Source organism: Engystomops pustulosus, chromosome 4 (assembly GCF_040894005.1).
Source record: "Engystomops pustulosus chromosome 4, aEngPut4.maternal, whole genome shotgun sequence".
Classification (NCBI taxonomy): domain Eukaryota; kingdom Metazoa; phylum Chordata; class Amphibia; order Anura; family Leptodactylidae; genus Engystomops; species Engystomops pustulosus.
Window position 1 is genome coordinate 47,353,409 of NC_092414.1, and position 288,358 is coordinate 47,641,766.

The window sequence follows — 288,358 nt, forward strand, 5'->3', positions numbered from 1 at the left end:
ATACTTTGTATGCACCCCGACAGACGATCCTCCATACCTACTCCCACGAGTCCCACTGTGTCCTGGATGGATCCCCGTTTTTCGGTTTTGCAGAGGGTGGTGTTGGCGTTTTTTTTCCTTGCTTCTGGGACTGTGAAAGGTTAAAGTTTGGCCCGAAGTCCAGTTCCCTATGAAAAGTATGTTGGATAATACCTAATGTGGACTAGATACCAGTCCATTAAGGAGAAATAAAGAGACTCTGTTGGTGAAAGTAGTGTATGTGGTAAGGTGACCATAAGGGATATAGCCATGGTAATAAGTGAAGTACAAGGAACACTGTGCATGAGTAGAGGAAGTAAGAAAGGGAAAGTCATAAGAAAAGAAATGAAAATGTGCAAGATTAAATTCAAGTTATGGAAATTTACCAGAAATCCAGACCCAGAACGGCAATATTGTGTGTCCACTACAAAGACGTTTTTTACCGTGTTAGGACCCTCCATTGTAGGTCCACTGGTCGTCACACATTAGTAGTTTAGGTATGACATTGCAGATCCTGATATAAGAGTCGAGAATGTCGAAACCCACTAGATGTTCCAGTTTTTGAACAAAAAATTTCAATATCAGCCCAGGGATCATTCCAAAAATCAGATGCTTGTTTCTTTGCTGACCAGAGATGAGCATAGTATGGAAAATCTATACTATCTTGTAGACCAGCTTCATCCTCTTCTGGTTGCCTGTGCAGCAATAAAACCCATATGCTTTACTAAAATATTGGGGCACATTTACTTACCCAGTCCTGTTGCAATCCCCGAGGTGCGATGTCCGACGAGGATGAAGTCCGGTGCGATTCACTAAGATCATGCGCTTGATATCCTGCATGTGTCGCTTCCCCACTGAGGTCACCTTGTTTTTCCAGGTGTATGTGAGTGCATGTCTTGCGACACAACTTGAATTTTAAATCCCGCGCTCAGTCCGAATCAGACAGGTTGTCCGATGGCCACTCCCCCCCTAATTTGTGTCACATGAAAGTTGCACCAAAATCCAATAGCATGCGCCAAAAAACCCTGTTAAATGCAGCACAACTCGGAAATAGTCGGGAAACCCGACGGAAATGCGGTGTGCGGACCCTTAGTAAATGTACCCCATTGTTTCAAGCACCAGTGTTTTAATAGAGGAGTGCACACTTCTGTTTTACACTCTTTCACTAGTATTGGGGTATCCTTGGAACTCATGTTTATTACACTACCCGGTCACCAGAACAATGCATTTGGTGCCGGTTGTTTAGTCTAGCAACTAACAAAATTCTTGATCTTATGTGCGCTGGCACCACAACATGCTCTGTGATAAACACTTTTTGGCGCTCAGGATGTTAACTTCTGTAAAGTCCCGCTGTGACTTTTATCACAAGTGTCTTAGAGCAAAACTGCTCTAGTTGCTTATGGCAAACAATAAGAGTTCTGCTTTCATTTTAGAAACAGCTGTAGAAATATCAAAAACGATCTCTGATTGGTTGCCATGAGCAACTACAAGTGTCTTTGCTCATGGCAGGTTTCTGCCTGCTTACATTTTTAACAAAGTCACTACTACTAAGCTCAGCTCAGCACAGAAAGATTCCAAGACTGGGTTTATATGTAGAGTAGAGATGAGCGAGCACTAAAATGCTCGGGTACTCGTTATTCGAGACAAACTTTTCCCGATGCTCGAGTGCTCGTCTCGAATAACGAGCCCCATTGAAGTCAATGGGAGACTCGAGCATTTTTCAAGGGGACCAAGGCTCTGCACAGGGAAGCTTGGCCAAACACCTGGGAACCTCAGAAAAGGATGGAAACACCACGGAAATGGACAGGAAACAGCAGGGGCAGCATGCATGGATGCCTCTGAGGCTGCTTAATCGCACCATTATGCCAAAACTATGGGCAACAGCATGGCCATGACAGAGTGACAGAATGAAGCTAGATAGCATCTAAAACATCCAATAATTGACCCTGACACTGTAGGGGACGGCATGCAGAGGCAGCGGCAGGCTAGAGAGTGGCATGGCGACATACCCTAAATGGACTCAGGCTTCAAACCAATGGGTGGCAGAGAGGAACCAAAGGAGGTGAGCAAGAAGCGCTCAAATAATATCGGTACATGATAAAAGTTTGCCAGTATATTTTGTGGATTACACAGCAGGGTGGCGACAAAGTTAACATGGAAGCCATGAAAACAACCCAAAATTCTGCCTGACACAGCTCGTGTGATAAGGGGACCATGTATGGAGGCAGTGAACTAGTAGTAGATTAAAGGTGCTGCAGTTAAAACTATGTTAGTTGGATCTTGGCATGGAGCTGGCGCTCCGCTGCCAGGCGAGCTTTCGCCAATCCAAGCCCGTGTCTCTAGGCTACTCCCCAAACAGCACTTCTAAGAACCTTTTGTATAAGATCAAGTGTAGTAGCGTTCTTATAAGTTTAGGATATGGCGGGTGAGGGGAATGTAAACAGAAGCGCAAGAAGCGCTGAAATAATATTGGTAAATGATAAAAGTTTGCCAGTATATTTTGTGGATAACACAGCTGGGTGGCGACAAAGTTAACAACTTTGATGTGGAAACCATGAAAACAACCCAAATTTCTGCCTGACACACCTCGTTTGATAAAGGGACGATGTATGGAGGCAGCTATATGGACGACTTTTTGGAGGTAGCAATGGAGACAACGTGTGGAGGCTGCTATGGAGACAATTTAATTTGGATAGTGCCTGTATGTGGCAGTCCAAAAAAGTTTTCAAACCAGAGGAGCAGGTAGGTGGCCCTCCAGAAAAGTGAAATAGATTGAGTGCCTGTATGTGGCAGTCCCAAAAAGTTTTCAAACCAGAGGAGCAGGTAGGTGGCCCTCCAGAAAAATGAAATAGATTGAGTGCCTGTATGTGGCAGTCCAAAAAAGTTTTCAAACCAGAGGAGCAGGTAGGTGGCCCTCCAGAAAAATGGAATAGATTGAGTGCCTGTATGTGGCAGTCCAAAAAAGTTTTCAAACCAGAGGAGCAGGTAGGTGGCCCTCCAGAAAAATGGAATAGATTGAGTGCCTGTATGTGGCAGTCCAAAAAAGTTTTCAAACCAGAGGAGCAGGTAGGTGGCCCTCCAGAAAAATGGAATAGATTGAGTGCCTGTATGTGGCAGTCCAAAAGAGTTTTCAAACCAGAGGAGCAGGTAGGTGGCCCTCCAGAAAAATTGAATAGATTGAGTGCCTGTATGTGGCAGTCCAAAAAATTGTTTAAAACAGAGGACCGGGTCGGTGGCCCTCCAGAAAAATTAAATGCATAAAGTACTATAGCTAGAGCCAGTGGGCCCTGTCAAAAAATAGCCAGTTTCCTCTGCTTTACTGTACAAAGAGGAGGAGAAGGAGGAAAATGAGGAGGAGGAGGAGTGGATAAATTATTCAGGTTGAGCTTCCTTCACCTGGTGGAGATTGGAAATTATGAGAAATCCAGGCTTTATTCATCTTAATAAGCGTCAGCCTGTCAGCGCTGTCAGTCGACAGGCGTGTACGCTTATCGGTGATGATGCCACCAGCTGCACTGAAAACCCGCTCGGACAAGACGCTAGCGGCAGGGCAGGCAAGAACCTCCAAGGCGTACAGCGCCAGTTCGTGCCACATGTCCAGCTTTGAAACCCAGTAGTTGTAGGGAGCTGTGTGATCATTTAGGACGATGGTATGGTCAGCTACGTACTCCCTCACCATCTTTCTGTAAAGATCAGCCCTACTCTGCCGAGACTGGGGTCACCTGTCTTGCTGGGGTGACATAAAGCTGGCAAAAGCCTTGTAAAGCGTACCCTTGCCAGTGCTGGACAAGCTGCCTGCTCGCCTACTCTCCCTCGCTACTTGTCCCGCAGAACTACGCACTCTGCCGCTAGCGCTGTCAGAAGGAAAATACTGTTTCAGCTTGTGCACCAGGGCCTGCTGGTATTCATGCATTCTCACACTCCTTTCCTCTCCAGGGATGAGAGTGGAAAGATTTTGCTTGTACCGTGGGTCCAGGAGAGTGAACACCCAGTAATCGGTGCTGGAATAAATTCTTTGAACGCGAGGGTCACGGGATAGGCAGCCTAGCATGAAATCTGCCATATGCGCCAGAGTACCAACGCGTAAGAATTCACTCCCCTCACTGGCCTGACTGTCCATTTCCTCCTCCTCCAACTCCTCCAACTCCTCTTCTTCTGCCCATACACGCTGAACAGTGAAGGACTCAACAATGGTCCCCTCTTGTGTCTCGCCAACATTCTCCTCCTCTTCCTCCTCATCCTCCTCCACCTCCACCTCCTCCGATATGCGCTGAGAAACAGACCTAAGGGTGCTTTGGCTATCAACAAGGGAATCTTCTTCCCCCGTCTCTTGTGACGAGCGCAAAGCTTCCGACTTCATGCTGATCAGAGAGTTTTTCAACAGGCCAAGCAGCGGGATGGTGAGGCTGATGATGGCGGCATCGCCACTGACCATCTGTGTTGACTCCTCAAAGTTACTCAGCACCTGACAGATATCAGACATCCACGTCCACTCCTCATTGTAGACTTGAGGAAGCTGACTGACCTGACTAGCAGTTCTGGTGGAAGTTGACATCTGGCAGTCTACAATCGCTCGGCGCTGCTGGTAAACTCTGGATAACATGGTCAGTGTTGAATTCCACCTCGTGGGCACATCGCACAACAGTCGGTGAGCGGGCAGTTGGAGGCGGCTCTGCGCTGCCCTGAGAGTGGCAGCATCTGTGCTGGACTTCCTGAAATGCGCACAGATGCGGCGCACCTTCGTGAGCAAATCAGACAGATTGGGGTATGTCTTGAGGAAACGCTGAACTATCAGATTTAACACATGGGCCAGGCATGGCACATGTGTCAGTCTGCCGAGTTGCAGAGCCGCCACCAGGTTACGGCCGTTGTCACACACAACCATGCCTGGCTTCAGGTTCAGCGGTGCCAGCCACAGATCAGTCTGCGCCGTGATGCCCTGTAATAGCTCTTGGGCGGTGTGCCTTTTATCGCCTAGGCTCAGCAGTTTGAGCACCGCCTGCTGTCGCTTAGCGACGGCACTGCTGCTGTGCCTAGAGCTACCGACTGATGGCGCCATGCCCACGGATGGTAGTTCGGAGGAGGAGGTGGAGGAGGGGTGGGAGGAGGAGGAGGCATAGTAGGCCTGAAACACCTGGACCGAGGTAAGCCCCGCAATCCTCGGCGTCGGCAGTATATGACCAGCCGCAGGGTCAGACTCGGTCCCAGTCTCCACCAAGTTAACCCAATGTGCCGTCAGCGATATATAGTGGCCCTGCCCGGCAGCACTCGTCCACGTGTCCGTGGTCAGGTGGACCTTGTCAGAAATGGCGTTGGTCAGGGCACGGATGATGTTGTCTGACACGTGCTGGTGCAGGGCTGGGACGGCACATCGGGAAAAGTAGTGGCGGCTGGGGACCGAATACCGAGGGGCGGCCGCCGCCATGAGGTTGCGAAAGGCCTCGGTCTCTACTAGCCTATAGGGCAGCATCTCCAGGCTAAGCAATCTGGAGATGTGGACATTAAGGGCTTGGGCGTGCGGGTGGGTTGCACTATATTTGCGTTTCTGCTCCAGCGTCTGGGGTATGGAGAGCTGAACGCTGGTGGATGCTGTGGAGCAGGGCCGATTCTAGCATATTTGCTGCCTGAGGCGAATATTAAAATGCTGCCCCCCCCCCACTCCCTGTTAAGTAAATCCTTAAACTTTACTAACAATTAACAACCCTACAGACAGCTCCCTGACACTGTGTGACTGACTACAGGATCTGGGAGGCATTAGTGGCATCTAGTACCTTATAGATGACAATCTCTTCCATCAGGAGGACTTTATTCCGGGTTCTCCAATCCATGACGTATCGCGGCTGAGTTCACGGCCAGATATCTTCAGCTCCGTGCAGCATCTCCACCCGGCGTCCCTAAAAATACCACAGTCACTTACAGTATAAAGTCTCCTGGAAAACAACACTGCGCTCCTAAATAATATATACCCCTCACAACACAAATGACCGCACGCTACCCCACATATAACACATCCCTTCATTATATAGGGATAAAATCTATATACATATAATATACTGTATCCCATATACAGCCCCTGCAGCTAAGTAATATACTGTACCCGATATACAGCCCCCCCCCAGCATAGTAATATACTGTATCCCATATACAACCCCCCAGCTTAGTGATATAGTGATATATAATATATACAGCACCCCCCAGTATAAAATGATTCTGGCCCCATATAATATATACTGAATCCCCCCCAGTATAAAATAATTATAGCCCCAAATAATATATATAGCATCCCCCCCCCCAGTATAAAATAATTATAGCCCCAAATAATATGTATAGCATCCCCCCCCCAGTATAAAATAATTATAGCCCCAAATAATATCTATAGCATCACCCCCCCAGTATAAAATAATTATAGCCCCAAATAATATCTATAGCATCACCCCCCCAGTATAAAATAATTATAGCCCCAAATAATATCTATAGCATCACCCCCAGTATAAAATAATTATAGACCCAAATAATATCTATAGCATCCCCCCAGTATAAAATAATTATAGCCCCAAATAATATATATAGCACCCCCCCCCCCAGTATAAAATAATTATAGCCCCAAATAATATATATAGCATCCCCCCCCAGTATAAAATAATTATAGCCCCAAATAATATCTATAGCATCACCCCCAGTATAAAATAATTATAGCCCCAAATAATATATATAGCATCCCCCCCCCAGTATAAAATAATTATAGCCCCAAATAATATCTATAGCACCCCCCCAGTATAAAATAATTATAGCCCCAAATAATATATATAGCATCCCCCCCCCAGTATAAAATAATTATAGCCCCAAATAATATCTATAGCATCACCCCCCCAGTATAAAATAATTATAGCCCCAAATAATATCTATAGCATCCCCCCCAGTATAAAATAATTATAGCCCCAAATAATATCTATAGCATCACCCCCAGTATAAAATAATTATAGCCCCAAATAATATCTATAGCATCACCCCCAGTATAAAATAATTATAGCTCCAAATCCCCAAATAAAATATACAGAACCCCCCCCCCGCCCCTAGTATAAAATAATTCTGGCCCCATATAATATATACAGCACCCCCCCCCCCTAGTATAAAATAATTCTGGCCCCATATAATATCTATAGCATCCCCCTAGTATTAAACAATCATAGCCCCAAATAATATATATATATATAGCATTCCCCCCAGTATAAAATAATTATGGTATAGCCCCAAATAATATAAATATATATTGCATCCCCCCCAGTAATAAAGAAATAATTATAGCCCCAAATAAAATAGCATTCCATGATACCTCCCCCCCCCAGTTTAAAATAATTCTGGCCCCATATGATATATATAGCCCCCCCCCCCCCGCAGTATTAATTATTAGCCACAATTAATTAAATACATGAAAAATAATAAAATCCTACTCACCTGCAGGCAGCTGCTCCCTCGCCGCGGCTCCGGTGTTCACGCGGCTCTCCTGTGAGACGCGGCTCCGCACAGTGACACAGGCGCCGCGCCATGACGTCATGGCGCCTGTGTCACTGCTTAGAACGGAGCGACGCAGCTGCCGGAAAGGCGCTGCGTCGCTCCGCATATAAATCGCGCCTGTGTCTTAAAGAGACAGGCGCGATTTATTTAGCTGGTGGGCGATTCGGGCGTTAATGGACGCCCGAATTGCCCACTTTAGAGCGGCGAATTTCGCCGCCCTTTACAGGGACCCGCATTCTGCCGCCTGAAGCGAGATTTTCATCTCGCCTCATGGCAGATGCGGCCCTGCTGTGGAGGATCGTGGAGGCGACGATGGGGTTTTTGTGCCAGGGTCCTGGGCAGGGGGCTGACTATCAGCTGACACAGGGGAAGGAGCAGTGGTGTGCACGGCCGGAGGTGAACGGGCTTGTTGCCACTGAGTGGGGTGTTTAGCATTCATATGCCTGCGCATACTGGTGGTAGTTAAGCTATTAGTGGTGGAACCCCTGCTGATCCTGGTTTGGCAAATGTTGCACACCACAGTCCGTCGGTCATCCGGTGTTTCCTTAAAGAACCTCCAGACTTCTGAAAATCTAGCCCTCGCCGCAGGAGCCCTCGCCACGGGAGCTTCACTAGTTGACACATTTGGCGCTGATGCACCAGCTCTGGCCCTGCCTCTCCGTCTGGCCCCACCACTGCCTCTTCCAACCTGTTCTGGTCGAGGACTCTCCTCCGTCTCAGAAGCACTGTGTTCACCCGGCCTATCAACCCAGCTTGGGTCTGTCACCTCATCATCCTCCGATCCCTCAGTCTGCTCCCCCCTCGGACTTCCTGCCCTGACAACAACTTCCCCACTGTCTGACAACCGTGTCTCCTCATCGTCGGACACCTCTTTACACACTTCTTCCACTACGTCAAGAAGGTCATCATCACCCACAGACTGTGACTGGTGGAAAACCTGGGCATCGGAAAATTGCTCAGCAGCAACCGGACAAGTGGTTTGTGAGTGTGGGAAGGGTCCAGAAAACAGTTCCTCAGAGTATGCCGGTTCAAATGCCAAATTTTCCTGGGAGAGGGCAGACTGGGGGGAGGAGGCTGAGGTGCAGGAGCTGGAGGAGTGGCGATTTCGGTGACATGGGTGGACTGCGTGGAAGACTGACTGGTGGACAAATTGCTCGAAGCATTGTCGGCAATCCACGACATCACCTGTTCGCACTGTTCTGGCCTCAACAGTGCTCTACCACGAGTCCCAGTAACTTCAGACATGAACCTAGGGAGTGTAGCTCTGCGGCGTTCCCCTGCTCCCTCATAAGCAGGTGGTGTCTCACCCCGCCCAGGACCACGGCCTCTGACCCCTGCAGTAGTTGGACGCCCACGTCCCCGCCCTCGTCCTCTACCCCTAGCCCTCGGGTTAAACATTTTGAAAATGAGAGTTATAGCTTTAATTTTTTTTAAACTTTTTTTTGTGTTTTTTGTTTTTTTTTGTGTTTTTTAGTTTTTAAAACCAAACGATGCTATCCTACTGCTATGGCTATTTTCTAGCCAAGTATGAAAGCACACTGCTATGCCAGATGAGATGACGCTGAGTTATTAAAAAAATAAACGTAAAATAAAAAAGGAAATGGCAGACTGTGCCTAATTGAAATCCAACCCCTAATAAATTTTCCCACTTCGGTCTTTGCGATGGATATGTGCGTCACTAAGAGCTAAACACAACGGTAGCAAGTCCCCCTGCAAATTCCTCACAATATGGTACTAGCTGCAAATAAAAAAAAAAAAGTATAACGTTATTGTAGCCCTAAGAAGGGCTGTTGGGTTCTTGGAGAATCACTCCTGCCTAACAGTAAGCTAATAGAACACCCTAACGCTTTCCCTGACCAGCAGCAGCTCTCTCCCTAGCGGCATCCAGACACAGAATGATCCGAGCAGCGCGGGCAGCGGCTAGTCTATCCCAGGGTCACCTGATCTGGCCAGCCAAACACTGCTATCATTTTCTCGAGCGGGCGAAGTATTCGTCCGAGCAACGAGCAGTTTCGAGTACGCTAATGCTCGACCGAGCATCAAGCTCGGACGAGTATGTTCGCTCATCTCTAATGTAGAGATTTGTAGAGAGAAAGGGAGGACTGTGAAAAAACTAACATAATGCCAAATATGTCTGTCATAGAGATAAGTCAAATCAAAAATCAGGGGAGTCAGAAAATTTGAATGTAGCCTCTTTATACCATTTATTGTTATCTACCACCGTACGTTTGTAATTATTTGTCTATTGTCTATATATAAAGTGCTTTTCTATACAGGCAGTCCCCGGGTTACATACAAGATAAGGTCTTTAGGTTTGTTCTTAAGTTGAATTTGTATGTAAGTCGGAACTGTATATTTTATCATTGTAGCCCCAGCCAGAACTTTTTTGGTCTCTGTGACAATTGGATTTAAAAAAATGTTGGGTTGTCATAAGAATCAGGATTAACAATGAATCTTCATTGCAGACACCTGTGATAACTGTTACAGCTGATCATTGTAGCCTAGGACTAAAGTACAATAAATTACCAATATCCAGAGGTCCGTTTGTAACTAGGGGTCGTATGTAAGTCGAGTGTTCTTAAGTAGGGGACCGCCTGTATAGGCATACAAAAAATAGACTAGATATACAAGCACAAGATCCGGGGCCCAGAGCATAAGATTGTACATAAGGAATGACCTGAGAGGGGTCCAATGAATCATTATCATATTCAGCTGTCCAGCTTATTCGCGAGTGAGAGGCACAGCCACACACCCCAGTGCTTGACTGACATGTATAATGATGTGAGGTTTAGTCAGGGCCGGATTATAGGCGGGGCTCCCGGGGCTCGAGCCCCGGGGCCCCCACCATGTTGCCCCCCCTTGGGGCCCCCACCAGATCGCACCCCCTGCGCGCCCGCGTCCCCCCCCTCCTGAGATGACCGCTGCATTGCGCTGCATGGAGGAGCTGCCCGCCCCCATTGGCACGAGTGACAGTAACTCCGCCTCAACGCCCGCCATCCCCCCTCACAGTTGACACCGCCTCCCTGCCCGCCCCGGCACAGGTGACACCGCCTCCCTGCCCGCCCCGGCACAGGTGACACCGCCTCCCTGCCCGCCCCGGCACAGGTGACACTGCGCTCGCCTCTCCGCCCGCCCTCCCAGCACAGGTGACCGCCTCCCGGCCCGCCCATCCCCCCGCATGCAGCATGGCCGAGCTACCAACCCCCGCCCAAACAAGCAACCCCGCTCAACACCCACCTCCCCCCCACCCCTTGCTAGAACAAGCACCCGCCGCTCCCGGCTTGAAAAAGCACCTGCCGCCCCCCTTCCCCTCCCCCTCCCCGGCCGGACAAGCACCCCCCCTCCGCCCCGCGCTCGAACAAGCACCCCCCCCTCCCGACCCCCTCCCCGGCCGAACAAGCAACCGAAAGACCCACCCCCCGCACGAACAAGCACCCGTCTGAAGCCACGGCCGGTCACCCTAAAAGGTAAGTATATACATATCAATTTATCTGTGTGTATATATGGATATACAGTGTATATGTGTATATACAGTGTATATGTGTATATACTGGGTATATGTGCATATGTTTATATACTGGGTATATGTGTATATACTGTGTATATATGCATCTACTGTGTATATATGCATCTACTGTGTATATATGCATCTACTGTGTATATATGTTTATACTGTGTATATATGTATCTATTGTGTATATATGCATCTACTGTGTATATGTGTATATACTGTTTATTTATGTGTATATATTGTGTACATGGGTATATATGCATTTACTGTGTATAGATGTATATACTGTGTAAATGGGTATATATGCATCTACCGTGTATAGATGTATATACTGTGTATATATATGCATCTACTGTGTAAATGTGTATATACTGTTTATTTATGTGTATATACTGTGTATATGTGTATATACAGTGTATATGTGTATATACTGGGTATATGTGTATATACTGTGTATATACTGGGTATATATGTTTATACTGTGTATATATGCATCTACTGTGTATATATGTATATACTGTGTATATATGCATCTACTGTGTATATATGTTTATACTGTTTATTTATGTGTATATACTGTGTACATGGGTATATATGCATTTACTGTGTATAGATGTATATACTGTGTAAATGGGTATATATGCATCTACCGTGTATAGATGTATATACTGTGTATATATATGCATCTACTATGTAAATGTGTATATACTGTTTATTTATGTGTATATACTGTGTACATGGGTATATATGCATTTACTGTGTATATATGTATATACTGTGTATATATGTATGTACAGCGTATATATGCATCTACTGTGTATAGGCGTATATACTGTATTTATACACGCATATATTTATATAAGCATATATGTGTGTACATTTAAATATATATATATATATTGGGTATATGGTATGTATGTATATGCTGTATATACTGAATGTGTGTGTATTTGCTGTATATACTGAATGTGTGTGTATTTGCTGTTTGTGTGTATATACTTTATGAGTTTATATATACTCTGTGTATTAGTGTATAAATGTATATGAGTGTATAAATGTGTGTGTATAAATGTATACTTGTGTGTATATATGGGTGCAAGTATACGAGTGTAGAACTTTATTTGTGTGTATATAAGTATGTAAAGGTGTGTATATATCAGTGTGTAATTGTATAAACATGTCAGTATAAGAACATGTATGGGGGGCGTATATCTGGCCGCAAATTTGCTACCGGATATACTTCCCTCATAGGCGTCTTTAGTGCTTCGGTACGGTGAGCACAACGAGTACTCACTGTTTCGTGCTGTGGCCGCAAAAGAATTAGAGCGTGCTCTATGTATGGCCGTAAGAACGACCATGCAGCTCTATTCTCTATGGAGAGGGGAGGGGTGAGCCGCGATCACCTCTCCTCCTCTCCAGCGCGCCAGATGTGTGTATGTAGCTGTGTTACTAGGGATGAGGCGGCTGTATGTAGTTGTGTTACTGGGGGGAAGCAAGGCTGTATGTAGCTGTGTTACTAGGGATCAAGCGGCTGTATGTAGCAGTGTTACTGGGGGGAAGCGAGGCTGTATGTAGCTGTGTTACTGGGGGCAAGGCGGCTGTATGTTGATGTGTTACTGGGGATGAGGCGGCTGTATGTAGCTGTGTTACTGAGGGAGAGGCGGCTGTATGTAGCTGTGTTACTAGGAATGAGGCGGCTGTATGTAGCTGTGTTACTAGGAATGAGGCGGCTGTATGTAGCTGTGTTACTGGGGGCGAGGCGGCTGTATGTAACTGTGTTACTAGGGATGAGGCGGCTGTATGTAGTTGCGTTACTGGGGGGAAGCGAGGCTGTATGTAGCTGTGTTACTGGGGGCGAGGCGGCTGTATGTAGCTGTGTTACTGGGGGCGAGGCGGCTGTATGTAACTGTGTTACTAGGGATGAGGCGGCTGTATGTAGTTGCGTTACTGGGGGGAAGCGAGGCTGTATGTAGCTGTGTTACTGGGGGCGAGGCGGCTGTATGTAGCTGTGTTACTAGGGATGAGGCGGCTGTATGTAGTTGTGTTACTGGGGGGAAGCGAGGCTGTATGTAGCTGTGTTACTGGGGGCCAGGCGGCTGTATGTAGCTGTGTTACTAGGGATGAGGCGGCTGTATGTTGATGTGTTACTGGGGGGAAACGAGGCTGTATGTAGCTGTGTTACTGGGGATGAGGCGGCTGTATGTAGCTGTGTTACTGGGGGCGAGGTAGCTGTATGTAGTGGTGTTACTGGGGATGAGGCGGCTGTATGTAGCGGTGTTACTGGGGGCGAGGTAGCTGTATGTAGCTGTGTTACTGGGGGTGAGGCGGCTGTATGTAGCTGTGTTACGGGGGATGAGGCAGCTGTATGTAGCTGTGTTACGGGGGATGAGGCGGCTGTGTGTAGCTGTGTTACTGCGGATGAGGCAGCTGTATGTAGCTTTGTTACTGGGGATGAGGCGGCTGTATGTAGCTGTGTGTAGCTGTGTTACTGCGGATGAGGCAGCTGTATGTAGCTGTGTTACTGGGGGCGAGGCGGCTGTATGTAGCTGTGTTACTGGGGGTGAGGCGGCTGTATGTAGCTGTGTTACTAGGGATGAGGCAGCTGTATGTAGCTGTGTTACTGGGGGCAAGGCGGCTGTATGTAGCTGTGTTACTGGGGGCGAGGCGGCTGTATGTAGCTGTGTTACTGGGGATGAGGCGGCTGTATGTAGCTGTGTTACTGGGGACGAGGCGGCTGTACGTAGCTGTGTTACTGGGGGTGAGGCGGCTGTATGTAGCTGTGTTACTGGGGGCAAGACGGCTGTATGTAGCTGTGTTACTGGGGGCGAGACGGCTGTATGTAGCTGTGTTACTGCTAGCATATTGGAAAGGAAGCAGGAAGACGTTTGTACGCTACACTCAGTGGGGGCCTCCACCAGATTTTGCGCCCAGGGGCCCCCACCAACCTTAATCCGGCCCTGGGTATAGTGGTGTAATGATTCCTCTATCTGCTTCCTGTTGTTGACTGTCCCTCCAGCCTGTGTGTATGAGTTACTCCTATACACATGACTGACAACCTGTATAATGATGTGAGGATGTGATGGCGTAATGTCTCCTATATGTGCTTCCTGGTGCTGGCGGCCCCTGCATCCTGTCTGTGTATGAGATACTCCTATATACATGACTGACAGAATGTATAATGGTGTGAGGTATAATGGTATAATGGCTCCTCCATGTGCTTCCTGGTGCTGGCGGCCCCTGCAGCCTCTGTTTGTATATTAGAGATACAAAAGCTCCAGACAGCCATTTTACAGCAGAACATGTCATATTCACCTTTTTCAATTTATGTGACAGAAGCAACTGATCAGCGGGTGTCCAGATGTCAGACCCCCACCAGTGGAAGAAACATTAATATCTTAAAGATTGAAACACAAATTCAAATATCCAGAGAAGAATATGGTTTACTGATTGAGGTAAAAAAAATTTCAGCAGAAAGAATGATAGATTACCACTTTTACCTTTTCCTTTCTCTTTCAGTTGATATTGGAATTTAAAATTCTCATATTATGACGAGTAGAATACTAGAAATCATTACTGAAAAGAGAAGTATATTAGCTATTAATAATACTTGATTAGACACAAAGTACATCTAAGGGGCCACAAAACCTCTGCTAAGCTTATATTCTTTGATCAGGGCATGTCTGAAAGTCTCAGATCCTTCTTTAATTATTATCACATCAGTAGACAAAAAGTGAATGTGGTGTTTTTTTTCTCACTGGAAAATATTAACAATAGATTGTATTTTAATTGTTTTTAAACAGTCAATTATTTCTGAAACATTTCTGACTTACATTTCATTTAGACATAAAAGAGAAATTATATTTTGAATAAATTGGCTTTCACCACCTTAGTATAATTTGCACTTTCACATCTAAGCAGTTTATTTGATGTGTAAATTTGTTGTAATAGAATAAAAGAATAATAATTGAACTGGCATTTTGGAAAGTTTATGAAAATCTGAAGCAGCAAGACAAAAATGCAAAATCTTATCACGAGTCCTTAGGATCGGGTACTGCTTGTAGCTTTGAGGTCTTTTGCTACTCCTAAAGAAACACTAAACATAGAAGGATTGTCAAATTTGGTTGTCTAGAGTTCACCAATAAATATATAGCTTGGGGATGCATAATTATGTTATCTGCACTATTTTACAAATTCCTGAAAGAATACACAAGCACATTTTTTGTTGTAGATGTTAAAAGATGTTCTATTTCTATATGGCCAAATCAGGAACAGAGCAACTTTGGCTTTTCTAATATTACAGTTCTTCTGCACTGACTGTTGCAATGATCAGCTAGCTTACTACTGACCATTCTGAGTAGGGATTATAATGTTAAGACAGCCCCTAAACCAATTACTACTTACTACTAGACAGAAAGAAAACAAAGCACAGGGAATCTCTGTGTATAAGATGTTCTGATGTCATGTTAATAGTGATGATTCTTAACCCCTTACTTAGATGGCACGTCCCTTTTTTAACCCCTTAACGCTGAAGCCACTTTTCACCTTCCTGACACGGCCCATTTTTTCAAATCTGCCCTGTGTCACTATAAATGGTTATAACTTTGGAACACTTTAACATATCCAGTTGATTTTGAAATTGTTTTTTTGTGACACATTGTACTTCATGTTGGTTGAGAAATTTAATCAATATGTTTAGTATTTATTTATGAAATAAATGGAAATTTGGCAAAAATTTTGAAAAAAACTATGTTTTCCAAATTCAAAATTTTCTACTTTTTGGAAAGTTGGTCATATCACTAAAATAACTTGATAACTAACATTTTCCATATGTCTGCTTTAACTTGGCATCATTTTTCAAACATCTTTTCCTTTTTTTAGGATGTTAGGAGGCTTATAACTTTAGGTGCAATTTTTCAGATTTTCACGAAAATCATCAAAACCTACTTTTGGAGGGTCAATTTAGTTAGAAGTGACTTTATAAGGCCCACATGACAGGAAACCCCCACAAATGACACCATTTTAGAAACTACACCCCTCAAAACATTCAAAACAACCATTGGGAATTTTGTTAACCCTATGAACGTTTCATGAGGGTGAAAGATAAATGAAAGTGAAATTAAAGAAATGTAATTTTATCTTACTATAGATTCATTGAACACTAGAATTTGCACCTTCACAATGGGTTAAAAAGGAAAATGCATTTTACAATGTTGAGGGCAATTCCTCCTGAGTATGCCAATACCCATTTTGTCACTGTACCCTGCCTGCTATAGGGGCACAGGGGGGCACTTGGAATGGAAGGAGTGTTGTTTCGTTTTTGGAGGGCAAATATGGCTGAAAAAGGTTTCATGTGACAGGATGCATTTGGAGAGCCATAATGGTACCAAAACAGAGGAAAGCCCCAACAAGAGACACCGTTTTGGAAAGTACACCCCTTGGAGAGTTTAGCAAGGTGTAATTTGTGTATTTGCCCCAAAAGGTGTTTGATTCAATTAGGCCCCAAAAAGGAAAAAGGTGAAAATTTTCTCAAAAAAGTCACTTTTACCCCAAATTTTTGTAAGCCACAAGGGATAAAAGATGAAACAACCCCCATAAATGTGTAAAACTATTTCTCCTAAGCATAGAACTGCACCACTTTTGCATATAAAGTGTTGTATGGGTACGCAGTGAAGCTCAGAAGGGAAAGAGGGGCTTTGGCCTTTTAGAAGCCAGATTTGACAATCATCCTTTACATGTGTCAGGATGCATTTGGAGAGCCCTAGTGGTACCAAAACAGAGGGGAACCCCAACAAGTGTCACCATTTTGGAAAGTGCACCCTTTGGAGAATTTAACAAGGTGTAATATGTGTATTTTCCCCTACAGGTGTTTGCTTGAAATAGGTCCCTAAAAGGAAAAAGATGAACATTTTCCCAAAAAAAGTCACTTTTACGGCTAATTTTTGTATCCCATAAGGCATTAAAGATGAAACAACCCCAAAAAAATGTGTACTAGCATTTCTCCCAAGTATAAAATTGCCCCACACATGCAAATAAAATGTTGTATGGGTACGCAGTGAAGCTCAGAAGGGAAAGAGGGGCGTTGGCCTTTTAGAAGCCAAATTTGACAGACATCCTTTACATATGTCAGGATGCATTTAGAGAGCCGTAGTGGTACCAAAACAGAGGGGAACCCCAACAAGTTTCACCATTTTGGAAAGCACACCCCTTAGAGAATTTAGCAAGGTGTAATATGTGTATTTGTCCATAAAGGTGTTTGATTTAATTAGGACTTAAATAGGAAAAAGTTAAACATTTTCCTATAAAGGTCATTTTACCCCTAATTTTTTATAGCCACAAGGGATAAAAAAAATGTAATAACCCCCCCAAAATGTGTAAACCTATTTCTCTCGAGTGTAGAAGTACCCCACATGTGTATATAAAATGTTGTATGGGCACACAGTAAAAGGAAAGGGGGATGTTTGCCTTTTAGAAGCCAAATTTGACAGAAATGTTTGACATGCATTTGGAGAACCCTAGTGGTATAAAACAGATAAGAATCCGAAAAGTATCCCTAATTTTTGAATGCACACCCCTTAGAGAATTGCAATGTGTTATATATGTATTTGCCCCTACAGGTGAATGATCCAATTAGGCCCTAAACATTAAAAAGGTGAAAATTTTCCTATAAATGTCACTTTGCCCCTAGGGATAAGCCACAAGGGATAATATATTAAATAACCCCCAAAAAGGTGTAAAACTATTTCTCCCGAGTGTAGAAGTACCCCACATGTGCATATAAAATGCTTTATGGGCGCACAGTAGAGGAAAAGAGGGATGTTTGTCTTTTAGAGGCTAAAATTTTACAGAAATCCTTCACATGTGTCAGGATACATTTGGAGAGCCGTAGTGGTACCAAAGCAGAGGAAAACCTGAAAAGTGACCCTAATTGTTGAATGTACACCCCTTGGGGAATATAGCAAGGTGTAATATGTGGTATAGTGTAATACATGTGGTGAAATGAGCATTTTGAACATATAGGTGGTTTCCAAATATCATGTGCAATGGAGTCCGAGATGGAAATTGCAATTATTTCTGGAAAGTTCAGTGCCCGTTATGTGGCGCCCCTTATGAAATAATGGAGGGGTATAGGGAGCAATGGGACATAACAGTTGTTACAATTATTCATTTTACCTAAATTAATTCACAACAGGTTGGGAGTGAATTGTGAATGTGTTGCGTATAAGGAGGTGGAATATACCAAGGGACCAACTAAACTTTTGTCACTCTGGAGTTGTCGCAGGTCTCTTAGTAGTATGTAGTGTCCATCCTAACTTCTCTTTTGGAACAGACTCTTTATTGAGTCCTACCATTAGAAGCAGCAGAATTCACTGGGAAAATGCTGTCCTGGCAAAACACAGGAACGTTTAGGAGCCGGGGCCAGAAGCTTGACGTAATAATACTGCATTTTGCGGGAACGCACCTCCCGCCATGCAGTACTATTACGTCAAATGTCGGGAAGGGGTTAATATATGACATGTGTCACTCACTATAAGTGATCATGACTTTGGAATACTTTCACATATCCAGGTGATTTTGAGACTGTTTTTTCAAGACAGGTTGAAAAATGTTGGTTGAGAAATGTAAGCAATATGTTTAGTATTTAGCTATGAAAAAAAGAAAATGTGTCAAAAATTCCAAATTCTAAATTTTCCACTTTTTGGAAAGTTAGTCATATCACCAAATTAACTTGATAACTAACATTTTCCATATGTCTGTTTTAACTTGCCATCATTTTTCAAACATCCTTTCCTTTTTTAGGATGTTAGGAGGCTTGTATTTTTCGGTGCAATTTTTCAGAAGAAATTTTTACCTGAAAATCATCAAAACCTATTTTTTAAGGGACCAGTTTAGTTAGAAGTGACTTTATAAGGCTTATAGAGTAGGTATACCCAACATATGATAGAGAAACCTCAGGCGCTCGGTGACGTACAACAGTATATGTAGATTTATTTGTATAAAAGTAATAAAAGTAATAAAATTAATAAAATCGCGACGCGTTTCAGCTCAGTACATGAGCCTTCTTCAGGCATAAAATAACATACACATTAACTTTGTTATATACAAACATATTGACATGAAAACCGGAACCACTACCGGAACGGGTTACGTCATCCCTTAATCGCGGTGGCAACGGGGTTACTGATAAAATCTAATTAACAGAGGTTCCTATTCAGCAAATCAATTGGTGCATTAAGAAGAAACCATACATGTACATTACACATTGAAATAAAGTACAGGAGACCATACATGGGATAGCTGATCGTTCGATCGTAAGGGGAACGGGACAGGAGTACTGGATGTGAAGTATTGCCTAGCGTTCCCTTGCTAGGCAACAGTCGGTGGTGGGTGTCCTAAGGCCATCCTAAGGTACAGAAGCTGACTGTGCTCTTGTCCAAGTTGTTGGTACTGCAGTCCCTCCCTTTCCAAGTCGTGGACTCTGCACCCTTCAGAGAACTAATGGCTTGTGCCAAACCGAAAGTTCCAAGCTGCAATTTTTTTTCCAAAAAGGCACTGCCAGCCCTTCAACATTATGTACAACAGAATGTGGGCCAGTCCTTGAGCTTATCAGTTTCTTCCAAGGTGCAGTGTGGACCTGTAGAGTTGTAACTACAGTCGGGGCCAGTACATGTCCTTTACAGCCAAATGGGTGAATGTGCTTCCCACCCAGCCACACCAACAACTTCCATGCCACTTTTTCCTCCACTGCACCAGTGTCCGCCTCCTCCTTCTCCACCACCACCTCAGCCTCCACAAGTGCTGCTCCATCATACCACATTTGCAGGGCACAGCGGTGTCCCGCAGTTCTACACCGGGTTTGCCTGGGTGAACGAAGTCACACAGGGTAGGAACTTCTCCGCGTCATGCAACAAGAAATCAATGTGTGGCTTTCTCGGTGACAACTAAAGATTGGAACCATGGTGACAGACAATGGGAGGAACATGGTGTCTGCGCTGCACCAAGGAGGGTGGAGGGTCTAACAAGAAAAAATGTTGTAAAAGGATCTTCAAAATTCTATAAATTCAAATCAACCCCCTTTCCTAAAGACATACATTTATAAAGAATATTAAAAAAAAGGCATTCTGGTATTTCTATGTTGGAAAACAGATGATAGTGCAGATAGTGTTGTAATATTCTTTATTGAAGAAATATGTTCATTTGTCTTGCCTTTCTCTCTAATTTTTGTAGTTTCTGTTAATTAGCTTTCTGTCCAGTACTCCAGTGACAAAAGAACCTAAACTAACTGGAGAGTGTGGGCCGTCTGAGGAATACCCTGCTGCCACGGTATATAGAGGTTTCAAAAGGGCAAATCTATTGAATATTGCTTTCTTAACTTTCTTTACCCAGGAAAAGCCCCTGGCTGATCACATGATCTGGTATATTGGAAATTATTTTTGGATGTCAGTAGGTTAATCCAGGAACAAGTTAAGCACCATCTCTAAACCACTATATAGGCAAATTACTGATTCCAGATGGTATACAACCCAGGGTGCTGCGTGAACTATGTACTGTAATAGATACTGTTATTTTTAATATTTAAAGATTCCTATGGACAGGTTTGGTTCCACAGGACTGGTGCATAGCAATTTGGTGCCAATATATAAAACGGGATCAAAGAGTGATCCTGGAAACTACAGACCTTTGAGTTTAACTTAGGTTGTGGAAAAATATTTGAGGCGTTTGTTAGAGATGTTATAATACAGCATCAGCATGGGTTTATAAGGGATTGGTCCTTTCAGACTAATTTGTTCAGCTTCTAGGAGGAGGGAAGTTCTAGTCTGGACAAGGGGGAAGCTGTGGATTTGTGTAGTTAGACTTTTCCCAGGCTTAAAAGGTTGCATAAATGGTGCGTAAAAGGTTGGTACATGAATTAAAATAGCTGGAACTGGGGGAACATCTGTGTATTTGGGTTAGAAATTGGCCTAATGATAGGAAACAGAGGGTGGTCATTAATGATATTTTCTCAGATTGGGTTGAGGTTACTAGTGGAGTGCCACAGGATTCAGTGTTGGTCCCACTTCTTTTTAATATTTTTATTAATGATGTAGTTGAGGGTTTACACAGTAGAGTTTCAAATTTTGCAGATGATACTAAGCTCTGCAAAGTAAGTAATACAGAATGCACTTGGGCCATTGAAACAAAAAGTATAATTATGTTCTAAACTCTCAATTACTTCATTAAACTTAATTTTAGAGAACAGTGTAAGACAGCTGCTCATAAAGCAAATAAAATTCTGGGATGTATCAATAGAGGCATATATTCTCATGATAAAGACATAGATTTGCCCTTATACAAATCAGTGTTCAGAATACACATGGAATATTGGGGCACATTTACTTACCCCTTCTGATGCGTTGCTCGAATTGCATTGTCCAACCAGAATGCATTCTGCCATGATTCACTGCGATCGTGTGCCCGATATCCTGCATGTGTCGCTAAATTTTAGCATTTTTTTTTTAATTGGTTACTTCTAAGGGTGAGGTCACATGTAGCAGTTTAATTGCGTTTATAATGCATTTTGAAACTAATTACAACAGCTGAGAGGAGGTGATTTGTCTTGTTTTATTACTGTTAACATTTGCATTTACAAAACATTGTTAACATTGTGTTTACTATGCATTTTGTAAATTCAAATGTTAACAGTAATGTAATTAGGATAATCCACTCTCCTCAGCTGTTGTAATAGGTTTCAAAATGCATAAAAAATGCAACATGTTAAATCCCAAATTAACAGTAGTGTCCACTCCTGTATATAACCCTCTCACGTGGTTTGTATCCATGTGGATTTGATACATTTGCAACAAAAAGTCTCAAAAAGAAGCCAAAATTTGCGCCTGCCAGGAAAGGAAAAACTGAACATGTATCACAAGTAAAAAGACAGGATCATACATAAGGTGCAAAAACTAGCCTCCTAAAGTCTCTAAAATGCACCTCAGAGAGACCAAACTATAATACATGTGCCCCATTGAGTACAGAATGTTTGCAGACTTTTACTGAAAACTGTCCCAGGTCAAACCTGGCATAGTTTGTCCACCAACCAGAATGGGCAGCGAACAGATCATGTTGTATCCCCTGTGACTATTCTTGGAGGAATACAGCCTTCTCTCTGGGTGGAAAGTAAATGCTACTACTAAAGCTACAAAAAGTTCTATCCCTCCGCAGTTATCACTCAATTTTAGGCTTGCCTACAATTTTGGATCTCACAGCTTTTCTAATGTATTGCCCTTCGTTGCTGTAAATCGAAAGGGCTTGTTTTCAACGTATATATTCTGATTTAACATATTGTTCGATGGCCAAATTGACTGGGTAGGGAAATTCTGCTCTCTTCATGAAAAAAACATATGGAAAAAGACCCCTAAGGGTTTTCTCTGTACGATATACAAGGTGAATCGGTATAAGGTCCCTTTCACATGAATATATGATTTCTCTAGTATGTGACATTTTTCAGCCGTATGTGCACGTATGTCACTGTATCTGTTCTGTATAAATAAATAATACAGTGGGTTGGCTGATGAACTGATGACTGACAGAATGCACTTCTCACTGGTTCTGGTTACTGCATATATATACTGCAGAAAACATTGCACAACCGTATGCAGCACATATGCAACACATATTTTAAACATTCCCACAGATTTCTATGGGGCGTACAGAAGAAAAATACTGGAGAAAATAGGAAATGCTCTATATTTTTTTATGACTCGCTCACGGTATGGTACAGTATGGGGGACAATACAGCCTTTTAAATGGATTGCTGTATTACCTATTGAAATTAATGTGGCTAAATTCTGCCTGTTGAAAACGGTACAGGTAGAATACAGCCGTTTTCATACTTTTGTGTGAAAGTGGACTAAGGTTATGATTAAAATGGTACCACACCCCAGCAGTGTTCTACTGCCTTAATTCCTCCAATGCTCACCTTTGCTGGCAGTGTCATCAACCTGGAGCCACATTGCTTCCGATATCCTGGGAATTCCCTAATATTATTACCTTCCTGTTCACTGTGAAATTACTCCTTGAGACAATCCTCAAGGTTTCTGCAACTTCCCCCACCAGGGCCTAGCGGCAGCCTGGGCCCTTGTTACCGGAGTGGATGGCGGTTTCGGCCTAGGGCACATTGATATCACGGTGCTTGGTATGGGGACTGGAGGGCAGGTCTCCAGCAGGTGTTGTGTGCAAGAAATATGGAGGGAGAGGCTGATGTAATGGTTTCTCCCCGGGGCAACCCCTGAGTGTCTGTAAGATAGGTGTCATGGATGCCCCCCCCCCCCACATGCCCATCTTCGCGTCGCTGTACCCCCGGCCTGAACTCACCTCTAGACGCTCCTGATCCTGTTCTGGCTAGACGTGCGTGCGTTCCCGCTCCCTAGGGCGCGCACGCGCAGGCACTTGAAGATTTAAAGGGCCAGCGCACCGTTGAGAATTTCCCCTTATTCATTGTCATTCCTTTATTGTCCCTGTCTCTATTTGCCCTCCCAGGCATACTGCTCACCTATGTTGACTATATGCTTAAGACATTGCATATTTTATATGTACAATACTCCTTTTTATTTTACTGTATTCCTGAACTATGATGATCCCTTAAAGGGGTTATCCGACAGTTAGATAAAATAGCAAAGTGACCGGAAGGAGCTGCATAAATAAATGAACATGTACTTACCTCCTGCTTCCTTCCCGATGTCCTGCACCACTGCACAGAAGCTCCACTCTAACAGCTTCTGGGCACACCCATCCAACTGCTGTCATATAGTGACGGGTGGGCGGGGCAGGAGTGGGGCGTGGGTATGGCTGACAGAGCTGAGCTTTTGTCCCCCTGTAAACAAACAGGCGCAAGGCACAAATGGATTGCGGAGCGGGACACTGGAAGGGAAGGAGGAGGTAAGTACATGTTTATTTATGCAATTCCCCCCCTTTTGCGAGTTATGCACGTGAAATATGCACCATACAAGTTTATGTAGACACCATACAAAAGGTAAACCACAGTCATGAGTCTTTTTCATGCGCAATGTCTGCGTGTGGAGAATTCATTGAAAATACCAAAATAAACACGCATGAAAAACTGAGACACTGAACAAATTATGACTGAAAACTGATTGAACTCTGATGATAAATGTCAGTTTTTCACTGACCAAGCCCTGATCGCACCCTGATCAGACTCTGGTGTGTTCAGTAACGCAAGTTTGGAAGTGGCCTTACTTTCTTAACCTACTATTTCCCCACACTATTACATTTGGCCAGTAGAGGGAGAGCATGATATACACTGTAGATCAGCGATGGCAAACCTTTTAGACGCAGAGTGCCCAAACTACATCCAAAACCCACATATTTTTCGCAAAGTGCCTATGCGACAATTTAAGCAGTAACTTATTACTTTCACAGGACACTAATACAGTAGAAAGATGGAGAAAAAGCTTTGGTTATCATTGTAGCTTCCTTCTGGCGTCCTGGGCTGCCTGGGACTGCCAGAGGCCTTGAGTCCTGCCTGGCGAACTCTGCTTTAGGGTGATGGTGGGTGATGGTGCTTGTGCCCATAGAGAGGGCTCTGAGTGCCACCTCTGGCACCCGTGCCATAGTTTCGCCACCACTGCTGTAGATGAATGCAGAAGGACCAGTTAATTGAACCAATATAAGATTGAAGCTAATTATTATACCTTATCTTACGTGTGTAGTGGTAGAAAGCAGATTAATGCCTATCTACATAAATTCTGTTCTAGTTCACTATTCTCCATAAACTGCACTGGACAAATCAGAGGCAAAATTCACATCGGTGAGTAATGCTGTGATGTTTAGTATATAAACTACGATGTTATACATTAGTTATATTTTTATATTGCTTCTGTTTTTCATAATTTTTTTAGATCATTATTTTAGCAATAATAATACAAAAAATTATGAATAATTTGAATGAGTAAACTATCCCAGTACTATATAGTATCATATTATACAACCAAATGAGAACATGCAGTATACTTTATGTGTGTCCATATGACATAACTGAACCAGAAAAGTTTTGGTACCTGGCTGATAATGAGTTGACTAGAGCCTTGGGCCATGGTTCTTTTCTGTTTTAGAGGCACTCCTAGTGGTAGCTTAAAAAACTGCATTCAAAGGATTTGGACTGCTGTGTCAGGTCTAGAGCTGAGAGACATGATAACTTTTACATAAAGGGTTATTTCCACAAAGAAAAGATTCTTAAATATACTCAGGATAACAAAATAATGCATTCTCTAATTTCTTTGTTAACAAAAATGCAGCATTTCACAGATATAATTTCAACCTGTCTCACTCAGTCCTGGTGTTTACAATTTCATTGTCCCTGGATCTGACTGTAAATCTTTTGACTATGCCCCCCCTGCCCCTCCCCCCTGCATTATAAGACCAGATCAAACACACTACAGACACAGGCACTTCCTGCCGACAAGCAACATGCAGAGTTTACTCTACAAACTACAGGCAAAATAAGGTCTTTATCCTTATAGGTGGGGATGCATAGCAGGGTTGACTTTTTTTATAGGTGAGATAGCAGAGCTAGTGTGTGTCATTGGGGATCATTTACTAAGGGTCGCACATGCACTTTTGTCAGACTGTGCACCCTTTTTGGGGCTAAAGCGGCTTGCGCATTTAGTTAAGAAGTGTGTGCGCTGGGATTGTGGCGCAGCTGCGCTGACTTCCATACGACACAAATTATGGGATGTGCCATCGGACAGTCCGACTGATTCAGACTGAATGCGAGATTAAACTTTCAAATTGTATCGCAAGCCCTAGCACCACTAAAAAGAACTCTGTCGGACTCGAGCGGGGAAGCGACACATGCATGATTTCGGGCACGCACACAATCTTAGTGAATCATCGCACAGTGAATTATAGTCATACAATGCACATTTCTGTGAACTCTAGTGACCCTGTAAGTAAATGTGCCCCATTGTGTTTTATATCCATGTCATGACACTGATCCCCTTTTGCACCATGAAGTAATAGTACATTTTATTGACTAGATTGTTATATAACTGGCCTTGTATTATAATATTTGATCTATTATAATTATAGATACTTTATTCTATAGCTGAATAAAATAACACAACTTTTTATACCCCAATATAATACTTTTTTTTAAAAGTCTACAAAAAAAATATCTAACTTAAAAAGTGATATCTATTGGAATGCACATGTCAAACAAAATCTATATCTAAATGGCCAAAATGGTTAGTGCTAATAGGTTTTCTTATAGCTTTATTGATTAAGTACAGAGAAAGTTTTCTATACCAAGGAGTAAAGAATATTCTACATATAAGCTACATTGGTCACCTCTGGGTTTACATAGTTCTTTGTGATGTGCTTTCTGCAACAGTGAACAAAAGCGGAAGAAAAAAAACATATCAAAAGCCATTTTTTCCAAGTTAAAGTAGACTTTTAAAGTACAACTAAACTTTTAACAAAATTTTACAAAATAGTGCCGATGATAATAGTAACCTTTGTAATAAACTTTACTAAACTTTACTTGCCGACATTTACCACCCCTTACCCTTACCAATACATCACATGTGTCACATACGTCACTTATGTAAAAAAAAGAAAAAATTCAAATCACATCCCTTTACCCCAAACTGATATAAATGTAAATAAATAGTAAAAATCATAAACATGTAAGGTATCACCGCGTCCCAAAATGTCTGATCTATTAAAATACAATAACGGTTATTCCCAAGGTTTAACTGTGATCAATAAAAAGTGATCAAAAGGCTGTACAGTGCTACAAATGATAGCATTGAAATCGTATTATCAAAAGTCGCAAAAAAACAACCTCCCCGTCCCCCGATCACACAAACACAGCTCCGAACAACAAAGTATGAAAAAGTTATTTGCACCAGAAGAAATGTATGCAAAATGAAGTAATTGTATGAAAACATTATAAAACCTATACAAATGTGCTGATCGCACCAACCCCAAAAATGAAGTCGACATGTGATTTGGGGCGCACAGTGAAAGCTGTAAAATCCAAGCTCACAAAAATCGTCGCAAATGCATTATTTCACCATTTTCACTGCATTTGGAATTTTTTTTCCACTTCCCAGTACATGGCATGGAATATTAAACACTGTCACTATGAAGTGCAATTTGTTACGCAGAAAACAAGCCCTCATACAGCTCTTTATATGGAAAAATAAAAAGTTTTAGAACTTTGAAGGTGGGGAGTAAACTTGGAAATGCAAAAACTAAAAAGGGCCTTGTCGGAAGGGGTTAAAGAAATATGTTCCTGTGTACTTCTTCTTTCCCTGCCTTTCTTCCTTATTTAAGCTGTTTTTGTAAATCAGCTTACTGACTCTGCTTGATAATGTTCCAAATGGCAAAACTCTTTACAGACAGTCTCTAGATAGCTTAATATCCTCAGAAATCACTAACCCTTTCCTGATAGGCCAACATAAATATATGCCCGCTGGTTGTGAAGGGGTGCATAGAGAGGGCTCACGGACCAAGCCCTCTCCATACATGGCGGGTGTCAGCTGACCTCCTCAATTTCTTGAGGGCAGCCCTTCAGTCTCCAGGCTGACTTCCTCTTCCTTGATCCTCTCTGGCAAAACATTAAGTGAGGGGTTTACCCCTGGCTCACGGACAGTTTCAGCCAGGAAAGCCAACATCACATCCTGATCTAGATCCTTCCTGCCCCAGAGGTGTGAGTAGAAGGATCTAAAGACCTCCAGAATCCCTAATCTGGACCTTGTCAGGGATCCTGTACTGTCAACCAGTCCCATGACAACTTTAACACTCACTGGGGCACATCTCCATACCCGTCCGGAGGAGTTCACAGAAAGTGCATTGTCCGACGATCATGCACTCATGTCGCTTCCCAGCTCAGGTTCTAATGTTCCTGATACAGGAATTTGGGTGGTATTTAGGATTCCGCATGAACTGGAGTAAATCCAGTGTTGGCCCTTGCGAACATGTTTCCAGCAACCGGAACCAGCTTTCAAAAACTATTTAGCCTTCTGGGATAGTTGGGATAATATTATACATAATAGTTCACTTCTCAATTGTTTAAGTGAAAAGAGGTCTACTATCCCTTTACTCAAATTCATCACTGTATGCTAGACTTAATAAAGAAAAATCCAAACACAAGAAGAAGAATGTATCCAAAAAGGCTCATTGGGTGATGCAAAAATCAAGAACAAATTTTATTGATACAAGACAGATAATACACAACATGTTAAAAACATTTAAAATACACAAAGTGTATACCAAAACAACGTACGGTGACCGGGTATGGGTACACCGTAACTGCCCGCTGTCAATCACTGAGTAGTGATATATTACCTCCCAAGGATTCTCAGCCTGATAATGAATAAAGTGCCACAAGTGCCAAAAGGTGCAATATCCAAAAAACAAACAATCAACAGTACTCAGTATATCCAGGCCTGAGGAAAACCCACTAGCATAACAAGGTACATCTAAAGGTGCTAGTTGTAATGGTAAACGTGACAATAATTAAGGGGAAAAAAAATGAAAGGAACACGAGTTACCACAGTGGAAGGAGGTAAGTGGAGACAGAGGCAAAGGGCTCCCCACACGTTTCGTCGCCACAAAGGGCAACTTCCTCAGGGGTGTACAGCCCTAGACTAGCGTGTCTCACCTTTTATGCAGTCCGCGTGTGAATTGTAAAGCAACTGGCGTGTTGCCCGGTCCACGGCGCATGACCGGAAGTTAATCGGCGTAAACCGGAAGTAGTTAGAAAGTCTGGCGCATGCGCATCCCCGGCCGGGGTGTAAGTGTTTGGATGTTGCCTAGGCAACAAACAGGTAAGTAAGACGTTGAAAAATGTCAAGCGGTGCATGCCACCCGGCGTAAAAATAATGACATGATGGCGCACAGTAAGTGTAACTTAAATTACGAACATGCAAGACTGCAAAGACGAAGGTTTTGACACTCATGGTCTTGGATTGTGTCGTACATTATAGCCGGTATTTACATCGAAGTAATTATCTGTCCTAGAGCACTTATCCTAGGGAGATATAGATTATAGCAAATGCCAAGTAAATCAAGGGTAGTGCTTAGTATACTCAAAAATAAATAATATCGATCACATATAATAGGGCAGATTTACCCGGAACTGAGAATCTCAATATATATGGTACAGTGAAAAGTAGGCTATGACATGGGCACAGGCTTAAAAAGTCGAGAGTCAATTTTACTAGGGCCATAACAGTTACGATCCCGGGGCACTGATAACATACATGGATGTAAAACAGGTAAGTTGAAGAAACAAGACACAGAGAAAACTTAATTGTATCATTGATGATCCTTAATATACGTCTGTTAGCCGTTTGTTCCACTTGATGGTTATATTCAAGGATTCCAAAGTTGCTGGATATAGTAGTTGCATAGTAATATCCTTGTAAAGTTTTTTAGAGTCCTAACTGTGGTACACGGCATCTAGAAAGAATGCATATATATACATATGGAGTTAGTCAAAGTGAATAGGGACAACCAATTTGCAGGTGCCGGTTCTCACGGTACTTGAGAAAACCGCAGATAAAAATTAAAAAGTGCAGTGTGATAAATAATAAAAAATAAATAAATAAATAATTTAGATAATACAAAAAGTATATAAATAAATCGTGCTAGGATTACTATACAGTAAATAACATGCTTTAGCGTGGATAAAATGGCAACTGGATGTGTACTAATATGTGAGTAAATATAATTTAGGAGTGGAGTTAGTGATAGTGTAGACCTAATAATGGATGCTGGAAAAAATGTGAATGAAAAGGTGAGAGTGGATACTGGAAAGTGTGTGTGAGTGAAGAGGTGAAAGTGGAAAGAGATAGGTAGAAGTAGGTGAGAATATGAAAGGAAAAGGTGAAAGGGGACTGTGATGTGATGTGTGATAAGGGGGCCATAGGGGTCCAAGACTAAATAATTTGACTTTATTAAGTCTTTATTAGACTTAATAAAGAACTCACAAACACCAAAAGATTTGAGAAGGAGATCCTCTCAATAAAATCCAGTAAACTTGAAAGAGACAGCAAAGATTACAGGTTACAGGTAACATCAAATACTGGCAAAAAAAGCATTCGAATAACAACAATAAATCATTAAAACCAAATGAGTTTTTGCTCTACAAGAAAACCTCTCCTCCAAATCCTTTAGAAAAGGTGGTCCTAACTACTATAAAAAACACACACAGACAAAACCCTGGCCAACAAACCACTAATATTTTTTCTAGCCGGACTTATCGACAAACCAAAATCAACCTCCCGACCAACCCCGACAACACTATCCCCACCCACGTTAATAGAACTAGTAATAGTAATAAGGAACCATTTTCCTCTACACAGAAACATAATACAGAATTTCCTGTTGATCACGATTTTGACAATCAACCCAAACCCATTCTGCACTCAGGAAGATTCAATACCAACTGTACGGTAGCTCCCACCATGCCCAATCACTCAGTTTTTACGGTACACGACATAATTGACACACAATTAGTCCAGAGGAAGCAACCAACACGCTTAATTTTTTTACCCCACTAGCCAAGCTCCAAGCTAATCCAGTACCTAATAACTACGTTCCAATTAATGAAACGCCATCTCCAAATGACTCTATGGGGCACATTTACTTACCCGTCCATGGCACGTTCCCCAATGTGCATTGTCCGACGAGAATGAACTCTTCCGCGATTCACTAAGATCGAGCACCCCATTTCCTGCATCTGTTGCTTCCCGCTCAGGTCCGCCGGGGTTCACCTTCTTCCGGGTGTATGTAAGTGCATTGTATGCAACACAATTTGAATGTTAAATCCCGCATTGAGTCCGAATCAGTCGGATCGTCCAAGGCCTGCCCTCCGATTTCTGTTGCATGAAAGTCAGTGCAGCTGCACCACAATTCGATCATGTGTGACAAAATTCCCAAATACCTGTCACACTGGCACAAATTCCCCCAATTTTTTTTTTGGCCTTCCCAAAGAAGTAAAGATCACTCCCTAATACTATCTCACAACAAGCATAAAAGAAACAATACATCTAGCCCCCCCCCTGGATTAAAAAGAAATAACCTCAAAAGGTTCTACACTGAAGAACAGAAAAACACACCTGACACATATAACGATACCACTGACCACCTGTCAGAACCAGGTACGTTGAGGATTCATACTGATTTGAAACCACGATCTGTGTTCTACTCATCCCACCATAAAGGTAGTTACATTGACACTTTCTACACAATGGTGTCCACAGACCTAGAAAACCTTCATAAGAACACCATAGTTCAATCTAACAATTCTAAACAGCTTAGTGACACCAAAAAGAACTTTTCCACCTAGAGTAAGAACAACCTGTCCTTCAAAGAAAGAATAGCGTTCAAAAACCTAGCCTCAATGGAAGATTTGGTCATCAAACCAGCAGATAAGGGGGGGTGGGATAGTAATCCTCAACAGGTTAGATTATATATCAGAATCTCTTAGACTTCTTTGTGACACCAACTTTTACTCCCAACTCAAGTTTAGCCCTGCCACTAATTTCAAAGATGATCTCTACTCCATTTTAGATGATGGCCTCAAACAAAGCATCCTAAAACAAGAAAGAGTACACATCTCAAAATTGAAGAACCAGCAATGGCCTTTTTCTACCACCTACCAAAGATACATAAAAACATTGACAAGCCTCCTGGAAGGCCAATAATATCTGGCATAAATTCCATCACAGCGAATCTCTCGCACTATGTTGAAGTGTTCCTCCAACCATATGTCAGGAATCTGAAATACTTTATCCTAGATACCACAGATCTAATCAAGAAAGTTAGGTACAGTTGTTATTAGCCCAACCACATGAGAGAGGGTTATGTTAAAGTGTGGACACTACTGAAAATTCTGTACATATGCATTAGGACCTGTGCCCCAGATCTTTTACGACCAAAGCAATGTCCCTAGTTTAGTGATTAGTGTTTAACGCTTGAAATACACACTGGGAACCATTTTGAATCAGTGGTTTTATATTCAGTGTGGCCAGTGAATTATTTAATACACAGTGCCCCAGAAAAAATATGTATTCAGTAATTGCCACTTTATTTAATTAACCCCTTCACGCCCCCGAGCTATGAAGGGTGTATGCCTGTGAACCCTCTTCTTACACAGATGGGCATTGCTGCATATTGCAGCAAAGACCCATCGCTAACACCTGCGGTTGATGCTTGCACCGATCTTTATCAAGCCCGTTGCTCCCCCGAACGTTATCGGGGGGCAGCGATCGGTTGCCATGACAGCCTTGGATCTTCGTCAGAGCTGAGGCTGCATGGTTTCTGAAGATTCGTTACAATGAGCCAGTAGCTCATTGTAATGAATCCTATGCAAAAACGCCATATACTGCAATACAGTAGTATTGCAGTATATGGTAGGAACGATCAGGCCATCTAGGGTTAAAGTACCCTAGATGGTCTAAGGAATAGTGAAAAAAATTATTTTAAATGTAAAAAATTTATAAAATATTAAAAATTCAAATCACCCCCCTTTCCCTAGAACTGACATAAAACGTAATAAACAGTAAAAATGACAAACACATTAGGTATCCCCAAGTGCCAAAATGCCTGATCTATCAAAATGTAAAAATGGTTATTGCCACCGGTGACCTCCATAATGGAAAATGGCGCCCAAATGTCAGAAACACAACTTTTAAACCATTTTACATGATATAAAAAAATGTAATAATTAGTGATCAAAATGTTGCACAGCCCTCAAAATGCTAGCAATGAAAACATTGGCTCATTTCACCAAAAAATGACACCACCCAAAGCTCCGTACACCAAAGTATGAAAAAGTTATTAGTGTCAGAAGTTGGAAAAAATATTTTTTTCCTTTTTCATACTCATTCCATTAATTTTTGAAAATGTATCAAGTAAATGCTCTAAATGCTGCGGCCTCACTGCCCTTTGCTGATGTCACAACCAGGAAGTGCTGCCCACTTCAGGAATAGCTGAATATGATTTTATAAGAAGGGATGATACATATACCAGGCTGTATATCAGGATAGAAAGAAGCCAGCCGCATGCTACAGGTATTAAAGTCATCTTTTTGTCAGTAACTTTACAGTTACTCTATAAAATATGAAGTTGTCTGGTCCTCCAATAACAAACTGTTATTGTGCAGAAGTTACTAATGATTTTGCAGCACTCTGTTTTTTTGTTTACTAGAGTGAGCCCATTGCATTATGTTGTCTTATTTAACCATTATAATTATAAGCCATGTGCTCTGTATGAAAATGATGTGATATTTGTAGTCTTAGCCTCACCACAGTGGGTTTCCTTAAATAGAAGCTATACTTTACTTCTAAATTGCTTAAGGCAAAGGAAGCAGAGATGATGTTTAAATGCAAATGGTACTAAGAGTGAATACTAGCTAGCTAACATCAAAGCACTCGCCAAAGTCTCTGCATTAATGAGGCTCTTTGTTTTGTGGAACAGAGCTTACAACAGGTCTCAAGCTCATTGCCAAGGTTTTATATCTATTTGGGAGGGCTGTAATTTGAAGACCATTTTTTAACATGCAAAACAAATGTATCATCATTAGAAGGTCAGATAACGAAATATAGTGTTTTGAATACATTTATCATGCAGATACTTGATCAAGTAAAAGATAAGATAATCCTTTATTAGTCCCACAGTGGGGAAATTCACAGATTTAAATGTGTCAGTATATAAAGAAAAAATAGATTTAAGGAAATCTAGCATCAGATTAGTACATTATAAACCAGCATCATTTACATCAATCTGGGCACCCTGATTCTGAGAAATGTCTTTATTGCACAGCGCAATAAAGATACACATGTGTGTGATTTCCATACAAGCGAACATCACTGGCTGGGGTAAGCTGATGAAAAAGGAGGAGTGAAATAATTGTATTTGCATGTGAAGCCAGCACACAGAGGAGCTCTAGTAAAGCGGCTTACATATATTTAAAACTTAGTTTTTACAGATCAGTAAGTGATGCAGTACTGTGTATACTGTATGTACATATAGTGAAGGAAAACATTATTTGATATGATTTTGTGAGTTGGACCCACTGTCAAAGACATGAACAGTCTATAATTTTAAGAGTACATTAATTTTAACATTGAGATAAAATATCAAAAATAAAATCCCAAAAATCACATTGTATGTTCATTGCTGTCATTGCTCTCATTTGCTGCGAGAAATATGTATTTGATTCCCTACCTTCAATTACGAGTTCTGGCCACCACAGATAAGTTAGGCGCTCCTAATCAACTAATCAACTCATTAGCTGCATTAAAGACAGCTGTCTTGTATAATCACCTGTATAAGATTCCTGTCCACAGAGTCCAAAGAGTCTGCAGACTCTAACCTCCACAACATGGGCAAGACCAAAGAGCTTTCTAAGAATGTCAGGGACAAGATCAAAGAACTGTACTGGAGTGGGCTACAAAACCATAAGTATGACTCTGAGTGAGAAGGAGACAATGCAATAGTGGAATAGTAAGAAAATGGAAGAAATACAATACAAAATGCCTTAAACTACATGAGTGGGGGGGACTTGTTAATGATCTCAAGGCAGCTGGAACCAAAGTCACAAAGAAAATAATGGTTTAAAATCCTGAAGTGCCTGTAAGGTCCCCAAGCTCAAGAAGGCACATGTGCAGGCCCGTCTGAAGTTTAACAATGAACACCTGTATGATTCCATGATTGATTGGGAGAAGGTGCTGTGGTCAGTAAAAAAAGAAAAAAAACGAGCTCTTTGGCATTAACCCAATTCTCTGTGTTTGTAGGATGAGAAACGCTACCTGTGACCTAATGAATAACATCACCATTGTCAAGTATAGAGGTGGAAACATTAAGTTTTGGGGGTGGTTCTTTGCTAAGGGCACAGGACTACTTCACCACATCAATGGGAGAATGGATGGAGCCATGTATCATAAAATCCTTTGTGACAACCTCCTTCCCTCTACCAATACATTAAAAATGAGTAGCGCCAGGGTCTTTAAGCAAAACAATGATGCAAAACATACAGCCAAGGCAACAAAGGAGTGGTTCAAAAAGAAGCATAAGGTCATGGAGTGGCCTAGCCAGTCTCTAGACCTTAATTCCATTAAAAACTTACAGAGAGAGCTGAACCTCCAAGTTGCCAAGAGACAGCTTCAAAATCTTAATGATTTAGAGATGACCTGCAAGTAGGAGTGGACCAAAATTTCTCTCTTTATTTTTGCCACCATGTATTAAGTCTTGTTTGCCAGAGGGATCTTATACATATTTCTCACTGCAAAATGCAAATAAATTGTCTCTGTCAGTGGGCAAACTTAGAAAAACAGCAAGGTATCAAATAATTATTTCCTTCCCGGTATAAAGAAAACATACTAATGTGCATGTTTGCAATAATGAACATGGTTCCCTACTAAGTATTTTTTTGGTCTATGTGAGTATATGTCACGAAGGTCAAAGGTGCTCCCGCCACCCATATCCCAGCCGCAGGCGCACCCGTGCCCCTTCGTGCTCGCTGACACGCCGCCCAAGCTGCTCACCTCTCCCCGTTCCTGATTCCGTCTGTGGCCCGTGTGTGCGTCCCCATTTCTTAGGGGGCATCAGGAGATTTAAAGGGCCATTAATTGGTGCTGGCCATTTCCCAGGAATCTGCTTAAACCTTCCTCTCCCTGCACGCACTGTCGGATCTTCATGCTATTGCCGATGAGAAAGCTGTTCCCTGCACCTCGCGCTAGTGATTGCATTTTCTGTTGTGACCCCAGACCTGTTCTTGACTTTCCTCCTCTGCTGCCATCCATGACCTCTTGCTTTGTCTCCTACCTTGAGCCACTGCCACCAGCATTGGCCTACTGCCTGTCCCGGACCACGAGATTGCCTGCCAATTGTGTACCTCGACCATGGCTGCCACCGCGGACAGGTTGCGCCTGTGGAACGACCTAGTGGTCACTTAGATTTCGGTCCCAGGTGTCGGCTTGTGTCATCGTCCACAGTGGTCCTGGGGGTTCACTGATCCCTAGCCTCGACATTATACATTGGATTAGATTTATTTATCTGTTACCTGTGCAATTTGTGTGATAAAAGCAGTGTGTCCTTGGCTAAAAGCGGTGCTGCCTAATAAATTATTAATCCCTTGTGCAAAATTCTAAAATCACCGTCTAACTTACTGCACAATTGTTGCACCAAAAACGCACCCACCAACACTATTAATATATACCCAAAATTAAGGACTTAATTTCTTCAACTGGCTAGGAGCATAGCGCATATTTGTATTGTCATATGTTACATTGTACAGTCTATAAAATGTTTACTTTTTTGTGGTAATGCAAACATTATTTATTACTTATTTTTTGAGGGATGCCACACACTGTTCAGATACTATTTCAAGATTCGGCACTTTTTTTTTCCTGTCGCTCGCCATAACATAAAAATAATATTTTATTCTTACTTTATTATACTTTATTCTCTGGATTCACCACAATTATGGTGATGCCTCATTTCTATAGTTTTTCTTATCTTTGACCTTTTTACTGATTTAAAACAATATTGGATAAAACTTCAGTGGCACATTGTAAGAAATGATCAGTAAAATCCACATTTACTTCCATACTGTATGGCAGCATATGGTAGGATCAAAGAGACAACCTAGGGTCAAAAAAATAGTAAATATATAAATCATAAAAATTCTAATCACCCCCTTTACCTTGATATAAAAATAAATAGTAAACAGTAAAAATCAAAAACATGTTGGATATTGCCTAATCAAAATCTAATAACGTTTATTCACAACGTTTAAACCTGTCATGGAAAATAGCGCCCAAAGTCGAAAATGCCCTTTTTCGCCATTTTGCAACGTATAAAAATGTTATAAAAAGTGATCTAAAGGCTGTACACTTCTCAAAATGGTATCATTCTTCTCAAAATGGTAGCATTGAAAATTTCATCTTATCTCGCAAAAAAGGCACCACACACAGTTCCGTATGAAAAAGTTATTGACGCCAGAAAATGGCAAAATGAAGAATTATTTTTTGTACAAGAGGTTTTCATATTTTTAAATGTATGAAAACATTATAGAGCCTATATAAATGTAGTATCCCCGTGATTATACCGACCCAAAGAATATAGCACAGTGAAAGATGTTGAAAATGTTTTACTGCATTTCTAATTTTTTTGCCGCTTCCCAGGACAGGGCATAAAATATTAAATACTATCACTATGAAGGGCAATTTGTTACACAAAAACAAGCCCTCGCATAGCTCTTTACTTCGAAAAATAGAAAAGTTACAGATTTTTGAAGGTGGGGAGTGAAAAATGGAAATGCAAAAACAAAAAGGGGTCTGGTTGTAAGGGGTTAAATGGAAACTGTCATCAGTTTTGTCCATGTAAAACTTCAGACAATGGCCCACATTTATAAAGTAATCTGTGCCAGTATTCGGCACTGTGTCCGCTGCAACACAATACTGTGCACCTAAAGGGGCATTCTGGTGCACATTACACCTTGCACCACATTTATGTTGGCAAGTCAGATAAAATTGTGGCACACGCCTGTTAAACAGATTGCTCCAGAAAAAGCTGTTGCACTCAGATTAAGAATTTTGGGGGGGCCCCAGATTGGTGAATAATGCATGTCATTCTTCATTAATCTTTTGCACTCTGCACGCTGCAGTTTGCCTCACTATTAATAAATGTGGGCCAATGCTAGGTAGCAACCCTGGAGAGCTCTGTCACCATTCCTTTATGTTTGTTAGTAGCAGCAGGACAATGAAAAACGCATTTACATTTCAGTTAAACTTGGCACGCTCTGGTGCATCGGTGTGTAAGATCTCTTCACTGAACACAGCATTTTGGGAAACAGAGGTACCATCAACTCTTTAGTCTTACAATCTGTACCAGCAGCACAGCTGTCACCCACCATTGCCATATATGGAGAGAGCTCAACCTGCGAGCCCTCTCTTCAAAGGCCGCTACAACAGTGACTCAGAGCAGAGGGGAGGGACTTTTCTGTGCTCACTCCACCTTCTAAAAACTGTACAGATAAACCTAGAGCACATGCATTATAAAGTGAAGAGTACATTCCCCGGATTCACCTTTGCACTGCTCGTGCGCCATGGTTGTTATTGTTTGATGTTTTTAGTTTTTACACATACTAGAAGTTTAACTGCATAGATTTCAATGGGTGGAGTAGCAAATATCAGGGGGTAGGACCGACTAATATGTACACAGTCAGTCGATACAGGCAGTCCCCGGGTTACGTACAAGATAGGTTCCATAGGTATGTTCTTAAGTTGAATCTGTATGTAAGTCTAAACTGTTTATTTTATAGTTGTAAACTCAGACAAAAAAATTTTTTGCCCCATTGACAAGTGGAGTTTCAAAATTCTTTGCTGTGATGGGACCAAGGGTTATCAATAAAACTTCATTACAGACACCTTAGCTGATGATGTAAACACAGATGTGAACTGAGCCTTAACCCCTAGGCGCACCAGGACGTTATAGTACGTCCCCGGGGCTAGATGCTTAGCGCACGGGGACGTTCTATAACGTCCTGCTTCTGGCACCGGCTCACGAACGGAGCCGGTACCAGAAGCCGCGGCTGTCAGCTGTCTAGTACAGCTGACAGCCTGCGCTAACACCCGCGATCGGAGCTGGCTCCGATCGCGGGTGTTAACCCCTTACACGCCGCGGTCAAACATGACCGCGGCGTGTAAGGGTGTTTGCGCTGTGGATCGGATCCCCCGTGCCGCTTACCGGGGGATCCGATCCACTTCTGGGCAGCTCCGAGGACTGGCATGTGCCCCGGAGCTGCCCGGTCTCCATGGCAATCAGACCCCTTCCGGGTCTGACTGCAAACTGTCTGAGCATGCGCAAGCTTGCTCAGACAGTTTACACTGCTCTACAATAAAATAGTATTGTAGAGCAGTGTATTGAACTTAAACCAGTGATCAGAGCATCACTGGTTCAAGTTCAAGTATGTATAAGTAAAAATATGCAAAAACACTTAACACTACACATTATAATAAATAAAAAATAAATACATAAAAATATAAGCCCCTAAAATGTCACTTTCCCATAAAAACACTTAATAAAGTATAAAAAACACAAAAAACCCCGCATATTTGGTATTGCCGCGTCCGTAACAATCTGTATAATAAAACAGAATCGTTACTGGACCCGCACGGTACACGCCGTAGAAAAAAAAACGCAAAAACGTTCCGAAAAAAGATAATTTTTAATTAATACCCTATAAAAAAATGCTCTAAAAAGTAATTTAAAAAATGTTATGCACTCCAAAATAAGCCCACTAAAAAGAACAACTCTTCTCGCAAAAAATAAGCCCCTAACTAGATTTGTCAGCCGAAAAATAAAAAAGTTATGCATATGAAAAGATGATGATGCTAAAATGAACAAGATTTTCTCCAAATTGGTTTTTATTCAGTACAATTGAATAAAATACACAAAACCCCCACATATTTGGTATCCCTGCGTCCGTAACAATCTGCATAATAAAACAGAATCGTTATTAGATCCGCAAAGTTAACCCCGTAAAAAACAAAACAAAAAAAAGCTCCAGAAAAAAGATCATTTTCAATTAATACCCTATAAAAATGCTCTAAAAAGGGATTTAAAAAATGTTATGCACTCTAAAATAAGACCACTAAAAAGAACAATCCTTCTCGAAAAAATAAGCCCTTAAACAGATTTGTGAGGCGAAAAATAAAAAAGTTATGCATATGAAAGACGGTGATGCTAAAAGTAACAACATTTTTGCCAAATTACTTTTTATGCACTAAAAATGGGAAAAAAAATAAAAAATCTATATAAATGAGGTCTTTTTGTAATCGTGGCGACCCATAGAATAAAAATAATATACTATTTTTATGGTATGGTAAACAGCCAAAAAAAACCCCCATAAAAATCTCCCTGAAAAGTGATGATTTTCATTTCCTCCACCAACAAAGAGTTAATAAAATTTCACCAATTAGCCTATAGATTCCCCCAAATTACGTACCAGAAAAGTGCATCTCATGTGGCAAAAGAAATAAGCCCCTATAGGTCCACATTAAAAAAAGAAAAAAATTATAGCCTGTACAATGTGACATAGCAAATCTGATCTGGATGGCGCCTCCTTCCCTTCTATGCCCGGCCGTGCGCCCATACAGCAGGTTACCACCACATGTAGAGTATCCGTGTACTCGGGAGAAATTGGGTAACAAACTTTGTGGAGCCTTTATTCATTTAATCCATTGTAAATGTTTAATTTTCCACCCAAAATGAGTGTATTGTGAAAAAATATTACAATTTGCAGACTGCACCTCCATTTTGTTTTAACCCCTATAAAACACGTAAAGCGTTAACAAACTTCTTAAAAGTGGTTTTTCATACGTTGAGGTGTGTAGTTTCCACAATGGGGTATTTTACGAGTCCCACTATTATTTAGGCCTCTCAGTGTCAATTAGAAGTTGAGCAGGTCCATCTAAATACAGGTTTTGGTGATTTTACAAAAAATTTGAAAAATTATACCTAAATTCTGAGCCTCATAACATTCTAGAAAATTTGTGGAATCTTAAAAAACCATGCCAACATAAAGCAGACATTTGGGAAATGTAAGTTATGAATTTATTTGGGAGCTATGACTATCTGCATCAAAAGTAGAGAATTTAGAACGTTGAAAATAAAGAATTTTTCCAAATTTTTGCCAAATTTAGTTTTTTTCATAACTAAACACAAAAGATATCATCCAAATTTTTAAACTAATTTGAAGTACAATGTGTCACGAGAAAACAATCTCAAAATCCCCTGGATATCTCATAGCGTTCCAAAACTATAACCACTTATAGTGACACAGGTCAGATTTGAAGAATGGGGCCGCGTCCTTAAGGCCAAAATAGGCTGTGTCCCCTAGGGGTTAATTCTTATCTTTGGAATATATGCATTTTAATGGGGTTTCTACTTTTTTGCGTGCGATATTTCTGCCTTTCTTTTAAGATTTCTTAACTCTTTTCCTAAAGAAAATCTATAATCAGGTTGGAGATTGGAATGCTAAATGCATTCACTTTAAGAATGAACTGCATAGGGGCTATGTATTTAACAATACAGGCGGTCCCCTACTTAAGGACACCCGACTTACAGACAACCCATAGTTACAGACAGACCCCTCTGCCCACTGTGACCTCTGGTGAAGCTCTCTGGATGCTTTAAAATAGTCCCAGACTGCAATAATCAGCTTAAAATTGTCTGCAATGAAGCTTTATTGATAATTCTTGGTCCTATTACAGCAAAAAAATTTGAAACTCCAATTGTCACTGGGGCAAAAAAAAAAATTGTCGGGAACTACAATGATAAAATATACAGTTTCGACTTACATACAAATTCAACTTAAGAACAAACCTACAGTCCCTATCTTGTATGTAACCCGGGGACTGCCTGTAATAATAATTCCTTTATTTAAATAGATCACACAGATTACGCATCGCAGCACAGAGTTTGCCAAATTGGTCCCTGTACCCAATGACAAGCATGGAACCTCTTTCAGAACAAAATAAAAAACTTCAGTGTATGAGTGACAGATGTTATAAGACTCTCAACATTTCATTAGTATAACTCCTTAGGAAAGTTAATACCAAAGGCAGTCTGTAATGGGATGTGCAGTGTTATCCCAGGCTACACACATGGAGGGCATATCACTGTAATTATTTGCAAACCAGTCATGGGAAATTATATCCCAACACAAAGCAGATGTTATTATGGAGATAAGTGGTTTTAATTATTTGAGAATCTTTGTTTCCATCCTCAGTTAATGTTTTTAGTGGTGTATTTAGAAATATGTGTTAAAATGAAAAAACTGTGTTATGGCGTATTCACATTGGTGGTTTTTTTCATGTCCATGATTTTTCATGTGCGTGTTGGTTTTCTCTTCCTGGCTTTAGTGATTTTTCACTGATTCCTTACTGAACCATTCTCTTGAATTGCCTTTTTAGCACTTTAGTTTTTCTCCACTGATCAGTGGTCAGTGGAAAAAAATTTAGAACCCTGTCCTTTTTGTGTTCACTGACAATATAAACAATGTTTTAGTAAGGCATCAGTGAAAAATCACTGAAGCCAGGAAGAGAAAACCATTCTGTCAGGATCAGATTCAGAAAGGGAGACTATCGAGTCACCCCCTGACACCTCTCCACCCTTCAGAACCTAAGCGATTTTAGCTGCCTCTACTCGTCATATATCAGGCTGCATAGATTATGCCCAAATACTATATTGGCATTCATTAATAAATCAGTAAAATGGGTTGTCCCATTTCAGCAAATTAATGTTATTGTTTGTATTATAAAAAGTTATACAACTTTCCAAAATACTTTCTGTATCCATTCCTCACGATTTTCTAGAGCTGTCAATCTATTCTGTCAATCTATTGAAAGCTTTTTTATTTACTTAAAGTGGACAGAAATCTGACCACGGTCACACAGGTGCACAGTTCGTTATAACACACGGCTCTGATTACTCCCTATGATACTAACAAGCCGCACACCTGTGTGACCGCGGTCAAATTTCTGTCCACTGGCAGTACACATAGAAGCTTGCTATAGAATGACAGCAAGCAGAGATCTAGAAAACCACAAGGAATTGATACAGAAAGTAGATTGGAAAATTGTATCACTTTTTATTATTAAAAAAATTAACATTAATTTACTGAAATGGGAACACCCCTTTAATGTAGGTAACATCTCTTCTGAGTTATGGAATCATTAGAACACAAGAGGCTCTTATTAAATTGAAGTTTTAGTATCAAAAAGGACAGTGAAACAAAAAGGGGTTATTATAAAAAAAGGGTGACAAATCAAACAGACAAATACATACAATGCAAAAATAACAGTTTGATCAAATAAAGGGTTAAAAACAGAACTTAATAATTCTGGTTCCTGAGGAAGCAGAAGTGAGCGATCAATCTATCCGCTAGGGATCCCTAAAGAATGGCTGGAAACTTGCAGCTAAGTATCATTCCAACATTCCCCATAGCCTGTGGTGACATGATGAGGGCTAGGTGTATACTAATTACGGTTTATAACTCTAGATGTTTATGACCTCTGTATGCCTCACAAGTTTTATATGCTGATATCTTGCCGTGCGGGCATTCTACAAACTTGGTATTCCATCCAGGGATGTAACTACAGTGGTAGCAGCTTCTATGGGGCTCACAGTGTCAATGTCACAGGTGCTCCCGCAACCCATATCGCGGGTCACGGGCTTACCTGTGCCTCTCTCCTCCGGCTGGCGCAGCGTCCGCGATCCTCACCTGTCCCTTCTCCTATCCCTGCTCCCTCTATCATGCGTGTGCGTCCCCGACTCCTAGGGCACGAGCATTTCGGCTTCAGAAGAGCCAGCGAGCCGGTAATTGGTGCTGGCCATTTCCCAAAAGACCATTTAAGCCTGCCTCTCCCTGCACACCACTCTGATCCTGTTCTGCCTGCCCTGATCTCCTGCTTTGTTCCTGACGTTGATCCTGTGCTGTCTGCCTCGACCTCCTGCCTGTCCCCGACCACAAGTTTGTCTGACGATTCTGTACCTCATCGTGGCTGCCACCGGGACATTGTCGCACCTATGGAATGACCTGGTGGTACCAAACCGCAGCAAGTGCAACCCACTTTGCAGCGGGCTCTGGTGAAAACTCGGTACCACTTAGACTTCTGTCCGAGGTGTCGGCTTACATCGTCGTTCGTGGTGGTCCAGTGGGTCCACTACCCCTGGAGCCTGACCCGTAATCCAACCTAAGATGCTAAAGAATGGATGGTGTGCACCATTATATATATTATGCTTCACATTGTGCAACATAGTAAGTATATAACATATATCTGACGTATATATGCTGCATCTGTGATTTGTATATACTGTGTGTGTGTATACCTGCTTAACATTTGTATAGAGCATTGTATGTGTGTGTATAGACTCTATATTAGTGTACATGAGTGTACATGATTGTAACTTGTCTGTGTGAGTATACAAATATGTATATTTAAGTGGGAAGGGGGCCCTATTCAGAAGCCTTGTTACACCATACATACTAATAATGAGGATATTATCACTATTAATATATTTGGAGTTATTTAATTGCTCCTTGTTGCTGATGAGTCATTTGTTTGCCTTTGATAAAGTAACAACAGAGAGGTGGAAGGATTTATTAGGGAAAGTATGTGACCCAAATTAATTATTATTAACCCCTAGGGGACTCAGCATCTTTTGGCCTAAAGGACGCGGCCCCATTTTTCAAATCTGGCCTGTGTCACTATAAGTGGTTATAGCGTGGGAACGCTATGAGATATCCAGGGGATTTTGAGATTGTTTTCTCGTGACACATTGTACTTCAAATTAGTTTAAAAATTTGGATGAAATCTTTTGCGTTTAGTTATGAAAAAAAACAAAATTTGGCAAAAATTTTGAAAAATTCTTTATTTTCAACGTTCTAAATTCTCTACTTTTGATGCAGATAGTCAAAGCACCCAAATAAATTCATAACTTACATTTCCCAAATGTCTGCTTTATGTTGGCATGGTTTTTTAAGATTCTACATATTTTACTAGAATGTTATGAGGCTCAGAATTTGGGTGCCATTTTTCACATTTTTTGTAAAATCGCCAAAACCCGTACTTAGATGGACCTGCTCAACTTCTAATTGACACTGAGAGGCCTAAATAATAGCGAGACTCATAAATTACCCCATTGTGGAAACTACACCCCTCAACATATGAAAAACTACTTTTAAGAAGTTTGTTAACCCTTTACGTGTTTTATAAGGGTTAAAACAAAACGGAGGTGGAGTCTGCAAATTGTAATATTTTTTCACAATACACTCATTTTGGGTGGAAAATTAAACATTTAAAATGGATTAAATTAAAAAAGGCTCCACAAAGTTTGATACCCAATTTCTCCCGAGTACACGGATACCCCATATGTGCTGGTAACCTGCTGTATGAGCGCACGGCCGGGCATAGAAGGGAAGGAGGCGCCATCCAAATCAGATTTGCTATGTCACATTGTACAGGCTATAATTTTTTTCTTTTTTTTAATGAGGACCTATAGGGGCTTATTTCTTTTGCCACATGAGATGCACTTTTCTGGTACATAATTTTGGGGCATCTACAGCTAATTGGTGAGATTTAATTAACTCTTTGTTGGTGGAGGAAATGAAAATCATCAATTTTTAGGAAAATTTTTATGTGTTTTTTTTTTTGGCCGTTAACCATACCATAAAAATAGTATATTATTTTTATTCTATGGGTCGCCACGATTATGAAAATACTTCATTTATATATATTTTTTATTTTTTACCATTTTTACTAAATAAAAAGTAATTTGGCAAAATTGTTGTTAATTTTAGCATCACCGTCTTTCATATGTATAACTTTTTTATTTTTCACCTCACAAATCTGTTTAAGGGCTTATTTTTTGCAAGAATGATAGCTCTTTTTAGTGGTCTTATTTTAGATTGCATAACTTTTTTAAATCACTTTTTTTAGAGCATTTTTAAAGGGCATTAATAAAAAATCATCTTTTTCAGAGAGAGTTTTTTTAGGTTGTTTTTTACGGGGTTCACTTTGCGGATCTAATAACAATTCTGTTTTATTATACAGATTGTTACGGACGCAGGGATACCAAATATGTGGGGGTTTTGTGTATTTTATTCTGGGGGTTTTGTGTATTTTATTTATACTGAATAAAAACTAATTTGGAGAAAATCTTATTCATTTTAGCATCACCATCTTTTTATATGCATAACTTTTTTATTTTTTGGCTGACAAATCTTGTTAGGGGCTTATTTTTTGCGAGAACAGTTGTTCTTTTTAGGGGGCTTATTTTAGAGTGCATAAAATTTTTTAAATCACTTTTTAGAGCATTTTTTATAGGGTATTAATTAAAAATTATCTTTTTTCGGAAAGTTTTTTGCGTTTTTTTCCTCCGGCGTTTACCGTGCTGGTCCAGTAACAATTCTGTTTTATTATGCAGATTGTTACGGACGTGGCAATACCAAATATGCAGGGTTTTTTTGTGTTTTTATGTTTTTTATACTTTTATACTAAGTTTTTTATGGGAAAGTGACATTTTAGGGGCTTATATTTTATGTATTTATTTTTTATTTATTATAATGTGTAGTGTTAACTGTTTTTGCATTTTTTTTACTTATACATACTTGAACTTAAACCAGTGATGCTCTGATCACTGGTTTAAGTCCAATACACTGCTCTACAATACTATTTTATTGTAGAGCAGTGTAAACTGTCTGAGCAAGCTTGCGCATGCTCAGACAGTTTGCAGTCAGACCCGGAAGGGGTCTGGCTGCCATGGAGACCGGGCAGCTCCGAGGAGTGGCATGTGCATGTGAAGTGGCATGTGAAGGCGCGGGCCTGCTGTTCTGCGCATGCGCAGACGTCAGGATTGGCGGACGAGGGCGCGCAGTTCCGAGCAGCTGCGCGCCGAACATGGTGAGTAGGAGGGGTAATGTGGCTACCGGGGCGTGGAGTAGCCGCCTCGTGTAACCTCAGATGCGGCTACTCCACGCCCCAGTAGCCGCATAAGTAAATTAACATATTAAGGTAATAAAAGTTAGATTTGTGGTGGTAGGTTTCCTTTAATGGATGAAGGGCGGATCTCATCCACACGCCATCAATTTTAGAATAGGATCTAGGACTTGGAAATGCAGGCATTATTGCCCCAGAAGCCTTGTCTGGGTTAGAGGAATTCCAGAGGAATTTCAAAGGGGAAGGGTGCCTTACAGTCGTAATTTTGAGATATTCCTATTTTTACACTACCATAAGCCAAAATGGCTTCAGTAAAAAATCACTGATGTGAAAAAAGACCAATGTGAATCCGCCTCTTAAATGGGGTGCTCCGATTCACATTTCATATACATACATTTCTCCAATTGCATGTTACAGGAATGAAAATTATTTTCAATAAATGTACCCACGTTGTCCCTTAGAAATAAGTTTTCCCAATACAACAATCTTTTTTCTAAGGGGGAGCATTGGCTACACATCCAATTGAATATTCAGTAGGTATGTATAGAAGAAGAATTAAAATAAATGCCCATTTACCCCTTTAAGTGTTAAGATGTGGAGTGTGCAATATATTGGTGTTAGGAGGATTCCTTCTTATATTGTCTTCATGTACAGTTTAGCCATTTCAGATTTCAGTTTGGTGTCTATAAGCAAAAGATCCCAGTATGTTTTGACTACTAAGATCGTCATGTTTCCTGCCCCTGAAGCAGTTTGAAGTTTGTAATTTACTGGAGACCCTGAGTCTTGTCAGGTGTTTGTAGAGGCTACTTTGTCTACCCTTAAGTATACATCAAGCCAATAAATCCAATAAATGACATGTAGTACAAGAGAAGTGTTGATCTTTATGGATGTGCTAGTGTTGTTGACAATGATGTAATGATGTATCGTTCACAAATAAATCAACTCTATGAGCTCTGTACTGTATGAGAGCCAATAGCTTGGTAATTCTATTCCGGCACTTCCCTTCTAACCATAGCCATTAAGCTAAAAGGGAGAAGGGAGGTATGTGAGTATGTATAGTGAGGTAAAAAGTCAGCTCACCAGGTCCCAGCATGTAGGGTATGGTCCTTGCTATAGATCCCTCTTAGATTGTAGAAAGGCAACACAGAAACAAGCTTGATCCAGCAACAGGAGCAAATACCAATTCCTCAAAAGCTTCATGGTATTACAAAAACATAAACATTCTGCACAAGCTTGTGAACTCATGATTAAGGATGCATTGTGCATTTGAAACAGGCTGGCATTCGCAAGCTGATGCAGAATTTTTATGTTTTTGTTTTACCAAGAAGTTCAAATAAGGCATGAGGTATCGCTTTTAACCCCTTAATGACCGCCCTATCGGGAATCTACGTCGGTCATTAAGGGTACTTCTTCTGACGCCACGCCTTTCTACGGCGGCGCGCCAGAAGAAGATTTAGGGACATCGGGTCAGTATAGTGCCACTGTCGGGCTGTGATATCACAGCCCAGACCCGGCGCTAACACCCAGGATCGGAAAAACTCTGATCCCGGGTGTTAAACTCCTTACACGCCGTGGTGAAGCATGACCACAGCGTGTAGGTGTCCCTACCATGGATCGGACCCCCCGGTGTCCTTACCGGGGGATCCGATCCCTCCTGCAGCAGCCCTGGGTTCCGGCGAGTGACCAGAGGCTGCAGGCTTCTCTCCCCGCTGGGTTCCGCCTCCTAGCAGGACCCGGATATATGTAACTGAGCATGCTCACCTTGCTCAATTACTTACACGGTACACTGCAATACAAGTGTATTTCAGTGTAAAGGCTTGAACAAGCGATCGGATGTCCTACTCCCTCTGCTTCCCTGGCTGCCACCGCGGGCCTAGTCGTGCCTGTTGAACAACCTGCCGGCCCCCCCGCCGCAGCAAGACCATCCCGCTTTTTGGCGGCCTCTGGTGATGGCCAGGTGCTACTTAAACTCCGGTTCCTGGTGGTCCGCTGGTCCACATACTCCTCTTTCCGGACTTCTCCCAAAGAGACTTTAGTCCCATGTCTGTGTACCATTGCACCAATTAGGTATCGCAAAAAGTACAAAAAGGAGGGGAGGTTGGAGTAGACCCCCAGCCCCGTCAGCACCTACTAGATGCAAGAGCCAAAATCCAAATGGTGCTTAAAAATTCATAAAATACAACTTTTAATAATGAGTTCCTAAAATCAGTCAACAAACAAACAGCAAGAGAGAAATACTGTCTGACCAGTGGCACAATCAGCCAAATGCTGCATCAGTTAATCACCAGTAAGAACACATACCTGGTGGTATTTCCAACATTGCCCATGAAGGTTTAGGAGGCCAGGAGTGCAGGTGTATGACAATACTTTAGATTGAAGTGTGATGCAGACCGAGGTGTGGTTAAAAGAGGGTAGGAGGGACAGGATGGCGGGGTGCATAACATGTAAGCTCCGGGGTGCACAGGAACAGATAATGAACAGACCCTAAAGTAGTGGCCGGGGTTCAGGTTCGCCCTGATTAAAGGGCCAGCGCACAGGTGATTGGCACTGCCCACTTTCGGGTTTATATTTAATCCAGCAGCTCCCATCATTCCCTGTTGGATCTTCAAGCCATTTCCCTGAAGAGAAAGCCCTCCTGTGTATTCTGGGTTCCTGTGTATCCTGCTTTCCTGTCCTGTGTGCCAGTCCGTCCCTGTGTTCCTGATCCGTGTGCCAGCTCCAGTGTGTTTCCTGACGTGAGTCCTAGTGTGCCTTCCTGTGCTGTTCTCCCGCTGCCACCCCAGGTACAGACTGTCTCCTGCATCACTACCTTGGTTGCCACCGCGGGCTAGTCACACCTGTGGAACGACCTGGTGGTACCCCGCCACGGCAAGACCATCCCGCCTTGCAGCGGGCTCTGGTGAAGACCAGGTGCCACTTATACTCCGGTCCCAAGTGTCGGCTAGTACCATCTCCCGCGGTGGTCCAGAGGGTCCACAGAATCACAGCCCTGACACAAATTTTTATATCTTCACATTCTAGCAAGATTTTTAATATACAGACTTTCATCAACTGTCTAAATATATCGTTTGTATGGCTGAGTGTATTTCCTGCAGATATACGATATATTGGCAGTACTATACACCCTCATAAAATTAGAATCAGTGAGCACATCTCAGATGCTAAGGTAGATGATGAAAACAAATCCAAAAATGATTTAAATAAAATCTCCAGTTTGTCTAAACATCCAAAGGGTCCTAATGACAAGACTGATCTTATGTATTTGTATTAATTTAATTTCTTCCATCTTATTTGCATTTGTTGTACCCATGTCCTGTTTCTCTGTGTGTTTACCCACTACCCTACTTTTGTTGTACTTGTATAGCAGTACTTGTAGTACCGACATTTGCCTGCGGTTACACCATTAGTTCTATGTTAGCAAATACATTATGTGTATTTGAGAACTTATGCCACGCCTACCAGCTTTTTCTATTTAGTTCAGTATGTATTGTCACGGGTGCTCCGCAATCCATGTCGGGACACCTCTCCTGGCTCCTGATGCTGCCTAGGTCCCTTCCAGGCCACACGCTAGCTTCCTTCATTCCAGGCCGGGCTCTAGATGCTAGGGCGTGCTCTCGCCAGCTCTTTAAGACTTTAAGGACCAGCATCTTCCTGATTGTCACATTCCCACAACGGTTCCTGTTGAAGTGATTGCCCATCAGCGTTTCCAGACGCTCCTGTAATCCAGCATTTCCAGATGCCTCCATGTCTCTTGTCTCCAGCGTTCCCATACGCTCCTGCCGTGTTCCTGTCTTCAGCGCACCCAGATGCCTCCGTGTTCCTGTGTGTCTCCAGCGTTCCCAGACGCCTCCTGCCATCCTGTGTCAAGTCTTCAGTTTTCCTCCGTGCTTCCTGCTTTTCTTTCAGGGTTCCAGTCCAGCGGTGTCTCCAGTCCGTGCCAGCGTTACCAGTGTTCCTCTGTGTTCCTGCTGTCATCCCAGGCTCGGACTGTTTCCTGCATATCCTTAACCTTGGCCTCATACCATCTCCCGCTGCGGTTCAGAGGGTCCACTGGTCCACAGACTCCTCCCTTCAGGCCTTTCCGATAGAGACTTTTAGATCTGTTGTATGTGTGACCGTTACATGTATATAATGTATGCAAATTAGAAAATTTAGAAAATTATTTTCTACCTTTAACTCCCTCTTACATCTTCCAGAAATCAAACTGATCTCTCTTCATTTCAGCTGATGATTTTGCATCGTTGCAAACCACCACGGATATCCAGTGCCCTTTACATTTAACTAACTTCTTACTGTTGAGAAAGTTTCGTCCATGCTGTCCAGCTCCCTCCACACTACTTGTGCACTTGACCCAGTTCCATCAAGTCTTATCCTCAACCTCACCACTGTGCTTATTCCAATTCTTACTCAGCTCTCTAACCTTTTGCTATCCACTGTTTTTGTTCCATTCTCCTTTAAACATGCAACTGTCACACCCATCCTAAAGAAGCCATCTCTGAATCCATCTTCTCTGCTCGCCCTACCTCACTACTTCCATTTGCTTTGAAGCTTGTAGAACAACATGTCCATCTGGAACTAACTAGATATTTACCACTAGGATCAAGGATTTTAAACCAAGCTCACTGACATACTGGTTTGTGCCCTCTCTGGCAGGATCCACTCTTCTATAAGCTTCATATACCCTTGTTTTTTTAAGAAAATAGGCTTTAAAATTATGCAAATGACCTGAGGGGCTAATAGATGTTAATGCCTCTCAGGCTCCTTAGGTAATAAAAACCTTTTTTTTAGAAATAAAAACATGGCATAAAAGCTAAGAAGAACAGACCCTGCCAACTTTTAATACAACTCCTATGCTGATGTCACACAGATCTATATTTCTGGTCCAAACATCACCTCTCTTCTGGTCAAAATACCAGAGTGTCTATCAGTCATATCCTTCTTCTCTATTTGTTTTCTAAAACTTAACATTGACAAAACAGAACTTGTGATATTTTCTCCAACTAACTCATCCCTTCCACCAGACCTAACAGTTACAATTCATGGCTCCACAATCTTCCTGGTCTGTGAAGCCTTGGAGAAATTTTTGACTCTATCTTATGAGTATGGATATAATTTTTGTGTGAAAGATAGTGTATGTATACTGTGCATTTGTGGGAATGTATACTGTATGTCCATGAGTGTGTATACCGTATGTATATGAGTGTGTTCTGTATGTGCATGAGTACATTTATACTGTATGTGCTTGAGTTTATAAGTATACAGTATGTGCATGAGTGCTTCTGTATAATGTGCATGAGTGTATCTGTATACTGTATGTGAATGAGTGTATGCATACTGTATTTGAATGAGAGTATATGTGAATGGTGAAGGTGTATTTCATGCATATGAGGTATATGCATGATAAATATGTATATATGTATGATTTCTATTGCAATGCATTAGCTTGGGGGATATTCCAACAATATAGTCTGTGTTTTTACACATTGTAACGCCTAGGTACAGTTATACATCACATTATTTATAATTAAGGCTGCACTATACAATAGAGACCTTTTCAGAAAAAGTTATTATTACATTTTTATTTCTTAATTACACTAAAAACACAAAAAGGAGAAAAGTGTGATTCTGATCCGGACTGCATACAAACTGATGAAGAATCGGATTGGGAAGTATACACTCACCGGCCACTTTATTAGGTACACCATGCTAGTAACGGGTTGGACCCCCTTTTGCCTTCAGAACTGCCTCAATTCTTTGTGACATAGATTCAACAAGGTGCTGGAAGCATTCCTCAGAGATTTTGGTCCATATTGACATGATGGCATCACACAGTTGCCGCAGATTTGTCAGCTGCACATCCATGATGCGAATCTCCCGTTCCACCACATCCCAAAGATGCTCTATTGGATTGAGATCTGGTGACTGTGGAGGTCATTTGAGTACAGTGAACTCATTGTCATGTTCAAGAAACCAGTCTGAGATGATTCCAGTTTTATGACATGGTGCATTATCCCGCTGAAAGTAGCCATCAGATGTTGGGTACATTGTGGTCATAAAGGGATGGACATGGTCAGCAAAAATAGTAAGGAAGGCTGTGGCGTTGCAACGATGCTCAATTGGTACCAAGGGGCCCAAAGAGTGCCAAGAAAATATTCCCCACACCATGACACCACCACCAGCCTGAACCGTTGATACAAGGCAGGATGGATCCATGCTTTCATGTTGTTGACGCCAAATTCTGACCCTACCATCCGAATGTCACAGCAGAAATCGAGACTCATCAGACCAGGCAACGTTTTTCCAATCTTCTACTGTCCAATTTCGATGAGCTTGTGCAAATTGTAGCGTCAGTTTCCTGTTCTTAGCTGAAAGGAGTGGCACCCGGTGTGGTCTTCTGCTGCTGTAGCCCATCTGCCTCAAAGTTCGACGTACTGTGCGTTCAGAGATGCTCTTCTGCCTACCTTGGTTGTAACGGGTGGCGATTTGAGTCACTGTTGCCTTTCTATCAGCTCGAACCAGTATGCCCATTCTCCTCTGACCTCTGGCATCAACAAGGCATTTCCGCCCACAGAACTGCCGCTCACTGGATGTTTTTTCTTTTTCGGACCATTCTCTGTAAACCCTAGAGATGGTTGTGCGTGAAAATCCCAGTAGATCAGCAGTTTCTGAAATACTCAGACCAGCCCTTCTGGCACCAACAACCATGCCACGTTCAAAGGCACTCAAATCACCTTTCTTCCCCATACTGATGCTCGGTTTGAACTGCAGGAGACTGTCTTGACCATGTCTACATGCCTAAATGCATGATTGGCTGATTAGAAATTAAGTGTTAACGAGCAGTTGTACAGGTGTACCTAATAAAGTGGCTGGTGAGTGTATGTAAACAACAGCTATCACACATCCCCATTATATGTCATTGTGCATGAGGCCTGACTGTCTTCTATAATTCCTCAGTGGTACTTGTATGGACTGCCTGATTAACATTTTGTTACTGAATATACACTCACCGGCCACTTTATTAGGTACACCTGTCCAACTGCTCGTTAATACTTAATTTCTTATCAGCCAATCACATGGCGGCAACTCAGTGCATTTAGGCATGTAGACATGGTCAAGACAATCTCCTGCACTTCAAACCGAGCATCAGTATGGGGAAGAAAGGTGATTTGAGTGCCTTTGAACGTGGCATGGTTGTTGGTGCCAGAAGGGCTGGTCTGAGTATTTCAGAAACTGCTGATCTACTGGGATTTTCAAGCACAACCATCTCTAGGGTTTACAGAGAATGGTCCGAAAAAAAAAAAATCCAGTGAGCGGCAGTTCTGTGGGCGGAAATGCCTTGTTGATGCCAGAGGTCAGAGGAGAATGGGCAGACTGGTTCAAGCTGATAGAAAGGCAACAGTGACTCAAATCGCCACCCGTTACAACCAAGGTAGGCAGAAGAGCATCTCTGAACGCACAGTACGTCGAACTTTGAGGCAGATAGGCTACAGCAGCAGAAGACCACACCGGGTGCCACTCCTTTCAGCTAAGAACAGGAAACTGAGGCTACAATTTGCACAAGCTCATCGAAATTGGACAGTAGAAGATTGGAAAAACGTTGCCTGGTCTGATGAGTCTCGATTTCTGCTGTGACATTCGGATGGTAGGGTCAGAATTTGGCGTCAACAACATGAAAGCATGGATCCATCCTGCCTTGTATCAACGGTTCAGGCTGGTGGTGGTGGTGTCATGGTGTGGGGAATATTTTCTTGGCACTCTTTGGGCCCCTTGGTACCAATTGAGCATCGTTGCAACGCCACAGCCTACCTGAGTATTGTTGCTGACCATGTCCATCCCTTTATGACCACAATGTACCCAACATCTGATGGCTCCTTTCAGCAGGATAATGCGCCATGTCATAAAGCTGGAATAATCTCAGACTGGTTTCTTGAACATGACAATGAGTTCACTGTACTCAAATGGCCTCCACAGTCACCAGATCTCAATCCAATAGAGCATCTTTGGGATGTGGTGGAATGGGAAATTCGCATCATGGATGTGCAGCCGACAAATCTGCGGCAACTGTGTGATGCCATCATGTTAATATGGACCAAAATCTGTGAGGAATGCTTCCAGCACCTTGTTGAATCTATGCCACGAAGAATTGAGGCAGTTCTGAAGGCAAAAGGGGGTCCAACCCGTTACTAGAATGGTGTACCTAATAAAGTGGCCGGTGAGTGTATATATATATATTTTTTTTTTCAGTAAAAAATGTTAATCAGGAAGTCTCTACAAGTACCACTGACAAAGGCCTCATGCACAATGACATATAATGGGGATGTTGATACTAAATGGGTGGGGGAGGTGTGCAAGTATTCAAAAAAGTCACAAAGTTGCCCGCATACAGAGAGGCAATGTACAACAAGAGAAGAAAGCTAGTATGCATAGGCATAAAATGGTACAAATTTTATTGAGGTATCATTATTCACATAGCATGCAATAAGGTAAACCTTAAAAACAATTAAAAAGTGTAAGAATACACATACACAGACAACAAGTGGATCCAGACACAGTAGGTCAATCCACATACAGCCCAAAATGTCTTTGATCAATCCCCACAAACAAGTATGGATAACTAATGTCTAAATACCCTAGGGAGACAGGGACTTCTGCAGTAGTCCCTGTAAAAGTCACCAACCGTAACCCCAATATGAAATGCCACAACAACAGTAATGAGGTAAAAGTCGTGCAAAGAGGTAACAACTTAGGTGGGTACAGAGGCAGCAGAGGGGGAGGTGACAAAAGCCTAGGGAAAAGGGGAGAGTACGGTTACCGGTGGAAAAAGAGGCTGGAGGCACCCCACGCGTTCCGTCGCAGGAAGTCGCAGGAGTGCGATGGAACGCGTGGGGTGTCCTATAGACGTCCATACTTCTCCATGTTTCTCCAGGGGTTGGGGGCCCACCAGTAGATCCACCTGTCTACCGGTAGGCCAGTCTGATCCTGCATGTCTTCATTGCGCATGTGCTGTAGGTCTGGCACATGCTCAATAAAATGAATATGCGACCAAGCCGATCCCCTCCCTTTTGCATCTGAATTGATTTATAAAACATACTTCAAACACCATGAGTGAACACGGCCAAAGTGACCTGATTGCACTGGCTGCTTGACTACAGACAACTATGGTAACAAAGTAATTTCAGACTATGGAATTGGATCCCATGAATCCACTAATCTCAGCAGTCATTATTAGAAACAAAATATTGTTTAACCCCTTCCCGCCGCAGCCCTTTTTTGTTTTTGCATTTTCATTTTTCACTCCCCACCTTCAAAAATCTATAACTTTATTTTTTTTATTTTTCCATGTACAAGGCTGTGTTATGGCTTTCTGTTTTTTTGCGTAACAAATTACACTTCAAAATGCTGGTATTTAATATTCCATGCCGTGTACTGGGAAGCGGGAAAAAAATTCCAAATGCAGTGAAATTGGTAAAAAAACGCATTTGTGCTGTATTCTTGTGGGCTTGGATTTTACGAATTTCACTGTATGCCCCAAATGACATGTCTACTTTATTCTTTGGGTCGGTACGATTACAGGGATACCAAATTTGTATAGGTTTTATCATGTTTTCATACATTTACAAAAATGAAAACCTCCTGTACAAAAAAATGTTTTGGGATTTTGCAATCTTCTGGCGCTAATAACTTTTTCATACTTTGGTGTACAGAACTTTGGGAGGTGTCGTTTTTTGCAGCTTTTGATGATGTTTACAATGTTATCATTTTTAGGACTGTACGACCTTTTGATCACTTTTTAAAGAATTTTTTAATTTTTTTTAAATGGTAAAAAAGTGTCATTTTCGACGTTGGGCTCTATGTTCCGTTACGGGATTAAATGCAGTGAAAAACCGTTATTATATTTTGATAGATCTGGCATTTTTGGACGCATTGATACCTAATGTGTTTATGATTTTTACTGTTTATTTATATCAGTTCTAGGGAAAGGGGGAGTGATTGGAGTTTTTATTTTTACTATTTTTCAGACTCCCTAGGGTACTTTAACCCTAGGTTGTCTGTACGATCCTATCATATACTGCCATAATACAGTATGGCAGTATTTGGAGATTTTCCTCCTCATTCATTACAATGTGCTGATAGCACATTGTAATGAATAGATTAACATGGAGCAGCGACGATCCTTGGCAAGATGGCGACGCTCTTGCGCCACCATCTTTTTGACGCCAGCGGTGATCAGCGGGAAAACACCAGCGATCGGTGCTGCAATATGTAGCAAAGACTTTCTGGTTATGGAGAGGGCTCAGCCCGTGAGCCCTCTCCATGCACCTGGTATGTGACGTAGTATTACATGTCGGTAAGGGGTTAATAATGCTTATTAACTCCTTAATTACGGCTGAGCCCTCTTATAGCCAGTGAGCGTTTGTGGAATATTGCACCAGTTTCAATCACCGGTGGCCAGCACCGCCATGTTGCCTAATCGCGGAGGTCATAGGGAACAGCGATCATACCCGACACTGTTTTATAGACGATGTGAAAAATCCCCATTTACGGCCATACTATAGAATGGCAGCACATAGTAGGATCAATCAGACAACCTAGGGTTAAAGTACCCTAGGGCAGTGGTGGCGAACCTATGGCACTAGTGCCAGAGGTGGCACTCAGAGCCCTTTCTGTGGGCACCCAGGCCTTCACCCCAACACAGAGTTTGCCAGATAAGACTTTATCCTGTGATGCAATACAGCCCAGAAAGTGTGCTATTTTAAAGCGACACCCTTGGCTGCCAGGACTACTGGAGGAGTGAGAATTTGTGAATAGAGGTTGATTGTCATTGGAGCTCCTGCTCTGGGTCCCCTGTTTCTACCTCTTCAGGGGACCCCGGAGGGAAGCTACAATCCAAATTTCTCCATCATCTTTCTATTGTATTGGTGAATTCAGGAGGCCAATACAAAACCTGTGCTACAGCAAACAGCAATAAGTTACAGCTTAAATTGTCATGTTGGCACTTTGCGACATATAAATGGGTATTGCTTGTAGCTTGGGCACTCTGTCTCCAAAAGATTCCCCATCACTGCCCTAGGGGATCGAAAAATAGTAAAAAAAAAACCCTAAAAATTCAAATCATTATCAAAAGTTGCAAAAAATGACAAAACCCACAGCTCCTTCAATTAAGGTTTTTTTTTTGTTGTTGCAAAGGTGGTTTTAGTTTTTGTAAATGTGTGAAAAGTAGCTATAGAAGAGTGAAGAAATCAGGCGATACCTTTTTGAGGCTAACTGAGTATATTTGATGGTGAGCTTTCGAGAATACTAGTTCTCTTCTTCAGACATGATGTTATGCATGAAACAGAAAATTCACAGCATTTTATACACACTAAACAGTGATCATCAAAGGATATTAAAAAAACCTCTAAAACAACAGATTGATAAAAACAGGGACATCTTATTTACAACAGGATGGCAATAAAAACATTAAAAACCTATGAGGCGAGACACATGAGCCCTGGCTCTTATCTGCTTGTGGCCTCCAGGTCAGAGGTAGGATGAAAAGTAGCTATGTCATTTGGGGCGCACAGTGAAAGCCATAAACAAGCCCACAAGAAAATGGAAATGCATTTTTTCACCAATTTCACTGCATTTGGAATTTTTTTCTCGCTTCCACGTACATGGCATAAAATATTAAAAATCGTCACTAAGTGCAATTTTTTATGAAGAAGCCTTCACACAGCTCTTTATGTGGAAAAAGTTATAGATATTTGAAGGTGGGGAGTGAAAAATTGAAATGCAAAAATGGAAAAGGACCTGGTCGTTAAAGGGTAAAACATGAGAAATGCTGAAGATTCCGCAGATCCTTGAGTGAGTACATGACTTTTAGGAGGGAGCAGTGTGCCTGTCGCTTTAAGAGCCTTGCGCTGCAGCTGGTTCAGCCCCTCCGTGCAGCCATCAATCAGCAGGCGGTGTGCTTTGAAGTGATCTGCCTTCCCCTTGTCCTCACACGATCACAAGCTCCAGACTGCTCAGCTCCTGTCCCTGCCATCAGCTTCATCCAAACTTTCCGTGTCCCCTCCCCTCCCATGCCGGGCACCGATCGCCTGGCTTATACGTCTTGATTACTGTGCCCAAGCAGGGGGCTCCAGCATCCACCATGCCCCAGCTGAGTAGCGGCGGAGAGGAGGACTTGGGCGCCAGTGATGAGATGATCTCCTTCAAAGACGAGGGCGAGCAGGAGGAGAAGATCCAGGAGAATGCCTTTACTGAGCGGGATCTGGCTGATCTCAAGTCCTCGCTGGTCAATGAATCCGAGGCTCCCGCTCTCTCAGCTGGTCACCCGGAGGTAAGTGCCTAGCACCCTGCAGCTGCCCTATCCCTCACAGACAACTTCTGAGCCCTGCTCTTTCCACAGGCGATCAGGCGGGCACAGGATGCGCACAGAGTTTATCAGGAGAAGCTGGCAGATCACATGGAAGATGGTAAGCTCCTCTAACTCCCTCCTCCTCTTGTCCTATTCATGCCAGACCCAAACACAGACAAGGAAGAACAAGGGGCAATGACTGCCTGAGACCTGTACAACCTGCAGAAAACTTACCCATAGCTCCTGCAGTGTCTCTTCACTACCCCATCCACAAAGTACCAGGTGCTAATACTGCCCATAGAAGAATATGCCTGCCTGCCACTTCTGGCCAAATACTTGACATTTCCATGCCATAATAAATGTCTCCATTGTTTCTGATCACTTGGTTTTATCTGATGGATGCAGCGATTATATTGTCTCCGCTATCTGGGCTGATTCTTGGGCATGGAGTGCATGTGACTCCATGCCAGTGCCATTGGTTTGTGTTGGCACACAATTTGTAATAAATTAGGTAAAGCGAACACATGTGACATGTCATACAATTGAGCCACGTGGATGCTGGGGTGCATCTAGCTTGATAAATAAGATGCCACCCAGCTCATGTTACATGTCGATATACAGTTGCAGATAATAATGCATCAGAATAATTTGGAATTGATTATATATTTTTTAGGGACCAGTAACCTAGAAACACTAATAGATCACCTCTGTGACAAGTGCTCAATCGTAAGAGAATTCTTCTCAGTAATAACATTTATTCCCCATCCATAATAGATCGGACCGGTAGGACACCCAGAACTTTTGAGAACAAGTGCCCCCTTGTGACTTGTGTGAATGGAGCAGTAGTGCACATGTTCTATTTGCTTCTTTAGTATGTGACTGATGGAGGCAGTAATTCTCCATTCACACAAGTTATTTAGGATTACTTTCCTCGTGAGTAGAGATGAGCGGACCCATAGTTTCAGGTCGTGTTTGTGGCTAGTAGCAAGATGCGTCCATTCACCAGATTGGCTGTTCGGCGAGCAATATGTTTGGGTCATCTTGCCGAACCCAGACTGAAACTACAGATCCACTCATCTCTACTCATGAGCACAGTTTCGTTAGTAGGTGAAACTTTATAATGTATGTTTTTGTATATATCCAATTCTACTTGGTTGTTTCTGTAAGGTTTGTGTGATTCCCATGAGGTGGATCAGGGAGGATCTATTAATTCCACAACCAATGTCAAGTATAAACCATTTTGGCCGAGTGGAGATGGTAAGGATGAGCATCCCGTCTCCATAGGAAAGGAGCAGCTGTGATGCAAACTGGAGCGGGATTCAGACCTAATCTATAAAGTGTGGCGTGGCCACCCGGCTCTGTCATCGTGTGTTGAGTCACCATGCACATTAACAATATAGGTCTATGGGGGCCATGAACTGGCTACAGCTTGTGCTATCAGCTCGTGGTGCATGTAGCCTTAATGTTGGAACAAAAATGGACCAATAGTATATATCAATGCATAAATACTATTGAGTACAAATAATTGATGGTGAAAATTGCCCATATTGTTCACTAATTTATGCCCATTATGTGTGTTTTCCTCAGCAGCCAAACAAGTGCAAAAATAAGTGTAAAGTAAAATTTATGCACGGTAAAGTGGAGTAGTTTTCCCTTTAATTTTTTTGTTTTTAAGAAGTTCCCAGATAAATTGACTGTTGCAGCATGATTTTGTTATTATGAGTAAGGGGCTCATTCATATAGCCACACTTGTTTTGTAAAACATGGACAAATTGACATTTGTGTTTTCTTATAGTGAACACAGACTAGTTATGTTTTGTGTTGTAATTACTGTCATCCTGCAGGACTACTGTTCTGGGCTAAACACATCTACAGTAGTCTTGTAGGAAGGAAGGTTACAGATGGTTATGGACCTGTAAGTTCCACTGCCTGTACTTTGTTTGATTTGGGAACTACAGCAGGCACAGGGTCCATATTTCACAAATCATATCGATTTGTCTGGATAAGATCTTGCTCCTTAACTTTTTCCTAGTACTAGTTTGTTACAATCTCTCTTAGCCACCCTTAGCAAACTAAATGTTATTTTTTTCCCATTTGAAACTTGCAGATAAAGCTTTACTTATAGTTAAGCCTCCCATTATATTTTAATAATGGTATTTGTATTTTCTAAACCAAGCTGTGCACTGCCTGCAAGATTAAAAGAGATCAAGTGGAATAGGAGCTAATATAAGAAGTGATGTAAAGAGAACACTAGCATTTACATAATTGTGGATTTATAGGATTTACAGTGTACGGCAATGAAGGATTCCCTTTACAAATATTAAGCTGCATGTAGGCATCAGATATTTGCCTCAAGGTCTTGCAGAGTTATATGTGACCCTAATGTGTTATGTAAGGAGTTATATGGTATGAATATGAAAACTTAAATTGTATCTGAATGGATTATTAATACCCACAAATACTTTCTCTAAGAGTCAGTACTCTAAAACAGTACTAGTGCTAGATTTTTTGGGTTTCTTCTTTTGGAGCAATTTCTTTTACAAGCACATACTAGTTAAAAATGTGACAAATTGGCTAGTGTAGATTTGTACCCTGTTACATAGAGAGCACAAGTTGAATGAAGAAATCAGGCTATACTTTTTTGAGACTGAGTATATTTGATGGTGAGGTTTTGAGAATACTAGTCACATGATGTTATGGATCAAACATAACAATTCACAACATTTTATACACAGTAGGCCGTGATCATCAAAAGACGTTAAAAAAAAAACCAAAACCTTATAACAGCAGAATGACATGAAACTGGCATCAGTATTAAGACCACTTTGTAAGGTGTTGAATCTCTGCATTAATTTATATTCCCATTCTTTCCTTTCCCTCTTTGTTTTGAAATGTCACATTAAAACAGTAATCCGCAAATCTTCCATAGTGTGGTCCTCTCTGGAGAAACGTGTAGTCGCTGGGAGATCTTTCCCTTTTGTTTCCTTTGTCTATTTTTGGCAAATAAATTATATTGTTTGTGTAAGACAATATTCTATAATTTTACAGTATAAGTTTATTGTAGAACATTGTCTTTGATACATTGATGTCATAGATATAGATTTTTTTTTTTTGTATCAATTCCAGTTTTCTAGATCTCTGCTTGCTTTCTAACAATGTGCATGGACAGATTTCTATCCATTGGAAGTTTACATAGAAGCTTTCTATAGCAGCACAACAAGCTGTATCAATTTCTAGATATCTGAGTATATTGGAAAATTATATAACTTTATACAAACCGGATCAATTATTTGCTGCATGGACAACCCCTTTAATGCTCTAATGAAATCTCTGGTCTCTTTCCCCAACATATAGGGGGACACTGTTAAAACATAATCGAGTACACCACATTGGAAGAAGGAAAATGCCCCCTTGATCTTATGTACCTGATGTAATCGTGGTACAAGTACATGGTGTGAATGTGCCAACATGTTTTGCAGACAGGGTCACAAATTGGCTATGCAATTTGTTTTGATGGGATCGTTTCACTGTCTCATGACTGCCTATACTGATGGCAGATGATGGGGGTGGGAGGTGGAGAGAAGGATTGGGCATGTTGGATTTTAATTGATGGAGGTAGTTGGTTGAAAATGTCCAGTAGCTGCTTGTTCCCCGTTTTTAAAAAAAAGCATGTTCAATTGTCCAAGCATACAAACTTATGGTTGTGTCAGTAGTGCTATTGTTTGGTTTAGAGAAAGATAGTGGGGGGCTGTATCAATCTATCTATGTTACAAAGCTGGAGTGACAAACACTAGAAAGTGTGTTACATTCATTGAAGGTTTTAGCCAGATTTCTGATTCATCTGAAAAAGTGTGTCCTCTGTAAATATGGGGCATGGCCTGACACAAAATAGCTCATGCAACAGAAAATTTGGTCTGCACACCAGAAAATTCAACATCGTTGTCAGCAAACTGGCCTCGCTAATAGGAAGTGAAAAGTACGACTCGCCAGTCGTGTACATAACTGTATGGTCTTTTCCATTCTGTATATACAGCTGTATTTTGGCTGTAAATACAGGACGTATTGCAACAGTATGGCAACGTATTGCACCGTATCCGTATAAAATACAGTGGGCTGGAAGATGAAGGATGGCTGACTATTGGCTGTCTGACAGAATGGTTCTGGACAGAATGGTTCTGGATACTACACGTATATTCGGCAGCATACGGTGCACAGCCGTATGCAGCACATATTTTGCCTGTATTTTATATATTCCCATTGACTTCTACGGACCGTACAGAACGGAAATACTTTTGAAAAATAGGACATTCTCTATATTTTTATACAGCTCGCTTATGGTACGGTGGACAATACAGCCATGTACATGGATGGCCGCATTGCCCATTGGAATGCATGGGGCCGTATTCTGCACGTATTTATACGGTAGTGTGCATGGGGCCTTATACTGCACCAGATTGATCATCCAGCATCAGACAGTGATTAATCTGGCACAGCAAGACTGTCTAGTTCTGCTCACTGATCTAAAGACCCACACATTAAGACATTTCCCCTAATGTCTTTTTATTCATCTTAAAAATGTTTAGAAATTAAAAGACAATGTTTTGTAGTAGAATTTGAGAAAGCTTAAAAGAAATATTTATCTAGTGCTGTCATATTTAGGCGATTTACAGATTGTGTGCATGTACAGACAAAATAAGACATTACAAGATAATAACATGGTCAGATGAAACTGTAGCAATAAGGGCCCTGCTCACAAGACACTAGCAAAGTAATTTAGTTTTATTAAAGGAAACCTACCATGAGGAATCTACCATCAGAAGTAGATCGAATAGTAGATTCCTCCTACAAATGCCCTAATCTGTAATTTAACAAGTTAGGTTACAGGATTATTAAAAAAACCCTTTATTTTAGCAATATGTAAATTAACTGCAGAGGTTAATGGGGCATGGAGTAGCCTTAGCTCCCAGTGCCTGGCCAGGCTAGTACATGCCCCAGTAGCCTCTGCAGTTAATTTGCATATTACTAACATAAAGTTTTTAACAAATTGGATTAGTCTCCGGGATTATTAAATAACAGTTTAGGGCAGAGACAAGCTGGAGGAAACTATTATTCAATCTACTTCTGATGGTAGATTCCTCATGGTAGGTTTTCTTTTAAAAATTCTCTGATCCCAAGCCTTACTTTGCCTGAATGCTGCGCTTCACTTTAATCTTGGCAAGAAATAACCATAGACTTGGTTACAGAATAGGCTTATATAGAGAGTGTCACTTTTGTAACTGGAATAACCTGTATTAATGTTGTAGCTTTCTCACATAAAATGTTGTAGGTTGTCAGATGGCTCTTCCTGAAGGGGATCAAATCTTAAATAGAAATGCTAGCCACGGATGTTACCCAGAGTCAATTGTGATGTTGGCTACCAAATGAGATGGATATATTGTGTGTGTTCGTGCATGACCATTTCAGTAAGCCAATAATGCAGGCTACATGTATGACAGCGACAACGGTTTGGCCTCTCTTACATGGTGGTATGCTCCCCCAGGCGAGCATCCTGCCGGACGCTGGAGAGGCAGAGGCATAAGCGCTGCTCACCCCACAGTTGTCCAATCGTTGTGGTCATTTCATTATCCGGTGATGTTGCAAGAGCAATAGTTTATAAGGAAAAGTGAAGTTTAGTGTTGGTCAGGTTATCAGCTACAGATATCAAGATGGAACTTCAGTGAAGTCATAAAATCAGTAGAATCCATTAATTCAGCTCCCAAATTAAAAAGGTTGTCTAGTTTTAAAAGATAAATGTAATAATATGTGTAATGTAAAATGACACAATTTTGTAATATACTTTCTGTATCAATTCCTCCCTGTCCTTTATACCTGTGCTTGCTGTCAATAAAAAATATTGAATTGTATCAGGTGCACAGCTCTGATTATTGTGCTGTTAATCCTGTGTGATATCACATGACTATGAACAGATTTTTATCCAGCTAAAAGTAAATAATGGAGGTTTCTATTGACAAAACTGATTTAGAAGTGAGGAATTCCTACAAAAAGTACACTGAAAAAATGTAAAAACATTTCATTACATTAAACTAAATTTCTGTGCTATGACCTGTGCTTCTTAGTTGTTTTAGTGTAACTTTATCAGTAAATACAAATACACAATATGTAAATGCTATTTGTGACCTCTGTGATCCTGATAACAATGCAGTCCAGTTCCAACTTCCTTTGAGATAGGGGGGGCGTGTGGTTGGTCCCTCTTAATTATAGTTTATGGTTGATAAAGCCGCAGTCAGCAAGTTTTTCTGTTGCTTGTGTAGTACTAGCATATTTTGTGGTTCTGTAGATAAATTATGCCTCCTATACACAGATGAGTGCACATATATAAAATCAAAATTCCATTGGAATGCTATCTGGAGTTATGGGAATTGTGTTTAAAAAAAAAAAAAAAAAACAGAAGTCAATGGATACCAATGAATGTTAAGAGTTGTATGTAAATCCAGGACAAAAAGACAGCGATGCAGGAGCCTCTAATGTTTATGCAAATTTTTGTAGCAAATCTGTCCCCTAAATATGCAGATTTTTAACAGTACAGTATTAGAGGGACAGGTCAAATTTTCTATTAGTGCATGCAGAGCATCGGTAACTTTAAGCCCACACACACACAGAAAAAAAAAAAAACTTGCTTTATCAACAGTAAGAGCCCTCAATACATTTGAATGCTCATTTTTGCTGTCCATGCACATGTTTTGTTTTGGGTAATGTGGAGAAAGCTACTAAAAAATTGCTGTTTGTCATCTCTCCCCAAGAACAATGACTGGCACCTGTGCCACCGTCCTGTATTGTTGGAAGAGAGTCAGGACAGAACGTTTATGGTCAATATTGGGTGGGTTGTCCAGACATATCTAATGTGTTAATTCTGATTAAAAAGCAAATCAATTTAAGAAATTATTTTTATATTATATTTTAATTTAAGAAATTAAAAGGTAAAATTCTTTGGGTTACCAGTAATCTTGAAAGCTCCAGAGTTATAAAGGTAATTTAATCTAAGTTTTTTTGATTATGGTATCACTATGGTTCAGCATTTGTATTTAATGTTGAAATTATAAATTTGACTTTGCATAGTATTAAAAACACTGACTGCAGTTAACTCAATATTGCATTCATGTAACGTTCGCGTGAATTTATGAAGCTGAGGTATGAGTAGCTGTTTGAGTTGCCATCACTGTGACTACCTGTGAAAAAAAGTAGAAACATTGAAATAAAATAACAGCATTATAGGTGACTAGCATGTTCTCAAGATCCCTGCCAGGCAAACCACAAATCCTTATATCTCTTCTTTCTGAAGCCATGTCCAATGCAACAGAAGTGGATGAAAGTTGCAGTTACTCAGAATCTTTAGGCACTGTATAAAGTTTGTAAATAATAATAGTGAAGCAGTAATTGTGTGGGCTGACATGGAATATGCACTTACCGAGTACAGTTATGTGACATTTCCTCTGTTAGCGTGTACAATCTACTAGGGGAGTGGTACCATTAGACCACAGAGGAAAACGGCTTGTCGAAATACTTTCACCTCAAACGGTTGCACAAGTATCTAGCACCACTGTACCTATGTTTTGATTTGTGATGTGTGACCCCATTGTTTAGCTCTTGAAGTGAACCTTGAAGTGACATCTTGCATGATTAGTCATTGCTTCTCCTCTGATCAGAGTGTAAACAGCTCAAATAAATGATGTTTGAAGTACACAAGTCTAATTGATCAAGAACAAAGGCTGGTGTCTAGACAGCGGATGATAAGAAGTGACAAAATGAAACCATCACATCTTTTATAGAGGTATTTTAAGGAGGTGTTGCTCCTACCAAGAAAAAAAATATCATAAATGTATTACATAAATATAGTAAGCAGGTAAAAATGATCAGCATTTTTATGGAATTGACTTTGCGATATCCTTTAAACAGGGAAGTTAACTGGCAAGCCCGTTGATGACCAGAAGTGATGTGAAGGAGACATTCTGTATTTCGGAAAAGAGAAGAAATTCTAGAAAATACCTTGTTTTCAGGGATAATCATTATTTTACTAGTGTGTTTACCCCCTTTCTTACTGGGCCTTTTTTTTAGTTTATGCAATGGACCTATTTTAACTGCAAATAACTACCGTATAAACCAAGATACCTCATTTTAACACAGAAAACTGGGAAAACCTTTGACTCGAGTATAAGCCTATGGTGGGAAATACATTGTTTACAGCCTCAAGGCAGTATAAAGCTGACCAGCCCCCTCCCTGTCCAGGGGTTTTGTATCCTGGTATGGTGGTGGCTAACTCTACAATCACACTCCAGTGTATATGGTGGAATGCAATTGGATGATAACTTGCACCCTATTAACCGTTGGCTGTACAGGCAGGATCTACCACAGAAAATGACCTCTGAATTGCTGTTTTACCCTTAAGGCGAGTTGTGCAGGCTCACCTTCTGGGGAGAGACAGATAAAGGGCCTTATTCGCAAACACTCCTCTGCCCACACATCGGTAGGGGTGTTGCATATGTAATATGTGTATATGTTAGTTTGTGCTTAGTTTTACCAATGTATTGCAAGATGCACACATTCCCAATCAAATTTAGGGTGTTGCAAGACCCGATGACCTACTACTGAGACCAAGCTTTCTGACACTGGGCAGCAAATTTCTCTCTAGAATCTCTGGGTAGTTTTGAGATTTCATTGTACCCTGCAAAGATTGAAGACACCATGTGTAGTCACAGGAACATCAAGCTGCATGGAGAGTGTGGTACACTGACTGATTACAAGATTGTAGACGCCTATGATGCTAGTGGACATACCTGGATTTAAAGGGAATCTGTCACCTACATTTTCCTTGCATACCAGGTAAAATAATAAAATTCAGTCAGTTACTAGGGCTCTATGGGAACCTGCCACTAGCTGTATTTGTGAAAACAGGTTTGTGGTGATGGGTTCCCTTTTTAACACCTTAAGGGTGTAGCCAATTATAACCTAAGGCTCAGCCACATTTTTTTTTTTTTTGTATTTTGATTTGCATCACTTTATATGGTTTTAACTTTTGAACACTGTTCCTTATCTATGTGATTTTGAGATTGATTTTTCGTCACATGTTGTACTTCATTTTAGTGGTAAACTTTGGCTGATAAGTTTTGCGTTATTTATATAAAAAAATTAAAACTGATGAATTACATTTGATGATTTGGCTAAATAACACTTCCCATATGTCTGCTTTACATTTTCATAATTATTGAAATGGCTGGATAATTTATTTGGTCATGTGGCTTACAAATCGAACATCAGTTTTCCATTTTTTCAAGGCAATTGCAGAATTGACCTTTTTGGGAGATAATTGTCTTTTGTTAAAATTTTAAAAATCTAATATTAGAAACCCCTATATATCAACCCATTTTCAAATCTGCACCCCTAAAAACGATCAAAACCCGCTTTTATGAAGATTAACCCCAGCGATCAACACCCCGCGAAGACGGCGTGGGGTGGACAATCATGGAGGAGGAGCAGTCACGCTCACCGTGGCATTTAACGGGTTAAATACCTGTGATCGGAACTCTCTCTAACTGGGGTGTCACACGTTAATTACAGCTGACACCCCATGTATACCGAAGATCTCTGATCTTGAGCTGAGCCAGCATCAGCTCTGCGTTCTATATAGCGAACTCTGAGCGCTAAGTTACAGTGCTCGGCGTCTGATATATCAGACCAGAGCGTTAAGGAGTTGACACATGGTTTTCGGGGGTACCATCATTTCTCTCCAGGCCTGTTCCATGAGTTTTATTAAAAAAAAAAAATCTGTAGAATGGTTAAACAGCAATGTCTGCCTTTCATTTAAAATTCAGTGTACAATTCCATGGTGTGGGCGGGACTCTATGATTCCTGTAGTTCTGTGAGCTGACAATGTGGTTAGAGTATTAGTTTACAGGTTTATATACATTATTCATTTTAGCTTCTGAACATTGTGCTAGTAGATAGAAAGAGAGATGAGACAGATCAGAGATGAGATCCATGAGATGCCTATTGCACACAATGACACAGCTCTCCTATGTCTCTGCTATTCCACGACACCCTAGATCTGCTGTGGCATCCCAGATATAAAGAACTTATCTGTTTGTAGCTTGTAGTTCTCCTCATGCTTCTGCTTGCAGGAAGTCAGTGTGTGTGTGTGTGTCAGTGTGAGCTCCATCCTGGACTGCAGGGGGGAGGGGTAGAGTGCAGAGAGAGAGAAACTCTGCTCCACGGCCGTCACACAGAAATCCAAGATGGCTTCCCCGACCCCCAAGTCAGAAGTCACAAGGTCATGTCTAGGGGCAACTGAAATTGTGTACACCAGGACTGATAGAGACAGGTTCGACATATTGGTGAAATGCTGCATTTTTGTTAATCATGAATTAGAGAATATGTTATTTTGTTATCCTAAGTACATTTAAGAAACTTGTCTTCATGGGAATACCCCTTTAATGTCTGCATTGGATTTAACTTTTTGGTAAATTTCCCCCTATAATGGAAAAAAAGTTTAGAAGGAGCCAATCATATTGCAGCTTTCTCTCTTATCTGACATCTAATTCTGATTAGATTTTCTCTTTTAACTAGTTGTAATAAATCTATGTATCTACAATAATCACTAAAAGTCTTTAACAATTGAAATAAAAATGTCTAAAGTATTCTTATTTATTCATTTTTGTGTTCTATAGGGATTAAACATCACGAAGAGCCGATGTATAAAGGTTCTGGGTATACCAGCTATCCATTCCTTATGCTGTCTGATCCTTATCTTTCTAATGGATCTATGTCTACACTGGTGAGTCTGCCATTCTTACATCATGAAGCTGAATAAAATCAAAAATAGTTCAAGGAGAAGTGGAGGCTATGGGGTTTATTTATCATTGGGCAGACTCCCTGACTGTATTTGGCCCTTCAATACATTTGCCTGCAGTTTTTTTTTCCTCCACTACTATGTTTGCACCTTTCATTGTTAAAAAAAGAACAAAAAAAGTCTCATTCCAGGGGGACTAGAATGAGACTGCAATGTTTTATGTCTCAATTTGTAAATCTGACCTTACATGGTCAGAATGAATGATAAGTCACAAAAACTCCAAAGCAACATTTTACCACCAAAAATCTGCAGGAAATCTTATGATGGATGTTTCTGTATAACTTTGCCTAGATCCTGCGATTGAAATGGCCATAGTGCTATTTCTCATCCCTGTTTTTCCCTACACAATGGAGCTATTGACCAATTTAATCTGAGCTAGAGGGAAACCATTCCTAAGGGTACTTCTTCTAATGCAACGTCTTTCTATAATGCTGCATCGGAAGAAATTTGCTGGACATTGCATCCTGTTGTTGCTAGGGCTGGGTTGTGTTATCACAGCTTAACTCCGGCATATATACCTGTTATCGGAAAAGCTCCGGTCTCTACAGTTTAACCCCTTAGGCACTGCAGTCAAACATGGACCATGGTGTCTAAGCAGTAGCAGAGGTAGTGGCTCCATCAGCACCCCCTGCAACGATTACAGGGTGCCAATGGTGTTGCATGGTAGCCCGGAGTGCACTGAAGAACCCCAAGACTGGCCTGGCCTAATAGATAACCATCACAGGCGGAGGGAGTGCAGTGCATTATATAATAGATCAAATGTCAGTGCCCCCTGGTGGGACAAAGTAAAACAAACTGTAGACCGTTTACGATGGTCCAAGCCCCAAGCATACTCTTCTGGTTTAACCAGATTTAAATTACTATGTGGCGAAGATGAGCCCAGTTTTTAATATACCAGAATATAGCTCTTTTTAAACATTCTCTCAGCTAATAAATACATGTGTACTCTGAACAGACCCTTAGGATCCATTCACACATTCCGGTTGGATTGCGTTTACAAATGCAATTCATGCGGAATGGGGCTTGGCCTATCCCATATGCGTTTCAACTGAAAAGCATGTGGTCGGTAAAAGGACCACTTTTTTTTATTGTTGTTGTTTTTGAATACAAACAATGCAAAACATGTGGTAATACATGCCCATTGCATGCATTTCAGAGTAAAATGCAATTAAGCCAAGCTCCTCATGTATCACACTTTGGCTTGCCTTTTTCTTTAATTTTTGAGACACTTGTTCTTGTGCTCATTTGCGACTCTTTTTGCGCCTAAACTGTCTCCTTTCAAAGATCACCATTGTCTAGTTTCCTGCAATATTCCCTGAGTTATCACCTTAATACAGACGTGAAAGTTGCAACTTTTAGAAAAGTTTTTTCGCAAACCTACGGCTGCCCCTGATCAGGCATAGAATTTAACTGTGGACTGTTTGCGCCTTTTGGAGACTACAGACCAAACGCCACATGTATTAACAAGGCAAAACTGTTAAGATGCATCTGATCAGCAGGAAAGCCAGGAAAAGTCGTAAAAAACAGAAGAAGCAAGACGTGATACATGTGCCCTGTTGTCTTCCGTCGCTGACCTGATACCGGTTCAGCTATAGTCACCAGAGCTTAGCTGGTATCCTTAAGAATGGGGTGTCAGATGTAAGGCCTCATGCACATGACCATATGTTTTGTATGTTGTAATTACAATAGTATTTTTACCATAAATTCAGGATGTTTTTCACCCGTGTGAGCATGTATGGATGAATGACTATAGGCTGGCTACATAATGCACTTCCCGCTGACCTCCCTGGATACTGCACACATAATTACTGCAGCATAAAGAGCACAGCTGTATGTGCAGCATATATGCAACACTTTTTTTATACATTCCCATAGACTTCCATGGGACGAACGGAAATGCATAAGAAAATAGGAGATGCCCAAAAAATGGTACGGTGGACAATACATCCATGAATGGGCTGTATGCTGCACGTATATACGACCGTTTTCATAGGTTTGTGTGTATGAGGCCTAACATTTGACACTCAAGTGTATCACCTGCGGGAGCAAGCCCTACTCACGGGGTTTAACTTGTTGACAGTCAGGATCTTACAGGCACTGTGTAAGCCTGTCATTGAAGGGAATACTTTAAAAGGCCTTTTTAACTGGTTCTCGACCGCCCGCCGTGTATTCACGGCGCCTGTCAGGTCCCGCTGCATGGAGAGGGCTCACGGGCTGAGCCCTCTCCATAGCCGGTAAGTCTTTGCTGCATATTGTAGCAAAGACTTACCGGTAACACCCGCGATCGGTGCTAGCAGTCGCTGCTGGCAGCCTCATAAAGATGCCATCTTGCCTAGGATTGTCGCTCCCCGTGACGTAATCGGGGAGCGGCGATCCATCTCCATGGTAGTATGGCCGTATATACTGCCATACTGTAGTATGGCAGTATATGATAGGATCGATCAGACAACCTAGGGTTAAAGTACCCTAGGGAGTCTGAAAAATAGTAAAAATAAAAATAAAAAAAAAGTTAAAAAAATCACCCCCCTTTCCCTGGACCTGACATAAATATAAATAAACAGTAAAAATCATAAACACATTAGGTATCGACGCGTCTGAAAATGCCCGATCTATCAAAATATATTAACGGTTTTTCAATGCGTTTAAACCCGTAACAGAAAATGGCGCCCAAAGTAAAAAATGGCACTTTTCTGCCATTTTGAAAAATATAAAAAAAATCTATAAAAAGTGATCAAAAGGCTGTACAGTCCTAAAAATGATATCATTGAAAATATTATCAAATGTCGCAAAAAATGACACAACCAATAGCTCCCTACAACAAAGTATAAAAAAGTTATTAGCGCCAGAAGATGGCAAAATAATAAAAAACAATTTTGTACAGGAGGTTTTAATTTTTGTAAATGTATTAAAACATTATAAAACCTATACAAATTTGGTATCCCCGTAATCGTACCAACCAAAAGAATAAAGTAGACATGTCATTTGGGGCGCTCAGTGAAAGCCATAATATCCAAGCCCACAAGAAAATGGCGCAAATGCGTTTTTTCACCATTTTCGCGGCATTTGGAATTTTTTTTCCCGCTTCCCAGTACATGGTATGGAATATTACATACCATCACTATGAAGTACAATTTGTTATGCAGAAAACAAGCCATCACACAGCTTTTTAGGTGTAAAAATAAAAAAGTTATAGATTTTTGAATGTGGGGAGTATAAAATGGACATGAAAAAACAGGAAAGGGCCCGGTCCTTAACCGGTTAAGCTATCTGTCTGCAAAAGATGACCGTTCTAATACTTTGCAATATGTCCGTATTGTGGGGTTTTAAAGAATTTTTTTTTTTTTAAATCAATAAAAAATGATCCCAAAGCTCTTTACCATTATATAAAAGTTTTATATGTAAAAGTGAAAATCACCACACAAACATAATAAAAATTGGTATCACCGCACCTGTAAACTTGCCAAATGTAACTTTACCAAAAAAATGCAATAAAAGTTGATCACAAAAAACGTATGTACTGCAAAATGGTACTGGTCTATAGAACATGTCACGTAAAAAAAACCCCCTCAACTAGCTCTGTAAACAAAAAAATTTTTATGCCACTTGGAAGATATATCAATATAGTATCACCATAGTCATACTGATCCACAGGAAAGCTTATCATATTAAACTAGGCTATGCAGAGAACACCAAATAAATAAATCACAGTATTGATGTTTGTTCACACACCCCTTTCCCCACAAAAAGTTAACCCCCATAACGTAAAATGGCTCCCATAGTAAAAAATACCACTTTTTTTGCCATTTTGAAAAATATAAAAAATTCTATAAAAAGTGATCAAATAGTGCTAAAAATGGTAGCATTGAAAATTGTCATCAAGGCCCAAAAAATTACACCACCCACAGCTCTGTACACCGATGTATGAAAAAGTTATTAGTGCCAGAAGATGGAAAAATGAAGAATTGTTTTTTTTTTTTTTGTTTTTTTTTACAGGAGGTTTTAATTTTTGTAAATGTATGAAAACATTATAAAACCTATACAAATTTGGTATTCCTGTGCGCGCACCGAACCAAAGAATGAAGTAGACTTGTAATTTGGGGCAAACCGTTTTCACTGCATTTGGATTTTCTTTTTTTCCCAGTGCATGGCATGGAATATAACAGTCACTATGAATTGCAATTTGTTATGTAGAAAACAAGCCCTCATACAGCTAATTACATGAAAAGAATAAAAAAAGATTTTTGCAGGTGGAGAGTAAAAAATGGAAACTGAAAAATGAAAAAGGGCCTCGGCGGGAAGGGGTTAAAGGGGTTGCTCACTTTTTTTACATATGTTTCCTTTACTGCCTTAATCATAGTCCCTGAATGGTCATCAAGTGATTCTGGGAAATATGCAAATAAGTTTTCTGGGATGGGACTAGTGATTCAGCATTCCTGATACTAACTTTAGTGCTGTCTGCAAACTCTCAGTGGATCGTTTACATGTCTGAGCACTGATGAATAGGAGGGGCTGCAGCAACATGTGACGCATCCTGCTCTCCCTCCTCCCTTCTTCTTGTGTCCGTTAGTGTGCCAGACTTTTTAAGAGAAAGGGGTATAGTCATAGATTCCATTAGAATGGACAGAAGATGTGAGAGACGGGAAGTTCGGTATATATGCAGAGGGCAGTCAACAGGGAAAGGCTGTAGGTCTCAAAGGAGGCAAAGCTACAGGTACATATACACACAGAGTGTCTTTTTTTTTTGGCCAACCCCTTTAACTCAGCGTGTGATTATGTGTGGAGACTGTGAATTGCGTTTCAGAACACAATCAAAATGCGATCAAAATACAATGGAAACGTGGCCCAGGTTGCGCTCTCAATGTTGCAACTCAAGCTGTATCCTAATCAGTTTTAAATTGGAAAGACATTAACTGAACGACTGAATCTCATTTTTTAAACAGGTTTCCTTTTTCAAAATTAATTTCACATTTTCAGTTTTCTTTCACTTATTAAATTGCACCTAAAACCACATCAAAATTGATTAATTCAGTTAAGGTGCAGCTTTAACTGCAACATGTGAATTCCCATCTATCAAAATTTTTTTTTTAAACAAATATATATATAATATATATATGTACACTCACCAGCCATTTTATTAGGTACACCATGCTAGTAACAGGCTGGACCCCCTTTTGCCTTCAGAACTGCCTCAATTCTTTGTGGCATAGATTCAACAAGGTGCTGGAAGCATTCCTCAGAGATTTTGGTCCATATTGACATGATGGCATCACACAGTTGCCGCAGATTTGTCAGCTGCACATCCATGATGCGAATCTCCCGTTCCACCACATCCCAAAGATGCTCTATTGGATTGAGATCTGGTGACTGTGGAGGCCATTTGAGTACAGTGAACTCATTGTCATGTTCAAGAAACCAGTCTGAGATGATTCCAGCTTTATGACATGGCGCATTATCCTGCTGAAAGTAGCCATCAGATGTTGGGTACATTGTGGTCATAAAGGGATGGACATGGTCAGCAACAATACTCAGGTAGGCTGTGGCGTTGCAACAATGCTCAATTGGTACCAAGGGGCCCAAAGAGTGCCAAGAAAATATTCCCCACACCATGACACCACCACCACCAGCCTGAACCGTTGATACAAGGCAGGATGGATCCATGCTTTCATGTTGTTGACGCCAAATTCTGACCCTACCATCCGAATGTCGCAGCAGAAATCGAGACTCATCAGACCAGGCAACGTTTTTCCAATCTTCTACTGTCCAATTTCGATGAGCTTGTGCAAATTGTAGCCTCAGTTTCCTGTTCTTAGCTGAAAGGAGTGGCACCCGGTGTGGTCTTCTGCTGCTGTAGCCTATCTGCCTCAAAGTTCGACGTACTGTGCGTTCAGAGATGCTTTTCTGCCTACCTTGGTTGTAATGGGTGGCGATTTGAGTCACTGTTGCCTTTCTATCAGCTCGAACCAGTCTGCCCATTCTCCTCTGACTTCTGGCATCAACAAGGCATTTCCGCCCACAGAACTGCCGCTCACTGGATGTTTTTTTCTTTTTCGGACCATTCTCTGTAAACCCTAGAGATGGTTGTGCGTGAAAATCCCAGTAGATCAGCAGTTTCTGAAATACTCAGACCAGCCCTTCTGGTATCAACAACCATGCCACGTTCAAAGGCACTCAAATCACCTTTCTTCCCCATACTGATGCTCGGTTTGAACTTCAGGAGATTGTCTTGACCATGTCTACATACCTAAATGCACTGAGTTGCCGCCATGTGATTGGCTGATTAGAAATTAAGTGTTAACGAGCAGTTGGACAGGTGTACCTAATAAAGTGGCCGGTGAGTGTATGTATGTATATGTGTGTGTGTGTATCTATGAGAGGGGTTGGTGTGTTTTTTTTTTTTTTGTTTTTTTTTTTGTCGGGCATGATATTTGGCATACTTCTTAACTTTTGGAGAAGTAGAAGAACAAAACGGGGTCTTCTCTGCCACCCCCACACAGTATAATTTCCTTCTTGGTACCCCCCCTCACATTGTTCCACCAGAACTCGCCATCACATTGCCCCCCCCCCCCCAGCAGCTTCCCCTCTTGTTGTGAACCACTCCAATAGCTTCCACTGATTATATTGTTACCCCTCACCTCCTTCTTTCCTTGTTGCTGCTTAATAAAAAAAAAATTTAAATAACCCAAAATTCTGGGACTATCCCGCTGCATCCCAAACATTTGGGAGGTATACATTAGGTAACTTATCACTATATGTCTATTTAAAAGATCTACACCACTTTCTTAAAATACAAAGAAAAGCCCCCTGGCTCAGAAATTAATTTTCTTATTAAGCTATTCCTGTCCATCAAATGGCAGCAGATGAAAGGTCAGGTGATCCTAACCGTTCATGATCAATCTACCTTCCAGGACCTTAAGTTTGTGTTCATGAATATGCAATACCCCTGCCAGTACATGGGAAGACTGGTAGTTGCGAATAGCCCCTTCTCCAGGCCAGGAACTGTTAAGGAGACTGATGATATCTCTAGGATGTTTCCAGAACTTGGAATGTTGAGTAATTTCAGCTGTAGCTACTGCCTGGCAAGGCAGCAGTTAACATTGTTTTGTTGGAAGCTGATTGGAGGAGTGCTACCACTTGACCAGGGAGTATAAAAACCTCTGTTAGGTGAGAGCACAAGGTCTTGGATTCCAGTCAGTAGATAGAGGAGCAGGTCCACTGTGCAGCTCCTTGCAGAGCTGCTCTCCAGACCAATTAACAGGAAGAAGATGTATCTCGGGTCACTGCCTTATATCTGAGGGCAAGTCAGGAGACTTCAGCCCAGAGCGGGGGCCCCTATCTGGACCCGGCTTCATCTCTACCAGCCCAGCCTGCAGTTTCTACCAGGCTGAGAGTTACCTTCCTGCGGATAAGCTGTCTCCCACCAGCTTGCTGAAATTTGCTGTTCATTGTTTTTGTCCGTTGCCTGCTGTTGAATAAAGAACTGTAAGTTGATTTGCTAAATGTTGCCTCCATCTAGTCCCTGGATTCAGGCTTCTTTCCAACTTGGGCTTCCCTATCCATCACCCAGGGATTCATCATACAGACACCCTAAGAGTTGCCTCCGGGAGAAACCACTGCATCAGCCTCTCCCTCCATATTTTTTGCACACACCACCATCTGGAGACCTGCACCCCATACCAAGCACCATGACCACAGTGTGCCCATGGCTGCACTAGCCAGCCACTCTGGTATTCTGGGCCCCGGATGCCTCCGGGCCACAAGAAAAGGCTAGGCCCGGGGGGGGGGGGGGGATGTTGCAAATACTATCATAAGGTCCTGCATAATTAGAGATCAAGAGATCACATAAACAATGTATAAGTGTCTTAATAAAATTCTTGTTATGGGGGTTGGGAGTCTCTATTTTGGGCCCCATAATAAGTCCCCCCCCCCCCCCCTTTATTATGGACTTGATAAATTGCCTTTCTCGCTCCATAATCGCTAATAATTAATATTATCATAAATTGAGACCCACCTGTCAATATACTAAATCATTAATTGCTTAATAAATTAAGCTGCGGGATCTCTATTTAAAATAAGAACAATATATGTTGTCAATTCTGGGCTATATATAATTCTTTAAGGGGCACAAAATAGAATAAAATAGAGAAAGTAGTGATTTTATTTCCACCTAAGAAAATTATAATTCTAGTTCTAACATTTGGGAACACTTCTGCTATATATATAATTTCTTCAATTGAATGTTATTAAAAAAATGTATCTGTTTGAAGATAATTTCTATAAATGTAGACAAAAAGATGCTTATCTTTGGATATGACCACCCTACACTTTGACAGTTGTAACCACACATGCGCCGCTCCCGGAAATTTCTGTCAGCTCCATTCTTGGTTGGTTATTGTGTTTTAAAGGGACTCTACCAAATGTTGAAGCTGTTCCATATCCACAGGTTAGGGAATAACTATCTTGCTGGAAAGAAGCCGACTGTTGGGACTCCCAGAATCTTGAGAATGGAGGTCCCGTGCTTCCTTAAAGGTTTAGCTTCCTATCCCTCCTTTCAATAGTATGCAAGTGCCAGTTTGCTAAGATCAGTTGAATGGAATTGTAGGATACATGCTTGTTCTGGTGCTCCACCCATTATTGAGATCAGGACCTCCATCCTCTAAATTGTGAGGGACCCAACAGTCAAACTCTACCCAATCATATTGTTATCTCCTATCCTGTTTCTTAGAAGTAATGACTGGACCATTATATGTTAGAATTTAAATTTTTTAGCTTCCACCACCACCATCATGTTTTTTATTCTCTGAGAGATGAGTTGTTCTTTGACTGTGAACCTTATGAAACCCATTAAGCTTACTCTTGTAAAATCCACATCACTTTACCACATGAAAGGGGATCCTATAAATAGCAATGCGTAGAGGATGCTGGAGTAGTCACTGTTTCACTGATCAAGTTCCTTGTCTGTGGCTAGAACTAGCCTTTTTTGGAACATTATAAATGCTATTAGTTTTTCCTATAATCTCTCCCTTACGCTTCTTCAAATAACTTTGATAAAGATTGTAGATATTGCTGTAATAAAAAGAAATCCTACTTCTAAATTATTGCAACATCATTATAAGAAGTGCAGAAAGAAGGATTCTTTTCTCCATAGTAGTGACTTCTCTTAGCACAACCAAGAAGGAATGTTCTGTGGTAATTAATTTATTCCATATGTTGCCTTACTGTGCATTCTACAAGTGGGTGTTTAAAATACATTATAAAAGAAAAATAAAATTGAAAGTGGTACAACAAACATTGTCTATTGTAATGTTATCCATCTTGTTTGTGATTTAAATTATGAATCTGCTTCACAAACTCCCTCACAGAATTGCCAATTGTCGGTCTATTATTAAATTACTGTCTAGAGTGAAAAGATTAGGTTTTTTTTTTCTAATTAAATCTAAATTGTGTTTATGAAAATGTTTAAAAATGTATAATATGTTGAATGTAAAAACCTGGTTTAAAAAAGTAAATTTTCTGGTGACACTTTCCCTTTTAAAGGGAGGTTGTCTGAGTGTTATAAAAAATTTTTTACAGGTTGTCTGGGGGGGACTACAAAAATAAAATTTACCTTCTTGCCGTCCGTCCACCCGATGCCGTGCCCCTATATGTTTACATGGGCAGGCACACTCCTCTCCGAAACTTGCGCTCACCAATCCCCTGTACCTGCGCCATATACACTTTGAAACTAAAGCTGTATTAGGACAGGGAACGAGTGGACGCATTGTGCTTCACACTATAACTTGATATTTCTGTCCTTTTATTAAGTTTATTAGAAATTCTCATTTTAATCAGTTTGTTAATGAGGTAGTTGGTGCATTCAGGATATTTTTATTCTTGTCTGAACCACTTCCCTCTCCTTCCACTCCTTCCAATGCAGCTCCTTGCTACTTGTAAAATAAATTTGTGCTCAACAAATAGAGTTTGGGGGTATGAAGATTTGCCCTGGCTCATTAGAATACACATTCCCTCTCTCCCCTCCCTTATACTGTGGTGCCTCCGCTCTGCTTCTCTATTCTGTTTCGTTCTTTTTGATATATAATATGTATGGTCTCGGGCAAACGGGGCAACTTTGGCGATATTGTGTAGTGGGGGACTTTTTAAAATTATATTGGGAAATGTGAATGTATTTTTATGAAGCTGTAATTGGTCTGATCAGACTCAGCAACTCTGATTAACCCCTTTAAACCTTGCGGACACCTCTGCATTGCTCCTCTCACACTACTTAAGCACGATTCTGTGAGGAACAGAGAAAGCAGAGGCGGTTATAAAATGCTCCTGCCTTCTCCCTAGGGACATTTTCACTAGCACAAGAGCAGAAAAAAACTGCAGTGTCTAAAGAAGGACCTGACTTTAGCTGTCCGATACGCACTTGTCCCTGCTCCCCAGCAGCTTGCTGGCCTCTATACAGAGCTGAAGTAGAAGAACAGTGATGATGCGCAGAGCTGATAGATGATGATAGCACCATCATCTTATTCAACTCTATCTGTGTCCAGTCTGACCATGGGCATAAATAATAAAGGTATGTATTGAATTCTCCTTTTACAACTTGCTGCCAGCAAATTAAAACACTGTTTTTACAATAGTTACGTTTTTGGTTGGTGGAGGTCCTAAAACCCATTAACGTAATGGCACATCATGGGTCTGCTGTGGGTGCACACATCGCCGCTGGCAAAACTGCTGACGGCTTCAAAAAGATGTCTGTCATCGGGGAGTGGTGATCAGTTGCCATGACAGCATTGGGTCTGAAGACCTGAGGCGGTCTCGTTTTAACCCATTGACTACAATGTGCAATTTGCACATTGTAATGAAAGAGGAGGATAATCCGTATAAACCAGTGGTATGGCAGTATATGGTAGAATAAAAGTACCCTAGGGGGTCTGAAAAACAGTAAAAGTAAAAATAAAATAAAGTTGAAAAAATAATTTAAAAAACCCTAAAAATTCTAATCACCCACTTACCCTAGAACTTGTATAAATAAACAGTAAAAATCACTGCATTTAACCCCGTAAAGGAAAATTGCGCCCGAATTTGAAAATGGTACACTTTTGCCATTTTGATATATAATAAAAATTCTATAAAAAGGATCAGAAGGTTGTACAAAAAAAATGTTAGCAGTGAAAACTTCATCAAAAGTTGCAAAAATTACAACACCAAAGTATGAAAAAGTTGTTAGCGCCAGAAGATGTCAAAATCTAAAAAAAAAAATGTTTGCACAGAAGGTTTTAATTTTTGTTAATGTATGAAAACATTATAAAACCCATACAAATTTCGTATCCCCCGTCATCGAACCGACCCAATGAATAAAATAAACATGTCATTTGTGGCGCAGAGTGAAAGCCGTAAAATCCAAGCCCACAAGAAAGTTGCGCAAATGCGTTTTTTTCACCAGTTTCACTGCATATGGAATTTTTTTTTTTTCCCGCTTCCCAGTACACGGCATGGAATAATAAATACCATCACTATTAAGTGCAATTTGTTACACAGAAAACAAGCTACCACACAGATCTTTATGTATTAAAGATTTTTTATTGTGGGGAGTGAAAAATGGAAATGAAAAACCAAAAAAGGACCAGGTCTTTAAAGGGTTAATCGCCTGTATGAATGAAAAAGGGTATACTATGAATTATATTTGTTATCTCCTGCAGTGTCAAAAGGTATATTCCCAGGAAGAAGAGTTTCTTAAATGTACTCAAGATAACAAAATAACACATTCTCTAATTCCCTTCACAAAAATTCAGCATTTCACAGATATAATTCCAACCTGTAGACAGTCTACAGTATTGGGAAGCATCCAATTGGGGTGCGTTTATCCTCTCCTCCAATTTTGGGACGTAGAAATGGGGCTGGCTTGCTCGATGTTTTTGTAAAAAAAAAAACATTTAACCCATAAACGGCAATACAATTGTTTAACAATAAAAGGTTGTTAAAAATTAAAAACAGAATGACGGAATCTGAGGAAGCGTTTGGTTCAAGCGCGAAATGCGTCATTCTGTTTTTTAATTTTTAACAACCTTTTACTGTAACTTCTGACTTTAGTGTCAGAAGCCATCTTGGACTTCTCAGTCGAGGGGGAAATGGGCACAGCAGATCTAGTGTGTTGTGGAATAGCAGAGGTGGAGAGCTCACTGTATCGTGTGTATAATGCATCTCATGGATCTAATGGATCTCATCTCTGATCTGTCTCAACTCTTTCTATGTGTCAGATACTAGTACAATGTTCAGAAGTTAAATGAAAGTGTATATAAACCTGTACCCTGATACTCAAACCACATTTTCATCTCACAAAGCTAAGTGATAGGGGCTAAAACAGCAATCAAATTAAGTAAAATTGTGAAGTAAAGGGTTAAAAATTCTCTTTTTAATGAGTAAAATCACTAGGGTATTGAAATTTTAGAGTGGTTACGTCTGTGTATCACCTCTTTTTTTTTTTTTTTCGTTCAAATAGTTTTTATTGAAGGGTTTTATACAGTACAATAATAAAAGATGACATGTAATAATTGAGCAGTAACAGGATCATGAAATATACATATTTTTACATTTGCATAAAGGTGACCATATCGCGGTATTACCAGATGACAAGTTTAGAGAGGCAGTTCACTAATATTCATATTTTACTGAGCTCCGTTTCTTTTGCACTTTTTCATTATGTATTTGCACTAGTATTTTGCGCTATTAACTCAGTTGTATGGTCAATTTAACAGAGGGGACTCAAGGACATGTTGTGATTTTTGAAGGTTCCAGTGACTGGACATCCACTGGATAAACGCCTATCAATCATCTTATGGGATTTGTAAAAACCCATTTAAGATATAAGTTATGGGAGTAAATTATATAAATGTTAAAATGTCCTTTGTGGTCACTCGAATGCAGGAAGACATTTAATAATTTAATAAGTTTTTCCCTAGATTTGAGACTCTACTTTTTGTTTAGCTACATAAAATGGCTTGTTGTGTTCTCTCCATTGGTGTCACAGTAGGACGTCAAATATTTTCTTTATAAAATAATGAAAACCTCATTTGTTTGATGTTGAGTTTTGTGGGTACTGATTTTTCCCTTCTCAAGCATTCAGAATTCCCAGAAAAATTATGTTGTTGTTTTTTGATTCTTTTTTTTTTTTTTAATTGTGGATACATTTAATAACCCCTTTCTGACCAGGTCTTAAAAGGCTTTAGTGAATGTCAATTTACTTTTATTCTACGGGTTGTTACAGATGCGGTGATACTATATATGTGAGGTTTGTGTTACGATTTAAACTTTTTTTTTTTTTGTGTTATGTCTCTTTATATGTTTTATTATTTTTATTGATTTATTGCTTTATCTTTTAATTGAAGAACTTTTTTTTTTAAACTTTTTTTTTTTTACTATTTTCATCTTGTTCATGATAATACTTTGCAATACTGATGTATTGCAGGATATTAGCACTGTAAGCCTATGCATGTGAACATGTAAGAGAATATAACTACTATTATACTGCCCCCTATGTACAGGAATATAACTACCATAATGCTGTTCTAGTTCCCCCAGTTCTTGCACTCCGCATCCTGCCCCTGCTTCGCCCAGGTCTAGCCCCCATCCTGCTCCCATTTCTGCCCCCCCCCTCCTTCCTGCAGCCCCCCGTTCTATTCCCACACCACTTCCTGCAGCCCCCAGTTCTATCCCCACCCCTCCTCATCACAAACATAAAAGGACTTAAAATAATCTGATTTCTTTAATCTTGAGAAGAGAGCGCAAGGTTAATTTAAATAGCTACCGTATATAAACGGCCCATTAAAACGACTTTTCAGCTATTTTTTATTTTGTTATATTGTCACAAAAGACTGGAAAAAAAGGTTTAATCTTCAGAAACAAAAACCTCTGAAATGTGAAGACTATTCTCTGGATTTCTGCTTTAACATAAAGATATTTTTTGTAAATAAAAACACAGCAAAATTTGAAGCAGCACTACAAGGAAGTTGCAGGTCTTGCACTCCCCAAAAAGTTATTCTTTATTGCACCAGTGTTCACATGCTGGCAAAGATTGATCATGCTTTCATTGAGTAGGTGAAATGTTGCCTGCATGTGAACACTGGTGCAAGAAAGCAAAATGTTGTTTCCGAGTGCTGCTTCATCTTGAAAGAAAGATGTGAAACAGAGCCTTGCTATAGCCTTACTATGCTTTTACAGGAACATGTGTATTCAGTTAACACTTGGCATTGCATAGGATGAATACATTTTTCGTTTTTTTTTCCCCTGTCTTTTGCAACGTCTCTTCTAGCTTCATAACATTTAATTATTCAATTATTTCAGTGTGTAATTTTAGGTTTAGATTTTCCCACCCTGAATATATTTTGGATTTCTAACAAATGTATTGCCATGGGGTTTTTAAAAACGTTTGTAGGGTCGGAGCAAATAATAGGGTGTTGAGTAAAATGACATTGTTGTCTTAATGAGCTGGAATGAAGTTCATTAGGTTTGGGATTTATTGAAATCAGATGTAGCTCTACAGAAGAGCATTTTAGGAAATTCATTTCTCAATGTACTTCGGGCATGTTGTACACCATGTATCACTTATTCAGGGACATCTAGGAAGAGATAAACGCAAGTCACTTTTTTAATATGGCACTTTGCTAAGTTTTAAATAATATAAAGCACAATGTGAGTCAGATGTGTCAATCAGGAAGTCTCTTTCGGTTACCAGAGTCAGGGATGTACACTAATTTTTAAATTTACACAAAAATGTCACTGGCAGAAAAATGCCAGTGAGAATAATAAAACATCACCTTTATTCAAATTAGATTATAAAAATTACGTAGCTTTGCTACTTCGTGGTCAAGGGAATGTGTTTAAAAACACTGTTGTACGACATGCCCTTAGACTCGTCATTAGGAACTTAAATACTATACATGGATTCACTAAAAGTAGCCTGGGGCATAAACCATTGTTCTAAATGTTTAGATGGAGGTTAACTCGTCACAGTGACTGATCACTGTCTTAGATACCGTCTTGGTAGTAAGGCTGTAGGTACCTTATGTATGCTCTATACTGTAATGTTGCACTCTAAATACCATTTAACCAACTGCCGGGACCTAATCATAGGGTCACCAGTAAGAGGCAGACAAGAGAGCCTCTCTAAACCTGTTTGTTCAGATTGACAGCTATACTCATGAACTGTAGCAGATTTGGCACTGGTAAGCTCCTATATTAGAGATGTAATCAATATGGAAAGTAATCAGCGCTGACAGGAATTATCAAAACTGCTAATTAAAATTAGCTAACATTAGCCCCCCCCCCTTTTTTTTTTCTTCTTATACATTCCCCAGTATGATTGGCTTTATCAGGGGTAAGGGTTAACAGTGTACACTACCCACCAACAGTTAGTGCTTTTGGGTGATTTTAGGGAAAAGTTCAAACGGCTGTAGTATATCATGAAAGCAGGACATTTACTGTGCGTGCACATGTGGAGTTTTTGAATCCATTTTTAAAAACATCCCAGAAATGCATGCATTTCAGTGTTCTCATGTGTTTGGCTGGTTTGAAAGTGTTTTCCTTATTATCAGCAGTGTATGCAGTTTTGTTAACATTGGGAAACTGGTGGCTCACTGGTTAGCACTACAGCCTTGCAGCGCTGGTCAACATCTGCAAAGAGTTTGTATGTTCTCTCTGTGTCTGCTTGGGTTTCCTCCCACACTCCAAAAAATTACTGGTAGGTGGATTAGACTGTGAGGCCCATTGGGGACAGGGACCAATATTTTCTGAAAGCAGACAATTACCCCATTTTCAAAATTGCATCAAAGAGTTTACAGACATAGGCGCCTTCATGCAATTTTGATTCAAACTGAAACATTTTATTTAAAATACTTAAAATTTGACTTTGGCAAAAAATTTGTTCCAAACAGAACATATTTACCTTCACATCTCCTAAATGTAATAGATAGACATGTGTAGAGTTCACAAATGTGCCCTATTGATATGTTCACATAAATAAATCCACATAATATCACTAAAACTGTAATAACCAGATATCTGCTTTTCAGCTACAAATTTTAAGACCGTCACAACCTGCAAAATATAGCAATAAAACAATAAAAAGTAAAGGTGCCATAAAACCTATATAATTTTGAAAGCAGACAACCAGGCGATGAATTTGGCAATTAACATTCAATTTTTCCTCTAAAATATGTACAAATCCAGAATACTTATATAAAGAAAATATACTTTCCTAAAACAGTAAGGCTAAATTCACACTGCCGTGAGCCCGCCGCACCGTAGTACGGCGGGCTCACGGCAGCGCGGGGAGAGGAGGAGGAGGTGAGCGCAGCTCACCCCCGCCCCTCTCCATAGAAACTAATGGCGCACGGCGCCGTAATACGGGGAAAGATAGGACAGGTCCTATCTTTCCCCGGGCTACGGAGCGGTACGGTGCCGCACGTGTGCTGCACCGTACCGCTCCCGTACAGGGCCGTGAGCCCATAGGAGTGTATGGGGGACGTATATCGGCCGCATATACGTCGGCCGTATATACGTCCCCCATACTGTAGTGTGAATGTAGCCTAAGATGTGAGGAGATCATACAGACCCCACATGTGTATATTCACCAAAATATGCAGCAAAGGGAACTGCAGAAAATTGCTCTGGGCCTCGCGCAGATCTATCATTGTTTGCTCTCTTACACAATGGTCACCCAAATAAATAACTATATATCCATAAGCCAAGCTAATGAGATAACAGAAGTCACGTTTAGATGTGTGCCAATGTATTACTAATAACAGAACCCTTCGCGGTTCATAAGAATTTGAGTGAGAATATCATAACATAGGTGTAAATAATGGAGGATGGTGTGAAATAAAAGCTTTATTCCAGAACATGTGGGTGTTATTGCTGTTACATATAACTTTATGGGCATGTTCTGGTGGTGATGTAGTCGCATTAGGCAAAGAGGATCGAATGTTCATCGTATCAGTCAATTTTACCAATAGAAAAACCAATCACAAAATAAAAGGCAATAAGAGAGAAAGTGTGTTCTTAGATAGTTCTGCATAGAGAAGGGTTAAAAACATAAATATTAGTAACATATAAAGTTAATATTTCCATTATCTGTGAGAAGCAGCAGCTCCTGTGTGCAAGAAATTCTCCCTGTAGCCTCATGGCTAAGAATCTGGATTGGAAGGGGGGGGGGTACACTTCAGGGGGCTGTATTTCTGGCTCTGTGACACCTAGAAGCTCACTTTTTTCCTATGAAAGAAGAGTCTCCTCTTTTATATGAATCTAAATTTGTGTTTCTAAGTGTTGGGAAAACGGAAATATTAACTGTTAAACTGCCGTTGGGATTGATTTTTATATATAAAAATGGCACCTGATATTCTCACTTTAAACTTGAATATCTTTGGATCCATGGCACCCAGAAACAAAATTCAAGATTCATTTGAAACAAGAGATTCTCCCTTTTGGGGGCCCTCGGCAATTGCCCCCTTTGCCTACCCATAGTGCCGACCCTGCCTATACGCCCCAAAATATGTGGGCCTAAATATCTTTCTAGGTGGCTAGTGACAGTTGGTACTGCAAACCTGCTCTAAGTTGGACCAGTGGTCTCGATGGCATTCCTGGAACATCCATTTCCCCCAAATTTTTTCACAGAATTTCTCTTTAAGTAGGAGCCATAATCCAATCTGATAACATTATTTACTCTATCTACATATTCCCTAAAAGATCGGGACCTGGGCTTGATCCCAAGGCGTGAAACCCTCCAAACCAAAGATCTCTGGAAGTGCTGGATTTCTCCATAAGGGTCTATAGGGGGTGAATCTAGCTATACCCATCATGTCCTTCACCTTGTTCCATACCTTCCCCATGAGAATTAATGTGGGTTTTCTGCCCATCTCTTTTACCCCAACCCACAAAGTGCTGAACCTAGGAGGCTAGGAAGTACAGCCAGGGATTGGGAATTGCTAGCCCACCCTCTGTTTTACTCCTCTGAAGTGTGTCCAGACTGATACGTGCCTGTTTACCTTTCCAAATCAGCTTACGAAATAAGCCTTGTATTTTATGAAAATAGTGTTGCGCCACCCATACCGGAGAATTGTGCAAGACATATAGGAGTTGCGGCATCAAGACCATTTTAATCAAGTTTCCTCTTCCTACTGGGGACAGGGGTAACTTGCACCTCATCACTATTCTAGCGAGCGAGAGAGTAAACGTTCTAAGTTGTCTTTTATGTAGTCTTTTGGTCGACCAGTCACCACCACTCCCAAATACTTAATTTTGGATGTCACCTGTAAAGGGCCTAAGGTTTGGGGGTCCCCTGGAATTGGGTCCAAGGGAAGTATAACTGATTTGTCCCACTTAATGTTGACTTCAATACCTTCCAAAAGACCTGAATACCTTCCAAACGTTCTGACAATGTGCATGGCTCCAGTTAGTGACCTATCTGTATCTCCCAAATATATAAGGAGATCATCGGCAAAAGGGAGACCCATTCCTCCCTCTCCCCTCCCTTGAAGTGGGTTTACACAGTCAAGTTTCAATATTTGCAGATGATACTAAGCTGTGTAAAGTAATAAATACTGAGGTCAATAGTTTAGCATTACAGAGGGATTTGTGGAAGCTTGAGGAGTGGGCAGAGAAATGGTTGATGAGGTTTAATGTAGATAAATGTAAAGTTATGCACTTGGGCCATGGAAACAAAAAGTATAATTATGTTCTAAACGGTCAATTACTTAGTAAAACTGAAGCTGAAAAGGACTTGGGGGTATTGGTGGATGGTAAACTTAATTTTAGTGACCAGAGCCAGGCGGCTGCTGCTAAAGCAAATAAAATAATGGGATGTATCAAGAGAGGAATAGATTCTCATGATAAAGACATAGTTTTGCCCTTATACAAATCCCTGGTCAGACCACACATGGAATATTGTGTACAGTTTTGGGCACCAGTGTATAAAAAGGATATAGTAGAGCTGGAACGGGTGCAGAGGAGAGCAACCAGGATTATTAGGGGAATGGGGGGATTAGAATACACTGACAGATTAAAAAATTTGGGATTATTCAGTTTAGAAAAAAGACGACTGAGGGGAGACCTCATTACAATGTACAAATACCTGAACGGACAGTACAAGGATCTCTCCAAAGATCTTTCTAAACCTCGGCCTGTGACCAGGACAAGGGGGCATCCTCTACGCCTAGAGGAGAGGCGATTTTACCATCACCATAGACAAAGGTTCTTTACTGTAAGAGCAGTGAGACTGTGGAACTCTCTGCCACAGGAGGTTGTAATGGCGGACTCTATGTACATGTTCAAGAGAGGCCTGGATGCCTTTCTGGAGAGCAAAAATATCACGGGTTATGGGGATAAAACATTTTATTTAATTCTTAAAGGTTGGACTTGATGGACTCGCGTCTCCTTCCAGCCTTATATACTATGATACTATGAAGTCCTGCAAATCTGGGGTAGATCTAAGTATGGCCGCCAGCGGCTCTATTGCTAATGCAAACAGAAAAGGCGAAAGTGGACAGCCCTGCCTCGTTCCCCTCTCCAACTGAATTGCATCTGTGACCAGGCCATTGACCTTTATTCTCGCCAACGGATTGGCGTATAGTAGCTGAACCCATCCAATATATTGAGGTCCGAATCCCAATTTCCGCAGTACAGCCCATAAAAATTCCCACTCGACCCTCAATCACCTGCCTCAGCCTGGATGTTCAAGTACAATCGCCTAATATTGACCGATCTAGACCTATCTGGCATGAATCCAGATTGATCTGTGTGTACAAGGGAAGGAATTACCCCTATAAGGTGATTAGCTAAGACTTTGGCTAGTACCTTAATATCCACCAGGGATGTGAGTCTGGATTCTGTAAACCCTTACCCGGTTTTGGCACTAGAACCACTATCGCCTCTCGCATTGATGGAGGAAGAGTATTATGTAACTTTGATTCCTCCAGTACTTTCAGCAATCTTGGCAACAAAGTTTCCTGATGCTTTTTAAAGAATTCCTCGGGTAACCCATCTATCCCCGGGGCCTTTTCGTTAGGAAGATATGCCACTGCATCTTCCAACTCCTCTATATGTTGCCTATATATACCCCTGATGTACATCTTCATAGCATTCCACACTAAACTAAGCATAGTAGAGTTCTCATTTCTCAGAAAAAAAGACTCAATTTCATTCCGGAACAAGTCCCCTTTATCCACCAATTGTATCCAAAAGGGATTTATTGTCCAGCTATCCAGCTACCTGTCCGACACACTACAAGGTTACTCTACATCTGAAATGTACTTATGCATATGCGGTGAAATAACAGCAAGATCTATTCTCGACATTGTGTTGTGAGAACTAAGGTAGCACGAGTATTGTCGGGCATCTCAATACTTCACCCGCCAAAAGTCATACCATCAAATCTTATCCAGTACCTATCCAATCTTATCCAGAGCCCATTTGAGCACCCCATCCAAATCTTTCTTTGCTCGTAGTTAGGACCATATTGTAATCTCCCACCATCAAGACCGGTAGTTGAGGCAGTTCATTCACAAACGTTAGTATTTTCCTAAAGACCTCACAGTTAAATGGAGGGGTAATATATAGTGCAATCGTAATTTGAGGAACCTTGTAAATGGAACAATGCAAACGTACAAATCGCGCCTCCGAATCTACCAATGAGGAAAAACACTGAAACGGAATGGTGACATGCGTGGAAAATGTGGAGTGGTAACTATGGGATATCCACCATTTCTGTAGATAGTGTGTGTTATCCTTCGTCAAATGCTTTCACAGAGACACCGTATCGCAGGACAATACTGCTGTAGTGTAGAGAAAACTGCCATTTGTTAAGAAGTATCCCCAAGTCCCTGGGTGTTCCATAGAACTACATTGAATTGTTTAGCCATATTGTAGTGTTTCCATCGTAGAGTGTAAGGACCCCCCTCATGGCCCATCTCTCTGACTTCCCCCAGGAGCTGACTCTTCCCTCCCCCCACTGACTATTCCCAACAAGCCCTTCCCACCCTTCCAACCCAAACTCGCCCTAAAGACATTCTCCCAATTATGGAAGATTGGGGCAATACATTGAGGCACAGTCAAAAATACATCTTTAATGGCAGGTTACTCAGGCACCCGAAGAGAGGCTTCAAGCTCTGCAGCTGGACCTGGTGGTAGTGGTCCCTTGGGACCCTTCTTCTGGCGCTGGGACAAAGGGGGCTCTGGGGTTTCCTCCATCTCTGTGTCAGAGTTGGACGACTCTTGTCTTGTTGTTATGGCTGCCCGAGCAGACTTGACCGCTGAAGAGCTGAAGGCCCGGGATCCTCCCGCGCAAACCGCTCCAGGTTTGCTGCAACATCCTGGAACCGCGCAGTGGAGGTGTCTCTGGTTTGCTTTGCAGGGGTATTTAGACCAATCTCCTTCCCCTCTTTTTTTCGCGCTCCAGAACGCGACATGTTAAAGGCTAGCAGTAGGCGCTCTTCTAAGGGAGGGTCTCCTGAGACTGGAATAGGAGCTGCACAGTGGGTCTCAGAGAAGAGAGCACTGTTGAGTTATAATAGCAGAGCCAATTATATTTCCAGGATGATAATAAGCCTAGTTTATTTGTGAGCAGGGAGATAAGACCTATTTAGATGGCACCACTAGGTCCTCAGGTTGCAATGTTGGATGACACCTTTTTTCCCCCTTCACACTATATACTCAATATGTCCCAAGGAGCAATGATAAGGCTGTGTGCCAAACACTGCCTTCATGCTCCAAAACACAGTCTGCTTGCAGCCGTGGAGACCTTGTTCCCGCCGCTTCAGGGGCTGATGGCGATCACAGGATTCGACCACCTCTCTATCTCCTTATCCAGCCGGGGTAAGGGACGGTATCCGGCACCGTTGAGAAGCCGACTTTGCTGGCTGTGTGCCTCCGCTCACCTCCGGGGTAGCGATGCTGCGCCTGCCACCTTCCGACACAAGCCACGTGGCTGTCGCACACTGCAGCAAGATGGCGCCCTCTGTATTCGGCAGCTTCACCCTCCGCGTCATCTCTCCCTGCACACAGTCGCCCTGGGAGCGTTATGCGGGTACGTCAGTACTGGGAGTGTCGTTTTCCGCGACCCCCCTTACAAAATTTGTAATGGATTTGCCAATAATCCGGATGGATGGCAGGATTTAAGATAGGAGCTCTGCAGCATGCGTCGCCGGTCAGGACACGCCCCCACCAGGAAAAGCACCCCTGAAACGCATGCGTCTTTACATAGCTCTTCATAGCTGGAAGTGCAAGCAGCTGTGTACCAAAGTTAACACCGCTGCTTACAGTTAAAGCAATAATGAAAACTTTCAAACCAGCCAAACACATGATAACCTGTAAAAACGCATGTGTTCCAATTGCATGTTCTCTGGGATGCATTTAAAAAGGCATCCAAAAACGCCAACTGTAAATGCAAACTTAAATAGCAAATTCATTTGCAAATCTCAAAATATACATGTACAGCACTTGCAACAGATATATGCACATACAGCACACACAAAACCCGTATGTGCCTGCAGCACACAGCATACAGAACACATGTAAACTCATCCCAATTATATATTTATACAGGTACAGTTGTTGGTAAGAATCAAAACCTTTTGCATTCCCTCCTTGTTATGTCCCGTCTGTTCTCCTTCTCAACCCAGACTTCTGCACAGGAAGAGTTATTTAGAGTAAAAGATAGTTTCGGAGCCACTAGAGCTGAGTCAGAATTGGAATAAAATGGGCTGACTCAGACTCCAAAGATATATAGTAAATTGTTACAATTAGTTCACTGCCGTATGTGGTGAATATATTGGGGAAAATATGGGATTTCCTATAAATGTTTGTTCTATTCCTGATCTAAGGGTGTATGATTTTTTTTTTTTTTTTTTTGTTGAGATGAATGTGAATGCACTTTTTGCTTGTGCACAGATTGTCCTATAGATCCGAGTGGAAGAAATGTCTTCACTTCTATTAGAACTGCTAGGATTTTTCAGGAAAACTTGATAAAGGCAGAATTGTCAGTGTATGCTCTCTTTATACTGATTTATGTTTTAGTTTGCTGCGCTGATGGATTATATGCACTATACATAGAAATGTTTTCCTCTCATATTCTAACATCTCAAATTCAGAAATGCACATGTGAAAAATTACTATAGGTATGGAAGCTAAGCCTTCATGTTATCTAGCAATGTAGCTATCTAGCAAAGCAATGCAGAATTATCATGTGAAACATTTGGTGAACTGCTTTCATATAGAAAACCCTTATATTGAATGTTCAACCATTCATCAAAAGTGACTGTTCATTTTTTTTTTTTCATATCGACAATTTTTTCATATCGAGAAATTGTTAGAGATGTTGCCCTTTGCTGTGACTGCATTTCACCCAACGCAGGTCAGTGGAGAGAGGCTGTTCTCTAGCCTTAAAATAATGTCAGACTTGAGGTCCTCTTTAATTCCTTAATGGCTTTGCCATTTTGCACCTTCCTGACAGCCTTTTTTGTTAAAAATCTGACTCGTGTCACTATGAGTAGTCATAATTTAGGAACACTTAAGATATCCAGGTGCTTTTGAGATTTTAGACACGTACTTTATGTTGGTTGAGAAATGTAAGCAAAATGTTTAGTATTTATGAAAAAATGGAAATTTGGTGAAATTTTTTTTAAAAAATTGTTTTCCAAATTCAAAATTTGCTACTTTTTGAAAAGTTGGTCAGATCCTCAAAATAACTTGATAACTAACATTGTCCATACGTCTGTTTTAACTTTGCATCATTTTTCAAACATTCTTTCCTTTTTTTAGGATGTTAGGAGGCTTATAACTAGAGGTGCGATTTTTTTTTTTTTTTTTTTTTTTTTTTTTCCCGATTTTCTCAAAAATCATCAAAATGTGTTTTTGGAAGCACCCCTCAAAATATTCAAAACAAACTTTAAGAAACCTGTTAACCCTATGAGCGTTTTATGGAGGTGAACATTAAATGGACGTGAAATTCCATAAATGTTATTTGGTGCCTTTCCTTCTGAGGATGCCAATACCCAGTTTGTCACTGTACACTGCTTTTTTTTTTTTTAGTTTTTGGATGATAAATATGACTCAATGTTTGTCATGTGAGAGAGAGCCTTAGTGGAACCAAAACAGAGGAGAATCCCAACAATAGACACCATTTTGGAAAGCATGGTGGCTGAATGAGTAGCACTTCTGCCTTGCAGCGCTGGAGTCCTGGGTTCGAATCCCACCTAGGTCAACATCTGCAAAGAGTTTGTATGTTCTCTCCGTGTTTGCGTGGGTTTCCTCCGGGTCCTCTGGTTTCCTCCCACACTCCAAAAACATACTGTTAGATTGTGAGCCCCATGGGGACAGGGACCAATTTGATATGCTTTGTGCAGCGCTGCATAATCTGTGTGCGCTATATAAATAAAGAATTTATTTATTATAAAGTATACCCCTTGGAGAATATAACAAAGTGTAATTTGTGTATTTGCCATTGGATGTTTGATTCAATTAGGCCCCAGAAAGGTAAAAGGTGAAAATCTCCCCCAAAATTCATTTATCCCTAATTTTTGTAAGCCACAAGTGATAAAAGATAAAGCAATCCCTCTTAAATGTGTAAAACTTTTTCTCCAAGAGTTCCCCACATGTGCATATAAAATAATGAAAGTGCTTGCACACAGTAGGGCTCAGAATAGAAAAAGGAAGGTTTGTCTTTTTAAAAGATATCCTTCACATGCTCCAGGAGGCGCCCAACGGGAGCAGCACCGTACCGCTCCGTACCCCGTAGAAAGATAGGACATGTTCTATCTTTCTCCGGAATACAGCACCATATATTTCTATTGTGAGGGGTGGGGGTGAGCGGCGCTCTCCCCCTCCTCCACTTCCCAGCACTGCTGTGTGCCCGCCGTGCTACGGTATGGAGGCAACATACGAATGTAGCCTTAGGCCACGTGCAAACGAATGTATGCCCGCCAGGCCGTAGCATGGTGAGAATGCTGAAGTCCCCATGAATTGTGGTCAGAACAAGGAAATCCCTTTTGTCATTATTCTTGACCAACACCATGTTCTATTTGTTGAGTGCCTTGATGTTCCCCCTTTCTAAATGGCTGCCTAACAAGGGATCCAGTGATCCCTCTCTGTTCTTTTGCGTACAGTGCCGCCGCATGCTGCAGTACCTATGGAATTTAGGGATTGGAATAGTGGAACTTTGGTATAAAAGTTATCCACATACACATGGTAACCCTTCTCCAGCAGTGGGTGCACAGATTTGGTCAATCGGAAGATGGCATGATGCCACCATGCCACTCCAGCAATTATTATTGTGTCCCTTCTCGTCCTTTTACCCCTGTGATACCCATTGAGACGAATATTGCTGCTAATAAATATATATATATTCGAAAGCAGCGAATATAGATTAACGGATACAGCAGCCAGGTCCAGATGGGTTCTGTCAGTGACCATCTTGCCCCAATTACCTTGTTTTCAGACACTGTTATCGTTGTTACTGACGTCAAGTAAAATTGCTTCTGTTGGCTGGTCTGCATTGATCAGCCAATAGCAGTGATCATGAACTGGAGAGGGCGAAACTCCTCTGGTCCACAGAACATGATGGATGACCATCAGGAACAGCCACCGTCTTGCCCTGATTGTGTCCGAACTGTATTGGCAAGTCCCTTCCCACTGCACTGTTCTATGACCGCGCAAATTGGGAAAGGTTTTATAGGCTATACAATTTTTATTAACTCTCTAATGCGTGGAGAAAAAAAAAAAAATAATCAATTCTTGTTTCGGATTTTCACCTTTTTTTTTTTTTTTTTTTTTGGGAGATGGGGTGTTCCCTGTAGCATAAAAATAATATATGATCTTCTATGGATCGCTACGATTACAATGATTCCTCATTTATAGTTTTATTTATATTTATCAGATTTTACTGATGAAAACAGAATAGTAAAAATAATATTTGTTTTAGCATCACCTTTTTTGTAGCGGCATAATTTTAGTATTTTTTATTTTTAGCTGATAGTGGGCTTATTTTTCGCGTGAAAAGTTATTTTCAGTGGTACCATTTTGGTGCTTTTACTTTTTTGATCACATTTTAGAAAATTTTTTGTAAATCGATTTTTATTTTACAGTAGTCACCGAGCGGATTCAATAATGATCCTGATTTATTGTACAGATTGTTACGGACACGGTGATACCAAATATTTGTTTAGCTTTTTTATGTTTGTGATTTAGTGTTTTTGTATTTTATTTGTTGTGTATAGGGAATTGTGGTGTTTAGGTGACTTTCACTTTTGTTTTATTTAAATTTTTTTTTTTTTTTTAAAAACCTTTATTTAAAAGCCTTTTTTTTTCTGACATGGTGGCTTGAACAAGCAATTGTCTGATCGCTTGTGCAAGCTGAAAAACAGCTAACACAGTACAATACAGATGTATTGCACTGTGTCATGTAATCTATGTTGCGCATGCTCATTACCTACTGGCAGGACCCGGCTCTCGGGGCACTGGCAGACCCCGGGGGATGCATCATGCAGCTGACACCCGTTCTCAATGGTGCCGTCTCCAAACGTGAGTACCATAAGTACCTTCCTGCCGTGCTAATACGGCACACGTCGGAAAGGGATTGAAGGAGAATCTGATGGAGGCGATACGCTTTCTAAGAACAAATTCATAGACTCTCTAAACAAATGTTATTCAGTACATTTTTGTTGAAAATAGTTTTTTTTTCCCCCCTTGTAGTGTTATGCATGATTACAATTTGTGTATATAGTTATAGTCCTAAGGTTGTATTCCAATAAACATTTTTTCATTTTAAATCTAAATGTTTTTATTTTATCATAATGGTGATAAATTTACAGAAATAAAGCTTTTTACATGCCTCGTGTATGTGGGAAACTGAGTTTGTGAAATTGAGGATTCAGAGTCAGAGGTTTGGCTTGCTTTGGAGCACATTTAGTAAGGGATGGACCATGCACGTTCTTCATGGCTAAAACTGCTTGCACAGGTATTTAAGAAGTGTCTGCGCTGAGATTGTGTCGCACAAGGCCCCTTTTGTGGCAAAGCTGCGCGGGCTTCCATGCGACACAAATTAGGGGGTATGCCGTCAGACGGTCTGACTGATTCGGACCGAGCGCCATATTTTGCTTTTCAAGTTGTTTTGCACGCCCTATGTTAAAGGTGCACCACAAAAAAGATGCACAAAAGATGAACTCTGTCGGACCATTGTGGGGAAGCGCCAGATTAATGATTTCTGACGCACAATCTTAGTAAATCAGCGCACACAGCATTATAGATGGACAATGCACTTTTAGTGAACTGTCCAAATTTGTAAGTAAATTTGCCCCACGGACTCCATAGCCCTGGGTGCCACTATCTGTATGTAGATCCCGCAGAGTGTAGACAGAAGCCTCCATTCTCTGTTTTACATTGGATGTTTACTCTACCTCAGAACTGCGACTTTCCATCTTTCCAGAGCACCACTTTGAGGAATTAGTAATATGGGTTACAGCTATCAACTTCAGGCCCTTTATCTGCTTAATTGTGAATTTGATAATGAAGGAAATCCTTTTAATAAGCTCCCTAAGAAACTGGAACTCCTAAACCCTTTTATCTAATTTTAATGTGGATACCCTCAAATGAAATTCTGGGCTTTATGTCAATGTCCATTTTATAACTATATTTTGAATATCTTTCAGTAAATGTTAATAAAAGCTATTTATGCCTAGCTGTATTATGTATTAGCATTTAGCAATATTCCTTGTTTTGGAATTTGGAGAAAGATGCCTGAGGACCTGATATATGAATACTGGCAAATGGTAGCTTTGCAAAACACATTCTTAAAGGGCTTTCCCCATAAATCAAGTTTGGCCATATCCACACAGCAGAACAGCAGGACGCACATGTCAGGGCTACCCCGTTCATCTCTATGTATTTTACGTAGATTGCCGAGTACTTGGCTCTGCAATCTGTCAGCTCCATAGAGAAGAATGGGGCAGCCCAGACATGCATGGCCGACTGTTCCGCTCATCTTGGGGAGTGTCAAGGGGTCCCCCTGTTTTTGTGATCTGTCAGGGTCGCTTCACTGAGATCCCCTCCTATCAGCAAGTTGGGCCCTATCCACAGGGTAGTGGGAAAACCCCTTTAACGCACTAGAAGTATAAGTCACATTCTTAGAAAATCAAGATCTCTGTTTATATTGGAACATTTTACTTATAGAGGATTTCTAACTTGCAGTTAAGGGTGATGCCACATATTGCGTTTTTTGGACCATTTTAAAGCATGCATTTATGAATATTTACCATGAGTTTGGCTGCTTTGAAACTAATTTAATTTCTAGAAGTGTAGGCAGCTGTGAAACAGATTAAAACCAGCCAAACACATGCTAAACTTTCAAAAATGCATGCGTTTCTAAAACGGACTAAAAAAAAGTGTGCTTTAAAACTGTCCAAAAATGTGATGTATGTATCTTTCTTACAAGCAGCATGTATTTAGTTGATGCCTGAAGTGAAGCTTATATCAAATCTAGGGACAGCACCTAAATAACATTGATGGCTATGTTATATAGAATTTTTTCCCCCATAAATCTCTTCCTCATCCAATCCCTTCAATTCCCTTCCTTGAACTTGATGGACATGTTATTTTCCAACCGTATTAACTATGATACTATGATGATACTTTGAAGCAGCTTTCTGTCCTCTACTCCACTGACAGCTGAAATATAAAGGAACCTGATGATAATCATAATGATTTTACTCTTTAAGTTAACAACTGGATAGATTTACCTTGAATAGCTCAGTTGGCAAGTGATAACGGAAGAATTAAGCTTTCGCCTCCTTTCCTTATCTTTATATGGTGTAGATAAACTGCTGCAGAAATAACGGACAGAAAAAGTCACATAAGCTGTTTTACTTAAAATGCAAAGTTCATGTGTTAATGGTACACTTTGCAGAATATCATTAATAATAAAGTATGTTACAATTTTTAAAAAAACTGCTTCAGGGGTTTAGTTATATTTCAAGCTAAGCTTACCTAGTGATGATTCACAAACATTTTCTCACTATGCATCCCTCATAGTACAGTAGAGTTTTGAATTAAGCACAAGATACAAGATTTCATTTGTGTAAATTACATACCACATACTCATGAGCTCATGGACAAAGACCTCACATGTGGTAAAAAATATCTCTTGAGTGATATACATCATAGACAACAAACACTCTCATTATGAAGCACTAATTTGGAGTTTAAACTATTGGATGTGTGTGAAATTTCTCCCTTCTCATGGCAGCTAAATAAAAGCCATTTACTGCCGACTTCATGCGATGGTTAATATTATTGCTGTTTTAAGATTAAGGAACTTCCAAGCTGTAACCAATTTAAGTCAACCCGCATTTAGATATTTTTAAAACTCCAACCTATAATTTCATGCATTCCTGGATTAGTGCTTCTCAGAAACTATCTGTTCACATTATTTGCATTCTGAAACAATGTCCTACCAGTGTCCTTTTTTTGCTGACTTCCAAAAGTTAAAAGGGGTTAAAAATATAAACCTGGAAAATCTTAAAGCGTGTCCTCCTAATATTAAAGAACAATCTTGTTTAAGCTTTCTATAGAATGACGGCAAGCGGAGATCTAGAAAAACTGTGGGAAAATGATAAACAAAGTATATTGGAAAAACTTTTTGTATACATTCATAATTATTTGCTGATTATCCCCAATGGCAAATGACAGAGGAAAATACTCCTGTGTGTGTGTGTGTGGTTTTTAGTTTTATTTTTAATAAACATGGCCAAAAGTTTTGAGAATGACACAAATATTATATTTTCACATGATCTGTTGCCCTGTGGTTTTTATGTGTGTTTGTCAGATGTTTTTATCACATACAGAAATACAAGTGCAATCATATTATGAGTAACAAAAGCTTTTATTGACAGTTAGAATGAGTTAATGTAGCAAGCCAATATTTGCAGTGTTGGCCCTTCTTCTTCAGGACCTCTGCAATTCTCCCTGGTATGCTCTCAATCAACTTCTGGACCAAATCCTGACTGATAGCAGTCCATTCTTACACAATCAATGCTTGCATTTTGTCACAACTTGTTGGTTTTTGTTTGTCCACCCATCTCTTGATGATTGACCACAAGTTCTCAATGGGATTAAGATCTGAGAAGTTTCCAGGCCATGGACCCAAAATTCCCTGAGCCATTTAGTTATCACCTTTGCTTTACGGGAAGGTGCTTAATCATGCTGGAAAAGGCATTGTTGATCACCAAACTGCTCTTGGACGGTTGGGAGAAGTTGCTCTTGGAGGACATTCTAGTACCATTCTTTATTCATGGATGTGTTTTTAGGCAAGACTGTGGGAGAGCCGAATCCCATGGCTCACACGTGAATGGTTGCAGGATGCTTTGCAGTTGGCATGAGACAAGACTGGTGGTATCGCTCACCTTGTCTTCTCCGAACAAGCTGTTTTCCAGATGTTCCAAACAATCTAAAAGGGGATTCATCAGAGAAAATGACTTTACCCCACTCCTCAGCAGTCCACTCCCTGTAACTTTTGCAGAATATCAGTCTGTCCCTGATGTTTTTTCTGGAGAGAAGTGGCTTCTTTGCTGCCCTCCTTGACACCAGGCCTTGCTCCAAGAGTCTCTGCCTCACAGTGCGTGCAGATGCACTCACAGCTGCCTGCTGCCATTCCTGAGCAAGCTCTGCATTGCTGGTAGCCCGATCCTAAAGCTGAAACACTTTTAAGAGACGGTCCTGGTGCTTGCTGGTCCTTCTTGGGCACCCTGGAGCCTTTTTGGCAACAAGGGAACCTCTCTTTCTAGCTGCGATACTCTTCCCTGTTAGGCTATTTTTGTACAATGCAATGATTACTGCACATGTTTCTTTAGAGATAACCATGGTTAACAGAAGAGAAACAATGATGCCAAGCACCAGCCTCCTTTTAAAGTGTCCAGTGGAGTGATTCTTACTTAATTATGACAGGTTGATCTCCAGTCCTGAAATGCTTAAACAATGTTAGCTGCTCCTTTTAAGGCAGGCCTGCAATGAAGTTGAAATGTGTTTTGGAGGAAAAAGTTCATTTTCTAGGAAAATATTGACTTTGCAATTATGGTAATTGCTGTTAAGCTGATCACTCTTTATAACATTCTGGAGTACATGCAAATTGCCATTATAAAACCTGATGCAGTAGACTTTGTAAAAATTAACATTTGTATCATTCTCAACTTTTGGCCACGACTGTACATACAAATACCCATATTCTACAAATAGTAGCTGGCTATTGTCCCATCAATATCAATCAATCCCATAAATTCATGTCTGTAAAAGATGGTGGTGGGTAACTACAAGAAATATCTGAGGCCACCTTATCTGGGATGGAAGAAGTTATGAGTCTACAGAGGAACCAAACCAGTTAATTATTTTACTACACATCAGATATCAGCTGAAATATGCTTTCCTTTCCATCTTAATTTTTATCAGTTTCTGAGGTTTCATAATTTTATTAAATCCCTAAAGATTTAGAGTGACTTATTGACCCAAATTTTTTCCAAATTATAGCAAACAGCAATTATTGAATTGTGGAGCAGAGTCTTCAATTATCCTGATCTGGAAGTGTGCATCACTATTACGTCATGCTTCTGGCATCGGCTCCTGAGCCGAGTCGGTAACAGAAGCAGCAGGTGCCAGCTGCATGTTACAGCTGCCTCAGATCGCGTGAAGTTTTCCTCTGGTTGCGGGCATTAACCCCTTGCAAGGGTCTTCTGCACAAAATCGGAACACATCCCTGCGGCGCCTACTGGGGAAGGGTCCGATCCTTTACTGGCAGCCCCGGGGTCTGTCAGTGCCACAGGGCTGCATGGTTTCTGAGCAGCATGATCAGAGTGTTGCATAACACAGTGATCAGAGCATTGCTTGTTCAAGCCAACCTGTAAAAGAAAAGAAAAAAGACGCTTTTTAATAAAAAGAATTAAAGTCCCCTAAATACAAACATAACCTATGCATTTCTAATAAAGTAAAAAAAACTAAATCGGCACAGAAACCCCACATATTTGGTATCTTGGTGTTCGCAACAATCTGTACAATAAGAAAGCGAGCGCCATAAAAATCCGAAAGACTTGTCAATCTGTCATAAAATCCCTTCAAAAACAGTTGTGTGCCAACATGGTACCACTGAAAAGGATAACTCAACATGTAAAAAGCATGTCCTAAACCACCTTTGTCAACCAAGAAATATTAGTTCTGTCTCCAAAAAGATGGCGATGCGAAAATAAATGTGATTTTCTACGTTTTTTTCTTCAGTAAAATTGTAAAAGCATATTAACTATATAAATGAGTTATTACCGTAATCGTAGTGATCTATACAATAAATATAAAATTACATTTTTATGGTGCAAACTTCGACTAAACACTGCCAAGCCCCTTTGGGTAGACAGTGTAGCTGCGACACAAAACTGGCACTGACACTTCGTGAATACACGTGCAAGCTCCAAGACGTTCTATTCAGTGCAAAGTATCACAGAAAACTGGCACAGCAATTTTAATAGATCTGAGCCATTATTTGACAGATCCACAATAAAACCCTATTTCCTTTTTTTTTTTTTTTTTTTTTTGTCCCCTAAAACTTTTGGGAAAATGTGGATGGCTTTAAACTTTCTATGATCTATGATCCTGTTCATTTTAACCCCTTAATGACCTGGCCCTTTTTTGTTCATTTCCATTTTTCACTCCCCACCTAAAAATCTCTCCTATATTTTTTTTTTATTTTTACACGTAAAGAGCTCTGTGAGGGCTTGGTGTCTGTGTAACAAATTGCACTTCATAGTGACAGTACTTATTATTCCATGCCATGCACTGGGAAGCAGGAAAAATATTCCAAATGCTGTGAAAATGGAAAAAAAAAATGTGTTTGCGCCTTTTTCATGTGGGCTTGGATTTTAAGGCTTCCTCTGTGCACCCCAAATGACATGTCTACTTTATTCTTTGGGTCAGTACGATCATGGGGATACCAAATTTGTATAGGTTTTATAATGTTTGCATACATTTACAAAAAATTAAAACCTCCTGTACAAAAAATTTTGGGGGGATTTTGCCATCTTCTGGCGCTAATAACTTTTTTTTTTTTTAATACTTCGTTGTACGGAGCTGTGGGTGGTGTCATTTTTTTGAGACTTTTGATGACGTTTTAAATGCTACCATTTTTAGGACTGTACAGCCCTTTGAACACTTTTTATAGAATTTTTTTATATTTTTCAAAATGACAAAAAAGTGCCATTTTCAACTTCAGGTGCTCTTTTCCATTACGGGGGTTAAACACAGGGAAAAAACTTTATATTTTGATCAGGCATTTTCAGACGCCGCAATACCTAATGTTTTTATGATTTTTACTGTATATTTATATCAGTTCTAGGGTAAGGGGGTGATTAGAATTTTTAGTTTTTTTAATTCTTTAATTTCAAATTTTTGAGACACCCTAGGGTACTATAACCCTAGGTTTTCTAATTGATCCTATCATATACTGCCATACTACAGTATGGCAGTATATAGGGATTTTCCTCCTAATTCATTACAATGTGCAAATCGCACATCGTAATGAAATGGCTAATATGAGACCGGACGAGACTGTCATGGTGACCGATCGTCGCTCCCTTTTATTGAAGCCGCCGGTACCTTTGCGGCCTGCGGGATAACACCTGTGATCAGTGTTGACACTGATCGCGGGTGTTACCAGTAAGTGTTTGCTGCAATATGCAGCAAAGACTTACCGGCTATGGCCCCGCATGTACCCCCACCCGACACGCACTGTACTATTACGGCACGTTAAGGGGTTAAAATACTATAAAATATCTCTGTACTTTCTCTTCTAGCATCAAGATCATACAAACTACTTCCACAGCTGTGTGAACAAGGCTTGTCTCGGTTGAACTAAATATTTCTATTTAAGTATTTATCAGGGAAATTACTATATGGTCCTTTTTGTGGTTGAAATACTGAGTACTTTTACCTGTAGCAGTTGTCGAAACTTGGGGCTCATTCAGATGGCCATTATGGAGGCAGTGACTAGTTGCTTGATTTGCAACCAGATCACGGCCGGTCGATGCACTATGAAAACATGGTCCATGACCACACCGTGACTGAGTCGGGCAGGTGCAGACTTGTCCTATACCTTGGCAGATTTTCAGCGTGGCCACTCGCCTGCCTATGGATGGAGGAGGGCTTAAGAGTGCTCACCCCTGGCCCTGTGCTTGTCTGGGATCCAGTTCAGGCAAGCACATGGCTGTGGGAATTAGGCCTAAATTGAAGCCTAATGTATTCACATATGAGATTGTATTACGACTTGGCCATGGCAGAAAATTGTAAAGATGTTTCGGTGTATTTTTTTAGCAATTAAAATGTGTAAAACAGTGGCAGCACAAGGCTGCCACCATCTTAGACCGTCGAGTTTGACAAAAAAAGGTTTGAGTGTTAATGGTCAGGCCATCCCTTGATCTCTGTTTACCTCCTTAAAAACATAGCCGTGGACGTGCATAGTTCTTGTTGTTTAGTATATTAAAAGAAAATCTGGTGACTTGTTTTTAGATCTGTCTATGATCCATATTAAGGCTGTGATGGTTTGTCTGACCAATTTTAATGTGTTATCATGATTTACGGGAAAAAAAAATATCAGAAGGGAGACTTATGTATACATTTTAGTTAACCACACCTGACTATGAAACGATGTATATTATTGTGGTTAAAACCAAAGTACTGTGGTAGTGTCTTCTTCTAAGAAATGGGACTTAACTGTTATTATAATCTAAAGGTGTGTTCAGGTAGGTTAGGATGCTCAGATGCAGATTCTGTTATAAAGGTTGAAAAGAAGTTATGCTTGATAAAATTATGTATGCAATGGAGGAATCTAGCACTGCTATTATAATTGACAAGCCAAATCATAAGTGAAAATGTGAGCAAGCTCTAAACTTGAGTTTTGGACCAGTGTACTTGCATTGTTCCCCTTAATTGACCATTTGCTGAAACACAGGGGCATATGATATGCAATATTAGATGAAATAGAAGTAAAGAGAATGTTTTGTGTTTAACATTTTTCAGGTTTTAAATAGAATACCTTTTTAAGTACTCAATGACTTGGCCATTTTGCACCTTCCTGACACAGCCCTTGGTTTTTTTTTTTTTTGTGACACAATGAACTTCATGTTGGCTTACAAATTTAGGCAACATGTTTAGTATTTATGAAAAAAATTAAATTTGGCGACAATTTTGAAAAAAAATATTGTTTTCCAAATTAAAATTCTTCTACTTTTTCGTTATTTTGGGGATATGATTATATGGCATTTACCATATGTCTGCTTTAACTTGACATCATTTTTCAAACACCCTTTCCTTTTTTTTAGCATGTTAGGAGGCTTATTATTATTATTATTATTATTATTATTATTATTATTATTATTATTAATTTTTTTTTTTTTGATTTTCAAAAACATTGCCAAAACCTAGTTTTGGAATGATCAATTTAGTTAGGGTCATTTCTAGGGGTCACTTCTACACTCACCGGCCACTTTATTAGGTACACCTGTCCAACTGCTCGTTAACACTTAATTTCTAATCAGCCAATCACATGGCGGCAACTCAGTCATGTAGACATGATCAAGACAATCTCCTGCAGTTCAAACTGCATCAGTATGGGGAAGAAAGGTGATTTGAGTGCCTTTGAATGTGGCATGGTTGTTGGTGCCAGAAGGGCTGGTCTGAGTATTTCAGAAACTGCTGATCTACTGGGATTTTCACACACAACCATCTCTAGGGTTTACAGAGAATGGTCCGAAAAAGAAAAATCATCCAGTGAGCGGCAGTTCTGTAGGCGGAAATGCCATGTTGATGCCAGAGGTCAGAGGAGAATGGGCAGACTGGTTCGAGCTGATAGAAAGGCAACAGTGACTCAAATGGCCACCCGTTACAACCAAGGTAGGCAGAAGAGCATCTCTGAATGCACAGTACGTCGAACATTGAGGCAGATGGGCTACAGCAGCAGAAGACCACACCGGGTGCCACTCCTTTCAGCTAAGAACAGGAAACTGAGGCTACAATTTGCACAAGCTCATCGAAATTGGACAGTAGAAGATTGGAAAAACGTTGCCTGGTCTGATGAGTCTCGATTTCTGCTGTGACTCTTTGGGCCCCTTGCTACCAATTGAGCATCGTTGCAACGCCACAGCCTACCTGAGTATTGTTGCTGGCCATGTCCATCCCTTTATGACCACAATGTACCCAACATCTGATGGCTACTTTCAGCAGGATAATGCGCCATGTCATAAAGCTGGAATCATCTCAGACTGGTTTCTTGAACATGACAATGAGTTCACTGTACTCAAATGGCCTCCACAGTCACCAGATCTCAATCCAATAGAGCATCTTTGGGATGTGGTGGAACTGGAGATTCGCATCATGGATGTGCAGCCGACAAATCTGCGGCAACTGTGTGATGCCATCATGTCAATATGGACCAAAATCTCTGAGGAATGCTTCCAGCACCTTGTTGAATCTATGCAACGAAGTATTGAGGCAGTTCTGAAGGCGAAAGGGGGTCCAACCCGTTACTAGCATGGTGTACATAATAAAGTGGCCGGTGAGTGTATTTTAGAAACTGCACTCTTCAAAATATGTGTATTTTGCCCCTACTGGTGTCTGTCCAATTGGGCCCCCCTCACCCCCCCCCCCCCAAAAAGGGAACGTTTTTTTTATTTTTTTAAAGTAACTTTTACCCCTCATTTTTCTAAGCCACAAGGGATAAAAAAAAGTGTAACACTTTTTCTCCTGAGTGAATAAGTGCCCCATGTATGCATATAAAATGTTGTATGGAGACGCCGTAGAGGAAAAGAGGAATGTTTGCCTTTTAGAAGCCAAATTTGATAGAGATCCTTTACATGTGCCCGGATGATTTTGGAGAGCCCTAGTGGTCCCAATTTTGATAAGTACACCCCATGGAGAATTTAGCAAGGTGTAATATGTGTATTATCAGGTGGTATAGTGAGTATTTTGAAAATACAGGTGGTTTCCAAATATGATGTGCAATAGTTGGAAATTGTGTATTTTCAGAAATAATTGCAAGTTCAGTGCCCGTTATGCGATGCCGAGTTTGTGCCGCTGTGAAATGTCAACTCTCTGATTAGGAAGCCACGTTTCCTGATGTGACAAAGATCCAAGAGGTCACCCTAAACCCTAGCCAGAAAATTCAAAGAGGCTCCAGAATACACCATTTGTATTTGAGGCGGAACTTGTAGAATTACAAAGGATGTGCTAACAAATCCAGAGGCTTTGAGAGAGAAAATGTAATAAAATAAATACCAACAAGTGATACTAGTTTACACACTACACCCTGAAGGAAATATCAAGAGGTATAATGAGCAATTTGACCCAACAGTTGTTACAATATTTCCTTCTAACAAAATGAATTCAGAACAAAGGTTGGATGTAAATTGTGAATGTGTTGTGTATAAGGTAGTGGAGTATACCAGGGGACCAACTAAAATTTTATTACTCTGGAGTCATATGGTATAACCTGAAACACTCTATCAGAGTCCAGGTTTGTCAGGACAGGTCTCGAATGGTATATAGTGTCCTTCCAAACACACCTTTTGGGACAGACTGCATCTATTCCTTCCTTTAGTAACAATTTGGGGGCCTTCACCGGGAAAATGTTGCCCTGGCACAACACGGGGGACATCTAATCCAGATGTATTGAGGCGCTGTCCTTCTTCTAGTGCCTTAATCACCATCTTTTGAAAATGGAGAAATGATATGGCATTGCCTGCATAATGGAACAGCACGTAAGAGTTGAACAGTGCCTTCTGTGGAATGTACACAGCCAGATTTTTGTTGCATATCTTCCATTTTCCGTTGAGTGCTTTGCGACTTCAATACCCGATTTGACAGATCAAAACCCACCCAGGCATGTATTATATATTGGCAGCAGCAGTGGTTGTATCTCGTACAAGGGTGAGGGCCCTGGAGACCCCATGAATTGTGGTCAGAATCGGGATATCTCTTGTCCTTATACTTGACCATGTTCTGATTAGAGTGTCTTGATGCACCCTAAGTTGCTGCCTAATAAGGGATTTAGGGAGGCCCCTCTGGTTTTTGCATACAATGATTACGCTACAGTACCTCTGGAACTGAGGGATTACAATAGTGGAAAATTGTGCAATTGTGGAAAAAAAATCAGTCTCGAAAAGAATTCCTGAGCTTCCCACCAACTCAGGAATTTGGGGTACATAATTTTCAGGGGGTGGGGTTCATGAAAGATCACTTGTTGGCGGGTGAATCTGCTCATTGGTGATTTATGGGGGCACCTTCTCAAGCACCACACATCACCAGAGGAGCAGAATAAAGGAATGGGCCATCCCTTCAGAATCAATGTCGGCAAGGAAGGCATATGTCGCCTCATGCAGGTTGCCCAATATAAATATCCCATTTTTTTTTTTCAGCAGAAATATTGTGCTTCAACACATGTAAAACTTATTCAAGAGTTCAAGGGGGTGATCCCTTGAATGGAGTGAACCCAAGGGGGCTTAACAGGCGTGGGGCGATTAAACCATAAACCCTAAGAACTAGTACTTTTAAAATCACTACCGTACAAAAACAAAAAAAGGTGACAAAAAAAGAGAAGCTACTAATCAGCACTAGGTTGTCACAGCACACACACAAGATGTCTTTTTCACATGCAAAAAACTAAAACTGCTGCATAAAAAGTTACTACAGTATACTGTTCTTTTTCTTTTTTGTGTGTCTCTGACGTACACTTGGCGGTCACAGGACACACACAATTGACCAAAAAAAAACCTTCCGTATATAAACACACACAGAAGCTGAGCAGTGATGCAAGGGACTGACCAGTGCCCAGTGGTTACAGGATCTACCCAGAGAGATAGTGTAGGGGGAACAATTGGAAAAAATTAAGAAAAAAAAACCTGCACCAAAAAACGAGCACACAGGACACAAATGGGGAAGAGGGTAAGAGAACCGGGTTTGGGACTGGAAATTGGGAATCAGAAAAAAGTAAATTAGATCACACAGAAGTGAGATCTTAAAACAACAGCAGCAGCATTGGGGATTCGCACAGATGGTGCTAGCCAGCAATTCTATAAGGTTCAGCAGCACAGAGGGTGATGCACATTGTTCTGCACACCATCGCATGCTAGAATGAGACAAACAGAACAGTGTTCAATAGTTTTAACATTCTATTTGAGCCAGACATCTCTTCCCCCCCCCCCCCCCATTTACCCATGATTGGCGCTGGGGCCTGGGACGCCGATAGTGATAAATATTGCTGCTATTGGCTGCTCTGGATCTACCAGACAATAGAAGCGATTGTGGATGCGGGGGTTGGATGTGGACCCTTGTCCCACCCCACCCACCTCAAGGTGGATGTTGGAGGCAGCCACCAGTAAAATTGCTGCTATTGGCTGGTCTGCAGTGATCAGCCACTAGCAGTGATTGTAAACTTGGAAGGGGGGATCGAAACCCCACCGGTCTGCGAAGCAAGATGGCTGTCAGGAACAGCCGGCAACTTGCTCCGACCACAGTGTCTGCATGTATAGTGATTTGTATACCGTGCACCGTAATAGTACAGCAAGTTACTTATTGTGTCTATTGAGATCTATTGAATCCATCAAACTAATTGCTATATCCATTGTGTATGCATGTGTATATATATACACATATATATCTCACACCCCGAGTTACATACAAGATAGGTTATTAGGTTTCTACGTTTAATTTGAAATCTGTAGAGCTAGAGGTGTCGGTCTAAAACTGGAGTCTTGTGAAGTCGGGAACTGTTTGTGAGTGAGTGTATATAGATGTTGATATGTGTATATATAATATTGTCTGTATAAATAGTTTTATTTTATTTGCTTACCGTACTCTTAGTAATATGGGACTATAATTTGTCTCATCTTTATCTGAAAACTGGATGCTTGGTTGAATATCAGAACTATTTAGTACCTTCCATACATTGACCAATGCACAGATCTGACCTAATTATGTTCCATTCTCTACTAAGAAATTGTTACTATTAGGTGGAAATGAGACTGACCCATTTCTGATTTTGGATAATTTAGAAATACCTGGCTGAGTAATTAGACCATTTCCTGAGGAAGAGGAGGCTTGGCATAATATGATGTTGTAAAGTTTAAAGCCATCTATATCTTATTCTTTTTATGTGGTTTTCATGACCCAAAATAAATTCTCACAACACCAGGTGTGATTTCTGGTATATTTCTGGCCAATAATTTTAACCACAATAAAGTAAGCAATTCAGTAAAACGCACCCATAATTTTATTGAAAGGTCTCTCAGTAAATGCCATTTACTGTAGTTGGCCAGAATGCGTAATATATAGTTCAAGTAAAAATAGGTTAAATGAAATCTGGTATGAATATAGGGTTATCTTCTCAATAGAGATTCCACTTTTATTTTATACTGCACATTCAGTAGCTTTTTGGAGGTGTTTCCTGGGGGTACCCAGTTGTTTATATTTTATATTAAAAAGGAACAAAATTTCCTTTACTTTCAATGCAGATGTTGAAAGTAAACTTTAATATATTTTTTTTTAATGGAAAAATGTTATTGTGTCCTTCTATTATCCCTAATTCCTTCTTTCTCACGGTTTTAAGCTGTTTGTGTAAATGCACTTTGTACTGAAACTGACAGATTGTATATAAAGAACCTTATGAATGATTCTTACACTGTCAGTAGATCGTATAACATCTTTAGAAACTTGAGTCCTCACGCAAAATCTCTCCTCCTTATCGGTCAGAGTTGTATAGATTGAAGAGATGGAAAGGCACACAAATGTTATGTAAATATAGTTACCGTATTTTTCGGACTATAAGGCGCACTAAAAATCCTTTAATTTTCTCAGAAATCAAAGGTACCGTACTTTTTTTTTTTTTTTATAAACTTTATTATAGCAAATCAATACATTACAATTAAAAACCTTCACAACATTTTTTTTTTTTTTTTCCATCCTCGTTATATCCCTCATCAAAAATTTCAAAACCCTCTTAAGCTATGTCCTTCCCCCCCCCCTCCCTTATCCCTCCCTCTGGCGGTTGACAGGTTATTCTTATCATTTTCTATCGACAAAAGGAGTAAGAAGAAAAAAAAACACCAAATCACATACCGGGGAGCTCTCTGTAGTTTAATATGATCTTTTTATCCATTCCTCCCAACCTTTTTCCTGATTACTACCTCTCTCCAATGCCTCCTGCCTCTCTGCATAACACAGCAGGTCCACTCCTACTTCCCATTCCTTTACCTTAGGTGGTTCCCTATTCTTCCAAGAATATAAAATTAACTTTCTTGCTAGAAAAAGACCTTTTAATATATAGTTGGTATGACTTGCTGGTCCTACAATACCCGTTCTTGAGCCTAGGACACCCACCTTAATATTCCCTGGAATATCACACTTAAATACGGACTGTAATCTATCTACTACTCCTAGCCAATAACGATACAACTTTGGACAGTGCCACAGCATATGAACCAGATCTGCATTGTACAGATCACACCTAGGACATTTTTCTTCCTTCTTCCTCCCAAATTGGTTCAATCTTTTTGGTGTATAGTGTACTCTGTGAATTATATATAATTGTGAAACAGTGTAGGACAGATTTTTTGTGATTTTCTTAGTTGTTCCCAGTAGATCCACCCACTCTGCTACTGTTAAGTCCGGTACATCTTTCTTCCATTTCTCATAACCCTTCTTTAAGGGGGGGATATTCTCATCTATTACCAGTGTCTTATATACCGTGGACATTAAACCTTTTTTCCTAAGCTGACGAGAACACAATGTTTCTATTGGGCCTGTCGCTTCCCCCCTGTAATCACACCTCTGGTTCACACTGAAGGCGTTCCTCAATTGGGCATAAAAAAACCAATCCCTTGACTCCAGACCAAAATCTGCAGCCAAAACATCATACGACTTCAAAGTCCCCCTTATCATAACCTGATGCCTAAATAGTAACCCTCTCTCTATTAAAACCTTTGTTTGGCTCGTCGGAACTACCATATATTTTTTAAATCCCCATAACGGTGCTGTCCTTAAATAACCTTTACCCCCTATTTTTGATTTAATCATTTCCCATACCCATTGCATTAAAGCACAACTCGGAAATTGGGCTTTAAATTCTAGCGGATAGAACACCCCCGTTTCCAATATTCCCCATATATCATAAACCTTAACAAATTCATATTTACTCCCTATCATATAATTTATTATTCCCCTATCCCAGTCATTAATATTTACCCATTGTGTAGCCAAAAAGTAGCTCATGAGGTCGGGGATTGCTAGTCCCCCCTTTTCTATTCGTGTGTATAATTTCTCTAATTTTATACGTGCCCCTTTCCCATTCCATATGAAATCTCGCAAAAGGGAGTTTAACGTCCCGAAAATTTTTTTGTGAAGAACCACTGGGCAGTTCTGGAAAACAAACAAAATTTGTGGCAAAATCATCATTTTAAAAACTACTGTCCTCGCAGCCAGCGAAAGGTTCATTTTTTTTCCATGTTATCATCTTTTTCCTAATTTTTGAAATTAGTGGTTTGACATTAAGTTCCACATATTCTTTCGGGTCCTTGCTAACCGTAATGCCCAAATAACGCATCTTTCCTACCACAGGAAGGTTCTCTAAACAGCTTACCGACGGCGTAGTATCCAGTGGTAGATATGAGGACTTACCCCAATTTATTTTAATTCCTGAGAATTTTCCAAATGCTTCTATTAATTCTATTACTGCTTTTAAACTTCTTTCCGCATTATCCAGGAATAGGAGCAGATCATCAGCGTACAACAGAAGCCTCACTTCCTTTTTTCCCCAGGTAAATCCCTTTAACCCTTTGGATGCCCTGATGCAACATGCTAATGGTTCTAGTGCCACTGCAAATAATAGGGGCGACAAGGGGCACCCCTGCCTAGTTCCCCTATACAGCTGCCATGCTGCTGATGCTTTACCATCTATGCTCACTCTAGCGGAGGCTCCATTATAGAGCAGTTTTATCCATGCAATAAACTGCTTCCCAAATCCCATCTTTTCCAAAACTTCCCAAATGTAGTCCCATTCGACGCGGTCAAAAGCTTTAACCGCGTCGAGTGAGACCACTGCCCTCGCCCCAATTTTCTCACAAGGCACCTGTAGGTACCACCACATACGTGAGATGTTATCTCTGACCGATCTCCCCGGCATGAACCCCGATTGATCTTCATGTACCACTGATCGTATTACCTTCTGTAATCTAGTTGCAAGTATTTTTGCTAACAGTTTGTAATCGGAGTTCAGCAGGGAGACCGGTCTGTATGAATCACATTCCTGTGGGCATTTCCCCTCTTTCAAGATCAGAACAATAATTGCCTCTCTCATAGAGTGTGGCAGCAATTTTTCCGAAAATGCATGGTTATAGACCTTCAGCAATAGCGGGAGTAGTATTTCCCCATATTGAGTGTATACTTCTGGTGGGATCCCATCTGATCCAACCGCTTTCCCTCTAGCCAATTTTCTCAGAGCATCCCCCACTTCTTCCAGATTTATGGGACTCTCCAGCATCTCTCTCTCTTCGGGAGACACGCGGGGAACAGGGGTCGAATGTAATACCTCACTCAGTCCCTCCTCTCCCGTTCCCTTCTCCGAAGAATATAATTTTTCAAAAAATAATCTAAATTCTTCCCTGATTCCTTCCTGTTACCACTAGTGATCCGCTCCTACCCCTGATTACATTTATTTTTTCCCTCGATCTCTGATTTTTTACTATATTTGCAAGTTGTTTCATAGATGAATATTGCCCCAATATTGCCTTGCCGATGTACCGTTTAATCTCTTGTGTAGCTTTCTCCAAGCCATAGCGCCTATAGCTTTCCTGTGCCTCTAACCATATCCTTTTATTCTCTTCCGTGGGATTCTCAATGAATTCCCCTTCCAGATCCGAGACTTTATCTTTTAACAGTTGTAAGGTCCTACTTTTTTCCCTTTTAAAGAAACTAATCTGATCACGTATCAACCCTCTGAGAAACGCCTTCAGTGTGTCCCATACCACTCGGATGTCCATATCCCCTAAATTTCTTCTAAGGAAAAATTGAATTTCCCCATTTAAATCAATTTTATCCTTCACCAGACTGAACCAAAAGGGCTTTATTTTATAAAATGTAATCCCCGTTGGTCTGGCCCTATTTAATGTAAGGCAAACAGGGGAGTGGTCTGACAATCCCCTTGCTCAAAAAATTACCCCCTCTACCATGTCTATACCTGTTTCATTAACCAACACTAGATCTATCCTCGCAAGAGACTCGTGCGTTTTTGAGTAGCATGTGAATGCTCGCCTGTCCGGGTTTCTCTCTCTCCATATATCCCAATATCCCAACTCCTTAATCAATCTTCCAAATAATGTATCAGAGCATGGTACTCTAGATGTACAGGTGTCCCTACTTCTCAGTCTATCTAACCCCTCATTAACCACCCCCTACCCATTGTCCAGGATACACATACCCTAGACTCATCTTGGAGCATTCTTTTGGCTGGAGCGGATGCGCCTGCCTAACAACCTCAGATCTTTATAACCCTCTCCACCCATTCATTTGCTTCTTTGGCGTCCTCAAAAAAATGGGCTTTCCCATCAAAAATTATCTTCAACTTGGCGGGATAGGAGAGAGAATAGACCACCCCTTTTTCTCTTAATCTTTTTTTGAGGTTGGCATAGCTGACCCTTTTTTTTTGTATTTCCTGTGGGTAATCAGGGAAGACCATTATTGGGGTATTATTAAATTTTAACTGGTCCATCGATCGAGCGGCCTTCAGTATATTATCCCTATCCCTCGGGGACAGAAGTCTCACCAGAACATTCCTAGGGTGGGAGCCCACCAGGCGGGTCTTAGCTGGGACCCGGTGTGCACGGTCCACCAGAAAGACCCCGGTACGGACCCCCTCCGGGAAGGTGGTCATCAACCAGTCAGTCACGAATTTGGTGGGGTCATCACCCTCTACTCCCTCTGGGAAGCCGACTATCCTAAGGTTGTTTCTTCTCGACCGGTTCTCCAGGTCGAGCAGTTTATGCTGCATTTCCACCTTCGACCTTTCCCACTCGATCCTCCACCTCCTCAGTTCTGCCCCTGAGTTTATTAACATCTTCCCTCAGCAAACCAACATCATTTTTCAGTCCACCTATCTCTTTTAATACATTGCCTACAGCGGCAATGCATTGAGATATTTGCAATGATATATCTTTTAGCAACACATTCACCTCACCCTCCTCATTTCCAGCCGTATTATCCTCAATGCTAGATTTGTCCATAGAGTCATCTATGGCCATTTGCAAGGACCCTGCCTCTTTATGTCGTTCCCCATTCTTGTTACCCTTGCTTTGAGGGACACCCGGGGATTGAAGATATTTTTCCATCTTACCATCTCTTTTTTTCCCTCCCGGGGAGATCCCTACATCTGACAATCTAGCTTTCGTAGCACTTTTTTGTTGCCTCTTACTCCCCATTGTGTAGCGATAACAAAGTTACGCTAACTAACTGTCAACGATACAAAACTACCCAAGTAGAAGCTACACCAATTCAATGTTAACTAGCAAAGTATTAGATGGCAGAAAAGGCAAAATCTTAATGTTAAATGCCCATAACAAAAAAAGGCTCAATCTTAAATGAGAAAAAGTCACAGTCCTGATGTTAAATGACAAAAAGGCAGAGTCCTGATGTTAGATGACAAAAAGGCAGAGTCCTGATGTTAGATGACAAAAAGGCAGAGTCCTGATGTTAGATGACAAAAAGGCAGAGTCCTGATGTTAGATGACAAAAAGGCAGAGTCCTGATGTTAGATGACAAAAAGGCAGAGTCCTGATGTTAGATGACAAAAAGGCAGAGTCCTGATGTTAGATGACAAAAAGGCAGAGTCCTGATGTTAGATGACAAAAAGGCAGAGTCCTGATGTTAGATGACAAAAAGGCACAGTCCTGATGTTAGATGACAAAAAGGCACAGTCCTGATGTTAGATGACAAAAAGGCACAGTCCTGATGTTAGATGACAAAAAGGCAGAGTCCTGATGTTAGATGACAAAAAGGCAGAGTCCTGATGTTAGATGACAAAAAGGCAGAGTCCTGATGTTAGATGACAAAAAGGCAGAGTCCTGATGTTAGATGACAAAAAGGCAGAGTCCTGATGTTAGATGACAAAAAGGCAGAGTCCTGATGTTAGATGACAAAAAGGCAGAGTCCTGATGTTAGATGACAAAAAGGCAGAGTCCTGATGTTAGATGACAAAAAGGCAGAGTCCTGATGTTAGATGACAAAAAGGCAGAGTCCTGATGTTAGATGACAAAAAGGCAGAGTCCTGATGTTAGATGACAAAAAGGCACAGTCCTGATGTTAGATGACAAAAAGGCACAGTCCTGATGTTAGATGACAAAAAGGCACAGTCCTGATGTTAAATGATAAAAAAGGCAGAGTCTTGATGTTAAATGATAAAAAAGGCAGAGTCTTGATGTTAGATAGCACAAAAGGCAAAATCCTAATATTAGAGACCAAAGAGCAGAGTCCTGATGTTAAATGACAGACAAACAGTGTCCTGATGTGAAACAGAAGGGCCAAATCTTAATATTAGCCACAACAGAGGCAGAGTCTTAATGCTAGCTGACCAACAAGGCAGAGTCTTAGTGTTAAAAAACAGACAGGCAAGCTCTTGATATGAGATGGCGAAAAAACAAGCAAAGTTTTATGTTAGCTGATGACAAAGCAGAATCTTGATGTTAGATGACAAACACGGAGGAGTCGTAGTGTTAAATGAAACAATTACATACAGTCAGTATTAAATAGCCACAACTGCGGCCTTAATATTAGATAGCAGAGAGGCAACTGCCAATTTTCAATATTCGCTAGCAATAAATCGCCGGGATAAACTTGCGGTTGGTTATTGCATCGGCTTATAGTTCAAAAACTGCCACCAAGAGACTATTCTAAGCGGTACCAAATCTGCAATCTATCCCGGCCACAGCCTGGCCGTCGGCCACACATATATCTTAAGCTAACCTTATCCAGGAGAGCCTTAGTTGGTAATGATCGAGCAGCCAGACATATCCTCCATAGCCATACAAAAAAGAAAGGGAAAAGAAAAAAGGACGCTCTCTCACCACTTCCCAATCGATAAGCAGTAGAATTCTGCACATATGTAGGCTATAGTAGGATCAATGCATCCATGCATGTTGCCCCGACCTCCAGAGTCGTGATTTCTCCTCCACAGCGATACAGAGAGGGACACAGATTCTTATGTAGATCTGATCCACCTCAGCCTTCGGTTCACTGACCAGGGACCTCCGATCCACCTCACCGTCAGGCACAGGGGATTGTCATCAGACTCTATACTCTATTGCCCGCTGTCCGCACGCCACTGCCTTGTTTCTCCGCGTGTCACGGCGTGTCCCCGCACCGCTCATAGATGAGAGGAGGAGAGCGCTCCGGCATCAGGCATTAACATCCCGCCTCCAGCTCCGTGCAGCACGCGCTACGACATCACGCAGCGCGCTGCACGCACCATGCTCCGCCTCCCTCGCTCAAAAGGTACCGTACTTACAGACAACAGCTGCCTTGAGCTGTGCACAGGTCTGCCACCTGCTGGTCATTCACCCTTATAATCAGGTGCGCCTTATACTCCGGGGAGCCTTATATATGAACCTAGACAGTTTAGCAGGCATTTATTGATGGTGCGCCTTATACTCCAGTGCACCTTTATAGTCCGAAAAATACTGTATATTATATGAATATGTTTATCATCTTTACTGTTAATTTCTGTAAAAAGACTGCTTCAAATGTTTAGCTGTAAAGGTATGAGGCTGTAAAAGTAGTATGTATTAGGAAATATCATCTAAGCTTTTTCCCAATGTTTCTATTTGCTCTGATCTAAACGATATCCTAATAGGTTTAAACATGGTGTAGTTTAAAATTAACAAATTTGCCTGTCTGAGCTGCTTGAAAGCAATATAGTGATTTTTTTTTTTTTCCCCCCATCACCAGGTGTCGGGCTAGCCAACTCCTTTAAGTAATTGCTTCCTTGCAAAAATGTTCACATAAATCTTAATAGTACAACAAAATTTTGGTATATATATATATATATATATATATATATATATATATATATATATATATATGTATATTATTATATATATGTATATTATTATATATATGTATATATATATATATATATATATGTATATATATATATATAATATTTTCCCGCCCCCTTTTTTATTTTTCTATATTCCATTTCCCTGCTCCCCTCATCCTTTCCTTCCCTGTCCATCCTCCCTGCTCTTTCAGGGGCTATTGTCCACTACTGTTACAATGCCATGAATGTGTGCCCTTTGCCTGTTTGCTATGCTTTTATAATCAAATGAGTGTATTGCCTTTGTTGTATAAATAAAGAATTAAAACAAAGTGCTAGTATTCAAATCTTCAACTTTCTTAGCAGTTTTTGCCTTCAAAACACCAGAATATTTTATATCTTGGAACCTACATTTGTTTTCAATCAGTGTCTACCACCAACCCTTGGCTGTATTGAAGCCAGATTATACAGTATGGCTTTGTGGTTGCTTAGTTGGCAACGTTTGTCAGTATGTCATTAACAATGGTTCTTCTTTTCTTTTGATCATTAAAATTCCATATGGAATTGTTTTGAAAGACAACCACTTATATCCCTGCAAAATAGACATTACTCCCACTCATTTTGATGCTTCTATATTTGAATGGAAATAAAAACTCCTTCCGTTGAGCTTAGAGACTTTTAGTAAAGTGCATTAACTATTCCTATATTTATGGTGCATACTTTTCTAATTTCAGGTATTCACTTTGCTACTACTTCTTTGCTATGTGCTTGTTAGTACTTAAGTGTGGTCCAGCCAATAAAAAAAAAAAAGAAAAAGTTTTAAATAAGGGTGTACAAAAATAATTCTATTTTCACTTCAGTCCTCGACAGATTTTTTTGTTCCCTGCTGCTGCAACCTAAAACGGGGCCATGTGACATCACTTAACTTCTTTCATAAGCATTATATGGGATATTTATTAAAGGGGTATTCCGCATGATTCCTATACAAATGGGTACACAAAATATAAGCTAATATGTAATTATTTATTTAAAATTTTGCTCACCTTGGCAGAAAATGCTGCTGACATACACTTTAAGTAACAATTAAAATGCTACTGGCCCTTTAATCAGTCTGTTTATTTCCTCTGCGCAGAGCAGACACAGGACAAAAGATGGCCGCTGGTCACATGTCCACATCACATGTCCTGCACCTGCCTGGGAAGGTCATGTGATCACCACTAAGTTTGACTGTAGTCAGTTGGTTGCAGTTCATCCAGTATGGCCAGTGTTGTGGTGAGACGTCATCTCAGTGAGGTAATGTGCACTGATGGCAGTTATTCACATCTTTACTATGGTAACAGAGCAAGAAAGTCTGTTACATCATTACGGGGAGCAGAGCAAAAGAGGGAGGATGAGTTACTGACAACTAAAGGATCATGGAACTTGTAGTTTCCAGTGGCGGCCATCTTGGTGATAACTCTGCATACTTTAGAGAGGCCATAAATTTTGTAAATCATAAAATCAAACTATTTAAGCTCCATTTTGTGACTAATGACATTGAGATTTGTTATATTCATTTATTTATATCATCATGGGGTTTTTTGTCAGACGTTAATATTCCCGGAATACCCCTTTAAGACTGGCATATTGAGCGCCATTCTTAATTTTGTGCACTACACACGCTTGGGCTCTCGAATGAAATCTCCGCCAGGTTATGTAGCGGGTTTTCCAGTTGAGACTATAGTACATATTCCCTACTCCCCACCCGTCGCACCCAAAATGCCAACAAAAAGCTATGGAAATAGGGCCATTTACATGCTTTGTCCACCAGAAAACTGACATGTTAAAATTCCCACAATGTGCTTGTATTTACAGAATTGCTAGAAGGCAAAGTTAAAGGGGATTGGCAACTATTTAACATTGCCTAAATGCCTTTAATGCCGTGATAATATTCCCTGAATTCCCTGTATCAATTGATTCCTCATCCCTGATATTTCCTTTACTCCTGTGTGCAGATTCTCTGTAGGATCTTTCTTTACATGTCTGAACACTGATAATAAGGAGGGACCTGCAGCAGGAGATTATGGCTCATCCTGCCCCCCTCCCCTCTCCTTGTGTATGCTAGTGAGACAGACTGAGAGGGGGAAAAAACACACTGGAGGCTGCCATTAAGACAAACTGAAGGATTGAGAAAGGTGAAGAACAGTTTTGTAAAGATTCGGAGTGCAGCATGTGGAGAAGAGGGAAAGGCTGAAGTTCTCAGAGGACGCAAAGACACGGGTACATATCCATGCAGAGGCAGGTCTCATGGAAGAAATGTATTGAAAAGTAGCCCACCCCTTTAAAAATTACATTTTGTTTATAAATTTTAAGGTAAAAATAGCAATTTTACAGATATGACAACTTACTTAACATCACTAAATGGTAACATATGGAATATGTAGTATCCCTGATCATAAATTGTAAATTATTTATTTTTGTGCTTGGCGATTGGAATAGATTCAAATGGTGCGGTCAGATGTCAAAACAAGATCACAAAATAAAGCCTTGTGCAGTAGATAAAATGAAACAAGATAATTATTGATAATATAAATGATTAAAAATTTACCTTGGTATTGCCAATATATTGTGTCATGGTTTTGAAAGTTGTAAAGGGACGCAAGTCTGTCAAATCCAACCTTTAAGAATAAAACAAATATTTTTTTTCCCCACAACCCGTGATCTTTTTGTTCTCAAGAAAGGCATTCAGGCCTTTGTTGAACATTTAATCGACCATACCAACCTCCTGCGGCAGAGAGCTCCATAGTCTCACTGCTCTTACAGTAAAGAACCTTTTTGTCTATGGCGATGGTATAATTGCTGCTTTCCACTAGGCATAGAGGATAACCCTTGTCAGAGTCACAAACCTAGTTATAAAAGGATCTTTGGAGAGTTCTCGGTACTGCCCAATTCATTGTTAGGAGGTCTCCCCTCAGCTGACTTCTTTTCTAAGCTGAATATTGTGTTTTAAAGAAAACCTGTAACCTTGGACCCCTCCTTCACCACAAACCACACACTGTGTAACTTTTTTAGATGTCTTTTTATACATGTTCCACTGATGTAATCTGTTCAAGTCATGGAGGTAGAAAGTTACAGAATACAGTCTATATACCCCACCTCCTCAATTCTGATACTGCTAACCCAGCCTCCCTCATGATTAAGCTAGAAGTTTTTTGGGGTCTGTAACCCGGTAAAGATAACCACTTGAGGTACTCCTACAGATAATATAGATAATATTATTTAAAACCTGAAAAAAATAAAAATGTAGGACAGGACATACTTACCAAATGGTTATGAAATATCAGCCGTTTACAGACTTACATTTTAAATCTGAACTAGATCAGTCATCTCTGAATATGAAAGATGTGCATCTCTGGAGACAATTCCTAAAGGCAGCATGAGGCTGATTTCTCTTCATCAAGCCTCTTATGCCTCTCTTACGCCTACCTTCCTGAGAGAATGGTTAATGATGCAGCAGTGCTGAGTCACACAGTCCCTATCTGTCTGTCTCTCACTCAATGTTCCATCAAGGGATTGTGTAGAATTTTCTACCTTTCCTACATCTCTTTCAGGTCAGTTGTATATAAGTTTACAAACTGAATTTTTTAACATTGGTGTCATGGTCGCCAGTGGATAGTATCATTTCTTGTACAAAAGAGCAACTAGTAATACATGTAAAATATTTGTATCATGCCTGGTTCAGAACTATTTGTGTGTGTTGTATGTATATAATAAATATGTATATATTTATTTATATTACTGTCTGTATATTAATTATGCAGTTATACAGAAAACAGTCCAGTGAACTGCTACATTCTTCCCGTGTGTCATCCAGAGTTGAGCTCCGCTCACATGTTGATGGCATTTGAAAATGACTACAAGCAAAAGCAGGAATAGGACCTAATCTATCTTTTGCATCTCAGGCAGTTGCCCCAAGCACGGGGCTGTGTAATCCACAGCCTTGTGCATTAGCCCATAGAAGTGAATGGGGGGAGGACATATGTTACTTACAAAAAAACATCCTCATTCCTTGTTGTGTGCAGGTAGCCTTATTCTGAGTTTTCCTTTCAGCTAGTGTTTGGAAGGTAGCTGCTGGGGAGACACACGTGCCATTAAAAATTAAAGGAAATTCTTCTTCGCTTTTAATTTTTTTTATAAAGACACAACATGGAGAATATTCTAGAAAACAACTGCACAGCACTGTTGATAATGCTTTGAGGTGAGATGAATGACTCTGTTGGCTTCAGCCATAGCTGCAATATAGTGTACATTTCTCTGCTTTCCCAACACAACAAACTTTTGGATGTTTGAACTTGATTGACTTGTCTCTTTTCAACTGTATAAACTAATACTATGTCAAGCGCAGGACTCTTATCTTTTTTAGAAGAACCTGTCGGGCAAATTAACCAGCAAAACCATAAAAAATATATTTTCATAAACTGGCATTGCCCCTATGCCTACATTGTCCCTCTATATGCCTGTTAACTTAAACTATCAGGTCCTAAAGCTGTATGCAAATAACCTGATATGGGTCCAATGCAGAGGTCGCACTAACATTTTTCCAGAAGGGTAATAATACTCCTCTCACCATTTTTGAGGAGTATTTTTAGCGGAGGAAGAGTATGGAATTTTCAGTTAATACAAATATATAACTCCAAGTTGTATAAATTTTTAATAGCCAGCCCCAAACCCCCTACCTCCCCACACTGAGCAGGCTGGGGCTGCCGCCTCTAAATTTATTTCATTTATTTTTGGGGGGTTGAGGGCATAACACTTTTTTTACACGGTTTATTTTTTACTAGATAATCCTTCCCAAAAACATAAGCCTTCTGACCAATGCACTTGCGTTCACTAACTAGCAAGATGTGTTTGGCCGCGATAAAGTTGTTACTTACTAAGCACAAGTGTTTTGGTTCAGGGAGGATTTTTTTCAATACAATGTGAAAACATTGGGGTCTTTGGTGTATTTATTTATTTTATCCCTTACTTGAAATGCCTGGATCATTGTACAAGCACTGTCATCTCCTGTGTCCTCTCCTCCTCATAAATTGTAAGCTCTTATGGCGATTGTACAAGCATTGTCACCTCCTGTGTCACCTCATCCTCATAGATTGTAAGCTCTTGTGACCATTGTACAAGCACTGTCATCTCCTGTGTCCTCTCCTCCTCATAGATTGTGAGCTCTTATGGCCATTGTACAAGCACTGTCACCTTCTGTGTCACCTCCTCCTCATAGATTGTAAGCTCTTGTGATCATTGTACAAGCATTGTCACCTCCTGTGTCCCCTCCTCCTCATAGATTGTAAGCTCTTATGGCCATTGTACAAGCATTGTCACCTCCTGTGTCCCCTCCTCCTCATAGATTGTAAGCTCTTGTGACCATTGTACAAGCACTGTCACCTCCTGTGTCACCTCCTCCTCCTCATAGATTGTAAGCTCTTGTGACCATTGTACAAGCAATGTCACCTCCTGTGCCCCCCCTCCTCATAGATTGTAAGCTCTTGTGACCATTGAACAAGCACTGTCATCTCCTGTGTCCCCTCCTCCTAATAGATTGTAAGCTCTTGTGACCATTGTACAAGCACTGTCATCTCCTGTGTCCCCTCCTCCTTCTCATAGATTGTAAGCTCTTGTGACCATTGCACAAGCAATGTCACCTCCTGTGCCCCCCCTCCTCATAGATTGTAAGCTCTTGTGACCATTGTACAAGCACTGTCACCTCCTGTGTCCCCTCCTCCTTCTCATAGATTGTAAGCTCTTGTGACCATTGTGCAAGCACTGTAACCTCCTGTGCCCACCCTCCTCATAGATTGTAAGCTCTTGTGACCATTGTAAAAGAACTGTCATCTCCTGTTCCTCCTCATAGATTGTAAGCTCTTGTAACCATTGGACACGCACTGTCACCTCCTGTGTCCCCTCCTCGTTCTCATAGATTGTAAGCTCTTGTGACCATTGGACAAGCACTTTTACCTCCTGCCCCCCCCCCCTCCTCAGATTGTAAGCTCTTGTGACCATTGTAAGATCACTGTCCCCTCCCGTGTCCCATGCACTCCACCCATGCATAGAATTTTCAATCATAACTATTTTGTACTTTATTGAATACATCTTATATCAGGCTCAGGTAACCAGTATTAATTCAACTCCCTGGGAATAGGTCAGTCACACAAACCTTTGAGAACACCACAGCAGGCACAGGACCCCCACCACAGCAGGCACAGGACCCCCACAGCAGGCACAGGACCACCACCACAGATGACAACAAACTCCTTTGGAATCAAACGCTTCTCCACTCTCCTCCTTTCTCAGACTTTGCCAGGTCTGCTAGTGCGCATGTGCAGCTGTATATATTAGAGCTAGAGAGACGGGTCAGGAGGGGAGGAGGAGCAGAGACCCCTGTAAAGGTCACATGTCCTGTCCTCCTGCTTGTGCTTGCCCCGCCCCTTATTAGTGTAATGTGATTCCCCTGCTGCTCCCTATATGTGAAATGAGCTTGGAGAAGACAGTGACCGGCAGCAGTGAGTGTTCAGGGGGCGTGGCTTCATCTTCCCTTCTGCTGGCAGAAGCAGAGACCTCTCTGCAGTGTAGTGGGTCCATGTGCACGTGACTGCTCTGTGCGCTCTGCTGTCCGCTCTGCTCCTTACAAACTAGCAGGCGGCAGCTGCAAATCGCTACTGCGGAGAGCCAGCGCTTTTACAAGAAAATCACCAAGCGTATTTATACGCTTGGTGGTTTTTTTGGAGAGTAAATCAGCCTCTGCATGCGTCATAGACGCTTGTAGAGGCGTTATCGCGATCTCTGGTCCAATGAGTCATTATATTTAGCAGCTCAGCATATTAATGAGTGGGAGGCACAGACACTCCCTCAGTGCTTGACTTACAACCTGGTGCTGGTTCCTCTCTACTTCTTGGTTCTGGCTGCCATGCAGCCACTATCTTGTGTGAGAGATACAACTGCTCCATCTGTATTGGAGAATAGAACATGTCACGTACTTGTGTAGCTGATGTCTTTGTCTCTCACGTGTATAGAAGGAGAGAGCATGTCAGCAGATAAAGCACAGACACTAGCAATGCTTTTCTTTACATGACAAAGAGACATAAGCAGGGAGAGGGGAGGGGGAACAGCAGTGGTTTAACAAGACTTTAATGGGCCCTGGTGCAAACAAAAATACCAGAAATTGATGTACTGCACGCATAAGTAAATATATAGCGGCAATAAATGTACTTTACAAGAAGGCTGAGAGCAGAGACAGGCATCACTTATTGATTAAATCAGTCACCGTTGCTTCCTTCTCTCTCTGTTGTCCTGGTCCATCCTTGTCCGTATCCGGTCTCTCCATTTACACAGCCTCATTTACATAATATAGAAAATATGAGTTTAGAATGATGTATTAATTTACTAGATAAAGGCTGGGATGGAATCCTTGTGAGCTGCTATAACATTTAGTGGTGACAGAATTTGTTACAGACACCTGATGACAGGTGTCCTTTAAGTGGACACTATACCTTTCTCAGACTAGCCTTTATAGGAACAAACTTGGCACTTTAATTTATTTCATTCAAACTACTTTTTATGGAGACCACATTTTTGTACACTTTTGGTTTTAATTGGTTTTAGAGCATACCTAATAGCTGTTCATTTAATATGTTATAGTTTAGCCCATTATTTACACCAGAACTTGTGTGTTTTATATGATATGGTCTGCTGGTGTATGGCTGCTCCGATTTAGCAGCCATGTAGTTACCGGCTACGGGCAATCCTCCGGTTCTTTAGGTCTGTACTAAGGTTTGAATTTGTATTCAAGTCAGAACTGGTATATTTTCTAATTGTAACTCCAGAAAACAAAACTTTTGACCCTGTTACAATAGGATTTTCAAAACTTTGTGCTTTCACGGGTACAAGGGTTATGAATGAAACTGAGACCTTACAACTGTACACTGCAGCCTGAGACTAAAGAAAAGTATCCAGAGAGCTGCAATAGACTTCCCAGTGGGAAGAGGGGTCCGACTGTAACTAGGGGTTGTTTGTAAGGTGTTGTTCGTCTTACTACAGTCTTGACGTATTTAGAGCTCTTGTATGATAAATGCACATGTTCATCGTAGAATAAAATTTCAAGTAATTGTATGGGAGTTCACAAAGCTTAAAAGACAGCAGGGAAAGATGGCAGACTCCTCCAATTTCTTCCCTTTTCACTTTAATGAGATCTCTAATGTGATGATGGCCAACCTGCACCAACTTATTCTGGTAATTTGGAAATGGAGCATGTCTAGATCAATGCTCAGTACATGCTGAAACAGAGGATACTCTATTTAATTGCAGCTGGCAAACATACTAAGCAGAATTTGTTCCCCGATGACCACAACCATTTTAGATAAATCTACATATGTAATTAGACTCTTCAAAGCATCAGTTCAGTGCTTAGATTTCATTTCTCTCACGCTTTTTGTTACGCATAGAGATCTTTTACTCATGATTCTGTACTTTTTTATTTTAGAAATTACCAGAGTAAACAAAATGCAATATAATCATATAATTTAATGATATTATATAATAATATAATCATTCAAAAACACTTACTTTCACTGTTAAAATTGGTTATGATAAACTCTAGCTTGAACTTGCTTGTTTGATGCCGCCTTGTGTAGACAACATGGAAATATGTAATGCATGTTCAAAATGATTAAATAAACCCTCATCTGCATGCACTATATTACTCATACTGTTGAATCACAAAAATTTCAGGGTTCAGCAGTATATTCTCATCTTTCCTGCTGAATTTCCGTTTTACTTATTTGATGCTGGCAGTATTTATATGTTCATTCCTTATCAATGAGAACATTTTTTAAGCTAATAACTTCTTAAGTGACCAGAAAAGGAGACACATCAGTGATATAGGGCCAAACACTGACCCTTTTTTTCAGTATGTTTTTGGACTGTTTGAGGAAACCAAAGGCTCTTTCCAATTGCCTTAATTTGGACTGTTTTCAAGTGAATTATGCCTACCAAATCAAGTGAATCTTTGCCTCTTTCCGGTCATAGTTTTAGGAGTATAGTGGAAAAGAAGTTTATTGTAGTAGGTATATTTCACAAAATCCCACAAATGGTCCCAGGCCTCTGCAAAATGTCATCCATCGCTGTTGGTCTTCAGTTTTGATCCAGCCTTCAGCAAGGTAATAATGTTCAGTACGGTACTGTAAATTACCCACGCTGTCCAGTTCAAATATTTTTTTATATTTATGTTAGCATTACCAGCATTATGTTAGCAATGGGAATCCAATAATGAAGCATTTATGTAACATTACTTATGGAGAGGTTTTCTTTCCTTGCTGAAACTTGATTCTTTACCTTTCTGACATTTCATGTAGATTAAAGACTTGATAGCACCTAGAGGTATGATGTTGGTATTTATGTCCCATAGAATCGTCCCAGACAAACATAGCTAAAGGACAAAAAAAGTTATAATTAGATTAGTAAGGTGTGACATGCTCAGACACAAATGTAGCAATTAGAAGAACATCAATGAAGTGCTAACTATTAGCACTGTGCATTCCCTACTGTCACCGAACCTGAAATAAATCATTATATGCACATTGTATCTTCAAAGGATCTGACATTAACCCCCAGCATTGTGGAATTCTTGTGTTTTGTGGATAAAATGGCTATTAATCTTATATATGATATTGATACTGTTTTTGTCCACATAAACTATTTGAAATTAGTATAATTGAAACTTTTATTGCCAAGGGCTTTGTTTTTCCTGATACAGAGCTCATAATTTACTCCACAGATGAAGATTTCAAAATAAAAGGCTGTCTACCTGCCGACACAACTAGAAAATTATGGCATATTCAGTGAATTGAACATGAACATATGCTCTTACGCTTCATCAGTATTAGATAGAGACATCCAGCAGGTTATGTTTTAGGTAGAGCTCTCTAACAGGAAAAATGAGCTGTGCTCATTAAGAAAATAACTTGGTAAAGAATATACTTTGTAAATAAAGTAAATGTCTAGAACTAAAGCACTACAGCAACCATACATGCAGTGTTAACGAGTACCTTCAGTATTGCAATTAGTGGATGTGCATCCTGAACAAATAATTAATCTCCTGCAATCTCTGGCTGAACTGATCAGACACACAGGGTCAGCTAACTACTGGACAGGTGGGGGCTCACTCGGTTTGGGACACCAAGCAGCACACCTCCATCCACACTTACAGCCCAAGAAAAAGCAGGATCCAGCACCTCTGACAATAGATTCCTGCAATCCTCTGAAGCACTAGGTTTTCTTAAGACTAAGGTTAGAGATATTGGGGCAGATAAACTTACCTGGTCCTGTCGCGATCCCCGAGGTGCGTTCTCTGATGAGGATGAAGTCCGACGCAATTCTTCAAGATCGTGCATCCATTTTCCTGCATCTGTCACTTCCCCGCCGAGGTCCGCTGGAGTTCACCTTCTTCTTCCCGGTGTATGTGAGTGCATTGTCAAGACATTGTCAACACAATTTGAATTTTAAATCCCGTGCTTAGTCCGAATCAGTCAGGTTGTCACACTCCCCAAGGCGCATGCAAGTCGGCGCGATTGCGACAAAATCTGATTGCAAAATAGTAAGGAAACCCGACGAAAATATGCCATGCGGACCCTTAGTAAATGTGCCCCATTGAATCCAATACCTCAAGGCCAAACCACCCACCCATACTACGCATTGCAACATTTTACTAGTCAATTTATAACAGCTGGCTGCTATTTTACAGATGATTGAGAACTTTTATAAATTGATACATGGCATTGCACATATAAATTTATGGTGGCTCGTCCAACCCTTGCTTATTATAGCTGCTTTAAGTCCCAGCTTGATCATTCTAACGTATTTGGTTTCAATATTTTGGATAATATATATATTTTTTTAATAGAGATTAGTTTATTTAGAAATTAAAATCGGGGTACAAAACATTGACAATCAGTACAAATAATACATAGCAGATATCATTTTAATGTCAAATATAAAGGAATAGAGTACATGATTACAAACGTACATAAAACATAGAAAAAAGTGTTTCCAACAAGATACGAATATTTGTAAGTTATGTTTAGATATTGTGAATCATAAACGTCTAATTAAAATACCACGTTAGCCAATATGATTCCCAAAGTCCTGTATATCCTCAATTCTGCTCTTATATAAAGTTCCTAATCCGATATATGACTCCGGAATTCAATTGCATTAGTAAGTTGCATGATTCTCCTGCTGCCCTGTTCCCCACCCACCCTTTAGCACACTGACTGGGGGGAGCATGAATATAAACACCATCTTCCTTTATCCAACCACTTTATCTGCCGCTCCGTTCCATAAATGCCATATTTTCTTTCTAGTTCATCTGTCTATTGTGCCTTCATAATTTTTTTTATCCATAAAGGAAACCTATGCCATGATCATATATTTGGAGCGTCCTTTGAACCCTATTTACAGGCAATACATACAAGAACTGATAACCAAAATCCTACAAAAGACTTCTTCCCAAAAAATTAATATGTCCAGACATGTCCAGACTAAATGAAAAAAAATCTACTTCTGCATAGTGACCCTTCCAACATTTCTCACTATTTCTCACGTGTATATATTTTAGAAACCATTTTGTGATTTCCCGCATTCCTATTAAGACTCAAACAATCATGTGTGTCTAACTGTAATATTATAAATTGTTAAGTACTTTTTAAAGCATGTGATAATTGCCGATTTCGAAGTCGGGCACCATTCTTCAACCTGTAAATTCTTTGTAATACAGAAAAGGGCAGCATTTGTCCATCAGCCACTATTTGTGAAATACATCTAATTCCTAACCTCCACCATCAGTTTGGAATTTTTATCAGTACTAGCAGATTTGAATGGGTACTCCAGTAGATAACCTTGAAATTGAAATGTATTTTTAAAGAACTTCCAAATCCTTATCAAGGTATTCACAAGGGCCCACTTTTTGAATGCCTCTCCCTTCAAAAGGGAACCTTCCAACAATTCAATTATTGACTCTTCCTTCCCATAGGACATTTGAACCAATTCATCGACTTATCTGAGAAGATAAATAATATCCTCGAAAAATAATAATCCTAAACCTCCCTCCCCAATGGGTCTATCAATTTAAATGGGAGCTTAGGATAATACGTGAAGTATTTGAGGAAGGAGGGCCATATTAATAAGCCCTACCTTATCCGTCTTTGATGGACCATTCGTTTCAACATCTCATAATAATCCTCTAATTTATTAGAGACATTGATGCCGAGTTATTGAAATCTGTCCACACACACTAATTGTTGCTCTCCATTCTTGAGCCTCCTTGTCCAGTGGCATTAAAATGGGCTGTCCCCAGTTTACCTTCAAACAGTTACAATCTAAAGGAATTCCTCTTGTCAGCAGGGTTTGATTTGTTCCAGACAAATTATTTTAGTTTTAATGGATATTTTTTTTTTCTACAAATTGAGGGACCCCAATGGGATCTAAATTCATCCCTTCCATGGTAAACTTATATATGTCTCGGTGGGAGGATAGCGTCGTCTATGACTCTGCCAACCCCTTTAAACAAGATATACTGTGGTTTGGCAGATTAACAGACGACATCCTCATCATTTGGAGAGGTCCTGAAGATGGAATTGATTCATTTAGAAAATACATCAATGACAATACTTGTAATTTTAAAACACAACTTAAAAGAAACTGTTCATAAGAGGAAACATATCAGATACGGTGTGAACAATTGGCCTCCAATCTAAAGCAATGTGGCTACAAAAATTGGCACATTAGTGTGAAGCAAAAAAAGCATAAAAACTGTAAATGGAGATTCTCTCTTATTCTCTACTTAACCTTTCGAATAAAAACAGGAATAAAAATGAAAGGATTACCTTTTCCACTAGGTGTAATAGCAATTATGGAGAAGTTTGTAATATCATTAGAAAATATATTACCAATGTTGAATTGTGATAAAGTTTTACAAACTGTTTTGAGAAATGGGGTACAATTTGTGTCTAGACAAGGGAGAACAATAGGGAGCATAGTCTCCCCTAGTTTTTATAAAGAACAAAAAAACAAAAAGGAGTTATCGCAAAAATTGATTTTTTTGCATTTCATGGGAGTAGTATCCATATGTGTACGTATCCAAAGAAATGTAAAAGCATAGAAAACAATAATACAGGCAGTCCCCGGGTTACGTACAAGATAGGGTCCGGAGGTTTGTTCTTAAGTTGAATTTGTATGTAAGTCGAAACTGTATATTTTATAATTGTAGGTCCAGACAAAAAAAAATTGGCCCCAGTGACAATTGGAGTTTAAACATTTTTTGCTGTAATGGGACCAAGGATTATCAATAAAGCTTCATTACAGACACATTACAGCTGATCATTGCAGTCTGGGACTATAGTAAAGTATTCAGAGAGCTTCACCAGAGGTCAGAGGGGTCTGTCTGTAACTATGAGTTGTCTATAAGTCGGGTGTCCTTAAGTAGGGGACCGCCTGTAGTTTGCATGACATAAATACCTTCAGAAATTGTAATACAAAATATGCTATTTATGTCATACAATGCATGAAGTGTTTTATAAGATACATGGGCAGTACGAAATGGAAAATAAAGGACCGCATAAGTGAGCATATTAGTGATGTAGTGAAAAAGAGCAAAGGGATTTCAGGGGTCACCAAGCATTTTATAGAGAAACACAATAGAACAACCAATAATTAATTTAAGATTTTTTTGGTGTTGAAAGAGTTAATCAACCTGAGGTGGTTGGGTTAAAATCCTATGAAAACGGGAGGCTTTTTGGATTATGAGTATAAATAGAATGTCTCATGGAATTAATTTTAGAGAGGATTTAATAATGATTTTCTAAATAATGTGTTCGTTTTTTGCATTATACATATAGAAGTGTGAAATATACACTCACCGGCCACTTTATTAGGTACACCTGTCCAACTGCTCGTTAACACTTAATTTCTAATCACATGGCGGCAACTCAGTGCATTTAGGCATGTAGACATGGTCAAGACAATCTCCCGCAGTTCAAACCGAGCATCAGTATGGGGAAGAAAGGTGATTTGAGTGCCTTTGAACGTGGCATGGTTGTTGGTGCCAGAAGGGCTGGTCGGAGTATTTTAGAAACTGCTCATCTACTGGGATTTTCACGCACAACCATCTCTAGGGTTTACAGAGAATGGGCCGAAAAAGAAAAAACATCAAGTGAGTGGCAGTTCTGTGGGCGGAAATGCCTTGTTGATGCCAGAGGTCAGAGGAGAATGGGCAGACTGGTTCGAGCTGATAGAAAGGCAACAGTGACTCAAATCGCCACCCGTTACAACCAAGGTAGGCAGAAGAGCATCTGTGAACGCACAGTACGTCGAACTTTGAGGCAGATGGGCGACAGCAGCAGAAGACCACACCGGGTGCCACTCCTTTCAACTAAGAACAGGAAACTGAGGCTACAGTTTGCACAAGCTCATCGAAATTGGACAGTAGAAGATTGGAAAAACGTTGCCTGGTCTGATGAGTCTCGATTTCTGCTGTGACATTCGGATGGTAGGGTCAGAATTTGGCGTCAACAACATGAAAGTATGGATCCATCCTGCCCTGTATCAACGGTTCAGGCTGGTGGTGGTGGTGTCATGGTGTGGGGAATATTTTCTTGGCACTCTTTGGGCCCCTTGGTACCAATTGAGCATCGTTGCAACGCCACAGCCTACCTGAGTATTGTTGCTGACCATGTCCATCCCTTTATGACCACAATGTACCCAACATCTGATGGCTACTTTTCAGCAAGATAATGCACCATGTCATAGAGCTGGAATCATCTCAGACTGGTTTCTTGAACATGACAATGAGTTCACTGTACTCAAATGGCCTCCACAGTCACCAGATCTCAATCCAATAGAGCATCTTTGGGATGTGGTGGAACGGGAGATTCGCATCATGGATGTGCAGCCGACAAATCTGCGGCAACTGTGTGATGCCATCATGTCAATATGGACCAAAATCTCTGAGGAATGCTTCCAGCACCTTGTTGAATCTATGCCACGAAGAATTGAGGCAGTTCTGAAGGCAAAAGGTGGTCCAACCCGTTACTAGCATGGTGTACCTAATAAAGTGGCCGGTGAGTGTATATACTAGTTATTTGCCATGTAAGGGAAATGACAAGTGAAATGTGATGTACATGCCCATGTAGTCCACATTTTGTTTTAAATTAGGTTGTTTTTTCTGTAGAGTGTAGCCCTGATTAAGGGGTAAACTCCTGAAATGCGTTGGATTTTGCAATGGACTTTTTAACTCATGAAATAAAGATAAGTGGATTTTAACTCTGGATGTTGGGCCATTTTCTGAAGACTTTCTTCCGTCAAAATGCTGTATTGCTTGTAACGCCAAAACATTGAAGTCTATGAACATTTTCTAGGCCTGCATCTATTGGCAGCAGTGGAAGCAATGATGCATTCTATAGAGTTGTAATCTTCTAATCAATATCTGTCTATTAGAAGTCCTAGTGGCCACAGAGCAAATTACAGGATATACTACTTTGTTTTGAATCTAGATGGTGATCTGAAAAGGATTTTCTAAATTATGATTAGAAAATAAGTCTTTTTCTGGGGATGCCTTCCCTTTTGTATGTCAGAATTTTGAATATAAAGGGTGACCTTTTTCAGTATGTTCAGGTTCATAGCTTTTTTTCTAGAAGAAAGAATCTTTGTGTAAAAGATCACATGCACTTATGCAACCATATTTTATCCAGTGCATTCAGTCTTGACTGAAAAATTAATCCCTTTTGTGTATACAGCTCACATGCAATTGGTCATATTATAACGAACAGTGTTCTGTAAACTTTGGTTGAAATGTGTTCTTATGTAGGAATAAGAGCTACATGTGTCCTCGGGGTAATTTGTTTCATAATTGGTATAATCTAGATGTTCCTTGATTTAGGTTCTACGAACAAAGGGACTTGCTAGTTTCAAATTCTTTGCTGGATTTTACCTCAGAGTCCTTTGATGTGATTTAAATAAGGCTGAGCCCTCTCCATAGCCAGTAAGTGTTTGCTGCAATCTGCTAGCACTGATCGCCGCGGATGTTAGCCTGTCCATTTCCGGCAGCTTCAAAAAGATGGCGGTGCATGGGCGGTGAAAATCACCGCTCCCCATGACGTCATCGGGGGCGGCGATTGGTTGCCATGACAGCTTCGGGTCTGGTTTTAACCTATTCAATGAATGAGGAGGAAAATCCCCATATGCTGCCATACTGTAGTATGGCAGTATATGTTAGGATCAATCAGACAACCCAGGGTTAAAGTACCCTAGGGGTCTAAAAAAAAAAAAAAAATTTTAATTAAAAAAAAAAACTATAAATTCAAATCGCCTCCCTTTCCCAAGAAGTCATATAAATAAATCATAAAAATCATAAACAAGTTGGGTATCGCCGCTTCCCAAAATGCCTGATCTATCAAAATATAATAACGTTTTTTTCAGAGTTTAACCCAGAGTTTAACGGAAAATTTTTAAAAATATAAAAAATTTTAATAAAAAGTTACCAAATGGCACAGTCCTAAAAAAAGAAGCATTGAAAACGTTATCAAAAGTGGCAAAAATGAAGCCACCCATAGCTCCGTACACTGAAGTATGAAAGTTACTTATATAAAAAGTGCAGGAGGTTTTCATTTTTGTAAATGTATGAAAACATTCTAACACCTATATAAATTTGGTATCCCCGTAATCGCACCGACCCACATGTTGCTATGTAAGCACTTAGGACAATGTCAAGGCAAAGTGAGATTGCTAATAGCTACCCCACCCTTCCAGAGCCATCATAGGGCACATGCACTGTCTACAGAAGCCAGGATTAGTTTATTTTACCTGCTGTGGAATAAAATATCCATCAAGGAAGGCTGGATTCACATCTGCAGGTGTGTTTCAGTTAGAAGCCCCCACACTGTTGGCAGGGAGCGGGTAATATTAACGAAACTATTAAAAGGCATTGGAATTATTCAGATGCACGACAAAGAAATACTTGAAATCAACATGCCAGAGACTATTGGAACCGAACATCATTTAAAAATTGCCTCCCTGATGACCGGTTCCCTTTTAAGCTTGCTTAATGTTGGTGATGCTTGGAACCTTAAACAATAGCTTACATGCCTACATAAAAGATGTGAACGTTTTCATGCTGATTGTTCAATTTATACACATTCATTGCAAGCTTTCACTATTACAACATTTTTGCCATAAGGGAGAAAATTGCACCAATGCCAGAATTTGGAATTCAATACAGATACTAAGTGTAGTAACACAATACTAAAACCATACTTTTCCATAAAAAAAAGGAACTTTTTTGGGCATCCGCACACAATGGAATGACTGTGGGTTCTACCTCGGCGGTAATCCCGCACCCAGCTGGTTTCTGCCGTTTGCGAAATTGACAGGGTTATCTGATTTGATATCAACATCCACAGGGATAAATGACATGTCCTGATTCCACTTCATATTTTTCCCGTAATGTGTGTATTAAAGCTCTTAGACTGTTCCTCCCAGTGACAGCATGTATATCTATAGATGCTCAATGGTAAAGCTCTTGACTGTAAATATATAAATAATTTAGACTCCTTCATATCCATAGCTCCTAACCATCCCGGGACAGTCCCAATTTATTTTTTTTTTTTGCTTTTTTGGGGTTTTTTTCCCCTCTGCCCCGCATCACGGGCAGCTGGGAGATTGTCCCAGATATTCCTTTCTGGGTACCGACTCTGTGTCCGCATAGTATATACTTACAAAGTCAGAACTTATAGTACTGAATGGCTTTTACAGACATCGGGCAGCGAATCCTTTTTGAGAGATGTGCCAGGTTAGCGGAGAGCAGGGACCACTTCATCAGGGAGACATCACCATCTGTCCATATATGGTCACTACATCTCCTAGGGATTCCCCAGACACAGGCTCTTATTTAAATTAATTAAACTAAATTTCTGCCCAGCCCAGGATTCTAACCCAGACCTCACAGCTCCACTTGCCATAGAGAAAGATAGAGCCTCTTACCACTAAGCTATGGGCTTAGTGAATGTCTTGTCAATAGATTTTTGGTAACTAAGAGCTGTCACTGTTGCACTGTGACACACTTGCTGCACTGATATATAGAGAGGGATCGTCTCAGAGATTATTATTGTAATTTATGAGACAATTTTTTTTTTTATTATTATTATTATTATGGAGACCATTATTATTAATAACAATAATAAAAATAATAATTGTCTCTTTACCTTCCAGAAATGTTGGGAGGTATGCATGTTATGTGATTTCTCTGATGACTGTTCCTGCTGTGCTGAAGCTGACATTTTGTCAGAGAGGATTCCCTTGAGCAATACAGGAACCAACTGTGTCCTACAGCCACTACAACAGGAATCCCTAAAAGTGCATAGTCGCCCAGTACAGGAAATGACATAACACTGGTATTGAACCGTAATAAGCCTTCTGGTATCGAAAGTTCGATGCTTAGTGCAACTCTAATGAAAGTAGCAATTCTATGTCCACTGCTAAACTTTTACTTTCCTATTACAGTAAATGATGCTCAGCCGAGCTGTTGAGAGGGATAAGGAGTAATAGAGGTCCTGGGCAATGGCCATTCTGTACACGTTATCAAAAATGTAATTACAGTATTTTTTGTAAATTCTGTTTCCGTAATCAGAAAGATAAAAATGTTGATAGTCCAGTACAATTCTTCTGCACGTAGTCCCAGTCTAGAAAAAAGAGAAAAAAACATAAACGTGTAAGGGCCCTGTGGCCTTCCTAATGAAGCAGTGATGATGCTGTAATACAACTGTAATACAACTGGAGGGCTCAACTTACAGGCTAGAGGTACACATCAAAAGATGTATCCGACCGCATTCCTGGATTTGTAAACAGAAGAATGACCCACTGGTTACTCAAGCTGTGCAAGGGGCAGTCATACATCGCCCCCACAGTCAAACACATCGCTTGGCCTACTGCAATTTCTGCTCCTCACTAGAACATTTATTGTCAATATTGATCACCGTTTCCATATAGCTTTTTACCCCTTTCTAGCATATGGGAGTTTATGTGACTTATACTTTGTTTTTTTTTTAGGGTAAATCTGGTGAACCTATATATCCCCTGTCGGCATTTGGTTGCTTAACCCTATGTGTACCAATTCTTGTTACAGGGATTGGGCTGTCCATCCCAGTCTTTGACAATAGCTCTTACATATATAGGACCACACCTTTGTAATAGGTCATTACTAGGGCCAGTTACTTAGGGTAAGGTTCCAGTAGGGACTGTGGCCATCTAGGACCACAGTTCTGAGGATAGGCATTTAGAGATTGGTAGACGTCTGAACCAGGGTGTTCTTGACCCCTGTTCACACCAACATTCTTTCCTGTCCAGTGTACCTTGTATGGATGCAATGTTTTATAAACTACTGAACAGTTATACGGACATTCTTTCTTCTGTTTACAATAATAACCAATATCCATGCACAGCCAAACGGACGGATATATCGTTTGACATGTACCGCTAGCCTATAAGGTGAGCCCTCAATTAGTTGTATTACAGCATCATCATTGCTTCATTACTTTTAGGAGGCCACAGGGCCCTTACACGTCCATGTTTTTTCCTTTTTTCTACGCTAGCACTTCGTGCAGAAAAATTGTTCTGCACTATCAACATTTTTTTTATCTCTGATTACAGTAAAAGTTATGTTTTACATCACTCATTTTTTCCAATAATTTATAAGTGAAATTAGGATTTATCCATTACCCCTTTTTCTTGTGGTATATAAATTCTGTTTCCATATATTTCAACATTCAACAAATTCACAGGTGGTGAATGACTGCTTTGAATTATTTTCCCACTGATAAATGGGAGATTTTATGTGAATAAACGCATAGGAAACTATTAATTTGAGGATTGCATTGAGAAGCAATCTGGGTCTCCTGACTAAAGGAGTATTCTCGTCTGGGCATGCACATTCTGTTTCGTTAATCTGCTATATATAAACATTTCTTCAATTAGATGTTATTTTAAAAATTTACCTGCGTGAAGATAATTTCTCATAAATGTAGTCATATTGTCCCTTAGAAACAAGGCTGTGTCCTTGGATACGGCCACCTCTGCTGGAGGGATTGTACAAAGAAACAAAAAGTTTTTGTATATAAAATATGCAATATACTGCATGTCCCACAGCCGTCCTGTGGTAATGATTGCAGAATGCAGGAGGTCATGCAGGACTCAATACTGCATGTCTGTCCACTGCTGCCAGTGGGGTGGTTGTATCTGAGGAAGCTATCTCGTTTCTAAAGGACAACATGACTACATTTATGAGCAATTATGTTCACACAGGAACATTTTTTTTTAAATATCCAATTGAATAAATCTTTACATATGGCAAATGAATTAAATTAAATGTAAATGCCCAGATGAGAATACCCCTGTAAGTAAAGAAAATTAACAATCCTTACAAAAGTTTTGTCATTTCATTTATCTAAAACTTGTGTTCCCTGGTTAAAATAAAATATTTTGTTTTTGTCTTTTAGTCCAGTAAAGTTCCTGTGGTGCAGCCTTCGCATGGGGTACACCCACTCACACCTCTCATTCCATACAACAACGAGCCATTCAGTCACAGTTCCCACTCGCCACATCTTCCTGCAGACATCAATCAAAAACAAGGTAACGGGGATAAAGTAAAGAAATATTGGTGCTTAGTTATCCTGATTTTTATTTTCATTAGTTCAGTCTAATTTTACAATGTAAAAATGTATTCAACTACAGTACATGTACACATGGACAAGAGTTTGAGAAGTGAATAGAGGAGAAGTCTGAATACATTGCAAAAAATATCAGTAATTCTTTGCAATATTTTGGGCAACACGGGTCAGGATACAGATCAGTTTTCTGCTAAATTTTCCGTTAGCACCTTGGTGATGGAATACAGTTCATTAAAGCGGTGACCAAACATAGGAGAAATTGAAAAAGCAAAGGAAGAATTTAACAAGAATTTAACATCTTTTTACAGGATATAGGAGATATGTAAAGACTGGGATACCCCTTTGTTGTCCAATAATGGTACAGTAAAGTATTTACTGTCACTGCTTAGTGGCCACATTTTTGTTTTTCATGAGAACCATCACTCTACCAGCTCCAGTCAGTCATATAATTAAAATCAAATCTTGTACAGTACACATGCACATTATCTCTTGCTAATCCAAACAGAGTGATCAGCCTCTTCCCGATGTAGCTGTACTCAACACTCTGAGACATTAGGCCGTAACAGGGTTGTCCACATTCAGCAAATAATTGATATGGTTTGAATAAGGAAAAGTTATACAATTTTCCAATATACTTTCTGTATAAATTCTTCACATTTTTCTAGATCTCTGCTTGCTGTCATCCTATTGGAAGCTTTTATGTTTCTAGTTGATGGTAATCTGCCCATGGTTACACATGTGAAGGGCTCGTTATATCACGCAGCTCTGATAACTGTGTGATATGAGCTAAGCACGTGTGTGACCATGGACAGATTTTCTAGTAAACCTAGAACCTTTCTATAGCAGGAAAGCAAGCAGAGATCTATAAAACAGTGAGGAATTAATACAGAAAATATATTGGAAAATTGTATAACTTTTCCTTTCACCAAATAATTGATATGGTTTGAGTAAGTGGACAACCCCTTTAAGGTCCTCACATAGCATAGATGGCTTTTGGCTGATGTTTGCAGCTTTGTTTGCTGTAGACTATCAGGGATACAGACCTTTCTCGTTTGAACCTTTGAGCAGAAACCATGCTAAAAATAGAGGGTGAGTAAGAAGATTGCATATGAGTTTTATTTAAACCCTGTATTCTGCTTGCTTCAAAAATCTCAATCTGGGAACCTAACAAAGAACTATTAAATATGTAAAAGAAATTCACAGCAGTAAGTCTTTAACTTGCATCTGTGACTCATATCATAATTAACAAAAAAAAGGATATGAATTTTTCCCACCAGATACTGAGGTGGTGTAGGAATGAAAGTAAATATGGAGGGAGTAAAGCCAACAGCCGACACATTCAAGACGTCTCAGAAGGTCTTGATGAAAACAGTTCTTTATTGATGGTCATACAGCAGATAAGTGCATTAAAAGATCTAAGCGTAAGGGATCATTACGAAGATGCTGGCATTGAAAAGCAGAAGTCTTTTATTGTGCCTTATCTACTGTATAACCGTATAACTTCATTAAAGGAAGACCTGTTTTTATCAAGACCTTCTGTGGCATCCTGAATGTGCTGGGCTGTTATCTTTACTTGTTTGTGTTTGTCCGCTGGCTGCAGATTATTGCTGCATGCACTGGACAGAACGGACAGTGAAGTGGACTTCAGGTTTGTGGACTTAACACTGGATTGTGAATTAGGTTGTTTTTTTTAATATGGAGTATATTTTTACCCTATTTTTTTTTCTTCAATTTCCACAGTGTAAAATGATGTACATAGTTTTAGCCCACGCTGTTTAGTGCCAGGGCACATTTTTCCTGTGCACAGTTGTCCATCAAACAGTACATATTTGTATTCTTTTAACCCCTTAAGGACGCAGCCTATTTGCAGGTTAAGGCTCGCAACTTTTTTTTGAAATTTGACCAGTGTCTCTTCCTGTGGTAATAACTTTTGAACACTGTTACTTATCAAAGCGATTCTGAGATTGTTTTTTCCCCACATGTTGTACTTCATTTTAGTGGTAAATTTTGGCTGATAAGTTTTGCGTTTATTTACAAAAAAAAAGGGAAAAAATGATGAATTTTTTGAAAAATTTGCCATTTTCGAAATTCAAAATCACCGCGTTTTCAGGCAGATAGATTTACCACCTAAATAACTTGCAGAATAACATTTCCCATTTGTCTACCTTACATTTTCATAATTTTTGAAATGTTTGGATAATTTATTTTGACGTCACGCGGCCTACAAATCGAATAGCGATTTTCCGTATTTTCGGAATTGACTATTTTGGGGATAAATACTGTTTGAAATCAAATTTTACATATTTAGCAACAAAACCCCCTATATAACCAACCCATTTTCAAATCTGCACCCCTCAAACTATCAGAAACAGCATTTACAAAGATTATTAACCCCTTGAGATCTTCATAGTAATTGAATCAAAATGGCGGTGAAATTTAGAAATTTCAAATTTATCAAATTTTGTCGGTTATACGTTCATTTAGCCCTAAAATTTACACATTTCCAAAAGAGAAAAAGAGAAAACTCACCATAAAATTTGTTCTACAATTTCTCCTGAGTGCAGCGACCCCCCACACGTGGCCGTTACTTGTGTTATGGGGGCACAGCGAGGCGCAGAAGGGAAGGAGCACCCTGCAGCTGCCAGGATTTTAGTTTTCTGGTTGCCCCCTTTTGAAGGCTATAAAATTTTCGCTTTTCCGTTATTTGGGCCATGTGACGGCATTTTTTTTGCGGGACGAGATGCTTTTTCCAGTGTTACCATTTTGGGGTTGGTATCACCTATTGTTGAAAATTTTGGAACTTTTTTTGAGGTCATGAGTAGAAAAGCATCAATTCTGTACTGGATTTTTTACTTTTTTTTTTTTCCGTGTTCACCGTATATCCTAATAATCCTGTTATCTTTATTCTATGGGTCGATACGATTACGGGGATACCAGACATGAATATTTTTTCTTATGTTTTACTAAATTTGCCAAATAAAACCCTAATGTGGGGAAAAAATCTATCATTTTTGCATCGCCGTCTTACAAGTGGCATAACATTGTTACGTTTTTGGCTACAGAGCTGGTTGATGGCTTGTTTTTTGCGGGACATGTTGTTCTTTGCAACAATATCATTCTGGAGTACATATGTTTTGTTGATCACTTTTTATTGCATTTTAAGTGGGATATAATAGGTAAAAATCATAATTTTTGGCGGGTTTTTGACGTTTTTTTTTTACGGCGTTCATCATATGGGTTCAATAGTTATTTAGTTTTATTCTATGGATTGTTACGGACGCGGTGATACTATATATGTGGGGTTTGTGTTATGATTTAGACTTTTTTGAGCGTTATATGTCTCTTTATATGTTTTGGGGCTTATGGGCATTTTTAGTGATTTATAAAGTAATTTTTTATTGAAAAACATTATTTTTTACATTTTTTTACATGATCCACCATGGGATATGAACAAGCAATCATCTGATTGCTTGTTCTTGATAATACTCTGCAATACTAATGTATTGCAGGGTATTATCAGTGCCAGCCTATGCAGATGCATAGGCTGACACTTTGCCTTTAAGATGACGTCACAGACGCCATCTTAAAGGTAAACCCTCCAGGCTTCTCTGGGGTCCCGATCGGACCCCAGAGGAGCCAAAACAGCGATCGGCCCCCCCCGAAAACGGTGCGGGGGGGCCGATCGTGGGGTAAAGACCCCCAGAAGGCATGTTAAATGCCGCGGTCGCGTTGACCGCGGCATTTAACGGGTTAAACACCCGCGATCGGAGCCCACTCCGACCGCGGGTGATAGCCGGGGATGTCAACGGTAGATTACCGTTGAAATCCCGCGGCTAACGATGCCGGTTCGGCTGCTATACAGCGCTGAACCGGCATCGTCTCTGCGCAGTAGCTGTACTGCGCTGAGCGCTATTCGCGGGACTCAGCGCAGTACAGCTACGGCGCAGAGCGCTAAGGGGTTAATCATATTTTTTCTACAATAAAATTTATTAACATTTGACTATTCGTGTTGTGGAGCCCCCTCTTTTTTGGTTTGAGTGTTCTCTACATATTCCACATAATTTACATGTGTTCTTTAACCCTAGCAATTCTACAGCAAAAATTTTCTTTTTTTAGTTTTTGTTATAATTTAACGTGTAAGGTAGTGCACCTGGAGTATGTATCAATTTCTAGTATTGATGGTTAATTTGCAAAGTCGGTGCATAAAGTCATTTATACAAACTTAGTCTAAGTTTCACATTGCTTTGAAGAGAAAAAAATGGGTTAATGCCCTTTCAATCCTTCTCTTATTTTCACACAATGGGGCAGATTTACTTACCCAGTCCCGTCGCGATCCCGTGGTGCGTTGTCCGACGTGGATTCGGGCCAGCCGCGATTCACTAAGCCCGTGCACCAGAGTTCCTGCATCCGTCGCTTCTGCGCCAAAGTCTGCCGGAGTTCACCTGCTTCTTCCAGGTGCACGTAAGTGCTTGATCTTGCGACACAATTCTTTTTTTAAATTCCGCGGTCCGAATTCGCCAGGTTGTCCGACGGCTAAACCCCCCCATTTCTGTCACATGCATGCTGGCGCCGGTGTGCCACAATCCAATCGCGTGTGCCAAAAACCCATAGCAATTCTACGCACATCCGAAATATTCCCGAAACCTGATGGAATTGCGGTCCCGCGGACCCTTAGTAAATAATCCCCATTATGTGTTATTTGTTTATTTTCTGGTGCCTTGTACAGTAGCAGCTTAGTTAATAAGATTTGACCAACAGCACAAAAAAATTAGCTATTGGAATCTGATTTTTGCTGTAGATTTATGACTCATCTGGATTCCAGTGTGGGATTCATCCATTGAAATAAATTGGATGATCTGGCAATACATCCCTAGCAAGCAATTGATATACTGTTTGCTAGGAAACTATACCAAGTCTTGTCTGATGTGGCTCTCGTGTCCGCTTGCCAAGATTGCTAAAAGTCACCTTTCCACGTGCTTAACGTATGCATTGTAAATGCAAGCTGTGCATACACCGTCATAAACATGGAAAAATAGAGCCTAAATATTGACAGCAAAGCTGTGTTCTGTTCATATTTCTGCATCTTAGTAAATGAAAATTTATTTTAATTTTTTTCCACAGGTGCACACAGACATTCCCAGACGCCAGATATTCAAGCATTTTACCCTATTCCCCCAGGAGGTGTTGGACAAATTTCACCTTCAATGGGCTGGTGAGTCTGCACTTCCCGATATTTTGTCTAACGGACTAAGTTAGTTTCTCAAAGTAGTAGTGTAAACTATTCAACATTTGTGAATAAAGGTTTGACTTTAAGACAGCGATGGATTTCACCCATTAAGATGGGTAAGTCACCTGGGCCAGATGGCATACACCCCCGAGTTCTACATGAACTATGTACCGTGATAGACAGACCATGTATTTTAATATTTGAAGATTCCCTGAGGACTGATTATGGTCCACAGGACTGGCGCATAGCAAATGTGGTACCAATTTACAAAAAAGGATTAAAAAGCGATCCTGTTAACTGCAGACCTGTGAGTCTAACTTCTGCCGTGGGGAAAATATTTGAGGGGTTTGTTAGAGATGCTATCCTGGAGTATCTCACTGTTCATAACCTTATAACCCAGTATCAGCATGGGTTTATAAGAGATCGGTACTGTCAGACTAATCTGATTGGCTTCTACGAGAAAGTAAGTTCCAGACTGGATTTGGGGAACGCTGTTGATGTTGTATATCTGGACTTTTCAAACGCCTTTGACACCATGCCGCTTAACCCCTTAAGGACGCAGCCATTTTGTAGCTTAAGGCTCAGCCCGATTTTTTTGGATTCTGACTTGCTTCGCTTTATATGGTTATAACTTTTGAACACTGTTACTTATCAAAGCGATTCTGAGATTGTTTTTTCCCCACATGTTGTACTTCATTTTAGTGGTAAATTTTGGCTGATAAGTTTTGCGTTTATTTACAAAAAAAAAGAAAATATGATAAATTTTTTAGAAAAATTTGCCATTTTCGAAATTCTAAATCATTGCGTTTTCAGGCACATAGATTTACCACCTAAATAACTTGCAGAATAACATTTCCCATTTGTCTACTTTACATTTTCATAATTTCTGAAATGTTTGGATAATTTATTTTGATGTCACGCGGCTTACAAATAGAATATCGCTTTTCCGGATTTTCAGAATTGTCTATTTTGGGGATAAATACAGTTTTGAATGAAATTTTACATATTTAGCATCAAAACCCCCTATATAATCTACCCATTTTCAAATCTGCACCCCTCAAGCTATCAGAAACAGCTTTTACGAAGATTGTTAACCCCTTGAGATCTTCATAGTAATTGAATCAAAATGGAGGTGAAATTTAGAATGGTCATATTGTTCCCTTATACGTTCATTTAGCACTAAAATTTACACATTTCCAAAATAAAAAAAAAAGGGAAAACCCACCATACAATTTGTTCTGCAATTTCTCCTGAGTACAAAGACCCCCCACATGTGGCTGTGACTTGTTTTATGGGGGCACAGCGAGGTGCAGAAGGGAAGGAGGGCGCTGCAGCTGCCAGAATTTTAGTTTCCTCATTGGCCCCTTTTGAAGGCTATAAAATTTTCGCTTTTTCGTTATTGGGGCCATGTGACGGCATTTTTTTGCGGGACGAGATGCTTTTTCCATTGTTGCCATTTTGGGGTTGGTATCACCTATTGTTGAAAATTTAGGAACTTTTTTTGAGGGCAGGAGTAGAAAAGCATCAATTCTGTACTGGATTTTTTACTTTTTTTTTTTTGGTGTTCACCGTATAGACTAATAATCATGTTATCTTTATTCGATGGGTCGATACGATTACGGGGATACCAGACATGAATATATTTTCTTACGTTTTACTAAATTTGTCAAACAAAACCCTAATGTGGGGAAAAATCTATCATTTATGTATTGCCGTCTTCCAAGTGGCATAACATTGTTACATTTTTGGCTACGGAGCTGGTTGATGGCTTGTTTTTTGCGGGACATGTTGTTCTTTGCACCAGTATCATGTCTGAGTACATATGGTTTTTTGATCGCATTTTATAGCATTTTTTGTGGGATTGAAAAGGTAAAAATCATAATTTTTGGAGGGTTTATAACAGTTTTTTTTTACGGCGTTTATCCTGGGGGTTCAATAATGATTTACTTTTATTCTACGGGTTGTTACGGACGTGGTGATACTATATGTGTGGGGTTTGTGTTATGATTTAGACTTTTTTTTTAGTTATATGTCTCTTTATATGTTTTGGGGGTTTGGGGCATTTTTAGTGATTTATGACTTTATTTTTTTTATTGAATAACTTTTTTTTTTTTACTTTTTCACTTTTATACCATGGGACATGAACAAGCAATCATCTGATTGCTTCTTCATGATAATATTCTGCAATACTGATGTATTGCAGAGTATTATCAGTGTCAGCCTATACACTTGCATAGGCTGGCACTGTGCCAGTAAGATGACGTCACAGACGCCATCTTACTGGCAATTCTTGCAGGTAACTCTGGGGTCCAGATCGGACCCCAGAGTTGCTATAGCAACGATCGGCGCCCCCCGAAAACTGTTCGGGGGGGGGCGATCGTGGGGGAAAGATCCCCCAGATGCATGTTAGATGCCGCGGTCGCGCTGACCGCGGGTGTTACACTGGGGTGCCGGCCATTAGTTACAGCCGGCACCCCGTGTCTCCCGATGCCGGTTCGGCTCTGATCCAGAGCCGAGCCGGCATAAGCGCCGTGGCGGATATATCCGCCACTGAGCGCTAAGTCACTGCGCTCCGTGGCGGATATATCCGCCACGGAGCGTGAAGGGGTTAAAGGTTGGTACATAAAATGAGACTAGGGGAAAATCTGTGTAAGTAACTGGCTTAGTGATAGAAAACAGAGGGTCGTCATTAATGGCACATTCTCAGATTGGGGCCACTTCTTTTTAATATTTATGACCTTGTAGTGGGTTTACACAGTCCAGTTTCAATATTTGCAGATGACACTAAGCTTACTAAGCTGTGTAAAGTAATTAACACTGAGGTCGATATTTTAGCATTACAGAGGGATTTGTGGAAGCTTGAGGAGTGTGCAGAGTAATGGTTGATGAGGTTTAATGTAGATAAATGTAAAGTTATGTACTTGGCCAAGTATAATTTATGTTCTAAATAGTCACTTACTGGGTAAAACTGGAGTTGAAAAAGACTTATTGGTGGATGGTAAACTTAATTTTAGTGACCAGAGCCGGGCGGCTGCTACTAAAGCAAATAAAATTATGGGATGTATTAAGAGAGCAATAGATTCTCATGATAAAGTAATAGTTTTGCCTTTTATACAAATCACTGTACAGACCACACATGGAATATTGTGTACAGTTTTGGGCACCAGTGTTAAAGTACATAGTAGAACTGGAACGAGTACAGAGTAGAGCAACCAAGATTATTAGGGGAATGGGGGGACTAAAATACAATGACAGATTACAAAATTTGGGATTATTCAGTTTAGAAAAAAGACGACTGAGGGGAGGTCTCATTACAATGTACAAATACCTGAACGGGCAGTACAAGGATCTCTACAAAGATCTTTTTATACCTAGGCCTGTGACCAGGACAAGGGGGCATCCTCTACGGCTACAGGAGGGGCGGATCTACCATCAAAATAGACAAAAGTTCTTTACTGTAACAGTGAGACTATGGAACTCTCTGCCGCAGGAGGTTGTTATGGCGGATTCTATGTACATGCTCAAGAGAAGCCTGGATGACTTTCTGGAGAGAAAAAATATCAGGGGTTATGGGGAAAAAACATTTAATTCTTTAAAGGTTGGACTTGATGGACTTCTGTCTTTTTCCAGCCTTATATACTATAATACTATGATAGATGGAGTAACTGTTGGCAGTTACGGGCTGCCAATAAGAGTGGGTCATGAACCTCAAGATCCCGTGCCAGGGATGCATTTTACTTGGCCGCACCCTTTAAAGTTTTTCCTGGCGATATTGCCCACTACAGTGAGAGTTTGGGCATGGATCATATTCAAAGGGCATCTACCACCAGGATGAAGAACTGTATGCAATTGAGCCTGAAGGGCTCCGAGCTCTATAGGTGATAATGGAGCCTGGAGCCCCTCAGGCTCATTTGCATACAATCTTTCATCCTGGTGGTAGATGTCCTTCAACACTGTACCCGACAAGTCGGTAATAGATTCTTGCAAGCCTCTTATGCGAATATTCGCCCTCCTCGAGCGGGTTTCAAAGTCCTCTAGTTTAAGCTTAAGCAGGTTGAGCTTATAAGCATTGTCCACTATAACTATATCCACTCTCCTATCTGCCTCAAATGCATCAGCAAGGTTGTAAGTCCTAGTCTCTACCTCCGCCACTCGCTAACCCAGATCATGTTCCTGTTTGGCATCATTTGTGAAAGAGACGGCTGCTGGTGGCCATCTTTCTGTCTGGGCTTCGGCGGCATTTTCCCCCAGGGTATGGTAGCAGTTTTGGAGTAGGCTTGGCTTTGGAGTAGGTTAGTTTGCCGAGGCCGACATGGAACTCTCATCACCTGTTTCTGCCTCAGTGAGCCGTGCACAATCGCCCCCCAAGTTATGGATTTTTGAAGGAGTTGGGGAAAAAATGGAAAAATAGAGGAAAGGGGTTCCGAAAATTCATATTAAATAAAAAACCTCCATAGAAGCAATTATAGTTACCGTAAGTTCTAGACCTGATTATATTAACAATTGGAATGGCATTATGAAGATGTTAATGAATTTATAAGTTTCCAGAAGCAATAATAGATGGCATAATCTAGTGTACTTAGTGCTTCAGTATTAGTGTTCCTAAAATTATTATATAAGTAATTTTATTTTATTTATATTTTAATAAACTGAAAAATGGATAATGAAATGACTGGAACATTTTTGACATTAGAGACATTCTTTGTGACCGAGGGTCAATGGTGCCTGAATGTCCAGGTCAATTTTTGCAGCTCTGCTTTGCTCTTATTTAAATGATAACATAAGATGTTATCATTTAAATAAGAGCAAAGCAGAGCTGCAAAAATTGCAGCAAATAAATAATAAAACAAATTTTTGTTTTATTTTTTTCATGACTTTTCCAGACTTTAATTTGATGCTTCCTTCTTATCCATCAACTCTGATTTCCAATTGCAGTAATTAACGTGTCAGAGTTGTTTAGAGTAAAGGTGTGAAGGCCTTAATTCTTTTGTGTTGTAGTACTTTGTCCCATGGAGTTACAAATGTCACTGCTGGATTAATTTTGCAAATTTCTGTTCTGCTTCGGGGACGGAATGTGGAACTTCAAAGGAAGCTGATGTAATCGCCCCAACAAATACCCGAACACTTCCATACAACACACACAATTAAATTTTAAGTATTGTGGGAGTGATGGATGACAATTTATAAAAGAATGGCAATCTGAACTGGCCATAATTAATGGTATTTAGGAGATATAACTGTTGCCCACAATGTAATTTTTTGTGAAAGTGTTCATGTATTTGGATTTTTCTTCATTGTGAAAAGATGGTATTGTTGCAGGGCTAATGCTCACTACAGTGTTTTTGTTACTAAATATCAGGGGTGTAACTAGGAGAGGCTGGGCTCCATAGCAGATTTCTTTCTGGGTACCCCATTCCCTTAGAGAAATACATTTGTAAACTTTTGTACAAACATGTTTATGTTTATACACAGACACGAATTTCTACAAAGTATATACAAACTCAAGTTCTACAAATATATTTATTCAAACATACAATATATATAAATCATATACACACACTGGGGCACATTTACTAAGAACCATGCGTCAGTTTTCTGTCAGACTTTGCACATTCTTTTAGGTGCAAACTGCTTGCACAGGTATTTAAGAAGTGTCCGAGACACATATGTTCCACACACGCACTATTCTAGATGTGACACAATTTTCTGCATTGTAATGGGGGTTCTGGTGCTCAGTCGGACCATGCGCTACATTTGTCATCCGGACCACAGATTGATTCTCAGTACCAATGTTTACTGATGATGTTTTGGTCAATTTTGAATGGTGGTGCTTTCACACTCGTGGTAGCAAGAGACGGACTCTATAATCGACACAAGTGGCTCAGGTGGCTCATTCAGCATGGCACATCAATGCAAGCTGTGGAAAGAAGGTGTGCTGTGTCTGTTCGGTAGTGTCCGGAGGGTGGAGGCACTACCAGGAGACAGGTCAGTACACCAGGGGATGTGGAGGGGGCCTGTAGGGGGGTAACAACACAGCAGCAGGACTGCTGCCTCTGCCTATGTGCAATGAGGAACAGTAGGAGCACTGCCAGAGCCCTGCAGAAGACCACAAATGTGCATGTGTCTGCACAAACGGTTAGTAACCAACTCCATGAGGACACAATGGCCACAGATGGGGTCGGTGCTTACACACCAACACCGTGCAAGACACTTGGCATTGGTAAACACCAGGATTGGTAAGTTTTGCCACTGGCGCCCTGAGTTCTTCACAGATGAAAGCAGGTTCACACTCAGCACATGTGAGTGAAAGTGTATGGAGACGCTGTGGAGAGCAATTTGCTGTCTGCAGCATCCTTCAGCATGACTGGTTCAGCCCTCCATGTGCTCACCAGAGGTAGCCGGACCCCTTGGGAGACCATATGCTCGTGTGGTTGGCCCTAGGTTCCTCCTAATGCAGGATAATGTTAGACATGGCTGAAGTGTGTCTGCAGTTCCTGAAAGTTGAAGGCATCTATGGACTGGCCCGCTCGTTCCCCAGACCTGAATTGGATTGAGCATATGTGGGACATCATATCTTGCTCCATTCACCAACGTCACTTTGCACCACTGACTGTCCAGGAGTTGACAGATCCCTCCGGAGACCATCCACAACCTCATCGGGAGCGTGACGAGTTGTAGGGAGATCGTACAGGCACGTGGAGGCCACACACAATACGGAGACTCATTTTGTCTTGTTTTACAGACATATCAAAGTTGGATCAGCCTGTAGTTGTTTTTTTTTATTTTTTTTTTGTTAATAAATTAGATTTCTATTGATTATTGATTACTCCTCTGCTGAACTTTTGCTTTATTTAATTCATTCAGATCTAGGATGTTTAATGTTTTATCATAAAAGTAAAGCAATTTTTCACCCTGAAACAGCACACTATAGTGGATATTATTTTAGTCCTACTGATGAACTGGCATTGTGTAATTAAAATCCACATCATACAGCAGCAGCTGTATGTGAATATGTGAATTGTTTGTGAATCTCTTCCACTTGCTGTGTAAAAAGCTGTGCAGTATTTGAAGTGGAAATTGAAATTGGTGAAAGCCGAAATTGTGATGATTTTAGTGAACTTTTTATTTACTGCCTAGTCATATCTTCTTGTGACCTGAATGTCCAGGTCAATTTTTGATGTTCTGCCATGCACTTCTCTAAATGACATGCTTTACATATCATAACAATTTTTAATTTGGTTTTTTTTCATGACATGTGAGACTTAGCTTGAAGAGATAGTTTATTATTATTTTTTTTCTTTATTAAATTTGTCAATAAGTAATTTACTACAAATGTAGCTTTTTGTCATTTTTCCAATTAAATTTTTTTAAATAAGCAGTAACTTTTACCAAAATATGTTATAAATATGTACAGCATTATTCCATCACCCTTTCCTAGGTTCAGATACTGATGCAGTGGGTGCATGTACTTCTTCATGCACCCTCTGAAGGATACTGAAGGATAAATGGATCATCAACAGTCACAGCAACATTTGTAGAGTTTAATGTAGAAAGCACACAAATAAGCCTCATTTCATATCTTTATTACACCTTTAATTATTTTTAGCCCAAACCAACTGCGCCTAAGTTTCTTCCAGAAACCTTGCTGTAGGTCTCTGCCGGACTTACCGACCTAAACTGACATGCTGTCCAGTTGTCGTGCCATTGCTCAACAGACATCCACAGTGGGTTTGTCAGAAAACTGAATAACATCATAAAGAAGCTCTCCCTGTCTTTTTTATCTAGATCACATTTCTGGATGATGCCACTAGGCTAGGGATTTTTTTCTTTAAATGTCTTTAAAGGAAACCTGTCACCAGGGACCTCATTTTTACTAAAGACAGGTTGCAAAAGCCTACTACAGCTGCATCTGCATTGCGAAGATGCCTTTCTGCCTTTTCTAAGCATTTGCAGTACAATATAATTGTGTGTTATAACTTGCCTTGCACCTGACTGAATCCTCTGTTTAGTCCCAGTGGTTGGCTTTGGTTTGGATGCGTTTCAAAAAACAACACGTGGCCCCCACCATTTTACTCCTGTAAAGCTCCTCCCTCCACTGATGTCAGTTCACTAAGCCATGAGCTCTGTGAAGGAGCAGGAGGGAGGAGCTAAACAGGAGCACAAAGGTGGGGGCTAAGAAGTGAGCGATTTTTATTTTTTCACACATTATATGGTAATGCAAATACGTAAATAGTGTCTTTAGTAAAAATGAGGTCCCTGTTGACAGGTTCCCTTTAAGATGATTAATAAGGTACTTGTAGTCATTTATTAAGTTAATTTCTACTGACTGGTAGAAATATTAAACTGCCTTCATGAGTTTGTATGGAGTATTCTTTACTGAAAACTGGTAACCTCATCTTTAAACTACTTTTAGATTAAGGTATAAGCATCAGAGTTAAAATATTTCAAAATAATGATTCTGTATTCAGAAAATGGGAAACAAATATTTCCATTTGTTTTTAAGAGTAAGTTAATAATATTATTGTAAAATCATTAGTTTAGAATGAATAATTTAAACTTGAGACACCACATTGACTCCATGGATTGTTTTCTCCCACTCACAGGCAAAGTCAGCCTGTATATCCTCTAGCTTCTTGTGGATTTAGACAACCTTATTCAACCGCACTCTCTTCAGGTGCATCATACTCCAGGTGAGTATCAGACCAGTGAGACCGCGTCTCCCTGTTTTCACTGCTTTGCAACTTCCAGTTCTCCAGCTTTTTGCCCTTCTCATCCATCCTGCAAGTTGTACTTGAAGCCGCCTTTCCAGCTTTTAATTGTTGCCTTTGTCTCTTCTTTATGTCCTGGAAAATGTCATGGTTGAGATTCTCTTTGCAAATATATAAGTACAGCAGAATAAACAAGCTTTCCAGCATTCCCATGCAGATTGTATGTTTTGTGTGTTTCTACATATTGACATTTCGCTTCTATTCTGGGTTGTTTCCGATTGATAAAGCCTAAGGCAACCTATACCACTTGTGTGATTGTACAGGAAGCCATGAAATAAATAGTACTACTTTGAATTAGCAGAATAGGCGATTGGATGAACGGGGGGGGGGGGGGGGGGTTCTATGTGGCTAAGCTCCAAAATAAAAAATGCATAAAACACTTTCAACTTGGATATTTTTTTCCGGTTTTCGTGATCAGATCCAGGATTATATCTGTAGATAATTAAGTAAATTAATGAATTCATTCATTAATGAATGAATGTCTAGTATAGACAAAACATTGTCTAATATATTATGTATGTAATGTATGTACAAAGTGGCATATTTTATTCTACTACATGGTTTAAGAAGAGACAATCTGGCTATTGCACAGCAGTGAAACTCAACCCATAGGTGGTGTTCAACAGCTACATAATTATATAAATAAAAAGTAGGTTTGGAATCTGTTCACAATGATTACTTTCAGCTTTAAGGTTTCCATGGATACAGACTAAAACAAACCCTGTGCAGTCTGGTCTTGCATTCATACAATGTTTGTAGTTTGTATATTGTGGTATCATATTGGTCTTAACTCCTATACAATGTGGTACCAACAACATGTAATGTTACTGAAAAAGTTCAGAGTAACTGACCTTATGTCTCTAAATATTTAGCTGGTCTATCATTTATGATCATAAATCTTATTAAAGGTTTTTAATAGGAAAAATGGCAGTGTTTATATTTTTTTAGAAATTATCTGTTTATAGGTTAAAATATTATTCATTATGTTGTGATACACTGTGAAGGTGCCCTGGTTTATCGTGCTTGGTATTGATGGTATATTTTCTTTAATGTTAGAGGCTGAGATCACCAAAAGGAAATTTGGTGCAATGGCAGGGATGGAAGCCCCCGGCTAATTTTGATTGAGACAATGGGGCACTAAAATTATGGGGGGGGGGCATTTATAACCGGAGAGAGCACTAAAATTTAGAGGGCCCGATTTATACAGAGGAAGTAAAATTATAAGGGGGCAAAGATATAGGTGAAAAATTATGAATCAGGAACATATTGGGGTGATTGTGTAGGTTGTAAAATTGCAGGAAGAATTATGAAACCCCAGGAGCCAAAGTTTACTCTGTAGAGTTATGGCTAGAAGTCCTGGCAGGGTGGGTTGAATAGAAAAGATAAGAAAAGACCTCCACCACAATCAGAGATGTTAATTGAAAGTAAATTAATTTAAAGAGGACCTGTCAGGGCGATGTGGGACACTAAACCATAGGTCCATAAGGCTCTGTGGAGGGGGTATCTGTCCCATAGCGCTTTGTTTGAGCTCTCTCTGCGACAACTGTGAAAAAAAAGTACATTTCTATACTTGCCTGGAGGTGGGACCATTTAGACACCCATTTCTGGTGCTCCCCATGCCTGTTCAGTAATCCAAAGAAACTGGAGCAACGGGCGCTCCGGACCAAGTTAAGTATACAAGTTTTTTCTTTTACAAACTAAAGGGTGATTTGGGACACTAAACAATAATGATCCATAAGGATCTTTGGGTGGTTTAGTGTCCGAAATCACCCTTGAAAGTAATGTAATGGAGGATATAAAAATATTTTTGGCTAACTGGAAGAGTCTGAAAGATGAGGGTATAGGCTGGAACGCATTGAAGGCATACCTAAGGGGGTCGATAGGGGGCTGTATTGCACACTTCAGGAAAAATGGTGGGTGCAAAAGTACAGCAGGTAAAGCCAGTGTACTGGAGCTTGAAAGATGATTTTTGGCAGACCCAACTGAAAATAATAACAATGAATGGGTAGAGGCTCAGGATTGCCTGAAATTTCTCTGTATGGAAAAAGTGTGATTGGTATTGAGAGGGCAGACCCAGAGGTCTGTTTTAGGTCACTACACCTATACCTGGGAAGAGTGGCATCAATAACTAAATCAGACACCAAGGGAGTTGATTAGTGCAATAAGAGCAAGGAATTTAGTGAATACTTTTAAGAAATATATATACTCCTCTGAACTTAGGAACTTGAAGCTAAGAAAAAAGGGGAGGTGCTGGTCAACATCTCAATACTAAAGATGATAGTTAAGACGCAATAATGTTGGATAGTCCAATTACCATAAGTTATATGCGGGAAGCATTGCAAAATTTATCTAAGGGGAAAGCAGTAGGGTCAGATGGGATCCCTCCAGAGGTATACTTAGAATTATCTGAGTTGCTCCTACCGGTATTGTTGGGTGTTTACAACTTCTCTCTAGATAAAGGATTGCTCCCCAAATCCATGAGAGAGGCCCTTATTATTCTACTGTGAAAGGAAGTGAAAAATCCACAAGAACTGGAGGCTTATATACTGATCCCCCTGCTGAATACTGTCTAGAAGCTGCTAGCAAAAATTTTAGCAAACAGGCTTCAAAGGGTCGGTGAGGCACGAAAATCGTTCGGGATTCATGGCGGGGAGATCGTTCAGTAACAATATTTTAAACACATGGTGGAATTTACAGACACCATGTGAAGTTGGATGCAGGAGAATGTTGGTCTCACTTGACGCATTTGACCGTGTCGAGTGGGATTATATCTGGCCAGTGCTTAGTAGGATGGGATTTGGTCCTTACTTTATCAACTGGGTTAAAATCTTGTACAGAGGGACATTGGCCAGAGTGAGCATTAATGTCAGGGCCTTGGAGCCATTAAGCTTATACAGGGGGACAAGGCAAAGGTGCCAGGCTGTTATTTGCGGTATCACTTGAACCCTTGGCATGTTTACTAAGAGAAAATAACCTGAAAAGGGGGTTTGTTGGAGATTCAAAAGAGTAGAGGCTGCAGTTATATGCGGATTAATTGTTGTAAATCCTCATACCTTTTATTGGATTCCCCAGATGAGGAAATAAAAAAAATCCTGTTCAGTTGAAATTGAGATACTTGGGTATTGTGATCAGTAAAGACTCGAATGAGTATATGAATCTAAACTTCAAACCTATGCTGGACAACATTAGACTTGAGGTGGGCATATGGAAAAAAAATGAATTTAACGATGGCAGCAAGGCTCGTTTTCTGCAAAATAGTGATATTGCCACAGGCCCTCTTTGTTTTGCAAAATAGCCCATTAGTAATATCAATAAAAGGGTTTAGGTCACTAGAAAAGGTAATAAGGGATTTCATATGGGCGGGTAAGCGGGCACAGATAAGTCTTAATAAGTTATATGCACCAATTGAAAAAGGAGGATTGGCGGTCCCCAATCTTGGTAAATATTTTGTGGCTGCACAGCTACAGAATTTCACTGATTTGTGATATGGTTAAAATCATAAATACACTTAAGCACAATTATGATTATCATGAAGGTTTGAATATAAATATTATATAAGTGTGTGTGTGTAATAAATATATATAATATATTTTATGCTAGAACATAAGTAGCATACATTTGTAGTGCTAGGTTGGCCAAAAGTATTCAAAAAGTCTATCCTGGCATGTTTGAATATATGGAGCTTATTGGAAACTAGGGTCATGGTTAAAAAAGAATTTGAGGAGCACTATTCATTATTTACTTTTAAAGCAATGGATATGGGGAAAAAACAAAAATGGATCTAGGATGGAAAAGTTTTTTGCACCAAACACCACTTTGGGGAGAAGGGGATTGGACACTAGCCCCGATTGAAGGGTTCAGGTTTTGGTAGGTAAAGGGGGTGAAATTTGTACATCAAATAGTAGAAAATAACAGGTTAAAAACATTTAGAGGAACTGTCATCACAATTTGGAATTGGAAAGGGGGACTCACTACAGTGTGCCCAGCTTGGGTGTACCTTCAATGCTAGGGTCGATTTTAAGGTAGCACAACATCTTCTCCTTAATGTAATAAGAGCTCAAAATAAGTCGAAGGGTATGATGTCCAAATTTATGTTAAGTACTAGATAGTAGAATATTAATAGGAAATGCCCCATATTGCTATGAAAAATGGGGAAAAAATATATCCCGGGTCTATCAGAAGAGGAGTGGGATGACTCCTTTGGTATGATTAAACGTACCACTAGGAACTTATCATATATGGTGCCTCAAATATTTTTGACACACATTAGTCCACATTATACTCCAAAAATTCGGAGGTCAGAAAAAAGGGAAATGTCCCATGTGTGAACTCGTGGATGTTGATTTAATTCACATGATGTGGAGGTGTACAAAATTGAAATGATATCGGTAAGACATAATAGAGGCTATAAAAGAGCGTAGTGGGTGTATAGTAATATTTGAAGCAAAAATTGTATTCTCGAAAAACCAAGATAGGAGTAATGGGCTCAAGAAAAGATATACGAGACGCAATGAAAGGTTTACTAATGGCACATAAAGTGATTCTATATATCTGGAAAGATCCAAGAGTGGAAAAGGATTCACCACTTTAAATAGTGAATCAATTATGTCACCTGTATCTTACAATTACTTATTGTTTAAAACAAACATTTTATATACAAAACAAACCTAAATTATAATCTTAATTAATTCTAATCAGTCCAACACTCAATGGACCCTTACAAAAACACAGCAAAATTTTAGTGTTTATTATTTTACTGTGAGGGCACCATAAGAGGGGAAGCTGTGTTCGGGAGGCAAAATAAGAGGGGGAGCTGCTGCTGGAGGGCACAATAAGAGGGGAAGATGAAGAGCCGCATATTTTGGCCCACTTTTCCCTGCTATGAAAGTTGGGAGGTGTATGTATATACAGTACAGACCAAAAGTTTGGATACACCTTCTCATTCAAAGACTTTACTGCATTTTCATGTTTATAAAAATTGGATATTCACACTGTATGCATCAAAACTGTGTATTAACACGTGTTTAATTATATACTTTGACAAAAAAGTGAACTGAAAATATGTCTTATATTCTAGGTTCTTCAAAGTAGCCACCATTTGTTTTGATTACTGCTTTGCACACTCTTGCCATTCTCTTGATGAGCTTCAAGAGGTAGTCACCAGAAAAGGTTTTCACATCACAGATGTGCCCTGTCAGGTTTAATAATGGGACCATCAGTTGTGTTGTGCAGAAGTCAGGTGGATACACAGCTGATAGTTCTACTGAATAGACTGTTAGAATTTGTATTATGGCTAGAAAAAAAGCAGCAAGTAAAGAAAAAAACGAGTGGCCAGTATTACTTTTATTTTTTGCTAGAACATAATTAGCATCCATTTGTAGTGCTGGGTTGGCCAAAAGTATTCTGAAAGGTTATCCTGGCATGTTTCTTATGCTATTTAATACAGAGCTATGCTGAAAACCAACATCAAAATGTAATTGCTCTTGACATACACCAAGCCTTAAATCCAGTAAAACCTCAGCCCAACTTTCTGGCTCTTTTGATGGCCGGATCTGGCTCGCAGTCAGGGCTCCTATCCAGGGGCTTAACTACAGCCATAGCAGCTACTACGGTGCCTTCCAATGACAGGGGCCCGTATTTGGCCGTATGTCCAGGGACCGTTATGCCCCTGGATGTAATCGGCAGAGCAGCAGCGCAGAGGTACGCAGGGTTAATTCTCCTTGCAGCAGCCTCCAACATGTGACAGAGAGGGAGGAGAGGAGACTGCCTGCAGCCAATCCCAGCACTGGATGTCAGCAGTGCGGGAGATTCATACTCGGGGAGAATGTCCAGCACCTGAAGAGGAGTCAGCAAACAGGAATCAGCCAGAGATAAGTCCTCCCTCCCCCAGTGTCTTCCTGTCACACTCTGCCTTAACCCCTTAGTGTCCTGTGTGCAGGAGTAGCTATGAAGCAGCCCTTCTGCATCATTCCCACATATCTTCCCCCACCACTGCATTTCTACATTAATGTGAGGTTCTGCAGCAGCTGAGACACGTAACAGCTAGAACCCAAGTCAAAATTGTAGTGCGCGTCAGTAATAAATGGGGCGCACGGTATGACTATGCAGTAACAGCCCCTTTTAGGTGCAGATATTTCTGTCTTGTGGGACACAGAGCAGCCGCCACACAAAACTGACACAGACACATTATAAATACATGTACAAGCTCCAAAGATGTTCTATCCAGTGCAAAGTCACCAGATAACTGGCACAGACATTTAAATAAACGTGTATTATAATGTTCTGCAGCAGTTGGCGCGTGTATTTGGATTTTCTGCGGTGGCTGGGCATGTAACAGGGGGGTTCTGCGGCGGCTGGTGTGTGTATTGGGGGGTTCTGCAGCGGCTGGCATGTGTATTGGGATGATCTGCAGTGGCTGGTGTGTGTATTGGGAGATACTGCGGGAGATGGCGCGTTTGTTGAGGGGTTCTGCAGCGTTTGGCACATGCGTTCTGCAGCACCTGTTCCTGCTTATCATTGACTTTAGGAAATTGAAGCTACAAGTTCCCTATGGGACTCGGCAGGCTCTTTTTTTATTTACTTTATTTAAGACCAACACTTTAAAAGGGCCACTGACAGAACAATGGCTCCAGCAGTCATTAGCACAGCAAGGAGTGTTCCTCCCCCCTGTACTAAGCCACCACTGGACCGAAACAATGGTAATTCCCTGTAAAAAAAAAATAATAAATTAAAAAAAATGGATAATTTACATATTTTACAGGGAATTACCATTGTTTTTGTCCAGTGGTGGCTTAGTACAAAGGGGAGGAACACTCCTTGCTGTACTAATGACTGCTGGAGCCATTGTTCTGTCAGTGTCCCTTTAAACACATTTGTACGGTTCTCACAGAATTATATTTTTAAAATATGTGGCGCTTATGGCTCTCTCAGCCAAAAAGGTTCCTGACCCCTGATCTAGAGTTTCAGCAAGTTTAACAAGTATGAACAGAATGTGTTTTATCTATCCATTTAATTTTTCTAAATGATAATTAATCTGTAGATAATGTTTTTATTTTCAGGTTTACCCATCCTCTTATGCTTGGCTCTGGTGTGCACACAACAGGAATCCCTCACCCAGCAATAGTGCCTCATTCAGGAAACAAGGATATGGAATGCTATGAAAGGAGCATGTGAGTAACCGAAAGAGCTTTAATTTTATTTATTTTTTTAAAAAAATGTTTTATGTAAATCTAACCCCTTAAAGGGAACCTACCACCACAAATCTACCTATAAAGGTAGATTGGGTGGTAGGTGGATCAATGGGACGTGAGGATAGCCCTTTTAAGGGCTAATCCTCACGTCCCTGCACTTTTTTAATAACTTTTATTAGGTATGTATTCAAATTTACTTATGCGGCTACTGGGGCGTGGAGTAGCCGCATATGAGATTACACGAGGCGGCTACTCCACGCCCCGGTAGCCACTTTACCCCTCCTACTCACCCATCTTCGGCGCGCAGCTCCGCGTAGCGCCCTCGTCCGGCGATCCTGCCGTCTGCGCATGCGCAGAAGAGCAGGCCCGCGCCTGCGCGGTCACTACTCCGAAACAGGCGCGGGCCTGCTCTTCTGCGCATGCGCAAACGGCAGGATCGCCGGACGAGGGCGCGCAGCTATGCGGAGCTGCGCGCCGAAGATGGGTGAGTAGGAGGGGTAAAGTGGCTACCGGGGCGTGGAGTAGCCGCCTCGTGTAATCTCATATGCGGCTACTCCACGCCCCAGTAGCCGCATAAGTAAATTTGAATAAATACCTAATAAAAGTTATTAAAAAAGTGCAGGGACGTGAGGATTAGCCCTTAAAAGGGCTATCCTCACGTCCCATTGATCCACCTACCACCCAATCTACCTTTATAGGTAGATTTGTGGTGGTAGGTGCCCTTTAATGACCACCCCGTCGTTTTTTACAGAGGTCATTAAGGGTGCTTCTTCTGATGCGCTGCCAGGGGTTGTTCTGCAAGTCATCACACCCCAGACCCAGGACTTAAAACCCTGATGCTTTTCCGATCCCGGGTGTTTAACCCCTTACACGCCGCAGTCATGCATATCCGCGGCATATAAGGGAATTCCCCCTGGATAAAGCTCCCTGCATCAGCAAGCTCAGTTACATTACACATTGCAATACATGTGATACACATGTATTGCAATGTGTAATGTAACTAACAAATGCCATTTTCTTCAATAGTGTTTTTTCTTGAGCAAAAATGAGAAAACCTATATAAATGAGCTATTACTGTAATTTTGGTGGACAAGAGAATGAAGAAAAAATTATTATTATTATGTAGCAGTCTGCTGGCGAAAAAAAAGTGTTGAAAATCCAGAACGCCTTAAAATAGTCCACAGCCGACAATCAGTTCTCAGCTCTGGACATCGAGACAAGTTAGAATCACTGAGCAATAAATAACAATTTGCATTTTCAGAAACTCACAGTGGCACTGGGCTTACTGCAGGTTTTTCTGGAGGATGTGGATTACTTTTTTTGTATAAAGCCTATCCACTCTGCAGAAAATTACATTGTGACTATCCTGCAGCCAAGCACCATGTGTCTCCTGGCCTAGAATGGAACTCACATGGAAGAGCTGTACAAACACAATAGGGAGATGAATCACTCTGTCTACACCAAAATACTTGAGTGATTTGCACCTGAAATGCTGTGTGTCACATGGGTTGAGGGTTTTGGACTATTTTTGGGCAGTCTAAAGACATGACTATATACATGTTTGATTTACTTTTAGTGAATTTCTTTAGTGGGCAAAATGTCTGATATCTGCTGTATCGTATATACATAAGAAGCAGCTTGTGTGTCTTTGTAAACTCTGCCTAAACAGCAGCTTTTTGAAGCCATTACAGATGTGACTACTCACTGTAGTATTCAGCACTTGGCCACCAAGCCTCCATTCCACTGGCTGATCTCATGTGGCGTTTTACACAGTATTATCCAATGAGGATCTAATACTGAAGTTTCTAGACCAGTGATGGCGAACCTTTTAAAGACAGAGTGCCCAAACTACAACCAGAATCCTCTTATTTACCATGAAGCGCCAACATGGCATTTCAAGCAGTAACTTATTGCTACCTGTTCTTCAACATCATTCAATTGTATTGGCTCTCCTAAGGCCACCAATGCAGTTGAAAGAAGGTGGGCAAATTCAGACCATCATTGTAGCTTCTCTCCAGGAAAAATGGTTGGTCCAACAGGATTGTCCAAAGACAAAGACAATGCAGTTCAGTCAACACCTTTCCTGCAGTTCAGTCAACACCTTTCCTGCAGTTCAGTCAACACCTTTCCTGCAGTTCAGTCAACACCTTTCCTGCAGTTCAGTCAACACCTTTCCTGCAGTTCAGTCAACACCTTTCCTGCAGTTCAGTCAACACCTTTCCTGCAGTTCAGTCAACACCTTTCCTGCAGTTCAGTCAACACCTTTCCTGCAGTTCAGTCAACACCTTTCCTGCAGTTCAGTCAACACCTTTCCTGCAGTTCAGTCAACACCTTTCCTGCAGTTCAGTCAACACCTTTCCTGCAGTTCAGTCAACACCTTTCCTGCAGTTCAGTCAACACCTTTCCTGCAGTTCAGTCAACACCTTTCCTGCAGTTCAGTCAACACCTTTCCTGCAGTTCAGTCAACACCTTTCCTGCAGTTCAGTCAACACCTTTCCTGCAGTTCAGTCAACACCTTTCCTGCAGTTCAGTCAACACCTTTCCTGCAGTTCAGTCAACACCTTTCCTGCAGTTCAGTCAACACCTTTCCTGCAGTTCAGTCAACACCTTTCCTGCAGTTCAGTCAACACCTTTCCTGCAGTTCAGTCAACACCTTTCCTGCAGTTCAGTCAACACCTTTCCTGCAGTTTAGTCAACACCTTTCCTGCAGTTTCAAACAGCCAGTGAAATGTCGCTTTAAAATAGCACTGAGAGCAGCATCCCTTAAGTTGCCTGGGACTGCTGGAAGATTTGTCCTGTTTGGTGAAATTTGGGTGATGGCCTGAGTGCCCACACAAAGGGCTCCGAGTGCCACCTCTGGCACCCGTGCCATAGGTTCGCCACCACTGTTCTAGAACTTCGGCTATTAGATTTTCAAACACATAGACAAAAGTACATCAAATTGTGTGAAATTGATTTTAAGCCATTTTAACAATCTGTATGTTTTCTAATCATCACTGTCCAGGAAGCCTCACTCGGAACCAAAAAGAGAAAAGGAACCCAAGAAACCAACCATTAAGAAACCACTGAATGCTTTTATGTTATATATGAAAGAGATGCGAGCAAAGGTGATTGCTGAGTGCACACTAAAAGAGAGTGCAGCAATCAATCAAATTCTAGGAAGGAGGGTGAGTGTCGGCCAAGTATCTATTACATAAAATAGTAATAATTATACAGTAATAAATAAATGGGGATCTACTGTACCATGTGACAGCTAAATATTATCAAAAAGCTATTTGAAATTGAATCATTGCGGGGGTTTTAGTGGTGAATCGTGCCTGATAAAGAACTCACAATCTTGCTGGCAAGCAATTTTTTTTTTTTTAATTGTATTATGCAGGCAGTCCCGGGTTACATACAAGATAAGTTCCTTGGGTTTGTACTTAAGTTGAATTTGTATGTAAGTTGGAACTGTATATTTTAAAATTGTAGCTCCAGACAAACATTTTTTTTGTCCCAGTGACAATTGGATTTTCAAAATTTTTTTTTGCTGTAATTGGATCAAGGATTATCAAAAAAAACTTCATTACAGACACATTGTTACCTGGGACTAAAGAAAAGCATCTAGAGAGCTTCACCAGAGGTCACAGTGGGCAAAGAGGTCCGTCTGTAACTAGGGGTTGTCTCTAAGTCGGATTTCCTTAAGTAGGGGACCGCCTGTAGTGTCATATATCACCAGTACATAATTTCAGCAGACCATTTGCACAGGCAAACATATAACATTCAATTAAAGTTAAGATCTACTTTAAAGGAAACCTACCACCACAAATCTACCTATAAAGGTAGATCGGGTGGTAGGTGGATCAATAGGACGTGAGGATAGCCCTTATAAGGGCTAATCCTCACGCCCCCGCACTTTTTTGGTAACTTTTATTAAACTAGTATGCAAATTTTGTTATGCAGCTACTGGGGCGTGGAGTAGCCACATCTGAGGTTACATGCGCAGAACAGCAGGCACGCTCCTGTGCAACTCCGGCTTCGGAGCAGTGACGGCGCGGGCCTGCTGTTCTGCGCACGCCGGACGATCGGCAGCTATGAGGAGCTGCGCGCCGAAGATAGTGAGTAGGAGGAGAAAACAGGCTACCGGGGCGTGGAGTAGCCGCCTTGTGTAACCTCAGATGCAGCTACTCCACGCCTCAGTAGCCGCATAACAAAATTTGCATACTAGTTTAATAAAAGTTACCAAAAAAGTGCGGGGACGTGAGGATTAGCCCTTAAAAGGGCTATCCTCACGTCCTATTGATCCACCTACCAGCCGATCTACCTTTTATAGGTAGATTTGTGGTGGTAGGTTCCCTATAAAGGTGCTGACTAGAAATAACATATTCATGAAAAAGTCATCAATAATTCACTGATGGGGGCTCACAGGTGGCTGGCACCAGTCAGCTGTCCGGTGCTGTGTTAAGAAAGAGCTAGCAGCTTGAAGCAATAGGCTCCATGTACCTGTAGCAAGCCACTTATTCACTTTTAATTGGAATATGGCAGAGCCAACTTTTTTAACTCCTTGTGTAGCCTAAGAAGTTGCTTTATTCCAAAACATCTCTCCTGACCATGGGGGGGTGCAGTATTGTAGCTGTGGACTTTGCTCACATCTCTTTACAGCTGCAATACTGGCGCAAACAGTGGTCTGGTGTGATGCTGTTTTTTGAAAGTAAAAATCTCTGACAAAGACCTCTGGACAAACCATTAATTGTATAATGATAGTTTAACTCTTAGCATATTTATTGTTTCTACTCGTCTGCAGCCACCTAAAAACTGCCAACATATATCTGTCTGCGAACCTACAATGTAATGTAAAAAAAAAAATAATTATAGCATATACCGTATATAAATAAAATTTTCAATCATTGTTACATGCTTAAATCAATTGAAGTAAATCATAAGTAAATCAATTACTTATTTTTATTACTTATTAGTGGCATGCTCTATCCAGAGAAGAACAAGCAAAGTACTATGAACTGGCTCGGAAAGAAAGGCAGCTCCATATGCAGCTCTACCCTGGCTGGTCTGCAAGGGACAACTATGTAAGTACAAAAGTGTGTATCCTACCAAAACCTTAACTTCTTAATCTTCACAATCTTCACTGTAAATGTAGTATGATTTGACTCTTGGATTAAATAAATGAATCGTATCTGACCTTTTTCATGATAAAACAAGTTAATTTCTTATTTGAATGTTCGAAATGTGAAAGGAACTTTACCATTTGTGTTATGCGTTGTGAACCAAATATATCTTGAGAATGCTGTAGCGACACTGATGCAGAAACATGTCTTGCTTAATCCCTGAACTGAGTGGTTTTGATCAAAAAACAATTATAAAATTCAGATAGCTGGGAGCTGCCTGAGCTGTCCAGACAAGATTAACCAACCTGGGCTGGATGACTGGATACACAGCAGTTGGGGAATAGTGCAGCAATTTGATTACTTATGCCTGTCAGGGAAAACTTAGTAATGACGTATTCTCAGCTTATGCTGGGCAGGAAAAGTCTAAAGCCGTGCATAAATAGGGTAAGAAGAGAAGCGCTGGGGCCAGCCACAGGAGCATCGGTACCTAATCAGTACCTAGGCTCATGCTTATGTCTTTAACGCGATCATTTTCCATGAAGTGCCCTTCACCATTCTCATTTACTCAACTGCCCTTCTGCTCTGAGTGAAAACTGTAGCAGGCTTCTTTAACTCAATGCAAAGGGTAGGAGATCTGGAGCTGTTCAATACAGAAAGCACTTTAAACCTTTGAATGACATAATAATAATAATAATAATAATAATCTTTATTTATATAGCACCATCAAATTCCGTAGCGCTTTACAAATCATAGGGGACATATACAACTATATTACATTACAAAGAACAAACAGTCATATGGAACAATAGGAGTGAGGGCCCTGCTCACAAGAGCTTACAGACTATGAGGATGAGGGGGTGACACAAGAGGTTGTATAATGGTCCAGCCATTCTTTATAAGGTGCAGGCTTTGATTAACGATTGTCTTTTTTTCAGTTATGTTACTACTACTTCCACCAAAGTACACTTACCGTATATATCTCTCCAGTGCTCAAATCTCTTGTCAGTTTCCCTTTAATGTAAAAAAAATACATTTTTCGTTTTACTGCATCCCAAATTAATTAGTTTTCCTAGGATTTATACAAATGCAGTGTAAGGCCAACTTTAGAGTTCATGCAAGCATTCCGTTTGCTGCAAATCAATTACTGCTTGTACGTGTCTGCACAGTTTTAGCAGTTACAAATCAGATTTAATACGCTATATAATATGTAAAATATCTCTATACGCAAGTATTTAAACCGGCCTATTTTATAAATCTTTTATTGGTCCAGGGTAAAACAGCCGTTACAGGTTCATCCACATGAGTAAAAAGCTATTCGAAATGTATTCGAGTGTTCGAAATGGATATACCTTGCTCACGGGAAATGACCACAAGGAAATTACTTTCAGTACAGTTGTGCATATGATTAACTCTTGGTTCTATATGTCATACAAAGAAAAAAACATACACAGAAATATTAAAAACAAAGGTATAGGCGCACCTATCAATAATTTACAAGCAAATCATTTCTGACATTGTATTTTTCCTAAAGGATTCAATCTTTAGTAAGGATCCAAAAACCTTCAAGGTTAAGAAGTTTTTTTCTTACATCCCCACCCCTATTGTTGAGCGTAACCTTTTCCAGACCACAGAAAAAAAAATAGATAGAACATAGCAACCCATGGAATGCAGCCAGACACTTTATACAATGTCATGAAAGAGATTTATGTTAGTAACCCAGTTAAGATGTTCTTGTATGGGTTCTTTAAGCATCCTACTTGTGCAGCCAACATAATCTTGGTCACAAATCGTACAAGTGATACAATAGACCACATTTTTAGTATTGCAATTTATGAAATCATGGATGAACATTTCCGTGTTATCAGATTTGTTGGGGGTACGTTTAGAAGTTGTTCGCTCCACATTTCAAAAAGCCCCTGGTATTGAGCCACGTATGTTTGTATTGTTTTGTGCTTATATTACTTGGGGATAACATTCCTCCTTTAGTGGGAGCTCTTGAAGTAGAAAAAGCAAAGCCTTGTTGTAAGATTTAGCGTAACTCTACGTCTTGATGTCAAATTGGTAGGTATGTTCTGATAATACGTTGTTCCTCACTGTGGGTAGTTACAAAAATAGGTCTGGATTTTTGCGTATGTGTAGAGGGGGGTTTAAATGAAATGGAAAGCAGATCTTTCCTAGATCGATCTAAACTAATTCTTGTGGCTCTAAGTTCCATTTATCATATACTCTTTCTTTTAGTCTGCTCTCTATAAGATCCCTTTTAAACTATACCTCAGCAGAGCAATTTCTCTTAGCTCTTAACATTTATCCTGTAGGTACTCCCTTAATTGTATGAATAGGATGACAAGAGGAACTATGCAGAATAGTATTCCTAGCTGTCATTTTACCATTTGTAGATGTATAAATGCATTCTGACTCTATTGTAGTGCCTAACTTCAGATCCAAAAAAATATTGTTTTTGTGCCAATGGAAGGTGAAAAATAGATTGAGAGGCTTGCTATTGAGATAGTGTATGAAGTCAGATACAGCCGCCACATCGGAATCCCAAATGATGCAGACACTTTATACAAAGTCATGTCAGAAATGTATCTAGTTTTTCTTTCTGTGGTCTGCAAAAGGTTAAACTCAACAATAGGGGTTGGGATCTAAGAAAAAAACTTCTTAACCGTGAAGGAATTGTTGACAGGTGCGCCTATACCTTTGTTTTTAATATTTCTGTGTATGTTTTTTTTCTTTGTATGACATATAGAACCAAGAGTTAATCATATGCACAACTGTACTGACCGTGATTTCCTTGTGGTCATTTCTTGTGAGCAAGGTATATCCTTTTCGAATACTCTTGTGATTGCGAAATAGGTCTGAAACGCGTCAGTTTAGCTTTTTACTCATCTGTATGAACCTGTAACTGCTGTTTTATCATGGACCAACAAAAGATGCACATTTATTCAAGAACAAGAGAGTACTAACCTCTTCCATTCCAAGTTTGTGCTGTTCGGGGAAAGAGGCGTTCCTGGGGGATCGTGCACCTGGAGCTGAGCGGGTTCTTTTGCAAGTGTGTACACACTATAGTAGCTGGTATTTCATAAATCAACAAGCAACAAGGTAGCTACTGTGTGTAGCCTAACCTTTTTTTCCTGTGTATTTTATTTATGCAGTTGAATAACAAATCACATTTTAATAGGAATGTTCTAATTCTGTAGGGAAAAAGAAAACGAAGAAGCAGAGAAAAACTTCAGGATTCTAGCTCAGGTGAGATGTTCCGAAGTATAATAAATATAGCTGATTATTTTACCTAATGTAATGTTTAAACATAAACTATGACTTTGTTCTGGATCCAGTCAATAGCCAAACCAGTTCCCTACACTGTACTGAAGAGATGCAACCAGGTTGAAATAGCGCTGTCTACAGTCTACCTTCTGGAATAGATATACTGGTTTGGCTTAAGTCAACATCATGTTTTTAGACTTTGTGTAGGTCATACTTGGTGTTAAGGGGGCTGCCTTTCAAGGTAGCAAAAGGAGGCAGTGTTTTCCATTTAACACATTGGAAAATGTATTTGCATAATACCCAGAATTCCCTAGTGGAATTCATATGAACAGCAATTTCCCAAAGGCACCATCGTTAATAACGTTTTCTCTGTAATTAAAAGAAATACAGAACTCTTTGCTGTTTGGTTGCTTTATTATGTTATTAATTATTTTATTACTCCTACTGGAAATTTATGCGTAAGACCCAGTACACTTGTCCATTTGGTCTTTAGTTTTGTTTTTTTTAAACCCCTTATTGTGAGCCAAAACCATTTGAACTGGGCCCAGTTTTCCAGAAGAGGACTCCCAGTTTCTATAATAAAGTTTGTAAAATAAATTAGGGCCATCCTAGAGTATACAATGAGACACTCAATAATAATTTCAAGGAGCATTTAAATATCGATTATGGTTCAACAATAGTTTACTAGATGATATACACATAGTATATTGAAAACAATTATCTATTATAACAAGCGTGGAAACAGATAGCATATTCAAATAGTGTCAAGCAGCAAACCTTCTTACAGTTGTATTTAATCTAAATCTATTTTGTTGGCAGATTTTCTTATGATAAATCAGGGACACTTACCCATAAGCTGATGCACCATCACTTGGGTAATCTTCTTTTTTTGTATCCTTAGCTTCCTTCATTCCTTCTAAAATAAACTTTTAAAATATGCTAATGAACCCGAGGGACTCTGGTGTGTGCTACCAGAATCCCTTAGTGCTGAAGCATCACAGGCTATAACAATAATCAGAACATGTCTCTCCCTCCTCCCTCTGCCTGTGTAATGTAGCAGCAGCAGGAAGTGCAGAGGGAGACCTGTTCTGCTCATTGTAACAACTAGTGAAAAGACATCACTTAGGGGCTATGGAAACACCCACCAGAGCCCCTCATGCTCTTTGGCAAAATTTTAAGTTTGTTTTAAAAGAAAGGGGGCCATGAATAACAAAATAAGCAGATTTTGAGGAAGTGTCCCTGGTTTGTCATGCTTCACTTTGATGCTAGATTTTCTTTAAGTGTACTGTTTTACCAAAAAACCTGGGCTCGTGAGTCTAAAAGTTTATTTAGGCATGCTGTGAGCTGCTTCTGCATTGGTTTAAGCACTCTGTATTTATACACTTTTGTATTAAAGGGGTTCTCCGGTCACTATATGTACTTTTTTTTTTTAACTAACCAGTTATTTTGCATATATTATAGTTGCACACCCTTACCTCACCACCCTGGGCTGTATACTTTCTTTTCCTTCACTTGTCACTTCACAGCTCACTGCTAGAGCTGCATCTCTCCAAGATGGCTGCCCCCATTCTGGTTAAAGACTACATCTCCCACAATCCCCCTGGTCAGCACAACTTCTTCATACAGAGGAAGGTACAGCCACACCCCCAGCAGGGAACAAGGAGCTGACTGCACACGTCAGACCAGAGAGCAGAGACAGTATACAGGTCGTTTCTATGGAAACTAAGTGTAGCAGGAGCTGGCAGTGCACAGGAAAGACTTTGATTTCATGTAAAGGGGGCAGAAGATTTAATGACACTGAATAAGTAAAGTGATAAGTGTGGGGAGATAAGGTATAGTGCGGTCAATCTTTGTCACCGGAGAACCCCTTTAACTCTTGTCCTGTACTGAACTGAACAATCTCAAGAACAGACCGTTCGTATTTGTCTCCGAATTCCTGCAGATTTCACACGTTGTCATGCAAAGAGTGTAGTTTGCTTCAAAAACTATGTAAGGATTTTTGTTGGGAATTTCAGACCTCTGCTACTTTTGCACATGGTCAACAAACATTTTTCCAGTAAGGCTAGGTTCACAGCTAAGTTTAATGCCTCAATTTTAAGGATACATCAAAGGGTACTCATGACAAACCCTTACAACAGAGGGCAAGGACATTTGTCCTGTTCCTCATCCTCCCCCCACCTGAAAGCAGGAAGAGTTAACATTATTGCTGCTGATGTTCAGGGTGTTTCCTTTATATGGACTCCAGAACTGTGTATCGCTGAGAAGATGGAAAGACATAGCTTGCTGCGTCTTTCCATCCTTAGTTGTGTACAGTATACAACGTATACTATGAAGACTGAGGCGAAAAGGGTCAAAATATATCTGCTCAGTCTAGATGTAACTCAAAATATAACTCTTCACCAACAACAAGCAGAGACTCTGAAAATAGTGATGGATTAAAATCCTAAAGGTTATTTGAATTAATAGCTGTGTAAAGTCTTTGGCACACCATAGGGCTGACAAACATCTTAACAGTGACTTCACTGCAAATGGAAGAGCCATAGTGGAGCTTCTCCTTTCATAGATCACAGGTACCTGAGCAGTTTGACTTGATGAACCCATACACATTTGTTGCCAAATGAGGCCGTTTAAATGGGGAAGTCAAAATTTGATGGAACATGGATTCCAATGTGCTTCATTACAAATGAGTCACCACCAGAGGTCTCTTGCAGTGGCGCTTTCCCATCTCCATGAGTGTGCATGTTAATGGGAGAGTCAAAAAGAATAACTTGATCTGCAAGAGTATTTTGCCAACATTGTCATTATTAAATGCAAAAACAGGCGTGTGTATTTTTTTTTATTTAAGTGGAATTTGCCCTTAAATTGTGTTTGCTGCAGGAGGAATACATACTTACATACATACATACATACATACATACATACATACATACATACATCACGGCTCACTCTGATAACATATACTGTAATACAGCTGCAATGTGTGTCCTATTGTTCTACTACTTAATGGGGATAAGGCAAAGAACATAAAATGTTCTGGTTTTATTTTTTTTCCTTTGCAGACACTTACATCTATTTTGTCTGAATCTTCAAGTTTAAGTGGCTAAATACCTGTTGCATCTTTCTTTCCTTTTTTTTGTGTGCCTTTGCCTCTTCCCTGCGCATGTCTCTATACTCAGATCCTGGCTCCCCTAAGAAATGCAGAGCTCGCTTTGGCCTTAACCAACAGACGGACTGGTGTGGTCCATGCAGGTGTGTATGATAAACTGTGGCATGCGCTTCTATGTCTTTCCTTCTTTCACTCTTCTGCATGCTCCTCTTCTTCTTTTTTTTCCTTTTTTTTTTTTTACAATCTTTCTAGTCTTAGAGAGAGAGTAAACAGTGCCTTATATTTGACACATGGTTTTACTGGGTGTTTTTCCACTTAAAGACTGCACTGTTGAAACTGGTTCATTCTCAATCTATGTAAAAGCTTAATTTAAAGGTGTTGTTGGGAATAGGTATTTTTAAATCTATGCCTGGGGGGGTCTTTAAAAATAAAAAGGAAGGTATATCTACCTCTCTCCCTGTATACAGAGGATGATAGTGACACGCTTATACAGCTTCTGTGTGTGTTCACATACTGGCGATGAAGTGCATTTACATCCGTGTCCCTGCTACTGCATGAGCTTCATTGCATGCCTGCTACTCCACGAGTTTCTCCGATTTCTGTTCCTCTTCTTAAGATGGTCTTGTGCATTAGGCCTTGGGCCTCATTCACATAACCGTGCTTGTCCAGACCAGAACCCAGGCGTAGCACACAGCGGAATGTAGAAGGGAGTTTTCAATGGAAATCTGAGCGGCCGCAAACCCGGCAAAGTATTGGACATGTCCTATAGGACCTGCAGTGTGGCCATTTGCCGCAGCCAAAAATTGTGTGGACTGATCACAGGCCCCTGTACAGAATGAGTCCTTAGGCTGTTAAAATAATAGCTTAGTTGATTGTAAATTTCCACGTAGCAGAACTCGGATAAGAAATGCACACGGAGACATCAAGATACTTTTCAGCCTTTAGTGTGGAAGTGAGGAGAAAGATTTACATAAGCGAAAATTCTTAATAAAACTAAATAGGAAAATGGTTTAGCCCATAATTCAAGCGATGGAATCATTTTAAAAAATTGCCCCTGAAGGTACACATAGCAGGGAACATTTATCAGGACTTGTATGCTAATTTTCTGTCAGACAAGGCCTGAAATAATCGCAATTACTGGCGGTGTGCTATTTCCTCCTGTACATCACCTGCACGTCGAGGAGGGCGTGGATGACGGCGGAGTGGGACAAGTGGAGCTACACATGCTACTTGCTACAGCTAGCAATCTTTCACAGAAAGGACCTGGTGTATGATTGTATGCTTTCCAGCTACCATCCTGTACAACGGAAGTTGGGAGCACTTATTCATGGGCCACGGCATGAGCACGTCACATTATGAATGTCCTCCCATAGTCTTTAAACTTTTTTTTAAACTTTATCATTCAGTGTCAGGCTAGATCAAAATCCCGATTATTTTATTTATATTTTAAGAACTTGTCTTTAGACTTCTACTGACACACAGGCATCCATTTTCCCCTGTCTGGTTTGTGTACATAACATTGAGCAAGAAACAAGTGCAACAGTCTGCTGGAAGGAGCAATATATGCTTGGTAGAGATCCTTAGAGGCCAACTGAAGCTAAAGGAGTGTCCTGTACAATAATGATTACAATCTCTACATGGGCCTTAACCCCTTAACCTGGTCCTTTTTTTTGTTTTTTCATTAACATTTTTCACTCCCCATCCTTCAAAAATCTATAACTTTTTTATTTTTACACGTAAAAAGCTCTGTGGCGGCTTGTTTTCTGCTTAACAAACTGCGCTTCATAGTGATGGTATTGAATATTCCATGTCTTGTACTGGGAAGTGGGAAAAAAAATTCCAAATCCAGTGAAAATGGTGAAAAAACGCATTTACGCCATTTTCTTGTGGGCTTGGATTTTACATCTTTCACTGTGCGCCTCAAATGAAATGTTTACTTTATTGTTCGGGTCGGTACGATCACGGGGATAACAAATTTGTGTAGGTTTTATAGTGTTTTCATACATTTATAAAAAAAATAAAACCTCCTGTACACATTTTTTTTTTATTTTGTCGTTTCCTGGCGCTAATAACTTTTTCATGCTTTGGTGTATGGAGCTGTGGGTGGTGTCATTTTTCGCAACTTTTCAATGACATTATCAATGCTATTTTTAGAACTGTAGAACCGTTTGATAACTTTTTATTAGATTATTCAGAATGGCAAAAAAAGTACAACTTTCGAACTTGGGTGCTATTTTCCGTTACAGGGTTAAACACTGCAGTGAAACAACATTATTATATTTTAATAGATCGGTCATTTGTGGACGCGGCCAAATGTTTATGATTTTTACTGTTTATTTATATTTATATCAGTTCTAGGGAAAGGGCGATGATTTGAATTTTTGTTTTTGAACTTTTTTTATTTTTTCATTTACTTTTTTCAGACCCTAACCCTAGGTTGTCAGATCCCACCATATATTGCCATAGTACAGTATGGCAGTATATGGGGATTTTCTACCTCATTCATTACAATGTGCAATGAATTCATTGGAATGAATGGGTTAAAACGAGACAGCCTTGGGGTTTCGGAAGACCTGAGGCTGTCATAGCAACGGATACCCGCTCCCCAATGACGTCACAGGGAGTGACTATCTCACCCGAGATCGATGCTAGCAATATGCAGCAAAGATTTACCGGTACTATTATGGTGCACGTTGTTAAGGGGTTAAAGGAAACCTACCATTTGATTTCATGCATTATGAAGCAAACATACCTTGATACTACTGTAGCTACACTGATGCAGGATCATATCTTGGTTAATCCCTATGCTGAGTGGTTTTGCTGATAAAACAGATATAACATTATGATAATAAAGCTCTGTTGCTTCTATAGCTCCTTCAGCGCTTGTCCTAGCACATGCGTTATTCTCTGCAGGAGATGATGCAATCACTGTTCTCCCAGACAGAATAATCAATTGCTGCACCAAACCCCAAGCTGAGTGATCCAGCTCCGGTTGATTAGTCATGCTTGACTAACCCTCATTTGTAATTACAAGCTCAGTGGCTGGCCTGACCCAGCTTTCCCAAGGTCCTGAATGTTATATTTGTTTTTTCAGCAATAACTTTTGCAGATATATGCCGAAAACTAAACAGTTTGAAGCAAATGGTAGAGTCTTTGATATTCGTAAGTTCTTGAATTGCAAGAGTACGTGTGTCATATATGTAGCACAATGTGCGTGCCCTAAGATATACATCGGAAAAACAATTCAGGAGCTTAGAAGACGTATATCTACAATTCAGGAGCTTAGAAGACGTATATCTTCTCATCTGAGCTCGGTTCACACAGATAAATAAACTTTCCTGATTCTGTTTAAGTCTCGGCTCCCCGTTTGAAAAGTGGAAACCACAATACACAGCTATGGCAGTATAGCTGATAAATTCCAAGTCCGGGCGCATGCGAGACCATAACCATTCACTATAACATATAGCTAAGGAATCAGGAAAAACTCCAAGTCCGGGCGCATGCACTGTCTTTTTAGCGCATGCGCAGTATTGACTCTTTCCGGGCTGCACATTCGAACTATTTGTGCAGCCGGAGTCGATCGAGTGAAGAGGTGAACTCCTCCTGCGGGCATGTGAATGTTTGATGGACGGATACTTCTACCAATGGACGCTATGGGCGTATGTATGACATCACAAACAGAGGCTATATGTAGCAGTCCGAAACAGCTGGCTTTCACACTTGGCCCCGGCACCTCTGAGGACGCCACGTACGTGGCGAAACCTGTCGGGGGGGCTTTAGTGTATTGTTAGGTTTTATTTGGCAGACTTAGGACTCTACAATGAATTTGATAAATTTGCAGTTTAGTGGCAGAATTTTGTGTGATTGTGTGTGTGTGTGAGAGGCTTGACACCTTAAGTGCTTAGGCACATGAGTGCTAATTGAAGTGACCACTGAAAAAATAGAAAGTGGCATCAATCTGGAGACATTGAAAAACAGACAATTACGCTTATTAACAACTCTGCAACATTGTAACAACCCGAAACAATTTAAATACTACTAACTAGTGACATCTAGTGACTAAAGTAAGCCACTACCTAATCACTTGTGATTAAAAGACACTGGATACTCTATGTATCACCTTTGAGATTTAAGGGGTTATACGGGTGCTTTCTACCCCATTCAAAGTGATACTCTCTTGCCATGTAACAATTGGAAAGGTTAGTCTAGCATCGGAGTTGAAAAAAAGTTGATCATTTATCCATAATATAAAACTCCACTTTATTAGAAAAAATCTTTAAAAACATATAAGACGTCCTATGGCATGGCAAGTCTGACGCGTTTCGGACTTCTCTAGTCCTTAGTCGTATAGCCTAATAGTTTGCTCCTGCACAGAGTATTTAAGCATGCTGCATGCTAAACGGAAGTGCATGCCTATGTTATCACATTACCAATGTTAGAATCAGATTACAATATTGTACATTCTATATCAATGGATGTATAACAGATTGTTTCTATAATTAAGACCTAGAGGATGGCGTGTTTTTATAACCAATATCCAGAAGGCTTCCCGTGATTTTAGTGCCTTTGTCAAATCCCCTCCTCTTTTGGAGCAGAACACTTTCTCTATAGGAATGATCTGTAAATGTGAAGTGTCCCCTTTATGAACTTCGTATAGATGTTTGGAAAGCCCTGATATATTGGTCTGTACCGCATTGATCTGACTGCTGTATTTTTTTAGCTGCCTATATATGTTCTGCAATTCTTATTTTTAATTTTCTTGTCATCCAGCCAATATATTGTTTGCTGCATAGTGTACAAGTGGCTAAATATACTACATGATCGCTGTTGCAATTGACATGAGACTATATGGGATACTCTTTAGATGTAGCTGTGGATGTAAAAATTGTTTTTTTTGTAAGTTCATAAATTGCAACGAGTCCCTCCACATTTTGCACTGCCTTTATACTCTCTTGCCATGTCTCACTAGATATAAATAGTGGTGCTAGATATGTTAACAATCATAACACACAACACTTAAGCCACAAAGAAAAACTTCTATAACTATACTGCCAGTCATGAGTCTAGGTCTGTAGATTTTTAACTTCACCTTCACTAGTGTCATTGTTCATTTCAAATTTTTAATGAGAATAAATAAAGGTTATTAGTTTTATGGGAAACAAATTATTCCCAAGTACTTGACCAATGGGTCTTAGTGAGGCCATTTCCAGGCCATATTTTTGTGAAATATGGTCATGTGATGTGACATAGGTGTACTAATAGATGTCCTGTGATCAGATTCTTCCAGCTGAGCCGTAGATCTCTGCAGTTCTTCCAGAGGGACTCTTGGCCTATTTGCTGTTCTCTAATTGGTGCTTTCCTTTTTGGGCTGTCAGTTCCTTCCTCCTTCCACTTACGGCTGGGGGATTGAACAGTCCCTCTGTGACTCCATTTTGTTTTTAGACTTTCCAAAACACTCTCCCACAACTTTATTCCTCAATTATCTGGTGTGTTCCTTGATTTTCATGATGCTATTTGTTCATCAATGTTCTCTATCAAACCTCAGAGGTTTGGGGAATCCGAGTAAAGCAAGGTGAATATGTATGCATGGCATACTTGGTGGTTTTTGTATTGTTTAAGAAGGAGGAAAAAACTTTAATATGATCCCTATGTACAAAATATACCCAGTCTTCTGCTTCTCCAGATTGGTAATTAATAAATATGTTTATTCACTATGTATTTTATATTTGTACAGTTTTTGCAAATGAAATGATGGACTTGCCCTTTATTTACAGATAACTCTCTTCACTGTTCTTAGGCGGAAAAAGAAATGCATTCGGTACCTACAAGGAGAAGGACGCTGTGGGAGCCCAGTTTCTTCCGATGGAAGTGCTGTAGACTCTCCTTTATCTCCAGGGACTGCATTCCACTGCATATCAAATTCTTCATATTCTTCTTGCAAGCTTATTATCCCAACTGATTCTGCACAAAGTGAGCAGAGCTGTTCTCTTCCTGCTTCTGCAAAGTTAACTACAGGACTTATAATCACAGACACATGTCATCCATCTGATGGCTCTGAAAAGCCTGCTGCAGGAGTCTGTTCCACCGCCATGGCAACGTAATTTTTATCGACCTATACCCACTTCCCTTCCTCTGCCATTGGCTACACTGCATTGGACACTTTTTTTCTGAACATGCATAACTAGACTGTTTGAAGACTGAGCTCAAACTCTATTTTGTCTACCAAAAAGACATACTTCATGCTCATTTTTATAATGCTGCCAATGAACTTTAGCAATTTCTTAAAAATTCAGTTTTATTTTACTGAGAGTACAATCTATTAGTTCTTGTATTTTCATTTTCAAAAGTATACATTTTGCAGTATTGTTTACAAATCTCTGGCAAAGCAGGATTTATTAAAAAAAAATGGCACTTGAAACAAATATGTATTTTTCTAATAGATTTTGGATGTTGCAATCCTCTGTACCCAGCATACAATGTTATAAGGACCTTATTGAAGGGTTTGACCAGTTTATCAATTTTTTTTAGTATATATTGCGGTCATAATATTAATAACTTAACTTTATCTGAATATATATAGGTATGGACCATTTTCATAAAATCACGAGCCATAGCCCTCTTTGAGAAATGTTTTCCTGCTCAGCAGCCTGCTGCTCCTGTCCATTAGATGGAAAGAGAGGGAGGGTCATGTGACCAAACACTCCAATGAGCACTTACTCTCCTTAAAGTATCCTGTGAGCTGATCTCTAACAGGTAATGGATATCACTGCACTCAGCCCATCACTGCCATGTCACAAGGAGCTATTATAAAAAGCTGGAAAAAAATGAACAGCCTAAACCAGGGGCGTAACGATCGTGGTTACCGCTCCCCGCGGCGGACTGGCAATATAAATGAGATGATGGGTCTCGACGGGTCATCTGGCCGAACCCCTCAGCTTCCAGCATTATAGTAGTTATATTCTTGTACATAGGGGGAAGTATTATAGTAGTTATATTCTAGTACATAGAGGGGCAGTATTATAGTATTGTTGTCCATAGGAGAGGATAGACGTGTGTGTGTGTGCTCCCTCTGGCCTCTGACCCAGGAGGAGGAGAGGGCAGCTGGGCTGAGGATCCTGGGAAAGCCCAGAGCTTGGAGTGCTGCCTGCAGCATGGAGATCATGGAGGAGCTGTAATGGTGGCTGGTGAGTCAAGTGAAGTTTTTGGTGTTTCTGGACTGTTTCTAAGAAGGTTATATTTACAATGGAGATGCATATAAGCAGATTAAGAGACAATATTAAGAATGAGACTGACCCAAAAGAAAAGTTGATAAAATGTAAACGTAAAAATGTAAATGTAAACCTTGCAGCCAGCGCTCAGACTGTACAGAGGAAGGACATTATTGGAGAGAAGGACATTGATTATGAGACGGTGTACAACATTGTGGAGCAGGGAAACCCTGCTCCATGTAGGACAGTGGTGGCGAACCTATGGCACGTGTGCCAGAGAGGGCACGCGCACCATCACCACTGTCGTCTATGTAGAACTGACCAGGCAGGAAAAGCTGCCGATCGCCGAGAGCTCCAGCGATCTCTCTTACTGTGGGCTGCATCAGACCTGCTCTGTGCTCAAAAGTGCTGCCTAGAGACACAGCAGCAGGTCAGTGCCCGTCCCTCCCCTTCAGCCCGGAAACATGAGGAGAGTGAGAGAGAACTGCCAGAGCACACAGCAGCCGGTGCCCAGTGAGTACAGAGAAGTGCAGGTGGAGGGCAGGAGCTGCTCTGTGTGCATTATACAGGCAGTAGGCAGGTGGCTTTGGGGCACTAAACAACTATAGGTGTTTATTGTTTAGCATCCCAAACTGCCCTTTATGACAGATGTCTGTGGCCACATATATACTGCCCCTGGCCCACATCTCTTGTCACTGTTCCATGCTGCCAGTGATCCTGGATTGCACTACACTGCCCTCTCTGACAGCATGGCATAGGTGCCCAGAGTTCTGGACCAAGGGAAGTGTATGTATGTGTGTATGTGGCCGCTGACATGTGTCATATGTGGTGATGGTAAATTCACCTGCCTGATTCCATGTAGATTTGCTGTTCAGTGCATCCACCCTCCACCCTACAACATACGCTTCACCCTACAAAGCCCCTGCCAAATTAAAAAATCCTTCATATTGCCCCTGGATGGGGGTAGAGTTCCTCACTGGATGGGGGTAGAGTTCCTCACTGGATGGGGGTAGAGTTCCTCACTGGATGGGGGTAGAGTTCCTCACTGGATGGGGGTAGAGTTCCTCACTGGATGGGGGTAGAGTTCCTCACTGGATGGGGGTAGAGTTCCTCACTGGATGGGGGTAGAGTTCCTCACTGGATGGGGGTAGAGTTCCTCACTGGATGGGGGTAGAGTTCCTCACTGGTAGTGTTCTCCGCTGTATTTGCTCCTGCTTTGTAATATAATTGGTGATGTTGGATTTTCTTTAGTGGTCTGTTTATTATCAGTATAGTGGTATTTATCTTGTTGTACCGGTAATGGTCATCATGTAGCATTATTATACACTCACCGGCCACGTTATTAGGTGCACCATGCTAGTAACGGGTTGGACCCCCTTTACCCTTCAGAACTGCCTCGATTCTTCGTGGCATAGATTCAACAAGGTGCTGGAAGCATTCCTCAGAGATTTTGGTCCATATTGACATGATGGCATCACACAGTTGCCGTAGATTTGTCGGCTGCACATCCATGATGCGAATCTCCCGTTCCACCACATCCCAAAGATGCTCTATTGGATTGAGATCTGGTGACTGTGAAGGCCATTTGAGTACAGTGAACTCATTGTCATGTTCAAGAAACCAGTCTGAGATGATTCCAGCTTTATGACATAGCACATTATCCTGCTGAAAGTAGCCATCAGCTGTTGGGTACATTGTGGTCATAAAGGGATGGACATGTTCAGCAACAATACTCAGGTAGGCTGTGGCGTTGCAACGATGCTCAATTGGTACCAAGGGGCCCAAAGAGTGCCAAGAAAATATTCCCCACACCATGACACCACCATCACCAGCCTGAACCGTTGATACAAGGCAGGATGGATCCATGCTTTCATGTTGTTGACGCCAAATTCTGACCCTACCATCCAAATGTCGCAGCAGAAATCGAGACTCATCAGACCAGGCAACGTTTTTCCAATCTTCTACAATTTCGATGAGCTTGTGCAAATTGTAGCCTCAGTTTCCTGTTCTTAGCTGAAAGGAGTGCCACCCGGTGTGGTCTTCTGCTGCTGTAGCCTATCTGCCTCAAAGTTCGACGTACTGTGCGTTCAGAGATGCTCTTCTGCCTACCTTGGTTGTAACGGGTGGTGATTTGAGTCACTGTTGCCTTTCTATCAGCTCGAACCAGTCTGCCCATTCTCCTCTGACCTCTGGCATCAACAAGGCATTTCCGCCCACAGAACTGCCGCTCACTGGATGTTTTTTCTTTTTTGGACCTTTCTCTGTAAACCCTAGAGATGGTTGTACGTGAAAATCCCAGTAGATCAGCAGTTTCTGAAATACTCCGACCAGCCCTTCTGGCACCAACAACCATGCCACGTTCAAAGGCACTCAAATCACCTTTCTTCCCCATACTGATGCTCAGTTTGAACTGCAGGAGATTGTCTTGACCATGTCTACATGCCTAAATGCACTGAGTTGCCGCCATGTGATTGGCTGATTAGAAATTAAGTGTTAACAAGTAGTTGGACAGGTGTACCTAATAAAGTGGCCGGTGAGTGTATGTCCCTTATAGAGTGGTATGGTGTAATTTTAGGCTAAATAGACGTGTTGGCACTTTGCGATGATTACATGGACTTTGGTTTGGAGTTTGGGCACTCGGTCTCTAAAAGGTTCTCAATCACTGATGAAGGGTGAAGGAGTCGCTAAAGATGGACGCTGCATGTGATCCTGGTAATACAGGGGCAACTCCAGCAGACTCTCTGTGCACTATGGCTGATGGGAATGACTCTCCTATGTGTGACCCTGAAAGTTCCCCTTGCACAGACTGTTAATGAGACCTTGCTCAGTGTTGTGAGTGAAAACAAAATCACAGCAGCCATCTTCACAGATCGCAGCGAACACTGTACCAAACCCTCAGCTGTGCATAGCTCCAGTGAGTGGAGAGCAGGTGGCACAGCAGTCAGAAATACACATGGACATGGGCCATCCTTGTGGTCCTTTGGCCTAGAAAGGAATGATGGAATGAACGAGTCCTGGAGATCTGCCCTGGCCGCTGCCTAATGGTGGACTTTACCTTGGACACTGTATATCAGGGGTCCGCAAATTACGGCCTGCGAGCCATTTTTATCTGTCCCCCCTGTCACCTTCAGCAGTCGGGCAGGGGTCTCCGTCCTTTAGGACAGGAAGCTCCTGTCAGTCTCTGTATAGTGCTCAATGCGGCCAGAAACAGCCGCTTGAGCACTATTACTGCAGATGGGTTGATGTGGCCGGAAGACAACCCAGGCGCACATCACTGCTTGAGCCTGAATGCGCTGCCACGTGATTACGTCATCATGCGCCCGCGCACCCCTCTCCGTCCGGCAGCAGCCAGAAGATGGGCGACGGAGGAGCCACTGACAGAGGAGAAAAGATTGTGGCGCCTGGGGACCCTAATATATGAAATAATTAATTATGAAAGGCATCATAGGGAATAATTAATTATGAAAGGCATCATAGGGAATAATTAATGGTGGAGGTGCAGCATAGGGAATAATTAATGGTGGAGGGGCAGCATAAGGAATAATTAATGGTGGAGGGGCAGCATAAGGAATAATTAATGGTGGAGGGGCAGCGTAGGGAATTATTAATGGTGGAGGGGCAGCCTAGGGAATTATTAATGGTGGAGGGGCAGCCTAGGGAATAATTAATGGTGGAGGTGCAGCATAGGGAATAATTAATGGTGGAGGGGCAGCATAGGGAATAATTAATGGTGGAGGGGCAGCATAAGGAATAATTAATGGTGGAGGGGCAGCGTAGGGAATTATTAATGGTGGAGGGGCAGCCTAGGGAATTATTAATGGTGGAGGGGCAGCCTAGGGAATTATTAATGGTGGAGGGGCAGCCTAGGGAATTATTAATGGTGGAGGGGCAGCCTAGGGAATTATTAATGGTGGAGGGGCAGCCTAGGGAAATATTAATGGTGGAGGGGCAGCCTAGGGAATTATTAATGGTGGAGGGGCAGCCTAGGGAATTATTAATGGTGGAGGGGCAGCCTAGGGAAATATTAATGGTGGAGGGGCAGCATAGGGAATAATTAATGGTGGAGGGGCAGCATAAGAAATAATTAATGGTGGGGATCAACCAAAAGCAGCCTCAAACTTCCCATTAAGATTCTACTAAGTACTTGCTCTTTACTTTAAATATTGTATTGTAGTGTTCCTGCTTTGTATTTTCACAAAAAAATAAGATCTGTGCAGTGTACAGAGAAATATCTTATTTTTTTATTTTTAAATTTTAGTCCGGCCCTCCAATGGTCTGAAAGGGTCAGTGAACGGCCCCCTATGTAAAAAGTTTGCTGTACATCATAGAGTTGTGAATGTAGATGCTCCTCGGACTAGGAAGGATAGAAGGGAGTTGTTTCAGAGTATCAAGCCATATTGCTTTACATCTAGAGTGTTTATGATGTGTAGTAACTTTAATAGTGTCTCCTGTAACTTAGATTGCTCTAGTAGTCACAAAAGCTTAAGATATGATGAGACCTTCTTTAATAACCCAGCCCAGCAGGCTCATTTGCAGTATAATTCTGTACTTGTTCTCTTGGCAAAGGAGGGAGACCTGAAAGTCTTAAAGAACTGGCGGCCATTGTCTCTGCTTAATACAGATTATATATTTCAGGCTGAGTGAGGTGGCGGCTGAGCTGATCATTGATAACCAGACATGTGGTGTGAGAGGTCGGACTATAGAGGACTCATTACTGTTGGTGAGAGAAGCAGTGGCCGATGTCAAGCAGCAGCATGTTGGGGCATACATTGTCGGCTTAAACCATCGTTAATCCTTTGATAGAGTCCACCATGGCTACTTGTACCAAGTGCTGTTGGAGTATGGCCTTCCTCCACATTTTGTCCAATGGCTACAGGTCCTCTATAAGGAGGCAATGAGCCAGCCTTTAGTTAATGGTCACCTTGGAGACCCTTTATGGAGCATGTCGGGTGTGAGACAAGGCGTGCCCCCTCAGCCCCTTGCTATACGTCTTTAGTTTAGACCCCTTTTTAAGAAAATTGCTTGGCAATAAGGAATTTAATTTTAATGTCCACTAGAAATGGTTGTGTGTCTCTACAGCAGGACAGACACCTTGGAGAAAGCTGCTAACTCACCCGTGAACATAGAGTAGAGCGAGGCTCTGTGGCTGGGTGATCAAAATGGGGCTTCTTGGTTCCCTTCAGGACAGTAGAGCAGAAGATAAAGATTCTGGGAGTTGTGTTTGGAGCTATAGATGATGGAAAAGTCAACTGGGATGAGAAGCTGGCCGTGTGTGAGCAGAAGATGCAGAGCTGGGGGCACTGGAAGCTGACATAGCGGGAGAAGGTCAGCCTGGTGAGAAACTTCCTATTCCTCATCTTCCTGTATTTCAGTGTAGTGTTCCCTGTGCCAGACAATTTACTTCCCAGACTGGACAACGTCTTTTTCCACTTTTTGTGGGGTAGTAGAGTCAATGTGGTCAGGAGGAACATTGTTTATCTTACTCATGAAGAGGGTGGTCTCTCCATGCCATGTTCAGAGCTTTTCTATAATCTTATTATAATCTGATTTTTCATTTTGCAGGAGCTCAGGGGTGAAGCGGTGGTGCAGCCTAAGGGCCAGATACAGAAGTTTGTGTCTGTTTGGTCAGTCGGGGACATGATAAAGAGGGTGACAGCCCCTGTAAAATGTAATGTTTCCTGGTATGAGGTTCATATCATTGGTAAGATCACAATTATGTGGAGCTCCGACACTGGGAGGGTTGTGGCCTGGCTGGCATTTTATGGGAAAATGTTTGTTAGAGCAAACCTTAAGTGCAGGAATGTGTCAGATAGATCCTGTCCTAGGGAAGAGTGACAACAAGACCTTGAGACCATGCAGCAGCATTTGCTAGAGTGTCGTTTCAGTGTGTCAGTATGGGAGGTTATGTCCCAGTCCTTACATCTACCACATCTAGTGGGGCAGCCGCTGTATGGGAATTTCCAGCCAGAACTCAGCAGATACAGTAAGAGCACCATGTATATGATAAATGTGGTGACCATCTATCATCTGTGGTGTGCCCGCTGCTGCCTGCTCATCAGTAAGAAAGTCATGACCCTAAATACAGTAACACGCAACATCATAGAGAGACTGAGGAGCGTCTATAGGAAAGAAATGACAACCTACCCCAGTAATATGTACTGGAGGAACATATATATGTTAGCAATTGTGTGATGGATGTTATATTATTCATGTGACATTACCTTCTACTTGCATTCTATGATTTTATTGGGAATTAATTATAATATTTTGATGCAAGTTTTTAAATAAAAGATCATTATAGTAATTATATTCTTGTACATAGGAGCCAGCATTATAGTAGTTATATTCCTGTACATAGGGAGCAGGGTTATAGTAGTTATATTCTTGTACATAGGGGGCAGCTTTATAGTAGTTATATTTTTGTACATAGGGAGCAGTATTATAGAAGTTATATTCTAGTACATAGGGGGGAGTATTATAGTAGTTTTAATCTTGTACATAGGAGCAATATTATAGTAGTTATATTCCTGTACAATAGGGGGCAGTATTAGTTATATTCTTGTACAATTGAAAGCTATTTTCTGTTACAGGGTTTAACTCTGGAATAACCATTTTTATATCAGGACTTTTGGTTATGATAGGAGGGGGGCCCCGTTAGAAATTTTGTCCCAGGGCCCATGAAACTGGTGCAGAACCTGATCTAAATATATATTGCTAAGGCTAATAACAATATATAATAAAATAATTAACCCATTTAAAAGTGTTATTAACCCCTTAAAAATAACTGATGCACAAACTGAAATAACATGTATATGAACCTTTTAAAATGACAATGATAAAATCCATTAGTCATTTTATTTACACAAACTAAACTGCACCAACCAAGATCCTTCAGAAATCTTTGAATTTGAATTCTATATAAATGTTGTTTGGGGCTACTGGTTCTTGCAACAAGATGCATGCTGCTTTAAGCCGGGAAGACAGGGAAGGGGCATGATGCATTTAATTTATTGGGGGATTTAACTGTAAACTGTGCGCCAGAGTTTTGGGAGCACGGACAATTTTCCACAAGTCACCCCAGTTGGTCAGACAAGTCGAAAAAGTACAAAATAAAGATCTAAAAGCCTTGATAAATGTGTTGAAAGGCATTTTATACAGGTTTTTTGGCACAAAACCACCAGAATTAAGGTGCAAGTGCGTTAATAAACCCCCCTCCCTATTGCATTGCATCATGTGCGCCCCTGCCTTGTTACATATGCATGTGCTTTTTATTTTTTTACCCAAGCAGGAGCACCGGAACATGTTAAGGTGAACCTAGCTGATAGATCAAATCCTGTGATTTCTACTTGTCTAATTTTCCTAAAAAGTACTGTAATAGAAACAATGAACTAAAGATGGCGCCAAGATCTTAGACCGCACCTCAAAGTTTTGAGGCGAAGGAATGTGAACGTGATGTCAATCTGAGACAGAAGAAAGTTCTCCAATCAAGAGACTACCGTATATACTCGTGTATAAGCCGAGATTTTCAGCACAAAAAATGTGCTGAAAACCCTCACCTCGGCTTATACACGAGTCAACTATAAAAAAAAAAAATATAATACTCACCCTCCGGTGTCCGGATCCTCGGCGGCAGCTCCCGATTCTCGGCAGCGGCTCCGCTCCTCTCTTCTTTCTTCACTGGCGGCTCCCGGGCTCTTTGCTTCCTTCGCTAGCCGGCAGTCGGCCGGTGCACACACTAAGATGCGGCACTGTCGCCGCCGATTACGTCATCGGCGGCGACACTGCCGCATCATAGTGTGCGCCCGCCCGCAGATCGCATGGACGCGACTGCCGGCTAGCGAAGTGACCGGGAGCCGCCAGTGAAGAAACAAGAGAGGAGCTGCCACCGAGGTTCGGAAGTCGCCGCCAGGACCGGGAGCCACCGCCGAGGACCGGGAGCCGTGCCGAGCATCAAAGGTGAGTATCGTCGGAGGGTGAGTATTAAGTTTGTTTTCTTTATTCACTTGGCATATTGGGGGCAGGCTGTATACTACTATTGGGGCAGGCTGTATACTACTATTGGGGCAGGCTGTATACTACTATTGGGGCAGGCTGTATACTACTATTGGGGCAGGCTGTATACTACTATTGGGGCAGGCTGTATACTACTATGGGGGCAGGCTGTATACTACTATGGGGGCAGGCTGTATACTACTATGGGGGCAGGCTGTATACTACTATGGGGGCAGGCTGTATACTACTATGGGGGCAGGCTGTATACTACTATGGGGGCAGGCTGTATACTACTATGGGGGCAGGCTGTATACTACTATTGGGGCAGGCTGTATACTACTATTGGGGCAGGCTGTATACTACTATTGGGGCAGGCTGTATACTACTTGGGGGCAGGCTGGCTGTATACTACAGGGGGGCAGGCTGGCTGTCTACTTCACCCTCGGCTTATACTCGAGTCAATATGTTTTTCCAGTTTTTGGTGGTAAAATTAGGGGTCTCGGCTTATACTCGAGTATATACGGTATATTAGCTGGGAACTCTGATGTTATGATTAGTATTCTCCTCCTCTTCTGCTTCTTTCCTATTTTTCTACATAGACTACAGACCCGTGGAAACTACAGACCCGTGAGTCTAACTGCTCTGGTGGGGAAAATATTTTAGGGGTTTATTAGAGATGCTATCCTGGAGTATCTCACTGTGCACAACCTTATAACCCAGCGTCAGCATGGGTTTATGAGAGATCGGTCCTGTCAGACTAATCTGATTGGTTTCTACGAGGAGGTAAGTTCCAGACTGGATCTGGGGGACGCTGTGGATGTTGTATATCTGGACTTTTCAAAGGCATTTGACACCGTGCCACATAAAAGGTTGGTATATAAAATGAGACTGCTGGGAGTAGGAGAAAATCAGTGTATTTGGGTAAGTAATTGGCTTAGTGAGGGTGGTCATTAATGGCACATTCTCAGATTGGGTTGATGTTACCAGTGGAGTGCCACAGGGGTCAGTATTGGGGCCACTTCTTTTTAATATTTTTATTAATGACCTTGTAGTGGGTTTACACAGTCAAGTTTCAATATTTGCAGATGATACTAAGCTGTGTAAAGTGATAAATACTGAGGTCGATAGTTTAGCATTACAGAGAGATCTGTGGAAGCTTGAGGGATGGGCAGAGAAATGGTTGATGAGGTTTAATGTAGATAAATGTAAAGTTATGCACTTGGGCCATGGTAACAAAAAGTATAATTATGTTCTAAACGGTCAATTACTTAGTAAAACTGAGGCTGAAAAGGACTTGGGGGTATTGGTGGAGGGTAAACTTAATTTTAGTGACCAGAGCCAGGCGGCTGCTGCTAAAGCAAATAAAATAATGGGATGTATCAAGAGAGGAATAGATTCTCATGATAAAGACATAGTTTTGCCCTTATACAAATCCCTGGTCAGACCACACATGGAATATTGTGTACAGTTTTAGAGCTGGAACGGGTGCAGAGGAGAACAACCAGGATTATTAGGGGAATGGGGGAACTAGAATACACTGACAGATTAAAAAATTGGGGATTATTCAGTTTAGAAAAAAGACGACTGAGGGGAGACCTCATTACAATGTACAAATACCTGAATGGACAGTACAAGGATCTCTCCAAAGATCTTTTTATACCTAGGCCTGTGACCAGGACAAGGGGGCATCCTCTACGCCTAGAGGAGAGGCGATTTTACCATCACCATAGACAAAGGTTCTTTACTGTAAGAGCAGTGAGACTATGGAACTCTCGGCCGCAGGAGGTTGTAATGGCGGACTCTATGTACATGTTCAAGAGAGGCCTGGATGACTTTCTGGAGAGAAAAAATATCACGGGTTATGGGGATAAAACATTTATTTAATTCTTAAAGGTTGGACTTGATGGACTTGCGTCTCCTTCCAGCCTTATATACTATGATACTTATATATATACTATGACTTGTGAAACCAAATAAAGTTTGTGCAGTGCTGATCTGCCTCGGGCAATAGCATGAGCTTGTCCTGCATCAGCAATTGTCTGAGTCATTTTCTCGCGACCGTGCACAAATGCATTTAGAACTGATTTGAAACACAGCCAACACACACTGAAAGAGAATATCTTAAATCCTACCCTAACAGTTGGAGGCACTGCTGAGATCCCCGTAAGCAGGACCAGGACGCCCCCTCATTCCGACACCGCTTGCAGCCTCGGGACAACCACTTCCCGACTGGGACTGATCAACCCATGATCACGGTAAGTTTCAGATGACATATTTTAACCTGTTACTTACCTGTGACTCGGGGGGTGGGGGGGTCTGAATTGTTTGACACCTTTGTGTGAGTTTGAAGGATGTGCCTTGGCTGTAGTGTGAGCGGCGCTTGCTGAGCCAGAACAGAAAGGGAGGGGCAGGATGTTCAAAGTTCAGACAAGATACTGAAAGGATTACAGCGAAGCCCCAGTGAAGATCAGACATAGGGGCCATTAGAATAGGAGAAAAGGACGGGTGTCTGCACATCAGACATAGGGGCCGCCAGAATAGGAGAATAGGACGGGTGTCTGCACATCAGACATAGGTCGCCAGAAAAGGAGAACAGGTAAAGAACGGGGGTTTTGGCAGGAATTAGGAGAAGAGGGTGATCGTTAAAGGGGGGCTTTCTGATAAACCTCTGCAACTGACATGCGGTGAGCCAATTCTCTATAACCGGTGATCGGTGAGCAGCTGCAGCGTTAAGGGTATTGGACAAATTATGCTGCGGTTTCGGAAGAGAGAATGTGCTTCCTGATGGAACCACTTGTGCGCTAGGGATAGTTCAGTGCAGGGGAGGGAAAGATGCACAGACAGAAGGTTGGTTGTTGAGTTAAGCAGGACTGTTGGAAAAGTACAAAGTTGACATAATGGAACATAAGGACCGGTAGCATTGTGGTGAAAAGAAAAGTAGTAGTGAAGGTTTGAAGGTTTTGGGATGTGTCAAAGGATGGGGGATGACCTGATAGTGTAGTGTGCATCTAGTGCACGTTGCCAGCTGTTTTGTAACGGGTTGTTACCAAAGATGTTAACAGACTAGAGGCATCTCTGCCAGACTTGCATACAGAGGGACTGATAAGACTGTGAGGAACAAAGAGACCAGTTTCACAGACCACGCCAAAGTGAGACTGAGAGAAAGTTCCGATCCTGTATGAGCCCGACCCAAGCGGTTCAACTTGCGAGGAGGAGACATGAATGAAGTGAGTGGCCACATTCTAAGGAAACGGAGATGCCCCCAACAGGGCGGGACTAAGGGGGTGGTAGAGAGTGACTAAGGAGAGTGACATATTATTCACTGTTATTGATTTGGCAAATGTTTTCCTCTTTGCCCCTACATGAAGATTCCTAGTACCTATTTGCCTTTACCAGTTCAGTATTCCAGTATACCTGGTGCAGATTCCCACAAGGTAGGGGGGGGTGAGGGGTAAAACTCACCCAGCCAGTAATCCACAGCCCTACAGGGAGTAAATTGGCAGACTAGCCCCTTACTGGATGATGTTCTTTTACAGTATGTGGATGACCTACTGTTTCTGTGCCTCTAGTTTCCACTTCGTCCCCCATGACGGCCCACCTGGAGGATGCCCCTTGTCCTCTGCAGGGACAGGAAGAAGAGAACTTAAAAGTTCGCTCCCCGCATCCTCCCGCCAGTGTTCTTCCTGTCCCTGTTGAGGTCAGGTCAAGAGAGGTCCCCTCTCTCCTCCGAGGGGGCGGGGACACACGAAGTACTTGCCAGTATGCCGTCCTCGGCGAAATCCAGGCGGGCTGGGGTCCTTGGTCGGCTTCGGCCTTCCCTGCTGGCTGCCATCCGGTCCGCGTTCGGGCCTCGGCACCGCGATCCGGAGGTTGTACATGACTTCCGGCCACAACCAAAAGTGGCGCCGGAAAAAAAAGCTATTAGGCCTGAAAAACCCGAAAAATCTGAGAAAATCAGAGTAAAGAAATGCAATATGTTTTCATTCTATGCCCGAGTCTTACAGGAAACCAATATTCAAATCCTGTATAGATAACTTTATGAGAGAAGAAAAAACTTCTTTTCTGGACGAACTTAAGGGTTTTATTGAAGAAAAAGTAATGTCTTCAGTAGCCGCGGCCACATCTAGGCCTCCCCCAAGTAAAAAGCCGAGAATTGAACCCGACTCATTGCTATCCGAGGAAGGGGAAGATTCTGCCTCAACATTTCTCCCAGGGTACCTGGACAGACGAGGTGCCCCAAAGATCTTCCAATTATCGGGAACTCCGTGCAGTATGGGAGGCCCTCAACTCAAACGTATCTCTCCTAGCCCACCATCACCTTCTGATCTTATCAGACAACATGACAACAGTATCCTATGTAAAAAGACGAGGGGGAACCAGATCCCCACTTCTGAGCGCTCAAACTCAGCGAATATTTTCGTGGGTGATAGGGATTTTTTTATGCAGGGCCCCAACAGCCCTCTTGACTTTTGTAAGGTGAGTCCTAATTAACCCTTTGAGGGAGGATTAGATAGCTGCTGGCAGCGAGCTGACAGAGTAAATGAAAAACACACTCCGGTCTTCTCATGCACTCAAATCACACTGTTTATTTCAAACATACACAGCTATATATTTTAGCACATAGAGATCAGAATTTGGGTGTTGTATGCAAGGAGATAAGGCACTTGGATTTTATGGGACATCAGCACATTCTAGGAAAAAAGTTAATTAATTGTGCTCAGTTCTCAGAGACCTTATACACAGATATTGTTTATACTAATTTCCTCTGCCAGAAGGTGATAAGTGGGCTCCAGAATCATAATATCATGCAGCATCGAGGACAGACTGGCTTCTCATTAAATGTCAAAGGTTATTAGCTGACAGGCGAGCAAACAGGTTACATAAAATGAAGTTTGAATCATGACATTAACTTGACAATGGTCAGGGAACATGGCCGCTGTATCTAAGATGGCGGACAGAAGTCAAGATGGCGTCCGAAACCAGTGGGACCTCCTTAACAGTGGGCAAAGGATCACGTCCTATCAATATCAGCCACTCACCTGAAAGGTACAGAAAACATAAGCCGATTTTCTCAGCAGGAAGAAAATTCTCCCAAACGAGTGGTGTCTGTAAGAAGAAGTCTTTCACAACCTGGGATCCCGCTGGGGCAATCCCCAGATAGACCTATTTGCTACAAGAAGGAACACCAAGTGCCATCACTATTTTTCGCTAGAAAAAAGGAAGAGCAAGGAAAATCCAGACGCATTCTCTCATTCTTGGAATATTCCCCTAGCCTATGCCTTCCCTCCTAATCCCCTAATAGAGTCCTGGGAAAGATAAAGTCAGGAGAAAACGAGAACTATATTCATCTGTCCAAACTGCGCGAAGAAAAGCTGGTACCCACTATTAAAAAGGATGTCACAGCGGGATCCAATAATGCTCCTGCTGTCAAGGGACCTGTTATCACAGGGTCCGATACATCATCCGAACCTGGGAAGGTTACAGCTTGCAGCCTGGATCCTGAATCCAGCTACTTAAGATCTCAAGGACTTTCCAGCAAAGTTATCAAGACTCTAAAGGCAAGTAGGAAACCATTCACATTTGCTATATACCACAAAATTTGAAAGAAATTTTCTTCAATTTGTAAAGATAACCCACCTTCCCAATCTAACCCTAATATTTTACAGGTCCATGATTTCCTTCAGAAAGGTCTGGAGTTGGGCCTATCTACCAGTACCTTGAAGGAAGGTGGGTTAAAAGGTTTATTAGAGCATCTTCTAGGTTAAGACCTCAGGTTATTAACAAAACCTCTTCATGGGATCTGTCCTTAGTCCTGAACGCTTTATCAAAAGAACCGTTTGAACCGATTGACTCTTCTGATATAAGAAACTCAACCTTAAAAACTGTATTCCTGATAGCTATCACCTCAGCTAGAAGGTATCGATCAGAGAACCTTGTATGAGAATTCTGGAAGATAGAATTATTATCATGTTGGACCCTAACTTTGTTCCTAAAGTAAACTAACTTCCACAGGAACCAGGAGATTATACTTCCCTCCTTCTGTGAAAATCCGTCCTCCGAGAGAGAACATGAATGGAATTCTTTGGACGTAAGATGCTCCGTTATCAGGTACATAAAGGTCACGGAGCCTTGGCGTTTGAATCAAATTTGTCCAATTTTAGGAGAAAAACAAGGGAAGGAAGGCTTCAAAGGCAACTATTGCTAGATGGCTGAAGACGGCGATATCCTTATGTTACGAGATCCAGAAGACACCAGTCCCTGCAGGAATACGAGCGCATTCGACCAGGGCTATGTCCACATCCTGGGCAGCGAGAAGAGGAGCCTCGTTGGAGCAGATCTGTAAGGCTGCAACGTGGTCCACACCTTCTACATTCTCAAAGCATTACAGACTGGACTTACCATCTTCAAAGGATTTAGCCTTCGGACACAAAGTTCTGCAAGCAGTAATCCCTCACTAAAACCTTGCTTATTTTGTAAATCTCCAGGTGGGCCGTCATGGGGGACGAAGTGGAAATCATTAATTAGTTACATACCCGTAATTCCATTTCCATTAGTCCACCATGACGGCCTATATATTCCCGCCCTAAAGTAAATTTGTTTTTTGTCTAGGTTTGCGGATGAAACTTTGTATGTGATTATAACATACTAATAAAATTGTTGTATCCTCCTCAAGTGTAGTTATTTTGGAATCACTGGCGGGAGGATGCGGGGAGGGAACTTTTAACCCCTCTTCTTCCTGTCCCTGCAGAGGTCAAGGGGCATCCTCCAGGTGGGCCGTCATGGTGGACTAATGTAAATGAAATTACCGGTAGGTAACTAATTCATGATTTTCAGGTTTGCCAGGATGCATCTATTGACTTTATGTGTTTTCTGTTCCAGAAGGGCTGCCAAGCTCCCGGAGAAACTCCAGTACAACAGGAGAAGGGGGTCTTCCTAGCCCACTGCTTCTCAGCCACAGGCAGCTACCTGACAGAGGAAAGAAAGCTAGCAGTACAGAATATGCCCCTGCCCTGAGGCCCTAAGCCTCTTCACATTTTTCTAGGACTGGCCAGCTACTGCAGGCCTGGGATAAGGTCTGCTGCCTCAAGCTTGATGCTGCCCCTTTGATGAATGCATTGTGTCTTCCCCATTTACCCTTAGTCAGGAGGCAATTGATGCATTACACAGCCTTAAGCTGGCAAATCCTGTCTGCCCCGGTTCTAGGCACACTCCACTGTACCAGGCCTTTTGTTTTGCACTGAATATCTAGGCCACGCCACAGGTGTCCTAGTCCTGGAACATCCTAGCCCCAGTGGCCCACTATTAAACCTGGTTAGACTCAGTCATAAGGGGAGCCCCACATGCATCACTAGCTGCAGCCAGCAATCTACTCAGCAAGGCCAGTGAGTTGATCCTAGATCACTCAGTTACTGTGTAAACCCCACATGACTTGCACAGTGTCCTCACCTAAGTACAGCCCAACCATCTGAGCAAAGTCCAGATAGCTCAGACTCCTGATGTCCCAGAACACACTGACAAGATGCACAGCTCTGAATCCTGCCATTCTGTCACCAGTCTTCCAGGATTCAGAGGGAGGGGGAGAAGGTGCTTAAGGTACTCAAGTTGTTGAGTTTTTTCTCGTAGATGGCTCCAGGTCTGCAGGAGAAGACAGACGGTTCTACACTGGATATACAGTAGTCTGTGGCGCACATGATGTAGTACAAGCAGAACCATTCCCTCCTCACAGGTCAGCGCAGGAGGTATAGTGACGGCACTCAGGGAAGTGCTACAGCTGGTGGAAGGTAAAAGGGCTAACATCTATACTCAAGGTGTAGTTTTGGGGTTTAAACACGACTATTAACCCTTATTGAAGGCTAGAGATTCCTTCACCTCTGCAGGGACCACCTTTAAGCATGGCACGCTGATTAAAGAGCTCATGAATGCTCTCTTACTTCCACAAGAGGTGGGGATAGTAAAAGTAAAAGCACACACAATTTGGTAACTCCACATGCCAAGGGCAAGTATGTGGCTGACAGGGTGGTGAAGGCAGCTGCACAGATGGAACCCAGAGACTGTCCTGAAGTCTCAACAGGGAGTTCTGAGTGAAAGAGTTTGATCCACAGGTGTTCCAGTCCCTGGTGGCCAGAGTGTCATCAGAAGAGAAAGAATTGTGGAGGAAAGCTAGAGCCCAGATGCCGATGGGACCTGGATAATGGGAGAGAAGGTGTACCTGCCTGTAGCCCTGCACCCGACAGTAAGTCAAGTTGCCCACAGACACACACAGACATCCAAAATGGCCATGCTACTGCCAGTGGTTTGCCCCGGGCATTACTTCTCCCGTCACTAGACTATTGAAAGCCTGTATAGTCCGTACCCATCACAACCCAGGTAAGGCAGTAAAGACCCCACAGAAGGTGACACTGTATTCCTTTCAAAGACTGCAGATGGATTTTATCCAGCTACCAAAAAGTGGTACGTAGGAATACCTGTGTGTGTGCATTGATATCTTTCCAGGGTGGCCAGAAGATTTTTCCCATGACCAAGGGTACTGCCAGAGCTGCAGCCAAGAAGTTGATGAATGAGATTTTCTGTAGGTTTTGGACTCCCAGAGACCATAGAGTCCGGTCACAGAACCCACTCCACTGGACAGGTAAAGGCTGAAACCTTGTCCCTCCTGGATGTAGAACACAGCACTTACCTTTCCCAAGCTAATGCTAGGGTTGAAAGACTAAACGGCAGAGATCCGGAAGGCTATGGAAGTAACAGGGAAACCATGGCCCGAGTGCCTTCCTGCTGCCCTCTATTTAGTCAGGGCCACCCTCAACAGAAAGATGGGATTATCCCCTGTGAAGTACTTTTTGGATGTTCACCCAGACTAGGCCTCTACTTTCCACAGACTCTATAGCTGATGGCAGGAAACCAAGTGGAATATGCCACACAGTTGAGCCAGGCCTTGGAAAAGGTCCGCAGAAGTGTTTCTGATTCCTTTTCAGATCCAGACAGAGACCTCAGGACGCATACCCTGAAGCCTGGAGACTACATGGTGGTAAAGAGACACATCAGAGAGAGAGTCTGGAGCCTCTTTACACTGGTCCTTTCTAAGTCCTCCTGACCAGTGCCACGTCTGTGAAGTTAAGAGGGAAGCCAGCATGCTTCCACGCTTTCTATTGCAAACTTACTTATTCTTCTTGCTAACTGGTCTCTTCTGACTGACTGTATGCTCAGGGACACCCCAACCATGACTATCACCGTATCCATAGGGCCGACCAGGATGCCCCCAGGTAGGAGACTTTATCTACGGTTGGTGGAACAGGACGAAGACCTTCTTTAACACTGAAAGCATAGGTAACCCTGTATTGGCAGTGTCTGATGTGTACTGGATTTGTGGGGATAGAAGGGCTAGGAAGGTAAGTGTACTATGATAAAATTTGTGCATTCCTTTCTCATGATCCGCAAGGATAAGGTTGATCAGGCACATAAAGAAAAGGTAAAGAATCCCAAAGGATTCTGGAGGTCAAAGAGAGAAGCACCTAGATGACAACGTTTACATAGATACAGTAGGAGTACGAAGGGGGTCCCAGAGGAGTTCAAGGCCCACAGATATGGGCAAGTCTAGAGTCCATTATTCCCCAGATAGCTATGAGCAAAATATTGATTGGATTAACTGTTTTTATTGTAATCAACAGAGATTTGTGAATTATATCCAAGATGCTTTCCAGAACCGCATGGCTTTGGACATGACCCTTGCTGAGAAGGGAGGAGTCTGTAAAATGGTGGGAGTGGCTTGTTGCATGTACATCCTGGATGACATCGCCCCTATGGATCCCTTGAAAAGATTGAAGGACTGTTCAGGGAACTCAGGAGCGGATGCTATATCCTTCACTTTGTGGTTGGGTATTGGAAGTGTTTCCTTTAAATGAAAGCTACCACTTGAAGTGGCAGGTATAAGAAGGAACTACCGAGCACCAGCTCACCCTGGCCGAAACTGCTTCGGCGCAGGGAGGTAAGCGCCGAGCGCGTACCTCCCTGCCCCGAAGCAGCTTCGGCCATAAAGTTTAAAAAGTGTTTTAAACCGCGATACAGCGGTTTAAAACACTAACAAAAATAAGCTCCGGCACCAGCTGGTGCTCGGTAGTTCCTTCTTATACCTGCCACTTCAAGTGGTAGGTTTCCTTTAAGTGGGGGTGATATTGAGGATTGTGATTTTGCTTTTGTCATTTATTGTGTGTTATATGGTCCCCCTCATCAAGCCCACCAAGTATCATGGGTATCAGTAGTTATGTGAACAGGGTTGGGATCTAAACAAGGTGGTTGAACCCAGTCAAGGGCTACACACATACGCAAATAAACTATGCAAAATTGAAAACAAGAAAGCATGTGTTAGGTAGCAAAACATTACATTACTTTATTGAAAAGAGTGGACATACAACAAACATCGACAGGACAAAAAATAAAATCATTTAAAAAGGATGCACCCTAGTGCACCCATACATACAGAGTCACCTGGAGCCCAACACCTGGTAATGTCAGGTTATCCAGACCTGAGCCCCCCACAAGCCAATCTCACAACACTAGCTCCAAAAATATATAGGTATAGGGTCTGGGCCAGTGTATGTCTGAGGATGGACAACAATATGTGCACAAATGTGCATGATATTCCTCTATGCCGTAATGGCTGGTATGCAAAATATAGACCCACAAACACTAGTCCAAGGTGTGAATTTACCGGGAGGTGTGAGGTGGAGGTGAGGGCTCAGGACAGGTTTCCCCACGCGTTCCGCCGCGAATCGCAGCTTCCTCCACCTCACACCTCCCGGTAAATTCATAGCTTGGACTAGTGTTTGTGGGTCTAAATTTTTCATACCAGCCATTACGGCATAGAGGAATATCATGCACATTTGTGCACATATTGTATATCCTCAGGCCGGACTTGCTGATAGTGATCACACTACTATAGCCTTTCTTGTTTTCAATTTTGCAGGGTATCAGTAGTTAGACAAGCCAAAGACCCCTTACTCAAGTTACCTAAATTTGCATATCCCTCTGAGATCAACCACCCCTGAAACATATCAAACAGGCCCCCTGGGGTAGGGAAGAGATTTGATTCCCATATGTGAAAGTCCACTAAATGGGAGCACACCCAACTGGTCATCCAAATGAGGAGGAGAATGATGCACATATGGGCAGATCTGTAGGTCCTTCTAGACTAAGAGTAGCTGAGAGAAATTCCAGGATTTAGGGGGGGGGCTGTTAAGGTAAACCTAGCTGATTCTGTCATTTCTACTTGTCTTATTTTCATAAAAAGTACTTCAATAGAAACAATGAACTCAAGATGGCATCGAGATCTTAGACCACACCTCAAAGTTTTGAGGCGAAGAAATGTGAACGTGGCGTCAATCTGAGACAGCAGAAAGTTCTCCAATCAAGAGACTACATGAGCTGGGAACTCTGATGTTATGATTAGTATTCTCCTCTTCTGCTTCTTTCCTATTTTTTTATATAGACGTGTGTAACCAAATAAGGTTTGCACAGTGCTGATCTGCCCCGGGCAATAGCATGAGCTTGTCTTGCATCAGCAATTGTCTAAGTCATTTTCTTGCGACCGTGCACAAATGCATTTAGAACTGATTTGAAACACAGAGGATACAAAGCAAACTAAAAGAGATTGATTTTTGACTATGGTCAGCTTTTTTATATATAATTTTGTAATTTTGTGTGATGATTCATTTTGGTGTTTCTCTCTTTTAACCTGAGTATTAAAAGTTATGTTTTATATGCCCTCACCTATTTATATTTGTTAAAAAACATAAAAATTCAAATCACCCCCTTTCCCTAGAAGTCATATAAATATAAATAAACAGTAAAAATCATAAATACATTAGGTATCATCACGTCCGAAAATGCCCGGTCTATCAAAATATAATAACGTTTTTTCACTGCGTTTAACCTCGTAACGGAAAATAGCGCCCAAAGTCGCAAATGGCATTTTGAAAAATATTAAAAATTCAATAAAAAGTGATCAAAAGGTCGTACAGTCCTAAAAATAGAAGCATTGAAAACATCATGAAAAGTAGCAAAAAAATGACACCACCCACAGCTCTGTAGACCAAAGTATGAAAAAGTTATTAGCGTCAGAAGACGGCAAAATGAAGAATTTTTTTTTTGTACAAGAGGTTTTAATTTTTGTAAATGTATGAAAACATTATGAAACCTATACAAATTTGGTATCCCCGTGATCGTAATGACCCAATGAATGAAGTAGACCTGTCATTTTGGGCGCACAGTGAAAGCAATAAGAAAATAAGAAGTGGTGCAAATGTGTTTTTTCATCATTTTCATTGCATTTAGAATTTTTTCCCAGTATACGGCATAGAATATTGAATACTACCACTATGAAGTGCAATATGTTATGCAGAAAATAAGTCTATACACAGCTCTTTGCATGGAGAAATAAAAAAAGTTATAGATTTTTGAAGGTTGGGAGTGAAAAATAAAGATGCAAAAATGAAAAAGGGCCTGGTCCTTAAGGGGTTAAATTAAAATGTCTCTCCCCACAAGGACTTAATGAAGAACTACTTTTTAATGGTTTCTATAAACAGAGGTGAAGATCGGTGATATGTTATTGCCAATAGGTGGAAAATTGCAATATGAAGACACGAGATCCGGTCACAGCAGAGCAAGGGATGTACAGGCAAGAACATTGTTCTCTTATCACCTCCCCCCCCCCCCCTTTTTTTCTGGTTGGATAGGCTTTTCTCTATATTTTTTGGGTCCTTATGTCCCTCTTGTCACTAGATCAGTGATGGCTAACCTATGACACGCGTGTCAGTGCTGACACACGTAGCCATTTTCACTGACACACGGCTGCCTGAGAGTTAAGTTTCAACCTACATGACCAGGTGCAGGCTGAGAGATTGCACTGAGCTTCCGGCACTCCTCCCTCCTCCTCCTCCCCCGGGCCGGCCCCTCCCCATGTGTGAGCTTTGCCTAGTGTCTCCAGTCAGCACAGGTATAAGCATGGGGCACAGCAGGAGAGGTGACCCGGCCATACACCCAGGAGGCTCCTCTGCAGCTCCTGATAGTTTTGGTGGGGGGAAGATGGCATCACAGTCAGAGGTCACATCGCTGCTGCCTTGTGTGATGTCCCAGCAGCTGCCACCTCTACACTGACCATCTCCACAGCAGGGGCAAGGGAGGATAACCACTCTCATCATATAGTAAGGAAGGTCAGTGCACTGTATGATAGAAGACAGTCATCAGGGCTTGTGTGTCAGTTTTGTGATGTACAAGCCCAGACATTGCGAATCTTTTGCTCCTCACACCTTCTCCATGCCAAGAGGGCATGAGGGAGATGCAGACAGCGGCGCCTGCGCCCTCGCTATAACCTGTGAACTTTCATGACAGAAAGTTTACAGGTTACTAAGCATTTCCACACCTGTCTGATTGTAACCGATCTATTACAATGTGCGATTTGCACATAGTAATAGATGATTGGGAAAATCCCCATATACTGCCATAATGTAGTATGGCAGTACATGGTAGGATCAATCAGACAACCTACGGTTAAAGTACCCTAGAAGTTAAATAGTATACATATTTGTTATTTAACCCCTTAAGGACGCAGCCTGTTTGCAGGTTAAGGCTTGCAACTTTTTTTTTAAATTTGACCAGTGTCTCTTCCTGTGGTAATAACTTTTCAACGCTTTAAGATATCTCTGTGATTTTGAGATTGTTTTCTCGTGAGACATTGTAGTTTATGTTAGTAGTGTCATTTCGGTGATCCGTTCCTTTTTTGGGGGGTAAAAATTCAAAAATTTAGGAAAAATCTGAAAAAAATGACTATTTTCAAAGTTTCAAATGTTATAATTTTTAGACAAAAAGTGATACCACAAATTTTTTTTTGATAGAAACCTTTTGCCATTGGTCTTCTTTTTATATCCATAATTTGTTTTACGTTTCCATTATTTTTATGGATGTGAGAAGGTTTGAAGTATTAGTAGCAACTTCTCAGATTTTCTTGAAATTTGAAAAATGCGAACTTTTTGGTGATCAATTCAGTTTGGAAGTGCCCTATAAAGACTTATGTACTATATACCCCCACAAGTAACACCATTTTATGAACCTAACATCTCAACCTATTCAAATCAGCATTTAAGAAGTCTGTTAACCCTTTAATTATTTTTCCGGAAGCATATGAAAATGGAGTGGAAATTTTGAAATTTCAATTTTTGATTTTAATCTTTCCAATTTAGCCCTAAAACGGATACATTCAGAAGGAATTTGAGGTAAATATATATTCCTAATTTCTTGCCCTGCTTCTTCTGAGTACGGCAATACCAGACATGTGGATGTCAGCTGCTGGTTCCCCGCACAGCGATGTCCAGAACAGAGTTAGCGATACTGGGAATTTGGAAGGCCAATTTGGCTGCAAAGATTTTGTGGTGCCGCAGTGTAATTGAAGAGCCTCTGAAGTAAAAGTACAATAGAAAACCCCCCCAAAATGTCACCATTTCGGAAACTAGACCCCTCAAAGAGTTTATCGGTGGTTGTGGTGAGCATTTTAACCCCCGACACGCTGGTCAAAATTGAATGCAAAGTAAATGGTGCAGAGTAAAAATTGTGTTTTTATCTCAAAAATGTCATTTTAGTGCCTCATATACTGTGCCCAACCCATGCCACTTTAGACAAATACCCCAAAAATCATTCTGCGGGTTGTCCTGAGTACAGCAATACCACACATGTGCCAATAATTTACAGACTGGGCACACAGAAGGGATGAGAACGGAAGGAGTGAAATTTTGATTTTCCAGCTCCGTTTTCACATGTTTGGATTTGGAGTGCCATGTCATGTTTGCAGGGCCCGTGAGGTGCCAGTGCAATAGAAACCCCCAATAAATTATACCATTACGGAAACTAGACCCCTCAAAGAATTTATCGGTGGTTGTGGTGAGCATTTTAACCCCCGACACGCTGGTCAAAATGAAATGCAAAGTAAATGGTGCAGAGTAAAAATTGCGTTTTTATCTCAAAAATGTCATTTTAGTGCCTCATATACTGTGCCCAACCCATGCCACTTTAGACAAACACCCCAAAAATCATTCTGCGGGTTGTCCTGAGTACAGCAATACCACACATGTGCCAATAATTTACAGACTGGGCACACAGAAGGGATGAGAACGGAAGGAGTGAAATTTTGATTTTCCAGCTCCGTTTTCACATGTTTGGATTTGGAGTGCCATGTCATGTTGGCAGGGCCCGTGAGGTGCCAGTGCAATAGAAACCCCCAATAAATGATACCATTACGGAAACTAGACCCCTCAAAGAATTTATCGGTGGTTGTGGTGAGCATTTTAACCCCCGACACGCTAGTCAAAATGAAATGCAAAGTAAATGGTGCAGAGTAAAAATTGCGTTTTTATCTCAAAAATGTCATTTTAGTGCCTCATATACTGTGCCCAACCCATGCCACTTTAGACAAACACCGCAAAAATCATTCTGCGGGTTGTCCTGAGTACAGCAATACCACACATGTGCCAATAATTTACAGACTGGGCACACGGCAGGGGTCAGGAATAAAGAAGCACAATTTAGGTTTTCAAGCTTGGTTTTCACTAGATTGGTAATGGGGGGTACCCCCGAGGTACCAGTACAATAGAAACCCCCAAGTAGTGAACCTATTTTGGAAAGGGCACCCCTCAAAGAATGTATGTAGGCTTGTATGAGCATTTTAACCCCCAACACGCTGGCCAAAATTGAGTGCAAAGTAAATGGTGCAGAGTAAAAATTGTGTTTTTATCTCAAAAATGTCATTTTAGTGCCTCATGTACTGTGCCCAACCCATGCCACTTTAGACAAACACCCCAAAAATCATTCTGCGGGTTGTCCCGAGTACGGCAATACCACACATGTGCCAATAATTTACAGGCTGGGCACACGGCAGGGGTCAGGAAGAAAGAAGCACAATTTAGGTTTTCAAGCTTCGTTTTCACTAGATTGGTAATGGGGGGTACCCCCGAGGTACCAGTACAATAGAAACCCCCAAGTAGTGAACCCATTTTGGAAAGGGCACCCCTCAAAGAATGTATGTAGGCTTGTATGAGCATTTTAACCCCTAATGTGCTGGCACAAATGTAATACAAAGTGAGTAGTGCAGAGAAACAATTGTATTGCAATTTATCAAATATGCCATTGAAGTGACAAAAGTATTTTGCCCAACTCATGCCACTGGGGAAAAACACATCAAAAATCATTCTGCGGGTTACCCCGGTTAGGGCAATACCCCATAGGAGGCAATAATCTGTAGGATGGAGACACGGCAGGGCTCAAAAGGGAATAACTTTTTGGAGCACAGACATTGTAATTTTTTTTTTTCTTTTTGGCATCATGAAAGATTTGTAGATGCCAATAGGGGCCAGTACAGTAGAAACCCCTAAGAACTGACCCTATTTTGGAAACTACACCCCTCCATGAATTAATCTAGGGGTATAGTTAGCATTTTAACCCCACAGGTGGACCCCTGAAAAAGTGCATAATGGATAGTGCATAGTAAAAAATATCCATTATGTCATTTTTTGCCCAGCTACTGCCATGGGAGACAAACACCCTAAAAATCATGATGCATGTTTTCCCGGGTAAAGCATACGGGGCAGTAATCTACAGGCTGGGCACATGGCAGGGCTTAGAAGGGAAGGTGCGGCATGCGGCATGATGTATAAGCTGTGCGTCAAGGTAACAACAGGGTACTCTAAAAATCCAGGGATGTATGATAAATTCGGAAGCAATCTTTCATACATAACCCTGGTTTTTCTGGGCATGTCTCACAGTGATGAATGGTGTCCTTCCTAATGCCATTTTTGGAGCACACCCTGCACCTCTTTTGTGACCTTCCCTTGCTGGCTGTTTGGGGAACTACTCCTGGAAAGTGCTGCCCTGGTACAATACGTGATGTGGCCTCACTTCCAGATGTGCTAGCACTCCCCCCTTCCTGGTCTCCAAAAAGAAAGTACTTTATTACCTCCTCTTGAAATTCCAGGAAAGTTCCCCTCTGGCCGGCATATCGATGCAGCACATAAGCATTATACAATGCCATCTGCATGATGTGCACGGCCAGCTTCTTGTACCACACCCTCGACTTCCGCATGGCATTGTACGGCTGAAGCACCTGGTCAGACAAGTCCACCCCTCCCATGTATTTATTATAATCTAAAATACAGTCTGGCTTGGGGGTTTCTGTACTGGCACCTCGTACTGGGACAGGGGTGGTGCTGTGCTCATGTATTGTGGTTAATACAAGGACCTCTCTCTTGTCCTTGTACTTAACACACAATACAGAGTCGCTGCATAGTGCCCTGCTTTCGTGCCTTTTAAGTTTTTGCCCAAGCAGCGACTTAGGGAGACCTTTCTGATTTCTGCGAACAGTGCCGCATGCCGCAGTATTTCTGGAAGTGAGGCACTTGAACAGGGTGGTGCTGGTGTAGAAATTGTCCAGGTAGAGGTGGTAGCCCTGGTCCAGCAGTGGGTGCACTAAATCCCACACTATCTTCCCTGTAACACCCAGGAAGGGGGGGCATTCTGGGGGCACTATAGTGGAGTCCTTCCCTTCATATACCCTGAACTTGTATGTGTACCCTGATGAACTTTCGCACAGCTTATACATCTTCACACCATACCTTGCCCTCTTATTGGGCAGGTACTGGCGGAAGTGAAGTCTACCTTTGAATTGTACCAGGGACTCGTCTATGCGGGGGTATATGCCTGGGCAAACTTGGCACTAAAATGATCTAATATGGGCCTGACCTTAAATAACCGATCATAACTGGGGTCACCTCTGGGTGGGCACTGTGTGTTGTCAGTGTAGTGCAAAAACTTATGGATGGCTTCAAAGCGCATCCTGCTCATTGCCATGCGGAACATGGGGTTGTGGTACAGTATGTCTGTGCTCCAGTAGTCCCTGATTGAAGGCTTCTTTACTATTCCCATAAGGAGTATTATGCCCCAATACTTGTGCATTTCTGCTGCAGTGACAGGGGTCCACCTGTAGGGTTGTGCATAAAAGGATGTGGGGTTTTGGGCAATATGTTGTGCAGCGTAGAGATTTGTCTGAAATATAATAATATTCAGCAGCTCCTCATCAAAAAAAAACTTAAAAAAGTCCACAGCTCTGAGCCCTGTCGTGTCAAAGTTAATTCCAGGATGGCCCAAAAAGTCAGGGACCTGAGGGGTATAATTATCTGGGGCTACCCAAGTGGGGTCAGTGGAAGCCCCAGAAGCTTCTCCTGCAGAAGTCCCAGGCACTTCTCCTGCAGAAGTCCCAGGCACTTCTCCTGCAGAAGTCCCAGGCACTTCTCCTGCAGAAGTCCCAGGCACTTCTCCTGCAGAAGTCCCTGGAACCCTACGGCGCCTTCTTGGGGGTCCTTCCAGGTCACTGGAAGATGAGCAGGAGGATGATGATAAGTAAAAGGGACCATCATCCCCACTAGCTGACTCGGTGTCAGAGGCAAGCATGTTATATGCCTCCAACACGGTGTATGTCTTCTGAGACATTGCACACAAAAAAAATATAGAACTAGAAAAATTAGATAATGTGCACCAAACTACACGGATAAACCGTCTAGCAGGCACACAAAAAAAAATATATAATGCACACCAAACTACACGGACAAGCCGCACAGATGGCACACACAAAAAATAATGTGCACTAAACTACACGGACAAGCCGCACAGATAGCACACAAAAAAAATAATGCGCACTAAACTACACGGACAAGCCGCACAGATAGCACACAAAAAAAAAAGATAATGCACACCAAACCACACGGACAAGCCGCACAGATGGCACACGAAAAATAATGTGCACTAAACTACACGGACAAGCCGCACAGATAGCACAGAAAAAATAATGCGCACTAAACTACACGGACAAGCCGCACAGATAGCACACAAAAAAAATAATGTGCACTAAACTACACGGACAAGCCGCACAGATAGCACACAAAAAAAATAATGTGCACTAAACTACACGGACAAGCCGCACAGATAGCACACAAAAAAAAAAGATAATGCACACCAAACCACACGGACCAGCCGTACAGATGGCACACAAAAAATAATGCGCACTAAACTACACGGACAAGCCGCACAGATAGCTCACAAAAAAAATAATGCGCACTAAACTACACGGACAAGCCGCACAGATAGCACACAAAAAAAATAATGTGCACTAAACTACACGGACAAGCCGCACAGATAGCACACACAAAAAAAAAGGTAATGCACACCAAACTACACGGACAAGCCGCACAGATGGCACACACAAAAAATTAATGCGCACTAAACTACACGGACAAGCCGCACAGATAGCTCACAAAAAAAATAATGCGCACTAAACTACACGGACAAGCCGCACAGATAGCACACAAAAAAAAAATAAAGCACACCAAACCACACGGACCAGCCGCACAGATGGCACACACAAAAAATAGCTACGGGTACACCTACGGCGCTAAAAAAACCTATGTGCACCGCGCAAAAAGGCACTACAAATGCACCTAGCTTGCCCTAAGACAAACTAACTACCGCTAAGACTGCTAAAGATTCTGTGCAGCGCTATTCACACGGCGCACTGAAAAGTGCGTCCAGTGCAGAACAACGCTAACACAGCGCACTGAAAAGTGCGTTTGGGTTCAGAAGGGACAGACAGGGAAAAACGGAAGACACGTGGGATCACACAAGGCGATCACACAGGGAACACACAGGACACAGGAAAAAACAGATAGGGATGGGAATTTGTAGGGAACAATAGGGATCAGATATGGATCAGAACACTATTTATAGTGTAAAAGTGTATTTTGGTGCACACAGTAACGCTCTCTCCTCTCTCCAGCGATACCAAACCAAAATGGTGCCGCTGGAGGAAGAGGAAAGGGCTAAAACCACGTTTTTTAGCCTAAAATCGCCGTAATTGGCCAGTCAGATTTGACTGGCCAATCACGGCGATCGGCGGGCGGGACCGATTTGATTGGTCGGGTGACAGAGACAGGAACTCCTCCTGCCTCTGTCGCCCAAATCTCATCCCGATGTCACCACGTCTCGCGACGTGGTGACAATTCTAAAATAGTATGCGCTCGCGCAGTAGCTGTACTGCGCTGAGCGCTAATCGTCGGAAGCTGCGCAGTACAGCTACGGTGCGGAGCGCTAAGGGGTTAAACTATAAATATCACAAAATTATGTTTTTTTGTTAAGGTGACACACCACCCGAGTTATGCTCGGTTTTTTGGCGGATTTTGACACACCAAGCTCAAAAGGTTGCCCATCACTGCACTAGATTGTACACATGTCACTTTTTGGGACACATCTACTTTGCGGTCCCATCTTTAGTATGGGTCCTTATGACTCCCTATATTTTGGGCCCTTTCGGCCTTCGTATTCACTTTTTGTTATATATTTTTGGCACTAGTAAAGTCTAGACACTATATTCTACAAATATCTCTTTACACTACCAAGGCAGGTGTTAGCTACTTCTACACCTTTGCAGTAGATACATTTATTATTCATATAAATTTACTTTTTAATTTGTAGTCCACTTAAATACATGCTTTAATCCTGTGCATGCTTGCCTTTGCTTCAATACATGTTTGACCTGATTCTGTCTTTTCAGTTTATTAGATGTATTATTGTTAGTTGAACCCTGACTATTCAAGTATTGGACAATTTTTTTCGGTTTACGTCTAGACTTTGGCACCTGAGAGAGCGCTTAATAAAATCTGTTGGCCAGTCGTTCAAACATAATGTATTTATTTAGTGATTTATAGTTTTTTACCCTTATTGAGTGTTTCCCTCTGATACTATAGGTTGCCGCTATGTACCGTTTCTGCCTTTTGGCGCACAATTTAATCAACAACACGCCGTATTAGGTGTTATTACATTAGAATGGGTCATAGCCATTTGATAAATAAGCAGTGTGCCGCACAAGTTACCACTAGTTATCTTAGTGACTAACTATAGTTTGCGCTGTATGGGTTGGCAGCGTGTTACTAGCCTGGCTACTTACCCCTGAGGAAGTCGTCTTGGTGACGACGATACGCGTGGGGAGCCGTTCACCTCGCATCCTGCCTTATCTCTGCCTGTATGCCAGCCCTGTAGGAGTACTTCTTGCACCTTTGCTTCCACGTTCCCAGTCAGATCTTGCAGAAACTTTGAACACATAGGGCGTCATTTACTAAGGGCCCGATTCGCGTTTTCCCGACATGTTACCCGAATATTTCCGATTTGCGCCAATTTCCCCTGAATAACCCCGGGATTTTGGCGCACGCGATCGGATTGTGGCGCATCGGCGCTGGCATGCACGCGACGGAAATCACGCGAAGTAAATCTGCCCCATAGTTTCACATTAGTATTGCATTGTTTTACTTGTTGGGTACTTTTTATTGAAGCACTTGCACTTTTTGATACTTTCTCTATTTATTTGTTGAATACTGGGACACTAATAATTTTTTTATTGATGAATTCATGGTCCTACAGGTCTTGTGCTCAGGGCGATTCAGACTTTTTATGTCTCATTTGCATTTAGATTACTGACTTTTTGGTTATTTATATGGAGATAGGCAATTAGACATAATTCAGTGTCTGGTGAGTCTCCGCTCATGAAATTCTTTGTATAATATTTTTTTTAGATGTTTTTAGATGTGTGTTTGGTATGTTTTGTCTATCCTTGAAAATTAATAAATTGACTATTTTGTTTACATTTCTTATCCTACTGTTGGCCGTTGTTTGTGCATTGCTTTGTTTTTCAAGTGATTTTGAAATTGACACTTAGTACTCATGTTAGTTTAAAAATTTTGGTGGTATGTTTTGCATTTATTTATGAGAAAATCAGATATTTGGTGAAAATTTGGAAAAATTATCAATTTTCGAAATTCTAAATGTTCTACTTTTTCCACACATAGTCATAACAGCAAAAAACGTAATAACTAACATTCACCGAATGTCTACTTTATGCCTCTGTGGTTTTTTATACATACTCTCATTTTTGTAAGATGTTATGGGGCTTTGAACGTTAGGTGCAATTTTTCACGCAAAACACTGCTATTCAGGGACCTGCTCAGGTTTGAAGTCACTTTGAGAGGCATAAATAAAAGTAAAACCCCATAAATTACCCCATTATAGAAACTACACCCCTCAACGTACGTAAAACAGTGGATACAATACCAAAATGCTCCACAAAGTTTGATACCCAATCCCTCCCGAGTATAACAATACCCCATAACCTGCTGTATGGGCACACGCCAAAGGGAAGCTGCGCCATTCAGAGCAGATTATTCATTGTCACTTTACAATGGCTGTACAATCTTTATTTTTTTTGGCAATTTGGACATATAAGGGCTTATGTTTTGAGACATGAGATGCACTTTACAAATACTTCATTTTAGTGGGTCTGTAGCTTTTTTATGAGATTTTATTAAATCTTTAATGTATGGAGGAAAAGAAAATTGTCAATTTTTTTTTTGGGGGGGGGTTGTATCTTTTTTGGGTCGTACACCATACATTAAAATACTATATTATCTTTATTCTATAGATCACTACGATTACGGTGATACCTCATTTATATAGTTTTTTTTAATATATTTTAGCAATTTTACTGGAAAAAAACGAATATAAAGAAAATCTCATTTGTTTTTGTCTTTTCAGTGGTACCATTTTGGTGCACATAACTTTTTTTGATCACTTTTTGGAACATTTTTGTGAAGGGATTTTATGAAAAATTTACATTTTTGGTGAGTTTTTCGGGTTTTGTTTTTTACGGAGTTCACTGTACGGGTCCAATAACATTTCTGACTTATTTTACAGATTGTTACGGACGCGGCGATACCAAATACTTGGGGGGTTTTGGTGATTTTCAGGTTTTTTTACTTTATTAGATGTGTTTAGGGCACTTTAATTCATTCTTTTTATTAAATTGTGTGTTTATTTAGTGTTTTTAACTTTTTTTCTTTACTTTTACAGGTTGGCTTGAACAAGCGATCCTCTGATCGATTGTTCAAGCTATTCTTCCCCTAATACAGATGTATTACACTGTATTATGTGACATACTGAGCATGCTGCAAGAAGGCAGTACCCGGCTCCGGAAGAGGATCGCTCAGTCCCGGGACACTGGCAGATCCCAAGGCTGAGATCGGAGCCACGGACCCCCCCAGTAAGCGCCGTGGGGGGTTCAATTCCCTTTAAATGCTGCTGACATGCCACGGTCAGCGTGACCGTGCTGTGTTAGGGGATAACACCCGCGATCGGAGAAATCCGTTAAGGAGCTGGCGCCAGAAGCATGACGTAGTATTACTGCATATTGCGGGAAAGCACGTCCTGCCATGTAGTAATACTACAGGAAATGTCGGGAGGGGGTTAAAGAAGATCAAAAAGTCATATTTACCCAGAAATTATATCAATAAAAAGTACAACTTGCCCCTTAAATAACGAGCACTAAAACAGCTCAGTCAAAAAAAAAAAATGTTATGCCTCGTAGATGATGGTGATGCAAGGACAAATAATTTTTTTTCATCAAATGAGTTTTCTTTTTTTCAAAAAAAAACTACCCAAACATTAAAAAAGCTATGGAAATGGGATTTTGTCATAATCATACTGACCCATAGAACATAAGTCTGTGGCAGGAAAAATAACGTATAAATTGTGCAGGATTACATCAGGGTACACCACATTTATGGGGAAAAAGAGGAAAGATTTGGCTTTTAGAGAATGCACCCCCCACAAACTTAAAAGTTAGTAGAGAGAAATCCTCTCTTCATCACCTTCATCTCTGGAAAATAAATTATTGGAACAATTGCAGCTTATACACCTTGATAAGTTACTTGAGGTGCTTGTAGGTAAGCAAGACAGAGAAGATCCACAGTGTGGCGCAACTTCACTTTGGTAAGAATCTTTATTGCAAATGAACTACGCGTTTCGGCGCTTGGACCAGCGCCTTCGTCAGGTTCGGCAAACAAGATAAAAGGTAACATTCATGGCTATATTATATACACAGAGGCTGGGAGCCTCATTCTCAAACAGGGGAGGTACGTCATAGGTAAGATGGTGGGATAGGAAGATGCTGCTGTCCATCAGTGGCAGCCCCGTGTTTTTTTACAGGTTAAAACAATAAATATTTGGATAATAACACAATGACACAATAATAACACAAAAACACAATAATATCACAGTAATAATCCCGCATACTTCATATAGATACAGATAGGTTGGTTAAAATAACGGGTTAAAAATAGCATGTTAATAAAGAAGGAAAAAAAAGAAAAAAAAAAAAAAAAACTATTTTGAAAAAGAATAATAAGGGGTTTACCCTGGATCCAGTGGGAAGGTATATTGTTGGGGCTTATGTTTGGTTGGGACCTGGGGGACCCAAGTGTGGATTCTCTACTCATCGCTGAGGGGGAGGGTGTACCTCTGTGGGCTACTTGTGGTCATGGTAACCGGACGCTTTAGTTAAAGTTCCTTGTGTTCGGACGCTTGATGCAAGATTCTACGGAAGTCGGTCTGGGACAAAAAGATTTTCGTTCGCGGTGTCAAAAAGGACCAAGTGAGGAGCATAGTGTTCACTATATTTTCAGTCGGTGTGGCCTCTTACATTATGATGGGGGTAGTTGGGTCTGCTAGTTCTCTTGGAGTGTGGTGGCCGTATATCTCAATTTTCGAAGGTCTCTATTGCTTCATTTAAACCTTCAGGGGTTAATGTGTGTAGCCTGTAGATCCAATAAGATTCTTTTTTGTTAAGTATAGTTGTTCTATCTGGGGTATCCTCCGGGATGTGTTCAATGGGAGTGATCCTAATACAACTAAAATCTTTGTTATGTATGGTGGTTAGATGTCTAGATAAACTTTGAAGTAAAAAGCCGGCTTTAGTCTTGCATCGGTGCCCGTTCAGTCGCATCCTCAGGGATTGTGTGGTACGTCCCACATACTGTAGCCCACAGTTGCAGGTTATTAAATATATTATATAGTTAGAATCGCATGTCATTCTATGTTTGATTTTGAATTGTTCTCTGGTAATATTGGAATGAAAGAAAGTCTTTTTGTCTGTGATGGAAGAGCAGCACAGGCATTTTTTATGGTGGCATTTATATGCTCCTTTCGGCGGTGTTCTCCCTTGTGTCACTTCAGGTTTTTTTGAGTTCTTTAGTTTACTTGAGGCGATTATGTTCTTTAAGCTTCTAGCTTTTCTAAATGTAATCTTAGGAGTAATTGGCAAGTCTTTGGCCAAATGTGGATCATCTCTCAGGATCTTCCAGTTTTTTTGTAATAGGTTTCTGATAGCCTGGTTACCCTTGTCAAAGGTGGTGATAAAGTTATTTTTTGTAGTCTTAGAATTGTGAGAACTTAGTTTTTCTGTTTTTTTTGGGAGAAGACATTCCTTTTGACTGGTGTGTAGATTTTTTGTATAAGCATTTTGTATGAGTGTTTTCGGGTATCCTTTTGTGAGGAACCTCTTGAAGATCACTTTAGCCTGAATTTTGTAGTCTGTTAAGGAACAAGTCATCTTTCACACTATGTGGACCTCTTTCTACAGGATCTAGTGAAAAACCTACCCTCCTATTTGAGAGACTCCAGTACACTCATATTGGAACTACAGAATCTCAAATTGGAATCAGAATTTCATTTTCTCACATTGGATGTTTCAGCCCTGTATTCTAATATTTCACAGGAACTGGGAGTACAAGCAATGGAGTGGTACTTACACAACCAAACAAAAATGGACAGCAGACAAATCAAAATCATTACGGAGGGGATCAAATTCATCTTAGAACATAACATCTTCGAATTCCAGAGCCAAATCTTCAAACAAATCTGCGGCACGGCCATGGGGACTCGGGCTGCCCCTAGCTACGCCAACCTGTTTATGGGGCGATTCGAAAGCCAACATATATATGCATCACCATTTTGGTCCAAAATTCTATTGTATAGAAGATATATAGATGACCTGTTTATAATTTGGAATGGGAGTGAAACCGAAGCCCAAACCTTTGTAAACCATATCAACAATAACAATTGGGGCCTCAAATTCACATCTACCTTCGATTCCAATCAAATTATCTTCCTAGACCTGGAAATCAGGAAGAACAGTACCAACAAAATTGTCACTAAAACACATTTCAAGAAAGTAGATGGAAACAGTTACCTCAACTATAACAGTGCCCATTACAACAAATGGCTGAGAAATATCCCTTTCAGCCAATTCTGCAGAATAAGGAGAAATTGTTCAACCCTTACTGACTACAAAATTCAGGCTAAAGTGATCTTCAAGAGGTTCCTCACGAAAGGATACCCGAAAACACTCATACAAAATGCTTATACAAAAAATCTACACACCAGTCAAAAGGAATGTCTTCTCCCAAAAAAAACAGAAAAACTAAGTTCTCACAATTTTAAGACTACAAAAAATAACTTTATCACCACCTTTGACAAGGGTAACCAGGCTATCAGAAACCTATTACAAAAAAACTGGAAGATCCTGAGAGATGATCCACATTTGGCCAAAGACTTGCCAATTACTCCTAAGATTACATTTAGAAAAGCTAGAAGCTTAAAGAACATAATCGCCCCAAGTAAACTAAAGAACTCAAAAAAACCTGAAGTGACACAAGGGAGAACACCGCCGAAAGGAGCATATAAATGCCACCATAAAAAATGCCTGTGCTGCTCTTCCATCACAGACAAAAAGACTTTCTTTCATTCCAATATTACCAGAGAACAATTCAAAATCAAACATAGAATGACATGCGATTCTAACTATATAATATATTTAATAACCTGCAACTGTGGGCTACAGTATGTGGGACGTACCACACAATCCCTGAGGATGCGACTGAACGGGCACCGATGCAAGACTAAAGCCGGCTTTTTACTTCAAAGTTTATCTAGACATCTAACCACCATACATAACAAAGATTTTAGTTGTATTAGGATCACTCCCATTGAACACATCCCGGAGGATACCCCAGATAGAACAACTATACTTAACAAAAAAGAATCTTATTGGATCTACAGGCTACACACATTAACCCCTGAAGGTTTAAATGAAGCAATAGAGACCTTCGAAAATTGAGATATACGGCCACCACACTCCAAGAGAACTAGCAGACCCAACTACCCCCATCATAATGTAAGAGGCCACACCGACTGAAAATATAGTGAACACTATGCTCCTCACTTGGTCCTTTTTGACACAGCGAACGGAAATCTTTTTGTCCCAGACCGACTTCCGTAGAATCTTGCATCAAGCGTCCGAACACAAGGAACTTTAACTAAAGCGTCCGGTTACCATGACCACAAGTAGCCCACAGAGGTACACCCTCCCCCTCAGCGATGAGTAGAGAATCCACACTTGGGTCCCCCAGGTCCCAACCAAACATAAGCCCCAACAATATACCTTCCCACTGGATCCAGGGTAAACCCCTTATTATTCTTTTTCAAAATATATATATATATTTTTTTTTCTTCTTTATTAACATGCTATTTTTAACCCGTTATTTTAACCAACCTATCTGTATCTATATGAAGTATGCGGGATTATTACTGTGATATTATTGTGTCATTGTGTTATTATCCAAATATTTATTGTTTTAACCTGTAAAAAAACACGGGGCTGCCACTGATGGACAGCAGCATCTTCCTATCCCACCATCTTACCTATGACGTACCTCCCCTGTTTGAGAATGAGGCTCCCAGCCTCTGTGTATATAATATAGCCATGAATGTTACCTTTTATCTTGTTTGCCGAACCTGACGAAGGCGCTGGTCCAAGCGCCGAAACGCGTAGTTCATTTGCAATAAAGATTCTTACCAAAGTGAAGTTGCGCCACACTGTGGATCTTCTCTGTCTTGCTTACCTACAAGCATCTCCACACCGCGGGATTCTACTTCTGGACCTTCAATCCTCGTGGCTCCACCGGCAGCACTCCACATACTTGACTACATGCTAGGCTAAAACATAGCCGCAAGGTGAGCAGCTTTTATTAGCATTTTTTAAATACCTTTTTTAATCAAACCTACACTTGAGTCGATGCGCCCTGGTTTTTTCCCTTCTACTCCTGATTCATAGAATCGGTCCAGACCCTCTCCTCGAAGTTACTTGAGGGGTCAAGTTTCCAAAATTGGGACACTCATTGGGGTTTAAACTATTCTGGAACCTTAGGGGCTTTGCAAAGGTGACATAGCAGCGTAATCCGTTCCTCAAAACCCAAAAAAGCCAATTGGGGCTTCATCACTTCTTAGCCTCATTGTGTTCCCCTACCGCAGTTTAAGACCACATATGAGGTATTTCCGTATTCAGGATAAATAATGTAACAAACTATTCTGTGAAATTTTTTTCTTTAACCTCTTGTAAAAAATAAATATTTTAGGGCCAAAGCAATATTCTTTGGAAAAAATATTCAATTTTCAGTCAAGTGAATTAAGTTCCATGAAAAACCTGTGGTTTAAAAATACCCGATAGAGGGGACTGTATATTTTTGAGGGCTCTATATAATTAAACGAGAGGGTTGTAAACTAGGTGGGGAATATAGGGGGTCCTATTTTAACTAAACTATGGATATTATATATAATTTAATTGGGGGGCTGTATATTGAGTCATTGATTTAGCAAGGGGTGGTATATAAGGGTGCAGCTACGTTGTGTATTGCGTTAACAAATGCAGTGTGAATGCCCGGGGGACATTGCATTCACATGTTTTTTTGTAGATTCAGTCAGAAGAATATATCTATGTATTAGGATAGCCAGCGGGGTTAAATGGGGCAGCATTTTAATTTTTGCTTCATGCAGCTAAAAGGTTGGAATCGGCCATGTGTGACAGGACACCGGAAAACGATTCCATCAAAATATACACTCCAAAATCTCAAGCATCTTCCTTCCCTTCTATGCCCTGCTTTAGCCCCATACAACAACGGGTAACATCCACATTGCCATACTCAAGAGAACCTGCACAACAAATTTTGAGATGTATTTACCGGTATTCCTTTTATCTAGCATAAATGTGTAAATTTTAGGTCCGCTTAACTAAAGCGGTTTTAAATAGTTTGAGGGGTGTATATCTATAAATGGGGTGCTTTGTTGGGTTTCTAATAAGAGTTTCAAAACACTTATAAGGATGAATTGCTGCTTAAAAGATTTTATTAATTTTCTTAAAAATTGTTGTTTGAATTTTAAACCTACAAACAAACTTATAAAATAACATTAAAAAATTAACATAAAGCAGACATATGGTAAATGATTTAAGACTGTCTGTAAAGCATAATATTCTAAATGTGGGTAATTTTTCCAAAATGACTCCAATGTTTTAATAAATAAATGCAAACATTCATTACTACCATTTTGAAGGCAGTATTGGCTTATGATCACTTTTATTAAAAATGTACTGTAATATGTTGCAAAATGGAAAAAAAGTGGTGTTTCGGACATTTGGCTGCCATTTTTCTTTACAGGTAGAGATTGGCGAATCGATTCTAACGATTCTAACTTCAGTTAGAATTTCAGGAAAAATTAAATTGGTCACGAAGCCGAAGTTTACGGTGATTCGTGGGAACGAAGTTTTTTTTTCCCCTCCTTTATTACCAAAATGGGAGCGAGTACAACGTGTTACATAGGGTAGAGAACTCTGGGAAGGATGAAGTGTTTGAAGACAGTCAGCAGCTGCTTGGCAGTGAAGAGATGCTTCGTGCAGTAGGCAGGCTCTTCATTGAGGACAGTAGCAGTGACAGGGAAACGCAAATTGAGGATGATGTAGCCGATCGCACTTGGGAGCCGGGTGTAGCAAGGGATTCATCATTGTCGGGCGAAGAGTGTGTCAGCTTGCGCGTTAGGCAGTGGGGCAGGCAGCAAGTCACTACTGTGGCAGCAGGGAGGCAGCAGTGTGAGCACAGGAGCCAAACGGCCACGGGGTAGAAACTTCTGAGGTCCAAGTAAGCAGTGGTACAGGGGCTCAGCGAGGCAGTGGCTTTAGTAGTCGCTCAGTGCAGAGTGTTGGCAGTAAAATCACCACCCCGGCGGTGTTGCAGTTTTTTGTTAAGACACCAGAGGAGCCGAGTGTTTGTGTATATGTAGAATCTGCGGGCAGAAAGTAGAGCATGGCCAGGGAGCTAAGGCTGGCACCACCATCCAATGGCCTGGGAGAAACATGGAACAGATGTGGAGGCCCATCCTGCCGCCGCATGAACAGCAGTAGCAGAACCTAATGGCACACATGCCATTTCAGCCATTCAAGGCTCCAGCACCTCTGCCAAAGGGAGCTGTTTGTCTTTGACATCATCTCCCGGTCCAGATGCTCCTGCTCCTAGCTACGCATGGCGCCAGCAGCCGTTGAAAGAGGCGATTACAAAGAGACAACTATATGCGTCCAGCCATCCTAAGGTGCAGAAGCTGACCATGCTCTTGTCCAAGTTGTTTGTACTACAGTCCCTCCCTTTCCAAATAGTGGACTCTGCACCCTTCAGAGAACTAATGGCTTGTGCTGAACCGAGGTGGAAAGTCCCAAGTCGCAATTTTTTTTTCCAAAAAGGCACTGCCAGCCCTTCACCCTTATGTACAACAGATGGTGGGCTAGTCCTTGAGCTTATCAGTGTCTTCCACGGTGCACGGCAGCGTGGACGTGTGGAGCTGTAACTACGGTCAAGGCCAGTACCTGTCCTTTACAGCCCACTGGGTGAATGTGCTTCCCGCCCAGCCACACCAACAACTTCCACAAGAGACACCGCTTTCTCCTCCACGTTGTCAAACTGCTGCTACTGCCAGTGTCCGCCTCCTCCTTCTCCACCACCACCTCAGCCTCCACAAGTGCTGCTCCTTCATACCACATGTGCAGGGTACAGCGGTGTCACGCAGTTCTACACCTGGCTTGCCTGGGCGAACAAAGTCACACAGGGGAGGAACTGCTCCACGTCATGCAACAAGAAATCAATGTGTGGCTTTCCCGTGACAACTAAAAATTGGGAACATGGTGTCCGCACTGCACCGAGTAGGGATGGCTCATGCGCCCTGCATCGCCCACGTGTTTAATCTGGTTGTCAACAGATTCCTCAAGTCTTCCACCCATCTGCAATACATTCTAAAAATGGCCAGGAAACTGTTCACGCACTTCAGCCATTCTTACAAAGCCAAGCATACCCTCCTCCAGCTGCAACTCCAGAACGACCTACCCCAACATAGTCTGATATGAGAGGTTTCCACCCGTTGGAATTCCAAACTCCATATGTTAGACCGCCTGTATCAACAGAGAAAATCCATTAATGATTTTTTGATGATGCAAGCGGAACGGAGTACTCCCCAGTGTAACTTTGATGTCAGCCACAAGCAGCTCATGCGTGACACCTGCCATTTGCTCAGGCCCTTTGAAGAGGCCATGTTATTTGTCAGTCACCAGGACTGCGGGATGAATAACGTCATTCCACTGCTTCATGTCCTGGAACTCCTGCTGCAAAATCTGTCTGGTCGGGCCTCTGGAGAAGTGGAGACTACATCTCATGGCCACATGAGTCCCGTGGGGGCTGAACTGGAGGAGGAAGAGGACATTGGAGCACAAGCAGAGTTTGGTGAAATCAGTGGTTTTTCCACTCAGGTGACAAGAGAGGAGGAGGTAGAAGACGAGGCAGATGACCCAGAAGCACCGTGGCAGTATACAGTGGAGATGGAGGCCAGGAGTCCCTCAGAGTCACTTGCGCAGATGGCCCGCAGCATGCTGCTTTGCCTAACTAGTGACAGCCGAATAGTCAACATCCGGCATAGGGATGACTTTTGGCTCTCCACCCTCTCGGACCCTCACTCCAGGTCAAAAATGGGTGACTTTTTTCCAGCTGCTGCCAGTTGCTCCATCTGCCTCCTACCATCTTTACCAGGGATTGTATCATTGTGCCTCTCTGTGGGCTCCTGCTCCAGCTGACGCCACCTCCACACTATATCTACTCTGTGGGCTCCTGCTGACACCACCTCCATACTATATCCTTGTGCCACTCTGTGGGCTCCTGCTCCAGCTGACGCCACCTTGCCCTATATCATTGTGCCACTCTGTGGGCTCCTGCTGCTGACGCCACCTCAACACTATATCATTGTGCTACTCTGTGGGCTCCTGCTGACGCCACCTCCGCAGTATATCATTGTGCCACTCTGTGGGCTCCTGCTCCTGCTGACGCCACCTCCGGAACTAAATCATTGTGCCACTCTGTGGGCTCCTGCTACTGCTGACGCCACCTCCACACTATATTATTGTGCCACTCTGTGGGCTCCTGCTGACGCCACCTCCGCACTATATCATTGTGCCACTCTGTGGCATATCATGTTGCGGCCACCTCCACACCTCTGACCTCATGCTGCTGCTGCCACCTTTGCAGTTCTTTTTTGGCAAAGACCTGATATTTTCAGTAAAAATAATGTATTATTGTTGTGGCATCTCTAACCTTCAAATTCAAATGGAAAATTCCAACTTCAAATTTATTTCAAACTTCGTCATTATGCCACAATGTGGCCTTCTGCTGCGGCTTCTGCCACCACCTCCACTCTTATCATTGTACCACTTTGACAGCGTAGAGGTAGCAGCTGCAGGAGGCCACAATGTGCCACTCTGTGGCCTACCATGTTTTCGCCACCTCCACACCTCTGATCTCATGCTGCTGCTGCCACCTTATCAGTTCTATTTTGGCAAAGACCTGATATTTTCAGGAAAAATGAAATTTATTATGGATGTGGCGTCTCTAATCTTTAAATTCAAATGGAAAATTTCAACTTCCAATTCATTTCAAACTTCGCCATTGTGCCACTTTGTGGCCTCCTGCTGCTGCCACTTCACGCTCTGTCATTGTGCCACTCTGCAGCCTACTTGAACACCCTGTGATTTTCATAATGCTGTTTTCACCCTTGAACGCTCTATGATGTTGCCACACTGTTTTTAACAAATTCACCCCTCTCTAGTTACAGGGTTAAATGACGGGAATAACTATTACATTTTGATAGCTCATAAATTTTAAGAGGTGGCAATTCCTAACATGTTTATGATTTGTACTGTTTTGTATGATTTTTATATCAGTTTTAGGGAAAGGGGATGGTTTTATTTTATTTTTTTTACTATTTTTCAGACCCCCTCGGTCGTCTGATTGATCCTACCACATATTGCCATACTACAAAATTTTACTGATCATTTATTGCAATGTGCCACTGGCTGTCAAGGCATCGCGGGGAGCAACAATCTAAGCCAAGATGCTAGCACCAATCTTGGGTGTTACTGGTGAGTGTTTGCTGTACCCAGCTGTATATAGAGCGCTTTCCATACACCTGCAGCTGACATGTGACGTACTAAAAGGTTGGAAAGGGGTTAAACCATTCTGAAATTATTACTGCACATAGTGACACATGGTTGATTTTAAAATATCTGGCTTGGTCTTTAAGGTGAAAACATAAAACCTATAATAATTATAAAACCTATAAAAATTAGGTATCCCCATGGTCCAATTATGTTACACACTGAGCATGTTCAGTGTGTTATAGCCGGGTTCTGCCAGAAGGACCCAGCTCCCGGAAGAAACCGCGCAGCCCTGGGGCACTGGCAGACCCCGGGGCTGCCACCGGAGGATCGTGATCCCCCCTCCCTAAAGTTCAAAGCCTCATAACATCCTACAAAAATGAGAGAATGCATAAAAAAAAACATGGAGAGAAAGTAGACATTCGGTTAATGTTTGTTATCAATGTTATCATAGAACATTTTCAATTTCAAAAATCGAGACTTTTTGCAAATTTTCACCAAATATCAGTTTTTTCATAAATAAATGCGACACATACCAACAACATGAAGTACTTATTTATCACGAGAAAAATTTCAAAATCACTTGGATATGTTAAAGCGTTACAAAGTTATAACCACTTACAGTGACACATTTCCGATTTGAAAAAATGGACCGTGTCAGGAAGGTGAAAAGTGGCTTCAGCGTTAAGGGGTTAAAGAATAACTAATATTCTAGGTCTGGTTATAGGTATACATCTGTTTCTTAACAGAGCATTCACAATTTGTAAAACAGCCTTAGATATATTGCTTTTTATTCATTGTGTTTTCTGAATTTGCCTTAATTATCATAATGTTATATCCGTTTTATCAGCAAGATCACTCAGCACAGGAATTAACCAAGATATGATCCTGCATCAGTGTAGCTGCAGCATTCTCAAGGTACGTTTGCTTCATAATGCATCAAATCAAATGGTAGGTTTCCTTTAACCCCTTAGCTATCAGTGCCGTACTAGTATGGCGCTTCCGCTATTGGCGCTCAGTGGCATACTAGTAAAGCGCTGAGCTGATGCCGGTTCAGTGGAAATTAGGGAGTCGCGGGGTGTCAACAGTAATCTACCGTTGACATCCCCGAGTAACACCTGCAGTCGGAGTGGGTGTTTAACCCCTTAAACGCCGCAGTCGGCACAACTGCAGCATTTATATTGCGCCTTTTTCGGGGGCGCCAGTAGTTGGTATGGACCCCAGGGCTGCCTGAAGGATGGAGGTCTCTGAAGTCATCTTACAGGCACAGTGTTAGCCTATGCATGTGCATAGTCTGACACTACTAATAACCTGCAATACATCAGTATTGCAGAGAATTGTCATGAACAAGCAATCCGATGAATAAGTCAATAAAAATGCCCATAAGGCCCAAAACATATAGAGACAAATAATGCATAAAATAAAGTCTAAATCATAACACAAACTCCACATATACGAGGGTGGTTCAATAAGTACCCATGTTTGACGACAGAGGGTGTTCCTGAGGGAAGTTGGTGTTATCATTGTGTGCTGCCATCTATCAAACCACGCCAAAACAAATTGCAGACAGATTGATTGGTTAGTTTGGGTTTGGCAGCCATTTGAGCATTGATTTTCACTAAGATGGGAAAAGAAGCAGTATCATTCGGTAATTAACCCCTAGGCGCACCAGGACGTTATAGTACGTCCCCGGGGCTAGATGCTTAGCGCACGGGGACGTTCTATAACGTCCTGCTTCTGGCACCAGCTCACGAACGGAGCCGGTACCAGAAGCAGCGGCTGTCAGCTGTCTAGTACAGCTGACAGCCTGCGCTAACACCCGCGATCGGAGCCGGCTCCGATCGCGGGTGTTAACCCCTTACACGCCGCGGTCAAACATGACCGCGGCGTGTAATGGTGTTTGCGCTGTGGATCGGAGCCCCCGTGCCGCTTACCGGGGGATCCGATCCACTTCTGGGCAGCTCCGAGGACTGCCATGTGCCCCTGAGCTGCCCGGTCTCCATGGCAGTCAGACCCCTTCCGGGTCTGACTGTAAACTGTCTGAGCATGCGCAAGCTTGCTCAGACAGTTTACACTGCTCTACAATAAAATAGTATTGTAGAGCAGTGTATTGAACTTAAACCAGTGATCAGAGCATCACTGGTTCAAGTTCAAGTATGTATAATTCAAAAAAAGTTAAAAACACTAAAGTTAATACATTAGAATAAATAAAAAATAAATGCATTAAAATATAAGCCCCTAAAATGTCACTTTCCTATAAAAACACTAAAGTATAAAAAACACAAAAACCCCCCGCATATTTGGTATTGCCACGTCCGTAACAATCTGTATAATAAAACAGAATCGTTACTGGACCCGCACGGTTCATGGCGTAGAAAAAAAACGCAAAAACGTTCCGAAAAAAGATCATTTTTAATTAATACCCTATAAAAAAAATGCTCTAAAAAGTAATTTAAAAAATGTTATGCACTCCAAAATAAGCCCACTAAAAACAACAACTCTTTTCGCAAAAAATAAGCCCCTAACCAGATTTGTCAACCGAAAAATAAAAAAGTTATGCATATGAAAAGATGGTGATGCTAAAATTAACAACATTTTTGCCAAATTACTTTTTATTCAGTAAAAATGGGAAAAAAATAAATCTATGTAAATGAGGTCTTTTTGTAATCGTGGCGACCCATAGAATAAAAATAATATACTATTTTTATGGTATGGTAAACAGCCCAAAAAACCCCATAAAAATCTTCCTGAAAAGTGATGATTTTCATTTCCTCCACCAACAAAGAGTTAATAAAATCTCACCAATTAGCCTATAGATTCCCCCAAATTACATACCAGAAAAGTGTATCTCATGTGGCAAAAGAAATAAGCCCCTATAGGTCCACATTAAAAAAAAAAAGAAAAAAATTATAGCCTGTACAATGTGACATAGCAAATTTTATCTGGATGGCGCCTCCTTCCCTTCTATGCCCGGCCGTGCGCCCATACAGCAGGTAACCACCACATATGGGGTATCACTGTACTCGGGAGAGATTGGGTAACAAACTTTGTGGAGCCTTTATTCATTTAATCCATTGTAAATGTTTAATTTTCCACCCAAAATGGGTGTATTGTAAAAAAATATTACAATTTGCAGACTCCACCTCCATTTTGTTTTAACCCCTATAAAACACGTAAAGCGTTAACAAACTTCTTAAAAGTGGTTTTTCATATGTTGAGGTGTGTAGTTTCCACAATGGGGTAATTTACGAGTCTCACTATTATTTAGGCCTCTCAGTGTCAATTAGAAGTTGAGCAGGTTCATCTAATACAGGTTTTGGTGATTTTACAAAAAATGTGAAAAATGATACCTAAATTCTGAGCCTCATAACATTCTAGTAAAATATGTGGAATCTTAAAAAACCATGCCAACATAAAGCAGACATTTGGGAAATGTAAGTTATGAATTTATTTGGGTGCTTTGACTATCTGCATCAAAAGTAGAGAATTTAGAACGTTGAAAATAAAGAATTTTTCAAAATTTTTGCCAAATTTTGGTTTTTTTCATAACTAAACGCAAAAGATTTCATCCAAATTTTTAAACTAATTTGAAGTACAATGTGTCACGAGAAAACAATGTCAAAATCCCCTGGATATCTCATAGCGTTCCAAAACTATAACCACTTATAGTGACACAGGTCAGATTTGAAGAATGGGGCCGCGTCCTTAAGGCCAAAAGAGTCCCGTAGGGGTTAACTTTTTGTTTTTGGATGGGGAAAAAGTGCGAAGAGATAAAAGCAAAGTTGGATGCTGTTTATCTACACTTTGTCATCTATGACCACACTTAGATATTGGTTCAACGAACTTAAACATGGGCGAAAATCCGTTCTTGATGAGGAGCGACCAGGACGCCCCGGCAGGCGTGATTACCGAGGATATCCTTCAAAAAGTCCACGACATGAGACTCGCTGATCGATGAATGAAATCGCACGAAGTAGCAGAGGCCGTAGGTGTGTCGACCGGAATAGCAATTAATATTTTACATCATAAGTTGGTGATGAAAAAATTGTCAGCCCGTTGGGTGCCGCGATTGCTCACGGTGGACAACAAGCGGATGCGGCTGTTAACTTCGAAGCAGTGTTTGGAGCAATTTAAGCGAGAGCCGAAGAAGTTTTTGTCGAGTTGTCACCGTTGATGAAACCTGGATTCATCATTACACACCAGAAACTAAGCAACAATCACAACAATGGATTTCTCCCAGTGAATCAGCTCCAAAGAAGGTGAAGATGGTTGCATTGGCCGGAAAGGTCATGGAAAAGTTTTTTTTGGGATGCGATTGGCGTCGTCCTCATGGATTTTTTTCAGAAAAGGGAAGAACAATTGCCAGCACATTCATCTGGAGTTGTCGCTGCAAACTGCATAAATTGCGTTAAGAATTGCTGCCGCACCCCTCGTGTTCACCCGATCTGGTTCCTTGCGACTTTTTCTTGTTCCCTAACATAAAGAAATGGCTTGGGGGAAAAAATTTGAAAAACTGGTGTCTTCATTTCTAACACAGGTTGAACCGCCCTCGTAGTATTACCATGTCCGTAACAACCCGTAGAATAAAACTAAATAATTATTGAGCCCGTTTGATGAACGCCGTAAAAAAAAAAAAAAATACTCAAGTATAAGCAGAGTTTTTCAGCACAAAAAACGTGCTGAGAAACTCACTCGGCTTATACTCAAGAAAAAAAAAAAAAAAAAAGTTAAAAACTCACCTTTCCAGCTCCCCGGAGTGATGCAATGGTCGCTGCAGCGATGCATCAGTGGCTGACCTCATCTGATAGCTCATCCAGTCTGAATTAGACACCAGAGGGACAGGCAGCAACCATCCTAATGGAGGTGAGTATTTATCCGGGTACGGTAGAGTGCAGCAGCATGGTTTTGTGTCCCTGCTAGACTAAATTTCTTTTGGTCTACTTTACGCCAGTTTACAGTGCCCAAAAATGGCTCAGACACATATTAAAAGGTGTCAGAGTTTGCAACCCGCCAAAGACAGAAAAAGTCTTTCAGGTGCTACCAGATAATAAATGCTTAAAAGAAAGCAGAACATGTGGTGAGTGCCACAAAATTGGCCGAAACGCCATAGTAAATGTCACCCAGTGTGTCCTTGGCTTCTGAAGTTTACTGTGCATAAGCTGAAAACACAGGCAGGTATAGGAACTGCTCTGAGTTTTATAGCTTGAGCGGTCAGCCCATACACAGGGTCACGGAAACCACAGAACTACATGGAACAGTGTGCTAGCTGTTAAACAAATGGCTAGCACACTGTCAAAATAACAGTTGTGGGCATGTATGTTAAGTAACAGGCATCAATTTAATATATACATATAAATATATATGTACTGGCATTTGTAATGTATGCCACATATGCAACAGATTAAACTCCAATTTTTTTTTTTGCTTTAAAATAACCGATACATACAGTATACACACAGAAGGATCAGTCATATACAGTAATATTTAATGACACAATTACTTGTACACTTACATATAAACACCTGATTTATCATAAGTGTCAGAGCAGAACTGTTCTAGTTTTCTATGGCAACCAGAGTTCAGCTTTCATTTCCTCACAGCAATTAAAAAAACAAAAGTAAATTAACCCCTAGGCGCACCACGACGTTATACTACGTCCCCGGGGCTAGATGCTTAGCGCACCGGGACGTAGTATAACGTCCAGCTTCTGGGACCGGCTCACGAACGGAGCCGGTACCAGAAGCAGCGGCTGTCAGCTGTCTATCACAGCTGACACCGCGCTGTAACACCCGCGATCGGAGCCGACTCCGATCGCGGGTGTTAACCCCTTACACGCCGCAGTCAAGCATGACCGCGGCGTGTAAGGGTGTTCCTGCTGTGGATCGGATCCCCCGTGCCGCTTACCGGGGGATCCGATCCTCTTCCGGGCAGCTCCGAGGACTGGCATGTGCCCCGGAGCTGCCCGGTCTCCATGGCAGCCAGATCCCTTCCGGGTCTGACTGCAAACTTGCGCATGCTCAGACAGTTTACACTGCTCTACAATAAAATAGTATTGTAGAGCAGTGTATTGGACTTAAACCAGTGATCAGAGCATCACTGGTTTAAGTTCAAGTATGTATAAGTAAAAAAAATGCAAAAACAATTAACACTACACATTATAATAAATAAAAAATACATAAAATATAAGCCCCTAAAATGTCACTTTCCCATAAAAAAACTTAAAGTATAAAAAACATAAAAACACAAAAAAACCCTGCATATTTGGTATTGCCGCATCCGTAACAATCTGCATAATAAAACAGAATTGTTACTGGACCCGCACGGTAAACGCCGGAGGAAAAAAACACAAAAAACGCTCCGAAAAAAGATAATTTTTAATTAATACCCTATAAAAAATGCTCTAAAAAGTGATTTAAAAAATTTTATGCACTCTAAAATAAGCCCACTAAAAAGAACAACTGTTCTCGCAAAAAATAAGCCCCTAACAAGATTTGTCAGCCAAAAAATAAAAAAGTTATGCATATAAAAAGATGGTGATGCTAAAATGAATAAGATTTTCTCCAAATTAGTTTTTATTCAGTACAATTGAATAAAATACACAAAACCCCCACATATTTGGTATCCCTGCGTCCGTAACAATCTGTATAATAAAACAGAATCGTTATTAGATCCGCAAAGTGAACCCCGTAAAAAACAACCTAAAAAAACTCTTTGAAAAAGATGATTTTTTTATTAATGCCCTTTAAAAATGCTCTAAAAAAAGTGATTTTAAAAAGTTACGCAATCTAAAATAAGACCACTAAAAAGAGCAATCATTCTCGCATAAAATAAGCCCTTAAACAGATTTGTGAGGTGAAAAATAAAAAAGTTATACATATGAAAGACGGTGATGCTAAAATTAACAACAATTTTGCCAAATTACTTTTTATTCAGTAAAAATGGTAAAAAATTAAAAATATATATAAATTAAGTATTTTCATAATCGTGGCGACCCATAGAATAAAAATAATATACTATTTTTATGGTATGGTTAACGGCCAAAAAAAAAAACACATAAAAATTTTCCTAAAAATTGATGATTTTCATTTCCTCCACCAACAAAGAGTTAATTAAATCTCACCAATTAGCTATAGAGGCTCCAAAATTATGTATTAGAAAAGTGCATCTCATGTGGCAAAAGAAATAAGCCCCTATAGGTCCTCATTAAAAAAAAAAAAAAAAATTATAGCCTGTACAATGTGACATAGCAAATCTGATCTGGATGGCGCCTCCTTCCCTTCTATGCTCGGCCGTGCGCCCATACAGCAGGTTACCACCACATATGGGGTATCCGTGTACTCGGGAGAGATTGGGTAACAAACTTTGTGGAGCCTTTTTTCATTTAATCCATTATAAATGTTTAATTTTCCACCCAAAATGAGTGTATTGTGAAAAAATATTACAATTTGCAGACTCCACCTCCGTTTTGTTTTAACCCCTATAAAACACGTAAAGGGTTAAACTTCTTAAAAGTAGTTTTTCATACGTTGAGGGGTGTAGTTTCCACAATGGGGTAATTTATGAGTCTAGCTATTATTTAGGCCTCTCAGTGTCAATTAGAAGTTGAGCAGGTCCATCTAAGTACGGGTTTTGGCGATTTTACAAAAAATGTGAAAAATGGCACCCAAATTCTGAGCCTCAAAACATTCTAGTAAAATATGTGGAATCTTAAAAAACCATGCCAACATAAAGCAGACATTTGGGAAATGTAAGTTATGAATTTATTTGGGTGCTTTGACTATCTGCATCAAAAGTAGAGAATTTAGAACGTTGAAAATAAAGAATTTTTCAAAATTTTTGCCAAATTTTGTTTTTTTTCATAACTAAACGCAAAAGATTTCATCCAAATTTTTAAACTAATTTGAAGTACAATGTGTCACGAGAAAACAATGTCAAAATCCCCTGGATATCTCATAGCGTTCCAAAGCTATAACCACTTATAGTGACACAGGCCAGATTTGAAAAATGGGGCCGCGTCCTTTAGGCCAAAATAGGCTGAGTCCCCTAGGGGTTAAGCTCCGATTGGTTTCCATGGGCAACTAAAACAGTTCTGCTGTAAATCTTTCAAATGCACTTGTGCACACTTACACATAGTACACATATACTTATCTTCTCTCCTCCTCTTATCTGTCAAGCAGGTCTTCCATTTACCAGGACAAGCTATGGGGGGGGCTCAGTACTCAGGAGCACCCCTAACTGCTGCACAAGAGGAGAGGGACACAACACACACAGGCTCAGCACTTCCTGCTTTCCAGGTACTACAACCCAAGAAGTAAAATAGACCAGCAGGCCCCAAGGCCAGGCTGTAGAACTTGAAACATTAACAAAAGGACTTGGGGGGGATTGGTGGATGGTAAACTGAATTTTAGTGACCAGAGTCAGGCGGCTGCTGCTAAAACAAATAAAATTATGGGATGTATCAAGAGAGGAATAGATTCTCATGATAAAGACATAGTTTTGCCCTTATACAAATACCTGGTCAGACCACACATGGAATATTGTGTACAGTTTTAGGCACCGGTGTATAAAAAGGATATAGTAGAGCTGGAACGGGTGCAGAGGAGAGCAACCAGGATTATTAGGGGAATGGGGGGATTAGAATACAATGACAGATTACAAAATTTGGGATTGTTCAGTTTAGAAAAAAGACGACTGAGGGGAGACCTCATTACAATGTACAAATACCTGAACGGACTGTACAAGGATCTCTCCAAAGATCTTTTTATACCTAGGCCTGTGACCAGGACAAGGGGGCATCCTCTACGCCTAGAGGAGAGACGATTCTACCATCAACATAAACAGGGATTCTTTACTGTAAGAGCACTGAGACTGTGGAACTCTGTCGCAGGAGGTTGTTATGGCCGACTCTATGTACATGTTCAAGAGAGGCCTGGATGCCTTTCTGCAGAGAAAAAATATCACGGGTTATGGGGATAAAACATTTATTTAATTCTTAAAGGTTGGACTTGATGGACTTGCGTCTTTTTCCAGCCTTATATACTATGAAAATGTCAAGCAGCTTTGCCTTATTAATAAAATGTTCACAGCAGAACACCATCAAAAATGCGCAGGCCCCAATAGTAATGCCCCTAGGACAGCCCCTAAAAAAATATATATATACACACACACACACACACACACACACACCTGTCTACTTCCCTCAAATGCTCCTCTTCTCCCTGTGGCTTCACAGCAGATGGCCAGAGGCACATCTATATGCTCTGCCCATGTGCACACTTTTAGAAAAACTGAAATACCACTTTTTTTTTTCCCCAAAACATTTTTCAATTCCACACAAAAAACATTCCCATAATTGAATACCTTTAGGGTCCACATTGTAAAACTCAGTACTCACTTTGAGGGATTTCTAATATTTTGTTCCCCTAATACGTGTGTAATGGCAGTGTGGTGCTAGAAAACCAGCAATAAGAGAAAAAAAAAAGCCTCAAATCTAGAATGCACAAAAGGAAGAAAGTAGAGGGGCACAGCGCTATCAAAACCTCCCACAGCAGCATTTTTTGGAGCATTAACTTGAAATCAATCAGGATATAAGGATCTGGAAACAAACTGTATGCGGGGGTGCTGTAGCTCACATAGTTCACGATGCTTAGAAAACAATGCATTCAAGAGGAAAGAAAGAGCTGGCAGGAGAGAGGAATAAAGCAGGAGCCCGCAAGAGGCGACGGCCCGTTTCGCCTCTTGTGGGCTCCTGCTTTATTCCTCTCTCCTGTAGCAAAGTTTTTAAAGCGATATGGAATAAAAGACTGATTTTACTTCATCAGCGGTGAGTGCCAGATCTTTCTTTCCTCTTGAATGCATTCAAATCTAGAATGCACTGCTGTCATTTAACCCCTTTCCGACATTTGACGTAATAGTACTGCATTGCGGGAGGTGCGTTCCCGCAAAATGCAGTACTATTGAAACATGAGCAGGTCCCTCAATTTAGCGTTTTTATGAAAATGTGAAAAATCGCACCTAACGTTGAAAGGCCCATAACATCCTACAAAAATAAGAGTATGCATAAAAAACCATGTCCACATAAATTAGACATTCGGTGACTGTTAGTTATTAAGTTTTTTTGCGGTATGACTATGTATGGAAAAAGTAGCACATTTTGAAGTTCCAAAATCAAGAATTTTTCCAAATTTTCACCAAATATCAGATTTTCTCATAAATAAATGCAAAACATACCAAAATTTTTCAACTAACATGTAGTACAAAGTGTCACGAGAAAACAATTTTAAAATCCATAAAATTGGATATGTTAAAGCGTTCCAAAGTTATAACCACTTGTAGTGACACAGGGCAGATTTGAAAAAATGGGCCGTGTCAGGAAGGTGAAAAGTGGCTTCGGCATTAAGGGGTTAATTTCTTCTGTTGAGCCAAACTAGCAAATAAATTATTACAAATACCATTTAATTACACAGTATAAAGGGCCAAGTTTACATGGCCAGTCATTGTGGAGAGAGGCTGTGTACCTGTGAAATACCTGTACCATTCACACCCGAGGTTGGGTTGTCTGAGCAACCTCGTTATATAATGGTAAGGCCTCTTCCACACTTGTGAGTGTGATGTGCTGAACTCGCATCACACTCGCAGCAAGTGCTGTCTGGATAGTCTTGCCCAAACACTGCAAACCTGAACTGAACTCCGCATGTCAGTTCAGTTTCGGTTAGCAGCGTTCGGGCCGGGCGATCCAGGCAGCACTTGCCGAGTGTGATGCGAGTTAAGCCTAAAGCATTCTGAACTCTTCGGCTCCGGCTCTCCTGGGCAAGGTTCTCTCCACTCCCCTTTTGACTCTTCCAAACTGTTTTATGTTAACCAACACTCACACAGATTGGGAATAAACCTGTGTTGCGCCTTTGATGCCATGTGAAAATTAGATGCCCCGTTGTGAACCTTGTCCTATTTTGTACAAATGCAATGACCCTAAAGTCCGAAGATGTTCTATCTTGAATGTCCTATCCTGCCATGTATTTCAGATCAATGCTATTTTTCAATAAACCAGTCTTTTTTAGTCTATTGGACTAGAAGGTACAATCTTTAACTGGATTACAGGAGGAAAAAATAAAATCAAAATAGTGGTAGAAACCTCGCCATAGATTTCTGGTGCAAAATTCCTACCAAGTTTGTAGAAAAAAAAAACCCAATAATATACTCTTACTGGTAAAGTTGTTTCCTCGAGTCACGACGGCACCACCAGAGAGACTGGGATCCACCCTCTAAGGACAGGAAACCTGCGCATAAAAAGAGGCTCCTCCTACTCCACCTCAATTTGGTTACGTTGATTTCTTGGAAGAGCCGTTTAGTTAGTAGACAGAACATATATACATTATTATCCAGCATATATACAGATCTTCTTAAGGTCTTTTTTTTTTTGTTCTGCAACACCCGTGAAACCAACACCACATTAAAAAGTAACACCTGGGTGGGAATACCAGGTGCCGTCGTGACTCGAGGAAACAACATTACCGGTAAGAATGATTTATTGTTTTCCCCTTCATCACGACGGCACCACCAGAGAGAATTACAGAGAAAAAAAAAACCAAACTATTTAGGGGGGAGGGAATAACCGAGGATAAGACCTTTCTTCCAAAAGAAAGGGAAGAGGACCCCATCACATCCACCCTATAGTGTTTTAGGAAAGTGTGAGAGGTAGACCAGGTGGCAGCCTGGCAGATCTGTTCCAGTGTTGCATCCCTAAACTCGGCCCATGATGTAGATAAGGCTCTAGTAGAGTGCGCCCAGATGCAATCCGGAACAGGAACTTCTGAAATTTCATAGGCCATCTGAATAGTAATTTTAATCCATTTAGCAATTACCGTAGAAGATGCCTTAATCCCCTTATTCTTTCCTGAAAAAAAACAAAAAGACTACCTCATTTTCTCCACATAGAAGTAGCATTTAGATGTTGGATAATACTTCTAACATCAAGACAGTGAAACGTCTTTTCCTGCTCTGTTTTGGTGCCAATGCAAAATGAGGGAAGGGTAACGTCCCGGGACCTATGAAAATCGGATACTACTTTAGGTAGGACCTGACAACACCTTCAGAACCAAAGATAAATCCCAATTGTGGGCCAAATTCTACCTGCTGCCCTAATAAATCTGGAGATCCAGGGATTTTTAGCTAACTCCTGGTTGAATAAGGCCCCTAGAGCCGATACCTGAACTTTAAGGGTAGCTGGTCTAAGACCCTTTTCAAGAGCTTTCTGCAGGAAGTCTAGAATCTGGCTGATATTAGGCTGAACCAACTGTTTTGGGTCCTGACCTGAAAAGGAAAAGAAAGCCTTCCAAATTCTATAATAAATGCTGTATGTAATTGGCTTTCTACTTTTTTGCAAAGTAGAAATAACCCCATGGGGCAAACCTTGTTTCTGGAGAATCATCCTTTCAACAGCCATGCCGTATGATGTAGGGCTTTTATTTTCGGATGAAGGACCGGCCCCTGTGACAGCAAGTCTTTTGACTCCGGTAGAACGAAAGAATCCGTTACTGATAATTCCCTTAGGCTGGAAAACCATGCCCACCGAGGCCAAAAGGAGCAATCAATATCACTTTTGCCTTGTCCTGCCTTATTTTCCTGATCGTCCTGGGAATCATGGGAGGAAAGGCATACAACAGACGACTGTTCCACTCCTGAGATAAGGAGTCTACTGCCAATGGGAAGTCTGTTCTGTTTAAGGAACAGATCTACACTTGGTTTGCCCCAAAGCTTTGTGATCTTGTGGAATACAGACTGTTTTAATTCCCATTCTCCCTGACTCAAGGGCCTTTGACTTAGAAAATCTGCTGTAATATTTTCCACTCCCTTTATGTGAATCCCCTTCAGGGATGTGAAATATCTTTCTGCTAAAGTAAGAATTTGTGTGGCTATAAACACAAGACCTGAATTCTTTGTACCGCCCCGCTTGTTGAGATATGCAACGGCTGTAGAGTTGTCTGACATGACAGCCACTCCATGCCCCTGTAACAGAGGGAGAGCTTCTATGAGAGCTTTTAGGACCGCTAGTAACTCTTTGCCGTTTGATGACAGACCCTTCTCCGTAGTGCCCTGAAAAACTTGTTCTTCTATGTGAGACCCCCACGGATTGGCATCCGAAGTAACTAAATTTGTCCTGACAGGGATCCAGGGAAGGCCTACCCTCAGATTTTCTCTGGTCAACCAGCAATCTAGGGTGCTTACTATCTATAGGGGGAAAAGAACCTTGGCATCTAGAGATGACTGATTCCTGTCACATTCTCCTAGAAGAAGCTGGAATAGCAGCTGAAAACATACCTAGAAGAGACATGGTCACTCAGAGATTAAAAGGTTTGTTTTACCCTTAACACTAAAGATTTTATATTTTCTATTTTGTCTGTAGGAAGAAACGACTTCTCATTCTAGGAATGTAATAAACAGACCTGAAGCTTCTCTTATGGTAAAAACTCTTGGGGCAATTGCTATTCCAAAGGGTATTCCATTTTGAATCGTGGTACAAGAAGGAATCTGTTTAGGGGCTTTAGATTTAATATAACCCTTAGGGAACCACTTTTTTTTTTACCAAGATTAGGGATGGATAGAACCCCTGATCTTGTTCGGCCGGGGGAACCTGGCAAAGTACTTTATTTTGAACCAGATTCTGGTAATCATTACCTCTCCGGAGCAGGATTCGTGATTTTCAACTGAAAGGGTGGAGATGAGAGAAAATTCAGTGATAGGCCTTCTTGTATTATCGGTAACACCCATTTGCTTCCTGATATCTCTGCCCAGGCCTGGAATGGGTTAGTCCCCCCCCCATCCCCAACAGGGAGTTTGGCATCATAAGGGGCTTGGTCCTTGACGCTTGGCATCTCTGGACTGATTTAATAAGAGCCCCCTGACTCTCTGAAAGGGTCTGAAAATCTGATTCATTCCTTTCGTAGGGCAAGACCCCAAAGAAGAGGGAAAGAAAGGAAAGGGTCTGTACTGGCTGATTACAAGGGGGGGGGGGGGATAACCTTACCCTATCCCCTGCTTTCTCCAATAACTCCTCTAGCACCTGACCAAATAAAAACTTCCCATCACTTGGGATTCCACAAAGTCTATTTCTTGAGCCCACATCACCTGGCCAGTTCTTTAGCCAGAGGGCTCTTCTGGCTGAGTTAGACAAGGCAGAAGAACGAACCGTGAGTCTTAGAGCAGCAACGATGCCCCTTTCTGCACATTAGAGATAGACAAAGCTAAAGCGTATTCTGAATGTGCGATTCTATTTGGTTAAGCCAAAACAACATGGAGCGGGCCACACATGCCAGTGCAATGTTGGGTTTAAAGGCTTAGGTAGCCGTGTCCCATGACCTTTTCAAAAAAACTTTCCATCTTATCCATGGGATCCCTAAGAGAACCCATATCCACAAAAGAAAAATTATCTGCGAATAACCTTGGCCACAGACGCATCCACTTTAGGAGCAGTACCCCAAGTACCGGACACATCTGAGTCAAAAGGGTATTTTCTTGGGATGTATGATTATTTTTTTTTTTTTTTTTTTTAAATCCAGTGACTGCCCTTTTCGTATCAGGGATGTCATAGTTTCATTAAGGGGAAAGGTCAGTTTGCGTGTTTCCTTTAAATCCTCAAACATTATATCATGTATGGATCAAGGTTCTCTTTCTTCAAAAGCCATAGTTGCTCTGATAAGTTTTAGAAGATGATCAGAATCCTCCATACTAAATAGCAGGTGTCCTGCATGTTCTATTTTGGAGGTTAAAGAGCCTGACACCCTGACTGAAACTACACCTTCCTCCTCGGATTCTGATCTCTGTAACATACACAGCGGCAGAGGTACCTGGCTGATCCTGCATGAGAGGTAGCGGATTAGAGATCGACGTCTGCATTCGACAGCTGCTATTACAATGCAGCTATTACAAGTGGCTTTATCATAATTAGTAGGAAGCTTATGACCACAGATCCTGCATTCCCTATGATGCGCCTTAAGAGTCGCCTCCTTAGGCCCCTCTTCTCCCTGATTCAAACAACACCAATTACTACTGTATAAAAAAAAAAAATATCATATACAAATACATAACTCACCACCCTGCAGTATAGTTACCGGGGGTGTAGTCCTGGGTGTTTCAGCAAGGTCACGTTTGTCTTCCATATCGTCAGCCGTTCCTCAGCATGTTGCATAGGACTCTCCCCATTTAAAATTTCCCACCAGGGGTCAGGGGGCGTGTCCTCGACCTATTTCCAGTCAGGACATATAGTAGGAAAAAAAATTAAAACTAATCTTTCTAATAATTCTATATTTGGGACCAACTCCGGGGGAGGGCTAATGAACCCTGAGCTCCTCCTGGTATTCTTTTCCCTCCATGCGCTTAACGGACGCCGGAGCCCAATACCGGAAGTGACGCGTATTGTCACTTCCGAGACCGGAAATAGGTCGAGGACACGCTCCCTGACCCCTGCGGGAAGTTTAAATGGGGAGAGTGCTATGCAACATGCTGAGGAACGACTGACAATATGGCAGAAAAACGTGACCTTGCTGAAACACCTAGGACTGCGCCCTTATCAACTATACTGCAGTTGAGTTATGTATTTGTATATGATTTTTTTTATACAGTAGTAATTGGTGTTTGAATCAGGTGCCTGCATCTGACCTACTCCGTGTGACTCCATAGATACCATCGCGACTGAACGCTAGGCGGACAGAAGGAAGACAGACATCGCTGTTGCCGAAGAGCCCAATCCCCACACCAGATGACTGCACTGACAGTGTCCCACACTCCGCGAGGAGATTGGGTAAGTGGAACACTGCAGGGGCACCTTCATCACGGCGTGCCCAGGTCTCCTTCCAAGGACAGGAAACCAAAACTGAGGTGGAGTAGGAGGAGTCTCTTTATGCTCATGTTTTCTGTCCTTGGAGGGCGGTGTCCAGTCTCTCTGGGGGTGTCTTCGTGATGAAGAGGGAAAAAAAAAAAAGAAAAAAAAAAGAAAAGTGTTTTCAGACCATCATATTCATATTTACCAATTTACCATTTCCCTCTGTCTGCTTCATCCTTTCCCATCTAGTTTGAACAGTATGGACGTCTTCAAACAAACATAATAAAAATGTCCAGTTCAATTTAGGCTAATTAACCGAAGTAAAATATATGGAAACAAAAAGTACTTTAATGTGATTTATTAGGAAAGTTTAATCTGCTCTTCAATTAGATTAAAAAGTATAATGAACACTAAACACAACAAATGCATATATAGAAGCTAAAAGGAGAAGGGAAGTTGCACAGGTCTGTTAAAATGAAACACAGAACCTCAAAACAGAATGCACGTTTTATGATTTTTCAAAAAGTAATTTAGGTAACTGAATATAATAAGGAATACCATCATATCCAGTGAATAAACTTAACGTTTCCATTCACAACTAATAAATGTGCCAAAATGTTAATGAGAGGCATAATCAGAATTTGTTGTAATATTGTGTATGGAAACCTTACTAAATATACCAGTACAGGACAACACCTCATAAAATAGGCATTTGCAAAAATGCAACAGGACATTCACCAGTATTGATTGACTGATAGTCACCAGTACATGCCTGGCCCTTGTGACTTGTCAGGGGTATTGTGCTGCATCTCCATAACTGGTGCTCCACTGCACTTCCTTGCAAAACAGGTAGCCTGTGACCCACTGTGCAGAGGAAAGTTATCAGCTGCAGGCTCTTCATTTTTATATCAATGGTGGTTCCAGTCCCCACCAGTGTTACTGGGATCATTCTTTTTGTTTAAATATGGTAATCTATTGATTATAGTTCTCTCTCCAATGAGTAAATTAAAAGTCAGTTTATGTTCTGTTTTATTTTTCCAAAAAGCACCAAAAAGGCAAAATAAATAAACTTACAAGGTATGTAAATGCAGTTATACAGTTTGACACGTCTGTGTCTCCCAAGATGATTTACTGAAACTGAGCATTAACAATAAAAAAAAAAAAAAAAAAGAAACTGCAGTTTACATAGGCAAGCCAAAGGAAAATGGAGTATATGTGATCTAGTGATGCTCAACAAAAGAAGCCTTTCCTGCTGTGTGTTATCATGCAGTTTTTAGCTGCTCTAACTCGTACATCAAGTCCGCAATCATGTGGCGAGGAGATAACAAGCCTCAAGAGAATTAGGAAGAGTCAAATTTATCAGCAGTCTTCTGTATCCACAGCACAAAGATCTAAGATTTATTATAGTTTTATAGCAAGTCACTCTAGATTACAAATGGTAAAAACAATTTGGGGAGAGGAATTGTTGCTAGGAAAAAAAAAAGAAAATTATATTTATAGGACACAACATGCAGCAAAACACCTGCTGCTAATAGGAGAAGCTGCTGAATTGTCTATTTAAACAGAGCAGTGCAACTATTTGGAACGATTCTTACAGTGTTACAGCGACAAGAGGCACAGGGTTCATTTCTCTTCACACCACTGATTTTCTTTGCGTACCTAGGGGAGAAAAAAAAAAAAAAAAAAAGAAAATATTTAATGGAATACAAAATAAACTTTGAGCAGAATGTTAAAAAGCTAGGAGTTCCATCATCACAAGCAGAAACACTCAAGCCAAAACACACTAAATATATATTATTTATATATACCTGTGCCTCTTCCTCTTCAGTAAAGTCATTTTTTATATTAAAGGTCTTCCGAATCTCTTCTGGTGTTTTGCCTTTAATCATGTTTGCCACCGTTTTGCAGGTTACATCAAGCAGTCCCTTAATATCCAAGTAGTTGGCAGCCTGATAAAGTAAAAATAAAAAATACAATATAAAAAAAACCTTTCAAATTCTACTCAATAGACAAAAATTAATAAACTATAGAAAGTGGCTTCCTAAACAAACAAGTTAAAGAGAATGTTATTAAACAGAGAGGGTTAGTAAAGGATGCCCCTTTGCCCAGAGAGGTGAGAAGCCGTAACACAGAACACCTTTCTCTCTGGAGGATTTGTCTCATCTCCTGCATTACACATAGGACCTACTGTATGACGCTTAAAGGAAATCCACCAGCAGGATCAAGGATTGTAGGCCAAGCACACTTAAATGTTGATGTGTATCCCTTCTGGCAGTATCTGTTTTTTTAAGTTTCGTATGCCCCGGTTTTACAAATTGGGCCACTGAGTGTAAGGGGCTCTAGGCTCAATTAAAGGGGCTGTCGACTATTAGAAAAACATATCAGCTGGAGAGAGCTTTGAGAAAACAACCTTTACTCGCTTCCTCCAGTCTCCCTCTCCATGGTTTGCTTGAGCCATGCACCTCTGCTCCGACAAACTTGTGGCGGCCTGGAAAATACACCTGTCCCTAGGTCCCAGTGCCTAATACAGAGAGCAGAGTAAAGTTTTTTTTTTTTTTTTTTTAAAGCCCTCCCCAGCCTAAGTTTTTCAAATATTCAGACGACACCTTCAATGGCTATGGAACCCCATGTCCCTTGTGCTTGCTTGCATAATTTTTGGTTAAAACAAGGGTATAAGAAGCTAAAAGAGTGGTTCCTGCTTCTTATGATCTTGTTTTTACGAAAAAACAAGCCCAAGGAACTCCATAGCCATTGAAGGGGTTGTCTGAATATTTGAAAAACTTAACAGGTTCAAGCAAACCACAGTGCGGGAGACTGATTTAATGAGCCATTTGCAGTTTCACTGTAAAGAATATCTTTTAAAAGCCCTCCTGAGCTGATCTGCTAAATTTTTCAAATAGTAGACAATCCCTTTCATTGAACCCAGAGGCCCCTACATTCAGTTGCCTAATTTGTAAAACAAGGATATACGGAAAAAAAAAAAAAAAGATTACCAGAGGGGGCTACACACCAGAATTTAAGTATGCTTGGCCTACAATCCTTGATCTTTGTGGTAAATGTCCTCCTGAAGTGTAAAACATATGGACCCTTCTAACAGGCAAGTTGACCAAAGAGAAGCACAGCCATAATGGCAGTTGAGTTGGTTTTCTTCATTGAAGTTGAAATGATAAATGGTTTGAGGTTTTGCTAGATGTAACCACATACATGCATAACTTACCAGGATCAGTTCAAACAGAGTTCCCTGGTCTACTTTAAGAAATTCCTGGTCCCACACAGGAATATCATCTGTTCTCTTCTCCTTATTCTCATCATCCTCAGGTGGGGGAGGGTCATCTTTGTGGTGAGTGCACCACTGGATAACCTGGGATTAAAAAAAAAAAAAAAAGAAAAAAAAAAAAAAGATTTATATGCATCAATAGGAAGTTAAATAAGAAAAACTGGTTCTGTGGATTAAGTTTATACCAACGCCCACTCTTAAACAAGAAGACACTAGAGCGCCAACAATAAAAACCATCAGTCAAAAGTCCAACGGAACTTTACATTTTCAATACCAAACTTGCGAAAAGTAGTTAAAAGATTGGTTATTAGAGACACTGACACTGCTTAAAATAGTTCAAATGGCTATCACATTTTTGCAGGTGGCAAACCAAATGCAATGTGTTCACAAACACAAATACGGTAGTTTGCAGATGCATAAGCTTAAAGGGAATTGCTATTGTTTGTAATGAAAAAAAGTCATACAATATTCCAATATACTTTCTATCAATTACTCACTGTTTTCTAGATCTCTGATTGGTGTTACTCTAAAGAAAGCTTCATGGTTTACTTCAGGGGATAAAGATCTGTCCATGGTCATGTGATGGACACAAACAGGTGCACAAGCCGTTATCACACAGCTCTCTGTGCTAATAACGGCTCATGCACCGGCATGTCCAACACATGACTAAGGACAGATCCCTATCCACTGGAAGTAAACATAGAAGCTTCTATAGAAGGACAGCAAGCAGAGATCTAGAAAGCTATCAGCAATTGATACAGAAAGTATTTTGGAAAATTGTATACATTTTCATTATTCAAAATTTGCTGAAAGTGGACAACCCCTTTAAATAACCGAAGTGGGTTGAGTAAAAACTATAGTACAATATAGGGTTGCCCAATGTATCGATACCTCAGTGCTTTTTCGATGCAGTTTAATACGATTCAATACTGCGTCTTATTGTCCTATTTGGTACTGAGTGACTATGCAGTGCTGGGATCAAAAGAAATCCTTTGAATAGAGGTGTGGGCTGAGAACCATTGGTTTCCAAATACTTCCCCAATTACCTTTTTAAGAATTGCTGCATTAACATTAGGAAGTGGCACAGGGTCATCATCGCCTTCATCATCCATGCCCAAATCTACAAGCAAAAACAAAATGCAACTTATAAGTATGCAAGGATTCAGGTTATAAGGAAAAGCATCAGATGCATTTAGTGCAATAGATAATACTTTGATTATAGACCAGCTCCTAGTTTCCTTTGTTGGAAACATATGCCATCTACACTCACCGGCCACTTTATTAGGTACACCTGTCCAACTGCTCGTTAACACTTAATTTCTAATCAGCCAATCACATGGCGGCAACTCACTGCATTTAGGCATGTAGACATGGTCAAGACAATCTCCTGCAGTTCAAACCGAGCATCAGTATGGGGAAGAAAGGTGATTCGAGTGCCTTGGAACGTGGCATGGTTGTTGGTGCCAGAAGGGCTGGTCGGAGTATTTCAGAAACTGCTGATCTACTGGGATTTTCACGCGCAACCATCTCTAGGGTTTCCAGAGAATGGTCCGAAAAAGAAAAAAAACATCCAGTGAGCGGCAGTTCTGTGGGCGGAAATGCCTTGTTGATGCCAGAGGAGAATGACCAGACTGGTTCGAGCTGATAGAAAGGCAACAGTGACTCAAATCGCCACCCATTACAACCAAGGTAGGCAGAAGAGCATCTCTGAACGCACAGTACGTCGAACTTTGAGGCAGATGGGCTACAGCAGCAGAAGACCACACCGGGTGACACTCCTTTCAGCTAAGAACAGGAAACTGAGGCTACAATTTGCACAAGCTCATCGAAATTGGAAAGTAGAAGATTGGAAAAACGTTGCCTGGTCTGATGAGTCTCGATTTCTCCTGCAACATTCGGATGGTAGGGTCAGAATTTGGCGTCAACAACATGAAAGCATGGATCCATCCTGCCTTGTATCAACGGTTCAGGCTGGTGGTGGTGGTGTCATGGTGTGGGGAATATTTTCTTGGCACTCTTTGGGCCCCTTGGTACCAATTGAGCATCGTTGCAATGCCACAGCGTATTGTTGCTGAACATGTCCATCCCTTTATGACCACAATGTACCCAACATCTGATGGCTACTTTTAGCAGGATAATGCGCCATGTCATAAAGCTGGAATCATCTCAGACTGGTTTCTTGAACATGACAATGAGTTCACTGTACTCAAATGGCCTCCACAGACACCAGATCTCAATCCAATACAGCATCTTTGGGATGTGGTGGAACGGGAGATTCGCATCATGGATGTGCAGCCGACAAATCTGCGGCAACTGTGTGATGCCATCATGTCAATATGGACCAAAATCTCTGAGGAATGCTTCCAGCACCTTGTTGAATCTCTGCCACAAAGAATTGAGGCAGTTCTGAAGGCAAAAGGGGGTCCAACCCGTTACTAGCATGGTGTACCTAATAAGTGGCCGGTGAATGTATGTGTTGTGCTGAACTGCACAACAAAAATAGGTGAGCGCACACTTGTTGTTCTTTCCTTCTCGTGTTTTATACCTTTATTTATACTTTGATTATAAGCTCTTGAAACATCACAGAATTTGAGAAAAGGTTGAACAACTGTATAAAATGTAAATCAAATGTGGAGTCTGGGCGCAGCTGTTTTATTATTGCCTTCTATATTGTCTGTGCAGATTGTACATAGAAGAACATTTATTTTGTCCATCACTGTGCAATCTCATGGGCTAAAGGCGTGATGAACAAAGCTGATAAGAGCAGGGAAATGATTTCCAATAACATTACTGATCATCTAATGATAAACAATCCACGAGAGTGACAAAAGATGAAAACCTACACATTTTAGTTTGGACTTAAAAAATTATGTACCTTCTAACATTGTCTTGATGGTGACAGATTGCTTTGCAATTTCTACATCTACTTCAAAAATCTCTGCATCAGAGCTCTGCAATTTTATTGAAGGCATCTGTGAAACAAAAACAAAGTCACAGTTATAGGCTTTATCCCATTTCTTTACAAGTATTTGTTACATTGTTGCTATGCATTAAACGAAGAAAAAAAAAAACGACAAATAGAATTATGTATTTTTTAAGTAAAGATCTTGTGTCAGGTGTCGCCACACCACAGTTGTAACTATGCTGAGAAGTCTCTAGAGTTGCAGAGACCTCTCCAAAATTACAATAACCCCCCCCCCCCATTACTGATTTCACTTTTAAAAGTATATCAGGCTACTTGTCAGCAAGGAAGCTAGGCATACCATCAATTTTTTAATGTGAGTGGAACCATTAAATGTTAAAATATAAAAGCAGATTGAGAAAAACTAGAAGAGATGTGGCTTAGCAACCATTCTAGGAAGGAGAAGCCAATCATTTACTAAGTTCTTGCATCTGCCACAAGTCCAATTCACAATCCAATAAAGGGAGTCTTGCTGTGACACCCTCCCCCCCTTTTCAGGTCATAGTCGGCTTCCTGGAGATGACAGCTGACAAATGTCTGATGACAAAACAATATATATGAATAACTAGAATACTATTCCCTAAGTCATGAGACACGTAATGAAACAGTTAAAAACACTGCCACCCTCCCCCATAAGGTAAGGCCCAGATGCCCATTTATACCCATCAACAGAAGAAAAAGTAGTCCACAGTTATTTTCATGACGATTAGAGGAATTTATAAGACAGACATGGGAGCTCTGCCCGAATGGTGTTTGTGTCCCATACACAAAAAACAAAACACCACTTCATATCCAAATTAAAATGGGAGCGCTTTACGCAAATCCCTGCACCCCTCTGCCTTCATCACGGTTGGACAGTGGACATAAAGCACTACATGTTACTATAGTCATTTATATGGCCCACGATGCGCTTGTCTGATGCAGACTTACTACCGAGGGGGATCACACTGGAAAGAGTGAGGGTGATATATTGACAGGACTGCAAACACGGAAGCAACACCACGTTCAGGCGTCCGTGCGCGATAGCAGGCCCGTAAACAGCACCCACAAACGAGTAGGCCCCGAACAAGGAACCAGTCGCCTCCATCGTGTGGACATATACTGACAGGAAAGGGGAAAGCGCCATTTCAACCCCAGGTATTAACTCACTGTACTCAAATTCGTCCACGGATAACAGGCCTCGACTCTGCCGCTTGTCTACCGGCCACACTACTCCACCTCCTAGGGAGCTGCGTCACCTGAGGCAAGAGCAGTAATAGGCGGGACTTTTTAACGCACTCCCTCTATGGTGGAAGTGAAGCAGCGGTGTCCTAAATGTCTGCAAGACGGACCGTGCATACACGGGACAGATAGAAATATAGGCCTCCAAGAAAATGGCGGCACAACCGGATATGAGGAGTTAATCCTTGTTTTCAAGCTTTGGGCGTCCTAACGTCAGTGCCGACGGGACCATGACCAATGAGCTAAGAGAACAGCTTTTACGTTACGAAACTCTAGCCAATTAAGGTGGGGCGCCGGCCAGTATCCAGGGAAGCAGCTGGGTTCTCGCCTGGCAACAGTCGTCAGGAGTAGGCAGATTGTGCAGCGTCACTCCCAATAGTAGAGCTTCTAGAAATGAACATGAAACCGCAGCGAATCATTTTTCTATATAATCCTATACAACACATTAACGCATGTACACAGCGTTATCTCCTCTTATCCATAGCATGGTTCACTCAGCACCCCGCATAAGAAAAAGCATAAGTAATGGTCTCAATTATAAAAATGTCATGCACAGAGGGCATACTGCCAAGATATCTGAGCAGGAAAAAAACAAGAAATTTAGATATTTTTGCTAATGTATTAAACAAGAAAAACTGAACTATCACTTTTTCATACGTATTCAGACCCTTTGCTCAGTATTGTATATCATAATATGATAGTATATCAGAGGCTGGAAAAAGACGCAAGTCCAACCCCGAAGGATTAAACAAATGTTTTTCACCATAACCTGCAACACTTTTGCTCTCCAGAAAGGCATCCAGGCCTCTCTTGAACATGTACATAGAGTCCGCCATAACAACCTCCTGCGGCAGAGAGTTCCATAGTCTCACTGCTCGTACAGTAAAGAACCTTTGTCTATGGTGATGGTAGAACCGCCTCTCCTCTAGGCGTAGAGGATGCCCCCTTGTCCTGGTCACAGGCCTAGGTATAAAAAGATCTGTGGAGAGATCCTTGTACTGCCAGTTAAGGTATTTGTACATGTATTTGTAATGAGGTCTCCCCTCAGTCGTCTTTATTCTAAACTGTATAATCCCAAATTTAGTAATTTATCATTGTATTCTAGTCCCCCCATTCCCCTAATAATCCTGGTTGCTCTCCTCTGGACCCATTCCAGTTCTACTATGTTCTTTTTATACACTGGTGCCCAAAACTGTACACAATATTCCAAGTGTGGTCTGAACAGTGATTTGTATAAAGGCAAAACTATGTCCTTATTAGAATATTTTGATACATCCCATAATTTTATGTGCTTTAGCAGCCGCCTGGCTGTGGTCACTAAAATTAAGTTTACCATCCACCAATCCCCCAACTCTTTTTCAGCTGCAATTTTAATAAGTAATTGACTGTTTTCAACATAAATTACTTTATTACGTATTAATTACTTTACACAGCTTAGTATCATCTGCAAGTATTGAAACTTGACTTTAAAGGGAACCTACCACCACATAACTACCTATAAAGGTAGAAACCAAAAATTCAGAGCAGCACAGCAATCCTGGTGGGTGCAGAGTCCAAATGCTCTCTGGCTCGAGAGCCCCGATGTATAATGTCAAAAACAAGCAGCACTCCAAGATAGTGTCCAAAGTGACAGGGTGTCTTTATTCCATGTGCCACGTTTCAGCACATGGAATAAAGACACCCCGTCACTTTGGACACTATCTTGGAGTGCTGCCTGTTTTTGAAATTATACCTATAAAGGTAGATTGGGTGGTAGGTACATCTATAGAACATGAATATAGCCCTTGCGAGCAGAATACTTCTGGTAGGAGGAACAAAGAGGCTACTGGGGCGTGGAGTAGCTGCGCTGTGTAGCCTCAGCTCTGGCTACTCCACGCCCCAGTAGCCTCTTTAGAAAATTTACATATTAGCAAAATAAAGGTTATCAAAAGACTGTGGGGACGTGAGGATCAGCCCTTTATAGGTTGATATGTGGTGGCAGGTTCCTTTTAAAAAAGAATATGAAAAGAAGGGGGCCCAATACTGATCCTTGTGCCACTCGACATGTAATGTCAACCTAATATGAGAATGTGCAATTAATGAAACTCTCTGTTTTCTATCAGTAAGCCAATTGCCTACCCAAATACACACATTTCCCCTAGTCTCAGCAGTCTCGTTTTATGTACCAACCATTTATGCGGCACTGTATCAAATGTCTTGGAAAAGTCCAGATATACAACATCCACAGCCTTCCCCATGTCCAGTCTGGAACTCACCTCCTCACAAAAGCCAATCAGACTGGTCCCTCATAAACCAATTCTAATGCTGAGTTAAGTTATGTACAGTGAGATACTCCAGGATAGCATCTCTAACAAACCCCTCAAATATTTTCCCCACAACAGAAGTTAGACTCACAGGTCTGTAGTTACCAGGATCGCTTTTTGATCCTTTTTTGTACATTGGCACAACATTTGCTATGCACCATTCCCGTTGAACCGAAATCTTCAAATATTAAAAATAATGGTCTGTCTTTAACAGTACATAGTTCATGCTGTACCAGGGTGTGTAAGCCATCCAGGCTTGGTGATTTGTCTATTTTAGTGGTTGTGAGGCGGCGCCATACCCCTTCCTGTGTAAAACTATTGACATTCTAAAGAGAATTCACGTTATTCCTCATTTTGTCTTCCGCAGTCGAGAAGATGACATTCAATAGATTGGCCCTTTCCTTATCTCCCTCCACCATGACCCCCAGGTTATTCTTCAGAGGGCCCACACTCTCCATTTAAGTTTCTTATCATTTATATACTTATATAAATTATTTTATTTGGGATTATTTTTACTTTCCTTGGCAATATTTCTTCAGTCTCTATTTTTGCTGTCTTTATCTATTTTTTACAGAATTAATTTAACTCTGTATAATTTGGTAACGCCTCATCGCTACCTTCTTGTTTTAGCACGTAAACACCTTATCCTTCTTGTTTATTGCTCACTTTACAGTACTAGTTCTTGTTTCTCTTATGCTATTTCCCATATGATATGTGTTTATCGCAGGATGTGAAAATGTCCCTTTTTTATGCCTATAAGGTGCTCCCATAGCTGCTAAAAATGTGCTCTCCTGAAGTTGAGAGTGTGCATTGTCCCTCTACTAAACATCTTAGTAAAGCATAATATAAAATCAATGATGTTGTGGTCACTATTACCAAGGTTCCCCCCAACATCAGGTCTGTTGGTTAGGATAAGGTGTCCTTTCAAGGAGCTGCAAGTCTCTGCTCCCCAGTCTATATCTGTGTATTTGAAGTCCCCCATAATGAGTACTTCACCATGCTTTGAAGACGCCTCCATTATATTGGAGCATTACAACAAACCCCTAGTAATATTTTATTATTCTTGTTTCCTCCCCTTATCGCCACCCATAGTGGTTTCACAATTTAATTTTTTTATCACAGCTGTCATATTGCAGGATGGGCTTCAGGCATGATTTCATATATAAACAAACCTATCCTCCTTTCTTTATTTATACAATCATTTCTAAAAAGACTTTAACCATCTATATTAAATAACAGCCCAGTAATAGCTATTTTCCAGCCATGTTTCACTGATACCCACTATATCATATTTTCCAGTGTCTCCATTTTGTTTGTGAGGCTTCTGGCATTAGTGTACATACATTTTATATGGTTTTCCCTATCCCCATTCCTTTGGTTCTTAATCCCTGATCTTATCCCATCCCCTCTTCCTCCCATTCACTAAGACTCTTCGCAGTTCCATATCTTCACTGTCTTGCTCTCTACAGGCGTAGTTGCCCTTCCCCAAAACAGATGCACCTTCCCTATTGAGATTCAGCCCATCCCTGCTGTAGAGCCTGGAGTCGACAGCAAAGTCAGCCCAGTTCTCCATAAACCCAAACCCCTCCTTCCTGCCCCAACTTGTGAGCCATTTATTTCCCACCTGCTTTCTGGTGTGGCACGTGGTACAGGTAGTATTTTATACAAAACTACATTTGAGGTCTTTGCCTGAGCTTAGTCCTTGAAATAATTTTCAAGGACCTTCCACCTACCTCTTACTTTGTCAATATTGCCAATGTGGACCATGACCGCTGGATCCTCACCATCCCCCCCCACCCCCGTAATCGATCAACCTGATCCACAACATGCCGAACCAGAGCACCCGGCAAACAGCACACTGTTCAGAAAGCACAGTCTTTGTGACAGATTGCCCTGTCTGTTCTCCTAATAACAGAATCTCCCACTACCAGCACCTGTCTGACCTTGCCTGTGCTCCCATTACCCATCTTACTGGAGCAGACAGTCCCCTGGTTGCTAGAGGCCAAGTCTTGCTGCAGCATCATTACCCTTGTGCTGATATTCCCCTCATATGCCAGCTTGCCAAACTTATCGGGTGCACCAGATCAGGACTAGACTGCCTGCAACTCTTCTCCATACCCATACAAATAACATAACATTAACCATACATTACATCAAAAAACCAAGCCCTTCCCCCCCACCCATGAGACAACGGCTGTAGCAATAGTTTGAATGGTCGGGATATCTGATCTATCCGTTACAGTATGGCATTATCACTGACTGGGTTCCAGCGGGTGCTGTTTGGATAAAAGGAATGCCATGAAGACAAACACATCAAGCTCCCTCTGCCGTCTTAGGGCACCCTGCAGAAAGGATCGCAGGGTGCCGATGTGTTACTGAATGCCTCAGGCCTCATGTAACCTAACCTATCACAGCGGTCACAGCAACTTAAAGGGGTTGTGTCACCATAGCAGAAAGACATACTCTAGCTCAGTGCACTGTAAGCTATAATTTCACCATTTACTGTTATTAGAAAATATGCAGTCTTACTGAGATATCCTGCTGTAAGGTGACTGCTGGCTCCCCCTGCTGGTAGCTGTGTCCCGTCCTGCCTGCCTTCTCCCCTGGCCGAGTCTGCGCAGAAGGAATCACCTTCTGCTCGTCTGTTTACATCTCTGACTGCAGATTCCTCCACTGCCTCAGACTGAAGGAGACCAGCTGACAGGGAGCAGCCAATGGGAGCGAGGGGGAGGGGCCGAATAAGCTGTGCCGCCGTGTGGTCTGTACTGAATGTCTCAGTGATAACACCAGGCTCCACCAGTGCGAACAGGGGCACATTATAAGGTAATTACACCCAGGAATACAGAGGGTCCATGCAGATCACAGTCTGCCCCTAACATGGCTGTAGCTCTAACATATTACAGTGTAGCAGCTCTTCCCTTCCCCTCACCATGTATCCACCATTAGTCAAAACAAGTAAAGGAGCTGAGCCCTGACCTCACTTCATCTCACACATGTCCTGCAGCCCTCCTCCTGTAAGTCCTGACTACTGAGCATCCCTCTATACTACCCTGCTGTCCTACAAAGAACCCCTGTCCCTGACTAGCAGCAGACCATCCAGAGGTCAGCAACATGTGAGTGTCTGTCTGTCTATCTATCTATCTATCCATCCTATCTATCTATCCATCTGTCTATCTATCCATCTGTCTATCTCCTATCTATCTATCTATCTATCTATCTATCTATCTATCTCCTATATATCTATCTATCCATCTGTCTATCTATCTATCTATCCATCTGTCTATCTTCTATCTATCTATCCATCTGTCTATCTTCTATCTATCTATCCATCTCATATATCTATCTATGCATCTCATATCTATCTATCTATGCATCTAACCTATGAATCTGAGGCACGGGGGAATCCTGGTAACACCCCATAGAACCCTTCAGGCTCATTAACATCATTTTAAAAGTTGATATTAGAAGGAAGGAGGCCATGGATGACAAATATAAGAAGATACCACAGTCCCGGTGCCTGGATCTATCAGCAATGTCTATGGTTTATCAGGATGGATTAAGATGGTAGTTGGTAGTGGAATCTCCTATCATTACCTATTCTGATTTCCTATTCACACACATTTGGTATCATTATACAGACACAGGCACTCTCCACCTTCAAAAATCCACAACTTTTTAATTTTTCCGTGTACAGATCGGTGTGAGGGCTTATTTTGTGTACTGCCAGAATTCCAAATGTGGTGAAATTAGCAAAAAAAAAAAAAAATGCACCACTTTTGCATTTGCCTCACTTTCTTGAGGGGTCAGTTTTTACGACTTTCACTGTGCGCTCCAAATAACACCTCTGCTTTATTCCCACCCCCCATAGTGTGTGTATATAATATATATGTATCACAAGTTAGTCCTCAGTATATTATATATATGTTATATTTTATGAGAAAAAATATTTATAAAAGCTGTCTATATTGCCCCTCGCAGCCAATCCTAGCTCATATTTAATTTTTTTTATATGTGTTTGAAAAACGTATATCTTAGCTGTTATTGGCTGTTATATGTATCTCACATATGCAGTGGTGAAAGGTGAACGAAACAGTGTCATGGCTTTGGTGGAGGAGACATGGCGTTTCTTTAGCAGAATCAGCTGTAGTAAGTGTAGGGACTACTTTAACACATCAGGTGGAAGCATACCCTATGAAAGAGAGTCGCCTGTAAAGCATTATAGGACTTATGGTTGAACTGCCTCTGTCAGTGCCGTGCATGTGCCTGGCTAGGCCCCTCCCACATCTGTTTCTGTGTGACACAGAATAGATGCTGCACAAGCATCAAAATAACAAATACAAAAGTATTTATAATTCCAGGTAACCATTATGAATAGATTTTTGAAATATTTTAACCTCTTTGTGAGCATTTTGAAGTAATTAGTTTCGTGGCATAACCCCTTTAATTAAAAAGTTACAGTTTCCCAGGTTCTCTGACCCTCCTTACAAAGTGTTGTTACTTTTTGTGAGAAGAGACAGAGACCTGAGGAGAAGCTGCTGAGGAGACTGTGCATAAAACACCCCAAATCCACCCAATTTAACTTTAAATTACCCCCTTGTTAGGCTAGCTAGTGTTAGGGTTATAGCTAGGGTTAGGGTTACAACTAGGGTTAGGCTTACAGTTAGCACTCCGAACTGTAACCGTAACTCTAACTGCAACCCTCATCCTAGCTGTAACCCTAGTTGCAACCCCAACCCTAGCTGTTACCCCAACTGTATCCCCAATACTGTTACATTTTGTTGGCCTAGTACTCATCTGGTGTTTGTGTAGAGTTACTTTTTTAATGTTTTTTTCTGTGTAATTTTTTGTGTTGAAATAAAAAAAAAGTACAAAAAAAATCTAAATAAACTTAAAAAAAATATAGTTGCATTGTTAGTTTCACAAGTGTAATTTTTTTTTTTCATTATTGTGACTGCTGTTTTTCTTGTGTGGTTATGTGTAATTTTTGGGTGAAAAAATTTGTGGTACTATGGCTCGTCAAAGACATACAGTTAAAGCAGGCAGTGGAAGCGATACTGAAACTGGGTCTGAAGTGGAAATGTTCTCCAGCAGTGACGGTGATGATAGTGATTCATGTTAATGACAACCAGCAGGTCCCCTCTCCCCACCCCCAATGATCTTGGTCGTGACCCCTTGTTTAAATTACATTAACACCCCCCAGGATGCCCCAGTGACATAGGGTGTAGTGGCAAAATAGTGTAGGACTTAATGCGGCCTCTGTTGCATAATTTCTACACCAGTAACCACTCGTACAAACACCTGCATTCTGCTTCTACAAGGGTTTGTTGAACACTCTGCTAAAATAGAAGGGGCTTGCTGCAAGATTTGGTGTGAAAGCGCCTGAGAAGAGGGGAATCAAGAGGTCTTTGCGGTGGCAACATGCCTACAATAAAATATTACTGTAATATCTTGGGGGATGATCAGGCATTGCAGCCATACCTGGTGCAAAGAAAATCCTGCGCCTGGTATAAAAAGGTGGCCATATACCTTCTACAAGAGGCAGCATATAATTCCTTTGTGCTATACAAAAAAAATCCAAATGAGCACTATTCATTTTCTCAGTTTCTGGAAACAATTGTAGAGAGCCTTTTATTTCAATCTCGTGAAGCCACCGTCAGCCATGATCCAGAAAATGTCCGACGTCTTGTGGAATGTCATTTTATGCACCCTGTACCCGCTACGGAACATAAACAGTATCCACAAAAGAGCTGCAGAGTATGCATCAAGAATGGCATACAAAGGGATACAAGATATTATTGCCCTACGTGTCCTTCTAACCCTGGTCTCTGCAACTATCCCTGCGTTGAAATTTTCCATACCGTCCCACATTATTAAAATTTTAATCCTCACCACTTACTTTTAGGGAGAGTGAAACTGTATTGCATCAGTAGCTATCCACATTTTTAAAATTCTGAATATCCCTTATACCCCTTGATGAATACTAGATGTACATGACATGATGTACACTTACAGGGAGCCATTACAAAAAAATTGCAGTTTTAAATGTGCATAATCCCTTTTGCATTAATGTTTGAAAAGCTTGTTTGGTAAAAAAAAAAAAAAAAAAGTTCACTATACACCTCGATAAGAGGTATATACTAGAGTATAAGCCGACCCAAGTATAAGCTGAGGCCCCTAATTTTACCACAAAACCTGGTAAAACCTATTTTTTTTACTCAAGTATAAGCCGAGTTTGGGTTTCAGCACCTTTTTTGTGCTGAAAAACTAGGCTTATACTCGAGTATATATGGTAATTTATATGTCATAATTTCAGGCAAAAGGGTATATCCACATCTGTGGTATGTTTGCCTGAAGAATAAATTGATTAACACATTATTTGCTGTATTTTCCCTATCAACCCTTAGTGAAAAATAGGGCAAGAGAGACTATTTGGAGACTATTTACTGTTTGTCCCAATTCTGTTAATTTTTTTCTTTTCCTCTTGACAATTTCTGTGATGAGTGTAGTCTGCAATCATTTGTTGGAAATTTCCACTGTTGTGGTTCCTCAGACGCTCTGCAAAAGCATCATAGTACCTGAAAAATATTCCAAATATGTCTGCTAAATAATACATACAGCCCATGACATATGGAGCATTGTCATATTTGAGAGAAATAAACTGGGTCTTCATTTCCAGTTTCAACTCCTTCACCCTAAATTATCATTTAAAATAGCTTTTTTTGGGCAAAAAATTATTTTTCTTTTTTTGAGTAATTTTATGAAAACTCTAAAAGTTGAAAGTGATCATTATTATCCATTTACTTTCATTGGGGTGTGTAGTTTGCAAAATGGGGTCACTTGTTTGGGGTTTCCACTGTCCTGGTATTCCAGAGGCTCTTCAAATGATTCATGGTGCCTAAAAACAATTCCAAAGGAATCTGCCCCACTGTGTGCCCCTACAGCAGGGCCACATATACACTACTAACATATTCAAGGGAAAATGGATAAACTTTGGTGTGCATGTTTTTATTAAACCTTTTGCAGTGTGTAAATTTTGGGGCTAAATGAAAAGCATGACGTTATAGTACTGCATAATGCAAGAACGCACCTACCGCCATGCATTACTATTATGTAAAATGTCGGGAAGTGGTTAAAAAAAAAATATCGAAATTTCTAAATTTTGTCAGTATTGTATTTAAACTCGTGAAATATTTAAAGGGTTAACAAACTTTGCTTTTTTAAAAAAAAAAAAAATAGTTTAAGATGTAGTGTTTTGAAAACTGACTTATGAGGAATTTCTGAAATTTAGTCTTTACAAAGCACTTTCACAACTGCATTGGCCCCTAAAAAAATGGCTTTGCCAGGTGCAACGGGTGATTATTTCTATAGAGGGTAAGGATTCTACCTCATGCGTAAATTATAGGCCAATTTCCTTTCTGAATATGGATGCAAAACTGTTGGCAAATAGATTGAACCCTGGTCCACCCCCCGATCAGGTGGGATTTATCCCATCTCGTGAAGGGAGGGAGAACACCCTCAAAACCTTCATGTGAACCGCTCAAAGCAGTCAATGGTCCCTGCTTTCTCTAGACGCTGAAAAGGCATTCGATCAGGGCCTTACAACTTTATGGCCTGCGCACCAACTTGATGAAAAGAATTTGCATAGCATGAAAGTGGAAATGGCTCTCTATGCAATTCTTAAGTACATCTGCAAGTCCCTGTGTATTGGCACATGGGTAGTAGGTCTCAATTAGGTCCAGTGGCACTAGGTAAAGATCTCTCTCCAAAGTGTTCATTGTACAACAGATTGCCAGAAGGTTCAAAATGGAAACAATCTGGTTTTCCTAACCATCTTCCTAGTCCCCATCTCACCTTCTTCCTATCAGGTTGGGGTATACATACAGGGATGTGTGACTAAGTAGAAGTATGCAGCTTCACAGGTTACTATCATTTTTTCATTAAATTTTGCACCAAAAATGCGCCCAAGCTCCACCCCCTACACATGCATACATTGGTGCACAGGTCTAAGGGGTTTTTGACGCCAAATACACAATGACAGCGGTGCTATCCCTCATGAGAGGACTGATGCAGAGGCCAGAGGAGAGCAACCGTCCTGCTCATTTCCAGGGGATTCCTCCAGCTACACAAGGTGGTTGGCCTACTGCAGGGTTCTGTTTCCTGTCACTCAGGGTGATCAAACTGGTGAGGTGAGAGGAAGGGCAAATCTTTACCCCTTACCGCCAAAGCCACTTTTTACCTTCCTGAAACTGCCCATTTTTTTTCAACTCTGACATGTGTCACCATTAGTAGTTAAAACTTTCGAACTTTCACATAACAATTTCAAAATAACTTGCCTTTCTCGTGACACTTTGTACATAATGTTAGTTAGAAAAATTTGTGGCAGGTTTTGAGTTTATGAAAATAACTAATATTTGGAAAAATTTGTGATTTTCAAAATGTTTTCTTTTTTCCACACATCGCCATAAAAAATGTGATGGCTAACATTAACCAAATGTCCGCTTTATGTTGACATTGTTTATTATGCAGCCTCAGTTTTGTAGGATGTTATGGGGATTTTAAATTTAGGTGGGATTTTTCTTCATTTTAGGCTACATGCACACTGCCGTGTGCCAGCTGCACCGTAGCACGGCGGGCACACAGCAGTGCGGGGAGAGGAGGAGGAGGTGAGCCCAGCTCACCCCCGCCCCTCTCCATAGCGATGTATGGGCCACGGCGCCGTAACACGGGAATAGATAGGACATGTCCTATATTTTCCCGGGCTACGGTGCCACACCGTACCGCTCCTGTAGGGCGCCGCGAGCCCATGGAAGTGTGTGGGGGGGACGTATTTTTGCCGCATATACGTCGGCCGTATATACGTCCCCCATACTGTAGTGTGAATGCAGCCTTAGTTTGTCATTAGCTTATTGATGACATTTTATAAACTCTTGAATGTATGGTGGAAAATTCTAGCTTCTTTTTTGGATCGTACACAGCACGGTGATACCCCATTTATAGTTTTTTTCTTCAGTAAAATTGTAAAACTATATCGAGAAAATCTCATTTATTTTCACATCGCAATCTTTTCGGAGACATAATATTTTTTGGTTGACGGAGCTGGTTTAGGGCTTACTTTTACGTGTAGAGTGGTCCTTTTCAATGGTACCATTTGAGCGCACAACTTTTATTGATCACTTTTTAGAACATTTATATGAAGGGATTTTACAAAAAATTTCCTTTGGCTAGTCTTACGGGGGTTTGTTTTTTACGGTGCTCACCTAGCAGGTCCAATAAAGTTTGAGTTATTGTATAGACTGTTAGATGCTGCGATACCAAATATGTGGGTTTTTTGGAGATTTTATTTTTACTTTAATAGAAATGTATAGGAAATCTGTGTTTAGGGACTAACAATGTAATTATTAAGTGTTTTTATCAAGTGTTTTAAACTTTTTTTTTTTACTTTGCTCCAATTGCTTGTTCAAGCTCCTATTCATATAACACAGTGCAAGGGTACACTCACATGACCCCTCCCCTCCAAATAGAGAACAGCACCGCATGGACTGAATACACAGGGAAAGAGCATGCTCCATCTTTTCCCTGTGTATGGCAACACGTGTGGCACTGTACCACCACCACATATATCCCGCCAGACGTCTGTATGAATGTACCCCAATACAGATGTATTACAGGAACCAGCTCCTGGAAGACAATGCAGCCTTGGGGCACTGGCAGACACCAGGGCTGACATCGGAGCCCCAGACGACCCCCATCCCCAGTAAGCTCCGCAGGGGGTTCCAATCTACTGTAGACGACCCTTACACGGTCACACATGACAGCGTTGTGTAAGGTGTTAAACCCGTAACATACAGATGGCACCCAGCTCCGAACATATCTCCCAGAATGCAGTACTATTTAACGGTTCTGGGTTTTCAATGTCCCTGGGGGAGTCCCCCTGGTGTGCCGCTGTGGAGGAAAATGGAATTCTACTTTAAATCCTTGGACATTTTAAGGGATCTGTTATCTTCCATCACAAAAACTAATTACTGAAGCCTAACAGGTGAGCACCAGGGCCGGCTTCTATGACTACTACCACATTGATAATATTGCCATGTGTTAATCTTGAAATGGTAAGTGACTAATGTACTGCATGTATATTTGTACATGTACATGCCCAAAACGAAAACATACACCCTCCCTCCCCATTTTCAGCACACCTGCAGTCAAGCCAAGCCTCTCCCCGCATCCATCGAATTGTGCCTCAAAATGCAATTCAAACACTGCATGTGAACACAACATGATGGGGATTTTCCCCACAAACACTTAATTCCATATACGTGTGACCTATTCACTAGCTCAACCAGGTTGTGAAGTTTTTGTCATGCCGTTTCAGACATCTTTTGTACTTACACGTTCTGCAAAACATTGTAAGCATGCTTTTCTAGAAACTATGAACAGTCCCATAAACCACATCTTTTCCTCTTGTAGAAGTAAACAAGTTACATTTCACATTTATAAGTACTTCGTTCACAAGTTTATTATGAAAAAAATTTGCTGCCCTGGTTTGTGACTGTTACAGAAGACATCCTGTCAAAACTAACCATAAACAATGGACAGTGACAGAGAATGCAAACGGGAAAAACAAAAACAAAACTGGGCATAGGAGAGAAAGAAAAAAAAAAATTAAATTAGATTGTTTTCCCTGAAAATAAACACATTTGAAGTCACAGAAGAGGCAATGAAGGCCTTGGTACTTATTCTTTAAAGGTCCTTAAATCCCTTCACACCGACAGAGGAAGCCTCAAAAGGCTGCAAAAGCCCCCCACCCGGGAGCTAAAGGATTTCCCAGACTGTATTCTTACCTACAATCATGCCGAGTAAAGCTATCGCTAAATGGAAAGTTAAATTGTATCATATTTTTGTTGCAGTCTGAGAAAGCAAAAGGAACTACAAGTAGTGGTATGCCAAGATTTTCTTTTTTTCTTTGACAATGTCACTCCAGCATGCAATGAATGGGTCTTTTCTAATGTGGTCACGGGCTGTTGAGATGAGAGGCTTTGCTTTTGTATATGGCACATCTTTTGGTCCATTTGAGAACAGTACATGTGTGACAAATGCTCTCTCCAGACTGAAGTTACTGCTCCTCTTCTCGGCTCCCAGGTCAAAATCCTGCTTGTGGCAATACTGTACAAGTGTAAAATTCAGTTTAAAGAAAGTAATCTGGGGTGCGGCGAGTCACATGTGGTTCTCCTCTGCGTGGGGCTGGGTCAAACTGCAAGCTTGAAGGGAGAAAAAAAAAGAAAAAAAAAAAAGAACTTTTTATTGAAATTTATTGAAATCCGTACTCTTCACTCCTAGTGTTTAGTACAGGCTTGTTACCATTCCATTTATAAAATGTAAAAAAAAATATTATAAATTACCGTATATACCCGAGTATAAGCCGAGGCCCCTAATTTTACCACAAAAACCTGGTAAAACCTATATATTTTTTTACTCGAGTATAAGCCGAGTTTGGGTTTTCAGCACATTTTTTGTGCTGAAAAACTAGGCTTATACTCGAGTATATAAGGTATATCTATATATCTTCATAGATTTTATACAGAGTAGAGACATCATAGATCATTGCAAGGACATAATCAACTTTTTGAAAAGCCAGTCCATATGTAAAACTGCTTTCTAGGATACTTACAATGAATATTTCAGAGTGTCATCAAGTTCCATTATTGCTGCCTGGTTACCACATCGGTAACAATAGTTGGGAGCACTAAAAATTGTTACTACATTCCGGTCATGGCACCAGTTGTAACCCTGGAATAAGGAAAAAAAAAAAAAAGTTAGAAATCTTAACCCCAATTGCTCATTAAAAGAATATATTTAATTCTTTTATTCCTTTACCTCCATCACCAACTGATGGGCTCTAGAAACCAATGTAAGGCCATTAGCATGATTAAAGGTTTCAGAGATGTCTTGTCCAAACGTGTAACCCGCACCTCTAGGAGAGATACCCCAGCCACCACGGTCATCTGGATCAGACCACAGCAAGTCACACATCGGACCCTAAAACAGGGAAACAAAATGTCAATATTGGATGCAATATTCGTCAACCAAAACATGCTGAGACACAACAATGGAGCCCCCAACAAACTCAAAACAAGTCAAGCAGCCTACTTATACTGGGACCTGTCCCAAAAGAAAAGATAATCACAATGGCTATTCAACCCCTTCAAGCTATGCCATCATATTCATGTACTTATGAGGATGATTTGACAGATACCTCATGTGGGACTTCTTGCAGACGATCAAGAGCACGGATATGATCCAGTGTGTCTATAGAAGGTGACAATCCACCATGTAAACAGAATATCTGTAATAAATAAGGAATATAATATTACAAAGGCAGGTTTAACAGTTAATATGTAGTACTTGACCATTACTAGGAACACCAAATTTGTGCTAGACTAGCAGTAAAAGTTCCCATAGAGCCCTATTAACTGACAACCTTTAAGCTAAAAACTGCTTCACTCAGAGGCGCATGGAGAATGGGAATCTAAGTCATGTATGTACATCTAAACACAAAATTTAACTTTATGACAATTTTTAATTGCAGAATAACCATTAGTTCCAAATAATCTGCTTCCTACTTCCATAACCTTACCTGGCCATCCACTAAGGCAGTTAACGGAAGGTAATCAAACAGATCAGTGAAATATTTCCAGACGTTCGCATTTCCATATTTTCTCAAACATTCATCATAAAACCCATATACTTGTGTAATCTGTCTGCTTTCATGATTCCCCCTTAGAATAGTGATACGTTCACGATACCGAACCTGATGATGCAATAAATTGAAAAAGATATTATGTATTCACTTGCAATTCTAAGTTAAGTATATTAAAAAGTTTAAATATTGGTTGAGATTCAAATTTACCAAGAAACTGCAGGACACGTTTCTGAACCATTTCTACTACAATCACAAATTCATAATAATAATTTACCCGTACCTTAAGTGCAACAAGTAGTGTTACAGTTTCAACTGAATAGTAGCCTCTGTCGACATAGTCTCCCATGAATAAATAATTTGTATCTGGTGATTTGCCGCCAATTCTGAACAATTCCATGAGGTCGTGAAACTGTCCATGAACATCTCCACACACCGTTACTGGACATCTAACTTCTTGGACGTTGGATTCTTTTGTCAAAATTTCTTTTGCCTGTAAGAATATATACATGGTTAATAGCACAAATCCAACAGGCCACACATACCATTTTATGTTAACATTCTAAAAAGACAAAAATCGGTCAACAGGCAAGTGTACAGTAGGGTTGCACGATGCATCAAGACAATTTTTCAAACTCAGAACTGTTCAATACGAGGATCATTTTTCAATACTGAATGACTTGTGCCGGCAGAGCAGAACACACATCAGGGAGGCATCATGAACTGTCCATATATACATGTCCCCTATGATTTGTAAAGCGCTATGGAATTTTATGGCACTATAAAAATAAAGATTATTAATATAAAGTGTCAGTGTTTGAGCTGGTCTTGTAATGCAGATGGAAGGGGCAAGGATACAGACAGAAGACGCTATTAATGAGAAGAATCCGACCATAGTAAGAGGATTTAATGTCGTGTCCAGGAACAACAAAAATTCTAAACACCAGAAATGAGACACCAATTCGGTGAATTGCTGTATTTTTGTTAACAGTGAATTAGAGAATGTTATTTTGTTATCCTGAGTACATTTAACTCCTTAAGGACGCAGCCATTCTGTAGCTTAACCCCTTAGCGCTTTGCGTCAGATATATCGAAAGCAGAGGTGTTCAACTCAAGATATGCGCAAAATCGGCATTGGGATACACGGAGTACCGGCTATAACAGCCGACACCCCAGTGTAACACCTTCGGTCGTAATGGTTTAAACACCCGCGCTCGGAGCCCATTAAATGCTGCGGTAAGCGATACAGCTGCAATTGACCTGTCTTTGGAGGGGGTCTTTCCCCCACACCGTTTTCAGGGGACGACGATCATTGCAATCGTAGAATAGGCTGACCCTGCTAATAACCTGCAATACATCAGTATTGCAGAGTATTATCATGAAGCAATCAGATTATTTCTTGTTCATGTCCCATGGCGTAAAATAGAAAAAAGTTAAAAAAATATAAAGTAATAAATCAATAAAAATGGTCATAATTCCCATAACATATAAAGAGACCTATAACCCCAAAAAAGTCTAAATCATAACAAACCCCACATATATAGTATCCGTAACAACCTGTAAAATAAAAGTAAATAATTGAACCCACAGATGAACAGCGTTAAAAAAAAAAACTAAAAAACCTGCCAAAAATTGTTACCTATACATATCCACAAAAATACAATCAAAAGTGATTTAAAAAAAAAACCATGTACTCCAGAACAGTGCCGTTGCAAAGTACAACATGTCCCAAAAAAAAAAACCAAGCCTTTAACCAGCTCCATAGCCAAAAAATTAAAAATGTTATGCCACTTGGAAGACTGCAATGCAAAAATGATTTTTTCTACATTAGGGTTTTATTTGACATATTTAGTAAAACTTAAGGGAAAAAAATCAAATATGGTATCCCTGTAATGTTATTGAACCATAGACTAAAGATAACATGATTATTAGGTTATAGGGCAAACACACACAAAAGTAAAAAATCCAGTACAGAATTTATGCTTTTCTATTCCTGCCCTGAAAAAAAGTTCCTAAATTTTCAACAATAGAGGATATCAACCCCAAAGTTTGAGGGGGGCAGATTTAAAAATGGGTTGATTATATAGGGGGTTTTGATGTTAAATATGTAAAATTTCATTCAAAACAGTATTTATCCCCAAAACAGAAAAATCTGAAAATACGGAAGAGTGATATTCGATTTGTAAGCCGCGTGACATCAAAATAATTTATCCAGACATGTAAAAAAATTATGAAAAAAAAATATATATAGGAAATGTTATTCAGCAACTTATTTAGGTGGTAGATCTGCCTGAAAACAAAGACTTTGAATTTCGAAAATGGCAAATTTTCGACTGAAGTGTGGGGGGAAAAAAACAAATAAAAAATCTCAGAATTGCTTTAAGTAACAGTGTTCGAAAACCATATAAAGCGACAAGTCAAAATACAAAAATTGGGGTTGCGCCTTTAGCTATAAAATGGCTGCGTCCTTAAGGGATTACAGAGGACCGGTCACCAAGAAATTCGGCACTAAGAGCTGCTTACTAAAGCTGGCCGGTGTATTCATGAGGGGGCAGTCTGAGGCGCTGCCTCTTCCCCAGAGCGCCCTGTTCGCTCCGTAGGTCGGCGGTGACTGCATGCGATAGTCACCGCCCCCTCATGAATGCACCGGACAGCTTTGAGAGGGGTCCGACGTTTACATTTTACTCCGCCGCACTGTTAGAATGACAGCGTTATAGGAAACATTTGTTTAAACACTAGGTGCTGCTTACTTAAGCTGCTCCTAGTGCCAAATTTCCGAGCGACAGGTCCTCTAAAGCTCAGCCCCATCTTTTGTATTCCGACTTGCGTCGCTTTATATGATTATGACGTACTTATCAGAGAGATTATGAGATCATTTGTTTTCTCACATGTTGTACTTCATTTTATTTGTAAATGTAGGCTGATAAGTTTTGAGTTTATTTATAAGGAAAAATGATGAATTTTTGGAAAAATTTGCCATTTTAAAAATTCAACCATGGAGTATAGACCCCTCAGACAAGTTAAATGCCACGGTCCTGCAGCAGTTGACGGGTCAAACACCAGCGATGGGAGCCCACTCCAAGTCACTGCGCTTTTTTTTTTTTTTTTATAAACATAGGCATCTGTGTTTTATCTCTGTATTAAATAGAAGCAAAGCTTGTTTTTTTTATGCACTTTTTGGCTAATATAAAGCACACCTTTTCTTTTATAAGATTAGTTACCAAACCTCTCATGAGGCTAGACTTCTTTGCTGAGGAGCATTTTGTGTAGACAGAAGTGGTGCACAAATCAAATCAACCCTTTCCTACTCAATTTGAAAGCACAAGCACACAAATTGAGAGAAATGTTAGTCTCCCTTACACAACAGTAACCCAAATAAAAAAATATCCATAAACTTAGCAAAGATAAACAACTCCTTTAGATGTGCGTTATTGTATTATCAGTGCGATATATCATTGAAGCATACAGTGAAAGCCATAAAAACTGAGTCAGAGGAAAGTGATGCAAAAGTTTGCATATTGAACCACATTTGGAATTTTCTTGCAGCTTACTAGTACACGGCATGGAATAACAAGCTTCACTGAAAAGTAAAATTTGTTACTCAGAAAATAAGCACTCACACAGCTATGTACAGGGAAAAATTAAGTTATATTTTTGAAGGCGGTGAGCGAAAAAAAGCCTGCAACACAAAGGGGGTTATTGTAATTTTGATAATGCAGTGCACCGGCCCCCGGGGGAGACTTGTGGACTGCGAAGTTGATGCTCCCCGTCCTGCTCCATCTCTACCTGCCCGCAGCTGCCTGCGTTTATGTGATTGACGGGACCCCCCCCCCCCCCAAAAAAAAATGCATTTTTTTTTTCCCACCAATTACACTGCATTTGGGATTTTTTTACCCCGCTTTCCAGTACACAACACGAAATAAAATATTGTCACTGTGAAGTTCAATTCGTTACACAAAACATGCCCTAATGCAAAAGGGCCTCTGCCTTACAAATTCATAATTTTTAAAATGTCTGGATAATTTGTTGTGATGTCCTGCTGCTTACAAATCGAATATAGATTTTCTGTATTTTCACAATCTATTATTTTGGGGATAAATACTGTTTTGAATGAAATTTTATTTAGCATTAAACCCTCCTAAATAAGCAACCAATTTTCAAATCTGCACCCAACAATCAGAAACAGCTTGTAGGAAGATTGGAAACCCCTTGATATCTTTATAGTAATTGAGTCAAAATAGAGGTGAAATTTAGAATGGTCAAATTTTTTCAGTTATTCTTATATTCTTTTGTCATTCTCATTTATCCCTAAAATTTACACATTTCCAACATATAAAAAGAGAATAACCATCTTAAAATGTGTTATACAATTTCTCCAAGTGTTAACATTTTGGAGTTGGTATCCACCATTGTTGAAAATTTATGAACTTTTTTTTAGGTCAGGAGTAGAAAAGCATCAATTCTGTACTGGATTTTTTTTTTTTTTTTTTTTAACTTTTTTTGTTTGTATGTTCCCCGAATAGCCTAATAATCATGTTATCTTTATTCTATGGGTCGATACGATTACAGGGATACCATACTTGAATATTTTTTCTTATGTTTTGTTAAATTGGCCAAATAAAACACCAATGTGGGGGGAAATCCCCAAATGAGCAGGACGGGCGATAGTGGGGTAAAGACCCCCCAAAGGCATGTTAAATGCTGCAGGTGTTAGATTACCGGCGACTCCTGATGCCGGTTCGGCTCGGGTGCAGAGTACTAATAGCGGGAGCCCACACAGTACAGCACCGAGTGCTAAGGTGTTAAAGGAATGAAAAACTGCCATATACAAATCGATTTTTCAAAAAGCAATATTGCACAGAGCAGCATGGGCTGTAGGGCTGCTTGCACACAGCCGTATGGGGGACATCGGTACAGCTGCACATACATCCCGTATGCCATTGCTATGGAGAGGGATCACGCCTCCACTCCATGATGCGGAATGTATGCCTGCCCGGCGGGCACACGTTTGTGTGCATGCAGCCTAAAATCTCACCGATACAGTTCAGCTCTTGAAAATAAAACCCACAGAGGGAGATTTATCAGAAGTGCAAGAGCAAAACTGTTCTAGTTGCCCATGAAAATGAGAGAAGCTATTATTTAGTAAACTAAAGCGGACTGGTTTCCATGAGCAACTAGAACAGTTTTACTTTCACATTTCAGAAACCTCTCCCCCACAGTCTAAAGAAAATCTACCATTTACAAATATCCATCATTAGCCAGGCGTTATGCAGATGAAAGTCCAGGTTTTGTATTGGCCAGGAACGTAGTCGGAAAAGAGGTTTTTTTTAAATTATGCCAAGAGCTTCCGGCGCACCTGCCTGTCACACAAGGGGCTTGACGCTCGGGTATTATGCTTGTTATTCACGCCCACAGTGTGACAAGCAGCCCTGCCCGCCCTCCATTTCTCTCCCCTTAGAGCTGGTGAAGTCACTGAGCTCTTGGGATCTGTAGCACAACCATGGTGACCTAATCCGGAAGCATTGGAGCCAGTGTATAACAGTGCAGAATGCACTGCTGCGCTGGAGCTCGGTGATGTCACCGACTCTTAGGAGGGCGGGCAGGGCTGCTCGAGTCACGCTGTGGGCTCATTAGCATAATTGAAACCCTTTTTCCAATGAAACACCTCGGTTCCTGGCCAATACAAGACCCACACATGCATAACACCTGTCTAAAAAGGTATGTTTGCCTAATGCTTGGTGTTTCTAAGTGGTAGATTTCCTTTAAGCAAAAAATATAGCAAAAAAAAAAAAGCCATTGCACCTAAAGCCATGAAATGAGCCAGAACTTTGTTAATACTTTGCACCTCCCATTAGCTGGCATACATCATGACAGTTATATCATCCAGCATCAGGTACCCGAACAATACTGTGCAGTCTGACCTTGAGACACTTGATAAACAAGCCAAGACCAACCAAGGGCTTTATAGCAGTCTTTAGTCCGACCAATCCACTCAACTCATTCCATGAAGTTCCCACTGCCGACCATGTCAGCAGACTAGCATGTTACTGTCCCCACACAGCATTGCTTGAGAATTTACAATTTATTTCACATCATCCGTCGCATTTAAATGCTGAAGGCTGTGAGCGCGCCACAGGCTGGGCGGCCATAGGCGCGGTCACGCGCAGCAGCGCATTCCTGCGGAGGGGGCGGAGAGTAGAGCAGCCGCCATCTTAAGAGCCGAGCGGCCGCCATGAGCCGGCTAAGATGTCAGCGCCGCCAGTCAAACCGAACCGCTCGCTTCGCGTAACGAATAAAACGGGCGTTAAGTCATACATTTTGCATAAAACCCCACAAACAAGTGGATCCCCATGTAGGCAGCGCATAAGAGACGTTTGGCAACACCAAGGGCATAGGGAACTATGCCCCAATAAAGTGCGCCGAGGCAGGCACTGCGGAAGATACGCCATCTAAGCACAGCTATATTCTCAGACAGCGTTACCAAGCAGTCCAAGTAACCCCAGAACTGTACTAGAGCATCGCCTCTCCGCTCGCGCACTTTACAGAACGCTCCTACATCGGCATGTCAAGTCCGGACGTTACGCTACCTAACGTTAGGATTAAGAAGAACGGAGAATTGTAGACGCGGTCACAGCGTCCCCAGCAACCAGCGATGTGATCTATTGTGAAGCTGCACTAGAAATACACAGCACACAAGCCTCATTCACAGCAGTGACAGGCCCACCAGCATAGCACCCACCTTCTCACACAGGGTCTTGACCTGGCTCTCGGATAGTTGTTTGCATTCATTTAGCTGCTCGATCCATTGATCCAGCTCCTTGGTAAACGCCTTTTCATCCATACTAGGGCTGCTTGATAGCCGGGCTGGCTCCGCTGTGGGCCCGCTAGGCCGGCAGAGAGGAATGAACGGTGAAGACGACCCACAGAGGCCGCACTCACTTGTCAGTGGTAAGAGCGAATAAAATCCGTGACCGGTCTCAGCAGCGGACAGAGGAGGCGCGATCACACCGCTCCAATATTAACTCAGTAGTGGCACAGAATACCAGTAATATCAGGAAGCCGGGAACACGTAATCCAATCCTAGTTCTCCTACAGCAAGAAAAGCTTCTCTTCGGAGCGCCGGCTCGCTACCTCCTAGCCGCTCTTGCTTCGTGTAATGGCCGCCGTGACGTCATGCACTCCTCCTTTATCGCTATCACCTCCTCCCAGTAGTTAGAGTCCAAGCTCTGCTTCTACGTCACTTCCGGTGCAGCGAAACCCCGCCCACATGCGTTCCTTTTCATTTATTGCAGGCCAGCACGTTGCGAGGGTGTGCCGTGTGACGTCAGCGCGTATACTACGCGCTCCATGGAATGTTTTCTAGCTGTAGAACCGCAGTGTTGTGAGCTGGATGAGATCACTGATTACATAGCTACCAAGTTTTGGGATAGAGAATTGGGGATAAAAAATACCTCCACCTTTTCGCTATAACCTGGCAGGGCCGGATTAAGGTTGGTGGGGGCCCCTGGGCGCAAAATCTGGTGGAGGCCCCCACTGTGTGCAGCGTGCATACACGTCTTCCTGCACACTATCCACGCAGTAACACCGCTACATACAGCCGCCTGATCCCCAGTAATACATCTATATACAGCCGCCTCGCCCCCAGTAACACAGCTACATACAGCCGCCTCACCCCCAGTCACTCAGCTACATACAGCCGCCTCACCCCCAGTAACACAGCTACATACAGCCGCCTCGCCCCCAGTAACACAGCTACATACAGCCGCCTCACCCCCAGTCACTCAGCTACATACAGCCGCCTCACCCCCAGTCACTCAGCTACATACAGCCGCCTCGCCAGTAACACAGCTACATACAGCTGCCTCACCCCCAGTAACACAGCTACATACAGCCGTCTCATCCATATTAACACAGCTACATACAGCCGCCTCATCCGTGGTAACAAAGCTACATACAGCCGCCTCATCCGTAGTAACACAGCTACATACAGCCGCTTCATCCGTAGTAACACATCTACATACAGCCGCCTCACCCCCAGTAACACAGCTACATACAGCCGCCTCACCCCCAGTAACACAGCTAAATACAGACGCAACGCCCCCAGTAACACAGCTACATACAGCCGCCTCACCCCGAGTAACACAGCTACATACAGCCGCATCACCCCCAGTAACACAGCTACATACAGCCGCATCACCCCCAGTTACACAGCTACATACAGCCGCATCACCCCCAGTAACACAGCTACATACAGCCGCATCACCCCCAGTAACACAGCTACATACAGCCGCCTCGCCCCCAGTAACACAGCTACATACAGCCACCTCGCCCCCAGTAACACAGCTACATACAGCCGCATCACCCCCAGTAACACAGCTACATACAGCCGCATCACCCCCAGTAACACAGCTACATACAGCCGCATCACCCCCAGTAACACAGCTACATACAGCCGCATCACCCCCAGTAACACAGCTACATACAGCCGCATCACCCCCAGTAACACAGCTACATACAGCCGCCTCATCCCCAGTAACACAGCTACATACAGCCGCATCACCCCCAGTAACACAGCTACATACAGCCGCATCACCCCCAGTAACACATCTACATACAGCCGCCTCGCCCCCAGTAACACAGCTACATTACAGCCGCCTCACCAGTAACACAGCTACATACAGCCGCCTCGCTCACAGTAACACAGCTACATACAGCCGCCTCGCCCCCCAGTAACACAGCTACATACGGTCGCCTCACCCCCAGTATTACAGCTACATACAGCCGCCTCACCCCCAGTAACACAGCTACATACAGCCGTCTCTTCCCCAGTAACACAGCTACATACACATGCCTCTCCAGTAACACACCTACATACAGCCGCCTCATCCCCAGTAACACAGCTACATACGGCCGCCTCACCCCCAGTATTACAGCTACATACAGCCGCATCACCCCCAGTAACACAGCTACATACAGCCGCCTCGCCCCCAGTAACACAGCTACATTACAGCCGCCTCACCAGTAACACAGCTACATACAGCCGCCTCGCTCACAGTAACACAGCTACATACAGCCGCCTCGCCCCCCAGTAACACAGCTACATACAGCCGCCTCACCCCCAGTATTACAGCTACATACAGCCGCCTCACCCCCAGTAACACAGCTACATACAGCCGTCTCATCCCCAGTAACACAGCTACATACACATGCCTCTCCAGTAACACACCTACATACAGCCGCCTCATCCCCAGTAACACAGCTACATACGGCCGCCTCACCCCCAGTATTACAGCTACATACAGCCGCATCACCCCCAGTAACACAGCTACATACAGCCGCCTCACCCCAGTAACACAGCTACATACACATGCCTCTCCAGTAACACACCTACATACGGCCGCCTCACCCCCAGTATTACAGCTACACACAGCCGCCTCGCCCCCCAGTAACACAGCTACATACGGCCGCCTCACCCCCAGTATTACAGCTACATACAGCCGCCTCACCCCCAGTAACACAGCTACATACAGCCGCCTCGCCCCCCAGTTACACAGCTACATACGGCCGCCTCACCCCCAGTATTACAGCTACATACAGCCACCTCACCCCCAGTAACACAGCTACATACAGCCGCCTCATCCCCAGTAACACCGCTACATACAGCCGCCTCACCCCCAGTAACACAGCTACATACAGCCGTCTCATCCCCAGTAACACAGCTACATACACATGCCTCTCCAGTAACACACCTACATACAGCCGCCTCATCCTCAGTAACACAGCTACATACACATGCCTCTCCAGTAACACACCTACATACAGCTGCCTCGCCCCCAATATACACACATACAGCAAATACACACACATTCAGTATATACAGCATTTTCACAGACATACGGGAAATACACACACATTCAGTATGCGGAGCATATACATACATACCATATACACAGCATATAAACATAAACATACATCATATATATATATATATATATATATATATTTTTTTTTTTTTTAAATGTGCACATATATATGCGTGTATAAAAACAGTAAATGCATATATATACAGTATATACATATATAGACAGTAGATGCATATATACACATATACACAGTATATACATATATAGACAGTAGATGCATATATACACATATACACAGTATATACATATATAGACAGTAGATGCATGTATACACATATACACAGTATATACACATATACACAGTAGATGCATATATACACATATACACAGTATATACAAATATAGACAGTAGATGCATATACACAGTATATACATATATACACATATACACAGTATATACACATATACACAGTAGATGCATATATACACATATACACAGTATATACACATATACACAGTAGATGCATATATACACATAAACACAGTATATAAATATATAGACAGTAGATGCATATATACACATAAACACAGTATATAAATATATAGACAGTAGATGCATATATACACACAGTAGATGCATTTATACACATATACACAGTATATACATCATATATAAATACAGATAAATACATATGTAGTGTATACTTACCCTTTTAGGATGACTGGCTGTCGGGTCAGGCGGGTCTTCGGCGTGGGGGGGGGTCGGTCGGTTGCTGGTTTGGACGGGAGAGGGGGGGGTCGCATGTTCGGCCGGGTAGTAGGAGCGGAGGTCAGCCGCTTGTTCCGCGGGGGGGGGGGGGGAAGCGGAGGACGGCAGCTGCTTGTTCTGCCGGGGGAAGGGGGGGGAGAGCGGAGGACGGTCGCTGCTGCTTGTTCCGCCGGGGGGAGGATGGACGGCAGCTGCTTGTTCTGCCAGGGGGGGGGGGGGTTGTAGGGAGAGCGGAGGGCGACCGCTGCCTCTTGTTCCGCCGGGAGGGAGGAGGAGCGGAGGATGAACGCTTCTTACAGCTGGGGGGGTGGGGGGGGATGTGGTGCATGCGAGCGGAGGAAGGCCGCTTGATCCGCCGCTGGAGGGGGGGGGGTGCGAGGAGCGGAGGACGGGCGCTTGTTCGAGCGCGGGTGGGGGGTTTGGAGTGGAGGAAGGGCGCTTGTTCCGCTGGTGGGGGGGGGGGAGCGGAGGACAGCCGCATTTCTGGGGGGGTTGGGGAGCGGAGGACGGCCACATTTCTGGGGGGGTTGGGGAGCGGAGGGCGACCGCTTGTTCAGGCGGGGGAGGGGGGGTTGCGGAGGGCGGCCGCTTGTTCGGGCTGGGGAGGACGAGCGCGAGCGGGGTTACGAGCGGGCGGGGAGGCCTAACCATGCAGCAAGTTGGGCGGGCAGGGAGGTGGGAACCTGTGCGGGGGGCAGACGCCTCGGCCATGCGGGGAGGCGGTCACCTGTGCCGTGGTCGGGCGGACAGCTCTGGGAGGTGGCGGCAGAGGAGCCATGGCCCAGGGGGGGTGATCTGGTGGGGGCCCCCTGGGGAGCCCCGCCTATAATCCGGCCCTGTAACCTGGCCATTACCCAAACCGCAAACATAAGGTCCCCTTTATGGACCCATATAATAACCCTTAATGCAGCTCAGCAACACATAATGGGGCAGATTTACTAACCCAGTCCATTTGCAATCCTGCGGCGCGTTCTCTGCGCTGGATTCGGGGTCTGGCCGGGATTCATTAAGGTAGTTCCTCTGCTGTCCACCAGGTGGCACTGCTGCGCTGAAAAGCATCGGGACGCCCTGGAGTTCACCGAGCCGGGGTGAGTGAATGTAAGTGCAAGCTCCGCAACAGATTTTTATTTATTTTTTTTTTTTAAATGCGGCGGTTTTTCCGAATCCGTCGGGTTTTCGTTCGGCCACGCCCCCGATTTCCGTCGAGTGCATGCCAGCGCCGATGCGCCACAATCCGATCGCGTGCTTCTTCCCCACCTTTCCCAATGTGACCTCTCTCTTCCAACTCTGCCCATCGTGGCCCCATGTCCTCCATCCTCCACTTACTGGGGCCTCCTGTTCTCCACCCGCTTATATTGTGGCTTCTATCCTCCTCTTACGGTAGCCTCCTGGCCTCCACCCCCCTCATATTGTGGCCTCCATCCTCTTACTGTAGTCTCCTGTCCACCATCTTCCCTCATATTGTGGCTTCCATCCTCTTCTTACTGTGGCCTCCTGTCCTTCATCCCCCTCACATTGTGGCCTCCATCCTCCTCTTACTGTGGCCGCCTGTCCTCCTTTCTCTTCTTATTGCAGCTTCCTGTCCTCTATCCTCATCTTACTGTGGACTCCTGTACACCTTCTGTTGCTGGTATTAAATGGAAAAAAAAAATCCTGTTAATTACCTTCCCTCATTTCCCCGCAGCAGTCTTACTTCCTCCGCTCCCGAGCTCTGAATGTGATTCGAAGGAGGGGGCGCGGCTACCTCCCCACACATCTTCTAAAGAGAAGCTGATATCTGAGTAGGTAGCAGAATGGGGGCAGTACGCCTCTGTGTAGATGCTCTGGAAAGCTGTTATAGCATTCTTCTTCTAACCCCTGTATGTCACTATTTTACCCATATGTTCTCTACCCCATTTACTTTCTCATATCTACACTGACCCATTTACTACATCCATACAGATCCATTTAATATATTACATTTATAACATTCAGGGTTGTTCATATCTCCATAACAATTTGCAACTTCTAATTCCTTCTTTTCTACCACTCTCCTATCCCATAACTGGTCTCCACCCTCGATATGCAATCCACAATTCGATACACTCTTCCGGCAATATGTGAAGTCCTAATCATGGACCTCTGCTCTGTGGCTTAGTCTCCTGACTTGCCCTGGGTGAAGGCAGTGGCCTGAGGCACCTGTGGTTCCTGGTAGTGGGTCTGGATGGCAGCTCTGCAGGATCGCAGCTATGACCATGTGCTCCCGCCCACCATAGGTTTTTAAGCACCCTCCTTCCAGCTTGCTTTACAAAGAATATCATTGGACAATAACATTTGCCATGCTTAACTCTTGCCATACCAGGCACTGGCTACAGCTGCAATAACAAAGTTCTCCAGGATTTAGAGACCTCCTAGAGATGTTATCAGTCTCCCTAACAGCACCTAACACTGAGAGGGAACTATTTGCAACAACCAACTTGACTATGTGTTGGTAGGGTTGTTGCACATAGTTGAACCCTTGCCTCTTATTTTATTCACAGTGTCTGTAGAAGGTTTTTTTTTTTTTTGTTTGCTGTGAAACTCACAAATAATACATTTTTGAATTTATCTGCATGGCTGGTGTGACAGCCACGGATCGTGGGCACACTCGTGCCCCTCTCCGTGGCGCTGCCCCGGGCCCCTCTCCGAACTTACCTCTACGCGCTCCCGCTCCCATCCGGCCAAGACCCCGCGCACGTCCCCGCTCCCTAGGGCGCGCGTGTGATGACGCTCAGAGATTTAAAGGGACAGTACACAGGTTATTGGCGCTGGCCACTTTTGGTTCTGCTATTTAATCCGTCGGCTCCCATCATTCCTCGCTGGAACTTCAAGCCATTCTTGTGAAGTGAAAGCCCCTCTGTGTTCCCGTGATCCAGGTGCCACTTAGACTCCAGTCCCAGGTTTTGGCTAGCACCATCTCCCGCAGTAGTCCAAAGAACCAGAACCCTGACAATAAGATCCGGCCATGGACCACGCCGAGGTGCCGCTTCCAATACTGGCTGCAGTCCCTGCAGATTACTTCACGTGGAGAACTACTTGGTCAAGTCACCGTGGCACTGCAACAGCTGATTTCCTCTGTGCACCAGCTTCTGGCTCCAGCGACCATTCCTGCGGCAGTTCCTGCAACCGCTCCCATTACTTCGACTTGATGCCATCCCAGTTTGTCACTGAACGCTTCAAGGTGGCATTCATCGTCAGTCTGTTTTCCGGGAAGGCCCAGGCCTGGGCTAAACCTCTATGGGACAGAGGCGATCCAGTCAAGGCCACCCATACTGCTTTTCTGTCTGAATTCCTTCTCTGTTTTCCTGTGTTCCTGTTCCGTGTTCCTGCTCCCGTGTTCCTGCTTTGAGTTCCAGTGTTCCTTCCAGCGCAGATTGTGTTCTGCATTTCTACCTTGGCTGCCACCACGGGCTAGTCACACCTGTGGAACGCCTGGTGGCACCCTGCCGCAGCAAGACCATCCCGCTTTGCAGCTGCCTCTGGTGAAGACCAGGTGCCACTTAGACTCCGGTCCCAGGTGTTGGCTAGTACCATCTCCTGCAGTGGTACAGAGGGTCCACAGATCCAGAACCCTGACAGCTGGATTTACACTTCAAACCATACACATTTATTTATGTGCTTTTTACGCCAGAATTCTTGCATAGGTTGCTTAATAAATGTGGGCCAATATATCTTGTGATCACATGTGTCCATTGACAGCCCAATTATCAGTCCTCTCTGTGGTGGGCTCGGCACCTGTGCCAACTAACTACTGTGGCAGGAGAAGTCCCACCAGAGGTCCCTGCCAGTATCAATAATATTACTTGATGCGGTCTAACACCATCAATAGCATTTCCTGGCACCATGGAAATAAGAAATTAGGGTGGGCACACTGTACAACAATAGTTTGGGGGACCCCTTTTTCTTGTGAGTTGTGATTGCTTCAATGAAAAGGTGTAAAGTAATAGTTTTCTGAGCAGGCATTAGTAAGTAATAGTTAAGGGATACTATATTTGAAATAATACTTGGGATGACGCTATATAATAATTAATGATAGTAGATCTTGATATTGCAAAAATAACAGCCTCTAGTCGCTTCCTGTACCTTTTAATGAGTTCCGGGATCCTGGATGAAGGTATTTTTGACCATTCCTCTTTACAAAACAATTCCAGTTCAGTTAAGTTTGATTGTCGCCGAGCATGGACAGCCCGCTTCAAATCATCCCACATATGTTCAATGAAATTCAGGTCTGAGGACTGGGATGGCCATTCCAGAACATTGTAATTGTTCCTCTGCATGAATGCCTGCGTAGATTCGGAGCGGTATTTTGGATCATTGTCCTGCTGAAATATCCATCCCCGGCGTAACTTCAACTTTGTCCCAAATCATGATGGAACCTCTACCAAATTTTACAGTGGGTAGCAAGTGTTTTTCTTAGGATGCTTTGCTTTTTGGCCGCCATGCATAACGCCTTTTTGTGTGACCAAACAACTCAATCTTTTTTTCTTTAGTCCACGGGACTGGCTTATCCAAATGTGCTTTTGCATACCGCAGGTGACTCTGTTTGTGCCGTGCTTGCAGAAACAGATTCTTTCGCATCACTCTCCCATACAGTTTCTCCTTCTGCAAAGTGTACCGTATTGTTGACTGATGCACAGTGTCACCATTTGCACCAAGATGATGCTGCAGGTCTTTGGAGGTGGTCTGTGGATTGTCCTTGACTGTTTTCACCATTCTTCTTCTCTGTCTTTCTGATGTCCTGGCTCGCAGGCACACCTGTGCCCCTCCCTGTGCTCCCTCACCTCTGCGGCAGGCTCACCCACCTGTCTGTGCTCCAGCGTTGTCTCCCACAGGTCGGCAAGCTCATCCTGGGGTGCATGCGCAGGCTTCCACGGGTTTAAAGGGCCAGTGCGCCACTGATTGGGTCTGGTCATTCCTACCTTTTAAAAATAGCCGGCCTCTACCTGTAAGCCCCGCCAGATCTTTGTCCTCTCATGCCATTGAAAAAGCTGTGTTTCTTGCCTAGTGCGATTAGGCTGATTTCCTGTTGTGTCCCCGGTTCTTTTCCTGATTACGCTTCTTCACTGCCAGCCCTGACCTTCTGTTCTGCCTTTGACCTTGATCCTGTGCTACCTGTCTTGACCTCCTGTCTGCCCCAACCACGATTCTGCCTCACGACATGGCCGCAACTGCTAGCAAAGTCACACTTGTAGAGTGACCTGGTGGGATACCGCCGCAACAAGTCCAACCCGCTTTGCGGTGGGATCTGGTGAAAACAGGGTGCCACTTACACTCCGCTCCCATTTGTCAGCTTACGTCATGACTCGTGGTGGTACAGTGGGTCTACTACCCCTGATCCTGACAGTAAGATCCGGCCATGGATCCCGCCAAGGTTCTGCTTCCTGAACTGTCTAATCTTACCACCATCGTGGCCCGGCAGTCCCAGCAGATTGCCGTGCAGGGCCAGCAACTCAGACAAGTCACCGCCATGTTGCAGCAATTGTTGGCTACTCAGCAGCAGTTCCAGGGCCCTTCCTGCTACTCTAGTTTGTCTACCTCTTGCAGAACGTGTCTGAGACTCTCCATGCCTCCCAAGTATTACGAGTTGTGCAGGGCTTTAAAACCCAGTGCTCCTTGCACATCAAACTTATGCCTACGCAGTTCGTCAAAGAACGGTCTAAGGTGGCTTTCATCATCAGCCTGATACCACCGAACTCTTGCTGAATTATGGTCTGTCTTTGAGGACACCTGCCATCTTCCCTGAGTTGTCTTATATCGCTGGCCACTTGGATTGACATCCGGTTCTCAGAGCACTTTGAGGAGGAGCACCTTGAACAAGTCAGGAGCCAGGCAGGGCAGTAGTCGGGTCCTGTCTTTCAAAGACCACCTCTGCTGTCTTCCATGTCTGCAAAGGAGCCTATGCAGGTGGATAGAGCTCGTCTGTGTCCTCAAGAACGTTCCAGACGAGGACAAGGGAATTTCTTCCATTATTGTGCCAGCCGGGAGCACTTTCTTGATCAGCACTTGTTCAGTCCGTCCTCAGTGTTTGGGAAACACATGCACCTACGGTACCTGGTAGAAGCGCTGCTAGGCGAGAAAAGCTTCTCCAGACCTTAATGTCCCAGTTCTACGCAGCTTTGGAACAAGTGGCCCGGTTCAAGCTTCAGCCTTCCTGGATTCCAACTCCGAAGGGAACTTTGTGGATGCAGCCCTGGTCTCCCAGCATCATTTTCCTGTGGGTCGCTGGTCTTTTCTTCTGTTTGGGTAGATCCTCTGCGATTGGTCCAGTATTGCACCGAGCCCCTATACCTCCAAGTTGGGGCCCTACATAAAGAGAGACTGTTGTTCTATGTTCTATCCTGATCCACGTCTTCATTGCTACTGGGTCTTCCATGGTTGCAATGACATTCCCCTGTGCTCAACTGGCGTACCAGTGAGGTTCTTCGCTGTTAACCAGAGTGCCAACCTGTTTTGTGGTCCCTCATTCCGTATCGACCATGGTCTCTCCGGTGTCCACCAAGCCACTGAAGGGTCTCCCCACTTCATACATGAACTTTGCTGATGTCTTTTCTGAAAAGCAAGCCGAGACTCTACACACCGGCCCTATGACTGCCCAATAGACTTGATGCCGGCCAAGTCTCTACCACGGGGTTGAGTGCATTCCCTATCTGTACCTGAAACCGCAGCTATGTCGGCTTATGTGAAGGAGATTCTGCAGAAGGGCTTTTTTATGCAAGTCCTCTTCCCCTGCCGGGAAAAGTATGGTGAAAAACCTCTACCCACTTCTGAGGACTCGGCATGGTTGAGGACTCAACAGCTCATGTCCCTCCAGGTGCCCCCGAAGCCCAGCAGAGCTTACCTCTCCTGGCTCTAGCGGCGTGTCTCTAGCTCCCAGACCTCGGCGTGCAACCCCTTCTCCTAGGGCGTGCGCTCGCGCCAACTCACATGCGTTTAAAGTGCCAGCAAACTGATAATTGCCGCTGGCCTGCTATAAGTTCCTGCTCCTTCCTGTGACCCTTGCCGGATCTTCAAGCCATCCCCTGAAGAGAAAGCCCCCTGTGTATCCTGCCTTCCTGTGTGTCCTGCTGTCCTGTGTGCCAGTCCGTTCCTGTGTTCCTGATACGTGTGCCAGTCCTTTCCTGTGTTGTTGATCCGTGTGCCAGTCCTTTCCTGTGTTCCTGATCCGTGTGCCAGTCCTTTCCTGTGTTTCTAATCCGTGTGCCAGTCCATTCCTGTGTTCCTGATTCGTGTGCCAGTCCGTTCCTGTGTTCATGATCCGTGTGCCAGTCCGTTCCTGTGTTCATGATCCATGTGCCAGTCCGTTCCTGTGTTCCTGATCTGTGTGCCAGTCCGTTGCTATGTTCCTGATCCGTGTGCCAGCTCCTGCGATTCCTGACGTAAGTCCTAGCGTCTACCCCTGCGACTTTTCCTGTCGTCCTGGCCTGTCCAACGGCACCAGAACCTAGGCTAAGACTGTCTATGTCTGAGAAGTAGGATGGCGATCCCAAGCTGTGCAGAGGTTTAATTACACAGTACTCGCTGCATATAGAGTTAATGCCATCTCAGTTTGTCACCGAGCGCTCCAAGGTGGCATTCATCATCAGCCTCCTCTCCAGGAAGGCCCTGGCCTGGGCTACTCCTCTGTGGGACAGGAACGATCCAGTTATGGCCACCCATACTGCTTTCCTGGCTGAGTTCCAGTCTGTGTTTGAGGAACCCACACGAGCTTCCTCAGCTGAAACAGTGCTACCTAACCTGCGTCAAGCAGACTCAACTGTGGGAGAATATGCTGTTAAGTTCCGTACCCCGACGTCTGAAATCAAGGAAGCTTTGGCTGCCCGTGATCTGCCGGCTATTCTGTGTGCTCTTATCACCCTGACCACTTGGATAGACGTGCGGGTTCTGGAACGAGCTGAAAATTTGCGGCACAAGCTACCTCTAGTCTGGCTTCCACATTTGCCTCGGTTGACTCTGGTCTTCCAAAACCCGCTCCAGCCTCCGGTTGCACAGTCTGCAGTGGAACCTATACAGGTTGACAGAGCCCGACTCACACCAGGGGAACGTTCCAGACGTTTTCAAGAGAACCTCTGCCTGTACTGTGCTAGTCCCAAACACTTCATTGGGGCTTGTCCAGTCCGTCCCCAACGTCCAGGAAACACCAGCATTTGGAGCTTCTGGGAGAAGCGTTCCTTGGTGTGAATTCAGCTTCTCCACGTCTGACTATTCCGGTGCTCCTCAGTGTCGGCACTGGTGCTCCCATGCAAGTCTTAGCATTCCTGGACTCTGGTTCCACAGGGCCCTTTGGATCTCCTTCCGCCACTCTTCCCAGAGGTAGTGTCTATCCTCTTTCTGTACCCGAGACGGCTGCCATGTCTGATTACATCAAGGAGAATCTGCAGAGGGGTTTCATACGCAAGTCCTTCTCTCCAGCTGGTGCAGGTTTCTTCTTTGTTACCAAGAAGGATGGCTCCTTACATCCCTGCGGGTTGAACAAGATCACGGTTAAAAACCGCTACCCCTTGTCGTTAATTACAGAACTCTTTGATCGCCTGTGTGGTTCCAGGGTGTTCTCCAAGCTGGATCTCCGTGGTGCTTACAGTCTCATCCAGATCCGCAAGGATGACGAGTGGAAGACGGCGTTTAATACCCATGACGGACACTTTGAATATTTAGTAATGCCCTTTGGACTGTTTGTGAACGACATTTTTCGAGACATTATACGTGTGTCGTGGTCTACCTAGATGACATCTTAGTGTAACCTCCAGACCTTGAGTCCCACCAGGCACACATACGACAAGTTCTTGGGCGACTTCGTGCCACCTCCATTCCAAGTTAGAAAAATGCCTTTTTCACCAGCACAGCCTTCCATTCCTTAGTTACATAATTTCCAACAGAGGCCTTCAGATGGACCCCGCGAAACTGTCTGCAGTTCTTCAGTGGCCAAGCCCAGAGGGCCTACGAGCCATACAGAGGTTCCTGGGTTTTAAAAACTATTACCAGCAGTTTATTCCGCACTTCTCCACTAAGGTGTCTCCCACCGTGGCACTCACCAAGAAGGGTGCCAATCCATGTGCCTACAGAGATGTTACATTTTATAGAGTTTATGGGGTATATTTATCAGGGCCTCTGCGCACCGTCAGTGGCGCAGAGGCCCTGAAATAATCGCAAATGCTAGCTTATTGCGCCGATCCGCCACCTTAACGCCAGTGGGCCGGATGGGAGTGGGCTGGCGCGGGGTGTTACTGTCCCTGCACTTGCTGCTGCCGGCGACTTTTCATACGTGAAAAGTCGCCGGCTGCATTTTTTTCTACGCCAGGATAAACGCTTCGCGGCCTCCCGCCCCGATACATTCAAAAAAAACTGTACAGAACTGTGTCAGTGTGAATTTTTGCGGGATGAGATGATGTATTCTTTGCTACCATTTTTGGGAATGTATGAACTTTTGATCACTTGTTGGCGAAAAAGTGCCATCTTGAACATTTAGGCGCTATTTTGCACTAGTGGGTTATTATAATTTTTTTATAACTTTATAACTTTATTTTTATTTGGTTTTCAAAAGATTAATACAAAATCCAGCGCATATGCACATCATATTGAATGTCATGACAATATAAATCACAATATTTGCTGGTGCCTGGTGAGTTACATACACAATGTGAACAAAAATAAAAAACATACAAACTAAAATGTAACAAGCGCCTGTCAATTGCTTTTTCATATATAATAGTGATGACATTATATATGATGCCTGGAGACATAATAATAATAATAATAATAATCTTTATTTATATAGCGCCATCAAATTCCGTAGCGCTTTACAAATCATAGGGGACATATACAACTATATTACATTACAAAGAACAAACAGTCATATGGAACAATAGGAGTGAGGGCCCTGCTCACAAGAGCTTACAGACTATGAGGATGAGGGGGTGACACAAGAGGTTGTATAATGGTCCAGCCATTCTTCATAAGGGACCAATATAAAATAATTTAATAAATAATTTACTAAACAACGATGTTGCTGCTTGAACCAGCCATCAGCCGCCATCTTATTTACAGGGTCCTAGGTGAAAAAGACTGTAAAGAAGCCTGGAGCTTGGTATATATCAGCTGTTTGCCAGATAACAGATGGGAGATAGGACATAGGATGGATTAGTAAAGGGATAGTTGAAATTTCAAGCAGTTAGCGAGTGTGATAGGCTTGCCTAAAGAGATGGGTTTTAAGAGCACGTTTGAAGCTTTGGAGGGTGGGTATTAGTCTCAGAGTCTGGGGAAGGGCATGCCAGAGAATTGGTGCAACTCGGGAGAAGTCCTGGATACGTGCATGGGAGGTTCGAATTAAGGTAGATATTAATCTAATGTCACTGGCAGATTGAAGAGCACGGGAAGGGCGATAGACTGAGATGAGATAAGAGAGATAGGGAGGTGCAGCATTATTTAGAGCTTTGTGGATGAGGGTTATTATTTTAAAGTGAATACGGAAGGAGACAGGTAGCCAGTGCAGTGATTGGCACAAACTGGAGGCATCCGTGTAGTGCTTGGCCTGAAAGACGAGCCTGGCTGCTGCATTAAGAATAGATTGAAGAGGAGAGAGTTTAGAGAGTGGAAGACCGATTAGTAGGGAGTTACAGTAGTCTAGTCGAGAGTGAATAAGTGCAACAATTAGCATTTTAGAAGTTTCAAATGTCAGAAACGGCCGGATTCTGGAGTTGTTTCTGAGATGCATACGGCAAGAGCGAGCAAGAGATTGAATATATGGTGAAAAGGAAAGGTCAGAGTCCAGCACAACCCCAAGACAGCGGGCCTACTGCCTCGGTGCTGACATAGTTTGACCAGTCCGCCCAACTTTTATGAAAGTATTTTTGTTTCCTTTGTGATATGCTAATAAGGATTCCAAGTTATAGTTGCTATGGACTACTGATAGTATCTGTTGGATTGAGGGTAATGAGGTTGAATTCCAATTTTTGGCTGTTAGATTCCTTGTGGAATTGAGTATGTGTGAGATAATGGTAAGGTGGGAGTGAGGTATTTCTTCTGATAATCTCAATAATAAGAGAGCTACTTCTGGGCCCCAGGGGATATGCAATGGTATGATTTTCATCAATTTTTTTATGGATTAATTTCCAAAGGGTTTGCACAGGGTCACAAGACCACCATATGTGCAATAAGGAGCCTATGTCCCCATTGCATCTCCAACAGAGATTTGTCCTATGTGGATATATAAAGGCCAGGCTATATGACGTAAGGTACCACCTGTACATCAATTTTCTTGATGTTTCCAAATGGTTAGCGCAGTTAAAAGTTTGAGAAGCGGCAGATAGGGCTTGTTTCCATGCATCTTCATTAAATTCCCATTTTAGTTGGAATGGAAGTTTTTCATGATTTGTCAATGTTAGAATTTCTTTGTATCCTCTACTTATGCCTTTTTTATGTATTTCTATGTTTGCAAAGAAAGTGACGTATAGAGTTTTTGTTGTGTTTGTGTTTAGTTTATTTATGGTTTCCCTCAATCTAAGATATTTAAAGAAGTCTTCTCTTGGGATTTTAAACACATTCATGATCATTCTGAAGGTATTTAGTGTATTATTTGTGCTCAATTGACCTAGATTTTGTATACCTTGTTAAATCCAGTTTAAGAAGTCGACTTTGGGGATCATTTTCCGAATGGTTTCCATTGGAAGGTCAGAGTGTAGTAGTGGGATCAATGCTCTGGTGCGGAATTGTTTGGCCCACATCTGCATACCTGCTTTGATTGTGGGTGAAGTGAATTTGGGAAATTTGTTTGTAATGGCAGTTTGCAAAAGGAGAGGTTTCATTTATTTGATGTAGCATTTCTGCTTCCATTTTGACCCAGTGTTTGGTGTTTTCGAAGATCCATTATGCTTTAATTTGGTCTATGATTGTCGCTGCAATTCTAGGTTTTTGCTGAGCCATATAAATTTTTGAATAATTTGTTGGATGCGTTTAATCGTTGAGATGGAAATGGGTATGGGTAGGTTTTGGAAATAATAGAGGATTTTGGGTAAATTTTGCATTTTTATTGCTGCAATTCACCCTAGCCAAGAGATTGGGTAGGAGGAAAAGTTTTGGATGTCTTTTTGTATTTGAGTATTAAGTTGGTTGTGATTAATGGTAGCTAGTTTATTTATAGGAGAGGTTAAGAGGATTCCTAGGTAGGGAATTTGTCCTTCGGCCCATTCGGGAATTTTTTTGCCAGTTTTTTATGGGTGGTGTCAGGTATACCTAGATTTAGTATCAGTGAATTAGTTTCATTCACTTTGTAATGACTTACTGAACCAAATCTTTTAATTATTTGGGACAATTGGGGAAGAGTGTTTTCTGGTGAAGACAGACCTATAATCACATCGTCTGCGAAAAGTCCTATTCTATGGTCTGTTTGGCCTACTTGTATTCCTTTTAGGTAAGGGGATAATCGAATTGTTGCGCAAATGGTTCCATTATTAAGGTAAATATAAGTGGACATAGGGGACACCCTTGGCGAGTGCCATTGGTGATTTTAAAAGGGTTTGATATGGCACCTGAGGTGTAAGTTCTTGCTTTGGGATTTTTGTATAGTGCTAAGATAAGAGTTAAGAATTTGTTTGGAAAGTTGAACTCTTTGAGTGTCTCTTCCATATAACCCTAGTGTACTCTATCAAATGCTTTCTCTGCATCTAAAGTCAGGAGCAGAGAAGCGTTCGGCTAGCCTCAGCCAGAAAGATCAGGTTTATAAATCTACGGGTAGCGTAGTATGTTTGGTGGCCTTTTATAAAACCCACTTGGTTCATATTTACTAGGGATGGGATTATATTTGCTAATCTGTTTGCTAGGATTTTTGAGTAAATTTTCGATCTGTATTGTATAAGGAAATGGGTCTAAAGTTTGCCGGGGTTGAAGGGGGTTTTCCTGGTTTAGGGATGGTAACTATGATAGCCTTCAGCATCTCTTCTGGGAATTTACCTATGTGTGGGATATAATTAAATATTTTTAAGAGATATGGGATAATGTAGGATTTGTATTTCTTGTAGAAATTGTTGGTTAGGCCATCAGGTCCGGGGGATTTATTTGGTTTTAAGGAGGATATTACTTTTTCTATTTCTTCTGTTTTTAGAAATTTTGTAATGTTCTCTATGTTCGGTTGTGGTGTATTTTTATCTTTATCTAAGTTGCAAACACGTTCATGTTTGTATATATTTAAGTCATGTAGTTTTTTTTTTTAAGTGTGGCAATTTCGTTAATCCTTTCTTGGGAAATTTTCTGCTTGTTAAGTCTATGTAGTTCTGCTAATTTAGTTTTAATTTCGTGTAATTTTATATTATTTTGTTTCTTGTTGTGTGCGGAGATACTCATGAAATGTCCTTTGACAAAGACCTTGAAGGAGCACAATAGGTTATTTGTAGTAGAGTCTGGGTTATTGTTAAATTTAAGCTATTCTACAATATTTGCACGTGTTTGTTCTTCGTATTGGGGTAAGTTCATGACATAGTTGTTCAGTATCCATATTGAGTTGGGGGAGTTGTTATGCTGTTCTTTTATTTTGAGTGTTATGGAAGAATGGTCTGACCATGTTATACTGTGTATCTTTGCTTCCACTATTCTATGTAACAGGTATCTATCCCCTAAAAAGTAACTAATTCTTGTGTATACCTTATGGGGGTGTGAATAAAAAGTGAAATCTTTATCTATTGGATGATGAGTTCACCATGCATCATATAAGTTGTGTTTGTGCACGAGCGTTCGTAGGAAAGATGTGTCTGGTTGTCTTTTTTGTGTCTGGTTGTCTCTCAGCTCACGCTTTCTGCTCCATGCGCCGCTAGCCACGCCCCCAGTGGGTCATATTTTGATAGAACAGACATTTAAAGTTTCGGTGGAATCTAACATGTTTATAATTTTTACAGTTTATTTTTATATCAGTTCTAGGGAAAGGGGGTGATTAGAATATTTAGCTTTTTTTTATAATTTTTTTTTCCTATTTTTCATAACCCTGGGTTGTCTGATTTATCCTACCACACACTGCAATACTATGGTATGGCAGCATATGTGGATTTAACACATGATCTATTACAATGTACCACTGGCATATTGTAACAGCTCTTGGAAATATAACAGAAAATAATTCTGTATTCACAGTATATATTATTTATTTATGTAGAATGCAATTATTCTAATGTAGTGGGGAGCTGATTGTTTCATAGTAAATTAAAGGGGGCAATTTAAATATCAGTATTTTTTTTTAAAACTCAGTTTTATTGAGAAGTAAAAACATAAATATCCATACATAATGTACAAGGTTGGGCAATCAGCGTGCAAAGTCATTCCAGAGTACAGTTGTTATACATTAGCGTAAGGATTACACATGGAAATTTGGCTTATTCTTCTAAGGAGGGGGGGGGGCACACATCGCCGCCCAACCTTAAGGCGAGCCATGAGGTTACATAGTTGAACATGTTATATCTTATTCAAAACAAAACAGTAAACAAACTTTGTCACCCTAGTACGGTATCCAGTCATGCATATACATTGGTGTTGCATATCAGACATGTTCACCCATCGGGCCAGGGCATCTTTAGTTTGTAAAGGTTTACTTCTCACTTTTGTATGGTATCATTCAGGGACAGAGGGGTAACGAGCTAGGACGAGAACGCAGTGGAGCTATATTGAGTTAGAGGAGAAACACACCATTTACCCCAAATCTTATCAAATTTGTCCGGTCGGGCCCGGTGCTTATATAGCACCTTCTCAAGTGGTATAATAGTATTTATCAGGTATTTCCATTGGTTAATGGAGGGTGAACGGGTGTCCACTCATCGAAGCGCTATGGCCTTACGGGCGGGGAACAATGTTTCCCTCAGGAAAATTCTGGTGTAATGAGGCCAGGTTTCTTCATCGGGTATCCCAAATAGACAAATCTTTGGGTCTTGAGCCAGTGGGGACTCTGCTATATCAGATAGAAAGGAGGTTACTTTACCCCAAAATGCATGTATCACAGGACATTCCCAAATCATGTGCCAGAATCCTGTCGGTAGGTGTCTGCTCCTATGACAACCCGGATCAGGGAGGCGGCCCATCTTATGTAATCTAATGGGAGTCAAATAGCTCTGATGAATAATATATACTTGGATAAGCTTATTATTAATTACTGGGGATACATATCTGTGCGATTCAAGGAGCTCTGCATGCTCGTCCTCGCTCAAGGATGGAATTAATACCTTCCATTCCTCTAGTGCCCGTTGTGGGGCAGACTCCGCCTTGGCGCAGATTAAGTGAGAGTAAATAAGTGAAATTAAACCACCTGGGCCCTGTGAACGGATTACTCCTATTAGTGGGGTGTCTGACCAAGGTGTCTCGTTAGGGGGAAATTGAGTTTGAAGTGCGTGGCGCAATTGTAGATATCTATAGAAGCTGTGTCGAGGTAATTGGAACTTACTCTCCATCCGATCATAAGGGACTATGGAGGAGTCGTCCCAAACATCTTTAATAGTACGGACCCCGTGTGTTATCCAGATTTGAGGGTCAAGAGCATCTGTCACATGTGGGAGGTCTGGATTTCCCCAAAGTGGGGATTCCAATGGAACTGATGTGGTCCTGGTAATTTCTTTTGCTTGTCTCCAAGCTACCCGCGCAACTGTGTGGGCCGGTAAAAGTCTAGGGCCTTTCCAAGTAGGTGTGGTCAAGGCGTGCCATAGGGAGCCTACACCTAAGTATGAGGTTAGGTGGGTTTCGGAATATTGTGGGGTCCCCGCAGATAGCCAGGTTTGCAAGAATTTCAGCTGGCCAGCTAGGTATTGATCTACCAGACCCCCATATGAAAGGGATCATGAGTGACTCTAGAGAAGTAAAAAAAGTTCTGGGTATGGGGTAGAAGAAATGAGTGGTGACATAGAGACACTTGGGTTGGATGACCATCTTAATAAGATTGATTCTCCCAGCCAGTGAGAGGGGTAGTTTGGCCCATAGTTCAAATTTAGACCTAAATAGAGTAAGTAGCGGGTCACATTGTTATCCTGCATTATTAACGGGTCTGAGGATAAAATTATGCCCAAATATTTGAAGTGTGAGACCACCCTCAGTCCCCCTTGGAGCTGCACGTCAGGAACCTGAGCTTGCGGTAGATACATGATACAGGATTTGTCACAGTTCATGCGTAGTCCTGAGAGATTGCCGAAACTCTCAATAAGTTGCATGGCTCTGGGTAGGGAAGTCTCCGGACTTGACATGTAAAGCAGGAGGTCATCGGCATACAATGCCAAACGATCCTCCACCCCGCCATGCCGAAATCCTTTAAATACCTCGTCTGCATGAATCTGAACCGCCAGGCGGGCACCTCTCTCGAGGTGGAACCTATTTGAGTGCCCAATAAGTGCTATACCAGCGGTTGGCCTCTTGTAAATAATGGATACCCATTTAACCCCTACGGGACGCAGCCTCTTTTGGCCTAAAGGACGCGGCCCCATTTTTCAAATCTGGCCTGTGTCACTATAAGTGGTTATAGCGTGGGAACGCTATGAGATATCCAGGGGATTTTGAGATTGTTTTCTCGTGACACATAGTACTTCAAATTAGTTTAAAAATTTGGATGAAATCTTTTGCGTTTAGTTATGAAAAAAAACAAAATTTGGCAAAAATTTGGAAAAATTCTTTATTTTCAACGTTCTAAATTCTCTACTTTTGATGCAGATAGTCAAAGCACCCAAATAAATTCATAACTTACATTTCCCAAATGTCTGCTTTATGTTGGCATGGTTTTTTAAGATTCCACATATTTTACTAGAATGTTATGAGGCTCAGAATTTAGGTGCCATTTTTCACATTTTTTGTAAAATCACCAAAACCTGTATTTAGATGGACCTGCTCAACTTTTAATTGACACTGAGAGGCCTATATAATAGCTAGACTCATAAATTATCCCATTGTGGAAACTACACCCCTCAACGTATGAAAAACCACTTTTAAGAAGTTTGTTAACCCTTTACGTGTTTTATAGGGGTTAAAACAAAATGGAGGTGCAGTCTGCAAATTGCAATATTTTTTCACAATACACTCATTTTGGGTGGAAAATTAAACATTTACAATGGATTAAATGAAAAAAGGCTCCACAAAGTTTGTTACCCAATCTCTCCCGAGTACACGGATACCCCATATGTGGTGGTAACCTGCTGTATGGGCGCACGGCCGAGCATAGAAGGGAAGGAGGCGCCATCCAGATCAGATTTGCTATGTCACATTGTACATGCTATAATTTTTTTCTTTTTTTTATTGTGGACCTATAGGGGCTTATTTCTTTTGCCACATGAGATGCACTTTTCTGGTACGTAATTTTGGGGCATCTATAGCTAATTGGTGAGATTTAATTAACTCTTTGTTGGTGGAGGAAATGAAAATCATCAATTTTTAGGAAAATTTTTATGTGTTTTTTTTTTGGCCGTTAACCATACCATAAAAACAGTTTTCTATTTTTATTCTATGGGTCGCCACGATTACGAAAATACTTCATTTATATATATTTTTTATTTTTTCCCATTTGTACTGAATAAAAAGTAATTTGGCGAAATTGTTGTTAATTTTAGCATCACCGACTTTCATATGCATAACTTTTTTATTTTTCACCTCACAAATTGGTTTAAGGGCTTATTTTTTGCGAGAAGGATGGTTCTTTTTAGTGGTCTTATTTTAGATTGCGTAACTTTTTAAAATCACTTTTTAGAGCATTTTTAAAGGGCATTAATAAAAAATCATCTTTTTTTCAGAGAGAGTTTTTTGAGGTTGTTTTTTACGGGGTTCACTTTGCGGATCTAATAACGATTCTGTTTTATTATGCAGATTGTTACGGACGCAGGGATACCAAATATGTGGGGGTTTTGTGTATTTTATTCAATTGTACTGAATAAAAACTAATGTGGAGAAAATCTTATTCATTTTAGCATCACCATCTTTTCATATGCATAACTTTTTTATTTTTTGGCTGACAAATCTGGTTAGGGGCTTATTTTTTGCGAGAACAGTTGTTCTTTTTAGTGGGCTTATTTTAGGGTGCATAAAACTTTTTAAATCACTTTTTAGAGCATTTTTTATAGGGTATTAATTAAAAATTATCTTTTTTCGGACCGTTTTTTGCGGTTATTTCCTCCGGCGTTTACCGTACGGGTCCAGTTTTGATTCTGTTTTATTATGCAGATTGTTACGGACGCGGCAATATCAAATATGCGGGGGTTTTGTGTTTTTATGGTTTTTATACTTTATTAAGTGTTTTTATGGGAAAGTGACATTTTAGGGGCTTATATTTTTATGTATTTATTTTTTATTTATTATAATGTGTAGTGTTAAGTGTTTTTGCATATTTTTACTTTTACATACTTGAACTTAAACCAGCGATGCTCTGATCACTGGTTTAAGTCCAATACACTGCTCTACAATACTATTTTATTGTAGAGCAGTGTAAACTGTCTGAGCAAGCTTGCGCATGCTCAGACAGTTTGCAGTCAGACCCGGAAGGGGTCTGGCTGCCATGGCAACCGGGCAGCTCCGGGGCACAAGCCAGTCCTCGGAGCTGCCCAGAAGTGGATCGGATCCCCCGGTAAGCGGCACGGGGGATCCGATCCATAGGGGGAAGACCCTTACACGCCGCGGTCATGCTTGACCGCGGCGTGTAAGGGGTTAACACCCGCGATCGGAGTCGGCTCCGATCGCGGATGTTAGCGCAGGCTGTCAGCTGTACTAGACAGCTGACAGCCGCTGCTTCTGGTACCGGCTCCGTTCGTGAGCCGGTGCCAGAAGCAGGACGTTATACTACGTCCCGGTGCGCTAAGCATGTAGCACCGAGGACGTAGTATAACGTCGTGGTGCGCCTAGGGGTTAATAAATGATGGACCAAACCCAAATCGGCGTAGAGCCCCCAGTAAGAACAGCCATTCAATGGAATCAAACGCCTTGGCCGCATCTAATGAGGCCAAGGCCCATTCCTCCCCTCTTTCCTTACCCACCTGCATAAGGATCTGAGTCCTCCTCCAGTTATCTGCTGTACTACGGCCAGGTATAAAACCAGATTGGTCTTGATGTATAAGTGTCGTGATGATCTTATTTAGCCTAGTCACCATGACTCTAGTGAGTAATTTGTAGTCCGCGTTTAATAGCGAAATTGGCCTATAGGAGGCACAATCTTGGGGGTCTTTGTCGGGTTTTAGGATAACTATTATGTTGGCATCATAGAACAAGGCAGGGAGCTCCTCTTTTTCAAAGGATGCCTGTAGGGTTTTAAGCAGAGCCGGTAGCATCTCCTCCTGGTACTTAGTATATACTTCAAGGGGCAGGCCATCTGGTCCAGAGGCCTTTCCCTTGGATAGATCTTCAAGGGCCTCTTCAAGCTCTGCTGCTGTGATGGGAGCATCCAGGCTCTCACGCTGTGATGTTGTTAGGGTGGGGCATGGTATAGCATAAAGGTATTCGTCTATCTGATCCATAGTAGCTGTAGATCGAGATGTGTATAGGGCCTTGTAAAAGTCAGTGAAAGACTGTAGTATGAGGTCATTTGAGGTGATCTGTCCATTTTCATTTCTAATGGCAATAATTGTGGGGGAGGCTGAGCTTCTATGTATTAGGTGGGCTAATAGACTGCTTGATTGATTACCTTGCTCGAAGAATAGCTGTTTAGTAAAAAACATGCAGCGTTTGCCTTTCTCATGT

General features: G+C 41.5%; 3 protein-coding genes across 12 annotated transcripts; 1 reads left to right on the top strand and 2 right to left on the bottom strand.

Annotated features, from left to right (window-relative positions):
- The first annotated feature begins 58,462 nt into the window (after positions 1-58,462).
- TCF7 (transcription factor 7) lies at positions 58,463-177,719 on the top strand. Of its 9 annotated transcripts, none has more exons than XM_072145824.1 (12): positions 58,463-58,882; positions 58,952-59,018; positions 69,619-69,725; positions 138,483-138,615; positions 143,775-143,865; positions 152,484-152,570; positions 159,707-159,817; positions 162,843-163,005; positions 164,794-164,913; positions 168,141-168,189; positions 171,384-171,456; positions 177,111-177,719. In XM_072145824.1, exons 1-12 carry the CDS (start codon positions 58,694-58,696, stop codon positions 177,412-177,414), a joined length of 1,494 nt encoding a protein of 497 aa, XP_072001925.1. In that variant the 5' UTR covers positions 58,463-58,693; the 3' UTR covers positions 177,415-177,719. The 9 variants fall into 9 exon arrangements, with proteins under 9 accessions (XP_072001925.1, XP_072001926.1, XP_072001931.1 ...); XM_072145825.1 differs by having other exon boundaries at positions 164,794-164,901; XM_072145830.1 differs by having other exon boundaries at positions 177,088-177,225.
- A 58,213-nt stretch (positions 177,720-235,932) lies between these two features.
- On the bottom strand, positions 235,933-247,900 carry SKP1 (S-phase kinase associated protein 1). Of its 2 annotated transcripts, none has more exons than XM_072145835.1 (6): positions 247,882-247,900; positions 241,742-241,838; positions 239,913-239,986; positions 238,807-238,950; positions 237,398-237,538; positions 235,933-237,248 (listed from the first exon to the last, which is right to left on the bottom strand). In XM_072145835.1, exons 2-6 carry the CDS (start codon positions 241,836-241,838, stop codon positions 237,213-237,215), a joined length of 492 nt encoding a protein of 163 aa, XP_072001936.1. In that variant the 5' UTR covers positions 247,882-247,900; the 3' UTR covers positions 235,933-237,212. The 2 variants fall into 2 exon arrangements, with proteins under 2 accessions (XP_072001936.1, XP_072001935.1); XM_072145834.1 differs by lacking the exon at positions 247,882-247,900 and adding an exon at positions 242,978-243,217.
- Positions 247,901-255,839: 7,939 nt separating this feature from the next.
- PPP2CA (protein phosphatase 2 catalytic subunit alpha) lies at positions 255,840-265,279 on the bottom strand. The gene is made up of 7 exons (XM_072145836.1): positions 264,786-265,279; positions 258,330-258,539; positions 257,984-258,157; positions 257,603-257,692; positions 257,224-257,385; positions 257,018-257,136; positions 255,840-256,607 (listed from the first exon to the last, which is right to left on the bottom strand). The coding sequence occupies exons 1-7, from the start codon at positions 264,885-264,887 to the stop codon at positions 256,535-256,537; spliced, it is 930 nt and encodes a 309-aa protein (XP_072001937.1). The 5' UTR covers positions 264,888-265,279; the 3' UTR covers positions 255,840-256,534.
- Between the last annotated feature and the right edge of the window lie 23,079 nt (positions 265,280-288,358).

What these genes read in the sequence shown, in the direction of transcription:
- TCF7 (XM_072145824.1), top strand. Translation starts at nt 58,694, where the DNA reads ATGCCCCAGCTGAGTAGCGGCGGAGAGGAGGACTTGGGCGCCAGTGAT. An exon ending in AGACATCAATCAAAAACAAG is followed by an intron (nt 138,616 to 143,774) that starts GTAACGGGGATA and finishes TTTTTTCCACAG; the next exon opens with GTGCACACAGACATTCCCAG. An exon ending in TCAGGTGCATCATACTCCAG is followed by an intron (nt 152,571 to 159,706) that starts GTGAGTATCAGA and finishes TTTTATTTTCAG; the next exon opens with GTTTACCCATCCTCTTATGC.
- SKP1 (XM_072145835.1), bottom strand. Translation starts at nt 241,838, where the DNA reads ATGCCTTCAATAAAATTGCAGAGCTCTGATGCAGAGATTTTTGAAGTA. An exon ending in CATCAAGACAATGTTAGAAG is followed by an intron (nt 239,987 to 241,741) that starts GTACATAATTTT and finishes TTTTGCTTGTAG; the next exon opens with ATTTGGGCATGGATGATGAA. An exon ending in CTCTGTTTGAACTGATCCTG is followed by an intron (nt 237,539 to 238,806) that starts GTAAGTTATGCA and finishes TTACTTTATCAG; the next exon opens with GCTGCCAACTACTTGGATAT.
- PPP2CA (XM_072145836.1), bottom strand. Translation starts at nt 264,887, where the DNA reads ATGGATGAAAAGGCGTTTACCAAGGAGCTGGATCAATGGATCGAGCAG. An exon ending in CTGCCTTAGTGGATGGCCAG is followed by an intron (nt 257,693 to 257,983) that starts GTAAGGTTATGG and finishes TATTTATTACAG; the next exon opens with ATATTCTGTTTACATGGTGG. An exon ending in CCCATCAGTTGGTGATGGAG is followed by an intron (nt 257,137 to 257,223) that starts GTAAAGGAATAA and finishes TCCTTATTCCAG; the next exon opens with GGTTACAACTGGTGCCATGA.